This window comes from Schistocerca americana, chromosome 9, assembly GCF_021461395.2.
Source record: "Schistocerca americana isolate TAMUIC-IGC-003095 chromosome 9, iqSchAmer2.1, whole genome shotgun sequence".
NCBI lineage: Eukaryota > Metazoa > Arthropoda > Insecta > Orthoptera > Acrididae > Schistocerca > Schistocerca americana.
The window spans coordinates 173,941,918-174,222,171 of NC_060127.1; the positions used below are offsets into that span (position 1 = coordinate 173,941,918).

General features: G+C 44.1%; 1 protein-coding gene and 2 non-coding genes across 3 annotated transcripts; 2 read left to right on the top strand and 1 right to left on the bottom strand.

Moving 5' to 3' along the window:
• Positions 1-8,889: 8,889 nt before the first annotated feature.
• Trnas-uga lies at positions 8,890-8,964 on the bottom strand. Its single transcript has one exon. It is a non-coding gene; the product is annotated as a tRNA-Ser (tRNA).
• A 19,689-nt stretch (positions 8,965-28,653) lies between these two features.
• On the top strand, positions 28,654-221,162 carry LOC124550787 (ammonium transporter Rh type A-like). Its single transcript, XM_047125510.1, has 7 exons — positions 28,654-28,798; positions 79,186-79,378; positions 102,008-102,158; positions 158,845-158,980; positions 178,761-178,927; positions 194,292-194,429; positions 220,911-221,162. The coding sequence occupies exons 1-7, from the start codon at positions 28,654-28,656 to the stop codon at positions 221,160-221,162; spliced, it is 1,182 nt and encodes a 393-aa protein (XP_046981466.1).
• On the top strand, positions 174,892-174,966 carry Trnat-ugu. Its single transcript has one exon. It is a non-coding gene; the product is annotated as a tRNA-Thr (tRNA).
• Positions 221,163-280,254: the final 59,092 nt, after the last annotated feature.

Here is a 280,254-nt window from a genome sequence, read left to right on the forward strand (position 1 = left end):
GTCTCAGGTTGACACCAGCATCGACCGTGTGGGCTGCGGTGGCGCCCCCCCTCCCCCCCTCCCCCCCTCATCCCAGTGCGCGACCCAGACCAGACGCCAAAACAAGCGACCAGACGCGTGGGCGGTGTCGCCGTGTGCCGGGTGACCGGGTCTGCAGCCTACCTGCCACGTGTCCGCCCAGCCGCCTACATTCCCGCCGCCTCCACTCCTCCGCCCCCGCTCCCTCCACCCCCCCCCCCCCGGCTCCTCTCCGGCGCTCGTGTTCCCGGACACCCACCCCCGCAAGACCTGTTGCGCAGACGCCGAGCGGTCTGGCTGGGATCCGACCCGCTCCGCACCCGGCTGATCGATACCGCCAGGTCGACCGTCCACTGCGCACGCGCGGATGCCATCAGCCGCCTATCGCAGGCGAGAGCTCTCGAATTAATTCCCACGCTCTGGGCATACGACCTCGCTTACACAGGCCGTGTCGGTTGATTTCAGGAAGGCACTGCTGTGCAGTGCGTGAAACACGAGCTTACCGAATATCGGACCAGATTTGTGAGTGGATTCATGATTTCCTTGCAGGTAGAGCTCACACTTCGTTCTTAACGGGATAAAATGTACATCCACCGGGTGATCAAAAAGTCAGTATAAATTTGAAAACTTAATAAACCACGGAATAATGTAGATAGAGAGGTAAAAATTGACACACATGCTTGGAATGACATGGAGTTTTATTAGAACAAAAAAAAGTTCACAAAATGTCCGACAGATGGTAGTGGACAGCAAAACGTCAGGGACTGCGCATGACAATCGTGTCTAAAAGGAGCTGTAATGAGAGAGAGAATCAGATGCGTCAGCAGTCGCAGCATGTTGACGTTACCTGAAAAGGGCGCTTTTAGTGAAGCTGTATTATCAGAATGGGGAATGTGCTAGTTCTGCGTTACGATCCTATCGCCATAGTAACGGGATTCGAACGGGTAAAGGTCCGTTGACAAATGCAGCTGTGGCGAGAATGAAGTCGAAGTTCGAAGCCACGGGTTGTTTAGGCGATAGACCCCGTAGTGGCCGACCGAGCACAAGGCGTAATGCTGCTGAGACGGTTCAGGAAGAAATGGAGACTGTAGCGGGTTCGTCTATGCACGGGGAAGTCAGCGCACCGGCATTCCATACACTACTGTTTGGTTGGCACTGTGGCGTACCCTCCGATGCTATCCGTACAAAATCCATCGGCATCATGAACTCTTACCTAGCGATTTAGTGAAGCGGAGGGCATTTGCGGTGTGAGCGTTTCAAAAGATGGCGGAAGATGACGATTGGTTGAGAAACGTGTTGTGGACCGACGAAGCTCATTTCACGCTCCGAGGGTCTGTCAACGCCCACAACTGCAGAATTTGGACTACCGAAAATACTAGAACTGTCGTGGAAACTCCATTGCACGACGAGAAAGTCACAGTATGGGTTGGATTTACCACATCTACCGTTATCGGGCCTTTTTTCTTCGAGGAAATGCGTGATTCTAGTTTTGTAACTACTATCGTGACGACACCGAGCGAGGTGGCGCAGTGGTTAGCACACTGGACTCGCATTCGGGAGGACGACGGTTCAATCCCGTCTCCAGCCATCCTGATTTAGGTTTTCCGTGATTTCCCTAAATCGTTTCAGGCAAATGCCGGGATGGTTCCTTTGAAAGAGCACGGCCGATTTCCTTCCCAATCCTTCCCTAACCCGAGCTTGCGCTCCGTCTCTAATGACCTCGTTGTCGACGGGACGTTAAACACTAACCACCACCACCACTATCGTGACGGGTGAGAGGTACGCCGATATGTTACAGAATCGCATCATCCCCAGCCTGGCTGATAAACACCTGCTGGAACGTACGATGTTTATGCAGGATGGCGCTCCACCGCAAATTGCCAGACGCGTGAAAGATCTCTTGTTCGCTTCGTTTGGTGATGATCGTGTGCTCAGCCGCCACTGGTCTCCCAGGTCCCCAGACCTAATAAGTCCGTGCGATTATTGGCTTTGGGGTTACCTGAAGTCGCAAGTGTATCGTGATCGGCCGACATCTCTAGGGATGCCAAAAGACGACATCTGACGCCAATGCCTCACCACAACTCCGGACATGCTTCACAGTGCTGTTCACAACATTATTCCTCGACTACAGCAATTGTTGAGGAATGATGGTGGACATATTGAGCATTTCCTGTAAAGAACATCATCTTTGGTTTGTCTTACTTTGTTATGCTAATTATTGTTATTCTGATCAGATGAAGCTCCATCTGTCGACATTGTTTGAAATTTTGTATTTGTTTGGTTCTAATAAAACCCCATGTAATTCCTAGCATGTGTGTCAATTTGTACCTCTCTATCTACATTATTCCGTGATTTATTCAGTTTTCAAATTTATACTGACTTCACGATTAATTGCCTGAAAGGGTTCACCCGAACCACCTTCCCGTTTCACTCTTGAACAGAGCGCGGTAAAAACGAACATATAAATCATTCTGCGTGGGCTCTCAGTCCTCTTATTTTATTACGATGATCATCTCTCTCTATGTACTTCGGCGCCAGCAAAGTAGTTTCACACACTGAGGTCAAAATTGGTTCAAATAGCTCTGAGCACTATGCGACTTAACTTCTGAGGTCATCAGTCAGCTAGAACTTAGAACTAATTAACACACGTCACACACATCCATGCCCGAGGCAGGATTCGAACCTGCGACCGTAGCACTCGCTCGGCTCCAGACTGTAGCGCCTAGAACCGCATGGTCACTTTGGCCGGCAGGTCAAAATTGGTGACAGAAATTTTATGAGAAGATTCTGCCGCAGTGAAAGTTGCATTTGCTTTAATGATTGCCACTCCAATTCGCGTATCATATCCGTGGCACTATCTTCCCTATTTAGCGATAGTACAAAACTTTTTCTGTGTGCTCCGTCGATCCTGTCTGATGTGGGTCCCACACAACACAACAACACCCCAGAAGAGAGCGGGTCAAGAGTAGTGTATGCCGTCTCTGTAGCGGAATTGTTGCATTTTCTGTTCTGCAAATAACTCGAAGTCTTTGGTTTGATTTCCCCACAACATTAATTACGTGATGCTTCCAATTTAAGTTATTAATTATTTTAATCCGTAAGTATTTACTTGAACTTACAGCCTTTAGATTTCTGTAATTCATGGCGTCACACAAATTTTGCTGATTCCTGTTAGTACTCATGTGGATGACCTCACACTTGCCACTTTTCGCACCATACAGACATCTTGTCAAAACCGTTTTGCAATTTGTTTTTATCATATGATGACTTTATAACACGATAAATGACAGCACCATTTATAAACAATCTAAGAGGGATGCTCAGATTGTCTCCTTAACCGTTTATGTAGATCAGAAACAGTAGAGGGCCTATACCACTTTCTTGGGGAACGCCAGGTATTACTTCCGTTTTAATCGATGACTTTACATCACTTGCGTCTACAGATGTAACGATAATTTCAGAGTCTGACGGGGGCGTTACTGTTAACAAATCCTACGTCTACATCTACAGGGCGCTTCACAATTCATGTTGACCGAGCGAGGTGACGCAGCGGCTGGTGCATCGGGAGGACGGCGGTTCAAACCCACGTTCGGTCATCTTGATTTGGGACCTGAGTTTCTCTTGGCGTATAGAATTTTCAAACAACTTTCGGTAATTCTGCCTGGTAATATTTACAGCGACCGCTGATATTTCGGCGGGAGTACACCCCGTCATTTACAAGGCACAAACTGCAACGGACAGGCGATGTACAAGCAAGTTTAAAACCTCGGTTCTTGGGGTAATTCAGGAAAGATAACACACACACACACACACACACACACACACACACACACACACACACACAATGATCACTACTTCCACCAAGGTGACTAAAGTCAAAGGTATCGATCGTGAAAGACTACGAACTAGCAAGTAAGGTAACATTGACTCTGTCCTCTGTTTTTTGGCACGGAAGAGAGCCGGATTCCAAGCAAAGTTTAAACAAAAACCTCATACCCTGTTTACAAGGTTGCTCGCTAATTTAATATCGATAGCTTCCTTAATAACACGATCCCAATAGCTGGACGTGCATGACAATATCTCGGTACTGTTATATAACGTAGGGTGACCAGTATCCAGTGTTCGGCAACAGCGTATTTACTTGGCTGCTGCAACCGAGTGTGCCGTTTATGCTCAGTACATCGGTCCTCCACAGTCCTGATAGTCTGACCAATGTATGCCATGCCACAGTTACAAGGAATGCGATGTACATCCGCCTTACGATAACCAAAATCATCGTTAAGGAAACCGAAAAGCACTCTAATTTTAGATTACGTACAAAAGATGCAATGTTTATTATCTCACTCAGCGTATGGTAGGATCGATGCTGACCCCTCCGAAAGGTGTTGAGAGAAAGACCAACAGCCACCTCAAGAAAAGTGGTTTGTCGCAGGACAGTATCAAGAGTCTTAACACCTATAGTGCTGTTCTCCCTAGGTTAAATGGACTTCCGAAGATACACAAGGAAGCGGTTCCTTTTCGTCCTACAGTGAGCAATATCGGCGCTTCGACATATCGTGTAGCCAAGCATTCTGCTCCTCTGTTAAGCCCACAAGTTGGTCGGTGTGAACTTCATATCAGAAACTCAGCTGATTTCTTACGTTGTTGGAGAGAATGTGGTTGAATGACGGTGATATTTTAGTACGTTTTTATGTGGTTTCTGTCTTCACTCGTGTTCCTCTGTCTGATTCGTTGCGCCGGCCGCGGTGACATAGCGGTTTTTTGGCGCTTCATTCCGAAACCACGTGACTGCTACGGTCGCAGGTTCGAATCCTGCCTCGGGCATAGGTGTGTATGATGTCATTAGGTTAGTTAGGTTTAAGTAGTTCTACATCTATCTACATCTACATACATACTCCGCAATCCACCATAGGGTGCGTGGCGGAGGGTACCTCGTACCACAACTAGCATCTTCTCTCCTTGTTTCACTCCCAAACAGAACGAGGGAAAAATGACTGCATATATGCCTCTGTACGAGCCCTAATCTCTCTAATCTTATCTTTGTGGTCTTTCCGCGAAATATAAGTTGGTGGCAGTAAAATTGTACTGCAGTCAGCCTCAAATGCTGGTTCTCTGAATTTCCTCAGTAGCGATTCACGAAAAGAACGCCTCATTTCCTCCAGAGACTTCCACCCGAGTTCCTGAAGCATTTCCGTAACACTCGCGTGATGATCGAACCTACCAGTAACAAATCTAGCACCCCGGCTCTGAATTGCTTCTATGTCCTCCCTCAATCCGACCTGATAGGGATCCCAAACGCTCGAGCAGTACTCAAGAATGGGTGGTATTAGTGTTTTATAAGCGGTCTCCTTTATAGGATGAACCACATCTTCCCAAAATTCTACCAATGAACCGAAGACGACTGGCTATCCGCCTTTTCCCTAACAGCCATTACATGCTTGTCCCACTTCATATCGCTCTGCAATGTTACGCCCAAATATTTAATCGTCGTGTCTGTGTCAAGCGCTACACTACTAATGGAGTATTCAAACATTACTGGATTCTTTTTCCTATTCATCTGCATTAATTTGCATTTATCTGTATTTAGAGTTAGCTGCCATTCTTTACACCAACCACAAATCCTGTCCAAGTCATCTTGTGCCCTCCTACAGTCACTCAACGACTGCACCCTCCCGTACACCACAGAATTATCAGCAAAGTGCTAAGTTCTAGGGGACTAATGACCTCAGATGTTAAGTCCGGTAGTGCTCAGAGCCATCTGATTCGTTGCGGTTAATTGAAGTTAGGTTTGGCGTTGAATTAACTAATCTCTTTTGACGCGTGTTGACATCCACTTACTTTTTATTCAATGACCAGTATTACGAACAGACAGATGGAGATGCGTTGTCTCCTGTGACTGCTAATTTGTTTATGGACGACTTGGAGGAACGAGCGTTGGAGTCGGCGGCCTTGAAAGCCGCCTGTTTCTTCAGATATGTTGATGACACTTTCATGTTTAGCCTCATTGTAGGGAGAATTTGAATGCCTTTATAGAACACATGAACTCGATTCACCCGAACATTCGTTCTATGATCGAGATGGAAGAGGATGGTTGCCTTCCCTTTCTTGACGTTTTGGGTAGGAGGAAGGTTGATGGATCATTGGGATGTGCAGTTTACCGGAAACCGACTTTTGTTTACAGACTGATAGTTTCACCATCCGTCTTAGGGTGAAGGAGTACTTCGTACCTTGGTACATAGGGAACATGTCATTTCCGATACTGAGATTTTGCCAGCTAAGGTGGTCCATCTTGAAGTTACATTTCGTCACAATGGTTATAGTGAAAGACAGATTGAACGTGCGTTGCGCTATCGACCAACTGTGCATCGGGTGACTTATGGTAATACTGAGTCGACATCTACGTCTGCTGGCTTTTTGCTTTAGCCGCGAGAAATAACCGCACCGTCTTGGGGGCCTCGCCACGGTTCGCGCGACTCCCCCCGTCGGAGGTTCGAGTCCTCCCTCGGGCATGAGTGTGTGTGTGTGTTGTCCTTAGCGTAAGTTAGATTAAGTAGTGTGTAAGCCTAGGGACCGATGACCTCAGCAGTTTCGTCCCATAGGAGCGTACCACGTATTTCAAAAAATTAATTCCTTTTTGCCTTACGCAGGAAGCACTTCCAACAAGATCGGTCGTATTTTACAGAAATAGGATTTGAAATGTTTTCTGACCACCATCTAAAATTAGAGTGCTTTTCGGTTCTGTTAAGGATGATCTTGGCTTCTGCAGGGCGGGTGCATATCGCATTCCTCGTAGCTGTGGCATGGCATTCATTTGTCAGACTGACAGGACCGTGGAGGACCCATGTACTGAGCAGAAACGGCACACACGATTACTGCAGCCAAGTAGATCTGCTGTTGCCGAGCATTGTTTGGATACTGGTCACCCTATGGTATATAAAAACACCGAGATATGGGCATGCACGTCCAGCTATGGGACAGTGTTATTAAGGAAGCTGTTGAGGTTTAATTAGCGAGCAACCTTGTAAACAGGGGTGGAGGTTTTTGTTTAAACTCTGCTTGGAATCCTGCTCTCTATCTTGTCAAAAAACAGAGGGATAGAGTCAATGTTACCTCAGCTGCTAGTTCGTAGTCTTTCACTAACGATACCTCTGACTTTGGTCATCTTTGGTGGCACTAGTGTTCATTGTGTGTGTGTGTTTGCGTTATCTTTCCTGAATTACTCCAAGAACCGAGGTTTTACGTTTGCTTGTACATTGCCTGTCCTTTGCAGTTTGTGCCTTGCAAATGGCGGGGTGTACTCCCGCCCAAATATCGGCGGTCGCTATAGATATTAACTGGCTGAGTTCCCGAGAGTTGTTTGAAAACATGCTGATTTGGGTTTTCCATGATTTCGCTAAATCGCTTCAGGCAAATGCCAAGATGGTTCCTTTGAAAGGGCACGGTCGACTTCCTACACATCCTTCCCTAATCCGATGAGCTCACTGTTTGGTCCCGTTCCCCAATTAAACCAACCAACCAACAATTCATGTTATACAACTTCTAGTGGTTGTGGAGGGGACTTACAAGTTAGTAGAACAATTTTTACATTTACATATAAAGGGTGATTCAGTGATGTCACAAAATTTCTGTGATATGGAGAAGGATGAATGTATGAATTGAAGTAAGGGTTCCTGTACCGGAAACTAAAGAGTCGAAAATTATAAGCGAAAACCGTTCTGATACCTTTGAGAATGGAATGTGTGTACTGGTAGTGCTGTTGCTGAGATTGTAAGGTAGTCGTCTTTCAGAGATGGTAATATGGACGAAAACATTAAAAAGGTGTCTAGTAAACTTGCGCTTTAAAATGCATACCTTAAGAGAAATGAGCACTTTTCCAAGTAATGAAATGGGTTTCACAGTACTGATGATACTCAGGAATTTAATTTAGGGTCCGTGTTTACAGGGCTTTAGCCGGCCGGGTGTTTTGTACTATCGCGAAATAGGGAAGATAGTGCCACGGATATGATACGCGAATTGGAGTGGCAATCATTAAAGCAAAGGCAACTTTCACTGCGGCAGAATCTTCTCATAAAATTTCTGTCACCAATTTTGACCTGCCAGCCGGAGTGGCCATGCGGTTCTAGGCGCTACAGTCTGGAACCGCACGACCGCTACGGTCGCAGGTTCGAATCCTGCCTCGGGCATGGATGTGTGTGATGTCCTTATGTTAGTTAGGTTTAAGTAGTTCTAGGGGACTGATGACCTCAGAAGTTAAGTCCCATAGTGCTCAGAGCCATTTTTTTTAACTGGGCTTTTTTTGTATTGGTCCATACTACCATCACCGAAAATTACTCACCTTAAATTCTTAGCAACAACATGCGGTGGCGCCCATATGAGTCTCTATGTCGTCGTACTGTTCAAATTTAATGTCCACCTACCTCTGTACGGCATTGTTCAATGTCCTTTCACTCGGCAACGTAGATACTTACAAGATGATGTGAAAGCAGCGTTCATGAAAAACATCAGCTAATATCTACAAAAACTGAGGCCGCCCAACTTTAGTTATGAAAGAAAGATCTGTAGAAAAACTGTCATTTCATTTTATCGGGCAGTAAGAAATTCGATTGGCTTCTGGAAAATAATGTCCGAAATTTGCACACAAAAATGTTTACTTTGTCCTTAAAACCAAAGAAACGGTAGTATTCAGTCCACATTTAAACTATTGGCTATTTTCTTCCAGTCACAACTCATATGCACAGTTCACACGCACGGGACCCAGAAATTTATCCAAAGCCGACCCAAATTAAACAACATTTTCACAATCCAGAATGAGATTTTCACTCTGCAGCGGAGTGTGCGCTAATATGAAACTTCCTGGCAGATTAAAACAGTGTGCCCGACCGAGACTCGAACTCGGGACCTTTGCCTTTCACGGGCAAGTGCTCTACCAACTGAGCTACCGAAGCACGACTCACGAAAGGCAAAGGTCCCGAGTTCGAGTCTCGGCCGGGCACACTGTTTTAATCTGCCAGGAAGTTTCATATCAGCGCACACTCCGCTGCAGAGTGAAAATCTCATTCTGGAAACATCCCCCAGGCTGTGGCTAAGTCATGTCTCCGCAATATCCTTTCTTTCAGGAGTGTTAGTTCTGCAAGGTTCGCAGGAGAGCTTCTGTAAAGTTTGGAAGGTAGGAGACGAGGTACTGGCAGAAGTAAAGCTGTGAGTACCGGGCGTGAGTCGTGCTTCGGTAGCTCAGTTGGTAGAGCACTTGCCCGCGAAAGGCAAAGGTCCCGAGTTCGAGTCTCGGTCGGGCACACAGTTTTAATCTGCCAGGAAGTTTTTGACATTTTCACAGTCATTAATTTCACCACTAATTTCAGTTAATTCATTCTGCCCTTCTTATGGATTTCTAAAAAAGAAACTTCTCTCCGTAAATGCTCAGTGGTTGAATACTGAAACATGCCACACGGATACTATGAATTTTCACACCCGAATATATGTCCAACAGATGTAGTCAAAACCTCTGAAATTTTGCCAAGCAGTCCTCAACAACAACTGCTATCGACTTAGCTCACCTGTATCTCAAACACTAAGTAATTCTTCATCTTACACGTAGTTTTGACTGGCACTAGCAACATGACCGCCCGCGTTCAAAGCTAGCGAGCGACTTCCTTCTTCCAGCCTCACTCCCAGTAAAACTATGAGGTACCGAGCTGGAACCGCCTCAATTCTCAGTGGCTGACCATACTCGCTGCCATTCAGAATGCTCGCTCGTGATCATACTCGCACCAGGACTGGTCTGCACCAATCCTTATACACAGACGCATTTCAGTCAATCTGAAATGCAAATATTGTAGTAATGTTTAATAAGCGAAAACGAAAAGACACTAATTCTGGAAACATTCTTAGATACAGATTTTACTCCAGCTGACTTTCTGGTCGATCTGTTAGAATAGCAATCACGTCTAGACATACGCCATCGGCAGAGTGGGTAAATCCCCTAGGATTATTTTCCCATACAGGCTAGTGTAACTCTTGCAGGCTACTCAAGGTGTTATATAATGCAACATTCAAATTAAACGAATGTCCCACATACACAGTCTCATTTACTCACATTTACTCCCACAACCATATTAGACACAAATAATAACTTCGTCTGATTTTTATATTACGAAAACGAAAAATAATTAAAGTTATAATATGAAAATCTCAATTAATTATTTCTGCACACTGAGAGCTCGCTTTATGTTTTGCAATTATACCCAAAGATAAATTATCCTTAATCATTTCCTAACTTAATTTAGTTCCCCATGTGTCGGTTTTTTACTTTTTAGTAATTTTTTTACCTCCAAAACTATGATAGTAACAATGTTGAAATTTTTATACAATGTTTTCCTGAATAACAAAAGGTAGTGTACCGATTTTGAAAATGATTGAATAATATTTAATATCATTTATTTAGGTTCTTATAGGTGGTGAATGTATGTGTCCAGTAAGAGACGTTGAATAGCTTTCCCACGGCTGGCAGTGACAGATGCTCGTGTGTCTCTCAGTTAGGCCGCTAGATCTCAGCCCCTGAAGTTACGTGCAGCTGGCTATCCTAAAACAAATGTCCACTTGGAACAACTTGCGACACTACAAACAGTATAGCGCGTTCAAAATGCTGTGGGGAGAGTGCCAGTGGTGGGGGTCGCTCTGAGCGCTGTAAGGGAAATGTCGAGCGCTGGAGGGGAAGTGCTACTCTAATCTGAAGCCTACGCCCATGTTTTTTGTAAATATTAATTGGCGCCCCCCCCCCCCCCATACCCACACTTGCATGGTGTCCATTCAAAAAGATTTACTGTCACCCCTGCTTTCGTTAGTATCTAAAAAGAATTCCGCCGAAAATGCAGCGATTTATTTTCGCCTGGCTTCGTGGGTGACGAATTTTGAGTGAAACCTATACATTTATCTGGTTGACATGCCAAAATTTGCTTCTCCTACCAAAATACAGCGGATTTTATACTGTATCGCCCCACTAAAATGTTGTGCACACACAATTCTGGGAGAGTTCTGAATCGGTGGCTTATTAAGTTTATTAAGTGAGGAACAGAGGAAAAGTAAAGTCAGTACCTTATGAGAAAGCACGTTCGTGGTACGAAAAACGTGTAATGTCTTTACATATGTTGTTCCAAAGCCCACAGCATTTCTCGTTTTACCAGCTATCGATGGCCCTTAAAAATTACATTCTTTCACCGGAAAAAAATCTAAAGTTACTGGAATAATGAAATTTTACATAATAAAGGTATGTTAAAATACTCTCCTCCTTGTGTGCTGTCACTTGCCAAAATCTCATTTCGATATCCGAAACAGTTTATGAAATATGAGGAATGGTGTGGATGTTTTACCCTGGCGCGGCACGATCGCAAATGAGTGTGCAACATCAGATCAATTTTCTCGTGATTGGTGACAGCTCTAACCACGTCTAAAGAAAAATTCAGTATGTTAACTAAATTTCATATACATCAACATATTGTATAATATGCAACAAACGCAAAGTCATAGCGACCTCTATTTTTCATTGCACACTTTCCAGAATTTCGATAAGTGCCTTACTTCGAAGTAAATATCACAATAACTATGACCATTAACGAAATGATGGGCACATCTTCAAGAACCTGACATACAAAGCTATAAGTAAAGCAAAACTGGAATTCTTTTACCGAATAGTTTCTATAAATTCGTTTGAGGAAGATTGCAGGGTGTGCGCTTCGAATCTGTCGTCGAAGACCGGCCGAAAGGTGGAAAACGGTTATCGGCCTCCCCTTCTGAATAAAAACGAAAAGAGTGAACTCACCCAGCGCTTTGGACGAAATCTCGTCCCTGCGCATCGACCACCGTATCATACGAGAGCTTTCTTTTTTTATACCGGTATTTGTATTCCACTGTAAGAGGTATCAGAACGTTTTTCGCTTGCAACTTCGGACTCGATCGTTTCCTCTGCAGGGACCCTTGTCTCAAATTGCTACTACATTTTTCCTCCTCCATCATCCCAGAATGTTTGCAACATCACTACGGAATTATCCCGTATATATACATACAGGTACAGGCGCCAGTGCCTATAGCTTTGAAGCTTCGGACATAGGCTCCTATGTAAAACTTGACCTACTAAGTCCCCTCTACAATCTCTAGAAGAGTGTAATATGAACTGTGAAACGCCTTGTATATCTACGAACATACTACGAAAGTCACCGCACGGTGTATGGCGGAGGGTACCTTGCATAACTGCTAATTGTTCCACTTCCCGTCCCATTCGCATGCAAATGGAGTGAGGCGCAAAAGATTGTCTATATGGTTCTTAACGATCCGTGATATCTTTTATCTGTTCTTCGCGGTCGTTACTAGAGATGTAAGCTGCTGGCAGTAGAATCTTTCTTATGTCTGTTTCAGATATCGGTTGACTAATCTTTCTAAATATGGTTTCACAGAAGGAACATTCTCTTTCTTCCAGGGGTTATGCAGTATTTCCGTAATATGCCTGTGAACTGTTTCAACGCCTTCCTTTATTCCAATCTTGTGAGAATCCCCAATTCTCAATAACAGGCCGCACAAGTTTTCTCTATGGATTCTGCTTTATAGACGAGCTGCGCTGTCCTTGAATCCTCCCAAAAAACCGAATTCGACGATTCGCCTTCACTACAACCGAACTTCCGTTTTATATCGGTTTGCGACGTTACGGCTGCATATTTAATCGACGTCACTGTGCCAAGCAGCACACCACAAACAGGCTACTACATTGAAGGGCCAAAGAAACTGGCATAGGCATGCGTATTCAAATACAGAGTTATGTAAACAGGCAGAACACGGCGCTGCGGTCAGCAACGCCTATACAGTGTGAGTCACCTAACATTACCGCTGGATATATTTCGTAAACCACATCAAATACTGACGAACCGATTCCACAGACCGAACGTGAGGAGAGGGGCTAGTGTAATTGGTTAATGCAAACCATACAAAAATGCACGGAAGTATGTTTTTTTAACACAAACCTACGTTTTTTTAAATGAAACCCCGTTAGTTTTCTTAGCACATCTGAACATATAAACAAATACGTAATCAGTGCCGTTTGTTGCATTGTAAAATGTTAATTATATCCGGAGATATTGTAACCTAAAGTTGACGCTTGAGTACCACTCCTCCGCTGTTCGATCGTGTGTATCGGAGAGCACCGAATTACGTAGGGATCGAAAGGGAACGGTGATGGACCTTAGGTACAGAAGAGACTGGAACAGCACATTTCGTCCACATGCTAACACCTTTTTATTGGTCTTTTTCACTGACGCACATGTACATTACCACGAGGGGTGAGGTACACGTACATACGTGGTTTCCGTTTTCAATTACGGAGTGGAATAGAGTGTGTCCCGACATGTCAGGCCAATAGATGTTCAATTTGGTGGCCATCATTTGCTGCACACAATTGCAATCTCTTTCGTAATGAATGTCGTACAGGCCACAGTACATCTGGTGTAATGTCGCCGCAGGCTGCCACAATACGTTGTTTCATATCCTCTGGGGTTGTAGGCACATCACGGTACACATTCTCCTTTAACGTACCGCACAGAAAGAAGTCGAGAGGTGTAAGATCAGGAGAACGGGTTGGCCAATTTATGCGTCCTCCACGTCCTATGAAACGCCCGTCGAACATCCTGTCGAGGGTCACCCTAGTGTTAATTGCGGAACGTGCAGGTGCACCATCATGCTGACACCACATAGGTCGACGCGTTTCCAGTGGGACATTTTCGAGCAACGTTGGCAGAATATTCTGTAGAAACGCGATGTATGTTGCAGTGCTCTCCGATACACAGGATCGAACAGCGGAGGAGTGGTACTCAAGCGTCAACTTTAGGTTACAATATCTCCGGATGTAATTAAAATTTTACAATGCAACAAACGGCACTGGTTACGTATTTGTTTATATGTTCAGATGTGCTAACAAAACTAACGTGGTTCCATTTAAAAAAACGTAGGTTTGTGTTAAAAACATACTTCCGTGCATTTTTGTATGGTTTGTATTAAACAATTACACTAGCCCCTCTCCTCACGTTCGGTCTGTGGAATCGGTTCATCAGTATTTGATGTGGTTTACGAAATATATCCAGCGGTAACGTTAGGTGACTCACCCTGTATAAGACAACAAGTGTCTGGCGCAGTTGTTAGTTGGCTTACTGCTGCTAGAGTCGCTGGTCATGAAGATTTAAGTGAGTTTGAAGGTGGTGTTATAGTCGGCGCATGAGCGAGGGGTCACATCATCGTCAATATCAGGAATCCGGTTAAAACAATCAAATCTCCTACGTCGCTGCGGCTGGAAAAGGATCCTGCAAGAACGGGACCAACGACGACTGAAGAGAATCGTTCAACGTGACAGAAGCGCAACCCTTCCACAAATTTCTACAGATTTCAATGCTGGGCCATCAACAAGTGTCAGCGTGCGAACCATTCAACGAAACATCATCGATATGGGCTTTTGGAGTTGAAGGCCTACTCGTGTAGCCTTGATGACTGCACGACACAAAGCTTTACGCCTCGCATGTGCCCGTCAACACCGACATTGGACTGATGATGTTGCCTGGTATTTTCAAATTGTATCGAGCAGATGGATGCGCACACGTATGGAGACAACCTCATGTATTCAGGGACCCTGCATGTTAGCAGGAGATTGTTCAAGCTGGCGGAGGCTCTTCAGTGGTTTCGGGCGTGTATAGTTGGAATGATACGGGACCCCTGGTACGTCTACATACGACTGTGACAGGTGCCGCGTACGTAAGCATCCTGTCTGATCACCTTCATCCATTCATGTCTATCGTGCGTTCGGACGGACTTGGCCAATACGAGCAGGACAATGCATGCCCAGAATTGTAGCAATTCTGGCTTCAAAAACACTCTTCTGAGTTTAAAAACTGCCCAGACATGAACGTCATTCAGGATATTTGGGATGCCTTGCAACGTGCTGTTCAGAAAAGATCTCCACCCCCTCGTACTCCTAAGGATTTATGGATAGCCCTCCAGGATTCATGGTGTCAATTCCCTCTAGCACTAGCCGAGTCCATGCCACGTCGTGTTGCGGCACTCCTGCGTGCTCACGGGAGCCCTACACGATGTTAGGCAGATGTACCAGTTTTTTTGGCTCTTCAGTGTATATTGGATGTATTATAATTAATGGGATAAACGAATACAGTTGTAAGTGCACGATGCTACACTCCTGGAAATTGAAATAAGAACACCCTGAATTCATTGTCCCAGGAAGGGGAAACTTTATTGACACATTCCTGGGGTCAGATACATCACATGATCACACTGACAGAACCACAGGCACATAGACACAGGCAACAGAGCATGCACAATGTCGGCACTAGTACAGTGTATATCCACCTTTCGCAGCAATGCAGGCTGCTATTCTCCCATGGAGACGATCGTAGAGATGCTGGATGTAGTCCTGTGGAACGGCTTGCCATGCCATTTCCACCTGGCGCCTCAGTTGGACCAGCGTTCGTGCTGGACGTGCAGACCGCATGAGACGACGCTTCATCCAGTCCCAAACATGCTCAATGGGGGACAGATCCGGAGATCTTGCTGGCCAGGTGCGGTGTAACGACGTATTAGTTTTTCGTTTGATATATGTATGACCATGTGCAGACTTCGTCACCTACGTCAATTACAACCCACTTCAAAAAATGATTCATATTCTTTTTAAATGGTCATAGAATGGTTCTTGAACGAAACTGTAAAACATCAGTTGAGTCGTGTGCAGAGAATTACATCACTTGGGCCAATTGGTTTTCGTAACTTTTTCGAATTTAAATTTCGTTTGTTTCTCCTCAGAAAATTATATCGACACACGTTATCTTGATCTAATCGATATCAGAATCACACATTAAATAAACTTTTTGGATTCAAAGTTTCGGCCAACGCTGTCTGAATCAATAATCTTGTCAGATATATTATTAATCCGTTCACATAACTCTTCATAAATAAATCTTCAAGACACGTGTTTCAGCTTTAGTAGCATACACTATTTTATTAGCTTCCTACACATACAGATGTGAACTTGAGCGTTGACAGACAGTGACTAACATTTCAATAAGATTAAGATCTACATGATGTCATTGTTGTACAAAAAGAGTATAAAACTTCATTTTTAATTTTTAGAAGCACGACGCAACAACTCGGTTCCAGGATCTTCTGTTGCTCCTTGGCTGTCGACCCGCGACGTATAGCGGCCAGCAATTTCCTCTCTGGTCGCGGCAACGAAGATGCTGTCCCCGTTCGTTGCGCCGACCTCTCCGTACATGAAACACATAAAAAAATACAAACTTTTAGATAATTCACATTTATTACAAATAATAAGAAAACACATAAACAAAAACTAAATTAAACTTATAGTCACCTGCAAACTGGGCTGACTTTGGTGGATGGGTGACGCTTAATTTCGTCCCACTACATACCCCACCCACAAGCTCAGTTTGTCGGGTTTTAACCGGAATTAAAACTGTTCAATATACAATATTTAACTGTTAATACATTTTCCTCACATTTTACGTAACCTAGAGTCCTTGCTATTAGATAGATTTAATCCTTTTAATACGATATCGTTGTGACTATTTGTCATTTACTCTTAATTGTGCTATTATGGTAGTTCGTAACCGAATATAGGGAAATTGCTCCTCTTCAGTTAATAGTTGCTAATAAATACTAATTTAGTACGTTCTTTAACGTTGTACATTAGGACAGAGCGTTCAAATTGTGATAGATTAGTTTCAGTTTCATTTATTTACTAGAGTTATTCTTTTCAAGAATGTATATTACTAATAAGTTTCTCACAATAACTATAAGTACTATTTACTTTACGTCATCCTCTTCCCTAATGCCTTATTTATGCCTGAGGTCAAGAAGAAATCAAGCAAAACTTTCTTTGGAATCTCGGCACGGCTTTCTTTACCTTCGGACACCTTGTTGGGTAATGGCCATTTATTTAGGAGAAACAAGCGAGAGAGCCCCATTTGGTGTGTTCTATATTAACACTATTACAAACCTCTATTAAAGGCACTCTGCTATGTTCTCGTGAGCCATATAGCTCTGGACGCCCATGGTCCCTAAAACTATTAACCATCCCCTTTGGTTCCTACTATCCGAGTAAATTTAAAATACGCAAAATTCCTTTAGACCTAAGAGCAAAGTTTCCTCCATATAAATCCCCCTTTTGGTTATCTTTCTCTTTTTGAAGTACCAGTAGATTATTGTAGAACACATGTTTAAGCTTTCTGTCATTTATTTAAAATAACACGTAACTATCACGAAAAACTTCACATGAATAAACTATGAACGCTCTTCCGTATGTAACATATACTAAATATTAACTTATTTAGGAATGAAGGGTTTCATTTGATCAACACTATATAATCCTTTAATTACACCTGATGAAGGTTCCATAAGAAGTAATGCTTTGGGATGTACAATCTTATGTACAACATATGGACCTTCAAAGATAAAGAAGAATTTTCTACATTCCTTACCGATCTTAGAACTTTTAGGATGAGATCGTACTAACACAAGATCTCCTACCTGAAATGAGGGTTCTATAGCCTGTTGATTATAACTTTTAATTCTCCGTTCGGCATTTTTTACAATCTGTTCGCAAACTTTTTCGTCTGGGATACATTGTTGGATCTCATTTACTGGTGGCCAAGGTAAAGCATCTAGTAAAGGCTCACCTATAATTCGTTTGCCTAAAATTTCTATAGGTGATAATCCCGTCGTTAGGTGAGGCAATTCATTTAATATCTTTTCGAATTCAGGCATTAGTTTGGCCCACCGAGTATGTTTATGTGCACAATAAGTTCTACATAATCGTCCTAATTCTTTCATGACTCTTTCTACTAAATTACTTTGAGGGTGATATTTCGAAATTAAGATATGTTTGATTCCATATTGTCTTATCATATCTTGAAATCTTTGACTAATAAAGGCACTACCGTTGTCAGACATAAGTCGTTTAGGAATGCCCCAGTTAACAAAGTAATTTCGGGTGAGGCAGCGTATAACGCTTGCTGTATTCGCTCGTTTCAAAGTATACAGTTTCACATGTTTGGACCAACATTCCATTACAACAAACACATATGTTAATCCTCCTGAACTCCGAGGCAGAGGGCCGAAAAAATCTAATGATAGTAGATCCCACAAACCTCGAGGAATTACAGCATATAATTTATAACGCTTGGATTTGTTATTAACTTTAACCTTTTGACAGGTTTCACAAGCCCTAATAATACTTCTCACAATACGTGACATATTTTTGAAATAATAATACTTCATTAGATGTTTAATACATTTATGAATTCCAAAATGCCCGTAACCTTCATGAATATAAGTAATTAACTCGTCCACAACAGTTTTCGGAATGCAGATTTTCCATCTCTGGTGTTCCCTCTGTGCTTTCCAATACAACAAGTCGTTAAAATATAACCACACACCCCGGGTGTTAACTGTTTCGTCCCCATTATTAAGGTTTTGTATAATTCGTAGAATAACATTTTTCTTTCCTTTATGTAATACGGTAACCTACTACTTAGGACTCGTATTAGATGACTTTCAATAATTGGTTCTTCAATTAATTGAGCACGATTTAAATGCCATTCAAAATAATTCCTATAACCTCCCCACCGTTTAGAATATGGAGGAGGGTCTAACAACTCTAAAGTTAAGTGTTGTTGTTTTCCTCTTGACCAATAATTTTGTTTAAACTGCTTAACAAAATCATCCCAATCCCTGAATTCATTTCTATGCAGTACTGCCCATTCCGCAGCTTCTGCTTCTAAATGTCCTATTACAAATTGAATGCGTTTTTCACTACTCCATTTAGAAGATAATGATGTTTCAAAAGCTTTTATAAAGATTATAGGATGAAGTTCGCCTCCTGGTTTAAATACAGGAAATCGACTTGCTACATTTGAATTTGTCGTTATGTCATCCAGACATTCTGCGAGAGAAATAGTCGGATTTTGTTTAGATTGCAGAGACGGAGTTGCATCGGATTGGCTTGCCGTGATTGCTTTATTCATATTGTTGTCTTCCGTGCTAGCAAATTCGATGCGACTGTTGTGTCTGATTATGTTATTACCTCTGCTACCTGAAATGTTCTCGTTATTATCTAATTCCGATAACCGTTTAGTAATTTCCTGTATCCGCATTTCTGTATTGGATACGCGATTAGCTAATATCGATTCTTCACTGTGTTCACGATGTGAACGCTCTGTACCTTCGTCAATATTATTATCTTTGGCAGTCTCAAGGTTACTGCATATTTCAGTAATTAAAGATTTCATGTTTTCGATTTCAGTATGGTCCTTTTCTACTTGATGAGTTAATGTCTCTAATTCTACATTATCTATTGAAGAAATCTCTACAGGTTTGGTAGAGACCTCTTTAATAGATTCCAATAATTATCTACGAACAGTTTCCGTTTGCATAGAAGGTTCATCTCGTAACATGTTATTATTTTTCTGTATTTCATTTACAACTAAGATATTGACACTATCTAGTCTCTCGGTTAAGTCAGTAATATCGTGTCGCATGCGAGCTTTTTCCTCGCGCGATTCCTGGATATATTCTTCTAACCTTTTACAATTATCAGCAATCTTATTACTAAGTCCTACTAATTTTTCCTGCATTTCAACTTTAGAAGACTCTATTTTATCACTTAATTCTCGACTGGTTTCATTAAGATATTCCTGCAACCTGTCTGTTGATTTTGTTAGCTCCCCTTTAAGTCTAGCAGTATATTCCTCGTTAGACTGTTTTAATTCCTGTTTTAGTTCCTCTTTTAATCTAGCAGTAGATTCCTCGTTAGATTGTTTTAATTCCTGTTTTAGTTCCTCTTTCAATCTAGCAATAGATTCCTCGTTAGACTGTTTTAATCTAGCCATAGATTCTTCGTTAGACTGTTTTAATCTAGCAGTAAATTCTTCGTTAGACTGTTTTAATTCCTGTTTTAGTTCCTCTTTTAATCTAGCAGTAGCTTCCTCGTTAGATTGTTTTAATTTAGCGATCGCCCTAAAAAGGGCTCTCATGCTCCTATCGGACATAGATTGCTCTTCGTCTGACATTTCACTTCCCGACATTATTGTAAGATATTAACTATTTACACACGCAGACTTGTAATCAACAATCCTGTAAAAGCACACTTCCTATGTACAACACTCCACTTCCAACTTGAAACAAACTCACCGGACACTAATATTGTAATTTGTAGTTCTCGATGATTAGTGTGCTGCTATGGGCTGCAGATGTAACAGCCGTCGATGCAGCCGCTGAGATGCTGCGACCCCGCTTCCGCAACCGGCAGGACGCTGAGTCGAACACCAGACTTCGTCACCTACGTCAATTACAACCCACTTCAAAAAATGATTCATATTCTTTTTAAATGGTCATAGAATGGTTCTTGAACGAAACTGTAAAACATCAGTTGAGTCGTGTGCAGAGAATTACATCACTTGGGCCAATTGGTTTTCGTAACTTTTTCGAATTTAAATTTCGTTTGTTTCTCCTCAGAAAATTATATCGACACACGTTATCTTGATCTAATCGATATCAGAATCACACATTAAATAAACTTTTTGGATTCAAAGTTTCGGCCAACGCTGTCTGAATCAATAATCTTGTCAAATATATTATTAATCCGTTCACATAACTCTTCATAAATAAATCTTCAAGACACGTGTTTCAGCTTTAGTAGCATACACTATTTTATTAGCTTCCTACACATACAGATGTGAACTTGAGCGTTGACAGACAGTGACTAACATTTCAATAAGATTAAGATCTACATGATGTCATTGTTGTACAAAAAGAGTATAAAACTTCATTTTTAATTTTTAGAAGCACGACGCAACAACTCGGTTCCAGGATCTTCTGTTGCTCCTTGGCTGTCGACCCGCGACGTATAGCGGCCAGCAATTTCCTCTCTGGTCGCGGCAACGAAGATGCTGTCCCCGTTCGTTGCGCCGACCTCTCCGTACATGAAACACATAAAAAAATACAAACTTTTAGGTAATTCACATTTATTACAAATAATAAGAAAACACATAAACAAAAACTAAATTAAACTTATAGTCACCTGCAAACTGGGCTGACTTTGGTGGATGGGTGACGCTTAATTTCGTCCCACTACACAGGGTAGTTGACTTACACCTTCTAGAGCACGTTGGGTGGCACGGGATACATGCGGACGTGCATTGTCCTGTTGGAACAGCAAGTTCCCTTGCCGGTCTAGGAATGGTAGAACGATGGGTTCGATGACGGTTTGGATGTACCGTGCACTATTCAGTGTCCCCTCGACGATCACCAGTGGTGTACGGCCAGTGTAGGAGATCGCTCCCCACACCATGATGCCGGGTGTTGGCCCTGTGTGCCTCGGTCGTATGCAGTCCTGATTGTGGCGCTCACCTGCACGGCGCCAAACACGCATACGACCATCATTGGCACCAAGGCACGTCTCCATTCGTCCCTCCATTCACACCTGTCGCGACACCACTGGAGGCGGGCTGCACGACGTTGGGGCGTGAGTGGAAGACGGCCTAACGGTGTGCGGGACCGTAGCTCAGCTTCATGGAGACGGTTGCGAATGGTCCTCGCCGATACCCCAGGAGCAACAGTGTACCTAATTTGCTGGGAAGTGGAGGTGCGGTCCCCTACGGCACTGCGTAGGATCCTACGGTCTTGGCGTGCATCCGTGCGTCGCTGCGGTCCGGTCCCAGGTCGACGGGCACGCGCACCTTCCGCCGACCACTGGCGACAACATCGATGTACTGTGGAGACCTCACGCCCCACGTGTTGAGCAATTCGGCGGTACGTCCACCCGGCCTCCCGCATGCCCACTATACGCCCTCGCTCAAAGTCCGTCAGCTGCACATACGGTTCACGTCCACGCTGTCGCGGCATGCTACCAGTGTTAAAGACTGCGATGGAGCTCCGTATGCCACGGCAAACTGGCTGACACTGACGGCGGCGGTGCACAAATGCTGCGCAGCTAGCGCCATTCGACGGCCAACACCGCGGTTCCTGGTGTGTCCGCTGTGCCGTGCGTGTGATCATTGCTTGTACAGCCCTCTCGCAGTGTCCGGAGCAAGTATGGTGGGTCTGACACACCGGTGTCAATGTGTTCTTTTTTCCATTTGCAGGAGTGTATAAACAAAAAAAAAAAAAAATCTCCGAGAGCATGGGCTGTACGCTGCATACCTTAGAAGCTATGGTTTCTTGCTCAGTTCAAGACATGTGTTCACAGTAGCGAAAATAAACAAGTGCTCATAGCTCGTAAGGTATTCATCCCAGAACCCATGTTTATTGGACTTTTTTTATTTTGTCCATAGTTCCTCCTCTAAAAGCATGAAAGGCAAAGGGCTTGCGGTAGAAGAGATTTGTTTCACAGTATCCAAGACGAACAAGTGGTTATTAGTCTTAAGGTGCACATTTTAGTGTCCGTGTTTACTGAGACTTTGCTTTCAACTGTATGCCTCTTATTCGGACGAGAAGAGGCAGGCCTGGGTACAATTATAGTTTCGTTGACAATGGCAAATATTTTTCCATGAAAGATAAAAAAATGGTTCAAATGGCTCTGAGCACTATGGGACTTAACTTATATGGTCATCAGTCCCCTAGAACTTAGAACTACTTAAACCTAACTAACCTAAGGACATCACACAACACCCAGTCATCACGAGGCAGAGAAAATCCCTGACCCCGCCGGTAATCGAACCCGGGAACCCGGGCGCGGGAAGCGAGAACGCTGCCGCACGACCACGAGCTGCGGACAAAGTCCATGAAAGCATTGACCCCCTTGTCTCAAAATGCAATAAATGTAGTAACAGTGACGGCGATTATTTCTGAAGTAACAAACAGTTTGCTTACTTTTTTTCCACCTGTCTCGTTTTCATTTGATTGCTCCTATATTTTTGAGCAATTTATGCCCAACTTTTAACACATTTAGTTCATGCCATGGAAAGATTGCGTTATGTGCTACAACTCTAAATGTGACGTTCGAAATGGATTGTTGATGAATTTCATTCATTCCAGGATAATCACAGGAACTTTGGAATGAAGAAAGGGCATCCCGAATTGGGAGTATTTGGAAGGGGATTTTGATTTGCAGCATTGGCTTCATAACCAAGGGAAAGAGCCGTAAAACATCGATCAGAACAGGTGAACTGCAGTTATTGTTTATTTACTTCTGGGCCACTGTTGTTCAATATCCCAGACAAATTGAAACAATCTGTAGGCTACTGTAGTGCCTGCATTGTTAAGAACGAGGCAGTGTTTCTTCAGGCATGGATGTCTGAAGGAATAGGCACTGCGGCGACTATAACCGTCATAAGGTACATGAAATATATTCGCAGTTGCGAATACGAACAACCATCAGTTGTATAAGGGAATGACGACAGTGAAAATTTGTGCCCAACTGGGACTCGAACACGGATTCTTCGATTTACGCGACTGGTTGTCTTAACCGTTTGGATATCCGTGAAATACTCAGGGCTAGACCCGAACGTGCATACCTCCTCGTGCTGGCATTACAGCCATTGCTCGTACTCACATTGTGTAATTCCTTTATAGGGGAGGACATTTTCATCGAAAGTCGCTGCCTGCTTTCGTCTAATAAATACGCTATTGCAGTGGCTGTATTGTTAAGAAGAATGATGGTTCAAAAAATGGTTCAAATGGCTCTGAGCACTATGGGACTTAACATCTTAGGTCATCAGTCCCCTAGAACTTAGAACTACTTAAACCTAACTAACCTAAGGACATCACACACGTCCATGCCTGAGGCAGGATTCGAACCTGCGACCGTAGCAGTCCCGCGGCTCCGGACTGCAGCGCCAGAACCGCACGGCCACCGCGGCCGGCGAAGAATGATGTAATGTTCCTTCGGATATGTATAAAGGAACTGAAATTTCGTACGAGTATGAGTCAAATGAAAACCTTAAATATTTTTTAAATATATTATTTATTGTGCAGAAGTGGTACAAAGCTGTATCACTTTTCAACATCATCTCCCTCGCGCGTAATGCAAGTTCTCCAGCGCTTACAAAGTGCATAAATTCCTTTAGAAAAAAAATTCTTTTGGTAGTCCGCGCAACCACTCATGCACCACGTGGCGTACCTCTTCATCAGAACGGAACTTCTTTCCTCCCATTGCGTCTTTGAGTGGTTCAAACATATGGAAATCACTTGGAGCAAGGTCTGGTGAGTATGGTGCATGAGGAAGACACTCAAAATGCAGGTCTGTGATTGTTGCAACTGTTGTACAGGCAGTGTGGGGCCTTGCATTGTCATGTTGCAAAAGCACACCTGCTGACAGCAATCCACGTCGCTTTGATTTGATTGCAGGCCGCAGATGATTTTTTAAGAGATCTGTGTATGATGCACTGGTGACAGTGGTCCCTCTAGGTGCTCCAAAATGACGGCTTTTTCGTCTCAAAAGAGAGTCAGCATAACCTTCCCTGCCGATGGTTCTGTTCGAAACTTCTTTGGTTTTGGTGATGAGGAATGGCGCCATTCCTTGCTCGCTCTCTTCGTTTCGGGTTGGTGGAAGTGAACGGTGGTTTCGTCCGTCCCCAGTAACGATTCTTGCAAGGAAAGAGCCGGAGAAGTTCTTCACAAGCATCAACACGTCGTTCTCTCATTTCAGGCACCCATCTTGCAGACACTTTGTGAAGCTGGAGCACATCATGCACAGTGTGGTGTGCTGACCCATGACTAATCTGTAAACATGCTGCAATGTCATTCAGTGTCACTCAGCTGTTTTCCTTCTCTATGGCTTCAACTGCTGCAATGTTCTGTGGAGTCACAACTCGTTGCGCCTGATCTGGAAGAGGAGCATCTTCCACTGAAGTCACACCATTTGCGAAATTCCTACTCCATTCGTAGACTTGCTGCTGTGACGAACATGCATCACCGTACTGAACGTTCATTCGTCGATGAATTTCAGTATGTTTCACACCTTCACTTCGCAAAAAACGAATAACAGAACGCTGGTCTTCCCTGGTGAAAGTCGCAAGTGGGGCGGCCATATTTATTCTGATACTGCGACGGTATGTGTGCACCTGCACTATCCTGCCACCTACAGGCCATTCTGTGGTGTCACCGCCAGACACCACACTTGCTAGGTGGTAGCCTTTAAATCGGCCGCGGTCCGTTAGTATACGTCGGACCCGCGTGTCGCCACTATCAGTGATTGCAGACCGAGCGCCGCCACACGGCAGGTCTAGAGAGACTTCCTAGCACTCGCCCCAGTTGTACAGGCGACTTTGCTAGCGATGGTTCACTGACAAATTACGCTCTCATTTGCCGAGACGATAGTTAGCATAGCCTTCAGCTACGTCAATTGCTACGACCTAGCAAGGCGCCATTATCATTTGCTATTTATCTTGTGATGCATGTACAGTCAGACCGATGTTCACCAATTATGGATTAAAGTTAAGTATTCCAGCAGCTACGTACTTTTCTTGATAGTATAATTACTTTACCTGTTCCAGACCTCACGCCAGCCTGCGTGAGCTTAAACGCGTGCCTTTCGGCTTCACCTCCTAGTGTCTTGGCTGTCTTGCCAAGTCACAACACATTCTGCATGCTGTTTGTAGCACGCTTACCAACTTACAGGATGACGGTGCGAAATTTCGATTTGTTATTACAAATTTAAGGTTTTCATTTGATTCACCCTCGTATTTATCAGCCGATACTGGGCCCTCGACTTACAAATGCCGTGTCTCTCTCTTGAGCTCTCGCTCTGAGCACTATGGGACTTAACATCTGAGGTTATCAGTCCCATAGAACTTAGAACTACTTACACCTAACTAACCTAAGGACATCACACACATCCAAGCCCGAGGCAGGATTCGAACCCACGACCGTAGCGGTCGCGCAGTTCCAGACTGTAGCGTCTAGAACCGCTCGGCCACACCGGCCGGCACCGTGTCGCTCATGCACGGGAATAGCATTAATGGGATGTACGAGTACAGGTAGGAGACATGGACGACGACATATGGAAGTCTGGATGTGGCCGTTACTCGTGCACGGATAGCCAAAGCGGTTAAGGCGACCGCCCGTGATAAGGTAGGAGACGAGGTACTGGCAGAAGTAAAGCTGTCAGGACGGGGCGTGAGTCGTGCTTGGGTAGCTCAGATGGTAGAGCACTTGCCCGCGAAAGGCAAAGGTCCCGAGTTCGAGTCTCGGTCGGGCACACAGTTTTAATCTGCCAGGAAATTTCTTAATTACTTCTTTGTTAATAACTCTGTTTGCAACATGTTTCACAGACAGTGTCAACATATAAAACTGAAAGTAACTACACAAATATATCATTGTACGGCACACACATCACACTGAGATGCGTGGAAACTGCCACATCATGCATAACGTTTTAATACATCTATTCTTTACTAATAAGACACTCCTACAGTCGAGTCAACATAAGTTGATCTTTGACATCCGGCAGCTGTCTTGGAATCTTTCTACTGTGAAGCGCAAACGGTTTTAGGCCGTCTGTAGAGCTATGGAGACACGCTGCCATAGAAACGTTTACAATATGGCGTTGTAGACAGACGAAGCAGCTGCTCCTTGCTGTCTGGACACATAACTAGAAATATTATTTATAATCAAATTCATTGTGTTAAATAAACACTACAGACATCTCGTATTTTGCATACGGTGTTTCTTAATTTGGATACTGTACTGTACATTACGCATATCTCTTTGTAGGATTGTTTCATAATTTCAGAGGCGTTTCCACGAATACAAGAAAATGAATTTTTTTTCGATTTTGCAATACAAACACAGTTAATTTTTTGTTTTCGTTTCTGAAAGAAAATTAACACAATAAACACCAGGGCAATGCCGGGTTTGTCAGCTAGTAAAGAATAAATGGGAGCGACAAGTTCCAGCATTCGCCTTAGTGAAACTGTCTGAAAACTTTGTGCCGGCCGGTGTGGCGGAGCGGTTCTAGGTGCTTCAGTCCGGAACCGCGCTGCTGCTACGGTCGCAGGTTCGAATCGTGCCTCGGGCATGGATGTGTGTGATTTCCTTAGGTTAGTGTTACGTTGGCTGAAGAGCTAACACCGTGTTACTAGAGGAGGCCGAAATGCACGCGTTTTAGCTCACGCAGGCTGGCGTGAGGAGAGAAGAACTATACTGACGTGATGTGTGGAACATGACAAGGAATTAGAATTCAGAAAGCGGACGTAATTAGTTTGATACTTAACTTTAATCCATTAATGGTGAACGTCGCTCTCGACGGTACATGATTCACAATATAATTTTTGCAGAATACATTCGTAGTAACTGAATATGGCGCCTTGCTAGGTCGTAGCAAATGACGTAACTGAAGGCTATGCTAACTATGGTCTCGGCATATGAGAGCGTATTTTGTCAGTGAACCATCGCTAACAAAGTCGGTTGTACAACTGGGGCGAGTGCTAGGAAGTCTCTCTAGACCGGCCGTGTGGCGAAGCTCGGTCTGCAATCATTGATAGTGGCGACACGCGGGTCCGACGTATACTAACGGACCGCGGCCGATTTAAAGGCTACCACCCAGCAAGTGTGGTGTCTGGCGGTGACACTAAAGTTAGGTTTAAGTAGTTCTAAGTTCTAGGCGACTGATGACCTCAGAAGTTAAATCCCATAGTGCTCAGAGCCATTTGAACCATTTTTGAAAACTTTGTGTGGAACTAGGGAAGGGGAATTAACCACTCTAAAATGAATAAAATAATTGCGTGTTTGCTTTTGAAACGGTCCTTTGTAACACATTACATTAACTTCTCGTGCCAGTTGGGCAACGTGTAGCAGAAATTTGTTCGTTTCAGTAAAATTTCCTAGTAGATTAGGAGTGTGACAAACGGGTTCCCAGACGGAAATATTTTGGACTCCATTCGCCTATTAACAAGGGCCACCTCCCAAGAGCCTTTGTCGGAGTTGCGGCCTGGGAACTAATTTCATTTATTCCTAGGACAATGATGTCAATTATTTCTGTCACAATAGGTGTGTGTAGCAGCACAGCCAGTTTGACACATCCACACACATACAACACCCCTTCAATAAACGTGTAAACTAAATTCTAATTTTTGTCTAGGATATTGTCCTAGAAATAAAACAGTCCCAATCGCCACAGACCAAAACAAAGTTTCTGGTGGTAGTGGTTCTCCTCCATTATCAGGTCAATGCCGAAATGGGAAGTTTCCCTCTCAAATATTCCTATTTGGGACGATATCTGCCCCACTGACAGCCTGCTGGGACAATTGGCCGAAAAGATCCACAGCTCTTTCAAATATTCAAATGTATGTGAAATCTTATGGGACTTAGCCGCTAAGATCATCAGTCCCTAACCTTACACACTACTTAACCTAAATTATGCTAAGGACAAACACAAACATCCATGCCCGAGGGAGAACTCGAGCCTCCGCCCCACGGCTCTTTAAGGGGACCCACACTGCTTCTTGGAGAAGAGAATGAGAAGTTTTTTTTTTGTTTAATAGCAGCTTCAGGATGGAATGTAATGAATTCACCTGTTTGTCATTGTGAGTCCGAGGCAGATGTGATCCAGCAGCTTCTCCCTTCACAGTGGCTGCCCGCGCCGAGATGAAGTGGCCGAGCAAGAAGGGCGAGATGTGCGGCATCGCGGTGATCCAGTTCATGATGGCGGCGCTGCTGATGCTGTGCGCCTGCTACCCGCTCGTGCACGACGACCACGCCTTCGAGATCCTCGTGGGCATCGCTCTTCCAAGTGAGTAAGACGGCTGCTCGAGGCGCACAGTGCTGCTGCCCTTGCAGAAGAGTCCACTGCTCACGAGCACACTGTTGAATCACGTTGCCGTGACCTGTGTTGGTATCTAGACTAGTCGACAATAGTGACAAACACATCAGGGTCACGTGCTGGAAGTGACTCACTGAGGTGTTGCAATGTTCACATTGGTGTCCTGTGCTTTGGGCAGTTCCCCAATAGTCCTTCAGCTGCATCTTCGGCAGTTCATCCAGTTCAACTCTGGTATAATCAGAAGCTCCTCAAGGCAAATTCATTGAAAACCAAGGCAATAACTGTCGGACGAACCATCCACAACTTCGAATACCTAACTTTTAACTAGTATGCTATAACTGCTTGGACAAAACCTTGAGTCTAAAATAACGTGGATCCCACCTACCAACCATCAATAGAAAGCCCACAATAGACTTACTCTACTAACTGGTCAAATACACTTCTGGCAATTAAAATTGCTACACCAATAAGAAATGCATTCCGGTATTCATTGGACAGATATATTGTACTAGAACTGACATGTGATTACATTTTCACGCTATTTGGGTGCGTAGATCCTGAGACATCAGTACTCAGAACAACCACCTCTGGGCGTAATAACGGCCTTGATGCGCCTGGGAATTGAGTCAAACAGAGCTTGGATGGCGTGTACAGCTACAGCTGCCCATGTAGCTTCAACACGATACCACAGTTCATTAAGAGTAGTAACTGGCGTATTGTGACGAGCCAGTTGCTCGGCCACCATTGACCAGACGTTTTCAATTGGTGAGAGACCTGGAGAATGTGCTGGCCAGAGCAGCAGTCGGACATTTTCTTTATCCAGAAAGTCCCATACAGGACCTGCAACATGCGGTCGTGCATTATCCTCCTGAAATGTAGGGTTTCGCAGGGATCGAATGAAGGGTAGAGCCACCGGTCGTAACACATCTGAAATGTAACGTCCACTGTTCAAAGTGCCGTCAATGCGAACAAGAGGTGACCGAGACGTGTAACCAATGGCATCCCATACCATCAAGCCGAGTGATACGCCAGTTTGGCGATGACGAAGACGCGCTTCCAATGTGCGTTCACCGCGATGTCGCCAAACACGGATGCGACCATCACGATGCTGTACACAGAACCTGGATTCATCCGAAAAAATGACGTTTCGCCATTCGTGCACCCAGGTTCGTCGTTGAGTACACCATCGAGGGTAACCGCAGCCATGGTCTCCCGAGCTGATAGTCCATGCTGTTGCAAACGTCGTCGAACTGTTCGTGCAGATGGTTGTTGTCTTGCAAACGCCCCTATCTGTTGATTCAGGGATTGAGATGTGGCTGCACGATCCGTTACAGCCATGCGGATAAGATGCCTGTCATAGTAATACGAGGCCGTTGGGATCCAGCACGGCGTTCCGTATTACCGTCCTGAACCCACCTGTTCCATATTCTGCTAACAGTCATTGTATCTCGACCAACGCGAGCAACAATGTCGCGATACAATAAACCTCAATCGCGATAGGCTACATTCCGACCTTTATCAAAGTCCGAAACGTGATGGTACGCATTTCACGTCCTTACACGAGGCATCACAAGAACGTTTTAGTGTACATTCTGCGAGAAAGAATGCCCACCATAAAGAAATTACCTGAATGTGATATACATGAGCAGGCAAACAAATGATTACAATTTTAGAAAAATTGAATGATTTCTTCAAAAGAAGAGCTACACAACCTGAGCAAACCAATAGTGCATAGACTGACAATAGTTGCTGGATGTCTTCCAAGAAGATATCATGCCAAATTATGTCTAATTGACACATTGGATCGTCAGAATTCCGAGATAGTTGGAGGGCCATGTCCATAATGCTCCAGACTTTCTCAGTTGAGGAGAGATAGGGCGACCTTGCTGTCCAAGGTAGGGTTTGGCAAGCACAAGCAGTAGAAGCTCCCGTCATGCGTGGGCAGGCATTGTCTTCCTGAAATGTAGCACAAGAAACGGAGCATAGAATACCGTCGATGTACACTGTGCTGTAAAGGTTCAGCTGATGACAACCAAAGATGCACTGCTATGAAAAGAAACGGCGCTCCAGACTATCATTCCTGGTTTCTCAGGCCATATGGCGGATGACAGTCCAGTTGCTATGCTACCACTATCTGGGGTGTCTGCAGAAAAGTATTCGGTATGGAATCTTATTTACTGGAGTATAAATGTCTTCAGTGATGAGTCCCCCTGTGAACTGAGCCCTGATGCACAGCCTTTCGAATAATTCCTTCGTGGTGCGTGGATTTTTTTTTTGTCTTACAGTGTATGTAGATTCCATGCATTCCCCATGCCCCCATGCCCCATGCCCCATGCCCTATGCCCCATCCTTTCCACCTACAGAGCCTTCATGTAGCCCATATTCTGCCAAAATAATTAATAAAGTCTCTTTACCAAAGCTCTACCACTCTCCAAATTCCTAAAGTTCACACGTTCTGATTTGCTTTCTGCATTTGTTTACCCTCCCCTACACTAATCCTTTACCAGCTCATCATTTTCTCTTCCATCCTTTCTCTCACTGAACATCTAAGATATCCTACAGATCCCGCGAAACCGACTCAAAAAACCCATTGTCTCCAGTTTAAATTTCAATCTCGGTTTGCTGCCGCACCTATAACAACACATCCCACCAGCCATACATCTACAATGTAGGACTAGACAGATTGCTACTTACCGCAAAGAAGAGACGGTAAGTTGCAGACAGGCAGAGTTACACACGACACACAGAGCTTTCAGCCACAGCCCTCATCAGCCAAAGAGAAACAGAGAAACACGCACCAGTCGTACACACAAGCAAGCACACCACACGCGCACATTCTGGCCCGAGCTGCCAAAATTGGCGGTCGTGTGTGCTTGAGATATGCTTGCTTCTATGTATCAGTTGTGTGTGTTTCTCTGTTTCCCTTTTTTTGATGAAGGCTGTAGCCGAACGCTTTGTATGTCTTCTACTTGTGCCTTTCTGCAACTTAATATGTTTTCTTTAGGGTAAGTAGCAATCTTATCTTTTTCTATATTGTTGATATTCTACGTGGAGTTTTCATTTCATCCACTCCCTATACAGTTTTAACTGACTCTTTTTCTCAGACAGTAAAATCTGTCCTGACATTTACTTTTCCTTTTGTACCAGACCTAATCCACTGTCAGTATCCCCGCCCCCCCCCCCCCCCCCCCCCATCCACATAAGAGCTCTCTCTTCCCTTCCCACCCTCTCCTGCTTCATTCTCTTCATAGCCAAGGCCAGGCCCCCATACTGTCTTAAATACCATGTATTCCCACCTCCCACCCTCGCACATTACACCCGTCCTCAAACGCCAACGCTCCACTTCTGATGGTACCCCACGCCATACTCTGCCAGAAACACTAAACCTCTTCTCTCACAAATTAATTCTTGCTGAAGCAGTCCCCGCTCACAATTTTAGTGCAAGTGCTTCATTGCTCTTATCAGTATTTTCTTTAAAAGACAATCAATACGAAACCAAAAATTTAATTATAATAAAACCCATGTAAATGTTTTCATCATTTTAAAAACAGTTTGTATTACTTAAACTGGTGGCTGACGATCTGCATGTTATACTGCAGCATCTCTGTTTGTTTGTGGGGCCAAGGAAATGAAAGCACAATGAGTGGAATACAACTTTTTCTCGAAAAGATGGTTTCACGGCAGTATACATATCTGACAACGCCTCGGGCGTTTAACCGCCTTAAGTGGTAAAAAACTGAGCTCTCAAGCGAGCCCTCCTCGGCCATTGTCAAGTCATGATCCACATAGCCAAGGAGTACTCGGTCGAACGTTCGTGGATTTTTAAACCACCTGACGCGAACGGAAAGCCGAGAGAATGTTAGCAACTTATATTTTTCGCCATCCATCATTCCTAGTTCGTATATTCTCAGGATCCTCTTAAGATGTCGAAGACTGCACTGGCAATGGCGTCCCCATTTACCACCATAGACACCATGTTAAAACCTTGAGAAACCGAAACTGTTTATGCCTCAAATACTCAACCTACATGAGCACATCGCATGAGACCACATGTCCCCATTTCAAAGCCTATCAGTTGTTGTAAAAATATACCAAACTTCAATTCCGGCTCTTATGTAGAACTTAGGTCCTATTCTATCCTAATTTCGTCTGTAAATGCAAGGCCATGCTTCCTCCTAGCAAACCTGATTAAACCGTTACCATCCACCCAATCCCCCCCCCCCCCCTCCCCAGAAGATATAATACGTTTGCAGTCACGGTTCTCCACAATATTAACCTCCCTTCAGATACTATAAGGGGCGATAAAAAAATTCCTTTTTGAGGGTGTTGAAGCGGCGTATATGCAACGTAGCGCAACGCACAAGCGGGTATACAGGGTGGTCCATTGATCGTGACCGGGCCAAATATCTCACGAAAGAAGCATCCACGAAAAAACTACAAAGAACTTAACTCGTCTAGCTTGAAGGGAGAAACCAGATGGCGCTATGGTTGGCCCGCTAGATGGCGCTGAAATAGGTCAAACGGATATCAACTGCGTTTTTTAAAATAGGAACCCCCATTTTTTATTACATATTCGTGTAGTACGTAAAGAAATATGAATGTTTTAGTTGGACCACTTTCTTCGCTTTGTGGTAGATGGTGCTGTAATAGTCACAAACGTATAAGTACGTGGTATCACGTAACATTCCGCCATGGCGGATGGCATTTGCTTCGTGATACATTGTTGTTGTTGTTGTTGTGGTCTTCAGTCCTGAGACTGGTTTGATGCAGCTCTCCATGCTAATCTATCCTGTGCAAGCTCCTTCATCTCCCAGTACCTACTGCAACCTACATCCTTCTGAATCTGATTAGTGTATTCATCTCTTGGTCTCCCTCTACGATTTTTACCCTCCACGCTGCCCTCCAATGCTAGATTTGTGATCCCTTGATGCCTCAGGACATATACATTACCCGTGTTAAAAGGGACCGTTTACCAATTGCGGAAAAAGTCGATATTGTGTTGATGTATGGCTGTTGTGATCAAAATGCCCAACGGGCGTGTGCTATGTATGCTGCTCGGTATCCTGGACGACATCATCCAAGTATCCGGGCCGTTCGCCGGATAGTTACGTTATTTAAGGAAACAGGAAGCGTTCAGCTACATGTGAAACTTCAACCACGACCTGCAACAAATGATCATGCCCAAGTAGGTGTTTTAGCTGCTGTCGCGGCTAATCCGCACTTCAGTAGCAGACAAATTGCGCCAGAATCGGGAATCTAAAAAACGTCGGTGTTGAGAATGCTACGTGAACATCGATTGCACCCGTACCATTTTTCTGTGCACCAGGAATTGCATGACGATGACTTTGAACGTCGTGTACAGTTCTGCCACTGGGCAGAAGAGAAATTACGGGACGATGAGAGATTTTTTGCATGCGTTCTATTTAGCGACGAAGCGTCGTTCACCAACAGCGGTAACGTAAACCGGCATAATATGCACTATTGGGCATCGGAAAATCCACGATGGCTGCGACAAGTGGAACATCAGCGACCTTGGCGGGTTAACGTATGGTGCGGCATTTTGGGAGGAAGGATAATTGGCCCCCATTTTATTGATGGCAATCTAAATGGTGCAGTGTATGCTGATTTTCTACGTAATGTTCTACCGTTGTTACTAAAAGATGTTTCACTGCATGACAGACTGGTGATGTACTTCCAACATGATTGATGTCCGGCACATAGCTCGCGTGCGATTGAATCGGTATTGAATAGCATATTTCATGACAGGTGGATTGGTCGTCGAAACACCATACCGTGCCCCTCACGTTCACCGGATCTGACGTCCCCGGATTTCTTTCTGTGTGTAAAGTTGAAGGATATTTGCTATCGTGATCCACCGACAACGCCTGACAACGTGCATCAGCGCATTGTCAATGCATGTGCGAACATTACGGAAGGCGAACTACTCGCTGTTGAGACGAATGTCGTTACACGTATTGCCAAATGCTTTGAGGTTGACGGACATAATTTTGAGCATTTATTGCATTTACATGTAATCATGCTGTAGCAGCATGCGTTCTCAGAAATGGTAAGTTCACAAAGGTACATGCATCACATTGGAGCAACCGAAATAAAATGTTCAAATGTACCTACGTTCTGTATTTTAATTTAAAAAACCTACCTGTTACCAACTGTTCGTCTAAAATTGTGAGCCGTATGTTTGTGACTACTACAGCGCCATGTATCACAAAGCGAAGAAAGTGGTCCAACTAAAACATTCATATTTATTTACGTACTACACGAATATGTAATAAAAATGGGGGTTCCTATTTAAAAACCGGCCGAAATGACCGAGCGGTTCTAGGCGCTACAGTCTGGAGCCGCGCGACCGCTACGGCCGCAGGTTCGAATCCTGCCTCGGGCATGAATGTATGTGATGTCCTTAGGTTAGTTAGGTTTTAGTAGTTCTAAGTTCTAGGGGACTGTGCTCAGAGCAATTTGAACCTATTTAAAAAAACGCAGCTGATATCCGTTTGACCTATGGCAGCGCCATCTAGCGGGCCAACCATAGTGCCATCTGGTTTCCCCCTGCAAGCTACACAAGTTTCGTTCTTTGTAGTTTTTTTTGTTTAACGCTTATTTCATGAGATATTTGGCCCGGTCACTATCAATGGACCACCCTGTATACAGAATGTGGATGGAGTTACTTTGGTCTACTTTTTTCGGTTTGTACATCACCTGCTGACTGTAATTCCCCGACTGTTTGTATAATGGTTAAGACAGTTTTACGAATGTTAGCAGAGCCTGTAAACAGTTGATGTGCTCCACAGTAGATCCGACTGTAGTTAACAAGTAATGGAAAACTTGTATCGTCCTTACGCTAGGCTTAAACTCCTGATTACCACTGTGCACTGTACTCTCTTGATTACGTAGTATCTCAGTACCCAAACATTCCACAACAACCACAGCAGAGTGACTAAACTTGATGCGACATGACCCTTAGTCAAATTGTTTTCCAAAGTTGAACGAAAGCACCAATGAAATCCTGTGACACGCAATGGTCAATGCAATCCACAGAAATAATTACAACAGCTCCAATAAAACAATATGCACAATTAAGCACAAATACATGAAAGACACAAAAACTGTTGGCGTTTCTGTATTGATGATTGCTTTCAGTAGATAGTTAATTACAGGACTTAGATGTGTGGGCGGATAACTCAAAATCTTTATGTAAATGTGATGCATAGAGTAAAAGAACAGAATAGTCTTGCTGTTGTGTACTGACGGGGTAGTACAACCTTAGATCGATCGTAATAACAAACGTTAAATAATGCATGTCCTAGAAGCATGCAACAGTGTGAAATGTAGCTAGAGTTAAATATTTTGTAATCATAAAGTATCTGTCAACTGAAGGTGGAGTACAACAGACTCTACCTTTAAATTCGTAAGTTCAAGTGAATTATTATCGTCTTCGACATCATTTACTAATCACAGTTTTGTGTAATCGGCTGTCGAAATTTTGTTTCTGAGCTATAAAACGGTGGATGACAACTGTTCTAAGAGTCATAGATGATCCTACCGCGAAATTCAGGGTATACTCTCTGCCGTCGACGCAGTCTGCAGGATCTCAACATGATGGCGATCCCTACATCGCTACTGAAATGAAAATCACAAAGCTGAAATCCTTTACCAGGATACAGGTTGGCTGGCAGCTTTTCGAGGAGCTCTTTGCGGTGAGGGGGAGTAGCCATGTATGTGAAAAACGGCATCCCATTTGAGTCCATTGATGTTTCAAAGTACTGCACTGAAAAGGTGTTTGAATGTTGTACAGGTGTGGTTAAATTTAACGGAGCTAAACTTCTAACTGTTGTTATTTATAGATCCCCAGACACCGATTTCACAACATTTTTGCTAAAGCTAGAGGAGGTTCTTGGTTCACTTTATAGGAAATACAAAAAGTTAGTTATATGTGGTGACTTCAATATTAATTGTGTAAGTGATTGTGCAAGGAAGAGGATGCTGGTAGACCTCTTTAATTCATACAATCTTATGCAAACCGTATTCTTTCCAACGAGAGTGCGAGAGAACAGTAGAACAACCATAGACAACATTTTTGTTCATGCCTCATTACTAGAAGGGCATTCTGTTAGCAAAAAGGTGAATGGTCTTTCAGATCATGATGCACAAATTTTAACTTTAAAAGATTTTTGTGCTGCAACACGTGTTAAATATAGTCATCAGCTGTTCAGGAAAGCTGATCCAGTTGCTGTAGAGACCTTTGTAAACCTTATAAAGGAACAAGAGTGGCAAGATGTTTATAGCGCTGATGCAGTAGACGATAAATATAATGATTTTCTCAAGACTTTTCTCATGCTCTTTGAAAGTTGCTTTCCGTTAGAACGTTTAAAACAGGGTACTAGCACAAACAGGTAGCCTGGGTGGCTGACTAGAGGGATAAGAATATCTTGTAGAACAAAGTGGCAGTTATATCAAAACGTTAGAAACAGTCAAAATCTAAATGCAGCAGCCCATTACAAACAGTATTGTAAGGTGTTTAAAAATGTTATTAGGAAGGCAAAAACTATGTGGTATGCAGATAGAATAGCTAAGTCTCAGGATAAAATTAAAACCATACGGTCAGTCTTAAAGGAAGTTGCTGGTCTGCAGAGACAGGTCGAGGATATAGAATCAGTGCGTAGTGAGAATGTCCGTGTTACTGATAAGTCGCATATATGTACAGTATTTAATAATCACTTTCTGAATATAGCAGGTGAACCAAAGAGAAACCTAGTCCCAACAGGGAATCATATAGCGTTCTTAGAAAAAAGTGTTCCGAGACTGTTACCTGAAATGCTCCTCCATGATACTGACAAGAGGGAGATTGAGTTAATAATAAAATCACTAAAGACCAAGAACTCTCATGGATATGACTGGGTATATAGCAGAATATTGAAGTATTGTTCTATGTACGTTAGCCCAGTTCGCAGCCATATCTGTAACTTTTCCTTTAGGAGTGGTCGGTTTCCTGACCGATTAAAGTACTCGGTAGTGAAGCCACTTTATAAAAAGGGAGACATTGATAATGTTGACAATTTTAGACCTATTTCTATGCCATCGGTGTTTGCTAAAGTTATCGAGAAGGTTGTATATACAAGGTTACTGGAGCATTTAAATTCACATAATTTGCTGTCGAATGTTCAGTTTGGTTTTAGAAATGGTTTAACAACTGAAAATGCTATATTCTCTTTTCTCTGTTAGGTTTTGGACGGATTAAATAAAAGGTTGCGAACGCTAGGTGTTTTCTTTGATTTAACGAAGGCTTTTGACTGTGTTGACCACAAAATATTACTGCAGAAGTTGGACCATTATGGAGTAAGGGGAGTAGCTTACAATTGGTTCGCCTCTTACTTTAAGAACAGAAAGCAGGGGGTAATTCTCCGCAATATTGAGAGTGGTAGTGATGTTCAGTCCCAATGGGGCACTGTTAAGTGAGGCGTTCCCCAAGGGTCGGTGCTGGGGCCACTGCTGTTTCTTATTTATGTAAATGATATGCCTTCTAGTATTACAGGTGATTCAAAAATATTTCTGTTTGCTGATGACACCAGCTTGATAGTGAAGGATCTTGTGTGTAATATTGAAACAGTAACAAATAATGTAGTTCATGAAATAAGTTCATGACTTGTGGAAAATAATTTGATGCTAAATCACAGTAAGACTCAGTTTTTGTAGTTTCTAACTCACAATTCAACAAGAACCGATATTTTGATCAGACAGAATAGGCATATTATAAGCGAGATGGAACAGTTCAAGTTCCTAGGCGTTCGCATAGATAGTAAGCTGTTGTGGAATGCCCACGTCCAGGATCTTGTTCAGAAGCTAAATGCTGCTTTACTTACCATTAGAACAGTATCTGAAATAAGTGACACTTCAACACGAAAAGTAGTCTACTTCGCATATTTTCATACGCTTATGTCGTATGGTATTATTTTTTGGGGTAATTCTTCTGATTCAAAAAGAGTATTTTTGGCTCAAAAACGGGCTGTTCGAGCTATATGTGGTGTTAAGTTCGAGAACCTCTTGTCGACCCCTATTCAAAAATCTGGAAATTCTGACATTGCCCTCACAGTATATATTTTCTTTAATGTCGTTTGTTGTTAGCAATATTAGCCTATTCCCAAGAGTTAGCAGCTTTCACTCAGTTAATACTAGGCAGAAACCAAATCTGCATGTAGAATGCACTTCCTTGACTCTTGTGCAGAAAGGAGTGCAGTATTCTGCTGCATCCATTTTCAATAAGCTACCACAAGAACTCAAAAATCTTAGCAGTAGCCCAAACTCATTTAAGTCTAAACTGAAGAGTTTCCTCATGGCTCACTCCTTCTATTCTGTCGAGGAGCTCCTGGAAGAGCTAAAAAATCAAGCAATTTCCATTGGTACATTGTTGATTTTCTTCATTTAAACTTACGACTTGTCACCTGAATATGTTTTTTTATATTTCATTTTATCTGTTTCTAATATCGTGTTATAATTTCATGTATTGACTCGTTCCATGACCATGGAGACTTCTCCTTAATTTGGTCCCACGGAACAATAAATAAATAAAATAAAATGTAAGGGGTGCTCTGGCTTACTGTTTCTTGGATAAACACACGGTTAATGAGCTTTCACTGATTTCAAAAGATGCGAGACGGTTGCATCAGGCCAGCATTGTGGACACAGGTTTTCAGTTTTCACAAGAACGACCGTTTGATCGTGTAGCAAATCACCCGATTATTAATGTTTTCAAATTGTTCGGAAGCTTGACCCTGCCATCAGTGGCACACAGTTTAAAACAAAGTAGTCAACAATTTAGTTAAAACCTCCACCGAATAACAACACACTCGCGACTGATCCTCCCACTTTTTAACTACTTACGGCTTGCAGGCTGCACATTCACTTCTTCCACACTTCTCCTCTTTCTAGTCGTGTCTATCAAGAGACATTTCTTTCTCCAAAAATATACTGCCTTTTCCGAAGGTAATTCGGCACGCCACACTAGACCATATTTGCGCTTCTCAGTTTCGCCATTAACTGCTACGCTAGCCAGTATTGTCTGTTAGAATGTTCGTGAAAATTTTAACATAAATGATATTTTCCTTTCGTGGGCCAAAGCTACGAGAACTATAAAGGAAATATTCATACACTACTGGCCATTAAAATTGCTACACCACGAAGATGACGTGCTACAGACGCAAAATTTAACGACAGGAAGAAGATACTGTGATATTCAAATGATTAGCTTTATAGGGCAGTCACACAAGGTTGACACCGATGGCGACACATACAACGTGCTGACATGAGGAAAGTTTCCAACCGATTTCTCATACACAAACAGCAGTTTACCGGTGTTGCCTGGTGAAACGTTGTTGTGATGCCTCGTGTAAGGAGGAGAGATGCGTACCATCACGTTTCGGACTTTGATAAAGGTCGGATTGTAGCCTATCGCGATTGCGGTTTATCGTATCGCGACATTGCTGCTCGCGTTGGTCGAGATCCAAAGACTGTTAGCAGAATATGGAATCGGTGGGTTCAGGGGGGTAATACGGAACGCCGTGCTGGATCCCAACGGCCTCGTATCACTAGCATCTTATCCACAAGGCTGTAACGGATCGTGCAGCCACGTCTCGATACCTGAGTCAACAGAAGGGGACGTTTGCAAAAAACAACCATCTGCACGAACAGTTCGACGACGTTTGCAGTAGCATGGACTATCAGCTCGGAGACTATGGCTGTCGTTACCCATGACGCTGCATCACAGACAGGAGCGCCTGCGATGGTGTACTCAACGACGAACCTGAGTGCACGAATGGCAAAACGTCAATTTTTTTGGATGAATCCAGGTTCCGTTTACAGCATCGTGATGGTCGCATCCGTGTTTGGCGACATCACGGTGAACTCACATGGAAGCGTGTATTCCTCATCGCCATACTGATGTATCACCCAGCGTGATGGTATGAGGTGCCATTGGTTACGCGTCTCGGTCATCTCTTGTTCGCATTGACCGCACTCTGAACAGTGGACGTTAAATTTCAGATGTGTTACGACCCGTGGCTCTACCCTTCATTCGATCCCAGCGAAACCCTACATTTCAGTAGGATAATGCACGACCGCATGTTGTAGGTCCTGTACGGGCCTTTCTGGATAGAGAAAATGTTCGACTGCTGCCCTGGCCAGCACATTCTCCAGATCTCTCACCAAATGAAAACGTCCTTTCAATGGTGGCCGAGCAACTGGCTCGTCACAATACGCCTGTCACTACTCTTGATGAACTGTGGTATCGTGTTGAAGCTGTATGGGACAGCTTTGATAGCTGTGTTGACTCAATGCCCAGGCGTATGAAGGCCGTTATTACGGGCAGAGGTGGTTGTTCTGGGTACTGATTTCTCAGGATCTATGCACCCAAATTGCTTGAAAATGTAACCACATGTCAGTTCTAGTATAATGTATTTGTTCAATGAATACCCATTTATCATCTGCATTTTTTCTTGGTGTAGCAATTTTAGTGGCGAGTGGTGTATATACACTGAAATAATATAACCAATCAGCTCACGCTATTAGTTCACATGATAGTTTGTTGTTACATATCGGTACATATAAATTGACAAAGTAAATGAACAGTTTAAAGGAAAAAATTTAAAGAGAGTACAGTACTACAGAGGTGATTTTAGTGTCAATTTGTAGAGAAATACCTCAAGTTTTGTCTCACGTAGTTCGCTAGTGCTGAATTGCACCGTAAGGAGAGCTAGCGGCAGTTGTGTTAAAGATGGCTGCCTTCACTGGGCCCCAGCGTTCTAGCTATGTGTTTTGATTTGAAGAATCGAAGTCGGCGATAACAGTTCAGCCTAATTTCTGTACCAAGTACGCTAAAGATCCTCTTAGTACGCCCACAATTTGTGAGTGGCGTAGATGTTTTGTAGAAGCAGGGTTCTCGGTAAAATATACAAAATCATCAGGTCGTCCAAGCACATCTGACGACGTCGTTGAGCCAGTGAGACAACATTTTGTCAACAGCCCTACGAAATCGACCTGGCGTGCATCTCGCGAACTGCAAATCCCACATACGACTGTTTGGCATGTGTTGAGAGACGGTTTGCTTTTGAAACCGTGGAGACCGACGATCATACAAGCAATAAAAGACCTAATAAAATTACTGGCAAAGACTTCTGTGCAGATGTGTTAAATCGATTACATGAGGATGGACATTTCTTGACCAAAGTCATCTTTTCTGAAGAGTCGATTTTTCACTGAAGTGGCAAGGTCCTGTTCTGAATTGAGCAAGAACAAAGTGTACGGCTCCATTTTATTCCATGACAGAACCATCAACAGGATAGTGTATCTGGATATCACATAACAATTTTTGATGCCACAGATCGACGGGGATGAGCAAGAACTAAATGTTTATTTCGTGCTAGATGGTGCACCACCACACTACCTTGCTCACGTCCCTGATTTTCTCGGTAACCGCTTTCCAGATCAGTGGATTGGATGGCCCCCACGTTCCTCAAACATGACACACTCCATTTTCTTATGGGGTTTCATCAAGGATATCGTGTTTGTACCTCCTGTATCCGCTTCTCTACTTGAACTTAGAACAAGAATTTAAGCGGGAACTGAGCAAGTTACATCTGAAATGCTACAGCGAGTTTTGGAAGAAATTGATTTCCGATGAGATGTATGCAGGAAAACCAACGGAAGCCACATACAACATCTTTAGTTTAAGGTAAAAAAAAGATGTATTTCCCTAAAAATAACGCAAAACACAGGTCTATATCCTTTTTAAATAAATTTATATGAATTTTTTAAATTTTTAAATTCCTTTTTTAAACACTCTGTTGTGTTGTTGTGGTCTTCAGTCCAGAGACTGGTTTGATGCAGCTCTCCACGCTACTCTATCCTGTGCAAGCTTCTTCATCTCCCAGTACCTACCGCAACCTACATCCTTCTGAATCTGTTTAGTGTATTCATCTCTTGGTCTCCCACCGAGCGAGGTGGCGCAGTGGTTAGCACACTGGACTCGCATTCGGGAGGACGACGGTTCAATCCCGTCTCCAGCCATCCTGATTTAGGTTTTCCGTGATTTCCCTAAATCGTTTCAGGCAAATGCCGGGATGGTTCCTTTGAAAGGGCACGGCGGATTTCCTTCCCCATCCTTCCCTCACCCGAGCTTGCGCTCCGTCTCTAATGACCTCGTTGTCGACGGGACGTTAAACAACATTAACCTAACCTAACCTTGGTCTCCCTCTACGATTTTTACCTTCCACACTGCCCTCCAATACTAAATTGGTGATCCCTTGATGCCTCAGAATATGTCCTACCAAGTGATCCCTTCTTCTAGTCAAGTTGTGCCACAAATTTCTCTTCTCCCCAATTCTATTCAATACCTTCTCATTAGTTATGTAATCTACCCATCTAATCTTCAGCATTCATCTATAGCACCACATTTCGAAAGCTTCTATTCTCTTCTTGTCTAAACTATTGATCGTCCATGTTTCACTTCCATACATACTTGCATACACCCTATATTTACAGTTTTATAATGTTTTCAACTAGATACTTGATTAGTCGGGAGGCAGTTATACAAATCCAAATGGGGACTAATACGAAAGGCGTTCAATAAGTGATGCAAAACACTTTTTCTCGGCCAGTTTCGTTTGAAAAAATTTAGAATTTGTTGTGGGAGATGGTGGAAAAGTTTTGCTTCTGCTTCTTCAGTTTTATGAAGTTCCGGTAGGTGGTGTACCTAGCCCTCAAAATAGAGTGTATAGTGTTCCAAGCAGAGACCTGTTATTGAGTTTCTTTTGGTGAAAAACCAGAGCATCGCAGATATTCGTAGGCGGTTGCAGAATGTCTAGGCAGAGGTAGCAGGGAACAAAAGCACGCTGAGTCGTTGGGCGAGGCGTCTGTCATCATCGCAATAGCGTCGAGCAAACCTCTCTGATCTCCTGGGTGCTGGCCGGCTGCACACAGCTACGACTCCTGCGGAGTTGAACAATGCGGACACTCTTATTTCGAAGTAATCGGCGGATCACAGACAAGCACACTTCGACGCTACGCTGGACGTGTCTGTTAGTAGCGCTGATACACTCGTCCACCAGTTGTGGGACTCGAAGGTGTGTGACGGCTGGATTCCTCGCTGCCTAAAGTGAGACCATGAAGAGCAACGAATGCCCACCTGTAAGGAGTTGCGTACACGTTACGTGACTGATAGTTACAACTATTGTTGAACATAGTCATGGGCGATGAAACGTAGCACTTGTAACCTACGTCCTCAATTATTTGCTGAATGTATTCCAGTCTCTGTCTTCTTCTACAGTTTTTGCCCCCTACAGCTCCATGGAGATAATTCCCTCATCTCTTAACAGATGTCCCATCATCCTGTCCCTTCTCCTTGTCAGTGTTTTCCACATATTCCTTTCCTCTCCGATTCTGCGCAGAACTCACTCATTCCTAACCATATCAGTCCACCAAATTTTTCAACATTCGTCTGTAGCACCACAACTCAAATGCTTCGATTCTCTTCTGTTCCGCTTTTCCCACAGTCCATGTTTCACTGCCATACAATGCTGTACTCCAGACGTACATTCCCAGAAATTTCTTCCTCAAATTAAGGCAGATATTTGATATTAGTAGACTTCTATTGGCCAGGAATGCCCTTTTTGCCATTTCCAGTATGTTTTTGTTGTCCTTCTTGCTCCGTCCGTCATTGGTTATTTTACTGCCTAGGTAGCAAAATTCCTTAATTTCATCTATTTCGTGACCATTAGTCCTGATGTTAAGTTTCTCACTGTTCTCATTACCTTCGTCTTTCTTCGATTTACTCTCAATCCATACTCTGTACTCATTAGTCTGTTCATTCCGTTCAGCAGATCATGTAATTCTTCTTCACTTTCACTCAGGACAGCAATGTCATCAGCGAATCGTATAATTCATATCCTTTCACCTTGAATTTTAATTCTACTCCTGAACCTTTCTTTTATTTCCATCATTGCTTCCTCGATGTACAGATTGAATAGTAGGGGCGAAAGGCTAAATCCCTGTCTTACACCCTTTTTAATAGGAGCTCTTCGTTCTTAGTCGTCCACTCTTATTATTCCCTCATGACTGTTGTACATGTTGTATATGACCCAACTCTCCCTATAGCTTACCCCCACTTTTCTCTGAATTTCGAATATCTTGTACCATTTTACATTGTCGAACGCTTTTTCTAGGTCCACAAATCCTATGAACGTATCTTGATTTTTCTATATTCTTGCTTCCGTTATCAACCGCAACATGAGAATTACCTCTCTCCTGCCTTTTCGTTCCCTAAAGCCAAACTGATTATTACCTAGCACATTCTCAATTTTCTTTTCCATTCTTCTGTATATTATTCTTGTCATCAACTTGGATGCATGAGCTGATAAACTGTCTGCGCGATAATTCTCGCACTTGTCAGCTCTTGCCGTCTTCGGAATTGTGTGGATGATATTTTTCCGAATGTCAGACGGTATATTGCCAGACTCACCCATCTACGCAGCAACGTGAGTAGTCATTTTGTTGCAACTTCGTCTAATGTTTTTAGAAATTCTGATGGAATATTATCGATCCCTTCTGTGTTATTTGATCTTAAGTCCTACTAAGCTTTATTAAATTCTGATTCTAATACTGTATTCCCTATCTCTTCCAAATCGACTCCTGTTTCTTCTTCTATCATATCAGATAAATCTGCCCCCTCATAGAGACCTTCAGTGTAGTCTTTCCACCTATCCACTCTCTCCTCTGCATTTAACAATGGAATTCCGGATGCGTCCTTAAGAACTGGCAAAAGTTAGATTAGCCAAACACCTCGTGTCGTACTTTGTATACGTTCAAGCATAGATTTCTTACGACTGTGCTCTTCGGCTTATTTTTCGTTCAGCTACTCGGGCATTATTTATTACAAATCATTATCATCTGATGATCCAGCTCTCTTTCCATCGAGATCGTATAATCTGATGTGGTGCACTTGGAAAATGGTACGAACGGTTCGATACAGTAAGCCATTTGCGTTACTAAGTTCTACTCTTTATCAGTGTGCTTACGACAGCAGGTGTTCCTAATCATCGCGCATAAAAACTGAATTTTTCAATGCTCATACCTTGGGTTCTATTGGTGACTGAAATTCCAGGGTAAAGTGTTTTGGGTAGCCTTTTGGCCATGAACAGTTTGTGTACGCAACATTTTTTTTTTTTTGTTCATCAGTCTACTGACTGGTTTGATGCGGCCCGCCACGAATTCCTTTCCTGTCCTAACCTCTTCATCTCAGAGTAGCACTTGCAACCTACGTCCTCAATTATTTGCTTGACGTATTCCAATCTCTGTCTTCCTCTACAGTTTTTGCCCTCTACAGCTCCATCTAGTACCATGGAAATCATTCCCTCATGTCTTAACAGATGTCCTATCATCCTGTCCCTTCTCCTTATCAGTGTTTTCCACATATTCCTTTCCTCTCCGATTCTGCGCAGAACTCCCTCATTCCTAACCTTATCAGTCCACCAAATTTTCAACATTCGTCTATAGCACCACATCTCAAATGCTTCGATTCTCTTCAGTTCCGGTTTTCCCACAGTCCATGTTTCACTACCATACAATGCTGTACTCCAGACATACATCCTCAGAAATTTTTTCCTCAAATTAAGGCCGGTATTTGATATTAGTAGACTTCTCTTGGCCAGAAATGCCTTTTTTGCCATAGCGAGTCTGCTTTTGATGTCCTCCTTCCTCCGTCCGTCATTGGTTATTTTACTGCCTAGGTAGCAGAATTCCGTAACTTCATTGACTTCGTGACCATCAATCCTGATGTTAAGTTTCTCGTTGTTCTCATTTCTACTAATTCTCATTACCTTCGTCTTTCTCCGATTTGTTCTCAAACCATACTGTGTACTCATTAGACTGTTCATTCCGTTCAGCAGGTCATTTAATTCTTCTTCACTTTCACTCAGGATAGCAATGTCATCAGCGAATCGTACGCAACATAAGGATCGTCTTAGTGTCACTATCCATCAGTACAGAGTGAAAGTATGAACATTACACACTTCCTCCTGCTTAGACAAACGGAGCAAATTGGATGGTTCTTTTTGCATTTGATACAGTCTACGGTGGACTTGATGGGACTTGTCGAGGCATGATTAGTGAATGGGCGGTTTCTCCGAAAACCCCAAGAAAGGGGCGTTTCAGTATATCTTCGCCGTCACCAGCGGACTGAAACCCAGCCGAGGATTCCAAGACAGCTATGGACAGCAAATGACTAAAATTTTACGATGTATTCCTAACATCCAGATCTCGAAGAACCTTGAAAATTTGCTTGGTATCCTTATCCGTTTCCGAGATACAGTCGATCAAATTTCATCTACTTCTTCTACACGTAAAATCCGGTATGGTGCAAAATATAAATAATAAATAACCGCAGAAAGCTGCCCAAATTCATAACGGCATGTTATCCAGGCATTTATGTAGAAGATTCACCTCTGTGTTTTCAAAAATTTTTATCCATTATCAAGAAAAACCCAGCCGCGGATTCCGAGACCGCTATGCACAGTAAATAGCTGTAATTTTTGCAATGTATTTGTAAGGTCCCGATCTTGAATGACCCTTAAAATTTTCTTCATATCTTTATCCGTTCGAAGTTACTCTACTGTGGAAGTAAAATACGCACGTAAAATTCGGAGTGAAGCGAAAACGTTGTTCGTAAAGTGACGTAGCACTCCCAATCTGGGAACCTCATGTTGTAGTGCTGAAGCACAAGTAAAATTTTTTTTGCAGCTAAAATCCGGTATGATGTGTAAAATTTAGTCTTGCATTATTTCAGTGTTGCGTAAGTAATCAATCAAAATTTTACAATGAAATGAACACCCTTAGCTGCTTACAGGCGTTGACATACGTCAACGGGGACAGATGAAAATATGTGCCCCAACCGAGAGTCGAACCCGGGATCTCCTGCTTGCATGGCAGACGCTCTATCTATCTGTAATTTCATTCTAACGAGCTGCATGGTCACCGATGGTATCTGTGCTTTCGGACATGTCTGAAAGAACAGGTACCATCTTAGTATATAATCAAAATTTTTCCGACCAATACATTTCTTTTTATATGAGTTACACGTCCTTCTGCAGAAAGGAAAAGAAGGAAACCAACGGAAAAAAATCTCCCATTGAAGTTAAAAAAAATGGAATACGTTGCTGTGAAATGTGGGGCACCAGCTGCCTCGTTGGGCCTTCCTCAGGACATTTAAAATTTTGACAAAAAGTGTACATGCGAACTTATTTGCCTTTTTTTATGATGAGAGAAGACATTGGCAAAGACAAAGAGACGGAAAAGTAATAAATAGTGGAAGACATTACACAGTGATTGTGTTATAGAGAAGACAGTGGCAGTATGAGAGAAAAAGAGGGTCAAAGTGGCAGTGGAACATAGTTGACGGTGACAGAGCAGTGCTACGAAAAGAGAAAAGGAGACAGTGCTAAAGGAGTAGGAATAAATAAAGGAGAAAGGGGAATTGAGTGAGAGCCAGCGGTAATGAGAGACGGAGTATATGACAATGGCAACGAGGAAGAGAGAGATAGTGGTATGAGGAGAGACAACAGCAATCGAGAGTGAGGAATGAGATTGTAGCGGTAAGAGAGGGCAAGAGGGAGACAGTGCTAGGAGACTGTAATAGTAGGACAGAACCTAGGGGACTGTGGCTTTGACGCAGGAGTCAGTGACAGAGATACACAAAAATGTAATGAGTTGAGCTGAATGAGTGAGTGAGAAAAAGGGCAACTGTGAGTGGATGTGTATTAGCGACTTACAGCGATGGACTACTGGGTGACTGATTTAGACGTAGGGGAGCTTGTGGGAGTTTCAGGAGAGTTGAATGTTAAAAAAAATTCTGGAAAATTTTCAAAGGTATTTAGGTAGAATGAGGCAGCTGGTATCTCACTATTGAGTCAGATTCTTTTAAGGGGAGCCGGAGGTGGTCAAATACAAAAAATTACGATTTTTTTTTTTGCTACCGAAAATTAATTGGAACATTCCTCTTTAATGTAAACTTTGAAATATTGTTCTACTCGCCCTAGAAGTGGAGTTATTACCATTTTCCCCCACGCCTGCAGAGGAAATGGGCGGCCGCTGAATGCATCTAACACCCTATCGTGACTTCCTGGCGAACTGCTTGGGATTTTCTCGGCCTGTTACGCATACAGCGCCTTATGTTACGCATACAGCGAGTGTGCAAGGGTTGGCTACATTGTTTTCTGTGACAAATATTACCCGTATTTCCTTACAGCTTACTCCTATTTTCCTTAGAATTTCGAACATCTTGCTCCATTTAATATTGTCGTACACTTTTGCTCTGGTTACGATGCCACGTTTAATAACCGTGTATATAAGATGAGGAAGAACGTAGGGAAAAGAAAATTAACACTAATACCAAGTTGCGATACTACAATGAATAAGAGCGCGGAACATCGTCACTTCGTCCGCCGCTCGTGGTCTCTCGGTAGCGTTCTCGCTTCCCGAGCACGGGGTCCCGGGTTCGATTCCCGGCGGGGTCAGGGATTTTCACCTGCCTCGAGATGACTGGGTATTTGTGTTGTCCTCATCATTTCATCATCATCCGGGAAAGTGGCGAAATTGGACTGAGCAAAGATTGGATAATTGTACGGGCGCTGATAACCACGCAGTTGAGCGCCCCACAAACCAAACATCATCATCATCATCATCGTCTCTTTGTTGTTTACCGTTTCTAATTAGTTCAGTGTTGCGCCTGTTGTTGGTAGTATTAGCCCTATACTTCTTGTGTAAAGCGGGTAATATGCAGTATGTACAAGAATCAGGAGGGAACAATAAAACCTATTTTTCATGACTTAGCACAGCCACAATTGTTACACAAATGTCTATATGGAAAGACGCAGAATCCTAATGAGAGCGTAAACAATTTGATTTGGAAAGTGATTCTTAAAGGGTGTTTGTAAACATAAAAACACTGCACTTTGGCATTTATGATGAAATAGCAACCTACAACCAAGGGAACAGTGTGAAGTGTGAAGTTCTAAAGGCATTAGGATTTACAGCTGGGGTGAACACTGTACGAGAACTAAGAAATATTGAGAGAGAAAGGATAAGAGGAGCAGAAAGAAGAGAGAGGCATATGAAGTATGATGGAACGACAGACCAGAAAAGAAGATAGAAGAGGAAGCTTTTGGAGGATGAAGAAGACGACCCTGATAATCCATCCTATAGTGCATGAATGTATTGAGAAACTTTGATAGCCATTTCCTGTAAATTAGAATTTTTCGAATATAAGGAACATTTTCTCAAAATTCACTCAAGCTAGAGAGATGAAATTTTTATACAGCACTCCTAGTGATCAAAGTTACATTGTAACACAGCCATTTGGCAATATGTTCAGTAGTTTCATTTCAATTTAATTATAAAGCAATTATTTGTAAAAAAATTTGTGTCATTAATAAAAAAAATAATTGGAAGGAAACTAGAAAAGATACTCCAAAATCCCTCTGTCATAACTGCAATACTAATGTAAAAAAAAATTCAAATTTTTCTATTTGGTAGTCTATTCATAAATGTTCCTCAAACTTAGTGATTTTAACATGGGCAGCATAGGCACGTCCGGCTCGCCTTAAATAAACAGGAACATATTCACGTTTTTTTATGCTCGGATAGGAACATTTTTTCACTGGTTACACTACAACACGGCTCCGTGCGAGCCATCGGTGCGTTTGTTTTCGGCGTTCCACTGGGCAGGTCCTTTACATGCGTATCGACCGGCTGGGTTTTATGGCCAACCATTTCTTTCCCTTTCCAATGGGCTGCCCACCTCCTCCCTCCTAGTCCCCTCCGAGCAAACCGGACTCCGGCGTCGTATTTTCTTCTCACGCACTCGGCCCTCCACCCTGTCTGCGGGGACGGCCAACTCACTAAACGTTTGACTATAGAAATCAATCATCCGTCGTACCTAGATGAAATAGTACTGTCACCATGAACTCTCAACTGCTCGAGTTCATCTGAGAAGTAGCAACGCCGAAAGATCGACTCCAATTTCGGAGGGTCCGGAGCCACATACACGTATTTATAACACGACTACAGTGCTACAGCACCCGCTTCCGTAGCTGTATGCTCAGCGTAGATGTCTGCAATGTGGGGAGGACTCGGGTTCAATTCCCGGTCCTGCACCGGGGGGATTTTCCTTGGTGTGAGAACTGGACCAGGATCCACTCAACTTCCTTATGCCAGTTGAGGGGCTACCTGAGTGAGAAGTCCAAGGTCTGCAAATGCGACTAAAACAGGGAGAACAGTCTAATTATACTACGCCCTTCATACTGTATTCGAACATTGTCATTGCTAAGGATGACACGGCGCTCGGCTGGTTCCGATGGTCCAGTCTGGGACACAGCAGCGAAGCTTCGCTTTTTTACACTAATACATCAAAGCATGTAGTCATGAGTAGCAATGAGATTCTAAAAATAGCACTAATAGCGGAGAATACACTACTGGCCATTAAAATTGCTACACCACGAAGATGACGTGCTACAGACGCTAAATTTAATCGACAGGAAGAAGATGCTGTGATATGCAAATGATTAGCTTTTCAGAGCATTCACACGTGGCTGGCGCCTGTGACGACACCTACAACGTGCTGATATGAGGAAAGTTTCAACAGCAGTTGACCGGCGTTGCATGGTGAAACGTTGTTGCGATGCCTCGTGTAAGGAGGAGAAATGCGCACCATCACGTTTCTGACTTTGATAAACGTCCGATTGTACCCTGCCGCGATTGCGGTATATCGTATCGCGACATTGCTGTTCGCGTTGGTCGAGATCCAATGACAGTTAGCAGAATATGGAATCGGTGGGTTCAGGAGGGTAATACGGAACGCCGTGCTGGATCCCACTAGCATGACAGGCACCTTATCCGCATGGTTGTAACGGATCGTGCAGCCACTTCTCGATCCCTGAGTCAACAGATGGGGACGTTTGCAAGACAAGAACCATCTGCACGAACAGTTCGACGACGTTTGGAGCAGCATGACTGTCAGATCGGAGACCATGGCTGCGGTTACCCTTGACGCTGCATCACAGACAGGAGCGCCTGCGATGGTGTACTCAACGACGAACCTGGGTGCACGAATGGCAAAACGTCATTTTTTCGGTTGAATCCAGGTTCTATTTACAGCATCATGATGGTCGCCTCCGTGTTTGGCGACATGGCGGTTAACGCACATTGGAAGCTTGTATTCTTCATCGCCATTTTGGCGTATCACCCGGCGTGATGGTATGGGGTGCCATTGGCTACACGTCTCGGTCATCTCTTTTCCGCATTGACGGCAATTTCAACAGTGAACGTTAAATTTCAGATGTGTGACGACCCGTGGCTCTACCCTTCATTCGATTCCTGCGAAACCCTGTATTTCAGCAGGATAATGCACGACCGCATGTTGCAGGTCCTGTACGGGCCATTCTGGATACAAAAAATGTTCGACTGCTGCCCTGGCCAGCTCATTCTCCAGATCTCTCACAATTGAAAACGTCTGGTCAATGGTGGCCGAGCAACTGTATCGTCAGAATACGCGTCACTATTCTTCATGAACTGTGGTATCATGTTGAAGCTGCATGGGCAGCTGTACCTGTACACTCCATCCAATCTCTGTTTGACTCAATGCGGAGGCGTATCAAGGCCGTTATTACGGTCGTAGGTGGTTGTTCTTGGTACCGATTTCTCAGGATCTATGCACCAAATTGCATGAAAATGTAATCACATGTCAGTTCTAGTATAATATATTTGTCCAATGAATACCCGTTTATCATCTGCATATCTTCTTGGTGTAGCAATTTTAATGGCCAGTAGTGTATATTGCAGAATGTAAACTGAATTACTGTTGCTGAAGTCCCAGGCTGTTTAAGTTTATAATCCATTCGTAATAATCTGATGCACCGCAGTTGTGATCACTAGGTACCGGATTGTCATTTGAAGGTTACCCACTTCTGGATGATCTCACTGGCGACGTCTTCTCGATGTCGGCAGCCACTGAAGGAGGCGTTACTTTTCGGCTCCCACACAAATCATAATGGAAAGACGCGTTGAGATTGGTGCTGAGACGATAAAGCAGTTTGGATATTCTCGCCAGACGCGAGAGTAATGTTTGTGGCAAATAAAGAACGGGTTCAATGTCTTGAAGTAAAGAGAATGACGGAAATAAACTCGCAGCACTAAGGAGGAGTTGTAAGGAGGAGTTGTAAGTCGGATGTGTGAGCTCTGACACGGTGTGGCAAATGTTAGAACAATGGCTGAGTATCTAACCCGAGATGCGCATAACGAAATGTCACACTTTCGCGGGTGCGGAAGACTAATTGCTAATTCGTGTATCGACTTAACGATCCTTACAAGAACAGTGCGCGGGTGGTTACTAAGATAACAGTGAACTTTATCGCTGTCGTGTTGAGTGGCAAACAACTTCGCGTTGCCTTTTGATGAAAACAGCGAGCGGATTACTTCGTCACACCAACCAACAGCTATTCTTGGGAGTTCTTTTGTCTATGTAACGTATTTAGCGGATTAACATTTCAAGATCACAGGTAAACGTAAAAGCGAGCTAAGCCATTGCAAATGTGAAATGCTTGTTCACTAATAAGCGGCGTGACCGCCAGAATGTTGAATGAAAGCATCCAAACGTGTATGCACTGTTACTGTTAGGATCGTTATGTCGATACACGAATTAGCGATTAGTCTTTTGCACCCGCGAAAGTATGACACTTCGTTATGCGCATCTCGGCTGAGATACTCAGTCATTTTGCTAACATTTTCCACACCGTGTCAGAGCTCACACATCTGACTCGCAGTTTTTTGATCATAATCTGCATCTCTCAGTTTACAAAAGTTCATTGCGTTTCTTCTGTGCGAGCACGTCTGTGAATGGAGATCGGTGTGTCCACTCTGGTTCTGATCGGCAGTAAAATTACAGAAGCTCATACCACGACACTATTTCATACCCTCGTGAGGTAGCGCGTCTGACGTCCACCTTGGTATGCCAATTCTCTGGAGATCCTTCGTTAGCGCCTGATGAGCCAGCACACCAGCCACACAGACCTGTGCTGCGGGTTGCCGTCGCGCCAGGCACCTGCAACTGAGGCTGACCCACTACACTGCGCCATTCCCAGCAAGTACGATAGCGCCTCCAACGCCAGACACAGCCGCACTATTTCGCATCAGCAAAACCACGTGACGCCGGCCACTTCCTTGTGTCCATACGCCGGACGGCCTTCATAGTACCGTCACCTGCAGCTCTCCAGCAGTCTAACGCCGAGTATCATGTCGATCCTGAACCCGAGTGAGTCCACAACGTAGCGCTGCCAGACCAATACAACGCCAGCGTACCACCGATCGTGACTGCGACCGTTTCACATATTGTAGAGTAATCTACGAATGATAAATATTCTTACTAGATGAGGAATCAGTAATCTGTTGGTTTCTTATTCACTAAAGGCCGTTAAAATTGCTATACCAAGAAGAAATGCAGATGATAAACGGGTATTCATTCGACAAATATACTAGAACTGACGTGTGACTATATTTTCACGCAATTTGGGTGCGTAGATCCTGAGAAATCAGTACCCAGAACAACCACCTCTGCCCGTAATAACGGCCTTGATACGCCTGGGCATTGAGTCAAAGAGAGCTTGCTTGGCGTGTAAAGGTAAAGCTGCCCATGCAGCTTCAACAAAATACCACAGTTCATCAAGAGTAGTTACTGGCGTATTGTGACGACCCAGTTGCTCGGCCACCATTGACCAGACGTTTTCAGTTGGTGAGAGATCTGGAGAATGTGCTGGCCAGGGCAGCAGTCGAACATTTTCTGTATCCAGAAAGGCCCGTACACGACCTGCAACATGCGGTCGTGCATTATCCTGCTGAAATGAAGGGTTTCGCAGGGATCGAATGAAGGGTAGAGCCACGGGTCGTAACGCATCTGAAATGTAACGTCCACTGTTAAAAATGCCGTCAATGCGAACGTGAGGTGACCGAGACATGTAACCAATGGCACCCATACCATCACGCCGGGTGATACGCCAGTATGGCGATGACGAATACACACTTCCAATGTGCGTTCACCGCGATGTCGCCAGACACGGATGCGGCCATCATGATGCAGTAAACAGAACCTGGATTCATCCGAAAAAATGACGTTTTGCCATTCGTGCAACCCGGGTTCGTCGTTGAGTACACCATCGCAGGCGCTCCTGTCTGTAATGCAGTGTCAAGGGTAGCCGCAGCCATGGTCTCCGAGCTGATAGTCCATGCTGCTGCAAATGTCGTCGAACTGTTCGTGCAGATGCTTGTTGTCTTGCAAACGTGCCCATCTGTTGACTCAGGGATCGAGACGGGGCTGCACGATCCGTTACAGGCATGCGGATAAGATGCCTGTCATCTCGGCTGCTAGCGATACGAGGCCGTTGGGATCCAGCACGGCGTTCCGAGTTTGTGTATGAGAAATCGATTGGAAACTTTCCTCATGTCAGCACGTTGTAGGTGTCGCCACAGGCGCCAACCTTATGTGAATGAAAAGCCAATCATTTGCTTATCACAGCAGCTTGTTCCTTTCTGTTAAATTTTGCGTCTGTGGCACGTCATATTGGAGGTGTAGCAATTTTAATGACAGTAGTGTAATACACGAGAAATTAGGGCTCTTATGGAGGTGTATAGGTAGTCATTTTTCCCTCGCTCTCTTTGCGAGTGGAACAGGATTTGGTTCAAATGGCTCTGAGCAATATGGGACTTTACCTCTGAGGTCATCAGTCCCTTAGAACTACTTAAACGTATCTAACTAACATCACACACATCCATGTCCGAGGCAGGATTCGGACCTGCGACCGTAGCGGTCGTGCGGTTCCAGACTGTAGCGCCTAGAACTGCTCGGCCACACCGGCCGGCAGAACAGGATATGAAGTGACTACTAGTAGTACACCGATCGGTTGCTTGCGAAATATGTACGTAGATGTAGATTTAAATGTAGATGGAGAAATTCATCGAAAAATGGGGTAAGTGTAGGGAGAGTAGTGGATGTCGGTTACAGGTCCGACGCTCAGTTACACCTCAGCAGCAAATATGGGTGACTCTGACTTGCTGGATAATGAGGTCATGCACTTACTAAAGTGCGCGTCATTTATGTTGACGGCCGAGTTTAGGTTCGTTCTGCGCATCTGACGTCACAAAACACTGTCAGCCAATGAACAGAGAACGACGTTGCCAGATCTCGACTGCAGTGCAGAGCATGGATGAGTGTCTTCAGTTTTAGAAACGTTCAGTCATAAATAAAGTAATAGAACAAAAGCAATGTCTTGATAGCAGACTTTCTTTTATAGAAAGTTTGGAAAAAGTATTCTTTATACCAATTGCTTCATATTCTATTAATTAATTAAACCAAACAAGCAATAAGACACCTAATTCAGGCGATAGCAAGGAAAGGTGTTTATATCAATCTCACGAACCGCTTTTTCGCAATAAAGAACAGCGGTAATTGTTTATTTCCTATTGCACTTCGACGAAGCGTGAGTAGATCATAGTCATACCAACAGTGTCAGTATTGTCCGTGATGTGTTAAGAATCATCATGGCGTTCAGTAGTCAGATGAGCTGCGTTAGCGGAACGGTTAAGGTATTGGGCTCCTACGCGAAAGGTTGTGAGTTCAAACCTTGTGCGGTGCTTAATATTTTCATTATTTAACAACAATATCGAAGTTCCTTACTTCACGAATTATAATCGTTTGAATGCAATTTTTTGAAATTTCTAGTGCTTTGTCTCTTCATTAACCCTTTCGCTGCTACAGACACGTGCTCCCCGCATTCCGCGCTGTGCGCGATTTTGTCATCACTGCACTGCTCGCCTGTGCAGACACATGGTGTTCTCACTGCTTTGACACACTTATCATTCGATTCCACAAAAACTATTTGGCCCAAAAATTTGATTTTTACACGTCTTCTTGACTGATACCTTCCCCCCCCCCCCCCCCCCCCCATAAATGACTTAATTTTTTTCCGATGTTCAGCGCAGTTATTATGTAGCATTAAATGTAGTAAACCATTGCACGAAATTTTGAAGAGTTTGCAGAGGTAGAAGTCCATAGCGTATATTTTCCGTATGATCGATTTTAGTTGCCACACTATTGAGAATGAAATGTGGACAAGGTACCTAAATTTCATATAAAATTTACTGTATAACAATATCTCATTTAATTTAAATACCACAAAGGTGTCGTATGTAATATTGAGAAATATTCCGTCTTTCGCGACTGTAATAAAAGTATTATTTACACCGGACGCGTTTGGCTTTATTTTAAAGCACTTCAATCAAGGTAAGGTATGGCACATACACAATGGTACTCATGTTCTCTTTCTTGTTTTTGTTCCACAGTCGCAATTTTACCAATGGTATTGAAATATATTCCTCTTCTGCAACTATAATAAACGACTTATTTAGACCAGACGCGTTTCTCTCTTTTGAAGCATCTTCAGTGGACAGTATTTTGTCTCCTCCATTGCCAAGTCACCTTTCGTAGTTTTGTGCTGCGGTAACACAATATTCAACGTTTGTGTTGGCTGATCAGTGTTTTAGCAAATAAATGATGTTTGTGTGTGCCACACACAAAAATTATATTTGACATAGCTCAGAGCACTTCACTGATAGACGGTATATTCAAGTCCTAATGTTTTTGTAAGTCCACAGTTTTGTTTAATGTATTTTGTCCACATTTCATTCTCAACTTTGTGGCAACTAAAATAGACCATACGGAAAGTATACTCTATGGACTTTTACCTCTGCAAACTCTTCAAAATTTTGTGCAATGGTTTACTATATTTAATGCATAATGACTGCGTTGAACATCGAAACAAAATTAAGTCACTTATGGGGGGAAGGTATCAGTCAAGAAGATGTGTAAAAATCCAATTTTTGGGCCAAATAGTTTTTGTGGAATCGAATGATAAGAGTGTCAAAGCAGTCGGAACACGATGTGTCTGCACAGGCGAGCAGTGCAGTGACAAAATCGCCCACAGCGCGGAATGCAGGGAGCACGTCTTTGTAGCAGCGAAAGGGTTAATGCGGCCGTGGTGGCTCTACTTCATGAACTGCGCGCTCCCCCCTAAACGTCAGCTTGCGAACTATGCCATACTATGGCGCTGCTTCTATTGGCGCGTGCGTCCTGTGCAACTGGCAACGCAGCAATCTCCCGCGTCTGGGCGGGCATGCGCAAGCCACCAAGATAAAAGAATTGAACTATAGATAATCATGTCGGTAATGCGGTGTGGCGTTCCAGGTCGTGCATCATGGGCCAGTGACGTTCATCCTTCCGTGAATTGCTTGTGTCACGCCTTGACTCTTGTTACGGATATGGAGTGCTCTTCATAGACACGTGCCATCCTTTAGTGAATTTCCGTTCACCGCACTTCTTCCGCTGGCAGGAAACCACTACGCCTCTTTACTGTTCCTCTGAAGCCTTCATCTCTCTGTTTTCAGCACGACTGAGTGCAGTGGGCGGTCGACGCCGGCGTGTGCTCGCTTTGTCGTCACGTGATTGTCAGCCTGTGTCCCTCTAAGGCGATTTTAGGATCCTAGCGCTCTCATAGGGACCACAGCTTACTCCGTAGGCAATGGCTTTACGATCTCTTCAGAAGTTCTCATTTTACAGCCTCCCCCTAGTTTCTTTTCGAATGCTTCTTATACTCGCGGCCACGGCAGACAGACCCTTTGCCCTTTGCGGTGTGAGAGGAAAACTACGCGACGTCATGCCCCGCAGATTACTCGGAGACGTTTTTTGAGGGATCTGGATTAGGTACACATGTAAAATCAGTATAAATAAGGGTCCTCAACCACTCGCGAGACAGCGTTAAACCTGCCAGCAGATGCGTGCGCTATGAACACAAACACGAGCTCAACATGTGTTCCTTGCATGTCCGGCTACATTTATTTAGGTCAGTTGTATAAGGCAGGTGTTTGGTCTCATTCTTAGGCTTCATAACGATTCTGTATTCAATGAAAGTATCTTATGCTTTCAGTTCCACTCTAGCCGTTGTTTCTTCTTTGTCTACAGTGTTTGCAACAGCGAACGATACTTAGTAGAGAAGCATATTGAAAAATTGTTCAAATGGCCCTGAGCACTATAGGACTCAACTGCTGAGGTCATTAGTCCCCTAGAACTTAGAACTAGTTAAACCTAACTAACCTAAGGACATCACAAACATCCATGCCCGAGGCAGGATTCGAACCTGCGACCGTAGCGGTCTTGCGGTTCCAGACTGCAGCGCCTTTAATCGCACGGCCACTTCGGCCGGCTGAAGCATGTTGTCATGAGCATTTGTAATGAATGCGAGCGAGTAATATGCCTTCCTTGTTGTTCTTGTTGTTGCAGTTGTTTTTGTTGTCGTCTTGGTCTTCAGCCCGAAGACTGGTTTAGTGCAGCTGTCTGTGCTACTCTATCCTGTGAAAGCCTCTTCATCTCCGAACAATTACTGCAACCTACATACATTGGTACCTCCTTATTCTATTCATCTCTCGGTCTCCCCACCAATTTTTACTCTCACACTTTTCTCCAGTACTAAATTGGCAATCCTATGATCTCTAAGAATGTATCCTGTCAACCGACCCTTTCTTCTAGGCCGGCCGGAGTGGCCGAGCGGTTCTAGGCGCTACAGGCTGGAAACGCGCGACCGCTAAGGTCGCAGGTTCGAATCCTGCCTCAGGCATGGATGTGTGTGGTGTCCTTAAGTTAGTTAGGTTTAAGTAGTTCTAAGTTCTAGGGGACTGATGACCTCAGATGTTAAGTCCCATAGTGCTTAGAGCCCTTCTTCTACATCTACATCTACATCTACATGGTTACTCTGCAATTCACACGTAAGTGCTTGGCAGAGGGTTTATCGAAACATTTTCATGCTACGTCTCTACCATCCCACTCTCGAATGGCGCGTGGGAAAAAGGAACACCTAAACCTTTCCGTTCGAGCTCTGATTTCTCTTATTTTATTATGATGGTCATTTCTCCCTACGTAGGTGGGTGTCAACAAAATATTTACGCATTCGGAAGAGAAAGTTGGTGATTGAAATTTCGTAAATAGATCTCGCCACAAAGAAAACCGCCTTTGTTGCAGTGACTGCCACCCCAACTCGCGTATCATATCAGCGACACTCTCACCCCTACTGCGCGATAACACGAAATGAACTGCCCTTCTTTGCACTTTTTCAATGTCCTCCGTCAGTCCTACCTGGTAAGGATCCCATACCGCGCAGCAATATTCCAGCAGAGGACGGACAAGTGTAATGTAGGCTGTCTCTTTAGTGGGTTTGTCGCATCTTCTACGTGTTCTGCCAACAAAGCGCAGCCCTTGTTTCGCCTTCCCCACGATATTATCTATGTGGTCTTTCCAATTTAAGTTGCTCGTAATTGTAATTCCTAGATATTTAGTCGAATTGAAAGCCCTTAGATTTGTGCCATTTATCGTATACCCAAAATTTCTTTTAGTACCCATGTGGATGACCTCGCACTATTCTTTGTTTAGTGCCAATTGCCGCTTTTCGCACCATACAGAAATTCTCTCTAGATCATTTTGTAATTGGAACTGAACGTCTCATGATTTTACTAGACGGTCAATTACAGCGTCATCTGCAAACAATCTAAGGAGGCTGCTCAGATTACCACCTATATCATTTATCCAGAATGAGATTTTCACTCTGCAGCGGAGTGTGCGCTGATATGAAACTTCCTGGCAGATTAAAACTGTGTGCCCGACCGAGACTCGAACTCGGGACCTTTGCCTTTCGCGGGCAAGTGCTCTACCATCTGAGCTACCGAAGCACGACTCACGCCCGGTACTCACAGCTTTACTTCTGCCAGTACCTCGTCTCCTACCTTCCAAACTTTACAGAAGCTCTCCTGCGAACCTTGCAGAACTAGCACTCCTGAAAGAAAGGATATTGCGGAGACATGGCTTAGCCACAGCCTGGGGGATGTGTCCAGTGGTAGAGCACTTGCCCGCGAAAGGCAAAGGTCCCGAGTTCGAGTCTCGGTCGGGCACACAGTTTTAATCTGCCAGGAAGTTTTATATCATTTATGTTAATCAGGAACAGCAGAGGGCCAATGACACTTCTTTGCGGAACGCCAGATATCACTTCTGTTCTAATCGATGATTTACCGCCTATCACTACGTACTGTGGCCTCTCTGAGAGGAAATCACGAATCCAGTGACACAACTGAGACGATACTCCATATGCACGCAATTTGATTAATAGTCGCTTGTGAGGAACGGTCTCAAAAGCCTTCTGGAAATCTAGGAATATGGAATCGATCTGAGATTCCATGTCGACAGCACTCATTACTTCATGGGAATAAAGAGATAGCTGTGCTGCACAAGAACGATATTCTACTCAAGTTATGCCACAAAGCCGCGCAGGATTAGCCGAGCAGTCTGAGGCGCTGCAGTCATGGATTGTGCGGCTGCTCCCGGCGGAGGTTCGAATCCTCCCTCGGGCATGGGTGGGTGTGTTTGTCCTCAGGATAATTTAGGTTATGTAGTGTGTAAGCTTAGGGACTGGTGATATTGTGGATTGGCAGGAGCCAACCCACGGAGTTTGGAGGAAGCCGAAAGGCATGCGTTTAAGCTCACGCAGGCGGGCGTGAGGTCTGGAACAGGACAAGGAATTCAGACTTCAGAAAAAAGGTGGTACTTGGTGGAATACTTAACTTTAATCCATCAATGTTGAACGTAGCTCTTGTCTCTACATTCTTTACAATATCAATAGCAACTGATAATGGCGCCTTGCTAGGTCGTAGCAAACGACGTAGCTGAAGGCTATGCTAACTATCGTCTCGGCAAATGAGAACGTATTTTGTCAGTGAACCATCGCTAGCAAAGTCGGTTGTACAACTGGGGCGAGTGCTAGGAAGTCTCTCTAGACCTGCCGTGTGGCGGCGCTCGGTCTGCAATCACTGATAGTGGCGACACGCGGGTCCGACGTATACTAACGGACCGCGGCCGATTTAAAGGCTACCACCTAGCGCAAGTGTGGTGTCTGGCGGTGACACCACAGATGACCTTAGCAGTTAAGTCCCATACGATTTCGCACACATTTGACCATTTTTTATGCCACAAATTTCCTTTGTCCCAATTCTAAAGTGAAGGAAAAAATCACAGCACCAAGAAAATAATTAATGCAGAATAATATAATTTAGGGTATACGTTTGTCTAGGTAATGTATTTAACTAATTAACATTGCAAAATCACAGATTAATGTAAGCGCGAGCTAAGCCATTGCAAATGTGGAGTGCTGGTACATTAAAAACTGGTGTAACCGCCAGAATGCTGAATGCAAGCATGCAAACGTGCCTGTGTTGTGGGATGCCTGTTTCAGTTGGTCGGGCAATACAGGAACGGTCAGTGCTACTTGTGGGTGACGCTGCAATTCTCGTCCGATCACGTCCGATACGTGCTTGATTGGAAACAGATCTGGCAATCGAGCAGGCAAAGCCAACAAGTGGACACTCTGTAGATCATGTTGGGTTACAACAACGGTACATGGGTGAACGTTATCCTGTTGGAAAACATCGCCTCGAATAGTGATCATGAATGGCAGCACAACATGTCGAATCACCAGACTGACGTACAAATTTGCAATCAGCGTGCGTCGGATAACCACAAGAGTGCTCTTGATGTCATACGAAATCGCACCCCATAGTATAACTCGAGGTTTATGTCCAGTGTGGCTAGCACGCAAACAGGTTGGATGCAGGCGGTCACCTGGTCTCCTCCTAACCAACACACGGCGATCACTGGCACCGAGGCAGAAGCAGCTTTCACCAACAAACCTCTACGCTGCTCTCCAATGAGCTCACTCTTGACATCACTGAAGTCGCAAATTGCGATAGTTTGGGGTCAATGGAATGCACGAGCGTCTGGCTCGGAGCTGTTCTTTAAGATCCAGATTTTTAGGAGTGAGTTGTTGTTCTGTGGTGTCAACTGCTTCTGCAGATGCCGCACGACGCACCAGAGCCATACTCCGAACACGATGGTCTTCCCTCTCGGTAGTGACACGTTGTCTTCCGGAAACCGGTCATCTTGCGACCGTACGTTCTGGTTATCATCGCTGCCAGCGGTCCTGTGCAGTGCCTACATTCCTGCAGTATCGCAAAAGGAACATCCAGCTTCTCGTGGCCCTATTACACGAGCCCTTTCAAACTCAATGAGGTGTTGATAATGGCGTTTTTGTCGCTTTAAAGGCATTCTTGACTGACATCAGCACACCATGTCCAATCTCAAAGGTAAATAATGCTTACGCCAGTTACAGAGTATATTTCAAGTAAAACTGATTTGCATCCTCATCGTAGCGCTATTTCCGCCACTCTTAGGTGACTGGCATCGAATCTGAATAGACGTCATCTTTTAGATGTAGAAACACGTCTACCAACCTTCGTTTATGTCACACAATTCCTTCGTGGTGTTGCGATTTTTTTCCTTCGGTGCATTCAGTACCTCCTCGTTGCTTAGATGATCTATCGCATCTGATCTTTACTATTTTGCTGTAGAATCGCCTTTAAAAAGCTTTTATTTTCTTTTGTCTGAGTTGTTTATCGCCTACATTCACTTACATGCAAAGTTACACTTCAGAGAAATACCTTTAGAAAAAGCTTCTTCACACTTAAACCTAAAAGTTTCTGTCTGACGCGGTTGCTGCAGCGTATATGCAACGTAGCGGGATTGCGATGCGGGTATACAGGGTGGTCCATTCATAGTGACCGGGCCAAATATCTCACGAAATAAGCATCAAACGAAAAAACTACAAAGACCAAAACTTGTCTAGCTTGAAGAGGGAAACCAGATGGCGCTATGGTTGGCCCGCTAGATGGAGCTGCCATAGGTCAAACGGATATCAACTGCGTTTTTTAAATAGGAGCCCCCATTTTTATTACATATTCGTGTAGTACGTAAAGAAATATTAATGTTTTAGTTCGACCACTTTTTTCGGTTTGTGATAGATGGCGCTTTAATAGTCATAAACGTATAAGTACGTGTTATCACGTAACATTCCCCCAGTGTGGACGGTATTTGCTTCGTGATACATTACCCGTGTTAAAATGGACCGTTTATCAATCACGGAAAAAGTCGATATCGTGTTGATGTATGGCTATTGTGATCAAAATGCCCAACGGGCGTGTGCTATGTATGCTGCTCGGTATCCTGGACGACATCATCCGAGTTCCGGACCGTTCGCCGGATAGTTACGTTATTTAAGGGAACAGGAAGTGTTCAGCCACACGTGAAACGTCAACCACGATCTGCAACAAATGATGATGCCCAAGTAGGTGTTTTAGCTGCTGTCGCGGCTAATCCGCACATCAATAGCAGACAAATTGCGCGAGAATCTGGAATCTCAAAAACGTCGGTGTTAAGAATGCTACATCAACATCGTTTACACCCGTACGATATTTCTATGCACCAGGAATTGCATGGCGATGACTTTGAACGTCGTGTACAGTTCTGCCACTGGGCACAAGAGAAATTACGGGACGATGACAGATTTTTTGCATGCGTTCTATTTAGCAACGAAGTATCATTCACCAACAGCGGTAACGTAAACCGGCATAATATGCACTACTGGGCAACGGTAAATCCACGATGGCTGCGACAAGTGGAACATCAGCGACCTTGGCGGGTTAATGTATGGTGCGGCATTATGGGAGGAAGGCTAATTGGCCCCCATTTTATCGATGGCAATCTAAATGGTGCAATGTATGCTGATTTCCTACGTAATGTTCTACCGATATTACTACAAGATGTTTCACTGCATGACAGAATGGCGATGTACTTCCAACATGATGGATGTCCGGCACATAGCTCGCGTGCGGTTGAAGTGGTATTGAATAGCATATTTCATGACAGGTGGATTGGTCGTCGAAGCGCCATACCGTGGCCCGCACGTTCACCGGATCTGTCGTCCCCGGATTTCTTTCTGTGGGGAAAGTTGAAGGATATTTGCTTTCGTGATTCACCGACAACGGCTGACAACATGCGTCAGCGCATTGTCAATGCATGTGCGAACATTACGGAAGGCGAACTACTCGCTGTTGAAAAGAATGTCGTTAGTCGTATTGTCAAATGCGTTGAGGCTGACGGACATAATTTTGAGCATTTATTGCATTAATGTGGTATTTACAGGTAACAACGCTGTAACAGCATGCGTTCTCAGAAATGATAAGTTTCCAAAGGTACATGTATCACATTGGAACAAGCGAAATAAAATGTTCAGACGTATCTACGTTCTGTATTTTAATTTAAAATCCTACTTGTTACCAACTGTTCGTCTAAAATTGTGAGCCATATGTTTGTGAGTATTACAGCGCCATCTATCACAAAGCGAAAAAAGTGGTCCACCTAAAACATTCTTATTTCTTTACGCAGTACACGAATATGTAATAAAAAATGGGGTTTCCTATTTAAAAAAACGCAGTTGATATCCGTTTGACCTATGGCAGCGCCATCTAGCGGGCCAACCATAGCGCCATCTGGTTTCAGCGTCATCTAATGGGCCAACCATAGCGCCATCTGGTGTCCCCCTTCAAGCTAGACGAGTTTCGTTCTTTGTAGTTTTTTCGTTTGACGCTTATTTGGTGAGGTATGTGGCCCAGTCACGATCAATGGACCACCCTGTATGAGCATCGACATGTAGGCAAGGGATCAGTGTGTACAGCATGTCTGTCGAAAATAACCATTGTAGAATGATGCGCCATGTTCATGGTAATGCACGTCCCCATATCGCAAATGTCGTAACTCGGAAGTTCCGCTAACTCAAAAGAAATGGTTCAAATGGCTCTGAGCACTATGGGACTTAACTGCTGTGGTCATAAGTCGCCTAGAACTTAGAACTACTTAAACCTATCTAACCTAAGGACATCACACACATCCATGCTCGAGTCAGGATTCGAACCTGAGACCGTAGCGGTCGCGCAGTTCCAGACAGTAGCGCCTAGAACCGCTCGGCCACTCCGGCCGGCTCCGCTAACTCAGATGGAAGAAACTCGGTCACTTGCTATATAGACCTGATCTCCTTCCATCTTATTATTACGCCTCCGGTTCCTTAAAAAGCCTTTAAGAGTAGACGATTCCTAGCGGACGAGGTTGTGCAGCAAGCAGTCACGGACTCCTTCATACAGCGGGACACGACGTTTTACCAATCGGGTATCTTCAACATGGCGAGTCGGTGTGATGATTGCCTCATTGCTCACGGCGATTTTGCCTGATTAGCATACCGATTCTGCACTATTCGGCCTTGACCGTACATTTTTTTAATCACCCTTTATACATTCGATGTAAATAAATTTCTCCAGAAACTCTTTTCTTGCCATTTCCAGTTTCCCTTTTATTCGTATATCTACTTCGATCATCATCAGTTATTTTGCTACCTATTTAGGAAAACTCATCTACTACTTTTAGTGTCTCATGTCCCAATGTAATTCACTCAGCATCTCCTGATTTAATTGGACTACATTCCATTACCCTTATCTGTCTTTTGTTAATGTTTACTTTATATCTTCCTTTCTAAACACTGTTCATGCCGTTCAATTGCTCTTCCAAGTTCTTTACTATCTCTGTTACCGGCTAATCTAATACTTTGTATTTCATCTCGTGAACTTTGAGTCCCTCTCCAATTTTTTATTTGGTTTCCTTTTATTCCTTGCTCTATGTATAGACTGAAGAATGTCAGGGACAGGCTACAACCCTGTCTCTCTCCCTTCTCAACCATCTTTCGTGCCCCTCAAGTGTTCAACTCCCTTCAGGTTTCTGCTCAAGCTGTGTATAACTTTTCGCTCACTGTATTTTTACCCTTGCTACCTTCAGCTTAGTGCTAATGATTCCCTTTGTTTCCTCCCCAACTGACTATATCCCTGTTGCTGATACCGTGTCATTGTGGCATGGGGAACTATTCCTGAGTGTGTAAACGTTTTGACTATAGTTGTTCGTAACTTCTGAATAATTTGTCATGGTCTTACACAATGCATGTTTCAGAAAAAGATTCAAGTAAAAGTATCCCTAACATTACCGAGAATTTTACCACTCCATTTACTGCATAAGAGAAAGAGTAGTGCAGGTATATTATCACATTTAAGTAACTAATCACGTTGAAATTGAACCACGTACCAAGCATCAGAATTCTGTATGCACCTTCTAATCCATCTACCAACAACTGCTTGCTAACGAGTCTATTGTGCGACGTTGTTAAAAGACAGTGATTTAATAGTTCATCATAATTGTTAAAGTAATAGGCAAGGAAAGTGACTTAGAGGATAATGCAGAGGCAATGATACCGTTCTCAGAGTAACGTTAATGTTTTATGTATCTCTTCTACCTTAATAACAAGAGAAATTTAAAAAGGACGGGTTGGAAGCTATGTTTCATGCACGATATCATACAGCTGCTTTCGAAATGTGGTGCTACAGAAGAATGCTGAAGATTAGATGGGTAGATCACATAACTAATGAGGAAGTATTGAATAGAATTGGGGAGAAGAGAAGTTTGTGGCACAACTTGACCAGGAGAAGGGATCGGTTGGTAGGACATGTTCTGAGGCATCAAGGGATCACCAATTTAGTACTGGAGGGCAGCGTGGAGGGTAAAAATCGTAGAGGCAGACCAAGAGATGAATACACTAAGCAGATTCAGAAGGATGTAGGTTGCAGTAGGTACTGGGAGATGAAAAAGCTTGCACAGGATAGAGTAGCATGGAGAGCTGCATCAAACCAGTCTCAGGACTGAAGACCACAATAACGACAACAACATCATACAGCTGTGCATGACATTCAATAAATCAAGACTAGATAAGTAACAGTTATTTTCATTCGATTTGCCCTACCAGGATAGAGTCCTATTAGTTTCACAGGAGCAGGTTACTTTCAGTTAATGTAACTTTGAAAGTCTTTTCCCATGATGTACCCAAAATCAGTCAGTCTTTTTCAGTGTCAGACCGTCCTAGGAGCAATATAGTTTTTCTTGCTGTAACGCCAACTTATTGTTTGCAGCCTATAGAACTGTAATGAGTTTCCTGGAATACCACAGTTCAAAGAAGATTATTCTACTACGTTCAGACTTTCTTATGGTCTTGTACTCACATTCCTACAGCAACGCTTTCTATACGGATCTTTGTTATTAAAGTTATGTCAACATTACGGCCTTGTCAAGGTTGGCCTCTGCCTTTCTACCAGGTAACAGGTGTCTCCTGATTTCACGGCTCCAATTAACAGAAATTTGTGGTAAGTCCCTATGGGACCAAACTGCCGAGGTCATCGGTCTCTAGGCTTACACACTACTTTATCTAACTTGAACTGACTTACGCTAAGGACAACACACACACCCATGTCCGAGGGAGGACTTGAACCTCCGACGGGGGGAGCCGCGCGAACCATGGCCAGGCGCCCGAGACCACGCAGCAACTCCGCGCCGCTACCAGAAATATGGCAGCCGATTTCTGCTGTTGGTGACTGCAGCCATGAAATCAAGAAGCGCATTCGAATAATACTTGCAATCGGACCGGTGACCATAGCAGTCTGGTCCCTTAAAAAAAATACTTGCTATCATTTTCATATATCCATTTCGTTTTAGAGTTATTCACTGTCTGAACTTCTTGTGACACAGTTTTTTCCAGTCAAACAAGAAAGGATGGTGATGGAGCTTTGTATACTCCAGACCACAGCAATAATAATCACTGAAACTTCCTGGCAGATTAAAACTGTGTGCCGGACCGAGACTCGAACTCGGGACCTTTGCCTTTCACGCGCAAGTGCTCTAACAACTGAGCTACCCAAGCACGACTCACGCCCCGTCCTCACAGCTTTACTTCCGCCAGTACCTCGTCTCCTACCTTCCAAACATTACAGAAGCCCTCCTGCGAACCTTGCAGAACTAGCACTCCTGAAAGAAAGGATATTGCGGAGAAATGGATTAGCCACAGCCTGGGGAATGCTTCCAGAATTCTGGAATAATAGTCACTGATTGGAACATGAACCATAAATGGTTCAGACGAGATGATAATAGGAGCTGGAGAAGAATGATAAAGATTGTGTTTGTAGGTAACGTAACTGATGAAGAGGTACTGAACTGAACTTGGGAGAAAAGATATCTATGGAACAAATTGACTAAGACGAGGGACTGGTTGATACGACCCATCTTGAGGCAACAAGGAATCGTAAATTTGCTAACGGAGTAAAGTTTACGGGGGTAAAATTGTAGATGGAGACAATGGCTGAGTGCAGTAAGTAGATTCAAGTGGATTTCGTTGAAGTAGTTGTGGTGAGGTGAAGGGGATTGCACGAGATTAGTATGGAGAGCTGTATCAAAACAGTTCTTCAGAGTGAAGACAACCAAAATAGTCATTGGTTGTTGACACTCTCCTTCACACATGTAGGTTCCAGTGGCTACGCAGAAATAAAGAGACTTGAATGGTGTAACACACAATCCGGTCATATTAATGTGACCACCGTCTACGTTTGAAGTCACATCCACTAATTCACTCACAGAGGACATGTGACAGCACGAGCAGTGGAAGGCACGCCGAAAGTAATGCAGTAGTTGTCGTAATGCGGAAACAAGGCGATTTATCAGATGTCCAAGAGGGCATGATCATTGGCTTACGGGCCAGAAATGGAAATATTTCCGAACTGGCTTAGTTTATAAACTGTTCGCGTGCCACCGTGGTTAAAGTATGCTGGCATGACTTGCTGTCCAAGACTGGTGCTGAGTCAACTGTATTTCACCACGGGCTAGGGTAGACAGAGACGAACGACAGCTGCTTCTGAGATGTGTGCGGGCGAACAGACGTACACCTGTTGGCCGACCGGATGAACAAAGGGGCTACCAACAGTGTCTCCTTAGCGATTGTTTAGCGAACGTTACTGCGTGCGGGCCCTCGCAGTATGCACCTGGCTCTTGCACCCGCATTGACTGTTGCTATACGACTGGAACGTAATCGTGTTTACCTGTGCAAATATGCCTCCGGTAGCTGCACTTTTTTGTCGCGCTGGATTAATCTTTATTGACAAAAGTGGGCCATTTCAAATAATATGGTCTACACGAGGTTTTCAGTTGAGACACTTAAACTGCTGTTTCATTTTGAATGATCTATGGTTTGTGACCAGATCGCGTCTCATACATCATTGTTGTTGTTGTTGTGGTCATCAGCCCTGAGACTGGTTTGATGCAGCTCTCCATGCTACTCTATCCTGTGCAAGCTTCTTTGATTCTGTTTAGTGTATTCATCTCTTGGTCTCCCTCTACGATTTTTACCCTCCACGCTGCCTTCCAATACCAAATTGGTGATCCCTTGATGCCTCAGAATATGCCCTACCAACCGATCCCTTCTTATAGTCAAGTTGTGCCACAACAATATCTCCTCATGTGATCTACCCATCTAATCTTCAGCATTCTTTTGTAGCACCACATTTCGAAAGCTTCTATTCTCTTCTTGTCCAAACTAATTATCGTCCACGTTTCACTTCCATACATGGCTACACACCATACAAATACTTTCAGAAACGACTCCCTAACACTTAAATCTATACTCGATGTTAACAAATTTCTCTTCTTCAGAAACACTTTCCTTGCCATTGCCAGTCTACATTTTATATCCTCTCTACTTCGACCATCATCAGTTATTTTGCTCCCCAAATAGCAAAACTGCTTTACTACTTTACGTGTCTCATTTCCTAATCCAATTCCCTCTGCATCACCCGACTTAATTCGACTACATTCCATTATCCTCGTTTTGCTTTTGTCGATGTTCATCTTATATCCTCCTTTCAAGACACTGTCCGTTCCGTTCAACTGCTCTTCCAAGTCCTTTGCTGTCTCTGACAGAATTACAATGTCATCGGCAAACCTCAAAGTTTTTATTTCTTCTCCATGGATTTTAATACCTACTCCAAATTTTTCATTTGCTTCCTTTACTGCTTGCTCAATATACAGATTGAATAACATCGGGGAGAGGCTACAACCCTGTCTCACTCCCTTCCCAACCACTGCTTCCCCTTCATGCCCCTCGACTCTGGTTTCTGTACAAATTGTAAATACCCTTTCGCTCCCTGTATTTTACCCCTGCTACCTTCACAATATGAAAGAGAGAATTCCAGTCAACATTGTCAAAAGCTTTCTCTAAGTCAACAAATGCTAGAAACGTAGGTTTGCCTTTCCTTAATCTATCTTCTAAGATAAGTCGTAGGGTCAGTATTGCCTCACGTGTTCCAATATTTCTACAGAATCCAAACTGATCGTCCTCGAGGTCGACTTCTACCAGTTTTTCCATACGTCTGTAAAGAATTCGCGTTAGTATTTTGGAGACGTGACTTATTAAACGCAATTAAACTGTTAGTCACGTGCCATACTCAGTTGATGCTCCATACTATGTTGTTGATTGTTCAGTGCAGTAACCTAACACTGAAGTGTCACAAAAGTTCGCCTGTGGCAAACATATAGGTAATTGGCGAAGTTACTGGATATTATTCTAAAATCACTGTCCACTAAACATAAAATTCAAGTACATCTGCAATGGATATGCACAATAATTGTAATTTGGAAGTAACACCGTTCAAAATTTGATGCTATTATCACTGTAAGCATTATTTTCGTTCGCCATAATCAGCCCTACTAATTACATATCCATTGTTGAATTAAGCATTTATGAGTTACTAAATTACCGAATGATCTTCCACATGTGAAATTTTAGATAAAACTAGGCAGATTTTACGCGTTTTAATTTAACCTAACTCATTAGTGGTACATTTCCCTTATCGGCGAACGCTGATCTTGCACATATTATAGCGAACCGCAGACCGACGAAAATGACTTCCGAGGAGCCTGTTGCATAAGGTTACAGTGATTAGAACTACATTTATCTGTTGTCGCTCAGCGGCTTCTTACAAATGGCAGTTGATGATTTACACTATACGATCAAAAGTATCCGCACACCTGACTGAAAATGACTTACAAGTTCGTGGCGCCCTCCAACGGTACTGCTGAAATTCAATGTGATGTTGCCCCACCCTTAACCTTGATGACAGCTTCAAGTTTCGCAAACGTACGTTCAGTCAAGTGCTGGAAGGTTTCTTGGGGAATGGCAGCCCATTCTTCACGGAGTTCTGCACTGAGGAGAGGTATCGATGTCGGTCGGTGAGGCCTGGCCCGAAGTCAGCGTTTACAAAACAGCCCAAATGTGTTATATAGAATTCAGTTCAGGACGCTATACAGGCCCGTCCATTACAGGGATGTTATTGTCGTGTAACTACTCCACAATTGTTGTTGTTGTTGTGGTTCAGTCCTGAGACTGGTTTGATGCAGCTCTCCATGCTACTCTATCCTGTGCAAGCTTCCTCATCTCCCAGTACTTACTGCAACCTACATCCTTCTGAATCTGCTTAGTGTATTCATCTCTTGGTCTCCCTCTACGATTTTTACCCTCCACGCTGCCCTAAAATGCTAAATTTGTGATCCCTTGATGCCTCAGAACATGTCCTACCAACCGATCTCTTCTTCTTGTCAAGTTGTGTCACAAACTCCTCTTATCCCCAGTTCCATTCAATAGCTCCTCATTAGTTATTAGGCCGTGCAATTATGAATAGGTGCTCGATCGGGTTGGAAGATGCAATCGCCATCCCCAAATTGGTTCTTCAACAGTGGGAAGCGAGAAGGTGCTTAAAACATCAATGTCGGCCTGTGCTGCAATAGTGTCACGCAAAACAACACGACCACATCATAACACCCCTGCCTCCGAATTTTACTGCTGCCGCTACACACGCTGGCAGATGACGTTCACCGGGCATTCGCCATACCCACACCCTGCAATCGGATCGCCACGTTGTGTACCGTGATTCGTCACTCCACACAACGTTTTTCCTCTGTTCAATCGTCCAATGTTTACGGTCCTTACATCAAGCGTGATGTGTGGCTTACGAGCAGCCTCTCGACCATCACATCCAAGTTTTCTCATCTTCCGCCTAATTATCATAGTACTTGCAGTGGATCCTGATGCAGTTTGTAATTCCTATGTAATGGTCTGGACAGATGTCTGCCCATTACACGTTACGACCCTCTTCAACTGTCAGCAGTCTCTGTCAGCCAACAGACGAAGTCCGCCTGTACGCTTTTGAGCTGTACGTGTCCCGTCACGTTTCCGCTTCACTATCACATCGGAAACAGTGGACCTAGGGATGTTTAGGGGTGTGGAAATCTCGCGTACAGACGTATGACACAAGTGACACCCAGTCACCTGACCACGTTCGAAATCCGTGAGATAGGCCGAGCGCCCCATTCTGCTCTCTCACGACGTCTAATAACTACTGAGGTCGTTGATATGGAGTACCTGGTAGTAGGTGGCAAAGCAATGCACCTAGTGTTAGAGAGCCTGTATACAGAGAGAGTGGCCATAGGTGAAGTTGCCCGTGATTGGTTGATTAGCTCTGGCAGAAAAATGGCGCCAAACGTCTCTCGCGCTTGCTATGTTCGCCGTGCTTTTGAGTTGAATTGAAGTTCAGAGGACTTTTTGAAACGATTAAAAGGTATTTGAATTATTGAAAGACTTGTTATGCGTTATGCATGCATATTCGATTTAGTTGTACATCGTTTTAGTACGTAATTAGCGTTTGCGATCTTAAATACGAGTTGAAATAATGAAGCGTTTTGTGATGAAGTCGGTTGATCCAACAGAGGCGAAGGTGGATTTCGCGTGTTAGCATTTGCACGCAATGAAGAAAGACGAAAGCAGTGGGCAGTCGCAGTCAACAGGGCTGACACAAATCAAACAGGAGCCCTGTGGAAACCAACCAAGTACTCTTATCTGTGCGAAGTAAGTCGTTTTTGCTTTTTACTATACAGGGTGTTATAAAAAAGTACGGCCAAACTTTCAGGAAACATTCCTCACACACAAAGAAAGAAAATATGTTATGTGGACATGTGTCCGGAAACGCTTACTTTCCATGTTAGAGCTCATTTTATTACTTCTCTTCAAATCACATTAATCACGGAATGGAAACACACAGCGACAGAACGTACCAGCGTGACTTCAAACACTTTGTTACAGGAAATGTTCAAAATGTTCTCCGTTAGCGAGGATACATGCATCCATCCTCCGTCGCATGGAATCCCTGATGCGTTGATGCAGCCCTGGAGAATGGCGTATTGTATCACAGCCGTCCACAATACGAGCACGAAGAGTCTCTACATTGGTACCGGGGTCACGTAGACAAGAGCTTTCAAATGCCCCCATAACTGAAAGTCAAGAGGGTTGAGGTCAGGAGAGCGTGAAGGCCATGGAATTGTTCCGCCTATACCAATCCATCGGTCACCGAATCTGTTGTTGAGAAGCGTACGAACACTTCGACTGAAATGTGCAGGAGCTCCATCGTGCATGAACCACATGTTGTGGCCGGCCGCGGTGGTCTCGCGGTTCTAGGCGCGCAGTCCGGAACCGCGCGACTGCTACGGTCGCAGGTTCGAATCCTGCCTCGGGCATGGATGTGTGTGATGTCCTTAGGTTAGTTAGGTTTAAGTAGTTCTAAGTTCTAGGGGACTGATGACCACAGCTGTTAAGTCCCATAGTGCTTAGAGCCATTTGAACACATGTTGTGTCGTACTTCTTAAGGCACATGTTCTAGCAGCACAGGAAGAGTATCCCGTATGAAATCATGATAACGTGCTCCATTGAGCGTAGGTGGAAGAACATGGGGCCAATCGAGTCATCACCAACAATGCCCGCCCAAACGTTCACAGAAAATCTGTGTCGATGACGTGATTGCACAATTGCGTGCGGATTCTCGTCAGCCCACACATGTTGATTGTGAAAATTTACAATTTGATCACGTTGGAATGCAGCCTCATCCCTAAAGAGAACATTTGCACTGAAATGAGGATTGACACGTTGTTGGATGAACCATTCGCAGAAGTGTACCCGTGGAGGCCAATCAGCTGCTGATAGTGCCTGCACACTCCGTACATAGTACGGAAACAACTGGTTCTCCCGTAGCACTCTCCATACAGTGACGTGGTCAACGTTACCTTGTACAGCAGCAACTTCTCTGACGCTGACATTAGGGTTTTCGTCAACTGCGCGAAGAATTGCCTCGTCCATTGCAGGTGTCCTCGTAATTGTAGGTATTCCCCAGTCGCGAATCATAGGCTGGAATGTTCCGTGCTCCCTAAGACGCCGATCAATTGCTTCGAACGTCTTCCTGTCGGGACACCTTCGTTCTGGAAATCTGTCTCGATACAAACGTACCGCGCCACGGCTATTGCCCCGTGCTAATCCATACATCAAATGGGCATCTGCCAACTCCGCATTTGTAAACATTACACTGACTGCAAAACCACGTTCGTGATGAACACTAACCTGTTGATGCTACGTACTGATGTGCTTGATGTTAGTACTGTAGAGCAATGAGTCGCATGTCAACACAAGCACCGAAGTCAACATTACCTTCCTTCAATTGGGCCAACTGGCGGTGAATCGAGGAAGTACAGTACATACTGACGAAACTACAATGAGCTCTAGCATGGAAATTAAGCGTTTCCGGACACATGTCCACATAACATCTTTTCTTTATTTGTGTGTGAGGAATGTTTCCTGAAAGTTTGGCCGTACTTTTTTGTAACACCCTGTATATAAAACAACTTGCAATATATATAGTTAAATTTGAAAACAGACCTGTAAATTGGCTGTGTGAAAATTATTATAACACATTATTCTTATAAACAAAGGCATTTAACGAATGATTTCGCCATATTGTCTTGTGCTTTTGATTCGGTGAGTGTGTACTCCACTACTCCACCACTGGCCATTCAAAAGTCCCGCCTGCAGTTTGGCAGAAAAATGGGCGCCGTATCGTCCGGTTGGTCACTCTCTCCCTATACAGGCTCTCTACCTAGTATGAAAAACGTATGTTTTTTTGGGGGTGTCCGGATACTTTCGATCACGTAGCGTATCTCTCACGCGCGACTACTCAAGGGTTAAAGAATTAAAATCGATAATTTGAAATAATAACTGAGGTGTCAGGTCAGAGGGGTGTTTTGAACACAATTTCGACGCAATGCAGCTCAATAGGCTGTGGAGTGGGAGGGGTAGGCTAGCGATAGAACAGTGCATCACCATTGATTAGACACTCATTTATTGAACACATAAGTCAGGTATTACCCAAAAGGAACAACCAGTACAAATTACAAAACAATATTCTTTTCCTTTAAGTCACTCAAACATTTAAACAGGTAAATAGCAATCATATAACTGAAACCTTTTTAAGAAAGTAAGACTAGAAAATTTGAATGATGAGTTAAAATCATGTTTAAATAGGCTCTGACCGAGTACATATTTCCTTTAAGGAACCAGCGATCAAAATTACATAATCCTCAACAACATTTTTACATCCAAGACAGTTAAGATTAAACAGTAATATATAACATCAGAGAGCTGCAGTCCCAAGTTTTAAGCAGCACGTTTCAGATGGACTGCACAGCAACAGTACAAGACAAGTCCCTCAGAAGATCTCCCCACACAGGAAGTTATCGCCGCAATCGACAAAATATCAACATCATTCCATGTTCAGATCTAAAACAATCTAAAAGCTCTCTTAAGTTTGGTACAGTTAATTCCCTTTCAACATAACGTAAGTCACAAGTCTAGCCCTAGGACGGCACCGACACCCCGCAATTTAGCACGCGAAAAACTGCAGCGATGCACTCATCACGTATGCTTACACAATCGAAGAACAGAGAACAGCGGAACATTTAACTAGACAACCCTTATGAATAGTAGCCGTAATTTTTTTTAAATCGTGAACACACCCACAATCAAAAGACAAACAACGCCAGTCATAAGGACAGTAGCACATAAGCAAGTAGCAATGGTAACTTCTGCTTAGATTGGCTACAAATCAGCGTGTGATTTAACACACCAGAGAACAGTCTTTACAACATAACCATCAATACAATAGTAAATTACTCAAACGTGTACTCCCCCACGATTTCGATTCACAAAGCCATAGACAAAACGGGGAGAACGTATCACTTAGACCAACATAATGGTGCTCCCTCAGTTACCCCAAATAACTAACTCCCTTAGTTGCACAGCAAAGAACCAGACCTAATGACCACCACAGTTTTCGCCTCTAAATTGTCACAGTGCAAGTGAGACTCAATCACAAATGTAATTTTACGTCAGTTCCCGTATAGTCAGTAAAAGCGCCTGATTTTCACCCGTTTACAATGGCAGGCAGCAACATCGTACGGAAAAGAGCGTAGACACAAAGCTCTTACCAATTCTCTTCTCCGAAAGCAGCCACCGCAACTCTCTGGAACCACTGGGACATCCAATGCAAAAATCGTTACTCCTTCACACAAATTACAGGACGCCCGTTTCGCGCTGCTTGCTACGGCTCCTTCCGTTCAGAGCCAACTTGTATATCTCCATGCGGTAGGTCCGGTCCCACCTCGCTGCGTCAACCCGACAACCGTCTCCCACGACGTCCCGGAGCACCCCCTCCCCCTCCCCCAACACGACCTCGCCTCGTTACTCTTCGCGTAGGCCCCAGAGGGCGCTGCTTACCGCCCTGACCGTGGCAGGAAAGATAAACCACCAGAGTGGCACTATCGATATGAGCCGCCACGGCTCAATAACGGTACAAGGTTAATTATTTCCTTTTATCGCCCCTTTGGCACGAAATCATTGGGGGAAGTGGCAACAAAAGGACTATTCACGTTGGTGTGTAGAATATATGAGTCTGGCGATATACAATCTGACTTTCGGAAAAGCATCATCCACACAATTCCGAAGACGGAAAGAGCTGACAAGTGCGAGAATTATCGCACAATCAGCTTAACAGCTCATGCATCGAAGCTGCTTACAAGAATAATATACAGAAGAATGGAAAAGAAAATTGAGAATGCGCTAGGTGACGATCAGTTTGGCTTTAGGAAAAATAAAGGGACGAGAGAGGGAATTCTGACGTTACGGCTAATAATGGAAGCAAGGCTAAAGAAAAATCAAGACACTTTCATAGGATTTGTCGATCTGCAAAAAGCGTTCGACAATATAAAATGGTGCAAGCTGTTCGAGATTCTGAAAAAAGTAGGGGTAAGCTATAGGGAGAGACGGGTCATATACAATATGTACAACAACCAAGAGCGAATAATAAGAGTAGACGGTCAAGAACGAAGTGCTCGTATTAAGAAGGGTGTAAGACAAGGCTGTAGCCTTTCGCCCCTACTCTTCAATCTGTACATCGAGGAAGCAATGATGGAAATAAAAGAAAGGTTCAGGAGTGGAATTAAAATACAAGGTGAAAGGATATCAATGATACGATTGGCTGATGACATTGGTATCCTGAGTGAAAGTGAAGAAGAATTAAATGACCTGCTGAAGGGAATGAACAGTCTAATGAGTACACAGTATGGTTTGAGAGTAAATCGGAGAAAGACGAAGGTAATGAGAAGTAGTAGAAATGAGAACAGCGAGAAACTTAACATCAGGATTGATGGTCACGAAGTCAATGAAGTTAAGGAATTCTGCTACCTAGGCAGTAAAATAACCAAGGACGGACGGAGCAAGGAGGACATCAAACGCAGACTCGCTATGGCAAAAAAGGCATTTCTGGCCAAGAGAAGTCTACTAATATCAAATACCGGCCTTAATTTGAGGAAGAAATTTCTGAGGATGTACGTCTGGAGTACAGCATTGTATGGTAGTGAAACATGGACTGTGGGAAAACCGGAACAGACGAGAATAGAAGCATTTGAGATGTGGTGCTATAGACGAATGTTGAAAATTAGGTGGACTGGTAAGGTAAGGAATGAGGAGGCTCTACGCAGAATCGGAGAGGAAAGAAATATGTGGAAAACACTGGTAAGGAGAAGGGACAGGATGATAGGACATCTGCTAAGACATGAGGGAATGACTTCCATGGTACTAGAGGGAGCTGTAGAGGGCAAAAACTGGAGAGGAAGACAGAGATTGGAATACGTCAAGCAAATAATTGAGGACGTAGGTTGCAAGTGCTACTCTGAGATGAAGAGGTTAGCACAGGAAAGGAATTCGTGGCGGGCCGCATCAAACCAGTCAGTAGATTGATGACCAAAAAAAAAAAAAAAAAAAAAGGCATGAAACACACTTCCCTTGCAGTTGTCAACGCTCATAGAGTCTCTTCTGCACACGCCCCCAGTTAACAATCGTTGGGCTGTGGGTGTGTGGTTGGCTGTGTTATCGTGTTTGCCCCACCGTACGCTGTTCCATGGCAGCGCCTCTGCTGGTCGGCTGTTGCAGGCTTCCAGGAGGTGCACCTGGCGCTGCTGGCCGGGTTCGCCCTGCTGGGCACGTTCGCTCGCCGCTACATGTACAGCTCGCTGGGCCTCAACATGCTGCTGGCCTCCCTGCTGCTCCAGTGGGCGCTGCTCTGCAACGGCTTCTACAACATCCTGCCCGAGGCCGGAGGCCGCTTCGTGGTCACCCTTGCAAGGTAATGGACGCTTCTTACACGTCACACTCACTGTCCGTTTTCCTGCGGGCAACTGCAGTAGAAGTTGGTCCCGTTACCACCAGTTGCTAGTGTCTAAGGCGCGAGCGGGCAACTGCTGGCCCGCAGGCTGGATCGCAGCAGAGGTCGGTCTCAATACGACGCACGGAAGTAATTCGTGTGTGTATGTGTGTGTTTTGATCTTCAAAAATGTTCAAATGTGTTTCAAAACTTATGGGACTTAACTGCTGAGGTCATCAGTCCCTAAGCTTACACACTACTTAACCTAAATTATCCTAAGGACAAACACACACACACACACACACACACACACACACACACACACACACACACACACCCATGCCCGAGGGAGGCTGGCTGGCTGTGGTCATCAGTCCCCTAGAACTTAGAACTACTTAAACCTAACTAACCTAAGGACATCACACACATCCATGCCCGAGGCAGGATTCGAACCTGCGACCGTAGCGGCCGCGCGGTTCAAGACTGTAGCGCCTTTAACCGCTTGCCCACCACGGCCGGCCCCGAGGGAGGACTTGAACCTCCGCCGGGACCAGCCGCACAGTCCATGATTGCAGCGCCTCAGACCGCTCAGCTAATCCCGTGCGGCCAACAATTTTTTTTTTTCTTTATTGAATTTCGATTCCCTCCGAAGGGGATAGGCTGGCAGCAGCTTAGTGTGCCACTCTTCACCCTACAGACTTTGTTTTAGAAAAGGAGAAGATAATATATAATAAAAAACAGGCGACAAAATCGGAGACAAATGGTAACAGGGCGAAAAAAAAAAATCGTGGAACTTAAAACACAGAACATAGGGATGATGATGATAATAAAATACATATGAAGCAGACACGGCGACAGTCTGGTTTCTGTTCGCGAAAGACATAAAATTCACACCCAACAACAACATGATTTCTGTTCGCAACACAGGAAAAGCCGAAACAACACTGAAACAGTCACTGGAACACTGCACTAAAATATGAATACCATAGCCGAGAGCAGGTGGGGGGAAACTGGTCAGGTGATGGGAAAAGAAAAAAGGGGGAAAGGTGCGGAAAAGCGAAGGGGGTGGGGAGGGGGGAAAGGAGCCAATGGAGGATGTGGACCCATAAGAGTGGGGGGGGGGGGGGGGGGTGCTGGGCAGACGCGACAAGGGCTGGGGAAGGCAGAGGAGTGGAATACAAAAGGACTCGGGGGGGGGGGGGAGAAGGGAGGAAGGGAGAGGTTTGGCGGGGAGAATACAGCATGGAAGGGGGGGAGGAAGAGGGAGCCCACGGAAAGGACAGAGGAAAGGAGGGGGGGGGGGTAAGGGTCAGAGTTGATAGGAGGGATAGATGGAGGGAGAGAGGGCATCATCTATGAGGGTGAGTTGATAGAAGCCATGTTGGGAAAGGAGATGAACAGTGTAGAGATGGAAGGTAGGGGGGACACAACAGTGAAGGCTTGGCAGGGAGTGAGGATTGGAGAGGAGAGGAGCAACTAGGGGGTGAGGGGGATCAAGGCAGCGGTCGGTGTAGAGTATGCGGATATGTTCGAGGAATAGGAGCAGATGGGGGAAAGGAATGAGGTCATAGAGGATCCACGTGGGGGACGGGAGGCGTATACAGAAGGCGACGTGGAGTGCATGACGCTCAAGCATCTGGAGGGACTTACAGAATTTGGGGGGGGGGGGGGCGACCAACAATATTGATGCTGGTTTAAATATTTTCAGTAGTTCCAATACGCATTGAGCCCGTTAGTACGAGTATTGTGACTCTAAAAATTCGCCATTCGGTTGTGCTCATTTTCCGTTTTGGTTTATGTACCGCGTGATCAAAAGGTCAGTATTATTTGAAAACGTAATAAATCACGGAATAATGCAGATAGAGAGGTAAAAATTGACACACATGCTTGGAATGACACGGGGTTTTATTAGAACAAAAAAAAAGAAAAAACAAAGTTCACAAAATTTGCGACAGATGGCGCTGGACAGCAAAACGTCAGTGACTGCTACCGTGACGGCTGAGAGGTACGCCGATATGTTACAGAATCGCATCATCCCCAGCCTGGCTGATAAACACCTGCTACAACTACGATGTTTATGTAGGATGGCGCTCCACCCCATATTGCTTTTTTTTTTTTTTTTTTTTTTTGTCGTCAGTCTACTGACTGGTTTGATGCGGCCCGCCACGAATTCCTTTCCTGTGCTAACCTCTTCATCTCAGAGTAGCACTTGCAACCTACGTCCTCAATTATTTGCTTGACGTATTCCAATCTCTGTCTTCCTCTACAGGTTTTGCCCTCTACGGCACCCTCTAGTACCATGGAAGTCATTCCCTCATGTCTTAGCAGATGTCCTATCATCCTGTCCCTTCTCCTTACCAGTGTTTTCCACATATTTCTTTCCTCTCCGATTCTGCGTAGAACCTCCTCATTCCTTACCTTACCAGTCCACCTAATTTTCAACATTCGTCTATAGCACCACATCTCAAATGCTTCTATTCTCTTCTGTTCCGGTTTTCCCACAGTCCATGTTTCACTACCATACAATGCTGTACTCCAGACATACATCCTCAGAAATTTCTTCCTCAAATTAAGGCCGGTATTTGATATTAGTAGACTTCTCCTGGCCAGAAATGCCATTTTTGCCATAGCGAGTCTGCTTTTGATGTCCTCCTTGCTCCGTCCGTTATTGGTTATTTTACTGCCTAGGTAGCAGAATTCCTTAACTTCATTGACGTCGTGACCATCAATCCTGATGTTAAGTTTCTCGCTGTTCTCATTTCTACTACTTCTCATTACCTTCGTCTTTCTCCGATTTACTCTCAAACCATACTGTGTACTCATTAGACTGTTCATTCCGTTCAGCAGATCATTTAATTCTTCTTCACTTTCACTCAGGATAGCAATGTCATCAGCGAATCGTATCATTGATATCCTTTCTCCTTCTATTTTAATTCCACTCCTGAACCCCAGGTCGTCAAGTCCTATGATCTTGTCTTGATTTTCCTTTAGCCTTGCTTCCATTATCAACTTCAATTTCAGAATTGCCTCTCTGGTGCCTTTACCTTTTCAAAAGCCGAACTGATCCTCATCTAGCACATCCTCAATTTTCTTCTCCAGTCTTCTGTATATTATTCTTGTAAGCAGCTTCGATGCATGAGCTGTTAAGCTGATTGTGCGGTAATTCTCGAACTTGTCAGCTCTTGCCGTCTTCGGAATTGTGTGGATGATGCTTTTCCGAAAGTCCGATGGTACATCGCCAGACTCATATATTCTACACACCAACGTGAATAGTCGTTTTGTTGCCACTTCCCCCAATTATTTTAGAAATTCTGATGGAATGTTATCTGTCCCTTCTGCCTTATTTGACCGTAAGTCCTCCAAAGCTCTTTTAAATTCCGATTCTAATACTGGATCCCCTATCTCTTCTAAATCGACTCCTGTTTCTTCTTCTATCGCATCAGACAAATCTTCACCCTCATAGAGGCTTTCAATGTATTCTTGGCACCTATCTGCTCTCTCCTCTGCATTTAAGTGGAGTTCCCGTCGCACTCTTAATGTTACCACCGTTGCTTTTAATGTTACCAAAGGTTGTTTTGACTTTCCTGTATGCTGAGTCTGTCCTTCCGACAATCATATCTTTTTCGATATCTTCACCTTTTTCCTGCAGCCATTTCGTCTTAGCTTCCCTGCACTTCCTATTTATTTCATTCCTCAGCGACTTGTATTTCTGTATTCCTGATTTTCCCGGAACATGTTTGTACTTCCTTCTTTCATCAATCAACTGAAGTATTTCTTCTGTTACCCATGGTTTCTTCGCAGCTACCTTCTTTGTACCTACGTTTTCCTTCCCAACCTCTGTGATGGCCCTTTTTAGAGATGTCCATTCCTCTTCAACTGTACTGCCTACTGCGCTATTCCTTATTGCTGTATCTATAGCGTTAGAGAACTTCAAACGTATCTCGTCATTCCTTAGTACTTCCGTATCCCACTTCTTTGCGTATTGATTCTTCCTGACTAATGTCTTGAACTTCAGCCTACTCTTCATTACTACTATATTGTGATCTGAGTCTATATCTGTTCCTGGGTACGCCTTACAATCCAGTATCTGATTTCGGAGTCTCTGTCTGACCATGATGTAACCTAATTGAAATCTTCCCGTATCTCCCGGCCTTTTCCAAGTATACCTCCTCCTCTTGTGATTCTTGAACAGGGTATTCGCTATTACTAGCTGAAACTTGTTACAGAACTCAATTAGTCTTTCTCCTCTTTCATTCCTTGTCCCAAGCCCATATCCTCCTGTAACCTTTTCTTCTACCCCTTCCCCTACAACTGCATTCCAGTCGCCCATGACTATTAGATTTTCGTCCCCCTTTACATACTGCATTACCCTTTCAATATCCTCATACACTTTCTCTATCTGTTCATCTTCAGCTTGCGACGTCGGCATGTATACCTGAACTATCGTTGTCGGTGTTGGTCTGCTGTCGATTCTGATTAGAACAACCCGGTCACTGAACTGTTCACAGTAACACACCCTCTGCCCTACCTTCCTATTCATAACGAATCTTATACCTGTTATACCATTTTCTGCTGCTGTTGATATTACCCGATACTCATCTGACCAGAAATCCTTGTCTTCCTTCCACTTCACTTTACTGACCCCTACTATATCTAGATTGAGCCTTTGCATTTCCCTTTTCAGATTTTCTAGTTTCTCTACCACGTTCAAGCTTCTGACATTCCACGCCCCGACTCGTAGAAAGTTATCCTTTCGTTGATTATTCAATCTTTTACTCATGGTAACCTCCCCCTTGGCAGTCCCCTCCCGGAGATCCGAATGGGGGACTATTCCGGAATCCTTTGCCAATGGAGAGATCATCATGACACTTCTTCAATTACAGGCCACATCTCCTGTGGATACACGTTACGTGTCTTTAATGCAGTGGTTTCCATTGCTTTCTGCATCCTCATGTCGTTGATAATTGCTGATTCTTCCGCCTGTAGGGGCAATTTCCCACCCCTAGGACAAGAGAGTGCCCTGAACCTCTATCCGCTCCTCCGCCCTCTTTGACAAGGCCGTTGGCAGAATGAGGCTGACTTCTTATGCCGGAAGTCTTCGGCCGCCAATGCTGATTATTTATCAAAATTTATGCAGTGGCGGGGATCGAACCCGGGACCGAAGACGTTTTGATTATGAATCAAAGACGCTACCCCTAGGCCACGGGTATAATTTGCTACACACGTGAATGATCTCTTGCGCGCGTCGTTTGGTGATGGTGGTGGTGGTTAGTGCTTAACGTCCCGTCGACAACGAGGTCATTAGAGACGGAGCGCAAGCTCGGGTTAGGGAAGGAGTGGGAAGGAAATCGGCCGTGCCCTTTCAAAGGGACCATCCCGGCATTTGCCTGAAACGATTTAGGGAAATCACGGAAAACCTAAATCAGGATGGCCGGAGACGGGATTGAACCGTCGTCCTCCCGATTGCGAGTCCAGTGTGCTAACCACTGCGCCACCTCGCTCGGTCGTTTGGTGATGATCGTGTGCTCAGCCGCCACTTTCCTCATGCTTGGCCTCCCTGGTCCCAAGACCTCAGTCCGTGCGATTATTGGCTTTGGGGTTACTTGAAGTCGCATGTGTGTCGTGATCGAGCGACATCTCTAGGGATGCTGAAAGACAACATCCGACGCCAATGCCTCACCATAACTCCGGACATGCTTTACAGTGCTGTTCACAACATTATCCCTCGACTACAGCTATTGTTGAGGAATGATGGTGGAGACATTAAGCATTTCCTGTAAAGAACATCATCTTTGCTTTGTCTTACTTTGTTATGCTAATTAACTATTGTGATCAGATGAAGCGCGATCTGTCGGACATGTTTTTGAACTTATGCATTTTTTTTTGTTCTAATAAAACCTCATGTCATTCCAAGCATGTGTGTCAATTTGTACCTCTCTGTCTACATTATTCCGTGATTTATTCAGTTTTCAAATTTATACCGAGTTTTTGATCACCAAATATAACACAGCCGACATATGTTAAGTTCAAGCAATTTAGACTTTCAAACCTGTCAGAATCAACAAAGAAATATTGTAAGTACGACTGAAAGTCTTAAGTGAGGCGTCCTCACTTTAATGATTTTTTAATACGATTCTAAAAACGCTGACACATTGTAACAGGAAGTAGACAGGTGTTACCACAAGTGCACCCATGGCCCATTCATTTTTTGTTTGTGAACTCTCTAAATCTAGACGGCGTTCGGAGCCGTTTCTACGTTTAGACGCGTCGAATGATACCTCTAGTTTCTGTATGCTGTGTTTTGCTCCAATGAAAGGCAAGAAAATCAATAGCCACAAATAAAAATAAAAAAATTAAAAAAAGAAAATCAATAGTCACAAATAAAAAAAAAAAAATTAAAACGAAACATATCATACCTTGGACCACATTCCCAGAAAAGTGAGGACGAGGACACTGTGGCCAGGCCTCGCATTTTTTTGACCCCTGCCCAATCTGCCTCCGCCAGCCCATGACCTGATCCCATAAAAAAAAGCTGGGGCAGTGTTAGACATAAGGTATAACAGTCCCTAGTTTCGATCCCGTGTTTTGGAACATGTTTTTTTGCGATTCGAACGGCTACTAACCGTACCCCGCACGCACCCAACAAGAAAAAGGGTATCGTGTTTGATTACTAATTAAAACGTCGTCGGTCCCGTGTTGTAAACCAGTCATTGCTTAAATATTGATTAATAATCGTCGGAAGACTTCCGCCATAAGAAGTCACCTTCGTTCTGCCAACGGCCTTGTCAAAGAGGGCAGAGGGACGGTGAGAGGTTCAGGGCACTCTCTTGTCCTTTGGGGTGCGAAACTGCCTTGTTGTTGTTGTTGCGGTCTTCAGTCCAGAGACTGGTTTGATGCAGCTCTCCATGCTACTCAATCCTGTGCAAGATTCTTCATCTCCCAGTACCTACTACAACCTACATCCTTCTGAATCTGTTTAGTGTATTCATCTCTTGGTCTCCCTCTACGATTTTTACCCTCCACGCTGCCCTCCAATACTAAATTGGTGATTCCTTGATGCCTCAGAACATGTCCTGCCAACCGATCCCTTATTCTAGTCAAGTTGTGCCATAAATTTCTCTTCTCTCCAATTCTATTCAATATCTCCTCATTAGTTATGTGATCTACCCATCTAATCTTCAGCATTCTTCTGTAGCACCATATTTCGAAAGCTTCTACTCTCTTCTTATCCAAACTATTTATCGTCCACGTTTCACTATGACTACAATCCATACAAATACTTTCAGAAACGACTTCCTGACACTTAAATCTATACTCGATATTAACAAATTTCTCTTCTTCAGAAACGCTTTCCTTGCCATTGCCAGTTTTCATTTTATATCCTCTCTACTTCGGCCATCATCAGAAATTTTGCTCCCCAAATAGCAAAACTCGTTTACTACTTTAAGCATCTCATTTCCTAATCTAATTCCCGCAGCATCACCCGATTTAATTCGACTACATTCCATTATCCTCGCTTTGCTTTTGTTGATGTTCATCTTATATCCTCCTTTCAAGACACTGTCCATTCCGTTCAGCTGCTCTTGCAGCTCCTCTGCTGTCTTTGACAGAATTACAATGTCATCGGCGAACCTCAAAGTTTTACATTCTTCTCCATGCATTTTAATTCCTACTCCGAATTTTTCTTTTGTTTCCTTTACTGCTTGCTCAATATACAGATTGAACAACATCGGGGAGAGGCTACAACCCTGTCTCACTCCCTTCCCAACCACTGCTTCCCTTTCATGCCCCTCGCCTCTTATAACTGCCATCTGGTTACTGTACAAGTTGTAAATAGCCTTTCGCTCCCTGTATTTTACCCCTGCCACCTTCAGAATTTGAAAGAGAGTATTCCAGTCAATGTTGTTAAAAGCTTTCTCTAAGTCTGCAAATGCTAGAAACGTAGGTTTGCCTTTCCTTAATCTTTCTTCTAAGATAAGTCATAAGGTCAGTATCGCCTCACGTGTTCCAACCTTTCTACGGAATCCAAACTGATCTTCCCCGAGGTCGACTTCTACCAGTTTTTCCATTCGTCTGCAAAAAATTCGCGTTAGTATTTTGCAGCTGTGACTTATTAAACTGATAGTTCGATAATTTTTACATCTGTCAACACCTGCTTTCTTAGGGATTGGAATTATTATATTCTACTTGAAGTCTGAGGGTATTTCGCCTGTCTCATATGTCTTGCTCACCAGATAGTAGAGTTGGGTCGTGGAATATCTGAAGCTTGAACGTCGTAGGGAAACTACATAATCTGGAAAGGGGAATGAACGGATCCTTCTAGATATGGTAAGGGATCAGTGAATTGAAGTGTAAAGAACACACGGATTTCTGGTCAGATGAGTATAGGGTAATATCAACAGCAGCGTAAAATGGTGTAACAGGAGTGGTTATGAATAAGAAGGTAGGGCAGAGAGTGACTGAACAGTTAGTTCACGTATACATGCCAACGTCGCAAGCTGAAGATGAAGAGATAGAGAAAGTATATGAGGATATTGAAAGGGTAATAGCGTATGTAAAGGTAGACGAAAATCTAATGGTAGTGAGGGACTGGAATGTGGTTATAGGAGAAAGCGTAGAAGAAAAGATTACAGGAGAATATAGGATAGGGTAAAGGAGTGAGAGTTGAGAAAAACTAATTGAGTTCTGTAATAAATTTCGGCTATTAATAGCGAATACTGTCTTCAAGAATCACAAGAGGAGGAGGTATACTTGGAAAAGACCATGTGATACGCGAAGATTTCAGTTATATTACTTCATGATCAAACAGAGATTCCGAAATCAGATATGGATTGTAATGCGAACCCAAGAGCAGATATATACCCAGATCACAATGTAGTAGTGATGAAGAGTAGGCTGAAGTCATTAAGTCATTAAGACATTAGTCAGGAAGAATCAATACCCAAAAAAGTGGGATACGAAAGTACTAAGCAATGACGAGATACGCTTGATGTTCTCTAACGTTACAGATACAGCAGTATTGTATAGCTCAGTGTGCAGTAAAATTGAAGAGGAATGGACGGACATCTCTAAAAAGGCCATCACAGGCGTGGGTAAGAAAAACATAGGTACAAAGAATGTAACTGCGAAGAAACCCTGGGTACCAGAACAAATACTGCAGTTGATTGATGAAAGGAGGAAGTACAAAAAAGAAAAAAAATTCCGGGAAACTCAAAAATACGGAAATACAAGAAGAAACCATGGGTACCAGGACAAATGCTTCAGTTGATCGATGAAAGGAGGAAGTACAAAAAAGAAAAAAAAAGCTACGGTAAACTCAGGAATACGGAAATACAAGTCACTGAGAAATGAAATAAATAGGAAGTGCAGGGAAGCTAAGACGAAATGGCTGCACAAAAAATGAGAAGGAATCGAAAAGAAATGATTGTCAAATGGTTCAAATGGCTCTGAGCACTTTCAGTCCCCTAGAACTTAGAACTACTTAAACCTAACTATCCTAAGGACATCAAACACATCCATGTCCGAGGCAAGATTCGAACCTGCGACCGTATCGGTCGCACGGTTCCAGACTGTAGCGGCTATAAGCGCTCGGCCACCCCGGCCGGCAAAAACGATTGTCGGAAGGATAGACTCAGCATACAGGAAAGTCAAAACATCCTTCGGTGATATTAAAAACAAGGGTGATAACATAAAGGGTGCAACGAGAACCCCACTGCTAAATGCAGAGGAGAGAGCAGATAGGTGGAAAGAATACAAAGAAAGCCTGTATGAAGGGGAAGATTAGTCTGATGTGACAGAAGAAAAAACAGCAGTCGATTTAGAAGACATTGTGGATCCAGTATTAGAATCAGAATTCAAAAGAGCATTTTAAGGACTGAAAACCAAATAAGGCAGAAGAGAAAGGTAACATTCCATTAGAATTTCTCAAATCATTGGGGGAAGTGGCAACAAAACGACTTTTGACGGTGGGTGTAGAATATATGAGTCTGGCGATATAAAATCTGACTTTCGGAAAAGCATCATCCACACAATTCCGAAGACGGCAAGAGCTGACAAGTGCGAGAATTATCGCACAATCAGCTTAACAGCTCATGCATCGAAGCTGCTTACAAGAGTAATATACAGAAAAATGGAAAAGAAAACTTAAGATGTGCTAGATGAGGATCAGTTCGGCTTTTGAAAAGGTAAAGGCACCAGAGAGGCAATTCTGAAATTGAAGTTGATAATGGGAGCAAGGCTAAAGGAAAATCAAGACAAGATCATAGGACTTGATGACCTGGCGTTCGGCAGTGTCAAATGGTGCAATATGTTCGAAATTCTGAGGAAAATAGGGTAAGCTATAGGGAGAGAAGGGTAACATACAATATATGTTCAAGAGTTAAGAGGTAATAATAAGATTCGACGACCAAGACCGAAGTGCTTGGATTAAAAAGTGTGTAAGGCAGGAATGTAGTCTTTCGCCCCTATTTTTCAATCTGTACATCGAAGGAGCAGTGATTTAAGAAAAGAAAGGTTTAGGACTGGAATTAAAATTCTAGGTGAAAGGACATAAATAATACGATTCGCTGATACATTGCTATACTCAATGAATGTGAAGAAGAATTACAAGATCTGCTGCTAATGAGTATAGAATATGAATTGAAACTAAATCGAAGAAAGATGTAAGTAATGAGAAGTAGCAGAATTGAGAATAGTGGGAAACTTAACTTTAGGATTGATGGTCACGAAGTAGATGAAGGTAAGCAATTCTGCTACCTAGGCAGTAAAATAACCAACGACGGGCGGAGCAAGGAGGACATCAAAAGCAGACTAGCATTGGCGAAAAGGGTATTCCTGGCCAAGAGAAGTGTACTAACATCAAATACCCACCTTAACTTGAGGAAGAAATTTCTGAGAACGTACGTATGGAACACAGCTTTACGAGGTGCATTCAAGTTCTAACGCCTCCGATTTTTTTCCTCCGGACTGGAAAGAGATAGAAACAATGCACATTGTTTTAAAATGAGGCCGCATGCATTGTCAATACGTCCCAGAGATGGCAACACCGTACGACAGTTGCAATTTTACCGCCAGCGGCGAGAATGAGAACTGTTTTAAATACTTAATATGGCGACGTTTTCCTTACTTGCACAGCATGCAATCATTCGTTTTCTGAATTTGCGTGGTGTGAAACCAATTGAAATTCATCGACAGTTGAAGGAGACATATGGTGATGGAGTTATGGAAAGTGCGTTTGTGAGTGCGACAGTTTAATGAAGGCAGAACATCGTGTGACAACAAACCGAAACAACCTCGGGCTTGCACAAGCCGGTCTGACGACACGATCGAGAAAGTGGAGAGAATTGTTTTGGGGGATCGCCGAATGACTGTTGAACAGATCGCCTCTAGATTTGGCATTTCTGTGGGTTCTGTGCACACAGTCCTGCATGACGACCTGAAAATGCGAAAAGTGTCATCCAGGTGGGTGCCACGAATGCTGACGGACGACCACATGGCTGCCCGTGTGGCACGTTGCCGAGCAATGTTGACGCGCAACGACAGCACGAATGGGACTTCCTTTTCGTCGGTTGTGACAATGGATGAGATGTGGATGCCATTTTTCAATCCAGAAACAAAGCGCCAGTCAGCTCAATGGAAGCACACAGATTCACCGCCACCAAAAAAATTTCGGGTAACCGCCAGTGCTGAAAAAATGATGGTGTCCATGTTCTGGGACAGCGAGGGCGTAATCCTTACCCATTGCATTCCAAAGGGCACTACGGTAACAGGTGCATCCTACGAAAATGTTTTGAAGAACAAATTCCTTCCTGCACTGCAACAAAAACGTCCGGGAAGGGCTGCGTGTGTGCTGTTTCACCGAGACAACGCACCCGCACATCGAGCTAACGTTACGCAACAGTTTCTTCGTGATAACAACTTTGAAGTGATTCCTCATGCTTCCTACTCACCTGACCTGGCTCCTAGTGACTTTTGGCTTTTTCCAACAATGAAAGACACTCTCCGTGGTCGCACATTCACCAGCCGTGCTGCTATTGCCTCAGCGATTTTCCAGTGGTCAAAACAGACCCCTAAAGAAGCGTTCGCCGCTGCCATGGAATCATGGCGTCAGCGTTGTGAAAAATGTGTACGTCTGCAGGGCGATTACGTTGAGAAGTAACGCCAGTTTCATCGATTTCGGGTGAGTAGTTAATTAGAAAAAAAATCGAAGGCCTTAGAACTTGAATGCACCTCGTATATGGAAGTGAAACATGGACTGTGGAAAACCGTAACAGAAGAGAATCGATGCATTTGAGCTGTAGTGCTACGGACTAATGTCGAAAATTAGGTGGACTGATAAGGTAAGGAATGAGGAAGTTCTGTGCAAAATCGGAGAGAAAACTAATATGACAAATACACAACTAGTAGACGAATGAACATAGAAACTCTAGAGGCCGTTAACATCGCATAGGTAACCTCGCTTACGTTTGATGGAGTGAAAGTGGTGACTGAAGAAATGTTGTCTATTACCTGTACTAGTATTTTGATGAGCTGTAAGCTTAAGTTGATCACATAACTAATGAGGAGATATTGAATAGGATTGGGAAGAAGAGGAGTTTGTGGCACAACTTCACAAGAAGAAGGGACCGGTTAATAGGACATGTTCTGAGGTATCAAGGGATCACAAACTTAGCATTGGAGGGCAGCGTGGAGGGTAAAAATCGTAGAGGGACACCAAGAGATGAATACGCTATGCAGATTCAGAAGGATGTAGGTTGCAGTAAGTATTAGGAGATGAAGAAGCTTGCACAGGATAGAGTAGCATGGAGAGCTGCAGCAAACCAGTCTCAGGACTGAAGACCACAACAACAACAACAAGCTTAAGTTCTATTTTGCTGTTGAGATTAGTACAAATGTACTATCTTCCGTTTCATTTGTGACGTGCATGTAGAGTCAAATAGGATGCTGAGGTCTGATTTTTTTTCTTTTACTCTTTTATCTTTTACTACTTCTCTTACAAAATTTGTTTTATTCCGCATAAAACACTACTTTAAATTAGTGTAAATAAATTTTGCCCTTGTTGTAAAATAAGTCTTGTTAAAGAGTATTAGCGAGCTACAGCACTACCGTTTACACGCCGTCTGGCGTAAGCGATGTTCCTTACGCATATTGAGAGTCACTATAAACGTTAGTCTGCTAGCTGTCTTTATGACATATCAGTTTTTCTTTGTGTGAATATAGTAACTTCACGGTCTTAAAAGTCGAAAGACTTCCTTGACACAGGATTGTACTTATACTGCATTACTTATCGCAAAACAATTTTTCTATGAATTTTGGTTTCAAACGTTTTGATTGTATAATACGTCTCTATATGCATTCACATTTATAATACACATATGGTGAGAAGAAAAAAAACAGGCGACCATCAAAGGCCGCACCACCCGCTCCTTCCACCTCCATGATTTCTACCTCACCATTTAAGGCCGTGCTATCCACCTCACTCCAAACCTCAAATACCTTGGCCTCACACTCGACTGCCACCTCACCTGCACTCCCCATCTCCTTATCATCCAACACAAACCTCACCACCACCTCCGCCTGGGGTCTGCATCCTTCCACCATCCTTCACACCTACAAATCCTTGATCCCCCCCCCCCCCCCCCATCCTCTGTTATGCCAGCGTAGCTTGGATTTCCGCCCCTCCCCTGTTCTCTAAAGCCCTACAAATCCTCGAACGCCATATGCTGCGCCTCGCCTTCCACATCCACCTTCCATCTCCCACGCACATCCTCTATGTCCTCGTCCCCTTCCCCCACCTTCTGTGTCCCACCCCTCTCTCCATCTTCACACCCTCCACCTCCTTTCCCAATGCAATTCCACCACCTACCCCTCCCGGATGATGAGCTTCGCCCTGACATCTACCCTTTCTACCAACTCTAACCGCATCTTCCTGCCTCCTCCTCAGAGCTCCCTCTCCTCCCCCTCCCTTCTCCTGAGCGGCTTTCCCCTCCTACACCCCTCCCTCTCTTGTGCGCCCTTTCAGTGTCTCTGCACTCCCTCCTGCCTCGTCTTCCCTCTTCATCTTCCGCCCCACGTGTCTCCTGCCTCTTAGTGTACACGCTGACGCCCCTACTCTCTTCATCCCGCCGCCTCGTTTGCTGCCCCTTGCTCTCCCCTCCTTATCCATCCTCTCCAGCCTCTCCCTCGGCAGGTCCCACCTGGCAGTTTTATTCTTCATCGTGTGTGCTCCAAGTGGGTTTTAAGTGGTTGTTCTGGAGTGTTTTTAATACTGTGGCCGACTTTTAACCTGTGCATGTGCATTCAGTGTCTTCTTTGTGTTTTAAGAATCGCCAACTGTGTTTTTTAACTTCCTGATGACTATTTTAATTGTCCCCCCATAAACATCTCCATGTCAGTGTATTTTTACCTCTATTATCTCCCCTCACTCTGTTTCATGTTCACCTTTTTAATCGGCTTATATATGTAACATTTTATTCTTGTCTTAGTTGTCATGTCACTCGGCTGAAGAGCGGCGGATTGTGCCGCTGACAGCCCTCCCCTGCCCATAGGGGGCAGGGGAATGAAATAACAATAAAGGAAAGAAAAAAAAGAGAAAGAAAAACAGAACACGTTGAATGTCTAGAGGTAGGACGTTCATATTTACAGGACATGTATTTTAGTATGTTCTGCAGAAATGATCAGCATTCCAGTCACCTCGATTCAGCAAGTGTCCTGTTGCCTAGTAGGCACAGGGTCCGCTATTGGCCCTGTTAACTTGTCCCGTGCCTGATGGCATCGACGCGTATGAGGCGTCAATGGCGTCCAGTGGTATAGCCATCCATGCTGCATTCACTCGGTTCGAAAGTTCGTCTGTGGTGGTTGGTATTGGGTCACAGTGCTGCATGCGTCGTTTCACCGAATCCCACACATTTTCGATTGACGATAAGTCTGGTGATCTGGCAGGCCAGGGCAAAACGCTGACATCCTTTGACACTAGGAAGTCGTGTGTTGGTGCAGCGACTTGTGGTTGTGCATTGTCTTGCTGAAAAATGGCGTCTGTGGTGTTATCCGGAAAGGGTACAGCTACGGGTCGCAGGATATCATTAACGTCACACTGATCAAAATACCGTCGACACGCATCGGCTGCGTTGGTGGTTGAACCCAATAGCACTCCACGTCATAAGACCTTGAGTTCACACTGTAATCTTGTGCGAATGTAGTCACTGTGATGTCCCTGCAACTGTCTGCAGCGAATCAAAATGCGGAAATCATTTTCTGACAAACAGAATCCGGATTCGTCCGAAAACCGTATCCGATACCATTCTTGTCCTCAATGATGTCTTTCCATACACCATTGCCGTCTGACATATTTCTGCACATTCGGCAAGGGTAGGTGGAGAAGTTGACGGGCCGACCGCTGTGGCCGAGCGGACCAGAACAGCGCTGCTGTTACGGTCGCAGGTTCGAGTCCTGCCTCGAGCGTGGATGTGTGTGATGTCCTTAGGTTAGTTAGGTTTAAGTAGACTACTGGCCATTAAAATTGCTTCACCAAGAAGAAATGCAGATGATAAACGGGTATTCATTGGATAAATATATTATACTAAAACTCTCATGTGATTACATTTTCACGCAATTTGGGTGCATAGATCCTGAGAAATCCGTATCCAGAACAACCACTTCTGGCCGTAATAAAAGGCCTTGATATGCCTGGACATTGAGTCAAACAGAGCTTGGATAGCGTATACAGGTACAGATGACCATGCAGCTTCAACACGATACCACAGTTAATCAAGAGTAGTGACTGGCGTATTGTGACGAACCAGTTGCTCGACCACCATTGACCAGACGTTTTCATTTGGTGAGAGATCTGGAGAATGTGCTGGCCAGGGCAGCAGTCGAACATTTTCTGTATCCAGAAAGGCCCATACAGGACCTGGAACATGCGGTCGTGCATTATCCTGCTGAAATGTTGGGTTTCGCAGGGATCGAACGAAGGGTAGAGCCACGGGTCGTAACACATCTGAAATGTAACGTCCCCTGTTCAAAGTGCCTTCAATTCGAACAAGAGGCGACCGAGACGTGTAACCATTGGCATCCCATACCATCATGTCGGGTGATACGCCAGTATGGCGATGACGAATACACGCTTCCAATGTGCGTTCACCGCGATGTCGCCAAACACGGATGCGACCATCATGATGCTGTAAACAGAACCTGGATTCATCCGAAAAAATGACGTTTTGCCATTCGTGCACCCAGGATCGTCGTTGAGTACACCATTGCTGGCGCTCCTGTCTGTGATGCAGCAATGGTCTCCGAGCTGATAGTCCATGCTGCTGCAAACATCGTCGAACTGTTCGTGCAGATGGTTGTTGACTTACAAACGTCCCCATGTGTTGACTCAGGGATCGAGACGTGGCTGCACGATCCGGTACAGCCATGCGGATAAGATCCTGTCATCTCGACTGCTAGTGATACGAGGCCGTTGGGATACAGCACGGCGTTCCGTTTTGCCCTCCTGAACCCACCGATTGCATATTCTGCTAACAGTCATTGGATCTCGACCGACGCGAGTAGCAATGTCGCGATACGATAAACCGCAATCGCGATAGGCTACAATCCAACCTTCATCAAAGTCGGAAACGTGATGGAACGCATTTATCCTCCTTACACGGTGCCTCACAACAACGTATCACGAGGCAACGCCGGTCAACTGCTATTTGTGTATGAGTAACGTGTCGGAAACTTTCCTCATGTCAGCACATTGTAGGTGTCGCCACCGGCGCCAACCTTGTGTGAATGCTCTGAAAAGCTAATCATTTGCACATCAGAGCATCTTCTTCCTGTCGGTTAAATCTAGCGTCTGTAGCACGTCATCTTCGTGGTGTAGCAATTTTAATGGCCAGTGTTGGTGTTCTAAGTCCAGGCGACTGATGACCTCAGATGTTAAGACCCATAGTGCTGAGAGCCATTTGAACCATTTAGAAGTGGACGACGCGCACGTAACCCATGCCGTAATAAACGACAGCGGACTGTCACACCTGATACTGTACGATGTGTTACACTGTTGCACTGTTGCACCAGAGACAAGGAGAACACAGATATGCCCTGCAATTCCATTCGGATGCGGTATCGATATTGCCCGGGGGTGGCGTGGGTGACGCGATCTGACACATCTCATCGTGTTCTACGGCCTCCCGTCAACCATTCTGCACATACCCGTTGCAGTGTCGAAACACTTTGTTCCACACGAGCAGTAACTTCCCGGATGAATGCATCACATTCTCTCATGCCAATAATGCGCCATCTTTCAAGCTCACTGATTTGACGGCACGGTTCGCGCATACGTCGGCGAGGCATCTTGCGCGGCTGCTCCAGTCTCACTGATCCATTACTTTCGGTTTATAGCGATAACGGGAACCGCAGGCACATTTTACCTCTAGGCGGCGTTGCGCCGCGATATCGATGTTGACCTTTAACCTGCGGGCCGACATGGTTCAAATGGTAATCATGTCTGCAGAATATACTCATAAACATGTCCTGTGAATAAAAACGTCGTATCTCTGGTCGTTCAGGGTCTTCTGTTTTTTCTGAAAATGAGTGTATAAAACTGTAATTGTTAAAAACAGTCTTGGTTGCAATTTTAACCTTTTTTATTTTTCAACTACGCGTTTCGCCTTATTTAGGCATCTTCAGGTTATCTTAATTTGGTATTTCTTAGAAGAATCCTTTAATCAGTGTAGCCAAAGGGCATCGTCGAATATATCAGGCCAACATAACCTTCGGTAAACTCAGTAAAAACTTTCCTAGATGCTCCTGTGAACGGGAACGCGTTATCCAGATCTTGGTGTCACTCGCGTCCATCTAGAAAAGTTTTTACTGGGTTTAACGAAGGTGATGTTGGCCTGATATATTCGACGATGCCCTTTGGCTACACTGATTAAAGGATGCTTCAAAGAAATACCAAATTAAGATAACCTGAAGATGCCTAAATAAGGCGAAACGAGTAGTTGAAAAATATAAAAGTTAAAATTGCAACCAAGTCTGTTTTTAATCATTACTGTTAAGCACTGTCTTGCTGTATGCCACATATGGATTGGAAGAATTTGTATAAAAATGTGTGATGATACGCTACGCTCGTGTTATGAAAATGTTGACGTCTGGTGACTACTTTTTTTGAAATCATACTGAAAACAGGAGCAAACAAACAAATGATGCAGCAGCTACCCATGCCTGTGCGATCAGTCATCAAAAATATTTTCGGACAAATATTTGAAAAATGCTAGCTAATATTGTTTGTGGATACTAACAAACTCGAATGATCTGCGTTGAGTGAAAAAGCGGAAAGGTACATTTATCTGGTTACCGACACATTTTGTCTTTCTATTCTTTCTCGTATTAACACTAGTAAATAATTTTTGTCCGCTGTGGACGTTTTAGAGCACTGAAAATGTAGAAACTGGAGGTTAATCTGTAATGAATTATCTGCAACCAGTTTCTTTTATTAGTAACTTATGTAACCAATATTAGAGTCTTACAACGTTATTACAGTAATAACACAAGTGATTTACTTCGTGACTGAGACACAGTCAAACCGTTTCCGTTTCTGCGCCTCAAAAAATTTCATTTTTCTTGTCATGGAGTAATTACCTCATGGATTATCCAGTTCCTCGCGTAAATGTAACTGGCCTGCACTGGCAGTAGAAATGTGTGGTAGATGTAACGCACATGTATCCTCAGCACCGACGTCAAATATGGAGATAGACTACTCGCCGCCAAATGTCTCTTAATATGAGTGGCAATCGCTCAGTAGGGAACAGATAATTTAGGAAAACAGGAGTCACAATAGCAGCATCAGTTTCTGTTATCTGGATACAATTACACTATTTACATCACTTGCGCTATCTAGATTTCTCTTTCTGTCAGCAAACATTTAATTAATAAATTCTCTCTCTCTCTCTCTCTCTCTCTCTCTCTCTCTCTCTCTCTCCCCCTCCCCTCCCTTCCTCCCTCCCTCCCTCCCTCCCTCTCACTCATACACACCCACACATAAATACCGTTTCAGTCCCACTACTACCCAGTTATGACCAACGTTTTCGAGACGTTTAACTTGATTATCAGACGAATGTTGGAAACTAAAGTCCTTTCCAAGACATTCCCAGTTGGGAACTCGTCAGCCCCATTTCCAACCTATTGGGAAATTCACTGATGGTCACCTTTTAACATAGAGGGTAAACGTTAATAAAACCATCTACGAGGACTGATTCCCAACTGGGAATGGAGAAAGAAAGGTGCTATGAACACGTGTCCGGAAATACATCATTGCCACTTTATGTGGCGATGATGAATGACAGTTGCTCTGGCCACGTATCGTGTGTTCCTTGTGTGCTGCAGGCTGTGTGATTGACCCAGATAACTGAAAGCAGCAGAATGGTCCGATATTCATGTCGGTAACAAGCCGAGATGGTGTCTTTGTATGGCCAAGCAGATGGAAACGGGAAACGGTCGAGAGGCAGGACTGCTATACCAAAACAAGTACCTTGACACAATATTTCAAGCCATTTTTCGGCGTTTCTGTCACCGTGGGTCGTCTCAGACGGACGAACGTCCAGTGAGCTGACGGAGAGTGCGAACACCAGATTTGGAGGACCGGTTTCTACAGGATACTGAGAGAACTCTAGTACAAGATTCAGGCAAACGACCCGCCAACATGGTGTAAGTAAAGTACCATTATTTGTATTTTTATCACCTGCAACAAGTGCAAAGATCATCAGCACCAAATTTTCGTCTACCGGAAGGATTTTGTCGAGGGTTTTTGCACCAGACCATCACAATTACGGGATTTCTGTCGTCATTCCTCTTTACCGACGAAGAAACCTTTACCAGAACTAGCATCATCAGTCTGCATAATCTTCATCTGCAGGCTACAGGCAATCCTCGGGGAATGGTTCAGGCCTCCTATTATCATCGGTTCAGAATCAGTGTGTGGGCAGGTGATACATACATGGACCGGTTATTATTCGACAACGCCTCGATGGAAGAACGTATCTGGACTTCTTGTGGAACACACTGTCTGGGCTGCCTGAAGATATGCCTTTGGTAGTACGACAGGTTTTGTGCCGTCTACATGACGGAGCACCAACACACTTGCACATTACAGTTCGCCGATACCTCGACAACACCCTCCCCGGACTTTGGATACGATATGGAGGCGTGCTCTCCTAGATCACCGGACTTAAACCGCCTGCATTTTTACCTCTGGGAACATCTGAAAAGCGTGTGTATGCTGAACCAGTTCCTGAAGTGCGGACCCTTCAACAGCGTGTTCACGACGCTATTTGGAGAGATGCCGGAATGTGCGAAAGAGTGCGACAGTCCGTGATTCGACGTATAAACGAGTGCATTACATCCCATTGATGACATTTCGAACATCTGTTGTAAGATGGATGCTATGCAGCTCTGTATTTGTTGTCAGTTCACGCACACCGTCCATTTCCGGACATATGTTCATAGGACCTTTCTTCCTCCATTTGCAGTCAGGAATCAGGTTCCTGCTTTTTGTCGGTTTTATTAATGTTCACCCTTTATATCTCTATTCTTTGTACATTAATGTGCAGTATTCAGAAACTGCTATATTTCATTGTTTTTGAAAACGCTATTGGAGGTATCAAATAATTATGACAGTGTAGATCGAAATTCCAATCTCAAAGAAAGCAGGTGTTGACGTGAAAATTAGCGAACTATCAGTTTAATAAGTCACAGCTGCAAAATGCTAACACGAATTCTTTACAGACGAATGGAAAAACTGGTAGAAACCGACCCCGGGGAAGATCAGTATGGATTCCGTAGAAATATTGGAACGCGTCAGGTAATACTGACCTTACGACTTACCTTAGAACAAAGATTAAGGAAAGGAAAACCTACCTTTACAGCATTTGCAGACTTAGAGAAAGTTTTTGACAATGTTGACTGGAATACTCTCTTTCAAATTCTGAAGGTGGCAGGGGTAAAATACAGGGAGGGAAAGGCTGTTTACACTTTGTACAGAAACCAGATGGCTCTTATAAAGGGTCGAGGGGCATGAAAGGGAAGAAGTGGTTGGGAAGGGAGTGAGACAGGGTTGTAGCCTCTCCCAGATGTTATTCAATCTGTATATTGAGCAAGCAGTAGAGGAAACGAAAGAAAAATTCGGAGTAGGTATTAAAATCCATGGAGAAGAAATAAAAACTTTGAGGTTTGCCGATGACACTGTAATTTTGTCAGAGACAGCAAAAGACTTAGTAAAGCAGTTGGACGAAATGGAGAGTGTCTTGAAAGTAGGATATAAGATGAAAATCAACAAAAGCAAAACGAGGATAATGGAATATAGTCGAATTAAATCGGGTGATGCTGAGGGAATTAGATTAGGAAATGAGACACTCAAAGTAGTAAAGGTGTTTTGCTATTTGGGGAGCAAAATAACTGATGATGGTCAAAGTAGATAAGAGATAAAATGTAGACTGGCAATGGCAAGGAAAGCGTTTCTGAAAAAGAGAAATTTGTTAACATCGTATATAGATTTAAGTATCAGGAAGTCGTTTCTGAAAGTGTTTGTATGGAGTGTAACCATGTATGGAAGTGAAACATGGACGATAAATAGTTTGGAGAAGATGAGAATAGAAGCTTTCGAAATGTGGTGCTACAGAAGAATGCTGAAGATTAGATGGGTAGATCACATAACTAATGAGGAGGTATTGAATAGAATTGGGGATGAGTTTGTGGCACAACTTGACTAGAAGAAGGGATCGGTTGGTAGGACATGTCCTGAGGCTTGAAGGGATCACAAGTTTAGCATTGGAGGGCAGCGTGGAGGGTAAAAATCTTAGAGGGAGACCAAGAGATGAATACACTAAGCAGATTCGAAAGGATGTAGGTTGCAGTAAGTACTGGGAGATGAAGAAGCTTTGACAGGATAGGGTAGCATGGAGAGCTGCATCAAACCAGTCTCAGGAATGAAGACAACAACAACAACAACAACAACAGATCGCAAGGCACATTTATCCCAAAGTGAGCAGTTTCGAACACTACATGATCAAAAATGGTTCAAATGGCTCTCACTATGGGACTTAACATCTGAGGTCATCAGTCCCCTAGAGTCCCCTAGAACTTAGAACTACTTAAACCTAACTAACCTAAGGACATCTCACACATCCATGCCCGAGGCAGGGTTCGAACCTGCGACCGTAGCAGTCGCGCGGTTCCGGACTGAGCGCCTAGAACCGCTAGAACACCGCGGCCGGCACTATATGATCGTCTTCGGACCTAGCCATTCTGATCGACAGTGACTATGTATGGAGCAGGAAACGCTGAATATCGGCTGTCAACTGCACGTCTGAAGGTGATCACGTAATGATCGAAACCTTTGAATAAATGTGCCTTGAGATCTAGACTGTTATAATTGTTTACGAAAGCTATATTTTATGTTTGCTACAGCAGTAACTGTTAAAGAGGCTCGCTGTTCAGTTTGGTGCTTAGGGCCATAAACAGATGATAAGTAATAACAAGCACAGCATCTGTGGCTACAGCCTACTAGTATTTAATATTCCTACTTGACAGTTCGTGGTGACAGCTTTGCTTTTGTGTGGTGTTTGGCAGTTTGGTGCGTGCAGACTTGACGGTGTGCACCGTGCTGATATCGGCGGGCCTGCTGCTGGGAACGCTCACACCCCTCCAGATGGTCGTGATGGGAATCATCGAGACGGCCGTCAGCACGGCCACCCAGCGCATCGGCACCAGAGTCATCAAGGTGAGGCCCTGTCTGCGACGTAGCGGCTAAGTATGCAGCAACACAGTCAGTTCTACCCGAGCGTCCGCATCTCGCGGTCTAGTGGTTACCGCTGCTACCTCTGGATCACGGTGTCCCGGGTTCGATTTCTGGCCAGGTTCGGAATTTTCTTTGCCAGAGTGAACTTGGCTAGGTTGGACTGTGTACAGATTGGGTTTTTGTACGGTCGCTGATTACCGTGCAGTTGAGCGCCCCACAAACCAAACATCATCATCATTTTACCCGAGTGCATGAGAAGAATATACTGGATGAATCACGTAAAACTTGCACCGCAAATATTGATGTGCGGTTTTCACAGAATGGACTGGTGGTCAGGGGCTCGTATTGTTATCCAGTAAGGTTGCAGGTTCGAATCCTGCCTCGGGTATGGCTGTGTGTGATGTCCCTAGGTTAGTTAGGTTTAAGTAGTTGTACGTTCTAGGGGATTGATGACCTCAGAAGTTAAGTCCCATAGTGCTCAGAGTAATTTTTGTTAGCCAGTAAACAGAACGTAACAACATTACAGAACATTGTTTGTGCAAACATACTTTTTTAAATGGAACAATACCTGTTGGTATTAACAAACTAGAAATAGGGCAAATAAGAATGTCAGTGGTGTTTGTGGCAGGATTCTACTGCGTGTCGTTTAAGAGATACGGCATTTTGCAAAGTTTCTACACCAACACTTGTTTCTACCACTCAATCTGCGTAGTTTCTAAGTACGTGCTCGTGTAAGGGGAATGTAGCAAGAGTGCAGTTCGTTCATGTACGGTGTATGCGGCAAGATATCCCAACAGACGTCAACCATCTCGGCAGTTATTTATCAACCTCTTCAACCAGTTACTCGAAAGTGGTAGTGTAGCACATAGACAACGTAACAGAAGGAAACAAGTGACGACATAAGAGGCGGAAATTAATATTCTTGTTGCTGTCGCAGTAGATCCGAGTATTAGATCCCGCGCAATCGCTTGAGGAAGTGGCATGAGTCAGGCAAGTGTCTTTCACATTCTCCATCGACAAAGGTTTCATTCCTATTACATCTCTCTCCATCAAGAGCTGCATGACACCAATTACGTGAATCGTGTCAACTTCTGTACATGGGCATTAAGGCAGGATCCTCCACATGTATCGTGTATCTTGTTTAGTCATGAAACCACATTTACTAATCAGGGCGAGGTAAACCGGTGAAACATGTACTGTTGGTTTGTTGACAATACCCGCTGGCTTCGTCAGGTGAATCTCCAGCGTCCACAGAGTGTACACGTGTGGTGTGGGATAGTGAACCATCAGCTCACAGGCCAGGGTTTCACTGGACGCACACAAGTATTGCGGTCTCCTAACAGACCGTCTTCCATGGACTACAAGACGTTCCTTTGCAGACTGGGGAAGAAACTGTTACCAAAATCATGGCTGTCCAGCATGTCTTCACGAATGGTTTCCAAACCGTTGGACTGAACAAAGAGGAGCTGTAACTTGGCCGGCCCATTCCCTGCATTTGACACGTCAAGACATTCTTCTGTGGGGAAAACTGAAAGACGCTGTCTACAAGGACATATCAACATCACCCGCTCACCCGAACATATGCAGCAACGCATTACTGCAGCCTGCCTGGACATCTCCGCTTAAACGCTAGCACGTGTTCAACAGTCGTTCCATACCAGACGAGAAGCGTCTACTGCCACTGCCGTTGGTCATTTTTAACACAATCCGTAAGGCTCAGTTGTCTCTTTGCTGGCCAGAATCCACTTAACTACTGTGTGCACTTGTATTGTTTTTTAGTGTGTGGTTCCCCAGGTATTGAACAAGTGTCGGTGTGGGAACTTTTCAAAATACGATATATCGTAAATGACCCGCTCTAGAATCCTGGAACAACGCCTCTGATAGTTTAATTTACCCTGCTTTTAGTTTTTTATTGTCAGTAGGTATAGTGTCATTCAAAAAAGTATGTTTTTGCAAAAAATAAACTTTCTAAATGTTATTACAGTCTGTTGATTGACTAGCAATACGAACCCCTGACTCCTAATCCACATATGAAAACCGCACCTCGTGGTCTAGTGGTTAGCTTTGCTACCTCTGGATCACAGGGTCCCGGGCTAGATTCCCTGCCGGGTTGGGAATGTTCTCTGCCTGGGAACTGGGTGTTTGTGTTGTCCACATGATTGCATCATCATCCTCATTTGTGACAGTGGCTCGATCGGACTGTGGAAAAAAACTGGACTGCGTAGAAATTGGGACTTTATACAGCGCTGATGACCGAGCAGTTAAGCGCCCCTCAAACCAATCATCATCATCATTGATATGTCTGCGTAAGCAGAAGAAACTAACGATCAAAGCCCGAAAACAATTTATTGGACTGTTCAATTAACCAAAACAAATTCTCCAAGCATAACACAAACACAAAACAGTGATCCGTCTTCGAATCACAACTACACACAAGAATAACAAAGAAAACAACTGAAATAATTTCCCACTAGCTTCCGCCAGAGACTTTTCCGATATACCAAGCCTAATCCAGAGATCAGCGAGAAGATCCAAGCTGGGCTGCCGGGGCGGCAGCTATCCACGTATGCTGGCGGTTGATGAACTGCCGATGTGCGGGTTTTTTTTTTTTTTTTTTTTTTTACTTTATTGTAATTTTGACACCTGATCAACCAGGTAAGGCTGGCAGCAGCACAATACGCCGCTCTTCAGCCGAAGATAGTACATGGAGATAAACAAAGAAGAGACATTACTTAGAAAAACGGCGGGAAAAAACAGGAGACACAAGAACATAAAAGCACAAGAAGCCGTTCACACTTGATGACAATCCACACTATGAACTGGAGACCCGACGCACAAACACTGAAGAAGACGATGGCACTGGTGAACAATGGAGCGTGACGGCGAAACTGAACACTAAACAAGACGGCACACACGATACACTGATGGCGGTGATCTCCGGCGCGCGAATGTCCACTGAGCGTGTGCGAGTCCGGGGACCTGCCAAGAGGGGCACAGGGGTGAGGAGGGGGAGGAGGGAGGAAAAGAGGATGCCACGGCTTAGGAGACGGGGACAGGAAGATAGGGATAGGGGAGGGGAGGCCCGGGGGACGAGGGACGAGAAAAGGAGGAGGGAGGGAAAAGGGAGAGAAGGGAGGGAGGGTGCCCAGAGGAGTAAGTACAGGAGGAGGGTGGGAGGATCAAAGTTGGTAGGTGTGGAGGATGGTGGAGGGGTCCAGACCCCACGTGCGGCCGGAAAGGAGCTTGAGGAGACGGAGGCGGGAACGTGCCTTGGCTTGGATTGTCTGGAGATGGGGAGTCCAGGAGAGGCGGCGGTCGAGGGTGACGCCAAGGTACTTAAGGGCGGGAGTGAGAGCGATGGGACGGCCATAGACGGTGAGATAGAAATCAAGGAGGCGGAAGGAAGGGGTGGTTTTGCCTACAATGATCGCCTGGGTTTTGGAAGGATTGACCTTGAGCAACCACTGGTTGCACCAAGCGGTGAATCGGTCAAGATGGGATTGGAGAAGGCGTTGAGAGCGTTGCAGGGTGGGGGCAAGGGCAAGGAAGGCGGTGTCATCGGCAAACTGGAGAAGGTGGATGGGGGGTGACGGCGGTGGCATGTCCGCCGTGTACAACAGGTACAGAAGGGGGGAGAGGACGGAGCCTTGGGGCACACCGGCGGAGGGGAAAAAGGTGTAGGAATCGGTGTTATGGATGGTGACATAGGAAGGACGGCGGGAGAGAAAGGAACCGATCAGACGGACGTAGTTAATGGGAAGGGCGAAGGTCATAAGCGCGTTCGAGGTCAAGAGAGAGGAAGATTGCGGAGCGACGGGAATTGAGCTGTTCGGAAAGGAGATGAGTGAGATGAAGGAGAAGATCGTCGGAAGAGAAGGACGGCCGAAAGCCACACTGGGCAACGGGAAGAAGGCGGTGCTGGCGGAGATGCTGGTGGATGCGGCGGGTGAGGATAGATTCCAGGACCTTGCTGAAGACCAAGGTAAGGCTGATGGGACGGTAGGAGGAGACGGCGGACGGCGGTTTGCCAGGTTTAAGGAACATGAGGATACGAGAGGTTTTCCACAGGTCGGGGTAGTAACCGGTGGACAGGACTACATTGTAGAGCCTGGCCAGGGTGGAGAGAAAAGAGACAGGAGCTTCACGAAGGTGACGGTAGGTGACACGATCGTGACCAGGAGCGGTGTTGCGTTTTGTGCGGAGTGTAGCAATCAGATCCTGTGTAGTGATAGGAGTATTGAGGTCCGTGTGTGCAATGTTGTCCAAGTACTGGAAACCAGGAGCGAGGGGGGGGACAGAGGTGTCAGTTCGATCGCGGATATCCGGGAAGAGGGAGTAGTCGAACTGGGGATCATCAGGGATGGAAAACACATCGGACGGGTAGGAGGCAAAGTGGTTAGCCTTACTAAGGGCGTCAGGGAAGGGGTGATCATCATGGAGAAGAGGATAGTAGGGGGAGGGCTTAGTTCCGGTAAGGCGACAGAAGGCGGACCAGAACTTGGACGAGTTTATAGGGAGGGTAGCATTTAAACGGGTGCATGTCTGTCGCCAGTCTCGGCGTTTCTTAGCCGCGAGCAAATTACGAATGTGTCGCTGGAGTTGCCGGTGGCGTCGTAGTGTGTCCGGGTCACGCGTGCGGAGGAAGGCACGGTAGAGACGACGGGATTCACGGAGGAGGAGGACGGCCTGTGGGGGTAAGGTAGGACGGTGGGGGTGGATGGCAACAGTAGGGACGTGGGCCTCCATGGCCTCAGACAAGGTCTGCTGGAGAAAGGAGGCGGCACGGGTGACATCATCGGGAAGGTGATAGGTGAGAGGGTGGCTATCGACCTGGGTGGAGAGGGTATCCCGGTAGGCATTCCAGTTGGCACGGGAATAGTCATGGACGTACTTAGGGGGAGGGTCATTACGAGGGTCAGGGCGGGGGCGACGACCGTCTGAAACGGTGAGGAGGACAGGGAGATGGTCGCTACCAATAGGCTCCAGGACATCCACCGTAATGCGACCAAGGAGGTTGGGGGAGGAGAGAAGAACATCGGGAGTGGAGTTGGATTCGGGTTGGGTGTGCTGGGGGATGGGGATGAGGTCGCCTTGAAGGGAGGAGAGGAACCGATGCCACCGCCGTAACTGGGCAGCGGAGCGACTATGGATGTTGAGGTCGGCGGCGATCACGTAGGAAGAGAAGGTACGGTCGATGTGGGAGAGGAAGTCGAAAGGAAGAGGGGCGTTGGGGCGGACATAGATGGTGGCACAGGTAATGGTAAGGCTGGGGAAGAAGAGACTAAGGCTCAGGTGTTCGGTGGGGTCGGGAAGGAGAGGTTGGAGCCGAACGGGGATCTGGCAGTGGTGACCAATGGCCACTCCGCCACGCGCAAATGGGAGGGGATTATCGGAGCGGTGGAGGAGATAGGGGGAGGTGTGGATGGAGTGGTGGGGTTGGAGGAAAGTTTCATTGAGGAGGAAGGCATCCACACGGTGGGTAGCAAGGGTGTGCAGGAAGAGGTTCTTGTTGGCGGGAAGGGAGCGGATGTTGTTGAAAAGGATACGGTGCTGTTGCGCCATGACAGGGATTTAGACGAGGTGAAATGGGCCTGGTTGTTGGAATAGGTGGCGTACATTTTAAGGTGAAAAATGGAACGGGCGGCGAGGGAGATCTGTTGGAGGGTGTGGGGGCGCTGAAAGGGATGAACATTCTGGAGGATGATGGTGAGGAACCTGATGATGTCCTCAGTGGTGGGTGGGGGACGAAGGGAATTGCCAGGAGGGGTGGGGGCGTCCAGAGGACGGACAGGTACGGTGAGTTCAGGAGTGGTTGGAGGGGGTCGGGCTTTACACTTTTGGGAGTAGGTGGGATGAGGGAGACTGCAGGTATTACAGGAGGGAGGGGATTGGAGGTTAGGGCACTGCCGGAGGAAGTGCGCTTGCCGACAATGCGGGCAGGTGGGGGCCTCGCGGCACTCAGCTGTGGGGTGCGCATTATAGTGCAGACACCTCTGGCAGCGCAGGGATTGAGGAGGGGAACGGGAGGGGTCGACCTTGTACCGCTGGTGGAAGAGGAGGGCACCCTCCTTCAGGAGACGGTCAATGGAGGGGGCGTCCTCAGAGAAAACTCGCATAAGGCGGGTGGGGCCGCCCGAGTTGAAAATGCGGCAGACCGCCCGCACCTCCAGCGTGGGATGGGCCTTGAGCTCCGCCAACACCTCCTCCTCCGTGATCGATGGACTGAGCCGCGTGATCACGGCGGTGAGGGTCAGCGGGCGACGCGGGGGTTGGGGCTGGCGGGTAGGAGATGGAGAAGGAGCAGGGGTAAGGGAGGCGTTGGGACCAAAACGGGTGATGGGGAGACGGGAGAGGATGTCAGTATGGAGGGTTGGGCTGGGGGAGGAGATGAGAACAGAATCCCGTCTGGGAGTAAGGAGAGAGATGGGGGCACCAGGGAAATGGTGGCGGAGGAGGAAGGAGAGGTTCCGGGCCTCAAGAAAGGAAGGATCGGGATGGGACAGGAGATATTTGAATAAACTGGGGGGGGAGGAGGAGGAGGAGGAGGTGGGAGCAGGGCCAGGCGGGGAGACATCCATGGCACCCTGGTGGGGGGATGGAGGTCGGGGCGGGGCCTTTTTGGGAGCGGAGGAGGTGGGGGTGCCACTAGGGCGTTTGACGGCGGCAGAAGGGTGGGTGGTGACATGAGGGACAGGAGCGATGGGGAGGTGGTGGGAAGGGACAGGTCCCGGCGTGGACGCAGCAGTCGGCGCCGGAGATGGTGAAGGCGAAGGCGAAGGCGATGGTGATGGCGACGATGATGACGGTGGTGGCAGTGATGGCGAAAGCGACGGCGAGAGCTGGGCGTGGACTTTGGCCCGACGGGCCACCACCCTAGCCGGAGCTGCAGTGACAGGCTGGGGGAGTGGGGGGACAGGGTCAGAACGAGAGGAGCGAGAGGACGAAGGGGGAGAGGGGGCGACAAACAGCGTGGGCGAAGGGAGAGTGAGGAGAGATGGGATGGAAGGAGTGGGGTGTGACTGGGCACACCAAGTTATAGTAGTGGAGGCGGCGGAAGGTGAGGTATAGACGATGGCGGTGGTGGTAGTGGTGGCGGTGGTGGTGGGGGCGGACATGACGACTGGGAGAAAAAACGCACAGCACGAAAAGGAAAGGACACAAACTGGGAACAGACGAAGACGCAGACGCAGACGCAGACGAACGAAGACCAGGATCGGACGACCAGGGTCCGACGGCGACGGCGACGGCGGGCGGCAGGAACGCCGCAGCTGCTGCTGCCGCGGACGGGGCCGGACAGCTGCTGCTGCTGCCACAGGAGGAGGACTGGCTGGCTGGCTGGCTGGCTGGCTGGCTGGCTGGCTGGCTGGCTGGCTGCCGGTGGGTTCGCTGCTGCAGGCCGGGACCGGGAACGGGTCGGCTGCTGCTGCTGCTGCTGCTGGACCGCGGCGGCTCTGCTGGGCTGGCTGGCTGGCTGGCTGGCTGGCTGGCACCTGGAACACCTAGCACTTCGATAAGCGCTGGAATTGCACTATCGAAGGGCGGCAACCTTTCGGTGTACCGCCGGAGATGCCGATGTGCGGCCGAGCGCCGACCTTTATAGTGCTTCGGCGGATGAGTACCTCGGAACTATTTTCCATCACGTGGTTTGACGTGTGAAAATAGTTCCGGGATCTGCAGCGAGCTCTTCCTTACGTTTATGTGGGCCGATAGTGGCCCCTGGTGTCTTTGCTGTGTTGTTGTTGTTGTTGTTGTTGTTGTGGCCATTCATCAATATTGCCTGTCGGTTGTGTAGTACTTCGGTGTGCCTGCGAAGCGGGCAACCCGCGGCTGCAGGCTGTCAGTTTGGTTGCTGATGCTCTAGGCGCCGTGAGGTCTGGTGGAAAAGGCCACAGCAATCATCACTTTCCATTTCCGCAATATTTGTGGTGCAAATGTCAGCTGATTCATCCTGTATATGTGTTGCAATGCCTGAGGTGTGCTTCTCATTCTGGAATATATCTACCAACGGAAGCAATAAATTTTTGTTATATTGGTTCATGTTAAGGAATCATTTAAGTCAAAGCTCACACAGGCATGCAGAATAACTTTGTTCAGGTGGCCTTCTAGGTTGTGACTGAAGTTGCTGAAGTTAAAATCTTCCGGGTTATTAGGCCACGTCATGTTTCTTCTAAAATGTTCGACGTTTCGACCCCTCTGCTGGGATCTTCCTCAGGATCTTTTGCTGTCCACTACTACTAGAACTCAGTAGTGGACACCAAAAGATCCTGAGGAAGATCCCAGCAGAGGGGTCGAAACGTCGAACACTTTAGAAGAAACATGATGCGGCCTAATCACCCAGAAGATTTAACTTAAGTGACAATGGCCACGAAAGCCTGCTGACTTACATAAACTTCTAAGTTGTGTTTGTGTAATCAGTTTAGATTGCAAAATGCCGTGTGTGACTGTACCAGGTGTACATCAATAGGATATACTGAGAGGCAGATCGCTTCTTGAAATCTGAGTGTCTAATGTAGCCAAGGAAGGGAATTAATTTTCACGTAGTTTGATAGCAAAGAGTCCCTAGGATTGAGTTCCAAATACTGAAATTTCCATAAGTATTTTACTGATTGATCACATGAGAAGGACGTACTACTTACGAAATTAAATAAATGGACCAGGTAAACCCAATAATGTTAAAGTTAATGAGCATGCACAGGTTAGAACAAAACTTTGCAACATTTAATTACGCACACTTGAAGGACATTTAAATGATACATGAAATCGATTGAAACAGAAATAACACTGTCTGGCAAGGCTATCTGATGAGGGTATATATGACCATGACAAAAACATTTCCTAATATATTCATTACACAGAAAGGAGCCGTATGAGTACATTGATTGCATGATCGAAAGAAAGAACAGAAACTACACATGCACTATGCCTGTGAATTCAGTTGGGGTGAACCTCTGTGAATTTGCGTGAGTCTAACATTGTTGCGGCCTAGTCCACCGAAACTGCTGTACGATCTTATCGTAACTCTGAGCAGACGCGATGACTGCACGCGTGTCGTTGGAGGTTACCAGAGTTCGGACTGTTACCAGTCTACCTGCAGATATCACGTCCGCTTCTCTCTGTCCCAAAGGCCGAGACTGTCGTACCATATCAAGAAGAAAATGAAATGGATTCTGCCTAGCCTGTATCAGAAAGTGAAGTGAACACCGCACTCCCAGCGTCTGCTCTGTGCGGGATTTCCGACTAAAACACCTTGTCTGCAAATGGCAAGATTCTTCGTAGCTTACACCCATATAATTTTTGTTAGTTTGCAATTTTACCCCAACCATGATTTGCATAAAGGACGGACTCCAAGCCACTATCTGTCAACCTCCTCTGTTTCTAAGAGTTCTGGGCCTTGGGTCTCCATCATGAGCGCATTTTCCTTTGTCAGCCACTGGCGGATCGCTTTACGTGGAAAAATACTGAAAAATGTCCCACTGTTTTTCAAGAGTTCTCATTAAATTTGTTTCTGTCTTTGGTGGCGGAATTCGTCCCATGCCATTGTCGTGGCGCCGGACTTTCCCCTCTACACCTGGTGATGAAGACGAAACACAGGAAGCCCATCGGAATATACTGATGGAAAAAAAATCGCAACAGCAAAAAATAATTAATGTAGGGTAATGAAATTACAGGAATACATTTGTCTAGGTAATATACACTCCTGGAAATGGAAAACAGAACACATTGACACCGGTGTGTCAGACCCACCATACTTGCTCCGGACACTGCGAGAGGGCTGTACAAGCAATGATCACACGCACGGCACAGCGGACACACCAGGAACCGCGGTGTTGGCCGTCGAATGGCGCTAGCTGCGCAGCATTTGTGCACCGCCGCCGTCAGTGTCAGCCAGTTTGCCGTGGCATACGGAGCTCCATCGCAGTCTTTAACACTGGTAGCATGCCGCGACAGCGTGGACGTGAACCGTATGTGCAGTTGACGGACTTTGAGCGAGGGCGTATAGTGGGCATGCGGGAGGCCGGGTGGACGTACCGACGAATTGCTCAACACGTGGGGCGTGAGGTCTCCACAGTACATCGATGTTGTCGCCAGTGGTCGGCGGAAGGTGCACGTGCCCGTCGACCTGGGACCGGACCGCAGCGATGCACGGATGCACGCCAAGACCGTAGGGTCCTACGCAGTGCCGTAGGGGACCGCACCGCCACTTCCCAGCAAATTATGGACACTGTTGCTCCTGGGGTATCGGCGAGGACCATTCGCAACCGTCTCCATGAAGCTGGGCTACGGTCCCGCACACCGTTAGGCCGTCTTCCGCTCACGCCCCAACATCGTGCAGCCCGCCTCCAGTGGTGTCGCGACAGGCGTGAATGGAGGGACGAATGGAGACGTGTCGTCTTCAGCGATGAGAGTCGCTTCTGCCTTGGTGCCAATGATGGTCGTATGCGTGTTTGGCGCCGTGCAGGTGAGCGCCACAATCAGGACTGCATACGACCGAGGCACACAGGGCCAACACCCGGCATCATGGTGTGGGGAGCGATCTCCTACACTGGCCGTACACCACTGGTGATCGTCGAGGGGACACTGAATAGTGCACGGTACATCCAAACCGTCATCGAACCCATCGTTCTACCATTCCTAGACCGGCAAGGGAACTTGCTGTTCCAACAGGACAATGCACGTCCGCATGTATCCCGTGCCACCCAACGTGCTCTAGAAGGTGTAAGTCAACTACCCTGGCCAGCAAGATCTCCGGATCTGTCCCCCATTGAGCATGTTTGGGACTGGATGAAGCGTCGTCTCACGCGGTCTGCACGTCCAGCACGAACGCTGGTCCAACTGAGGGGCCAGGTGGAAATGGCATGTCAAGCCGTTCCACAGGACTACAGCCAGCATCTCTACGATCGTCTCCATGTGAGAATAGCAGCCTGCATTGCTGCGAAAGGTGGATATATACTGTACTAGTGCCGACATTGTGCATGCTCTGTTGCCTGTGTCTATGTGCCTGTAGTTCTGTCAGTGTGATCATGTGATGTATCTGACCCCAGGAATGTGTCAATAAAGTTTCCCCTTCCTGGGACAATGAATTCACGGTGTTCTTATTTCAATTTGCAGGAGTGTATTTAAGGTAATAAATTTAAGGTAACACATTTAGAGCAAGGTAAACCATGGCAAATGTGAAATGCCGGTAGTGTAATAACCGGTGTAGCCGCCAGAATGTTGAATGCAAGAATGCAAACGTGTGTGCATGGCAGCATCAGTGCCGGTTGTCAGTTTGTGGGATGGAGTTCCATGCCCGTTGCACTTGGTCGGTCAGTACATGGACAGTTAATGATGTTTGTGGATGCCGCTGCAGATGTCGTCAGATAATGTTCTATATGTGATGTATCGGGAACAGATTTGGTGATCGAGCAGGCCAACGCAACATGTCGGCAGTCTACAGAGCATGATGGATTGGAAGAGCGGTATGTGTGTGTTATCCTGTTGGAAAACACCTCCTGGAATACTGTTCGCTGCGCAGTCTAGGGCGCCTTGCTGCAGTTTGCATGGCTTCGCCGGTCGGAGGTTCGAGTCCTCCCTCGGGCGTGCGTGTGAGTGTTGTGCTTAGCATAATCTAGTTTAAGTTAGATTAAGTAGTGTGTAAGATGAGGGACTGATGACCTCAGCAGTTTAGTCCCATAGGAACTTAACCACTACCACAATACTGTTCATGAATGGCAGCACAACATGTCAACCCACTAGACTGACGTACAGATTTGTAGCCAGGGTGCATGTGATAACCACGAGTGGGCACCTGCAGTTACACAAAATCGCATCCGAGACCATAACTCTAAGTTTAAGTCCGGCGTGTGTAGCATGCAGGAAGGTTGGATGCAGATCCTTAACTAGCCTCCTTCTAACCAATACACGGCCATCACTGACATCGAGTCCAGAACCAGATTTCATCAGAAAAAATAACAGACCTCTATCCAGCCTTCCAATGGTCCTTGACGCTACTGAAGTCGCGAATGGCTGTGGTTTGGGGTCAGTGGTGTCCTTGAAGTAACCGGTTTGTGACAGCTCGTTGTGTCACTGCGGTGCCAACTGCCGTTGAGATTGCTGCTGCAGATGCAGTACGATGCTGCAGAGCCATACGTCGAACATGATGGTCCACTTTCTATAGTGCCATGTGGCCACGTGGAGCCCGGTCATCTTGCGACTGTACGTTGCCCTGACCACCGCTAGCAGCCATCAAATACAGTGGCTACATTCCTGCCAAGTCTTTCTGCAGTATCGCGGAAAGTAGATCCAGATTCTCGTAGTCCTATTACACGACTCCGCTGCAACTCAGTGAAGTGTTGTCGCCTCGAAGGTGTTCTGACTAACACCAACTCACCACGTCCATTCTCGAAGGTAGCTAATGCCCACGACCGTTACAGCGTGTATTTGAAGCAAACCTGATTTGTAACCTCATAGTGGCGCCACCAGCGCCACTCTTATGCCACTGGCGGGAAACGTGAATAGATTTCATCTTTCAGATGTAGAAACACACAACTCCTTCTTGGTGATGCTATTTTTTTCGGCTGTGTATTTTACTTGTTTTCAAACCGGGAGTACAGACGTATGTAGATTTGTCCCAACCTCACACTACTCCCACAAATTGTCTGAACATGCAATGAAGCATGAAAAGCAGACCGTGATTTTTTGCAGAAGGACCTAACAATAAAGGTCGTTACTCTTCTGCTCGGATGATTCGCTTGATTCGCTGTGATGTCATTCCAATTGCAGGGGGGGGGGGGGGCGAGTCTGCTCGTATTATTTTGCTGGCGGAAGCTGGCCCAATCTGTCACAGTAACGCCACACACTGGAATCATTCACTGGCCTCTGTCTCCTTGTCGGCGCATCCTCCACCTGCGCACCTTCCCCTATCTGTGTCCGTGTGCCGTTGACGGGGAAGGGGCAAGGGGGGAGGGTTACGAGTGCTTTTCGCGTTCGACTCTCACCATTTTCTCAAGACTGCATTTCACACGCGAGATTCAGAGAGTCTCGGAAATTTTTCCCCGATTAAAAACACGAGTAAGGCAGAAAAAATGGCACGTAGTCATACGTCTTTTATCTTGAAGTGCAGGTAACATGTCCAAGTTTATGTGTGCAAATGCACAAATAATAAATTTCGACGTGTGCTCCTTTCGTTGCCTGAAGCATATTTAGGCGACCTTCCGATTACATCAATGCCTTGGTGAAGATTTCTTGAGGGATGGATGTTATGGCGACAGTAATGCGGCGATGTCGTTCACTGGTGTTTCGTAAACCTTGATATAGCGCCATCGGAAGTAATCCAGTGGTGTTCTGTCCGATTATCGCAGAGGCCACTTGATGGGACCACCACGCATAGTCCATCTTCCCGGAAATGTTGTATCCAAATAGGCACGAACATCTAGCCCCCAATGAGGTGGCACACCGCCCCCCCCCCCCCACCCCATTAAGGTGACCTACTATCTTGTTCGAGAATTAATTCCGGGATGTCCTGATTCATTGGCACGACAAATAACTGCAACATATCAAGGTACTTATCGGCTTCGATTCCTGTCACTGAAGATACAGCGTGGGGATTCTCGGACACCAGATCCTAGCACTGCGTCGATCGACGATACCATTCAGATGAAATGAGGTCTACTCTGAGAGAAGGACACGTTTCAGAGGGTTGTCATCTTCCTCTGCCTCAGCTAGCATGGCAACAGCAACGTCATAACAAGCACTGCAATTCGTTGGTTGGAGATGTGTATCCACAGAAAAGAACTTACCTGTGTAGGATGCGGTGCACTAGTGTGTTCACAATCTGCAACTCATGCGAGGCTCTGTGGCCTGAATTCTTGGGACTTCACACAAAGGCGTTCACATTGACTCAATTTTCCGCTCACTAGGTCCAGGCCTATCCGTTTTGGCAGTCCGCCCCCATAGCTGAGTGACCGCCGGCACGGTAGCTCAGCGTGTTCGGTCAGAGGGTTACGTGCCCTCTGTAATAAAAAAACTGAGTTAATCGATCATCAACGAACTTAAACGGATGTCTTCCGACGTCCACCCCGATCAGATGCAACGAACAAAAGTGAACAAAACGAGATTAAAAAAAAAAAAAAAGTGGTCAGCGTGACGGATTGCCGTCCTACGGGCCCGGGTTCGATTCCCGGCTGGTTCGGGGATTTTCTCCGCTCAGGGACTGGGTGTTGTGCTGTCTTCATCATTATTTCATCCCCATCCGGCGCGCAGGTCGCCCAATGAGGTGTCGAATGTGATAAGAGCAGCACCAAGGCGGCCGGACCTGCCCCGCAAGGGGCCTCCCGGTCAATGACGCCAAACGCTAATATCCATTTTGTTCTAGGCAGATAACGGAATATTCACGTTGGTTCGTAAAATACCACCTGACTTTTGGACAAAAATCATCCAGACAATTCCGAAGACTGCAAGAGCTGACAATCAGCTTAACATCTCACGCATCCAAGTTGCTGTCACAAATAAAACACAGAAGACTGGAAAAGAAAATTGGGGATGTGCTAGATGACGATCACTTTGGCTTTAGGAAAGAATAAGGCACCAGACAGGCAGTTCTGACTTTGCGGTTGATAATGGAAGCAAGACTACAGGAAAATCAAGACACATTCATAGGATTCGTAGACCTGGAAAAATCGTTAGAAAACGTAAAATGGTGCAAGATATTCGAAATTCCAGGAAAAGTAGGGGTAAGGTATAGGGAGTGACGAGTAGTACACAATATGTACAAGAGCCAAGGGGTGATAATAAGAGTGGTCGACTAAGAACGGAGTGCTCGGATTATAAGGATAGTAAGACAGGGATGTAATTTTTCGCCCCTACTTTCAGTGTGTGCATCGAAGGTGCCGTAATGGAAATAAAAGAAAGTGCCAGGAGTGGGGTTAAAATTCAATGTGGAAGGGTATCAATGATACGATTCGCTGACGACATTGCAATCCTAAGTGAAAGAGAAGTAGAATTACACGATCTGCTGAATGAGATGGACACTCTAGTGAGTAGAGAATATGGATTGAGAGTAAATCGAAGAATGACGAATGCAATGAGAAGTATCAGAAATGAGAACAGCAACGAAGTTAACATCAGGATTAATGGTCATGAAGTAAATGAAGTTAAGGAATTCTTCTACCTAGGCAGCAAAATAACCAATGACGTACAGAGCAAGGAGGACATAAAAAAGCGGCCTATAATAGGTAAAAAGGTCATTCATGGCAAAGAGAAGTTACTAGTATCAAACATAGGCCTTAATTTGGGGAAGAAATTTCTGAGAATGTACGTCTGGAGCAAAGCATTGTATGATAGTGAGAAATGGACTGTGGTAAAACCAGAACAGAAGAGAATCTAAGCATTTGAGATGTGGTGCTACAGACAAATGCTGAAATATAGATAGACTGATAGGTACTAGTGGTAACTGTAGAGGGCAAAAACTGTAGGCGAAGACGGGGATTAGAAAATATCCATCAAATCGTGGATTGGAAAAGATCCAGCAAATGATTGAGGACGTAGGTTGTAAGTGCTACTCTGAGATGAAGAGGTTGGCACGGGAGAGAAATTCGTGGCGGGCTGCATCAAACCAGTCAAAAGAATAATGACTCAAAGAATAAATAAATAAAATTAAAATGGCTCTTCCTGTGTCCTTAAACTCCACATACCACATCTTGCAGCTGGTGGCTGTCCATGGTACGCCCTCTGGAAGTTTCTCTCGACTCTTTTTGGTGACTGTGTCTTGTGATAACAGAGAAAAAATTGGGCTTTGTCCTTGTTAAAATACTTGCTGTTTGCAAATGGTATCCGATACCGATACTGTTGCATCACTGAACCGAGTAACAAACAAAGTTACTGCAAGTATGTAGGTACACAAAACTTGAATAGGTCGCATGCAAAAAATGGCTCTGAGCACTATGGGACTTAACTTCTGTGGTCATCAGTCCCCTAGAACTTAGAACTACTTAAAGCTAACTAACCTAAGGACATCACACACATCCATGTCCGAGGCAGGATTCGAACCTGCGACCGTAGCGGTCTCGCGGTTCCAGACTGTAGCGCCTAGAACCGCTCGGCCACCCTGGCCGGCAGGTCGCATGCAATTCGAGATAAAAAGTATTTGTATATGTATCATATTTTATGCCTCATGAATGTTTGTAATGAAATAAAGACTTCTGGGATACCCGGTACAATGTATTTGTCAGCTCACACAGTTAATCGGAGAAGAAAAAAGTGGTGTGATCTTATAATCACTGCTACTACTCTCTTATTAAGTCAGAGATGGCCGAGCGGTTCTAGGCGCTACAGTTTGGAACCGCGCGACCGCTACGGTCGCAGCTTCGAATCCTGCCTCGAGCATCGATGTGTGTGATGTCCTTAGGTTAGTTAGGCTTAAGTAGTTTTAAGTTCTAGGGGACTGATGACCTCAGCAGTTATGTCCCACAGTGCTCAGAGCCATTTGAACCATTTTTTAAGTCAGTCAATTTATAATTTTTTGTCGAATTACTAATTATTAGAAGGGGCAGGACTGGTAACGTCTGATGCTTCTAAATATAAATTACCTGAAATATCATACTATAAATACGTTTGGTCCTTTGACGGTTTATCGCCAACAGTAATTCATCCAAAGTCGTTGAAGGTGTAATAGTTACTTCTCCTTAACGTTCTGCAGCGAAGAGTATCTGGATTGAATGTATCCTTGGATCTCTGGAAGGTGACTCTGATGAAGGAAATTTCAAATCTTCTATCATAAATAAAAATAGAGAGAAACCGTATCGTAATTTGTAATTTTCTATTTTCTTATTTTCTGTTAATGACAGTGTAGACATTTGTTTTGGCTATAATCCCGCCAGATGATAGTAGAGATAAAACGATTTTGCTTCAGTGGGGACCCACTGCCTCTAAATGTTTAATAAAAGAATACAGTGTCCGTTATAGGCTGTACTGTACTTAATTGAAATCGTGCTGTTTGATACTTTCGACCGTCAGCGATTGTTAAGCACATTTGCTACGTCAGGTATTACATATTGAGCTCATAACATTCTTCTATGCCACAACAAAACACCAGAATATGATGAGCACAATATGTAACACATGAAGTAGGAAATGGGCTTGTAATGGTTCACAGCCAAAATTAGGTAATAGCACGATCTTAATAATCGCATTACAACTTACAACGAACACTGTATTCTTTTATTAGTGATAAAAAGATTCTATTTTTGAGTTCGTTTTTTTGTATTTCATATAGACTAGACTTCATTTATAAACGACTATGTTTTTGCGTTTTGCGCGCTGCTTCTCCTGCCTATGCAGTCACATGTTCAGCATTTCACACATGTACATCACATGTATTTAAGATACACTGCCGGACAAAACAGAAAGCGGAGCACCCAGATGCGGAAGAGGAAACGAAATGAAACTACACCATGTGAGAGGATATGTGATGTTATTTCGATGATTACAAAATCGAGTCAGATTTACAAAGAACTTGGCAGCGCGATCCCACTTATTAGTATTACAATGCCCTCTCTGCCCTGGAAGCATGCAATGATTCATTTTGCGAATGGTGCCCTAAAGCAGCACTTGGCTGAGACAGAAGCAGCAACAGGGAAGTAACAGACTTTGTGACTTTTGCGGGTACCTAACTAGGAGCGAATCGTATAATTTTGTCTGTGTGCTTTGACAGTTTAATTATTTGAGTTTCTGTGTGTTAAATATCTAATAGACACAGTTCTCGCGTTTTCATTTGCGTCGGAAAGCAAACCCATTTTGTGACGGATTACAACTTCCAAATCAGGAACGAATTATTTAGTCTCACCTGAGAGCTTCGGTAGTTCAGTTTTTGAATCTCCACGTATTGATCTAATTTATCAGACAAATTTCTTGTGCCTTCTTCAGGGTCTACAGAAGAGTTCCGCAGCATGTGTCGATAGTCCGTTTTCCTGAGCAGTGGAGTTTTCCAAGGTCTTTAGTATGGATAGGGACTGTGACTGTTGGGTGCGGGTGCAAGCCGAGTTGGTTACACTTTGCTCTCAGCTCCAGGCTGTGATGGCTTCGGTTACACAGCTTGAAGCTGCAGTGGATGGACATCACTGTTGTGGGCCGCCCGTGGGGATCCAACTGGCGTCCAGCACGCTAGAGTTACCTGATCGGTCCTCACCGGTGGCCAACCCAGTTACTGCTCGCACTCAGGTTGACCCCTCACCCTTGGTTGAGAGGAAGGTTGCCTCGGGGCGTGGCAGGCGGCGAAGGACATTCCAGGGGGCTGGATGTAAGGCCTCCCTCATAAGTCTGACAAGCAATTTCCAGGTGCTATCTGTGGCTAACATTGTCACTCAGCCAAATGCAGTATCCTGTTTCAGAGGAAACCTCTCAGCCTGCATGATCCGGACACTCACAGGTGGGATTATTGGTAGTTGGGTGTTCCACCTTTAGGTGCGCTATGGGGCCCCTTAGGGACATGGCTGCCAAGAAGAGGAAGAAAGCCAGTGTGCACTCCGTGTGCATACTGGGTGGAGTCATTCCAGACGTTGAACGGGTCTTTCCGGAAGCTATGAAGACCACAGGGTGCAGCCATCTGCAGTTGGTGGCTAACGTCAGTACCAATGATGTGTCACTTTGGATCGGAAGAGATTCTCACTGGTCTCGAGCGGCTAACAGAAGTGATAAAGGCCAGTCTTGCTTGCGAGATGAAATCAGAGCTCACCATTTGAGCATAGTCCACAGGACCGAAGGCCTACCTCTGATACAGAGGCGAGTGGAGAGTCTGAATCAGAGGCTCAGACGGTTCTGCAATCGTGTGGGCTGCAGATTCCTCGACTTGCGCCATGGGGTGGTTGGGTCTCGGGCTCCGCTGAGTAGGTCAGGAGCCCATTACACGCAAGGGGCGGATACATGGGTAGCAGGGGCTGTGTGGCGTGGACTGGGCAGTTTTTTGGGTTAGAGTGTATCGGGAAAACACAAAAAGATTTTCAGTCTCAAAGGGTGCAGGCCGAACACAGGAAGAACGTAGATACAGGAACCATCGGTACAAAGTCCGCAGCTCGTGGTCGTGCGGTAGCGTTCTCGCTTCCCACGCCCGGGTTCCCGGGTTCGATTCCCGGCGGGGTCAGGGCTTTTCTCTGCCTCGTGATGACTGGGTGTTGTGTGCTGTCCTTAGGTTAGTTAGGTTTAAGTAGTTCTAAGTTCTAGGGGACTGATTACCAAAGCTGTTAAGCCCCATAGTGATCAGAGCCATTTGGACCATCGGTACAACAGTTGTAAATAGTCGTAGCTGTGTTGGTAAGGTACCAGAGCTTCAACCGCTAATAGAAAGCACTGATGCTCAAATCGCTGTAGGAACTGAAAGCTGGCTAAAGCCCGAGATAAGGTCAGCCGAAATTTTCGAGGAAAATCTAATAGTGTTCCGAAAGGATAGGTTAAACACAGTTTGCGGTGGCGTGTTTGTCACTGTTAGAAGTATATACCTTGTCACGAAATTAAAGTAGATAGTTCCTGTGCGTTAGTATGGGCAAAGATCATTCTTGGCAACGAGAATAAAAGAATAATTGGATCCTTTTATCGACCACCCAATTCAGATGATACAATTACTGAAAGGTTCAAAGAAAACTTGAGTTTAATTTCAAACACGTACCCGACTCATACAGTTATAGCTGGTGACGACATTAATTTACCCTCGATATGTTGGCGAAAATACAAGTTCAAACTCGGAGATACGCATAAGACATCATCCGAAATTGTGCTAAATACATTCTCTGAAAATTATTTTGAGCAGTTAGTTCATGAGCCCACGCTAATAATAAACGGGTGTGAAAACACACTTGACCTCCTAGCAACAAATAATCCTGAGCTGATAACAAACATAAAAACAAATACAGGAATTAGTGAAAACTGGGTTTTCGTAGCGGGACTGAATATTTTAACTATCAGATCCTCCAAAATTAACGAAAAAATACTTATTCAGAAAAGCTTATAAAACTTCATTTGACGCCTTCCTGAGAGACAATCTCCACTGCTTCCAGTAGACCAGATATGACATGAATTATAAGAAATAGTATCTGTGGCAAGTAAGAGGTTTATACCAAATAAATTAACAAACGACGGAACTGATCCTTCTTGGTACACAAAACGGGTCAGAACACTGTTGCAGAAACAAATCTAAACGCACACAAAGTCTCCAACATTGGCTATCATTTACAGAAGCTCGAAATTTAGCGCGGACTTTGATGCGAGATGCTTATAACAGTTTCCACAGCGAAACTTTGTCTCGAAACCTGGCAGAAAGTCCGGAGAGACTCTGGTCGTATGTGAAGTATGCTAGCGGCAAGACACAATCAATGGCTTCTCTGCGGGATGCCTTCTCTGCCGAAGACAGTGCTGCGTAAACAGAGTTACCAGTCTTCCGAAATGCCTTCACAAAAGAATACAAAGTAAATATTCCAGAATTCAAATCAAGAACAGCTGCCAATATCAGAATTCGAATCAAAAACAGCTGCCAACACGAGTGACGTAGAAGTAAATATCCTCCGAGTATTGTACCGACTTAAATCACTTAATAAAAGCAAGTACAGACTGCATACCAGTTAGATTCCTTTCAGAGTATGCTGATACAATAACTCCATACTTAGCAATCACATACAACCGTTCGCTCGACGAAAGATCCGTACCCAAAGACTGGAAAGTTGCACAGGTCACACCAATATTCAAGAAGGGTAGTAGGAGTAATCCACTACATTACAGGGCCATATCATTAACATCGATATGCAGCAGGATTTTGAAACATATTGTGTTCGAACATTATGAATTACCTCAAAGAGAATGGTCTACTGACACACAGTCATCGCGAATTTAGAAAACATCGTTCTTGTGAAACACGACTGGCTCTTTACTCACACGAAGTGTTGAGTGCTACTGACAAGGGATTTCAAATTGACTCTGTATTTCTAGATTTCCAGAAGCCTGTCACTGTCGGTTCCAAAATTGCACATCTGAGTGCTATTTCTTCACAGTCCTGCAAAAATAAATTAGCTACTATGGGTGATAGAGGACTGCCACTGGTTATATCAAAAACGAAATTGGGAAAGAAAAAAAAAATCTGCTTCCAGCACACTCACGAATCATACACTCTAGATGCATAATATTATCATTTGTATCATTAATTTTAAGTGAAAGAGTATGATATATGTATTCAAGAATTTATCCTCTTTATTTATCATTAAAATTGCGTTGTTATTTTCAGATTTGCAACATACCTGCAATAATGTTTTTCAGCAATCGAGGAAATATTTGCTCTGTTAAAAATCTAGCCATAGGTCGCAAAAGTTGTATTTAATAGGTAATTAATTTCCATTCACTATGAATATTTTCAAATCTCTTTATCAGTTTTATGCTTTAATATACGAAGCCATCTGACTCTGTCGTACGCCTAACTTGGCACCATATTCAAGAGTTGTGACACATTCGCTATAAGGTTTCGAAGTCATTCAGGAAATACTTGTTTCGTTATAAACCCAGTCATGGATTATTAAAATTTTAGTAACCAGGCAATTAATTTCGGTGAGTTAAGACAGAGACAGAGGTCTGAAGAACGTCATAACCGACGTAAATTAATTAGCTGGTTAGTAAATCTTTTGTGATCCATGACTACATTTATAACAAAACAAACAGATAAAGTTATCTGCAGTATTTGTTTCCTTTATTCCAACCTACGACCGTAAAATGTTTTTGTCCTCGGACTATCGGTTTCTGTCAGATGGTCACATCCTCAGATCTGTTTGAAACATTACTGATGTAAAAAGTCAAAGGGGCATTTTCAAGAGATACAAACAAAACCAGCTGGGCATCACAGAATAGAAGTAAAAATGTGGTACGAACTACGTCCAAGTACCGGCGTAGTCATCATGTGGAAGGCACTACTGCTCACTGCAAGCTGTTGTGTTCGATGATACTTAGCTTCTTTGGCTTTGTCATACAGTATATTTCAAACAGATCTAAAGATGGTCATGAATGACGGAAAACGATAGTGTGACGACCACTGTTGTGATCATAGTCTGGAACTGAAAAGAAAGAAAAAGAAAACCGCAGATTCTATACTTCTGGGAACAATGTATTTATTTGCGACTGTTTCGTAGTTTGTTGAAGTTATCTGTATCCATTATCTATCTATGTCTAACTATTTACACAGGTCATTGTGCGTATGTTCTTTCCAGAACTCCTCGTAAGACGCTGAATCACAAAGATGGCAGTGGGAAGTGTGGGGGGAGGGTGGCGTAGAAGCATAGGTCAGGAACTTCGGAAGTTATTACAACCAGACTTTTTATACACATTATTTGCAATATTTGTCTAATAATTTGTGTAAAACTACTGTGCAGGTAATATACCTCAATCACCCCTAAGGATGGGTGTGGCTACGAAAAGCTGTGACATGTGTAAGTAAAATCATTAAATAACGACCGATATCGTAACGGCGCAGAAGAGCCGTAACAAATACACAGGCTCGACTAATGTCTCAGTATGCTGGAGGCAACTGACACCGTGAATCCAGCAGGGCTATCCATAAATCCGTAAGAGTGCATTGAAGGGGGGGTTCTCTTCTGAACAGCAAGTTGCATGGCATCCCAGATTTGCTCAATAATGTTCACGTCTGGGGAGTTAGGTGGCTAGCGGAAGTGTTTAAACTCAGGAGAGTGTTCCTTGTGCCACTCTGTAGCAATTCTGGACGTGTGGGGTGTCGCATTGTCCTGCTGGTGTTGCCCAAGTCCGTCGGAATGCATAATGGACATGAATGGATGCAGATGATAAGACACGATGCTTACGTATATGTCACCTGTAAGAGTCGTATCTAGAGTTGTCAGGGGTCCAATATCACTCCAACTGCACACGCTCCACACCATCAGATAGCCTTCACCAGCTTAAACAGTCCCCTGCTGACATGCAGGGTCCATGGATTCGTAAACTTGTCACCATACTCGTACACGTCCATCCGCTCGATCGGCGAGGATGTGCCCTCTATTTTAGCTCATGATGAGATGTGTGTCACTAAAGTTTTATGATGTGACTGGCCAAAGCGTGTAAGTTGGAGGTTTTAGTGTGTTGCAGAGTGGCTGGCTCATCCTTTTTTATTCTTGCAGTTAGCTAGCCGCGTCCATCTGCTTTATTATACCGCTTCCTTTCTGTTTAGTTAATGTTTTAATGTAGGCGCAAGAGTTCGTTCCGAGCTTAAAAAAATTTAAAAATTGAATAATATACATTTTTCTCATGTACCCTAAAATAATAATTTCTCTGTGTAAGTTTCGAGGGCAAAGAAATATAACAGAATGATCTGAAGAGACGACAAGATAAGCTCTTTTGATAATTTTTTAGTCGTCTTCACTTCTTCTTTTGTCTTAATTGCGTGTAGACGGACATCTTGCGAGTGCTAGCAAATGTAAGCATATTTGTACTAATTAAGCAAATAATATATTGATTTAATATTAATGTGCACTTTTGATTTGTAAAAGGTGATCCCGACTTCATGTCCGCCTTCCTTTGAATTAACCTACATTCGAGTAATATACAGTGCAACAATCGCAGCGGCCGATGCAGCCAACGACGCCATTACGTGGCGATATTATCTTATAAAATTTAGCGGAAGCGAAAAACTCGCCCGCTATTAACGTAGTATTCATTTTCCTCCACAGCCGCCCGACGTTGCACAAAATACGTAGTTTTAAGATTCTTATTTTCAGTATCACAGCCGAGAGCCAGAGCCAGGATTCCGACTACAATGCAATGGTTAATGGAGGTAAGAAAAAATACTCTCGCGCGTGTGTGGGCCGCAATTGTAATTAATAACTAAAAATTTTTTGCTTTAAACTGACTAGCGGCGGAAATTAATATGAAAAGTTTATTCCATTATTCAACTTATATCCTCATGTTTTAAGATTCATCGAGTCTAACGTTCATTAACGTAACAAATAATTTATACTGAAGATTAATATTGTTAAAAAAGAGAACTTCACAAAACCATTTAATTGTAAATCAAAATAAAATGAAATATCATTTTTATTAAGGCCTACCATGTGAGTCGGCAACAATTTACAATAATAATATTTTAAATTCGACGAATTTCCTTGTCCGGTTGTTGCCGGCCGCAGTGACCGTGCGGTTCTGGCGGTGCAGTCCGGAACCGCGAGGCTGCTACGGTAGCAGGTTCGAATCCTGCCTCAGGCATGGGTGTGTGTGATGTCCTTAGGTTACTTAGGTTTAAGTAGTTCTCAGTTCTAGGGGACTTATGACCTAAGATGTTGAGTCCCATAGTGCTCAGAGCCATTTGAATCATTTGAACCTTGTCCGATTGCTTTTACTCCCGAACTAATGGCGTGGCATGATACAGAATGTAGTGGGGAGTCTATTATGTGCTTTTAGGTGGCAGCCACAGTGTGATAGAGCTACAGCGTGCTTGGTGGACAATGCAGTAAACCTCCCTTCTGACCATTCGTAAAGCTAAATTGAGCGTCATCTAACACGTCTTTAGTTTTCTTTTCCGTTCTTCTGTATGTTATTCTTGTGAGCAGCGTGGACTCATGATCTGTTATGCTGATTGTGCGATAGTTTTCGCATTTACCTGTTTTCCCGAAAGTTTGATGGTATCTCACCAGTCTCATAGATTAACACCAAACAGAATTGTCGTTCGCTTCCCATTTCACCCAGTGATTTTACAAACTCCGATGAGATGTTATCTATCCCTTCCGCCTTATTTGAGGCTACTCTTTCAAGAAGTCTTTGGAATTCCGGCACTAATACTGCACCCCATTCCTTCTTGTATGACACCATTAGACAATTCCTCACTCTCATAGCGACCTTCAGTGTACTCTTTCCACCTATCCGCTCTCTTCTTTGCCTATAACAGTGGAATTCCCCTTGCACTCTTAATATTACCACCCTTGCTTTCAATTTAACCGAAGTTTGTTTCGACTTTTCTGTTTCCTGAGCCAGTCTTCCCGACGATTATTATTTTTTTCGATTTCTTCACATATTTTCTGTAGCTGTCTTGGCTGCCCTGCACATGCTATCTATTTCATTCCTAAGCAGTTTATGTTGCAGTCCTGTCTTTCCTAGAACATTTATGTACTTCCATATTTCGTCGATCAGTTCAAGTATTTCATCTGTTACTCAAGTTTTCTTAGAAGTTATCTTACTTATACCAATGATGTTTCTTTGGAGTTGTGTTCTTTGTATCAACATTTGTCTCTCTGTGATTGCCCATTTTAGATGTATCCGCTTCTCTTGAACTGAACTGCTCTCTTTTGTGATCCTTATCACAATCTCGACATTCTTGAAGAACTTCAAACATGACTTGTCTCTCCTTAGTACTTCAATATCCACCTCCTTCCACAGTCACTCTTTTGGACGACTCTCTCAAACTTCAGTCTACTCTTCATCCCCATTAAAGTTTGATCTGAGTGTATATCTGCACCTGGATGCACCTTAAATCCGATATCTAATTTCGAAATCTAAGTCTGACCATAATGTAATCTAGCTGGGATCTTCCCGATTCCTCAGGTCTTTCCTAAGTATACTTCCTCTTCTTGTGAACGTAATATTCGCTACTACCACAAGAAATTTATTGCAGAACTCATTCAGTCTTTCTCTTCTCTCATTCCTACCGCCAAGGCCATATTCTTCGGTAACCCCTTCTCCTATTTTTTACGATGAAACCGCTTTCCAGTCCCCCGTGACTATTAGATTTCCATCTCCCTTTACATACTGAATCACCCTTTCAACATCATATTCTTTCTCCATCTATTCACCTGCTGCTTGCGACGTTTGCAAGAGACTAGCGAACCCGAAAATTGAATAGATACTAAAATTACAATAAAAAATTTGTCATACGACAAAAAGGCGAATATGTCCTGAGCAAAGTTAGGGATGTAAAAGAAGGGATCTAGCTTTTCGGCTTATCTGGCAGTTCCAGAGACATTTAAATCAAAACACTGGACATATTCGCGCTTTTTACTTGTTAGTCTCAGTCCCGATATCAGGTAAGATAATACATTATCAAGTAAAGTAGCGTGATAAATTATGTCATCCCCCTAGGAACAAATCCACTCCCAGAAATTTTATTCCTTCAAAAGAACTTTTAGTTATTACAAGCATGCTCTTCAGCCGTATAGTGTTATATATTGTTTTCTGTGGCTGGCGAATCTTCACGATTTTGGGAACAAGATCAGGGACTTTAGCCTATAAATTGAAAGAAACAGGAGTGCCAACACCTTGCAGCTAAGAGAGTTCACTGCGCGGGGGAAGCAGAATTAGCTCGTAAAGAAGCGCGAATATGTCAGGATGTTTGGATTTAAATGTCTGTGAAGCTTCTAGATAAACTGAAAGACTAGTTCCCTTCTTTTACATCTCTAACTCCGCTCAGAACATATTCGCCTTTTTGAGGAATCATAGAAAATTTTTCATTCTGGTTCCAAACTTACACTGTAGCATAATCTTGACAGCTGACCGCCATAGCTTGGAAACCTACGTAGGTAGACTTTTGTTGACTCAAGTGATCACTGATCTGCTATAAGCTTTTATTGTCTTTCGAACCATGTTATTTATATCGGGACAAAGGATGAAATTTTCACAAAATAATCGGATGGCCTCTCTCTCAAATTCTGAAGGTGGCAGGGGTAAAATACAGGGAGCGAAAGGCTATTTACAATTTGTACAGAAACCAGATGGCAGTTACAAGAGTCGAGGGGCACGAAAGGGAAGAAGTGGTTGGGAAAGGAGTGAGACAGGGTTGTAGCCTCTCCCCGATGTTATTCAATCTGTATATTGAGCAAGCAGTAAAGGAAACAAAAGACAAATTCGGAGTAGGTATTAAAATTCATGGAGAAGAAGTAAAAACTTTGAGGTTCGCCGATGACATTGTAATTCTGTCAGAGACAGCAACGGACTAGGAAGAGCAGTTGAACGGAATGGACAGTGTCTTGAAAGGAGGATATAAGATGAACATCAACAAAAGCAAAACGAGGATAATGGAATGTAGTCAAATTAAATCGGGTGATGCTGAGGGGATTAGGTTAGGAAATAAGACACTTAAAGTAGTAAAGGAGTTTTGCTATTTAGGGAGTAAAATAACTGATGATGGTCGAAGTAGAGAGGATATAAAATGTAGACTGGCAATGGCAAGGAAATCGTTTCTGAAGAAGAGAAATTTGTCAACATCGAGTATAGATTTAAGTGTCAGGAAGTCGTTTCTGAAAGTATTTGTATGGAGTGTAGCCATGTATGGAAGTGAAACATGGACGATAACCAGTTTGGACAAGAAGAGAATAGAAGCTTTCGAAATGTGGTGCTACAGAGGAATGCTGAAGATAAGGTGGGTAGATCACGTAACTAATGAGGAGGTATTGAATAGGATTGGGGAGAAGAAAAGTTTGTGGCATAACTTGACTAGAAGAAGGAATCGGTTGGTAGGACATGTTTTGAAGCATCAAGGGATCACAAATTTAGCATTGGAGGGCAGCGTGGAGGGTAAAAATCGCAGAGGGAGACCAAGAGATCAATACACTAAGCAGATTCAGAAGGATGTAGGTTGCAGTAGGTACTGGGAGATGAAGAAGCTTGCACAGGATAGGGTAGCATGAAGAGCTGCATCAAATCAGTCTCAGGACTGAAGACCACAACAACAACATCAATCGGATGACCATTAATTACACGTGTTTGTCTTCTTACAGAGCTTAAACCGATTCACACATGTCTGAAACACATAAGTAGCGCGTAAAAAGTGCATAAAAACGCTTTATTTGCACCTAACTTCCGAACCAGGCTAGATTTTTGAAAGTAACTTCTCAGTTTTGTCGCAGAAATGCAGTTTTTACATAAGTGAGTCACTTTAAACCGATTCCGTGCACTCAGTTCACATCAGAATGTCTTTTACACGCTACATTTATCTGGACAGTAAACTATCGTATGTCGACAAGGAATAAAAATTTTCGGATGGAAAAACTCGTTTTGGCCTTGTCCATTTATCTACCTTGGTACAAAGTTTGTACCGATTCGTTCACATTTAAAGTATAGAAGTGGTGCACTTCAAAAACCTCCCAGAAATACGTGTTTTTCCACGCATTTGCACGTAAAATCCGATCGCTGCACATACAACTGGTGCCATTAGAAGAGCATTCATTTCAGCCTAATTAACATCTTTTGTAAGAGCAATCAGTTTATTCGCACGATATTCCCGGGCGCCAGTTCCGGTTTGTCGTTCAAATATTGCTTAATATACTAGAACAGAGCTGCAGTAATACAGGTGCTCAAATGGCGGTACATATGCCCGCTGATGCGGGCTAAACCAATAACTTTTGATCCCATGTTCCTAGCTCTGAAGCGCCAAAGAAACTGGTATAGGCATGCGTATTCAAATACAGGTATACGCAAAGAGGCAGAAGATGACTCTGCGGTCGGTAACGCATATATAAGACAACAAGTGTTTGGTGCAGTTCTTAGATCGATTTCTGCTGCTACAAAGGCAGGTTATCAAGATTTAAGTGAGTCTGAAGTTGGTATTATAGTCGGCGCACGAGCGATGATACACACCATCTCCGAGGTAGCGATTATGAGGGGATTTTCCCGTATGACCATTTCTCGAGTGTACCGTGAATATAAAGAATTCGGTAAAACGTCAAATATCCGACATCGCTGCGGCCGGAAAAAGATCGTTCAAGAACAGGACCAACGACGACTGAAGAGAATCATTCAACGTGACAGAAGTGCAACCCTACCGCAAATGATTGCAGATTTCAATGCTGGGACATCGACAAGTCTCAGCGTGCGAAGTATTCAACGAAACGTCATCGATGTGGACTTTCGGAGCCGAAGATCCACTCGTGTAGCCTCGATGACTGCACGACACAGAGCTTTACGCGTCGCCTGGGCCCGTCAACACCGACATTGGACTGTAAAGATGTTGCCCGGTCGGACGAGTCTCTTTGCAAATTATATCGAGCGGATGGACGTGTACGGGTACGGAGAGAACCTCATGAATCCATGAACCCTGCATGTCAGCAGGGGACTGTTTAAGCTGGTGGAGGCTCTGTCATGGTGTGGGACGCGTGTTGTTGGGGTGATATGGGGACCCCTGATACGTCTAGACCATCACTTATTTGTTACATAGTTTAATTCTTAATTTCTTTGCGTGTTTTTGGTACTTGCATTGTTTAATTCATAAATTTCGGGCGTATTATAGTTTTTGAGAGTTGTAGCATCGCGTTTTAGTACCTGAATTGTGTAAAATCGCGTAGTCTCCTTCCGCCACCGAGCAGTGTGTCAGCAGTGCGCAAGTGGCAGCATTACTGCACTTACTAGGCAATCTTGTATTTCAATAACCGTTTAAATTTTGTGTCGATTTGTTTGCGCTCTCTGTAGATTAGTCCAGACGTTCTTTGCACAACAGTTTTTAGCATGGATAGGGACTGCAACTGCTGTGTTCGGATGCAGGCTGAGTTGGCATCCCTTCGCTCCCAGTTTCAGGCAGTGTTGGCTTCGGTCACACAGCTTGAGGCTGTTGCCAATGGGCATCACTGTGGGGGTCCGGATGGGGGTTTGTCGGGGACAGCCAGCTCGTCCCACGCATCCCCGGATCGGACTACGGTTGTGGCTGCCCGGGATACTGCCCGCATTGAGGCTGATCCCTCACCTGTGGTAGGGTGGGAGGTCGTCTCAAGGTGTGGCAGGGGGCGAAAGACATTCCGGAGGGCTGAACGGAAGGCCTCTCCAGTTTGTCTGACGAACCGGTTTCAGACTCTGTCTCAGGCTGATACTGATCTTCGGCCGGACATGGCTGCTTGTCCTGTTCCAGAGGTAGCCCCTCAGTCTGCAAGATCCGACCGGTCGCAGAGGGTGGGCTTACTGGTAGTTGGGAGCTCCAACGTCAGGAGTGTAATGGGGCCCCTTAGGGATATGGCAGCAAGAGAGGGGAAGAAAACCAATGTGCACTCCGTGTGCATACCGGGGGGAGTCATTCCAGATGTGGAAAGGGTCCTTCCGGATGCCATGAAGGGTACAGGGTGCACCCATCTGCAGGTGGTCGCTCATGTCGGCACCAATGATGTGTATCGCTATGGATCGGAGGAAATCCTCTCTGGCTTCCGGCGGCTACCTGATTTGGTGAAGACTGCCAATCTCGCTAGCGGGATGAAAGCAGAGCTCACCATCTGCAGCATCGTCGACAGCACTGACTGCGAACCTTTGGTACAGAGCCGTATGGGGGGTCTGATTTGGAGGCTGAGACGGTTCTGCGACCGTGTGGGCTGCAGATTCCTCGATTAGCGCCATAGGGTTGTGGGGTTTCGGGTTCCGCCGGATAGGTCAGGAGTCCACTACAAGCAGCAAGCGGCTACACGGGTAGCAGGGGTTGTGTGGCGTGGACTGGGCGGTTTTTTTTAGGTTAGATGGGCTCGGGCAAGTACAGAAAGGGCAACAGCCTCAAAGGGTGCGGGGCAAAGTCTGGACATGCGAGAACCAAGCAGCAATCGGTATTGTAATTGTAAACTGTCGAAGTTGCGTTGGTAAAGTAAACTTCAAGCGCTGATAGAAAGCACCGAAGCTGAAATCGTTATAGGTACAGAAAGCTGGCTGAAGCCAGAGATAAATTCTGCCGAAATTTTTACAAAGGTACAGACGGTGTTTAGAAAGGATAGATTGCATGCAACCGGTGGTGGAGTGTTCGTCGCTGTTAGTAGTAGTTTATCCTGTAGTGAAGTAGAAGTGGATAGTTCCTGTGAATTATTATGGGTGGAGGTTACACTCAACAACCGAGCTAGGTTAATAATTGGCTCCTTTTACCGACCTCCCAACTCAGCAGCATTAGTGGCAGAACAACTGAGAGAAAATTTAGAGTACATTTCACATAAATTTTCTAAACATGTTGTAGTCTTAGGTGGAGATTTCAATTTACCAGATATAGACTGGGACACTCAGATGTCTAGGACGGGTGGTAGGGACAGAGCATCGAGTGACATTATACTGAGTGCACTATCCGAAAATTACCTCGAGCAATTAAACAGAGAACCGACTCGTGGAGATAACATCTTGGACCTACTGATAACAAACAGACCCAAACTTTTCGACTCTGTAAGTGCAGAACAGGGAGTCAGTGATCATAAGGCCGTTGCAGCATCCCTGAATATGGAAGTAAATAGGAATATAAAGAAAGGAAGGAAGGTTTATCTCTTTAGCAAGAGTAATGGAAGGCAGATTTCAGACTACCTAACAGATCAAAAGGAAAATTTCTGTTCCGACACTGAAAATGTTGAGTGTTTATGGAAAAAGTTCAAGGCAATCGTAAAATGCGTTTTAGACAGGTACGTGCTGAGTAAAACTGTGAGGGACGGGAAAACCCCACCGTGGTTCAACAACAAAGTTAGGAAACTACTGCGAAAGCAACGAGAGCTTCATTCCAAGTTTAAACGCAGCCAAAACCTCTCAGACAAACAGAAGCTAAACGATGTCAAAGTTAGTGTAAGAAGAGCTATGCGTGAAGCGTTCAGAGAATTCGAAAGTAAAATTCTATGTACCGACTTGACAGAAAATCCTAGGAAGCTCTGGTCTTACGTTAAATCAGTAAGTGGCTCGAAACAGCATATCCAGACACTCCGGGATGATGACGGCATTGAAACAGAGGATGACACGCGTAAAGCTGAAATACTAAACACCTTTTTCCAAAGCTGTTTCACAGAGGAAGACCGCACTGCAGTTCCTTCTCTAAATCCTCGCACAAACGAAGAAATGGCTGACATCGAAATAAGTGGCCAAGGAATAGAAAAGCAACTGGAATCACTCAACAGAGGCCCCCCCAGGGGATCCACAACTCTTTTGTGGATACGTGCGTAGCGAGCACGGGGCCCCGAGCTAATGTGGCCTTCCTTCCTTTCCGGGCTGCATACCTTCCCTTTCCGCATCCTTCCCCATCCCCTGTCTTCACCCCCCCCCCTCACCTCTTGCTCTTTCCTTCACTTTCTCCCCCTCTGGGAGTATGGTTTGCGCCTACGTCCGGAGACGGACGCTTGTAAATGTACCGCATTCTTCTTCTTCCTTGCTTGTATGTCTTCTTCCTTCCTTTGTCCATCTCCTTTCCTTACCTCTTCTCTTTACCCTTTTCTCCGCTGCGGCGTTTGAGACCCCCTCTTCTTTCCTTTCCCTTTCTCTTTCTTCCTCCCTGTGCGTGTCTGAAGGCCGACCCACGCACTTCCATGCGTAGCCGGTGACGGGGTAACGCGTAATTCCCCGCCCCGGGTAGACAGGTAGGACACGTACGTACCCCCTGGTAAAGGCCAGGCCCAGGGAGGGGTGATTACCCGAGCTGATACCTTCCGAAAGTGCCGATTGGTCCCTCCGTCCGTATGTCGGGAGGTGTGACCTGAGGTGTGAACAATCACCTAAGGCGGGTGTGCCCTCGGTGAGGGCCCCCACAAGGGAGGAGCGCGCCATCGGAGACGCCGGTAATCATGGGGGATTCTTCCGCAATGGTTTCCTCACCTTCCACTATGTCTGCTCACAAACGTAAGTTCACTGAGTCTCAGCCACAGACGGTTCTTCCATCGTTGCCACAGTTCCTTGTTGTTTCTCGGTCTGACGAAGGTCACGACTTTTCCACGGTCAACCCTTTCATTATTCAGAAAGGTGTCGACGCAATTGCGGGTCCTGTAAAGTCTTGTTCCAGATTACGGAATGGTACCCTGTTGTTAGAAACACACAGTGCCCTCCAGGCTCAAAAATTGCTGCGTACTTCTCTGCTCCACACCTTCCCTGTCCGGGTGGAACCGCACCGTACCTTAAATTCCTCGCGTGGAGTCGTTTATACACGCTCCCTCGATGGATTGTCTGACGAAGAAATTCAGCACTACCTGTCTGACCAGGGCGTCACCGCTGTTCATCGGGTTATGAAAAGGGTTGACTCGAACATCATTCCAACCCGCACTGTCTTCTTGACTTTTGACAAAGTTCAACTCCCATCAAAAATCAAAGCAGGCTATGAGATAATTTCCGTTCGCCCTTATGTCCCAAACCCTACGCGTTGCTATCGATGTCAGCGGTTTAATCACACCAGCCAGTCCTGTTCCAATCCGGCCAAATGTGTTACGTGTGGCAGGGATGCCCATGAGGGTGCTTGTCCACCTCCATCCCCTCGCTGCATCAACTGTATGGGTGACCACGCTGCTTCCTCTCGAGATTGCCCTGTTTTTAAGGACGAAAAGCTGATCCAGGAAATAAGAGTGAAGGAAAAGGTGTCGACTTTTGCTGCTCGAAAGTTACTCGCCAGTCGACAGCCCACCGTGCCTCAGAAAGGAAAATACAGCGCTGTCCTTGCTTCTTCTCGGCCAACAAAGGAGGCGGCCACGCAGACTTGCGACCTCACATTTAGTACCACGGTCGTCAGATCGGCCAGCGCAAAGATCGCCCGTTCAACCTCACCTCTTTCGCCTGCCCACTCTATGGCTCACCCTTCGTCGGGTTCTGCTAAATCTCGAGCCCAAAAGTCAGACGCCAAGTCTACAAAAAAAGAGCATTCTCGTGAAGAGTTTTTACGTACTGCAACTTCACAACCATCGGTTCCTCCTTCATCTAAACATACCTCCAAGAAGGCTACGAAGAAACACAGTTCCTCTCCTTCTCCGCCAAGGCGTGTCCCATCTACAGCACCACCTGGCGGAAATCGCCCTCGGCCATCTTCTGTGTCGCCGAGGCGCACTGTTGGTGGCCGGTCAACTGGCCGATCGTTGGTGGCAGGAGCTGCTCCTGACCAACCTATGGATCAGGATCTTCTGCCTTCGACTGAATGCCATTCCATGCTGTCGGTCGCAAGCTCTGAGCAGTCGTTGAGTTGACAGCACCCTTGGTGCCGTTCCTCCATTTTCTGTTCACCCTATGTCCATTATCCACTGGAATATCCGCGGCATTCGCGCCAATCGGGAGGAATTGTCGATCCTCTTACGATCCTACTCGCCGGTCATCTTCTGTCTTCAGGAAACAAAGCTGCGTCCCCATGACCGCTTTGTTCTCCCTCATTTTCAGTCCGTCCGATATGACCTCCCCTCAGTTGAAGGCACTCCAGCCCATGGAGGACTCATGATTCTGCTCCATGATACTCTCCATTATCACCCAATTCCCTTAAACACTTCCTTCCAAGCTGTCGCCGTCCGTCTTTCCCTTTCTGGATACACGTTCTCTCTTTGTACGGTATACATTCCATCGTCTACACCAATGGCACGAGCTGATCTCCTTCATCTTCTTGATCAGCTTCCACCCCCCTATTTGCTGGTTGGGGACTTCAATGCCCACCACCCGCTTTGGGGATCTCCACATCCTTGTCCACGTGGCTCACTATTGCTAGACGTCTTCCACCAAGCGGATCTAGTCTGCCTCAACACTGGGGTCCCTACATTTTTGTCTGCCTCCACGGCAAATTTATCCCATTTGGACCTTGCGGTCGGTACTGTTCCGCTAGCTCGGCGCTTCGAATGGTTCGCCCTTGATGATACACACTCGAGTGACCACTTTCCATGTGTTCTTCGACTGCAGCCTCAACTGCCATATATGCGCTCGCGACGCTGGAAGTTTGCCCAAGCCGATTGGACACTTTTTTCGTCTCTAGCGACATTCGATGACCGTCGCTTTCCCAGCGTCGACGATGAGGTCACACATTTTACCGACGTTATTCTCACAGCTGCGGAACGTTCAATACCACGCACCTCCGAATTGCCCCGGCGCCCTCCAGTTCCTTGGTGGAACGAGGCCTGCCGTGACGCAATACGTGAGCGGCGACGTGCTCTTCGCATTTTCCGTCACCATCCAACTTTGGCCAACTGTATCCGATATAAGCAGCTCCGTGCGCGATGCCGTCGCGTCATCCGCGATAGCAAGAAGGCAAGCTGGAAATTCTTTACTAGCTCATTTAACAACTTCACTCCCTCCTCGGAAGTTTGGAGTCGGCTTCGACGGTTCTCAGGCGCGCCTAGTTTCTCTCCGGTCTCTGGGCTCACTGTCGCGCATGATACCTTAGTGGACCCCGTCGCAATTTCTAACTCATTGGGTCAGCACTTTGCTGAGATGTCGAGCTCTTCAAATTACCCGCCAGCGTTTCTCCCGAAGAAACGTGCAGCAGAAGTGCGGCATCTTGCTTTCTCCTCTCAAAATCGCGAAAGCTACAATACTGTTTTCTCCATGCGCGAACTCCAACATGCACTCTCTACTTCTCGCTCCTCCGCCCCAGGACCGGATGGTATCCATGTCCAAATGTTGCTGCATTTATCAACCCATAGCCTGCGTCACCTCCTTCGCCTTTATAATCGAATTTGGACCGACAGTACCTTTCCCAGGCGATGGCGGGAAGCTATTGTCGTTCCCGTTCCGAAACCTGGAAAGGACAAACATCTCCCCTCTAGCTATCGCCCCATTTCTCTCACGAGTAGTGTCTGTAAGGTTTTGGAGCGTATGGTGAATTACCGTTTAGCTTGGTGGCTGGAGTCCCGCAGTCTTTTAACACCAGCCCAATGCGGATTCCGAAAGCATCGTTCTGCTGTTGACCATCTTGTTGCTCTCTCCACTTATATCATGAACAATTTTCTCCGGAAACGCCAAACGGTAGCAATATTTTTTGATCTGGAGAGAGCGTACGATACCTGTTGGAGGACAGGCATCCTCCGCACACTGTTCTCTTGGGGCTTTCGAGGCCGGCTGCCCCTTTTTCTTCGCGAATTTATGGCAGAGCGCACATTTAGGGTGCGGGTGAACACTACTCTCTCCCGTACTTTCTCCCAAGAAAGCGGGGTACCCCAGGGCTCCGTGCTGAGTGTTGTACTGTTTGCCATCGCCATTAATCCAATTATGGATTGTCTCCTTCCTGATGTCTCGGGCTCCCTCTTTGTGGACGATTTTGCGATCTACTACAGTTCTCAAAGGACCAGCCTTCTTGAAAGACGTCTTCAAGGATGTCTCGATCGCCTCTACTCGTGGAGCATCGAAACCGGCTTCCGTTTCTCCCCCAGTAAGACCGTTTGTGTTAATTTTTGGCGACGTAAGGAGTTTCTTCCGCCCTCCTTACATCTAGGTCCTGTCAACCTTCCGTTTTCCGACGTCGCTAAATTCTTGGGTCTTATGTTTGACAGAAAACTGTGCTGGTCCTCCCACGTTTCCTATCTTTCGGCTCGCAGTCTGCGTTCCCTTAACACCCTCCGTGTCCTGAATGGTACCTCTTGGGGAGCGGACCGGGTGGTCCTTCTCCGCCTCTATCGCGCCTTAGTGCGCTCGAAATTGGATTATGGAAGCATAGTCTACTCCTCTGCTCGGCCGTCTATTCTTCGGCGTCTCGACTCTATCCACCACCGTGGATTACGTTTAGTGGAGCTTTTTACACCAGCCCTGTGGAAAGCCTTTATGCTGAGACTGCTGAACCTCCGCTGTCCAATCGGCGGGCAGTCCTTCTGAGTCGTTATGCTAGCCATCTGTCTTCCATGCCTGCTAATCCAGCCCATAACCTTTTTTTCGACGCCTCCTTTGATGTCGGGTATGCAGGCCACTCCTCCTCCCTACTACCCCCGGGAGTCCGCTTCCGTCAACTGCTCCATTCTCTTTCCTTCCGCTTTCCTAAAACCTTCTTGACAACTTGGGGTACAGCACCGCCTTGGCACCGTCCCCGGATCGACTTGCTCAGAGGCCTCTGTCAATTTCCCAAAGATGGTACCCCTACACTTGTTTACCGTCGGGCATTTGCTGCTCTATGTGCACAAATGACGGAAGCCACATTTATTTACACCGATGGCTCGAAAACATCGTTAGGTGTAGGGAGTGCCTATATTGTTGGCGACACCCCAAATCACTTTCGGCTTCCCGACCAGTGTTCGGTTTATACTGCAGAGCTTTACGCTGTTCTCCAGGCTGTCCACTACATCCGCCGCCATCAGCGGATACAGTACGTAATCTGCTCAGATTCTCTCAGCTCTCTCCTAAGTCTCCAAGCTCTTTACCCTGTGCACCCTCTGGTCCACCGGATTCAGGACTGTCTGCGCTTGCTCCACCTGGGGGGCGTCTCGGTGGCGTTCCTCTGGCTCCCGGGACACGCTGGTATCTGTGGAAATGAGGCGGCCGATATAGCGGCCAAGGCTGCAGTCTCTCTTCCTCGGCCAGCTCTTCAGTCTCTTCCGTTTACCGATCTACGGAGCGGTTTATGTCGCCAAGTTACTCATTTATGGCATGCGCATTGGTCAACACTTCCCCACAATAAATTGCGGGAAGTGAAAGCCGTTCCTTGCGCTTGGACCTCTTCCTCCCGAACGCGTCGTCGGGAGGAGGTAATTTTAGCTCGACTCCGGATAGGGCACTGTCTTTTTAGTCATCGACATCTTTTAAGCGGTGATCCTCCCCCACTCTGTCCCCACTGCTCTCAGCTGTGGACGGTCAGACACCTTTTAATTGAATGCCCCTATTTTAATCCGTTACGCTCCCGTCTACAGCTATCGCCTGATCTATCGTCGATTTTAGCAGATGACACGCGCTCAGCTGACCGCGTTCTACAGTTTATTAGTGACAGTGAAATGACGTCAGTCATTTGAAGCTTTTTTTTTGTGGACAACCAACCCCTTTCTATAGTGGACTTTTAAGCATTCCTTCTGCCTTTAGTTTCTCCAATTTTCTGACTATGTTTCCATTGCTGCTGATTTTAAATTTCGTTTTTTTCCTGTTTTCTACGTCACGGGCTGGGCGCTAATGACCATAGAAGTTTTGCGCCCTAAAACCACAAACAAAAAAAAAAAAAAAAAACTCAACAGAGGAAAGTCCACTAGACCTGACGGGATACCAAATCGATTCTACACAGAGTACGCGAAAGAACTTGCCCCCCTTCTAACAGCCGTGTACCGAAAGTCTCTAGAGGAACGGAAGGTTCCAAATGATTGGAAAAGAGCACAGGTAGTCCCAGTCTTAAAGAAGGGTCGTCGAGCAGATGCGCAACACTATAGACCTGTATCTCTGACGTCGATCTGTTGTAGAATTTTAGAGCATGTTTTTTGCTCGAGTGTCATGTCGTTTTTGGAAACCCAGAATCTACTCTGTAGGAATCAACATGGGTTCCGGAAACAGCGATCGTGTGAGACCCAACTCGCTTTATTTGTTCATGGGACCCAGAAAATATTAGATACAAGCTCCCAGGTAGATGCTATTTTCCTTGACTTCCGGAAGGCGTTCGATACAGTTCCGCACTGTCGCCTGATAAACAAAGTAAGAGCCTACGGAATATCAGAGCAACTGTGTGCCTGGATTGAAGAGTTTTTAGCAAACAGAACACAGCATGTTGTTATCAATGGAGAGACATCTACAGACGTTAAAGTAACCTCTGGCGTGCCACAGGGGAGTGTTATGGGACCATTGCTTTTCACAATATATATAAATGACCTAGTAGATAGTGTCGGAAGTTCCATGCGGCTTTTCGCGGATGATGCTGTAGTATACAGAGAAGTTGCAGCATTAGATAATTGTAGCGAAATGCAGGAAGATCTGCAGAGGATAGGCACTTGGTGCAGGGAGTGGCAACTGACCCTTAACATAGACAATTGTAATGTATTGCGAATACATAGAAAGAAGGATCCTTTATTGTATGATTATATGATAGCGGAACAAACGCTGGTAGCAGTTAGTTCTGTAAAATATCTGGGAGTATGCGTGCGGAACGATTTGAAGTGGAATGATCATATAAAATTAATTGTTGGTAAGGCGGGTACCAGGTTGAGATTCATTGGGAGAGTCCTTAGAAAATGTAGTCCATCAACAAAGGAGGTGGCTTACAAAACACTCGTTCGACCTATACTTGAGTATTCCTCATCAGTGTGGGATCCGTACCAGATCGGTTTGACGGAGGAGATAGAGAAGATCCAAAGAAGAGCGGCGCGTTTCGTCACAGGGTTATTTGGTAAGCGTGATAGTGTTACGGAGATGTTTAGCAAACTCAAGTGGCAGACTCTGCAAGAGAGGCGCTCTGCATCGCGGTGTAGCTTGCTGTCCAGGTTTCGAGAGGGTGCGTTTCTGGATGAGGTATCGAATATATTGCTTCCCCCTACTTATACCTCCCGAGGAGGTCACGAATGTAAAATTAGAGAGATTCGAGCGCGCACGGAGGCTTTCAGACAGTCGTTCTTCCCGCGAACCATACGCGACTGGAACAGAAAAGGGAGGAAATGACAGTGGCACGTAAAGTGCCCTCCGCCACACACCGTTGGGTGGTTCGCGGAGTATAAATGTAGATGTAGACTGTGATTGGTGACAGGTAAGTAAGCATCCTGTCTGATCACCTGCATTCATTCATGTCCATTGTGCTATCCGACTGCCATGGGAAATTCCAGCAGGACAATGCGACACCCCACACGTCCAGAATTGCTACAGAGTGGCTACTGGAACACTCTTTAAATTCCCCAGACATTAACGTTATTGAGCGTATCTGGGATGCCTTGTAAGGTGGTGTTCAGAAAGGATCTCCACTCTCTTGTAATCTTACGGATTTATGGACAGCCCTGCAGGATTCATGGTGTCAGTTCCCTCCAGCATACTTCAGACATTAGACGAGTCCATGTCACGTCGTGTTGCGGCAGTTCTACGTGCTCGCGGTGCCCTACACGATACTAGGCAGGTGTACCGCTTTCTTTGGCCTGTGGCTAACGCATGTCTCCGCTATATTCTTTCTTCCAGGAGTGCTAGTTCTGCAAGGTTCGCAGGAGAGCTTCTGTGAAGTTTGGAAGGTAGGAGACGAGGTGCTGGCGGAATTAAAGGTGTGAGGACGGGGCATGAGTCGTGCTTGGGTAGCTCAGTCGGTGGAGCAGTTGCCCGCGAAATGCAAAGCTCCCGAGATCGAGTCTCGGTCCGGCACACAGTTTTAATCTGTCAGGGCGTTTCATATCATCGCACACTCCTCTGTAGAGTGAAAATTTCATTCTAGACATATCAGTCGTTATTGAATGATTTTACTTGTGCATGTCACAGCTTTTCGTAGCCATACCCATCCTTAGGGGTGACTGTGGTATGTTACCTGCACAGAAGTTTCACACACATAATTAGACAAATATTGTAAATAATGAGTCGTGTGTATTGAAAATGTGGTTGTAATTACTTCCCAAGGTCTTGCGTTGTGCTTCTATGTGACCGTTCCACCCCCTTTCCACTGCCGTCTTTATGATTCAGCGTTCTACGAGGAGTTCTGGATAGCACATACGTACAATGCCGTTATGAACAGTTAGACATAGATAGATAATGGATACAGATAACTTCAACAAACTACAAAACAGCCGCCAACAAATATGTTGTTCTCAGAACTGTCGAATCTGTGGTTATCTGTTCTTTCTTTCTTTCTTCTTTTTCTTCTCCTTTTTTTTTAAAAAAAGTCCTGTTTATGACCACAACAGCTGTCGTGAGACTATCGTTTTCCGTCACTGACGACCATCTTTAGATCTGTTTGAAATATACTGCATAACAAAGCAAGAGAAGCATCGTAAAAAGATATAAAAGCTAGGTATCATCGAACATAACAGCTCGCAGTGAGCAGTAGAGCCTTCCACATGATGACTGCGCCAGCACTTGAGCGTAGTTCGTATCACATTTTTACTTCTGTTCGGCGATGTCCAGCTAATTTTGTCTGTATCGCTCGACGACGCCATTTAGACTTTATTACATCAGGAATGTTTTAAACAGATCTGAAGATGTGACCACCTGACCGAAACCGATCGTCCGAGAACAAAAACTTTTTATGATCATAGATTCCAATAAAAGAAACAAATACTGCAGATAAGTTTATTTGTTTGTTTCAAATCTAGTCATGGATCGCAAAAGATTTAGTAACCAGCTAATTAATTTAGGTCAGTTATGACCATATTCAGACCTCTGTCTCTGTCATAACTGACCGAAATTAATTTCCTGGTTAGTGAAATTTTAGTGATACATGACTGGATTTATAATAAAAAAAACCACAAGTATTTCCTGAATCGCTGTGAAACCTTATAGCAAATAGGTCGCAATTCGTGAATCTGGTGCCAAGTCAGGCATACGACAGAGTCAGAAGGCTTTGTATATTAAAGCATAAAATTAATACTTGGGTTTTAAGATGGTCATATCTTACGGAAATTAATTACCTGCTAATTATAATGTTTGTGATCCATGACTGGATTTATAACAGAGCAAATATTTCCTCGATTGCTGCGAAACATTATTGCAGATATGTGGCAAATTTGAAAATAACAACCGTAATTTCAATCAAAAATAAATAGTTTAAATTCTTGAATACAAATATCATACATTTTCACTTAAAATTAATGATATAGATGATACAATCATGCATCCTAAGAGTGTTATTCGTAAGTGTGCTGGAATCTGACTTATTCTTTTTTTTCTTTCCCAATTTCCTTTTTGATCCAATAATAATTTTCATGTTGGTGATTACTAAGATAAAAGTTCTTGTGTCTCTTGAAACTTTCCCGGCTTATCGAATAAGCATTATTTAAGCATGCGCTAACCTCCATTCGGTTTACGTATAATAAACAATATTTTGAACAGATTGATGATGTTGCCATGGGCAGTCCTCTCGCACCCAAAATAGCTAATTTATTTATGGAGGATTGTGAAGAAATAGCACTCAACTCTGCAGTTTCGAAACCGACAGTGTTCTGCAGGTATGTCGATGGTACAGTCATTGTTTGGCCCCATGGCGAAAACAAATTGACCTAGTTTCTTCAACATCCAAATTCCACTCATAAAAATATCAAATTTACATTGGAACGGGGTATGAATGGCCGTTTGTGATCTGCAGACAATTGTAGGTGACGGAAACTTGTGGACAGTTAACATGAGTGCATATCGAATGTATAAAAGGCAACTGTTTAACTTCCATTCTATAGGACTAAGTGGCCGCTCTGAATATCAAAACAGCGTCAACAATCACTAGAAGCGTTTCCACCATCATAGGTAATGACAGTCATATATATATATATATATATATATATATATATATATATATATATATATATATATAGTGGCGTGTGCATACCAGTGCGGGCAACGCAGAATAGTTTAGCGACAATAAGCCTACAAGTGGAAAATTCGGTAAACCTCGAGTTCTTCCGAGGCTGCTGGCCACATATCCAGTAATATAAGCTGGGAATTATTCACTTGGAACTTGAGTTAATTCCTTTTAGTTTATGATTTAATGTTGATTTTTATTTTCAATATTCTGTTTTATTTCTACATTAATATTGGAATAAGTTAACGTAATGCTATACAGTGTAAATCACTTAAAACTTGCACCGAAAATATTGCGGAAATCGAAAACGCTAACAATGCGGTTTGCACGTAATGGGTAGGTAGTCAGGGGCTCGTGCTGTTACCCAATAAATAGATTGTAATACCACTTAAAAAGTGTATTTTTTGTTCAAAAATAAACTTTTTAACTGGTGCAGTGATTATTGACATTAACAGACTAAAAGAAGGGTAAAGTAAAATGTGAATGTAATTTGTTACAGGATTCTAGTGCGAGTCATTTACGAGATATTCTTCACGTTCACTTGTGCCTTTGTCCCGCAGTTTTCGCATGGTCGGCATTGTTACAGTCGGATTTGGCATGGTTAATTTTAAGGGGTGGCCGAATGCTCTTCCTGCTGCCACCCCCAGGATGGAATGAGTGCACCCCATCTGTCTGCTTCTAGTGTAAATCACGAAATAATGCGAACGTATTTCAAATGTCTGCGAGTCGTGTAACTGAGGCGAGACGTGGGGACCAGCCCCGTATTCACCTAGTGGGATGTGGAAAGCCGCCTAAAAACCACATCCAGGCTTCCCAGCTCACCGACCCTCGTCATTAATCCGCCGGGCGAATTCGATGCGGGGCCGGCGCGCCTACCAGAGTCCAGGAAGCAGCGCGTTAACGCTTTCGGCAAACCTGGCTGGTGAGTCATTTACGTGATATCGTAACCTGAAAAGTTCCCATTCGATTCTTGTGCAATACCTGTGGTAGCACACACTAAAGAACAACTCATGTGCATACAGTAGTTACGTGGTATCTAACCAGAAACGAGACAAATGACCATCACACATACATGATACATTTTCTGTATCCTGTGTTAATGTCCATGTACAGAAGTTAACAATATTCTCATAATGGTTTGCATGCAGCTCTTGATGGAGAGTGGTGCGATAATGATAGAACGTACGTCGATTGAGAATTCGTACAACACTATCCTGTTTTATGCCACTTCCTCGTCTGACTGCGCGGGAGCTAATGTGCGTATCAGCTGCAACAGCAGCAAGAACATTAACTCCCTCCTCTTGTGTCGTCACTTGTTTCCTTCTGTTACGTTGTCTAGGTGTTACACTACCAATTGCACGTAACTTGTTGAAGAGGCTGCCGAGATGGTTGATGTCTGTGGGGATGTCTTGCCGCATACACCGTAAAAATTCTTCCTACACTCACTATACACTGTGACCTTTTCTGCGTTGGTAAATTGCATCTTCCACACGCAACCCGCTCCGTGGACTGCACACAATAACTGACTAGCAAGTCGCAGTGCATTCAAGGAACACACGAACGAAGTGTGAGCAAACATCGTTCATAGCAACTACGCAAGCTGAATGGCACAACGAAGTGTCCCTGTGGAAACTTTTCAAAAAAAGATTTCTCGTAAACGATTCGCAGTAGAATCCTGCTACATACACCACTGACATTCTAACTTACCGTACTTTTAATTTGTTAGTTCCGATACGCATTGCTCCAATTACAAAGTAAACAACTGCACAGAAATAGACACTTTCCAAATATTACTGCAGCGTGTTGTTTGGCTAACAATACCGATGAGTTCTACGAAATATGCACATCAATATAACTTTCCGCAATATTTGCGTTGCAATTTGCAGATCATTTATCCTGTATACACAATAAAAAAAAACATTATATGTGGCAATTATTACTGAATATATACGATCTGTTTACAGTTTCCTGATGTGGCAATATACATATAAATGAATTGGAATTGAATTGTCTACTGTGTCTGTATGTATTAGTCCGACGAAATGAAGGTGGGCTAAAGGACATTTCGATTACCATAATCCCACCCGTACCGATTCATACAACTAAGAAGATTTTTTGACAAGATCAATGTGTTGTTTTTTTTTTTTTTTTTTGTAAGGATATAGGCAAGGACATCATTCATTTTGTTTCTATAATAATGAGTGTGATCACCCACAAGTTTAATTTTTTTTACAGTTGTCAACACCTTTGACCCACACTGAAACAGATTCAGATTCATTTATTTTACGATGATTCCTAGCCCTGAGAACCAAGGACATCGACGACAGGTAATACGATTTACCCATATCTCAGTTGTAGACATCTTCGATCTGAAATGTCCGATAAGCTACAACGTCACGGCTGTTAAAACTTTCTAGACCTGCATCTTTATCGTCTTTACGTCCACGTACTAGAGCAACGGTGACCCACCCATTACCGTGCTGATTGGCACCATTCTTGCTAAGTGTAAAGTTCAAAACTCCACCACAGAAAACGGATGGACCATGCAAAACTACTTGTGCGCCTACATAGTTCTCGGTATTAATAGCAATATTGTCTATTGCCTGTAGGGCGGGTACGCCTTCTCCTCCTATAGTAACGTGTGTACTTAAAACTTCTATACACAAGCACACCCGCACTGTGCAGAACTGACAGCCTACTGAATACAATGGTACACTTGGAAGAAATATTTCGTAAGAATGGATATACCGTGAGGTCACAAAAGTCATGGGATACACTACTGGCCATTAAAATTGCCACACCAAGAAGAAATGCAGATGGTAAACGGGTATTCGTTGAACAAATATATTATACTAGAACTGACGTGTGATTACATTTTCACGCAATGTGGGTGCATAGATCCTGAGAAATCAGCACCCAGAACAACCATCTCTGGCCGTAATAACGGCCTTGATACGCCTGAGCCTTGAGTCCAACAGAGCTCGCATGGCGTGCACAGGTACAGTTGCCCGTGCAGCTTCAACACGATCATCAAGAGTAGTGACTGGCGTATTGTGACGAGCCAGTTGCTCGGCCACCATTGACCAGACGTTTTCAATTGGTGAGACATGTGGAGAATGTGCCGGCCAGGGCAGCAGTCGAACATTTTCTGTATCCCGAAAGGCCCGTACGGGACCTGCAACATGCGGTCGTGCATTATCCTGCTGAAATGTAGGGTTTCACAGGGATCGAAGGAAAGGTAGAGCCACGGGTCGTAACACATCTTAAATGTAACGTCCGCTGTTCAGAGTGCCGCCAGTGCGAACAAGAGGTGACCTAGACGTGTAACCAATGGCACGTCATACCATCACGCCGGGTGATACGCCATAAATTTTTCTTTTGTTTCCTTTACTGCTTGCTCAATATACAGATTGAATAACGTCGGGGAGCCTCTATAGCTATCCATAATTGCGGAAGAGTTGCCGGTGCAGGATGTCGTGCAGCAATCGACCTCTCGATTAAGTCCCATAATCGTCGACTGGATTAATCTGGGGCGATCTGAGTACCAAATCATTTGATCGATTTATGCAGAATGCAGTCGCGAACAGTTGTGGCCTGGTGCATGGAGCACTGTCGTCCATAATAATTTCATCGTTGTTTGGGAATAAGAAGGCCATGAATGGCTGCAAATGGTCTCCAAGTAGCTCAACAAAACCATTTCCAATCGATGATCCGTGTAAACACAGCTCACACGATTATGGAACGACCACTGACTTGTAAAATGCCTTATTAATAACTTGGGTCAACGGCTTCGTGGGGTCCGTCGATATAGCCACGAGTCCAGGAGAGGCGCTGCAATCGGTGTCGTGTTGTCAGCAAATCCACCCGCGTCGGTCGTCTGCTGCCATACACCTTTACCGCCGTGCTTCGCTGCACTGTCCTAACGGATACGTTCGTCACACGTCCCACATCGATTTTTGCGGCTATTTCACACAATGTTGCTTTTCTTGGTTCAAATAGCTCTGTGCACTATGGGACTTAACATCTGAGGTCTTCAGTCCCCTAGAACTTAGAACTACTTAAACCTAACTAACCTAAGTACATCACACACATCCATGCCCGAGGCAGGATTCGAACCTGCGACCGTAGCGGTTACGCGGTTTCAGACTGAAGCGCCTAGAACCGCTCGGCTGTTGATTTTCTATTAGCACTGACAACTCTAGGCAAACGCAGCTAAACTCTGTCGTTAATAGAAGGCCGTCGGCCATTGCGTTGTCCGTGTTGAGAGGTAGTGCCTGAAATTTGGTATTCTCGGCATACTTTCGAACCGTGGATCTAAGAATGATGAATTACCTAATGATTTCCGAGGGCAACGGCCTTGCCGCTGTGGAAACACCAGTTCCTGTGAGATCACCGAAGCTAAGCGCTGTCGGGCGTGGCCTGCACTTGGATGGGTGACCGTCCGGGCCGCCATGCGCTGTTGCCATTTTTCGGGGTCCACTCAGCCCCGTGTGTGCCAATTGAGGAGCTACTCAACCGAATAGTAGCGGCTCCGGTTAAAGAAAACCATCGTAACGACTGGGAGAGCGATGTGCTGACCACACGCCTCTCCTATCCGCATCCTCAGCTGAGGATGACACGGCGGTCGGATAGTCCCGATGGGCCAATTGTGAACTGAAGACGGAGTGCTAATGATTTCCGAAATGAAGTGTTCCCCTTATCTAGCTGCAGCTACCATACCGCGTTCAAAGTCAGTTAATTGCTGTATTGCGGCTGTAATCACATCGGAATCCTTTTCACATGAATCACGTGAGTACAAATGATGGCTCCGCCAGTGCGCTGTCCTTTTATAGCTTGCGTACACAATACTGCCTCCATTTGTATATATGAATATCACAAACCCATGACTATCCTCACCTCAATGTCCAAAACATCAGATTAAGAGAGTTTTTCATACGAGAAACGCCCGTGCCACCAAAGAAGAGCAAGAGATGTACAGCCCACAGCCTTTCCACGACATCTGAGAAATATTTCTTCAAAAACTGCAAGAATAATGAAGAAGCATAAAATCGATGTGATCTTCCTACCACCAGCCAGGACATAAGCTCCTCTGAGATTTGTGAAGGCTGATACACACTGAAGCACCAAGGAAACTGGTATAGGCATGCGTAGGCCTACTCACATACAAAGATATATAACCAGGCAGAATACGGCGCTGCGGTCGGCAACGCCCATATAAGATAACAAGTGCCTGGCGCAGTTGTGAGATCGGTCACTTCTGCTACAATGACAGGTTACCAAGATTTAAGTGAGTTTGAACATAGTGTTACAGTCGGTGCACAAGCGACGGTACACAGCATCTCCGAGGTAGCCATGAAATGGAGATATTCCCTCACAACCGTTTTACGACTGTGCCGTGAATATCAGGAATCCGGTAAAATTTCAAATCTCCGACATTGATGCGGCCTCAAAAAGATCGTGCAAGAACGGGACCAACGACGGCTGAAAAGAATCGTTCAGTGTGATAAAAGTACAACCCTTCAGCAAACTGCAGCAGATTTCAATGCTGGGCCATCAACAAGTGTCAGCGTGCGAACCATTCAACGAAACATCATCGATAGGGGCTTTCGGAGCCGAAGGCCTACTCCTGTACCCTTGATAACTGCACGACACAAAGATTTACACCTCGCCTGGGCCCGTCAACACCGACATTGGATTGTTGATGACTGGAAACATGTTGCTTCGTCGGACGAGTCCCGTTTCAAACTGTATCAAGCGGATGGACGTGTACGGGTATGGAGACAACCTCATGAATTCATGGACCCTGCGCGTCAGCAGGGGACTGTTCAAGCTGGTGGAGGCTCTGTAATGGTGTGGGGCGTGTGCAGTCGAGTGATATGGGACCCTTGATAAGTCTAGATACGTCTCTGACAGGTGAAACACACGTAAGACACCTGTCTTATCACCTGCATCCATTCATGTTCATTGTGCATTCCGACGGACTTGGGCAATTCCAGCAGGACAATGCGACACGCCACACGTCCAGACTTGCTACAGAGTGGGTTCAGGAAGATTCTTCTCAGTTTCAACTCTTCCGTTGGCCACCAACCTCCCCAGACATGAACTGAGCGTATCTGGGCTGCCTCGTAACGTGCTGTTCAGAAGACCTCTCCACCCCCTCGTATTCTTACGGATTTGTGGACAGCCCTGCGGGATTGATGGTGTCAGTTCCCTCCAGCATACTTCAGACATTAGTCGAGTCCATATCACGTCGTGTTGCGGCATTTCTGTAGTCTCGCGCGGACCCTACACGATATCAGGCAGGTGCACCAGTTTCTTTGTTCATCAGTGTACGCTATTCCTAGTGAGTGTAGTAGAAGTTACATAGGACAAACAACATGTAGGCTTACTGTAAAATAACGTCTCATTGAACACCAGTGATATACAAGTCAAAAAGTCTGTAGTGGCTAGATTACGGGAATGTTAAGATACTGAGTACAGTCTCATCCTAATGGGATTCAATGGTCCAGGAAGCTTCAGAAATTGCAAAAGAGGTTCAAATGGCTCTGAGCACTAGAGCACTATGGGACTTAACTTCTGAGGTCATCAGTCCCCTAGAACTTAGAACTACTTAATCCTAACTAACCTAAGGACATCACACACATCCATGCCCGAGGTAGGATTCGAACTTGCGACCATACCAGTGGCGCGGTTCCAGACTGTAGCGCCCAGAACCGCTCGGCCACCCCTGAAAATTGGAATTAGTAGGCAACCTGCTCAAGCGAAACGAGTGTTTCCAGCTCAACAACGCATGGAAAACCCTAATTTCACGTCTCCGCTCTCGAAGGAAATATTGTTGTAACTCTTGACTTCCTAGCATTCCAACATACGTGTCCTTAATAATCAACCAAATAGTTCCTTAAGACTGTGGATTCACTGACTGCGCTTGAAATGTTTTACTCTTAAAGGAGTAAAATTTTATTTCTGACTGACGCTCTTACACGAAAATTCTGTGTGATGACGAGTATTCGTCCACGACTGTACGCTGCTTCAAATTCCGTACAGCTGAATGTCAATTGTACACATTGACGCTAAGACGGTATGTTTAACACAGGGCTTTAATGCAGAAACAGACTTCTAAGACTCAGTACGATGGCGGACGAATTTCAGCTGGCTTCTGTGCTCGGCATAGATGACGCCCTCTCACCCTTACTCTAATATACTTGCTTGTTATCAGCCATGTTACTAATAGTGTTCTCTCTGACGCACGCGCGTTTGTTCCACAATGTAAAGTGGTTTGTACATTCATGAGCCAAAACATTATGACCATCTTAACAGCTTGTTTGTTCGTCTTTGTAACGAAATACATCACTGACTCTGCGCATCAGGCATCCGACTGTTTCTTGGAAGGTTTGTGGAGGTATGTGGCATCAGATGTCTTTGCACAGGTCATGTATACACAGTACGCTCCGTCTGCAGGCCACAAGTGGCTCATCGGGACCATCCGACCGCCGTGTCATCCTCAGTGAGGATGCGGATAGGAGGGGCGTGTGGTCAGCACACCGCTCTCCCGGTCGTTATTAGCTCGTCAGTTGGCATCACGAGACTGAGAGCACCCCGAAAAATGGCAACAGTGCTTGGTGGCCTGGATGGTCACCCATCCAAGTGCCAGCCACGCCCGACAGCGCTGAACTTCGGTGATCTGACGGGAACCGGTGTATCCACGACGACAAGACCGTTGCCACAAATCATGTAATTCGCAGAAATAACGAGGTGCTGATTTTAGTAGTGGTGATGGCGCCATATAGCAACCCAGATGGCTTCAATAGGATTTACATCAGGCGAATTTGCTGGCCGAGACATCAATGTGACTTCACTGTAATGCACCTCAAACCATTTTAGCACGGTTCTCGCTCCGAGACGCCGACAGTTATAATGCTGAAAGACGACATCGCCGTCGGGGAAGCACGAAGGGATGCAGGTGGTTTACAGCTTTCAACGTCTCTTCGATGACAACCACAGGTCCCAAGCAAACGCAGCATAATATCTCCCATAGGGTAACACTGCCCCCACCAGCATGTGTCCGTGCTGCGATGCACATTTTGAGCCGCCGTTCACCTCGATGACGGTGTTCGTGGAGACGACGAACGACCTAGTCCAGGGAAAATGTGATTCACCCGAAGAACCGACACGTTTCCGTTGATCGACCGTCGGATGCCGAAGGTCTAGAGCCCTCTGCAGTTGTAATTGACGGTGTCGTTGGATCGACATGTCAAGACGTAGGGGTGGTCTGCTGCGAAGCTTCATGTTCAACAGTGTACGATGAACGGTGTTCCCCGTAACACTTGTGCGTACACCACAATTGTGCTCTTTCGGCAGAGTTACCTGTCCTACTTTACAGAGCAGACAAGCTTCCGAACACCAGGTTCTGTGAAGAGTTGGGACGTCCAACAATTTAGAGCCTAGTGGTAGTTTCACTGTCCTTCTACCTCTTTCCTTAGATGCTCACGACAGTAGCACGTGAACATTCGACCACCTCCGCCGTTTACGGGACACTCGTTTACAGGTTCCGCGTAATAATAATCTGCCCTTTGTCAGCCTTTCTTATTTCAGTGGATTTGCCCATTCGCAGCCCTTATGTCCGCTAGGGTGATCCCCCGTCCGTGTCTGGTCCGCTTACATACATTTATTACCTAGTCAGGTGGCCCCAACGTCACCTTAGGCAGTGGTCATAATACCAGGCGATCAAAAAGTCAGTATAAATTTGAAAACTTAATAAACCACGGAATAATGTATATAGAGTGGTAAAAATTGACACACATGCTTGGAATGACATGGGGTTTTATTAGAACAAAAAAGAAAACGAAGTTCACAAAATGTCCGACAGACGGCGCTGGACAGCAAAACGTCAATGACTGCGCATGACAATCGTGTATAAAAGGAGCTCTAATGAGAGAGACAATCAGATGCACCAGCAGTCGGAGCATTTTGACGTTACCTGAAAAGGCGCTTTTAGTGAAGCTGTATTCTCAGAATGAGGAATGTGCTAGTTCAGCTTTACGATCCTATCGCCATAGGAAGGGGATTCGAACGGGTAAAGGTCCGTTGACAAATGCAGCTGTGGCGAGAATGATTTCGAAGTTCGTAGCCACGGGTTGTTTAGACGATAGACTCCGTAGTGGCCGACCGAGCACAAGGCGTAATGCCGCTGAGACAGTTCAGGAAGAAATGGAGACTATAGCGGGTTCGTCTATGCACGGGGAAGTCAGCGCTCGTGCAGTCGCACGTCGCACCGGCATTCCATACACTTCTGTTTGGTTGGCACTTAGGCGTACACTCCGATGCTATCCGTACAAAATCCATCGGCATCATGAATTGTTACATGGCGATTTAGTGAAGCGGAGGGCATTTGCGGTGTGGGCGTTTCAAAAGATGGCGGAAGATGACGATTGGTTGGGTAACGTGTTGTGGACCGACGATGCCCATTTCACCCTCCGACGGTCTGTCAACGCCCACAAGTGCAGAATTTGGGCTACCGAAAATCCTAGAACTATCGTGGAAACTCCATTGCACGACGAGAAAGTCACGGTATGGATTGGATTTACCACATCTACCATTGAACGGCCTTTTTTCTTCTGGATTTGCAACTGCTACCGTGACGGGTGAGAGGTATGGCAATATGTTACAGAATCGCATCATCCCCAGCCTGGCTGATAAACACCTGCTGTAACGTACGATGTTTATGCAAGATGGCGCTCAACCACATATTGCTAGACGCGTGAAAGATCTCTTGCGCGCGTCGTCTGGTGACGATCGTGTGCTCAGCCGCCACTTTCGTCATGCTTGTCCTCCCAGGTCCCCGGACCTCAGTCCGTGCGATTATTGGCTTTGGGGTTACCTGAAGTCGCAAGTGTATCGTGATCGACCGACATCTCTAGGGATGCTGAAAGACAACATCCGACGCCAATGCCTCACCATAACTCCGGACATGCTTTACAGTGCTGTTCATAACATTATTCCTCGACTACAGCTGTTGTTGAGGAATGATGGTGGACCATCTTTGCTTTGTCTTACTTTGTTATGCTAATTATTGCTATTTTGATCAGATGAAGCGCCATCGGTCGGACATTTTTCGAACTTTTGTATTTTTTTGGTTCTAATAAAACCCCATGTCATTCCAAGCATGTGTGTCAATTTGTACTTCTATCTACATTGTTCCGTGATTTATTCAGTTTTCAAATTTATACTGACTTTTAGATCACCCGGTATTTTGGCTGATCAGTGTAAGTCCGGCAAGCGACTCACGCTGAGAATCGCTGAAAGGTTGACAGCCAACATATCGATACAAGAATTAAAAATATCGCAGATGCACCCCAAAAAAAATGTTAGAATAACGCATGTTCCAGTTTCGACACAAGATAACAAAACCATTATAGAGGACTTTTTCGTCACGTCATTAAACGATGAAATCACCATGCGGCTACTGTTGCTTCTAGTAATCGGAAGCGGAATTGTGCGGATCTAGTTTTCAAAAATTATGTCACTCTGTTCACTGCTGATAGAATTAGTTCTTACCCTAATGAATACTTTTCCGAGCCAAGAAGATTCAAAATAGCAATTTTTTTTTTTGCAATTGTTTCAACAACGGAGTATTTAATTGATGATTAATTTGCTGTTCGTGTCTTGCTAACGTTTCAAAAGAGAAAATTCGTGAAAAAAGCTCACATATTTGATAGATGTGATTGTTCGGCAATCGTGTAATCAAACAGTACGTTTTTCCATTTATTTCTGCACAAACCGCTAGATCTGTTTATGTTGAGGATCAATTGCTACTCCCTGCATCAACCGTCGATCCTCTTCAGGTTTTCAGCTTTTCGTCTCAGATTTCTAGAGTTGCAGCATCTCAGTATACAAGATCATCTCCCTCGAAAAGCCTCATGGGACTTCCGTGGTTGTTTAGTAGGTCATTTATATACTGCTCTCTTCTCCGTGCGAATAAGCAAGCCTTGGAGGGCATGTGGTCAGCACCCCGCTCTCCCGGCCGTCTGTCAGTTTATGAGACCGAAGCCGCTACTTGTTAATCAAGTAGCTCTGCTTATCTTGCCGATCTGCACACCTGAGGATGCTCGTCTGTGTCCATAACATCACAGTCGACACACAACGGGGTGTCTGCGAGTTGAATCCTGCGAAGGTGTGACTGACATACTTGCTTCCCATTGACAGTAAGGTACCATGCAGACTGGACTACCACCTGATCACTATGAGCTCTAACGTGTGGCACCTACGCACAGATACATCAGTTACTTAATAGACACGAAAAACTTCTCTTGCGATTTTCCCGAAATTGCCAGAGTAGGGGGGCCTTACTACTTGCCATTTTGCTGTGTTAATGGCCTACTAAAGGGGTCAAAAGTTTAAAGTAAATCCGTGGGGCCCACGTCGTCGCCACCCCTTGTCAGGTGAAGTCCAACGAGAAGTCCACTGCTTCTCTGCTGACAACACCATTCCCCACTTCCCATGTTACGTCTGCCACAGACGGCCCCTACCAGGCAGACTACACTCAAGACACTCCTGTGTACCATATAACATACACAAGCACTTGCAGGCGCAACCAAGAGGAAAACCATTCTTCAAAACAAGCGGAACTTGCTAGAGACTAATGCGAACCTTTTTCTGAAGTGGTCGCCTCACAGATACAGGGAAAGTTGGAGTACACCACCGACCTCCACCGGCTTTATAAGGCCAGTGCAGCAGCGGTACAGCCAGTTCCTCGCGGAGCTAGGACCAGCTCCGATGGACCTCACCGATGCTATATGTTATTTGTTTTTGTGTGGATATAATTGTTCGAGAAGTGTAGTTTAGTTTCAATAAACGCATTATATTGAGTGTTCTACAATACTGAGTATTCACATCCCACCTCCTTATATACTGGCGGGTCATAGGGGTATCCGGATACTTTTGATGAGGCAGTGTATTTACCTTACGTTACGCCTGCTCGGCTCACCGTGCGATCTAACGCCCTTCTCGAGGGGGGAGGCATGCCGGTACCCAGCACGAATCTGGCCGGCAGATTAGTGTGTGGGTCCGGTGTGCACTGACTGCTGAAACCTGAAGTAAAACAAACTTAATACCAAATGTGCCAAAACAGAACCCACACACTGTTATTCTTTTCTGGGCCACCGAAGGGTAAACACCTGAAGACATCCATTATGGTAGGGTGCTACAAGGCATGCTACTGTTTCATGATAAATCACGTCCCCATATCGCAAATGTATTAACGCAGAAGCTACGTCAACTCAAGTGAGAGACATTCGAGCATGGTTCCTTTAGCGCTGATCTCTCGCTATGCGATTGTAATGCCTTCGAACCCTTAAAAAAGGCGTGAAAGGCTGACGATTCTTGTCAACTTCATCAACACAGCAGGACATGGTGTTTCATCAAATTGGTATCTTCAACCTGGTGTGTCAGTTGGGTAATTGCCTCAATGCTCACGACGATTTTGACTGATTAGCACACCGATTCTGGACTGTGCGGCCTTCGAACGGGAATTTTTTGATCGCCCTTTTCAATGAAGAGATTACCTACTTTCCTCCAGCTGCCCTGTTTTCGTTTGACTGGACCTTATAGCTCATATGCATGCTGCTGACATCTTTATTTGTGTTGTAGGACGAAATTGTGTACGTTATGAATATTTACTACAGATACTTATAGATTTATGTGATATTCATTCCCATAACGGCCCAAAGCACAAGGTATAATTTTGTTGCTCTAGACTGCTCAATCTACGGTTGGCAAAGCAATTTATGTGTCACTTTAAAAAAAAAAAAAAAAAAAAAAAACAAGCAGATTTCATGTCTGAAGTGAAGAGGCCGTTTAATTTGAACCTCAAGCCGCAGAACACACTTAATGAAAATGATAACCAGGATAATGAAGTGTTCGTATATACAGCGTGATCGAAAAGTCAGTATAAATTTGAAAACTTAATAAACCACGGAATAATGTAGATAGAGAGGTAAAAATTGACACACATGCTTGGAATGACATGGGGTTTTATTAGAACAAAAAAAGTCACAAAATGTCCGACAGATGGCGCGTGAAAGATCTCTTGCGCTTGTCGTTTGGTGATGATCGTGTGCTCAGCTTCCACTTTCGTCATGATTGGCCTCCCACGTCCTCAGACCTCAGTCCGAGCGATTATTGGTTTTTGGATTACCTGAAGTCGCAAGCGTATCGTGATCGACCGACATCTCTAGCGATGCTGAAAGACAACATCCAACGCCAATGCCTCACCACAACTCCGGACATGCTTTACAGTGCTGTTGACAACATTATTCCTCGACTACAGCTATTGTTGAGGAATGATGGCGGACATATCAAGCATTTTCTGAAAAGAACACCATCTTTGCTTTGTCTTACTTTGTTATGCTAATTATTGCTATTCTGATCAGATGAAGCGCCATCTGTCGGACATTTTTTGAACTTTTGTATTTTTCTTGGTTCTAATAGAACCCCATGTCATTGCAAGAATGTGTGTCAATTTGTACTTCCATATCTACATTAGTCCGTGATTTATTCAGTTTTCAAATTTATACTGACTTTTTGATCACCCGGTAGTATGTGTGGAACATTTAGTAGCTATTCTTTAAGGTACGATTCAAGCTTCACATTGATCACACACATTAAAAGTGTCGAAGATGTTATTTTACCTAGCATCAACATGAAAACTTCGTGAATTTACACCAGCAAAGTGCCCGCTCGGCTAGCCGGGCGGTCTAATGCTCTGCTTCCCGAGAGGGCAGGCATACCGGGCCCCAGCACAAATCCGCGCGGTGGATTAGTGTCGACGTCCGGTATGCCAGCCAGTCTGTGGATGGTTTTTATGCAGTTTTCCATCTGCCTCTGCAAATGCGGGCTGGTTCCCCTTATTCCGCCTCAGTTACACTATATCGGCGATTGCTGCTCAAACAAGTTCTCCACGTACGCGTACACCACCATTACTCTACCACGCAAACGTAGGGGTTACACTTGTCTGGTGTGAAACATTCCATGGGGGGGTCCACCAGGGGCTGAACGGCACAGTAACCCTGGGTTCGGTGTGGGGAGGCGGAGGGGTGAAGTGGACTGCGATAGTCGTCATGGGGTTGTGGACCACTGCGGCTGCGGCAGGGATGGAGCCTCTCTGTCGTTTCTAGGTCTCCGGTTAACATACAATACAAGATGGGTTTCCATCTGCCTCGGCGAATGCGGACGGGTTCCCCTTATTCTGCCTGAGTTACACTATGTCGGAAATTGCTGCGCAAACACTGTTTACACATACGCATACAACGTAATTACTCTACCACGCAAACATTTGGGGTTATACTCATCTGGTATGAGACGTTCACAGGGGAGAGGGGGGGGGGGGGGGAGACTGGGGGCCGAACCGCGCACAGTAACCCTGGGTTCGGTGTGGGGCGGCGGTGGGGCGGGTGGACTGCTGTAGCCTGTGGTGGGGTTGTGAACCACTGAGGGCTACGGCGGGTCGAAGCCTCCCCGTCGCGTCTAGGTCCCGGTTTCAATACACAATACCTTACGTTGCTCGAAGAGAGGAGTGTAATGGAAACCTGAGTCACAGTACAGTGTGGTGCAGCACGTCGCTAGAGGCCTCTGCCTGTCTGTCCACAGGCGGCGGACGCGGGCGGTTCCCTGTACGTGCACATGTTCGGTGCCGCCTTCGGACTGGCCGCCGGAATCACTGTGCGCCACGGGGACGCCACGGCGCAGCGACGCTCCGACACAACAGACTCGTTCGCCATGCTCGGTGAGTCACCTCCACTCTGATACTTTCTATCTGCCAACTGCAAGCTTCGTGTCCGCACTACTCAGTAGAGCTACCTGGCAAGTAGCCCGTCGTTGCCACGGACAATATACACTGACGGATTAAAGAATCGCAGCACCAAGAAGTAAATAATGTAGAGGAATAAAATTTTGGGAATATACGCTACTGGCCATTAAAATTGCTACACCAAGAAGAAATGCAGATGATAAACAGGTATTCATTGCACAAATATATTATACTACAACTGACGTGATTAAATTTTCACGTAGTTTGGGTGCAGAGATCCTGAGAAATCAGTACCCATAACAACGACTTGTGGCCCTATTAACGGCCTTGATACGCCTGGGCATTGAGTCAAACAGAGCTTGGATAACGTGTACAGGTACAGCTGACCATGCAGCTTCAACACGATACCACAGTTCATCAGGAGTAGTGACTGGCGTATTGTGACCAGCCAGTTGCTCGGACACCATTGACTAGACGTTTTCAATTGGTGAGAGATCTGGAGAATGTGCTGGCCAGGGCAGCAGTCGTACATTTTCTGTATCCAGAAAGGACCTGCAACATGCGGTCGTGCATTATCCTGCTGAAATGTAGGGTTTCGCAGGGATCGAATGAAGGGTAGAGCCACGGGTCGTAACACATCTGAAATGTAACGTTCACTGTTCAAAGTGCCGTCAATGCGAACAAGAGGTGTCCGAGACGTGTAACCGATGGCACCCCATGCCATCACGTCGGGTGATACGCCAGTATGGCGATGACGAATACACGCTTCCCATGTGCGTTCATCGCGATGTCGCCAAACACGGATGCCACCATCATGATGCTCTAAACAGAACCTGGATTCATCCGAAAAAATGACGTTTGGCCATTCGTGCACCTAGGATCGTCGTTGAGTACACCATCGCAGGCGCTCCTGTCTGTGATGCAGCGTCAAGGGTAACCGCAGCCATGGTCTCCGAGCTGATAGTCCATGCTGCTGCAAACGTCGTCTAACTGTTCGTGCAGATGGTTGTTGTCTTGCAAACGTCCCCATCTGTCGTCTCAGGGATCGAGACGTGGCTGCACGATCCGTTACAGCCATGCGGATGTCTGTCATCTCGACTGCTAGTGATACGAGGCTGTTGGGATCCAGTACGGCGTTCAGTTTTACCCTCCTGAACCCACCGATTTTAGGCTACAATCCGACCTTTATCAAAGTCGGAAACGTGATGGTACGCATTTCTCCTCCTTACACGAGGCATCACAACAACGTTACACCAGGCAACGCCGGTCAACTGCTCTTTGTGTGTGAGAAATTGGTTGGAAACTTTCCTCATGTAAGCACGTTGTAGGTGTTGCCACTGATGCCAACCTTGTGTGAATTCTCTGAAAAGCTAATCTTTTGAATATCACAGCATGTTCTTCCTTTCGGTTAAATTTCGCGTCTGTAGCACGTCATCTTCGTGGTGTAGCAGTTTTAATGGCCAGTAGTGTACTTGTCTACGTAACATATTTTAGAGTTTAACATTGCATTATCACAGGTTAAAGTACGCGCGAGATAAGCCAATGCTAATGTGGAGTGTTGGTATATTAACAGCCGCCGCAATGTAGAATGCAAGCATGTAAACGTGCGTCCATTGTGTTTACAGGTTCCGAATGTCGGTTTGTGAGATGGAGTTCCATTGCCGTTGCACTTGGTCTGTCAGTACAGGGACGGTTGAAGCTGTTTCTGGATGACGCTGGAGTTGTCCGATGATGTCCCTTATGCGCTCGACTGGAGACAGGTCTGGTGATCGAGCAGGCCAAGGGAACATATCAGCTCTCTGCGTAGCATGTTGCGTTACAACAGCGGTTTGTGAGCGAGCGTTATCCTGTTGGAAGACACCCGTTGGAATCCGTTTATAAATGGCAGCACAACAGTTCGAATCGCCAGTCAGGGTGCGTGGGATGAGCGCGAGGGTGGTCCTGCTGTCATATGAAATCGCACCCCAGACCGTAACTCCAGGTGACGGTCCAGTGCTTCTAGCACTCAGACTGGTTCCAGGCCGTCAACTGGCGTCCTTCTAACCAGCACATAGCCATCACTGGCACCGAGGCAAAACCAGCTTTCATCAGAAAGCACAACAGACCTCAAACCTGCCTTACAGTGACCTCTCGCTTGACATCACTGAAGTCGCAGATGGTGGTGGTTTGGGGTCAGTGGACTGGACGCTATATGCCAGATGTCTCGGAGGTCTCCTTGGAGCAAGCGATTTGTAACCATTGTGTTACTGAAGCGCCAACTGCTGCTCAAACTCCTGCTGCAGATGCAGTACGACGTGACACAACGATATGCCTAACACGATGGTCTTCCCTCTCGGTAGAGCCACGAGGTCGTCCGACTGTACATTCTTGTGACTTCCGGAAAGCATTTGACTCGGTGCCCCACTGCAGACTCCTAACTAAGGTACGAGCATATGGGATTGGTTCACAAGTACGTGAGTGGCTCGAAGACTTCTTAAGTAAAAGAACCCAGTACGTTGTCCTCGATGATGAGTGTGCATCGGAGGTGAGGGTATCATCTGGAGTGCCCCAGGGAAGTGTGGTAGGTCTGCTGTTGTTTTCTATCTACATAAATGATATTTTGGATAGGGTGCATAGCAATGTGCGGCTGTTTGCTGATGATTCTGTGGTGTACGGGAAGGTGTCGTCGTTGAGTGACTGTAGGAGGATACAAGATGACTTGGACAGGATTTGCGATTGGTGTAAAGAATGGCAGCTAACTCTAAATATAGATAAATGTAAATTAATGCAGATGAATAGGAAAGAGAATACCGTAATGTTTGAATACTCCATTAGTAGTGTAGCGCTTAACACAGTCACGTCGATTAAATATTTGGGCGTAACATTGCAGAGCGATATGAAGTGGGACAAGCATGTAATGGCAGTTCTGGGGAAGGCGGATAGTCGTCTTCGGTTCATTGATAGAATTTTGGAAAGATATGGTTCATCTGTAAAGGAGACCGCTTATAAAACACCATTACAACTTATTGTTGAGTACTGCTCGAGCGTTTGGGATCCCTATCAGGTCGGATTGAGGGAGGGCATAGACGCAATTCAGAGGCGGGCCGCTAGATTTGTTACTGGTAGGTTTGATCATCACGCGAGTGTTACGGAAATGTTTCAGGAACTCGGGTGGGAGTCTCTAGAGGAAAGGAGGCGTTCTTTTCGTGAATCGCTACTGAGGAAATGTAGAAAACCAGCATTTGAGGCTGACTGCAGTACAATTTTACTGCCGCCAACTTACATTTCGCGGAAAGACCACAAAGATGAGATAAGGGAGATTAGGGCTCGTACAGAGGCATATAGGCAGTCATTTTTCCCTCGTTCTGTTTTGGAGTGGAACAGGGAGAGAAGATGCTAGTTGTGGCACGAGATACCCTCCGCGACGCACCGTATGGTGGATTGCGGAGTATGTATGCAGATGTAGATGTCTTTCTGCAATGTCGCAGAAGCCACATCCCTCTTCTCGTATTCCTAATACACGACCTCGTCCAACTCTGTGAGCTGTTGATAATGGCGTCTTTCTCGCCTGAAAGACATTCTTGACTGACATCAACTCACCTCGCCCAATCTCAAAGATAACTAGCGATCACGATCGTTACAGCTCGTATTTAAAGCAAACCTCATTTGCATCCTCGTAGTGGCGCTACTGGCGCCAGTCTTATGCAGCTGGCGCAAAATCTGGATAGACAACATCTTCCAGCTGTAGAAGCACGCCTGCCAACTTTCGTTTATGCTGCACAACTCCTTTTTGGTACTGCGATTATTTTTTGCGTCAGTGTACCTTCGACTGAGCGGGGAGCAGCAATCTCCTTGCGACGTACTTACTTTTGTGATTCCTCTAGCGGGTGGCATGGCAAAAGTCTGTCTGATGGTGCAGTATTCGTTACCTGACTAACTAAATTTATTGATTGGCTGGCGACTCCATAGAGTGCTGCGTGCGCAAAGATCATATGATAAATGAAATTAGAAGGAAGGTCAGCGTTGGCCGTATTTCGTACACTTGTGCCTCTAGCCAACACATCACGAATTCTTTGCAATTTGTAACAGTAGTTCTTCCTCATGAGTGCGCTAAACGATCTCTGCATCCACAATGTGCTTTTATATCATTCTGATTTTCATAGTTACGATGATTTTTTTGTAATTAAGCCTCAGAAATAGTTGTAATGTGTTAACATGTCCCAACAGGACCAATGACATGTGTGTATCATCATGTCGTTAATTACGATAAAAAATTGTTGGTTTCCACCCTAAACATTTTTTTATAAAGCATAACGTGTTTCATGACATTTTGACCTATTAAATCGTGACATATATTGTACAATTACCACTATTTATGTATTTGACTTCTTGGTTTCAACGCAATATTTTACGTAAATTAAGAACTGAGCTCCCACGCCATATGGAGGTCACTGTGCTATAACAAATTCTGTTATATTTGATGTCATGTTATTTGTATATTTTTCTTCTTTACTAGTCCTGTAATCTGACACCATATAATTCACCTGTTGATTTTTATTCTTGCATGTTTTTTTTTTTAAGTTTTGAAAATAACACGCCAGTGCAAGTTGGCAAGATGTGCATTTCCTCCTTCCATTTTGCTATGCGTTTTTAATGTACAATTTTAAATTTAAAATATTCAGTAAATTATTTGCAAGTGCACATTTGGTATTTTGTGGTAATCTCTTGCCAAACAAAGTAATGTTAAGTCTTCACGTCACACATGTCACATAGAGGGCGTTCCAAGCCCTATCACACCGAGGTCTGCTGTATAGGTGAATGTAAACAGCGGCTTCAGTTATTGTGATCGTTCCATAGCTTCTGTTACTGCTAATAACTAGACACCAATGCCTGCGAGCTTTAATTTGTACGATAGAGGTATGTTCTTACCAACAGTTTGTTTATACTCAGATGTATTTGTGGTCTTTTGTTTCTTATTCACTCATTGCTATGTGAACATTTTTTCCCCCATGCAGATCCTCTACGACCTGATTCCTTTCCCCCATCTGCTCCTATTCCTCGAACATATCCGCATACTTTACACCTCCCACCGCCTTCATCCCCTGGTTGCTCCTCTCCAACCCCCGCCCTCTGTCCCACTCCTCCTACCCTCCATCTCTACATCCTTCATCTCCTTTCCCAAGGTGGCTTCCGTCGATTCCCCCTCCCAGATGATGCCCTCTCTCCCTCCATTTATCCCTCCCTCCTATTAACTCTGATCCTCACCTCCCCCTCCTTTCCTCTGTCCTTTTAGTGGGCTCCCTCCTCCCCCTTCCATCCTGATTTTTTTTTTCACTGCGTACCCTCTCTCTGCCTCCCTTCTCTCCCCTGAGTCCTTTTGCATTTCCCTCATCTGCCTTTCCCCACTCCCTCTCGTTTCTGCCCTGCCCCCCCCCCCTTCATTTTCCCTCTCCTCCCCCCTTTTTCCCCTCATCTGTCCAGGTGCCCCCCCCCCCCCCCCAGTGTGCCCTTGGCCATGGTGTGTCATCTTTGTGCCATCTTTTTAGTGCAGTATTTCCAGTGAGTGTTAAGTGCTGTGCGTCCTTTCAAAAGTGTTGCGAACAGAAATCATACTGTCGCTGGGTGTGATTTTTATATCTCTTGCGAACAGAAACCAGTCTGTCGCGGTGTTTTTTAATTGTCTGTCTACTATTTTACCTCTCTGTTTCCTGTGTATTTTGTTAGCATCTCCAACCCTTTGTTTGATGTTTCAAGTTTCCACAATTTTCCGCCGTTTCACAATTTAAGTCACCGTTTTTTCGCCTGCTTTTTTTGTTTCTTATCTTCTTCTTATGTTTCAAAAATTCTGTAGGCTGAAGAGCTGCGTACCAAGCTGCTGGCAGACCGCCCCTTTTGGAGGGAATCGAAATTAAAAAAAAAAATGAAAATTTTTAACTTCTAGCACTGAAGATGATAATCATGTGAACGAAAATCGATTTTGCTGCTAATAAATCATCAAAATTACGGCCAATGCTGACCTTCCTTCTAATTTTAAATTTATTGAATCTGCCCTCGAGGGAGGATTTTTTTTTCTCCTCGAGTTTGCGGCTACTGTTAGGAAGAAACCATTGACAAGAGGACTACGCCTATTCGTCATCACATGGCAAAAACAGGCTCTGTTTACAGATCAGTGGTGTACACTGACGAGACAAAAGTCATAGGACACCTCCTAATATGGAGTCGGAGCTCCTTTTCCACGGTGTAGGGCAGCAGCTCGACGTGGCGTGGGCTCAACAAGTCGTTGGAAGTCCCCTGCAGAAGTACTGAGCCACGCTGCCACCACACCCGTCCTAATTGCCAAATTGTTGCGTGCAGGATTTTATGCACGTACAGACCTCGGCATTGTAAATCACGCATTGGACAAGTATGTGCCGAGAAAGTGGGTTACGGACGGAAAAGACTCACCGTGGTTTAACAGCGCAATTTGGAGAATGCTCAGGAAGCTAAGACAGTTGCACTCGCGGTACAAGAAAGATCGGGAGAATGAGGACAGGAAAAAGTTAGTAGACAATCGTGCTGCTGTAAAAGGAGTGATGCGCGAAAGATGCAACCACTACCACCGTCATACCTTAGCAAAAGATCTTGCTGGAAACCCAAGGAAATTCTGGTCTTACGTAAAATCGGTAAGCGGGTCGAAGGCTTCCATCCAGTCACTCACTGATCAGTATGTCCTGGCAACGGAAGACAGCAAAACGAAAGATGAAATTTTAAATTTAGCGTTTGAGATATCTTTCACGCAGGAGGATCGTACAATCATACCGCCGTTTGAGTCTCGTACAGATTCCCGTGTGGAGGACATAGTGATAGACATCCCTGGGGTTGTGAAGCAGCTGAATGGGTTGAAAATAAATCAATCGCCAGGTCCTGATGGGATTCAATTCGGTTTTACAGAGAGTACTCTACTGCATTGGCTCCTTAGTTAGCTTGCATTTATCGCGAATCTCTTGCCCAGCGTATTGTCCCGAGCGACTGGAAAAAAGTGCAGGTGATCCCTGTATATAAGAAGGGTAGAAGGACGGATCCTCACAATTACAGACCAGTATCCTTAACCCAATAAGTACCAGTGTCCTATTTTGAGGTCAGAGCACATATTTATTTATAAATACACAATAAATCATTAATTTGCATCTATTACTGTCCTACGTCATTTGTTGATGCTTTTTATAACAAATGTATGTTTAGAGGAAATTAAAAGCAATAAATCCTACCATTAATTGATTATTGAATACTAAGGCACACTTTTCGTTATTACAGGTATTTACTTTAACGACAATTTAGTAATATTTGAAATATGTGGCAGATATCTTTTTGTGATTATTTATAATCAACAATGTGTCTTTTAAACTACTTGCATGGTTAGCTCAATTGGAGTTATATTCATTGTTTTCCATTGTTATAAAATTTGGTGTACTCTAAACAGGAAACTGGGACTTGTTATCATTTCAGTTATTTGTATTGCTGCACGTTCCAATATGAAACTCTGCTACTGCTGATGTATTTCCTTTTTAGAAAGTGGTAATTTTACCAGATTTTGTTGCTGAGGTATGTAACTCCCCCTCTTTTATATATAAATTACAGGATATGAAGTTACTTGGAAATTTACAGTGTATTATGTAAGTATATTTATGAATATCTTACCCATTAGTAAATAATACAGTTCCAGATGGACAGTTTATCCGAAGCAAGCCTATTAGATTTGGCTATAAGTTGTGGTCTCTTTGTGGAGCAAGTGGCTACTGTTTCAAATTTGATTTATACTGTGGAAAGGATCCAGAAGATACTGCAAGGGATGACCTAGTATTGGGATCAAGAGTAGTCCTAAACATGTTGGACTGCATTGAAAAACCCGAGAATCATTGTGTGTACTTTGACAATTTCTTCACTAGTAGAGATCTTCTGATTCATCTGAGAAATTTGGGTTTTCGAGCAACTGGGACTGTCAGAGAGAAGCGAGTTGGTGACTGTCCACTACCGAGCAGCAACGAACTGAAAAAGACAGTTCGAGGAAACTATGACTACCAGTTCGACAGGAATGGTGAAGTCTTATTTGTTCGATGGCACGACAACAGTTGCGTTACAATTGATATAAATTTGACCAAGTTGAACTTTTGGGAGCAGCTACGTGGTACAGTAGACACGCAAGTAAGAAGACACAAGTGCAACAAACTGCCGTTTTGAAGTCGTATAACGCGTACATGGGAGGTGTTGACCACCATGACTGGTTAGTTGGAAAATATGCGACGATAATTAGAGGGAAAAAATGGTACTGGGTCCTGTTACGTGTTTGCTGGAAATGGCCCTCGTAAATGCCTGACTCTTCTACAGACTAGTACATGGGAAAAATGCACAGGATTTACTGGATTTCAGACGTGCTGTTACAGTTACATACCTGAAATTGGACACTGGAAGACCGAATATTGGACGTCCAGTGGAATACCGATCAAGTCAGTTGAGAGTGATACCAGATATCATGTTTGATGGAATTGGTCATATGATTGACAAAAGAAGCACGCAAAGAAGATGTGTAAGAGCTAAATGCAACGGGAAACCAAAAACATATTGTGATAAATGCCGCGTAGCGCTGTGTGTGAAGTGGATTGTACCATTTCACAAGAAATAAATAGTTGAGACTAGAATACAGTTTAGTATGGTATACGATATTGTTAGATCCCAGTGTCCTATTTCGAGGACGGCCATTACATCAGCATGTGTAAATATTCTTTGGCTATTTTTGTACTTATTGTGGTTCATGCACTATCTACATTATAATTAAGAACTAAAAAATACCATTTAAAAAAATTAATTTGGGACTTAATGGGTTAACATCGGTTTGTTGCAGGATTCTCGAACATATTCTCATTTCGAATATAGTGAATTTCCTTGAGACAGAGAAGTTGCTGTCCACGCATCAGCACGGCTTTAGAAAGCATCACTCCTACGAAACGCAACTCGCCCTTTTTTCACATGCTATCTTGCGAACCATGGATGAAGGGTGTCAGATGGATGCCATATTCCATGACTTCCGGAAAGCGTTTGACTCGGTGCCCCACTGCAGACTCCTAACTAAGGCACGAGCATATGGGATTGGTTCCCAACTATGTGAGTGGCTCGAAGACTTAAATAATAGAACCCAGTACGTTGTCCTCGATGGTGACCGTTCATCAGAGGTGAGGGTTTCATCCGGAGTGCCCCAGGGAAGTGTGGTAGGTCCGCTGTTGTTCTCTATCTACATAAATGATCTTTTGGATAGGGTGGATAGCAATATCATGCTGTTTGCCGATGATGCTGTGGTGTACGGGAAGGTGTCGTCGTTGAGTGACTGTAGGAGGATACAAGATGACTTGGACAGGATTTGTGATTGGTGTAAAGAATGGCAGCTAACTCTAAATATAGATAAATGTAAATTAATGCAGATGAATAGGAAAAAGAATCACGTAATGTTTGAATACTCCATTAGTAGTGTAGCGTCGATTAAATATTTGGGCGTAACATTGCAGAGAGATATGAAGTGGGACTAGCATGTAATGGCATTTGTGGGGAAGGCAGATAGTCGTCTTCGGTTCATTGGTAGAATTTTGGAAAGATGTGACTCATCTGTAAAGGAGATCGCTTATAAAACACCATTACGACCTATTGTTGAGTACTGCTCGAGCGTTTGGGATCCCTATCAGGTCGGATTGAGGGAGGACATAGAAGCAATTCAGAGGCGGGCTGCTAGATTTGTTACTGGTAGGTCTGATCATCACGCGAGTGATACGGAAATGCTTCAGGAACTCGGGTAGGAGTCTCTGGAGGAAAGGAGGGGTTCTTTTCGTGAATCAATACTGAGAAAATTTAGAGAACCAGCATTTGAGGCTGACTGGAGTACAATTTTACTGCCGCCAACTTACATGTGGCGGAAAGACCACAAAGATAAGATAAGAGAGATTAGGGCTCGTACAGAGGCATATAGGCAGTCATTTTTCTCTCGTTCTGTTTTGGAGTGGAACAGGGAGAGAAGATGCTAGATGTGGTACGAGGTACCCTCCGCAACGCACCGTATGGTGGATTGCGGAGTATGTATGTAGATGTAGATGTAGGTGTCCCATAAACGTTGGATGCGATTAATCTCCGTCGATCTGCGAGGCTAAATCATTCGCTCGAATTGCCCAGAATGGTCTTCAAACAAATCGCCTGACCTGGTTACAAGACACATTGTCGTCCATAAGAATTTCGTCGTTGTTTAAGAATATGAACAGCTGCATATGGTCTCCAAGTGGCCGACCCTAACCATTTCCAGTCAGTGACCCACGTAAACACGGCCCACATCATCAAGGAACCTCCACCAGACTGCACGGTGCCTTGTTGAGAATTTGGGCCCGCGGCTTTGCGGAGTCTGTGCGACTCTCGCAAGCTACCATCAGCTCTTACCAACTGAAATCTGGACTCACCCGTCCAAGCCACGGTCCTCCAGCAGTCCAGATCCAACCGATATGGTCACGAACCCAGGAGAGGCGCTGCAGGTCCGTTGTGGGGTGGCGGGTGGATATTTTTACGGTGGTATAAATGTTTGTTGAATGTAGCAACACTTCCCGGCCGATGAACCATTTGTGGGGCGGCGGGTGGAATTATTTTTTTATAAAATGTTTGAATGTTGAAACACTTCCCTGCCGATGCACCATTTGTGGGGCGGCGGTTAGCAAATTTACTTTCTGTTCTATAAATGTTTGAATGTAGAAACACTGCATTTCCTGGCCGATTAACCATATGTGCGGCGGTGGGTGGAATTATTGTTGTTAAATGTTCCTATTATTTATACTGTTGTTTGCCGTTCTCAACACTGGCTCTCTAACTACAATATTGGCAACCAGAAAGTGATTAGCAAAACGTGAAGTCTGTAATTAGAATTCCTAGTGCCCACTTCATCTGAGAAATACACTTATAACTACAGCTTATAGCTCTGAGGAATTAGGAGATTGTCTGGGATTTATAATCAAAAACGATCGTGAAAAAAAAAAACTTTCTCTATATTCTGAAAGTCACAGAAGGAAAAAAAAGAATCCACACAATCTAACTAAGAGAGCAGTTCAGAGCCTAATGCGCTGATGCCACTATAACTGTCCAAATTAAATATTTAAATGAATGCTCGTCATAATTTGATGATTAGGTTCATCAAACGCCACGCTAAATAATGGTAGAATGTTTGTCCCGCGGCGGCACGTGAAAATACGACATACGTAAACTGAAGATATATCATTAAAGTCATCACAGAATTAACACTTCACTCGAAAATGATTTCATGGTTACGCGTATCCCGAGTAACTTAATACGGCATCCGAGGCTGTTTGTAGCAATGATACCGACGCGACGCGACTCCCGACACAGATGGTGTGCTGTTCAGCGTCTGGAGAGAACTGGGGCCTTGCTTCCTCGCGCAGCGTTCTTATATATAAAGCCGCGGTGCGGACGGCTAAGGGAATGCCTGATCAAATCGGCTCTCCCGACTAGCCGCTGGGCTAGTAACGCACCACTTCAAGTTACATAATAATTTATAGCTTCTTTTGCTGATGGCCGATGAAGCTCTTAATTTAAACGTGCATTCAGCACACGGGTAAGTAATCATAATAAAAGTTTGACGTGGCTAAGTTAAATAGTTTGGGCGAGAGAATTAATTTAATTACACTACACGCAGCAGATGAGCTCTGAACCTGCCCTTTGGAGATACGCTATCGCTATAGTTCTACAGTTATTGAGTTGAAACTTCTCACATTCTTATGGTTATAGCGGATCTCCCTTCTACTTAAATTTAAACATCCTAGCCTTATTTATTAGCCTACTTAATCTATCTTGCTTCCTTAAGTTTTAAGACAAAAACCAGAAAATTATGAATTTCAACTAAAATCTTAATTTGTGAGATCCAAAGTACTGTTTCTATTAAATTATTATTGAAAAGGAATCTAAGTATAAATTTTTAAATCTCTAGCTCTTTTCTGTTGCGCCAATGATTTTTACAGAAAAACGTCCAAATTTCGAAAATGGTTAAAGTTATTGAACTGATATTCAACACATGTTGATGTAGTATTACTCCTGACATTCTAGAACCGTTTCAGGTTATTTACTTGATTTTTAAAGTATTGCGCAACATTTATGACGTCAGAGCTAGTTACAGCGGACTGGCTGGCACACAATGGAAAGACTGATGTGCATTTATTACGGCGTGAGTAGGCTGCTTCCCTACACCGTGGTGAGAAATAGTGTTTGAAATGTGGCATTCTCGGCACACTCTTGTAGCTATGGATGTTGGAACATTGAATTCTCTAACGATTTCTGAAATAGAAGGTCGCATGCGTCTAGCTGCAACTACTATTCTGCGTTTAAAGTTAATTAATTCCCGGCCATAATCATGTCGGCAATCGTTTCACAGGGATCATCTGGGTACAAATGAAACCTTTTATACCTTGTGTACCCGATACTACCGCCATCTATATATGTGCATATCGCTATCCCATTTGTCATCTCAATTTATACATGGTCATTTACTGATGATGTAAGCTTTCAGGAACGATGAAAGGTAAATGTATCAAATTGAGGTATGGGACTGCAGTAGAGAAACGACTGAGTCGCAAGTTATAAGCGAAAATCGTTTTGGTACTTCTGTCAACGGACTATATGTACCAGTACTGTTGTTGCTTAGATTGTAGGGCAACCCGTCCCAAATAGCACTTATTATTCGTCAGCAACTGTGGTTGTAACATGATTGAGTCCTACCTCACTTTGGACTGAGGGTTCGTGACCATTTGGATTAGACATTTCCTGAAACATGGACAGGCAGTGGAGATCCTGTTTTGTGGACACAACGTTCGCCTGACCTCACCTCACTTCATTTCTCCTTGTGTGGGCTTGTCGCCTGTCGAGATAGATATATGAAGATGGTATCTGTTCTTTCAGACACGCCCGAAAGAACAGATACTATCGGTGACCATGCACCTCTGTTAGAGTGAAATGATAATTACATCAAGACCCTAAGCTGTCGACAGGCGTTGATATACATCAACGAGGACAGATGAAAATGTGTGCTCCGACCGCAACTTGAACCCGGGGTCTCCTGCTTACATGGCAGATTCTCTGTCCATCTGAGACACCGACGGCACAGAAGATAGTGTGACTGCAGGCATTTATCCCTTTCACGTTCCCCGTGAGACCCACATTCCCAACTTACTGTCCGCACACTACATTCGTAGTGCCCCCGCCCATTACACTCATTACTCGCGGCAGACAATTTTACCGATTCCCGTAAGAGGCAGGGCAATGCGTGTGCATCCAGCACAGAAGAAGAAGGTCAATGGCCGGTTGACCTTAACTGTTGTTGTTGTTGTTGTGGTCTTGAGTCCTGAGACTGGTTTGATGCAGCTCTCCATGCTACTCTAGCCTGTGCAAACTTCATCTCCCAGTACCTACTGCAACCTACATCCTTCTGTATCTGTTTAGTGTATTCATCTCTTGGTCTCCCTCTACGACTTATACCCTCCACGCTTCCCTCTAATACTAAATTGGAGACGCCTTGATGTCTCAGAACATCTCCTGCCAACCGATCCCTTCTTCTAGTCAAGTTGTGCCACAAACTTCTCTTCTCCCCAATCCTATTCATTACTTACATGATCTACCCATCTAATCTTCAGCATTCTTCTGTAGCACCACATTTCGAAAGCTTCTATTCTCTTCTTGTGTAAACTAGTTATCGTCCATGTTTCACTTCCATACATGGCTACACTCCATACAAATAAGTCTCATTTTTGAGACGTTTGTATTTCTCTTTGCCTGCTTCGTTTACTGCATCTTTATATTTTCTCCTTTCATCAGTTAAATTCAATATTTCTTCTGTTAGCCAAGGATTCCTACTAGCCCACGTCTTTTTACCTACTTGAGCCTCTGTTGCCTTCACTACTTCATCCCTCAAAGCTACCCATTCTTCTTCTACTGTATTTCTTTCCCCCATTCCTGCCAATTGTTCCCTTATGCTCTCCCTGAAACTATGTACAACCTCTGGTTTAGTCAGTTTATCCAGGTCCCATCTTCTTAAATTCCCACCTTTTTGGAGTTTCTTCAGTTTTAATCTACAGTTCATAACCAATAGATTGTGGTCAGAGTTCACATCTGCCCCTGGAAATGTCTTACAATTTAAAACCTGGTTCCTAAATCTCTGTCTTACAATTATATAATCTATCTGAAACCCGTAAGTATCTCCAGGCTTATTGCATGTATACAACCTTCTTTTATTATTCTTCAACCAAGTGTTAGCTATAATTAAGTTGTGCTGTGTGCAAAATTCTACCAGGCGGCTTCCTCTTTGATATCTTAGCCCCAATCCATATTCACCTACTACGTTTCCTTCTCTCCTTTTTCCTACTGTTGAGATCCAGTCACCCAGGAGTATTAAATTTTCGTCTCCCTTCACTATCTGAATACTTTCTTTGATTTCATCATACATTTCTTCAATTTCTTCGTTGTCTGCAGAGCTAGTTGGCATATAAACTTGTACTACTGTAGTAGGCGTGGGCTTCATGTCTATCTTGGCCACAATAAGGCGTTCACTATGCTGTTTGTAGTAGCTTACCCCCACTTCTGTTTTTTTATTCGTTATTAAACCGATTCCTGCCTTACCCCTATCTGATTTTGTATTTATAACCCTGTATACGCCTGACCAAAAGTCTTATTCCTCCTGCCACCGAACTTCACTAATTCCTACTATATCTAACATTAACCTTTCCATTTCCCTTTTTAAATTTTCTAACCTACCTGCTCGATTAAGGGATCGATCCGTAGAACGCCAGTTTTCTTTCTCCTGATAACGACGTCCTATTGAGTAGTCCCCGCCCGGAGATCTGAATGGGGGACTATTTTACCTCCGGAATATTTTAACCAAGAGGACGCCATCATCATTTAACGATACAGTAAAGCTGCATGCCCTCGGGACAAATTACGGCTGTAGTTTCCCCTTGCTTTCAGCCGTTCGCAGTACCAGCACAGCAAGGCCGTTTTGGTTAGTGTTACAAGGCCAGATCAGTCAATCATCCAGACTGTTGCCCCTGCAACTACTGAAAAGTCTGCTGCCCCTCTTCAGGAACCACACGTTTGTCTGGCCTCTCCGTTGTGGTTGCACCTACGGTACGGCTATCTGTGTCGTTGAGGCACGCAAGCCTCCCCACCAACGGCAAGGTCCATGGTTCTTGGGGGCGTGGGGTGGGGGTGGGGGGGTGGGGGGGGCTTAACTATATGAAGATATGTAGTTAAGGCTAACCGCCGATTGACCTTCTTCTTCTGTGCTGGAATTATGGGACTCGGTAAGATTGTCCTCCACGAGTAGCCAGCCGGAGTAGCCGAGCGGTTCTAGGCGCTTCAGTCTGGAACCGCGCGACCGCTACGGTCTCAGGTTCGAATCCTGCCTCGGGCATGGATGTGTGTGATTTCAAAAAATGGCTCTGAGCACTATGGGACTCAACTGCTGAGGTCATTAGTCCCCTAGAACTTAGAACTACTTAAACCTAACTAACCTAAGGACATCACACACATCCATGCCCGAGGCAGGATTCGAACCTGCGACCGCAGCGGTCTCGCGGTTCCAGACAGCAGCGCCAGAACCGCGCGGCCACTTCGGCCGGCGATGTGTGTGATTTCCTTAGGTTAGTTAGGTTTAAGTAGTCCTAAGTTCTGGGGGATTGATGACCTCAGATGTTAAGTCCCATAGGGTTCAGAGCCATTGTTTTGCCGCGAGTAATGAGTGTAATGGGCAGGGGCACTACGAATGTAGTGTGTGGACATTAAGTTACGAATGTGGGTCTCACGGGGAACGTGAAAGGGATAAATTCCCCTGCAGTAGCACTATCCTCTGTGCCCTCGGTGGCTCAGATGGATAGAGCGTCAGCTATGTAAGCAGGAGATCCCGGGTTCGAGTCCCGGCCAGGGCACACATTTTCAACTGTCCCCGTTGAGGTACATCAACGACTGTCGCCAGCTTAGGGTCTTTAATTAGTTATCGTTTCATGTCGAGATAGAAGACGATGGCCTGGCAAGAAGCCTAGCTGCCTGCGGCTCTGTTCCAGAGACATCGGCGACATTAGAACGCGTACGGCATAACATTGTGCGGCGACGCCACGCCTGCATTGACGCAGGGAACGCCATTTTGAACAACATCTCCATCTACATCCACATCCATACTCCGCAAGCCACCTGACGGTGCGTGGCGGAGGGTACCTTGAGTATCTCTATCGAGTCTCCCTTCTATTCCAGTCTCGTATTTTATGTGGAAAGAAAGATTGTCGGTATGCCTCTGCATGGGCTCTAACCTCTCTGATTTTATCCTCATGGTCTCTTCGCGAGATGTACGTAGGAGGGAGCAATATATACTGCTTGACTCCTTGGTGAAGGTATGTTCTCGAAACTTCAACAAAAGCCCGTACCGAGGCAGAGCGTCTCTCCTGCAGAGTCTTCCACTGGAGTTTATCTATCATCTCCGTAATGCTTTCGCGATTACTAAATGATCCTGTAACGAAGCGCGCTGCTGTCCGTTGGATCTTCTCTATCTCTTCTATCAACCCTATCTGGTACGGATCCCACACTGCTGAGCAGTATTCCAGCAGTGGGCGAACAAGTGTACTGTAACCTACTTCCTTTGTTTTCGGATTGCATTTCCTTAGGATTCTTCCAATGAATCTCAGTCTGGCATCTGCTTTACCGACGATCAACTTTATATGATCATTCCATTTTAAATCACTCCTAATGCGTACTCCCAGATAATTTATGGAATTAACAGCTTCGAGTTGCTGACCTGCTATATTGTGGCTAAATGACAAAGGATCTTTGTTTCTGTGTATTCGCAGCACATTACACTTGTCTACATTGGGATTCAATTGCCACTCCCTGCACCATGCGGAAATTCGCTGCAGATCCTCCTCCATGTCAGTACAATTTTCCGTTGTTACAACCTCTCGATATACCACAGCATCGTCCGCAAAAAGCCTCAGTGAACTTCCGATGTTATCTACAAGGTCATTTATGTATATTGTGAATAGCAACGGTCCTACGACACTCCCCTGCGGCACACCTGAAATCACTCTTACCTCGGAAGACTTCTCTCCATTGAGAATGACATGCTGCGTTCTGTTATCTAGGAACTCTTCAATCCAATCACAAAATTGGTCTGATAGTCCATATGCTCTTACTTTGTTCATTAAACGATTGTGGGGAACTGTATAGAACGCCTTGCGGAAGTCAAGAAACAAGGCATCTACCTGGAAACCCGTATCCGTTGCCCTCTGACTCTCGTGGACGAATAGCGCGAGCTGGGTTTCACACGATCCTCTTTTGCGAAACCCATACAGAGTAGATTTCCGTACAGAGTAGATTTCTAGTCTCCAGAAAGGTCATTATATTCGAACATAATACTTGTTCCAAAACAACTGTTGTACATGTAGCAGCTTGTTAAACTTGTACAGGTAAATGGATTTCGTTATTACTGGGTCGTAAACTTAGGATTTTCTCACTCTCTTCCACGTCAAGTGCGCTGTTACTTGTCCTTCAAGAAGGCAAATTGGCTGGTGGTGTTTGAGAGTATTCAGCGGTAATTCTGTATGTCATACTGAGGATTCGGAAGTTGGGGCTCATAGTTCGAGGGTTGTCCGAGGGCGAGGCGGAGCTTGAGTAGATTTTCGGTTATACCTTTCAAGACAGTCGGCTCTGAACTATCGTCTCTTACCACAGATTCATACATTTACCACACTCCATCATCCCTGAAAATCTAACATCATCACGGAATCACCCAGCATATTGTAATTTTTCAGAATAATTTTTTTTTAAATACTTACAAAATAAAAGGAAGAAAATTGTGTTGTGTATTAACGTTGCGAATTCGTTTATGTGCTTGACTGTGTCTAGAATTTAATGTATCATAAACGCACCAGGTGCGATCTAGACATATTTGATTCCATGAGATTACGTCAAATAGATCGGCTGCTCCAATGTGACAGTGTGAAATTTCACTGAACCCCACTCCGTGGGTGATGCTCATCTCGCCGGACTTCCTGGAAGCGTGACGCCATTTTGACGTCACGCGCAATATCGACAATCGATGAGGCAGGCGCCTTACTCATTTTGGCACATTTAGCTCTTTTGTATTGTAAGTTGCATTACGCCGTTGCAAGGCGACGGCGCATTGAAAATGTATCACAAACACGCTTTCCTCATCATTGAACTTCAGTGAAGAACGCACCAATATAATCCTTCAAGAGACACTATGACAAGCGAGATATGGGGTGCAGCTCTAGTTTAATAGATAATATCGTGGTTTACAGAGTCAATGGCTGTATATGCGCATCCTTTCTCAACATGTTATGGGAATGTATTACATTGGTCGCCATTGGTTACATGTCTCGGTCACCTCTTGTTCGCATTGACGGCATATTGAACAGTGGACGTTACATTTCAGATGTGCTGCGACCCCTGGCTCTACCCTTCATTCGATCCCAGCGAAACCCTACATTTCAGCAGGATAATGCACGACCGCGTGTTGCTGGTCGTGTACGGGCCTTTCTGCATACAGAAATGTTCGACTTCTGCCCTGGCCAGCACATTCTCCAGATCTCTCACCAACTGAAAACGTCTGGACAATGGTGGCCGAGCAACTGGCTCGTCACGATACGCCAGTTACTACTCTTGATGAACTGTGGTATCTTGTTGAAGCTGCATGGGCAGCTGTACCTGAACAGACCATCCAAGCTCTGTTTGACTCAATGCCCAGGCGTATCGAGGCCGTTGTTACGGCCAGAGGTGGTTGTTCTGGGTTCTGATTTCTCACGATCTCTGCACCCAAATTTCGTGAAAATGTAATCAGATGTCAGTTCTAGTATAACATATTTGTCCAATGAATACCCGTTTATCATCTGCATTTCTTCTTGGTGTAGCAATTTTAATGGGCAGTATTTCCAAATATGTGGCTATTTCCGAGTGTGCCTATGTAGCTAGGCAGAAATCTAAGAGGACAGCTTAAAGTGTTGCGAGTGAAACGAAGAACAATCATATTCATATCATATAAATTGAATGTGGAAGGGAGGAGGAAAGAAAGAAGAGGAAGGAGGTATTAATGTAAGCGGTAAACCTCATTGGGACTTTATGTAGAATCAAGGGCGACGAATAAAAATGTGTACCAGTCCGGCATTGGCATTCAGGAGTTTCTAGTTACTAGGCCATTGCGTTGCATATCGTAATTACGCAAAGTATCTCGGTAAGCCCCTTGGCCGACCCATATTCCAACCTAGCGCTACCTATCCATAACTCCCCACTGGTATCCTCCACGCTCGCCCCTTTGAGATTCCCGCAAGAGGTCGAACGTAATTGTGAACTCACACTGAAAGTGGTGGATTTATTGCCCTTCGAGGCGAATCATTATACAAATGCGTGGTGTCCGCTCTTTCGGACATGTCCGAAAGTACAGCCACCATGTATTCAAATAACATTCGTATTTTTCCTTGTCACAAGTATTTCGCACGTAACACTATCTCATAAGAGTTCCTGCAAACCAATGGCACTTGCGGTTTGTATATTTCTGCTACTAACGATGTGTGTCAGCTGTTACCCATGCGAGAGAGGTCCGCGTCGAATGTTGCCAGCAATTCTTGCGGTTGTCGATATTGCGCGTGACGTCAGAATGAGCAGGCACTCTCACGATACGAGCGCTGCCCCTCACATACCATGCGTCCGGTTGCAGGCACCGTCTTCCTGTGGTGTCTGTGGCCTACCATGAACGCGGCCACGTCCGTGGGCATGGCCGAGGTGTCGCGCTGCATGGTCAACACCTACCTGGCCATGCTCTCCTCCACCGTCATCGCCTTCCTCTGCTCGGCCATCTTCAGCCGGCGCACCAGATTCTCCTTGGTGAGTAAAACCGACTTTCATGTAGCGTATAAACTCGCGGGACAACGCAGCAGTTACTCCAGTTACTGGCACAACTTCTGGGCTCTGCAGGTGGTCTACAACTGGCCCCAGACAGTCACGTGACCCTCCACTGCTGATTCGTAGCAGTGAAGTCCAAATACCATAGCTCATTTCTTCCCAGCTGTCGCGTCACCACCTGGAGCTTTCTTATTGCACTGATTCCATACAACAAACTGGTACCTACTCATTGCTTTACTGTCATGTCTAACATCACTAGTGGACAGTCACATGACCACCTGGTACACAATTGCACACCACCTCCAGTGCTCCAAAGTGACAAGAGCGCTCCTTTAAATGGGTGACTAATATTTATTATGGACCACCAAAAATTTTCCGTTCAAAGGCTGTGTGCATGAGGAACGGACCCAAGACAGAGCACCAGTAGACTGGATCGAAAACGGAACGTTGCTAGGCACTTCTAGTGTGAATGGACTGCAGAGGCAATACCTATACAGCGTGATCCATTGATCGTTACCGGGCCAAATATCTCACGAAATAAGCGTCAAACGAAAAAACTACAAAGAACGAAACTTGTCTAGTTTGAAGTAGGAAACCAGATGGCGCTACGGTTGACCCGCTAGATGGCGCTGCCATAGGTCAAACGGATATCAACTGCCCTTTTTTTTTTAAATAGGAGCCCCCATTTTTAATTACATATTCGTGTAGTAGGTTAAGAAATATGAATGTTTTAGTTGGACCACTCTTTTCGCTTTGTGGTAGATGGCGCTCTAATAGTCACAAACATATGGCTCACAATTTTAGACAAACAGTTGGTAACAGGTAGGTTTTTTAAATTAAAATACAGAACTTAGGTACGTTTGAACATTTTATACAGAACTTAGGTACGTTTGAACATTTTATTTCTGTTGTTCCAGTGTGATACATGTACCTTTGTCAACTTATCATTTCTGAGAACGCATGCTGTTACAGCGTGATTACCTGTAAACACCACATTAATCCAATAAATACTCAAAATGATGTCCGTCAACCTCAATGCATGTGTCAATACGTGTAACGACATTCCTCTCAACAGCGAGTAGTTCTCCTTCCGTAACGTTCGCACACGCATTGACAATGCGCTGACGCATGTTGTCAGGCGTTGTCGGTGGATCACGATGGCAAATATCCTTCAACTTTCCCCACAGAAAGAAATCCGGGGACGTCAGTTCCGGTGAACGTGCTGCCCATGGTATGGTGTCTCGACGACCAATCAACCTGTCATGAAATATGCTATTCAATACCGCTTCAACCGAACGCGAGCTATGTGCCGGACATCCATCATGTTGGAAGTACATCGCCATTCTGTCATGCAGTGAAACATCTTGTAGTAACATAGGTAGAACATTACGTAGGAAATCAGGATACATTGTACCATTTAGATTGCCATCGATAAAATGAGGGCCAATTACCCCTCCTCCCATAATGCCGCACCATACATTAACCCGCCAAGGTCGCTGATGTTCCACTTGTCACAGCCATCGTGGACTTTCCGTTAACCAATATTGCATATTTGCCGGTTTACGTTACCGCTGTTGGTGAATGAAGCTTCGTCTCTAAATAGAACGCGTGCAAAAAATCTGTCTTCGTTCCGTAATTTCTCTTGTGCCCAGTCGCAGAACTGTACACGACGTTCAAAGTCGTCGCCATTCAATTCCTGGTGCATAGACATATGGTACGGGTGCAATCGATGTTGATGTAGCATTCTCAACACCGACGTTTTGAGATTCCTGGCCGGCCGGTGTGGCCGAGCGGTTCTAGGCGCTACAGCTGGAACCGCTCGACCGCTACGGTCGCAGGTTCGAATCCTCCTTCGGGCATGGATGTGTGTGCTGTCCTTACGTTAGTTAGGTTTAAGTAGTTTTAAGTTCTAGGGGACTGATGACCTCAGAAGTTTAGTCCCATAGTGCTCAGAGCCATTTTTGAGATTCCCGATTCTGGCGCAATTTGTCTGCTACTGATGTGCGGATTAGCCGCGATAGCACCTAAAACACCTACTTGGGCATCATCATTTGTTGCAGGTCGTGGTTGACGGTTCACGTCTGGCAGAACACTTCCTGTTTCCTTAAATACCGCAACTATCCGGCGAACGATCCGGACACTTGGATGTCGTCCAGGATACCGAGCAACATACATAGCACACGGCCGTTGGGCATTTTGATCACAATAGCCATACATCAACACGATATCGACCTTTTCCGCAGTTGGAAAACGGTCCATTTTAACACGGGTAATGTATCACGAAGCAAATACCGTCCGTACTGGCGGAATGTAACGTGATACCACGTACTTATACGTTTGTGACTATTACAGCGCCATATATCACAAAGCGAAAAAAGTGGTGCAACTAAAACATTAATATTTCTTTACGTACTTCACGAATATGTAATAAAAATGGGGATTCCTATTTTAAAAAAACGCAGTTGATATCCGTTTCACCTATGGCAGCGCCATCTACCGGGCCAACCATAGCGCCATCTAGTTTCCCCCTTCAATGTAGAAGAGTTTCGTTCTTTGTAGTTTTACCGTTTGTTACTTATTTTGTGAGATATTTGGCCCGGTCACTATCAATGGACCACCCTGTATATGTTCCGGACCGTAGCGGAACGCCAGCAGGTGGACTGGTGCAGTGGACTGAGGAGGGAATACGGTCGTAGGTTCGAATCCTGCCTCGGGCATGGATGTGTGTGATGTCATTAGGTTAGTTAGGTTTAAGTAGTTCTAAGTTCTAGGGGACTGAAGACCACAGATATTAAGTCCCATAGTGCTCAGAGCCATTTTGAGGAGGGAATACCAGCGCTGGATCTGGGGCACAGAACCAAAGAAGGAACGGCTAAAAGTGTTTCCAGCAGGAACGGACCACAGAGGGAACTCCTCGAACCGCAGTGGGCCGAAAACGGAACACCAGCCTGTTGGCAGCTGCACTAGACCAAAGACGGAACATCAGCACCCGGCCTGATGCGCTGGACTGAAGCTGCTAGCGGTATCGGTCTGCAGTCGGAACGACTGGAACTGATGATGGCGGGGTTTGTCATCAACCTTCTGACTGGCCACGAATTGCTCTGCTGTGCTAACCTTTTCATCTCAGAGCAGCACTTGAAACCAACGTCCTCAGTTACTTGATGTATGTAGTCTCAGTCTTCCTCTGCATCTTAACAGATGTTCTACCATCGTGGTCCTTCTCCTCGTCAGTGATTCCATACATTCCTTTCCTCGCCGATTCTCCAGAGAACTTCCTCGATCCTTGGCTTATCTGTCTCAGGTAGCACCTGATGAAGATAACGAGCCACGTTGTCGAAACATCCTGCACGAACTACTTTAATGTGTGGCAGAATTCCCGACACTTCAAGATGCCAACAGATCACCGGGAAAGTCTGAAGAATTACTTGCGTAAAGATTGTTGTAACCGAAGATACAGGGTGACATATTTTAATATTTTTGTGGGATCTAAAGTTTAAAAACCTCTCTCACACCGGCCTGATTTAGCTTCACTGATCAGGATAGTAAAAAACATGCGTATATTAGGGGAATTTTCATTCACAAAGCAGGCTTCTCACATTCACACAGTTCAATACTGTTCTGTCCCGATTAAATTGAGCTTAACTTAAATTCCATAAGGCAGTGAAGCAATTTCGAAGTCTCGGTGCGACGAAAATTGTCAGTCGATCTCCTGAAAACATTTGTAATAATTATTCAACTTTCGGTGATCACATGGGGAAGACCGGAGATCTGCTGGTAAGATCGTGTTAGCCTATTTATTGAAAGTAATAAACTGGATATCTTGAGCGTACAAAACGGCAGGTTCGTCCAGTGTAAATCAGACGTTCCCCACTGATCCCGTGCAACACAGCGTAGTAAGCAGACACTGTCAACAATAGTCAGTTAAATAATACGCGAACACACTTACTTTAGTTTAGTTCATGTATTAAATTCCTTCTCATACAGAATCTCATCAAGATGGCGACTAGCTCAACAATACATACATATACATCTCCGTTCTTTCACTGCTAATCCGCAAGATCTCCTTCATTATTTTCATAAGAGAAAACATAGATAGCAGAGAAGCTATTCCATGGAGTAAATGGACGCTCCAAGGAATAATAGGGCTTGAAGCTACCTTGCATTGATAATCATCGTATATTAAAGTTTACGAATCGGTAAGATAAGAAGAGATATTTCGAGATATGTACTGAGTTATATAGGGTGATTCAAAAAGAATACCACAACTTTAGGAATTTAAAACTCTGCAACGACAAAAGGCAGAGCTAAGCACTATCTGTCGGCGAATTAAGGGAGCTATAAAGTTTCATTTAGTTGTACATTTGTTCACTTGAGGCGCTGTTGACTAGGCGTCAGCGTCAGTTGATGCTAAGATGGCGACCGCTCAACAGAAAGCTTTTTGTGTTATTGAGTACGGGAGAAGTGAATCGACGACAGTTGTTCAGCGTGCATTTCGAACGAAGTATGGTGTTAAACCTCCTGATAGGTGGTGTATTAAACGTTGGTATAAACAGTTTACAGAGAATGGATGTTTGTGCAAAGGGAAAAGTTCTGGACGGCACAACAATTCATATTTCAGCAGGATGGAGTGCCACCACATTGGCACTTATCTGCCCGTAACTACCTGAACGTCAACTACCTGAGGCGATGGATCGGCCGCCAGGCAGCCCGTGACAGAGCACTTCATCACTGGCCTCCAAGAAGCCCTGAACTTACCCCCTGCAATTTTTTCTTATGGGGGTATGTTAAGGATATGGTGTTTCGGCCACCTCTCCCAGCCACCATTGATGATTTGAAACGAGAAATAACAGCAGCTATCCAAACTGTTACGCCTGATATGCTACAGAGAGTGTGGAACGAGTTGGAGTATCGGGTTGATATTGCTCGTGTGTCTGGAGGGGGCCATATTGAACATCTCTGAACTTGTTTTTGAGTGAAAAAAAACCTTTTTAAATACTCTTTGTAATGATGTATAACAGAAGGTTATATTATGTTTCTTTCATTAAATACACATTTTTAAAGTTGTGGTATTCTTTTCGAATCACCCTGTATAATTTATAAAATTTCTGAAAATATCGGGGAGAGACCGCTGCAAGAGACATTACATCATATTGAACAAAATGAAAGAAAGTAAAATAGTTACAAACTAAGGCGTGCACACACTTTGCTCAACATGTGAACGTCTCTAAAGATATTCGGACGTAGGTTATGATATGTTCGATATGCCTGCCATCATTGGAGATGATGTGGCGCAGACGAATAGCGAAATTGTCGATGACCCGCTGGAGTGTCGGGACATCGATGCTGTCGATGACCTCCTGGGCGAGTTTGGCTACCGCGTGGAAGTTCGCCGTCCGGCCAACAGTGGCCACATTGGACATTTATAACACTTATCACTTTTCTAATTATTAAAAACTAATTAATTACAAATTATTTATGTTATTAACTTAATATCAAACAACTTTGCAGCTTCCTCTTTTCATTTGTATAAAGCGTGTTCATTTTGAATATGTACTTGAATAGATACGAAATTTTGAAAATGGGTCCACTATTTAGGATAAACTTGTATATAGAACAAAAAGTAGTAAAAAAGTAGTTATATGTGTTACTGAAATTTTTATTTTCTTGGTTACAGACATTTTTCTTATTAGACGTTTGCTTCATTTCTGTTATTTCTCCAATTACCTTTTTGGTTCTACAGATATTTTCAAACGTTGTCTTCTGATGGTTAAATGAAATGCTCAAAGTGCCTACCATTAACTCTAACACACACTTCTAAACGCCGCATCGTGTTCTGTCTTCCTCGCTCTCACATTCCAGGTGTATGCAGTATGCGCTGAAATCTTTGGACATGTTGGCGAAGAATGTCAACATTCGCAATATGTCTTGAGCGCACTATGTCCTTTACATGCCCCGAAAAACAAAAATGCAATGAACTGAGATCGGAAGATCGAACAGGCCAAGATGGTGCAGCCCCACGAACTGTCCATTTGTTTGGGAAACACTGATTTAGAATTGTTTTTCCTTGCAGAACCATCGTGTATGAACCACATGTTCTGACGTAAGTGCAGTGAATCGTTTTCCACCAAAACATTTAAAAGTACCATTAAAAATCGCTGTATATTGTTCCAATCAATGTTTCTTGCAAAATGCAGTGTCAAATTAATCGTCTCCAATTATGTTAGCACACAAATTAATGCTATATTTTTGTTGACGTCTTGTTTTCAAAATGGCAGAAGGATTCTCACACCACCACCTCATAAGCTTTGTGATAATTCTGTACTCCATTCCTGGGTAACTTTTCTTCTTCAGTGAAAAGTATGGAAGACGGAAATTGTTGGTCCTGAGCACACATCCCAGTAACCAAGTACAACGAACTTTCCTCAACAGAAAATTTGCTCCAGTAAGACCTTGCACTGTCTGAAGCTGATACAGGCGAAATACGTGCCGCAAGCAGTTACGGACTTTTTCACACAGCAGGTCACAGTTTTTTACCAAACGGGTATGTTCAGTCTGCTGCGTCGGTGAGGTGATTACTTCGATGCTCACTGCGATTTTGTCCGCCCCCGGTAGCTGAGTGCTCAGCGTGCCAGAATGTCAATCCTAAGGGCCCGGGTTCGATTCCCGGCTGGGTCGGAGATTTTTCTCCGCTCAAGGGCTGGGTGTTGTGTTGTCCTAATCATCATCATTTCATCCCCATCGACGCGTAAGTCGCCGAAGTGGCGTCAAATCGAAAGATTTGCACCAGGCGAACGGTCTACCCGACGGGAGGCCCTAGTCACACGACATTATTATACCGCGATTTTGCCTGATTGCCATACCGATTCGAGACTGCACGGTCTTGGAACTGAATCTTTTTCATCCTTCATTAATTAGTAGCCTGAAAACAATATGCCTAACTGCTACAATATAACAAAATGGGAATATATACACATCAAAAAAGGTTTGTATCACCTCGGTTCGGAGAGTAACAGAACCTGTACAGAAAATTGGAACCGAGATCAACATAAACACCATTTTCCGTCCTTTTTATTGCTCATGAAAACCACACATTGCATGTTGTACCACCATACAGCGAGACCTCCAAAGGTGGTTGTCCGGATTGCTGTACACACCGGTACCTGTAACACTCAATAGCACGTCCTCTTGCACAGATGCATACCTGTATTCGTCGTGGCATATCATCCACAAGTTCATCAAGACACTCTTGGTCCAGATTGTCCCACTCCTCAACGGCGATTCGGCGTAGATCCCTCAGAGTAGTTATTGGGTCACGTCGTCCATAAACAGCCCTTTTCAATCTATCCAGGCATGTTCGATAGGGTTCACGTCTGGAGAACATGCTGGCCACTCTAGTCGAGCGATGTGGTTGTCCTGAAGGAAATCATTCACAAGATGTGCACGATGGGGGAGCGAATTGTCGTCCATGAACACGAATGCCTCGCCAATATGCTGCCGTTATGGTTGCACTATCGGTCGGAGGATGGCTTTCACGTATCGTACACACGTTACGGCGCCTTCCATGACCACCAGCGGCGTACGTCGGCCTCGAATGATACCACCCCAAAACATTAGGGAACCTCCACCTTGCTGCACTCACTGAACAGTGTGTCTAAGGCGTTGAGCCCGACCGGGTTGTCTCCAAACACATTTCCGACGATTGTCTGGTTGAAGGCATAGTCGACACTCATCGGTGAAGATAACGTGATGCCAATCATGAGCGGTCCATGTTATTCGGCCCATCTGTACCGTACTGCATGGTGTCGTGGTTGCAAAAGATGGACCTTGCCATGGACGTCGGGAGTGAAGTTACACATCATGCAGCCTACTGCACACAGTTTGAGTCGTAACACGACGTCCTGTGGCTGCACGAAAAGCATTATTCAACATGGTGGCGTTGCTGTCAGGGTTCCTCCGAGCCACAATCCGTAGGTAGCGGTCATCCACTGCAGTAGTAGCCCTTGGGGGGCCTGAGCGAGGCATGTCATCGACAGTTCCTGTCCCTCTACATCTCCTTCATGATCGGACAACATCGCTCTGGTTCACTCTAAGACGCCTGGACACTTCCCTTGTTGAGAACCCTTCCTGGCACAAAGTAACAATGAGGACGCGATCGAACCGCAGACGACAAGAGCCGTGTACCTCCTTCCTGGTGGAATGACTGTGCTGATCGGCTGTCGGACCCCCTCCGTCTAATAGGCGCTGCTCATGCATGGTTGTTCACATCTTTGGCGGGTTTAGTGACACCTCTGAACAGTCAAAGAGACTGTGTCTGTGCTAAAATATCCAAAGTTAACGTGTATCTTCAGGAGTTCTGGGAACTAGGGGACGCAAAACTTTTTTTGATATGTGCACGTAGACGTTTCCACCGAAGGAAAACCATAAACAGAAATCAAAACAGAAAAGCGCATTCATATCCAGATACACCAACAAAACGATTTGACATCGACATTGTGGTGTCACCGCCAGACACCACACTTGCTAGGTGGTAGCCTTTAAATCGACCGCGGTCCGTTAGTATACGTCGGACCCGCGTGTCTCCACTATCAGTGATTGCAGACCGAGCGCCACCACACGGCAGGTCTAGAGGGACTTCCTAGCACTCGCCCCAGTTGTACAGCCGACTTTGCTAGCGATTGTTCACTGACAAATTACGCTCTCATTTGCCGAGACGATAGTTAGCATAGCCTTCAGCTACGTCATTTGCTACGACCTAGCAAGACGCCATTATCATTTGCTATTTATCTTGTGATGCCTGTACCGTCAGACCGATGTTCACCAATTATGGATTAAAGTTAAGTATTCCAGTAGTTACGTACGTTCTTTGCTACTATAAATTCCTTGTCCTGTTCCAGACCTCACGCCAGCCTGCGTGAGCTTAAACGCGTGCCTTCGGCTTCCTCTCATAGTGGCTTGGCTGTCTTGCGAAGTCACAACAGACATAATGATAAGTACACGATATTCATAACAATGAGACATCTGTGTCCTGCGGAACACTGTCAGTGTGAGCATTCTGGGACTAATGCGGAACGTGTAAAATTTGCTAATGGCGGTAGGCAATATGAACGGAAGACGTGCCTTCGTGAACAATTCAAAATGTCATGAGTTCCAAGAGTAGCGTCCGTCAAACACATATAGCGATATAATTGCTACCATATGTGAAACATCATAAAAGTGCAATAATCGTTTAAAATTACCAGCGCACTGGCTGCAAATCACTGATTAATATCCATTTCTAAGACATCTTGAGGATTATGCTTGAAGAAACAGCTTCTAATTAACGCGATAGCTCTTAAGTAATAGTTACCATTTTATTACTTAGTAGCTGAAAAAGATCTGATTAATATCCATTTCTAAGACATCTTGAGGATTATACTTGAAGAAACAGCTTCTAATTAATGCGACAGCTCTTAAGTAATATTAGAACAAATTAAGTCCTCGGTCAGAAATATTAAGTCAAAATTGACCAGGTTTCGACGCTACTATGAGCATCGTATTCAGAATTAAACTAACTGTTCTAAAATATATTAAGTATATAATACATTAATAAAATTAAAGTTTGTACTGACTGGAAAGAGATGCAGTACTTTCAAGTCACATTTAAAAGAAAGATCTAAGCCGGAAAGGCGACGTCATGAATAGTTGTAAATAAGATGGCGAGCCGCTATGGGCTGCTCGTACTTGTGTCTAATTTTGACTTAATATTTGTGACCGAGGGCTTATTTGTTCTAATATAATTCTCACACGGTCACTGAACCTGAGCAGCTATGTTCAAAGTTTTCTTAAGTAATAGTTAGCATTTCATTACTTAGTAGCTGAAAAAGATCTGCATCCCTTTTATGTACTTTCTGATCTGGAATAGAAATGTGCAATTAATATTCTTTATATGACATCAAACTTATTCAAAACATATTCCTATAATCTACACATATGAGCCAGAACATCGTTACCGAACTACAGTCGATATAACCCCGTGCAGGCGACAGCAGCGTCACGTAGCGTGGAATGACTACTAGTCAGACACACGCACAGTGGATGTAGTATGAGTGAGCGTGTTTTCCGTGTGTAGAGTGGGGAAGCCGCCCGACCTATCTGAGTCTGAACGAGCGCAGATTGCAATGGCCCAGAGGCTCGACACAAGCATTTCGGAAACTGCTCTACTTGTGCGGTGTTCGAGGAGTGCTGTGGTGATTGGCGAAACAGAGGTGAAACCACGTCCAGGCGTTGTGGGGTTGTGCGGTCACCGATTATTACAGATGCACTAGATAAATAGGACAGGCGGTGAACTGTGGCGGAACCGACATCACACTTTAATGCTGGCCAGCTTACAAATGTGTCTGAGCACACAGTGCACCGAACAATCCTACCGATGGGCCTCCGCAGCCGACGACCCATGCATCTACCAGTGTTAACACCACGACATCGGCATCCACGACTGAAATGGGCACGTGGGCACCGGCACGGGACGTTGGCGCAGGGGCAGACTGTTTCATGGTCTGACGAGTCACGGTACCTTCTCCATCTTGCCGATGAGAGGGCGCGAAGCCGGCCGCTGTGGCCGAGCGGTTCTAGGCGCTTCAGTCCGGAACCGCGCTGGTGCTACGGTCGCAGGTTCGAATCCTGCCTCGGGCACGGGTGTGTGTGATGTCTTTAGGTTACTTACGTTTACGTAGTTCTAAGTCTAGGGGACTGATGACCTCAGATGTTAAGTCCTATAGTGCTCAGAGCCATTTGAACGATTATTTACGAGGTGCATTCAAGTTCTAAGGCCTCCGATTTTTTTTTCTACTTAACTACTCACCCGAAATCGATGGAACTGGCGTTACTTCTCGACGTAATCGCCCTGCAGACGTACATATTTTTCACAACGCTGACGCCATGATTCCATGGCAGCGGCGAAGGCTTCTTTAGGAGTCTGTTTTGACCACTGGAAAATCGCTGAGGCAATAGCAGCACGGCTGGTGAATGTGCGGCCGCGGAGAGTGTCTTTCATTGTTGGAAAAAGCCAAAAGTCACTAGGAGCCAGGTCAGGTGAGTAGGGAGCATGAGGAATCACTTCAAAGTTGTTATCACGAAGAAACTGTTGCGTAAGGTTAGATCGATGTGCGGGTGCGTTGTCTTGGTGAAGCAGCACACGCGCAGCCCTTCCCGGACGTTTTTGTTGCAGTGCAGGAAGGAATTTGTTCTTCAAAACATTTCCGTAGGATGCACCTGTTACCGTAGTGCCCTTTGGAACGCAATGGGTAAGGATTACGCCCACGCTGTCCCAGAACATGGACACCATCATTTTTTCAGCACTGGCGGTTACCCGAATTTTTTTTGGTGACAGTGAATCTGTGTGCTTCCATTGAGCTGACTGGCGCTTTGTTTCTGGATTGAAAAATGGCATCCACGTCTCATCCATTGTCACAACCAACGAAAAGAAAGCGCCATTCATGCTGTCATTGCACGTCAACATTGCTCGGCAACATGCCACACGGGCAGCCGTGTGGTCGTCCATCAGCATTCGTGGCACCCACCTGGATGACACTTTTAGCATTTTCAGCTCGTCATGCAGTATTGTGTGCACAGAACCCACAGAAATGCCAACTCTGGAGGCGATCCGTTCAACAATCATTCGGCGATCCCCCAAAACAATTCTCTCCACTTTCTCGATCGTGTCGTCAGACCGGCTTCTGCGAGCCCGAGGTTGTTTCGGTTTGTTGCCACACGATGTTCTGCCTTCATTATACTGTCGCACCTACCAACGCACTTTAGACACATCTGTAACTCCATCACCACATGTCTCCTTCAACTGTCGATGAATTTCAATTGGTTTCACACCACGCAAGTTCAGAAAACGAATGATTGCACGCTGTTCAAGTAAGGAAAACGTCGCCATTTTAAGTATTTAAAACAGTTCTCATTCTCGCCACTGGCGGTAAAATTCCATCTGCCGTACGGTGCTGCCATCTCTGGGACGTATTGACAATGAACGCGGCCTCATTTTAAAACAATGCGCATGTTTCTATCTCTTTCCAGTCCGGAGAAAAATAATCGGAGGCCTTAGAACTTGAATGCACCTCGTAGAGGGCGCGAATCCGTCATCCTCCACAGGAACAGTCCTTGACACCTGTACTGTGGGACGAGACACGCCGACAGCGGATCCATTACGCTCTGGGGAACATTCACGTGGGCAGCTACGAGCTCGTGCAAGGCACCATGATGGCCATGGAGTGTTGTACTGGCCGCACACCAGGCACACACCTTCATGATGATCATGCTTCCCGACGGGAGTGGCATTTTTCAGCAAGATAATGCGCCAAGTGACAAGGCCAGGAGTGTGTTAAGTGGTTCGAAGAACACAGTGGCGAGTTCCAGTTGATCTGCAGGCGCCCCCAACTAGCCAGACCTGTACCCGATCGAACACATCGCGGATGTGACTGAAAATGGCGTCAGGGTTCATCGCCCCCTTCGCCGCAGTTTACGGGAAATGGGTGACGTGTGTGCAGATGTGGTGCGAACTCCCTCCAGGGATCTACCAAGGCCCCTTTTTATTCCATGCCACGGCGCGTCGCCGATGTTATCCGTGCCAAAGATGGACATGCTGGCTATTAGGTGGGTGGCCATAATGTTCTGGCTCATCAGTGTAAATTTAATGTTTTGATTTCGCGTGCAAAGACGAACTAGTTTCATGACTGTCCAACACATTACAGATGGTTGTCCATAAGCGAAACACGATTATTTCACATTCACTCCGTAACAATGGAATGGTTGTCCTGGTAATTAATTGATAGTCATACGGGACGATAATCTTACCAGAAATTAGTGCGTTTTAAAGCCGAATGATTACTTGTAGCACAAGGGTCCATGACGAAAATTTTTGACTTATAGGAACACGGCAAATATCCACATAAAATCTATACCTTCCATTACTCTAAACCAAAAAATACAAATTTCAGAAATTTTTCGAGTCACGTCTTATCATTTTCAAAGACGTCAACAAATTTTATTTATCTGTATCATGGAAATACGTCTGATATTTGGAATGAAGTTTAATAGTAGTTTACCAAAAAAACGTTTTTCAAATTACTATAGCGTAGCGCAAAGTGGACGACATTTGAAAAAATAAAAAATGAATTAAAAAAATCACAACTATCCGTATGAAAATCTGTTTTCCTAGTGGATTTCCGTCAATTAATGTGTAAATATAATTTCTCTGAAGAAAATTTCAATCTTGAGAACGTTATGAAAATCTGAAAAAAATTTACTTGTCGGTAACGAAACATTACGTCGTAAATCTGTTAGTTGCCCAAATGCAGAAAAAAATTGGTATAAGATACATTAAGTGCAGAATATTACTACTCAGACAAGTCTTCGACACTCAGAAATCATTACAAGGTTGTACTGAGATGCGTGAATGTCTGTGTTGCAAGGTAATGAATATGATAAGCTGCAACTCTCAAATTCTGATAACATTAATAAGAACATTACTCGAAGCCATCGCACTGAAGGATTCTTTAAATACATTGCACGAAAGAAATGTAGGATAAAGTTCGAAAAACACAGTTTATTCGAAAAGGAGTTGGAAGGTAATGAATATGATAAGCTGCAACTCTCAAGCTCTGATAAGATTAGTAAAAGCCTTACTCGAAGCCATCGCACTGAACGATTTTTTAAATAGATTGGACGAAAGAAATGTCGGATAATGTTCGAAAAACACACATCATTCCAAAAGGAGTGAACGTTTTTAATGACAGTCGGGCCCGACGACAATGTCGTCATCAACAAAACCACTACTCAGGTCACAACCAATTTCTTCAATGTCTTCTGGAAAACAAATATAATTGGTCAAAACAACTCATTTCTTTGTAAAGATCTTACATTGAATTCATGTCAGCTATAGCTTTTGTGAATGTTGATACTTCATCTTAAATAACGTCGCAGATTTCTGTTCAAATGGTTTCTAATGGCTCTGAGGACTATTGGACTTAACATCTGGGACTTAAAACTACTTAAACCTAACTAACCTAAGGACATCACACAAACCCATGCCCGAGGAAGGATTCGAACGTGCGGCCGTAGCGCTCGCACGGTTCCAGACTGAAGCGCCTAGAACCGCTCGGCCACACCGGCCGGCGATGATTTCTGTTGGTTGCCAGCCTGAGAATCACGAAAAATAGTAACGACACTCGTTGTCCTATCATCCGAAATCTGTGGGGTTTACGTGTGAAACACTTAAATATGTTACTTAGGCAAATTATTTCCAAAATTTCATTGCTGTTGTTGTTGTGGTCTTCTATTCTCTTCTTGTCCAAACTATTTATCGTCCATGTTTCACCTCCATACATGGCTACACTCCATACAAATACTTTCAGAAACGACTTCCTGACACTTAAATCTATACTCGATGTTAACAAATTTCTCTTCTTCAGAAACGCTTTCCTTGCCATTGTATTTTATATCCTCTCTACTTCGACCATCATCAGTTATTTTGCTCCCCAAATAGCAAAACTCCTTTACTAGTGTAAGTGTCTCATTTCCTAATCTAATTGCTTCAGCATCACCCGACTTAATTCGACTACATTCTATTATCCTCGTTTTGCTTTTGTTGATGTTCATCTTATATCCTCCTTTCAAGACACTGTCCATTCCGTTCAGCTACTCTTCCAAGTCCTTTGCTGTCTCTGACAGAATTACAATGTCATCGGCGAATCTTAATGTTTTTATTTCTTCTCCATGGATTTTAATTGCTAGTCCAAATATTTGTTTTGTTTCCTTTACTGCTTGCTCAATACACAGATTGAATAACATCGGGGAGAGGCTACAACCCTGTCTCACTCCCTTCCCAACCACTGCTTCCCTTTCATGTTCCTCGACTCTTATAACTGCCATCTGCTTTCTGTACAAATTGTAAATAGCCTTTCGCTCCCTGTATATTACCCCTGCTACCTACAGAATTTGAAAGAGAGTATTCCAGTCAACATTGTCAAAAGCTTTCTCTAAGTCTACAAATGCTAGAAACGTACGTTTGTCTTTCCTTAATCTTTCTTCTAAGGTAAGTCGTAAGGTCGGTATTACCTCACGTTTTCCAGTATTTCTACTGAATCCAAATTGATCTTCATTAGTCTATATTAATTATTTTTGGTACTGTGATTTCTTTCCGTCAGTGTGTTTATCACATTAACTCGTTTGTAAAGAAATCAAATGTTTGAAGCTATTTTATACACGAGAGTTTCACTCTTTAACGTATCGGCGGTGTACTGGTGAGTTATGAAACCGTCAGATCGATGTATCTACATATTCCGTGTCTGCCTGCGGTGTCCAGGTCCAGGTCCAGAACGCGTCGCTGGCTGGAGGCGTGGCGGTCGGCGCCAGCTGCGACATGGTTCTCCACCCTGCCGGCGCCATCGGCGTGGGCCTGGTGTCCGGTTTCGTCTCTTCCATGAGCTACACCTACCTCCAGGTAACGCCCACACGACTGTCGTCTCGTAGAGCCGGACACCGTTCGTGCCATTTTCAGAAATGCGTAATAAATGTTTAGTCTTTAGGGTACATATGAGCCTTTTTCACATAAAAACTGGCCAAGTGCGAGTAGGACTCAAGTAGTGAAGGTTCTGTTGAAACTAAATGTGTGACCCGTGGTCCAGTTACGTTTCAGCCGCGCTAGCGAGTGGCCTCTGTTGGTTGTTGCGCTGCACTTCAGTGTTTACATCGCTGTACTTGTGCTTCGCCGAGTGCCGTCCGTCCGTCAATCTCCGTGTTCGCTCCTGTTCCTTGTGATCTGATCGCTCTTTCTGGTCTTGCTGCTGCTAATTGGAATTTCAGTTATTTATTTATTTATTTTGCGTATGGCAATACAGCGACAATATTTTATATAAGTACAACAATATGTAAACGAAATGTACAAAACAAAACAATGTGTAAATAGTACATATGTAAAAAACAAGCAATAGCACAAAAGGGTAAAGTACAAACACTCAAGACAACATAATTACACGTTAAAAGCTTGGCAAGCCTGACTAGAAAGTCATTCATATATTTAAAGCTCAATATCTAGATTGCATAGCCAATCCAAAGCAGAGGGTTTCCCATATACAGGGTGTTACAACAAGGTACGGCCAAACTTTCAGGAAACATTCCCCACACACAAAGAAAGAAAGTATGTTATGTGGACATGTGTCCGGAAACGCTTACTTTCCATGTAAGAGCTCATTTTATTACTTCTCCTCAAATCAAATTAATCATGGAATGGAAACACACAGCAACGGAACGTACCAGCGTGACTTCAAACACTTTGTTACAGGAAATGTTCAAAATGTCTTCCGTTAGCGAGGATACATGCATCCACCCTCCGTCGCATGGAATCCCTGATGCGCTGATGCATCCCTGGAGAATGGCGTATTGTATCATAGCCGTCTACAATACGAGCACGAAGAGTCTATACATTTGGTACCGGGGGTTGCGTAGACAAGAGCTTTCAAATGCCCCCATAAATGAAAGTGAAGAGGGTTGAGGTCAGGAGAGTGTGGAGGCCACGGAATTGGTCCTCCTCTACCAATCCATCGGTCACCGAATCTGTTGTTGAGAAGCGTACGAACACTTCGACTGAAATTTTCAGGAGCTCCATCGTGCATGAACCACATGTTGTGTCGCACTTGTAAAGGCACATGTTCTAGCAGCACAGGTAGAGCATCCCATATGAAATCACGATAACGTGCTCCATTGAGCGTAGGTGGATGAACATGGGGCCCAACCAAGAAATCACCAACAACGCCTGCCCAAACGTTCACAGAAAATCTGTGTTAACGTGATTGCACAATCGCGTACGGATTCTCGTCAATTGGGCCAACTGACGGTGAATCGAGGAAGCACAGTACATACTGACGAAACTAAAATGAGCTCTAACATGGAAATTAAGCGTTTCCGGACACATGTCCACATAACATATTTTATTTCTTTGTGTGTGAGGAATGTTTCCTGAAAGTTTGGCCGTACCTTTTTGTGGCACACTGTATAACATCAGAGACAGGTCCGGCGTATCTTCTTAAGGGGCATTCCTCAGTAATATGGCGGACGTTCTGTTCTGGTGCTCCACAGTCACAGGCTGGTGAGCCGCATAGACCCCACTTGTACTTGTATGCATTGCATCTTGCATGGTCCGTTCTGATACGGTTTAATTTAGTCCAGGTACATCTCTTCAGGCCAAAGCCCTGTAATTCCAGAGTTGTTGTTGTTGTGGTCTTCAGTCCTGAGACTGGTTTGATGCAGCTCTCCATGCTACTCTATCCTGTGCAAGCTTCTTCATCTTCCAGTACCTACTGCAACCTACATCCTTCTGAATCTGCTTAGTGTATTCATCTCTTGGTCTCCCTCTACGATTTTTACCCTCCACGGTGCCCTCCAATGCTAAATTTGTGATCCCTTGATGCCTCAAAACATGTCCTACCATCCGATCCCTTCTTCTGGCCAAGTTGTGCCACAAACCTCTCTTCTCCCCAATCCTATTCAATACCTCCTCATCAGTTACGTGATCTACCCATCTAATCTTCAGCATTCTTCTGTAGCACCACATTTCGAAAGCTTCTATTCTCTTCTTGTCCAAACTAGTTATCGTCCATGTTTCACTTCCATACATGGCTACACTCCATACAAATACTTTCAGAAATGACTTCCTGACACTTAAATCTATACTCGATGTTAACAAATTTCTCTTCTTCAGAAACGCATTCCTTGCCATTGCCAGTCTACATTTTATATCCTCTCTACTTCGACCATCATCAGTTATTTTACTCCCTAAATAGAAAAACTCCTTTACTACTTTAAGTCTCTCATTTCCTAATCTAATTCTCTCAGCATCACCCGACTTAATTTGACTACATTTCATTATCCTCGTTTTGCTTTTGTTGATGTTCATCTTATATCCTCCTTTCACGACACTGTCCATTCCGTTCAACTGCTCTTCCAAGTCCTTTGCTGTCTCTGACAGAATTACAATGTCATCGGCGAACCTCAAAGTTTTTATTTCTTCTCCATGGATTTTAATACCTACTCCGAACTTTTCCTTTGTTTCCTTTATTGCTTGCTCAATATACAGATTGAATAACATCGCGGATAGGCTACAACCCTGTCTCACTCCCTTCCCAACTACTGCTTCCCTTTCATACCTCTCGACTCTTATAATTGCAATCTGCTTTCTGTATAAATTGTAAATAGCCTTTCGCTCCCTGTATTTTACCCCTGCCACCTTCAGAATTTGAAAGAGAGTATTCCAATCAACATTGTCAAAAGCTTTCTCTAAGTCTACAAATGCTGGAAAAGTAGGTTTGCCTTTCCTTAATCTTTCCTCTAATATAAGTCGTAGGGTCAGTATTGCCTCACGTGTTCCAACATTTATACGGAATCCAAACTGATCTTCCCCGAGGTCGGTTTCTATCAGTTTTTCCATTTGTCTGTAAAGAATTCGCGTTAGTATTTTGCAGCTGTGACTTCTTAAACTGATGGTTCGGTAATTTTCACATCTGTCAACACCTGCCTTCTTTGGGATTGGCATTATTGTATTCTTCTTGAAGTCTGAGGGTATTTCACATGTGTCATACATCTTGCTCACCAGATGGTAGAGTTTTGTCAGGACTGGCTCTCCCAAGGCCTTCAGTAGTTCTAATGGAATGTTGTCTTCTCCCGGGGCCTTGTTTCGACTCAGGTCTTTCAGTGCTCTGTCAGACTCTTCACGCAATATCATATCTCCCATTTCGTCTTCATCTACATCCTCTTCCATTTGCATAATATTGTTCTCAAGTACGTCGCTCTTTTATAGACCCTCTATATACTCCTTCCACCTTTCTGCTTCTCCTTCTTTGCTTAGAACTGGGTTCCCATCAAAGCTCTTGATATTCATGCAAGTGGTTCTCCTTTCTCCAAAGGTCTCTTTAGTTTTCCTGTAAGCAGTATCTATCTTATCCCTAGTGAGATAAGCCTCTACATCCTTACATTTGTCCTCTAGCCATCCCTGCTTAGACAATTTGCACTTCCTGTCGATCTCATTTTTTAGACGTTTGTATTCCTTTTTGCCTGCTTCATTTACTGCATTTTTATATTTTCTCTTTTCATCAATTAACTTCAATATTTCTTCTGTTATCCAAGGAGTAATGGACTGTGGGGCTGGTCCCGGCGGAGGTTCGAGTCCTCCCTCGGGCATGGGTGTGTGTGTTTGTCCTTAGGATATTTTAGGTTAAGTAGTGTGTAAGCTTAGGGACTGATGACCTTAGCAGTTAAGTCCCATAAGATTTCACACACATTTGTTATCCAAGAGTTTCTACTAGCCCTCGTCTTTTTGCCTATTTGATCCTCTGCTGCCTTCACTATTTCATCCCTCAAAGCTACCCATTCTTCTTCTACTGTATTTCTTTCCCCCATTACTGTCAATTGTTCCCTTATGCTCTCCCTGAAACTCCGTACAACCTCTGGTTTAGTCAGTTTATCCAGGTCCAATCTCCTTAAATTCCCACCTTTTTGCAGTTTCTTCAGTTTTAATCTACAGTTCATAACCAATAGATTGTGGTCAGAGTCCACATCTGCCCCTGGAAATGTCTTACAATTTAAAATCTGGTTACTAAATCTTTGTCTTAGCATTATATAATCTATCTGATACCTTTTAGTATCTCCAGGGTTCTTCCATGTATACAACCTTCTTTCATGATTCTTGAACCAAGTGTTAGCTATGATTAAGTTATGCTGTGTGCAAAATTCTACCAGGCGGCTTCCTCTTTCATTTCTTAGCCCCAATCCATATTCACCTACTATGTTTCCTTCTCTCCCTTTTCCTAATGACGAATTCCAGTCACCCATGACTATTAAATTTTCGTCTCCCTTCACTACCTGAATAATTTCTTTTATCTCATCATACATTTCATCAATTTCTTCGTCATCTGCAGAGCTAGTTGGCATATAAACTTGTACTACTGGAGTAGGCGTGGGCTTCGTATCTATCTTGGTCACAATAATGCGTTCACTATGCTTTTTGTAGTAGCTTACCCGTTCTCCTATTTTTTTTATTCATTATTAAACCTACCCCTTTTTTACCCTTATTTGATTTTGTATTTATAACCCTGTATTCACCTGACCAAAAGTCTTGTTCCTCCTGCCACCGAACTTCACTAATTCCCACTACATCTAACTTTAACCTATCCATTTCCGTTTTTAAATTTTCTAACCTAACTGCCCGATTAAGGGATCTGACATTCCACGCTCCGATCCGTAGAACGCCAGTTTTATTTCTCCTGATAATAACGTCCTCTTGAGTAGTCCCCGCCCGGAGATCCAAATGGGGGACTATTTTACCTCCGGAATATTTTACCCAAGAGGACGCCATCATCATTTAATCATACAGTAAAGCTGCATGCCCTCGGGAAAAATTACGGCCGTAGTTTCCCCTTGTTTTCAGCCGTTCGCAGTACCAGAACAGCAAGGCCATTTTGGTTAGTGTTCCAAGGCCAGATCAGTCAATCATCCAGACTGTTGCCCTTGCAACTACTGAAAAGGCTGCTGCCCCTCTTCAGGAAAAACACGTTTGTCTGGCCTCTCAACAGATACGACTCCGTTGTGGTTGCACCTACGGTACGGCTATCTGTATCGTTGAGGCACGCAAGCCTACCCACCAACGGCAAGGTCCATGGTTCATGGGGTATGCAAGAATGGGTATGCAGTAAAAATGGTGGGGGTTCCCGTGTGAAAATACAAAGTTGTTCCGAGATGTCCCCTTTACTAATATTAGCCTACTTTGTTACCTAGAACGTTTTTTTTCGTACGATGCGTATTTTTCGAAGTATTTAATTGTCTCATTTATTTTACAGCGTTTCCCTAGTTATGATGGACAGGCACGTTAGTTAAGGGCTATAACTGTCAGGAATTTATCACGTTTTCGGTAGATAATGTTATCGTTTGCGTATTTTTGTGCTTCACACGATCCGTGCCTGACCGTCGGAATGACACACAGGGCACCGCCTTGTCGCTCAGTGATGGGACGCACAGGAGGTGCCAGGGTACAAAGGGAAGACGACCGGTCACGAGAGAGGCATATCGACCAGCTACGTGTGACCTCTGCACGTCCTTTGTGTGGTTAGGGGCTGGAGTCCGCCGTATCAGCTAGGGACGGCACCAGAAAAACCATTCCTCGCACGCCAAGCGCTTCCCCCCAAGTTCCCGAACAGAGGGTGTTGCGGAAATAGCATTTGAATTAAGTCACTTTCGCGAAATGGTGACACAAATAAACTCACCGGACAAAGTCTTGTTGTTGTTGTTGTTGTGGTCTTCAGTCCTGAGACTGGTTTGATGCAGCTCTCCATGCTACTCTATCCTGTGCAAGCTTTTTCATCTCCCAGTACCTACTGCAACCTACATCCTTCTGAATCTGCTTAGTGTATTCATCTCTTGGTCTCCCTCTACGATTTTTACCCTCCACGCTGCCCTCCAATACTAAATTGGTGATCCCTTGATGCCTCAGAACATGTCCTACCAACCGATCCCTTCTTCTGGTCAAGTTGTGCCACAAACTTCTCTTCTCCCCAATCCTATTCAATACTTCCTCATTAGTTATGTGATCTACCCATCTAATCTTCAGCATTCTTCTGTAGCACCACATTTCGAAACCTTCTATTCTCTTCTTGTCCAAATTATTTATCGTCCATGTTTCACTTCCATACATGGCTACACTCCATACGAATACTTTGAGAAATGACTTCCTGACACTTAAATCTATACTGGATGTTAACAAATTTCTCTTCTTCAGAAACGCTTTCCTTGCCATTGCCAGCCTACATTTTATATCCTCTCTACTTCGACCATCATCAGTTATTTTGCTCCCCAAATAGCAAAACTCCTTTACTACTTTAAGTGCCTCATTTCCTAATCTAATTCCCTCAGCATCACCCGACTTAATTAGACTACATTCCATTATCCTTGTTTTGCTTTTGTTGATGTTCATCTTATATCCTCCTTTCAAGACACTGTCCATTCCATTCAACTGCTCTTCCAAGTCCTTTGCTGTCTCCGACAGAATTACAATGTCATCGGCGAACCTCAAAGTTTTTATTTCTTCTCCATGAATTTTAATATCTACTCCGAATTTTTCTTTTGTTTCCTTTACTGCTTGCTCAATATACAGATTGAACAACATCGGGGAGAGGCTACAACCCTGTCTTACTCCCTTCCCAACCACTGCTTCCCTTTCATGTCCCTCGACTCTTATAACTGCCATCTGGTTTCTGTACAAATTGTAAATAGCCTTTCGCTCCCTGTATTTTACCCCTGCCACCTTTAGAATTTGAAAGAGAGTATTCCAGTCAACATTGTCAAAAGCTTTCTCTAAGTCTACAAATGCTAGAAACGTAGGTTTGCCTTTCCTTAATCTTTCTTCTAAGATAAGTCGTAAGGTCAGTATTGCCTCACGTGTTCCAGTGTTTCTACGGAATCCAAACTGATCTTCCCCGAGGTTGGCTTCTACTAGTTTTTCCATTCGTCTGTAAAGAATTCGTGTTAGTATTTTGCAGCTGTGACTTATTAAGCTGATAGTTCGGTAATTTTCACATCTGTCAACACCTGCTTTCTTTGGGATTGGAATTATTATATTCTTCTTGAAATCTGAGGGTATTTCGCCTGTTTCATACATCTTGCTCACCAGATGATAGAGTTTTGTCAGGACTGGCTCTCCCACGGCCGTCAGTAGTTCTAATGGAATATTGTCTACTCCGGGGGCCTTGTTTCGACTCAGGTCTTTCAGTGCTCTGTCAAACTCTTCACGCAGTATCATATCTCCCATTTCATCTTCATCTACATCCTCTTCCATTTCCATAATATTGTCCTTAAGTACATCGCCCTTGTATAGACCCTCCATATACTCCTTCCACCTTTCTGCTTTCCCTTCTTTGCTTAGAACTGGGTTTCCATCTGAGCTCTTGATATTCGTACAAGTCGTTCTCTTATCTCCAAAGGTCTCTTTAATTTTCCTGTAGGCGGTATCTATCTTACCCCTAGTGAGATAGGCCTCTACATCCTTACATTTGTCCTCTAGCCATCCCTGCTTAGCCATTTTGCACTTCCTGTCGATCTCATTTTTGAGACGTTTGTATTCCTTTTTGCCTGTTTCACTTACTGCATTTTTATATTTTCTCCTTTCATCAATTAAATTCAATATTTCTTCTGTTACCCAAGGATTTCTACTAGCCCTCGTCTTTTTACCTACTTGATCCTCTGCTGCCTTCACTACTTCATCCCTCAAAGCTACCCATTCTTCTTCTACTGTATTTATTTCCCCCATTCCTGTCAATTGCTCCCTTATGCTCTCCCTGAATCTCTGTACAACCTCTGGTTCTTTTAGTTTATCCAGGTCCCATCTCCTTAAATTCCCACCTTTTTGCAGTTTCTTCAGTTTTAATCTACAGGTCATAACCAATAGATTGTGGTCAGAGTCCACATCTGCCCCTGGAAATGTCTTACAATTTAAAACCTGGTTCCTAAATCTCTGTCTTACCATTATATAATCTATCTGATACCTTTTAGTATCTCCAGGGTTCTTCCATGTATACAACCTTCTTTCATGATTCTTAAACCAAGTGTTAGTTATGATTATGTTGTGCTCTGTGCAAAATTCGACCAGGCGGCTTCCTCTTTCATTTCTGTCCCCCAATCCATATTCACCTACTATGTTTCCTTCTTTCCCTTTTCCTACACTCGAATTCCAGTCACCCATGACTATTAAATTTTCGTCTCCCTTCACAATCTGAATAATTTCTTTTATTTCATCATACATTTCTTCAATTTCTTCGTCATTTGCAGAGCTAGTTGGCATATAAACTTGTACTACTGTAGTAGGCGTGGGCTTCGTATCTATCTTGGCCACAATAATGCGTTCCCTATGCTGTTTGTAGTAGCTTACCCGCATTCCTATTTTCCTATTCATTATTAAACCTACTCCTGCATTACCCCTATTTGATTTTGTGTTTATAACTCTGTAGTCACCTGACCAGAAGTCTTGTTCCTCCTGCCACCGAACTTCACTAATTCCCACTATATCTAACTTCAACCTATCCATTTCCCTTTTTAAATTTTCTAACCTACCTGCCCGATTAAGGGATCTGACATTCCACGCTCCGATCCGTAGAACGCCAGTTTTCTTTCTCCTGATAACGACATCATCTTGAGTAGTCCCCGCCCGGAGATCCGAATGGGGGACTATTTTACCTCCGGAATATTTTACCCAAGAGGACGCCATCATCATGTAATCATACAGTAAAGCAAAAGGTTATGGGGGTTCATGGGGGGGGGGACAAAGTCTTAAGCACCCTTTAAAAAAGTATAAGAGGAAAACGACAACAGGATACAGAGAGAGACGTGTGACATACAATAATAGCGAACTTGGCGATACTGCGAAAATTGTGTGGCAATTGGGTGTAAGTTCTCATCTCCATCTGCCTCCCTCTCTTTCTTCATCTCCTCCTCCTCCCCCACTCTTTCTGTTCATCACCTTCTCCTCCTCTCTCTCTGTCCATCTCTCCACCTTTTCCTCGCCAGTCTCTATCTTCTCCTTTTCCCCTCACTCCCACCCTCTCTGTGTATCTAATCTCCCTCTCTCTCTCTCTGTGATCTTGAGCTTTGTTTACTGTTATTGCCTACGAAACCTTGATAGGGAATTAAGAGTCGCTTAAGGGGGGTAGGAAGTGAAACGGGCCGACTTGGAGCAGGAGAGGCACCACAGGGCGTTTTAATTTACACTGTCTATATTTTTACAAATAAATTCATAAAACTTTGTTAGCACGATCAGGAAGGATTCAGGATTCACATTGATAGCAGAGGAAGTTCAAAAACATAACAAAACAATTTTTTTGCTTGTGAAATTTCATCACTTTTTCACTTGGTATTAGCTGCATTTGTCGCTGTAGGTACACTTTTCTTCATACGTAAGAGAGATTCTTTGATGAATTTTGCACAGCATACAAACCATACTTACAGGAGTATGAAACTCTAGAATTTTCCAGTGTATTAAAAACTGTGGTAAAAATTGAGATAATTAACTATAAAATTCGAGTTTTCTCTAAACTCGATGTTTAAAACGTAACAGCCCATTCATTTTTCCATAGATTAAATAGATTCTACAGTTTCATACACCTGTAAGTATGGTTTGTAAGCTGTGCAAAATTCATCGAAGAATCTCTCTTACTTATTAAGAAAAGTGTACAAATACAGCCAATAGCAAGTGAAAAAAATCACGAAATTTCACATTAAAAAAATATCTTTTTTCGTGTTTTTGAACTTCCACTGCTACGAGTGTGAATCCTGAATCCTTCCTGGTCATGCTGACAAAGTTTTATGAATTTATTTGTAAAAGTATAGACAGTGCAAATTAAAATGTCCTGTGGTGCCTCTCCTCGAAGTCGGCCCGTTTGACGTCCTACCCCCCTTAAAGTAAATGGATAAATCGCTTGAATTCATTGGTATGTGCTCTATGTGAGACTTGTCGTGCTGCAGGATCTTGAAGGATATTACGTTCGCCGACCGCTGTGGCCGAGAAGTTCTAGGTGCTTCAGTCCGGAACCAGGTTGCTGCTACGGTCGCAGGTTCGAATCCTGCCTCGGGCATGGATGTGTGTGATGTCCTTAGATTAGTTTGGTTTAAGTAGTTCTGAGTCTAGGGGACTGATGACCTCAGATATTAAGTCCCATAGTGCTTAGAGCCATTTGAAACATTTGATATTACGCTCAATGACTGTGCGGCTGGTCCCGACGGAGGTTGGAGTCCTCCCTCGGGCATGGTTGTGTGTGTTTGTCCTTAGGATAATTTAGGTTAAAGTAGTGTGTAAGCTTAGGGACTGATGACCTTAGCACTTGAGTCCCATAAGATTTCACACACATTTGAACACTTTTTGACAGTATTTTTATTGTGCAAATCGGCACGATTACTAAGTGTCGTACGACCCAGATTCTATAGTAGTAATTTAACCATAGACCGATAAGCCATAAATAAACTTCCCAGTTTCCTGTTAAAATCGAATATGAGGAAGAAACAAAACAGCGCACGGTTTTGTATACAATTTTGATTTAACTTCATGTACGAGGGAAGACCAGAAAGTAACACACAGTAATTTTACTATCAGAAAGTTAAATAGGTAAAAAAAGAAAAAAAATCACAAATGATCTTACATTTTTATCTACTTTTCTACATAGCCACCAACATTCTTAACATATTTCTTCCATCGTGGTACCCTTTTCAGTATGCTCTCTTCGATGAAGTCTAGAATGAAATTTTCACTCTACAGCGGAGTGTGCGCTGATATGAAACTTCCTGGCAGATTAAAATTGTGTGCCGGACCGAGACTCGATCTCGGGGCCTTTGCCTTTCGCGGGCAAGTGCTCTACCAACTGAGCTACCCAAGCATGACTCACGCCCCGTCCTCACAGCTTCACTTCCGCCAGTACCTCGGATCCTACCTTCCCAACTTCACAGAAGCTCTCCAGCGAGGAGAGCTTCTGTGAAGTTTGGAAGGTAGGAGACGAGGTACTGGCGGAATTAAAGCTGTGAGGACGGGGCGTGACTTCGATGAAGTCTGTTTGGATGGAGTAGAGCCATCTGCTGTCTGCTGACTTCGTTTCGCATCTGTCACAAAGCGTTGGCCGGCCAGGAATTTCTTCATTGGACAAAACAGACGAAAGTCCGACGGTGCAAGGTCCGGACTTTATCGCTGGAACCTGGCGATTCTCACACAAACAGGAGTAACGAAATGGGTGCGAGCATTGTCACTATTCACAGTGGTCCCGTGTTCAGGAAGTCCACCAATGACACACCATGCATATCCCAGAACGCTGTCGCAAGCACTTTCTTAGCAGACTGGGCACTTTGAATTTTTTTCGCACTGGGGAACCAGCATGTTTACACTGAAACGTCCCCTTAGAAAAATTAGTGAATTACTCTGCTGGTAAACGTCTTAAGTTATTTCATTTTCAAACAGCTGAGCAAAACTGAACGTACTCAGACATTTCTCTCTTTCCTTATTGTGATCATCACTAAACTGACACACAATATTTTTAGCGCAACGCAATCTGACTTTCAATATTCCCTACAAAAGAATGGCCCTGACTAACAATAACCTATACCTTTCATTAATCACATTCCTCACAAAAATCTTCGTTACTCGAACTGCAATACAGCGAGCGCCAATACTGTCAGCTAAATAAAAGATTCTAACTACTGATAGGCATAGTTAGCAAATGAAAGATTTTGATAGAGAACAAACAATGTATTTACCTTAATAGTGTTCAAAAGTCATATCAGTTCATGATATCCAGTATTACAAATTTACTCTCTCTGATGGACACACGTCCAGATCATCCGTTCTCAAAACTCCGCCATCTCTCTCCCCACATCCACCACTGCTGGCGGCTCACCTCCAACTGCGCAACGCTACGCGCTGTTAGAAGCCAACTGCCCAACACTACAATAGCAAATTCCAGCAATGCAAACCAACCAGAGACTGCACACAGCACAGCCAGTGATTTTCATACAGAGCACTACGTGACGTTACCAACATAAAAACCTAAACAGCCTACTTACAACACTACATGCCTGCTTGGTTTCTGGCCTATAGTGGTACGCCGAAGACTCATTAACAGCCACGATTCCTTTCGGAAATCCATGCCCTTTGTAGCGTAACGTGTTAAGAATGATTCAAGTTTGTCACCATTTGCTGGCCTGTGTAGTTTTCTGTCAGGTTCTTAGGCACCAGGCGAAAACTAACTTCACGAAATTTGAGCGTGTTATGAACAATATCATACACCGCACCATAGGAAACGTTGAACTACTGCGATAAGGTTCGTAGTGCACACGCCGGTCGTTCAAAACTGTTGCCTCGTGGCACCGACATCCTGCGAGGTGGCGGCTGTTACCAGCCGTGCAGAGCGGGGCGAAGCTTCAAGGTTCGCACGGCCCTCTCCTATGAATGCACACAACCTGGTGACATTGCTACGGTCCATATAGTTGTCCCCATACAAGCCGTGCATGTCGCAGTGAATTTCATTCAGTTTATGCCCTTTGGCCCACAAATATGGAACTACACTTCGCTGCTCTTCACAGCCTGACGACAGTAACATGAGACCCATGTTTGTTTCGCAGTTCAGGCGTTTCTCAAAAGAGCTGCACGTGAAAACAAAATACCCTTCGTAGCGCAAACTCCAGACTGTATCGTCGAACCTTGCACCCAGCAGATTCCAGACGCCATATTTGTTTAGAAATATGACAGAATATATCTGATGTGTTACGACAGCGAGAGGAACCTGTGACCACTGGGAGATGAAGAAGCTTGCACAGGATAGAGTAGCATGGAGAGCCGCATCAAACCAGTCTCAGGACTGAAGACCACAACAACAAACAACAACATGTTTACCGTTAGATAACAGATTAATTTTTTGTCAGAAGAAACCCAACACCATGTTCTGAAATAGTGTCTTGTTTCTCCTCTAGACAGTGCCACACGTTCCTCCAAAAATCGTAACACAACACACACACACACACACAAATGTCATACTAACTAATTAATGTAAATACACCTGATGATGGAGGTTTAAACCTTTGAAACCGCGTCGTGGAAATAAATAAAACGGTGACTGGTAACAGTAAACTTGTTTCATTTAATATCAATAACAGTCACGGTAAAGCCTAACGTAAAATGTTCGCATTTAAAGTTAACTTAAACTAAATTACGCTAAGGACAAGACACACAACCGTGCTCGAGGGAGGACTCCGACAGAAGGGACCGCTCAATTCATGACGTGGAGCCTCTAACCGCGCGGCCATTCCGCGTGGCATCCCGTGAATATCAGGTATATGGTAAAACATCTAATCTCAGACATCACTGCGGCCGGAAAAAGACTCTGAGAGAACGAGACCAACGACGACTGAAGAATATCAATCAAAGTGATAGAAGTGTAACCCTTCCGCATATTGCTGCAGATTTAATTGGAGAGACATCAACAAGTGTCAGCGTGCGAACCATTCAACGAAACATTATAGACATGGGCTTTCGGAGCCGAAGACTCACTCGAGTACCCTTGATGACTGCACGATCAAGGGCTTACGCCTCGTCTGGGCCAGTCAACACCGACTTTGCACAGTTGATAACTGGAAACATGTCGCCTGGTCCGACGAGTCTTCTCTCAAAGCCGGCCGGAGTGGCCGTGCGGTTCTAGGCGCTACAGCCAGGAACCGCGTGGCCCCTACCGTCGCAGGTTCGAGTTCTGCCTCGGGCATGGACGTGTGTGATGTCCTTAGGTTAGTTAGGTTTAAGTAGTTCTAAGTTCTAGGGGACTGATGACCTCAACTGTTAAGTCCCATAGTGCTCAGAGCCATTGCTCTCAACTCCCTCGTAATTTTACGGATTTATGGACAGCCCTGCAAGATTCATGGTGTCAATTCCCTCCGGCACTACTTCAGATATTAGTCGAGTCGACGCCACGTCGTGTTTTGGCGCTTCTGCGTGCTCTCAGCGGCCCTAAACGATAACAGTATATGTACAGATAGGAGACACAGTAAAACTATTAGCGAGGAAAAAACAGTGGAACCGCACATTTTCATAGCATAGCATTTTCTTTCTCGCAGTCTGTGTGAAAATCTGAAGTAAGTCGACCAAGAACTCGAGATAGTCTGAAAATGTAAGGAAGTTGCAGAGTAGGTTGTGCTGAGAAGTAATTGTACAGAGATTTATACGGCACGATGTACCGTCTTCGAGTTAACTAGGATTGAAGATAGCAAATTAGAATTCTGCGTGCCTAGATTCGAGCAACCCGCCAAATATATTTAGTGTCAGTTCTTCTCTTAGCATAGATGACAGCACACGAGACTGCTCAGCCTTTGGTTCAGGCTCGATCCTTACTACCGTCTGATGCCCAGTTCTTACATCGCTCTATTGTTCGGTTTTAGGAAACCAAACGGAAAACACGTTTACCGACACCATCTCTGGTGCGTCGCTTGTAGCTGCGCGCGCAACGGCCTGATTGGCTAATTTCAATGAAAACTGACTGGGAAGCTGCACAGTATATCGAATTTTCTTCTAAACGATTATTCCTCAGCACAACGTACCTTACACCACCCTTGGAAGGTTTTCAAACTGTTTCTGACCACTGTACACAGCGTGAATTTTTCCACCGCGTACAAACTCCAGGGATTGATCGGTGAGGAGATACAGAATATAAAAGGTCTAATGAACTTATGTCCCGAAATGCATCGTTTCCACGCTAAAAACCAGTTATTGAATCATACATTGGTATAGAGGCTGTGGTCTGATACGCACTTTCCCAAGCAACTGCAGTTACAGTATGTGTTGTAAATAGTTTCCATGTGCCTAAACGCATGAGTATAGGCGCTGTAGCATGTTCTGTCGGACACGTTCACGTCGGCCAGGCTGCATAGGAATAGTGTCAAAGGCAGCATGGATACGCTCCTCCAGTGTCTCCACGTTTGGAATGGGCTCTGCATACACTACTTCTAAGATGGCCCCATAACCAGAAATAAACCGACCGAGGTGGCGCAGTGGTTAGACAATGGACTCGCATTCGGGAGGACGACGGTTCAATCCCGCGTCCGGCCATCCTGATTTAGGTTTTCCGTGATTTCCCTAAATCGCTCCAGGCAAATGCCGGGATGGTTCCTTTCAAAGGGCACGGCCGACTTCCTTCCCCGTGCTTCCCTAATCCGATGAGACCGATGACCTCGCTGTCTGGTCTCCTTCCCCGAAACAACCAACCAACCAACCAACCAACCAACCTAACCAGAAACCGCGCGGGTTGAGATCCGGTGAACGAGCAGGCCGTGCAACTGGACCCCCGTCGTCCAATCCATCGACCAGGGAAGACACGATTGAAATGCGTCCGGACGTTAACGGCGAAATGAGCGGGAGCACCATAATGTACCAGCCAAATATCCCTTTGAATCATCAAAGTCTCCCGCAAGAAAAGCCGATATTTCCTGTCTGGGACATAGAAGGAAGACTGGTCCCAAAATACAGTTGCCAGTTATCCCTGCCCACACTTGCCGGCTACACCGATGCTGATGATTCGCTGTCACTATACCGTGAGGGTTCTGCATATTATCCTACAGGCGACTGTTGGAGATACCATTCTGCGTGAGTACAAAAATGCAGTAAGTGAAGCAGGCAAAAAGGAATACAAACGTCACAAAAATGCGTTTCTTTTTTTGATGTTAGTATTTGTGATTTTTTTCTTTAAATATTTGAATATCGACAGGAAGTGCAAATTCGCTAAGTAGGGATGGCTAGAGGACAAATGTAAGGATGTAGAGGCTTATCTCACTAGGGGTAAGATAGATACTGCCTACAGGAAAATTAAAGACACATTTGGAGAAAAAAGAGCCACTTGCATGAATATCAAGAGCTCACATGGAAACCCAGTTCTAAGCAAAGAAGGGAAAGCAGAAAGGTGGAAGGAGTATATAGAGGGTCTATACAAGAGCGATGTACTTGAGGACAATATTATGAAAATCGAAGAGGATGTAGATGAGTATGAAATGGGAGCTATGATGCTGCGTGAAGAGTTTGACAGAGCACTGAAAGACCTGTGTCGAAACAAGGCCCCGGGAGTAGACAACATTCCATTAGAACTGCTGACGGCCTTGGGTGAGCCAGTCATGACAAAACTCTACCATCTGGTGAGCAAGATGTATGACACAGGCGAAATACCCACAGACTTCAAGAAGAATATAATAATTCCAATCCCAAAGAAAGCAGGTGTTGACAGATGTGAAAATTACAGAACTATCAGTTTAATAAGTCACAGCTGCAAAATACGAACGCGAATACTTTACAGACGAATGGAAAAACTGGTAGAAGCCCACCTCGGGGAAGATCAGTTTGGATTCCGTATAAATGTCGGAACACGTGAGGCAATACTGTCCCTACTACTCATCATAGAAGAAAGATTAAGGAAAGGCAAACCTACGTTTCTAGCATTTGTAGCCTTAGAGAAAGCTTTTGACAATGTTGACTGGAATACTCTCTTTCATATTCTGAAGGTGACAGGGGTAAAATACAGGGAGCGAAAGGCTATTTACAATTTGTACAGAAACCAGATGGCAGTTATAAGAGTCGAGGGACATGAAAGGGAAGCAGTGGTTGGGAAGGGAGTGAGACAGGGTTGTAGCCTCTCCCTTATGCTATTCAATCCGTATATTCAGCAAGCAGTAAATGAAACAAAAGAAAAGTTCGGAGTACGTATTAAAATCCATGGAGAAGAAATAAAAACTTTGAGGTTCGCCGATGACATTGTAATTCTGTCAGAGTCAGCAAAGGACAGTCTCTTGAAAGGAGGGTATAAGATGAACATCAACAAAAGCAAATCAGGGATAATGGAATGTAGTCGAATTAAATCGGGTGATGCTGAGGGAATTAGATTAGGAAATGAGACACTTAAAGTAGTAAAGGAGTTTTCCTATTTGGGGAGCAAAATAACTGATGATGGTCGTATTTGCGAGGATATAAAATGTAGACTGGCAATGGCAAGGAAAGCATTTCTGAAGAAGAGAAATTTGTTAACATCGAGTATAGATTTAAGTGTCAGGAAGTCGTTTCTGAAAGTATTTGTATGGAGTGTAGCCATGTATGGGAGTGAAACGTGGACGATAAATAGTTTGGACAATAAGAGAATAGAAGTTTTCGAAATGTGGTGCTACATAAGAATGCTGAAGATTAGATGGGTAGATCACATAACTAATGAGGAGGTATTGAATAGAATTGGGGGGAAGAGGAGTTTGTGGCACAACTTGACAAGTAGAAGGGACCGGTTGGTAGGACATGTTCTGAGGCATCAGGGGATCAAAAATTTAGCATTGGAGGGCAGCGTGGAGGGTAAAAATCGTAGAGGGAGACTAAGAGATGAACACACTAAGCAGATTCAGAAGGATGTAGGTTGCAGTAGGTACTTGGAGATGAAGAAGCTAGCACAGGATAGAGTAGCATGGAGAGCTGCATCAAACCAGACTCTGGACTGAAGACCTCAACAGCAACATCTGTGAATCGGATGGATGACAAAAATCCCGGAACCGTAGTTGCGTGGTTGAAAAATACGTGTACTATGTGCGCAGTTCGTGGACTCACGCTAGCGTTCTCGCTTCCCAAGCACGGGGTCCCAGGTTCGATTCCCGGCTGGGTCACGGATTTTCACCTGCCTCGAGATTACTGGGTGTTGTTGTGTCGTCTTCATCATCATCATTCATCCCCATTACGGTCGGAGGAAGGCAACGGCAAACCACCTCCGCTAGGACCTTGCCTAGTACGGCGATGCGGGTCCCCCGCATCGTGCCCTACAGTCAAAGATTATGGGACCTCATTACATGTAATAGCTTATAATGTTTAAGAGCCATATGTGTCGTAATGTACATGAACAGTTACCACGAAGAATGAGTTAGTGGAACAACTACACTACAAAGGTCTTGTAGTAAACGACTGGTCCAAAATGATGCTTTCAACTGCAGGAAGAACATATGTCTGTGTTTATGTTTGTGCACTCCTAAGGGACCAAACTGCTGAGGTCATCGGTCCTAGACTTGCACACTATTCTATACTAACTTATGCTAAGAGCAACACACACAGACACCCATGTCCAAGGGAGGACTCGATACTCCGGCGGGAGAGGCAGCGCAATCCGTGACATGGCGCGTATGTAACATATGTGGTTTGATTATTGGACCTTCAGGCTCTGGGGAGACTAATTTTTTTAACTCTGGTAACACACTTTGGGAGTCCGCTTAAACCCTGGTTCATCGAAAATATCAACTATTGCAGGAGCTTTTGCACGGGATTGAGGGAGTAACATTTCAGACAGTCAGAAAACGTAGCGATAGTCCACTGTACGATGAAATAAAGCCAACGAGCGTACCCATGGTGGATGGGAATGGTAAGACGCTAAATTGCACATATCGAGAAAGGAGAAACATTTTTTATAACATTTATACGTCTCAGCGGCATTCAAGCAGTACTGATAATAGTGAACAGCTGAACTATTGGGAAAGACAATATTTCGATGAACACATTCTTCGCCGTTCTGAAAAACAGGCGCTTTAAGAGGCACCAGAAAGTTATTACTGAGTCACACTTCAAGTTATTCTTGCAAAAATCAAAGAAAATTATAAATTACGGACATATGAATTTTAAATCTCATAAACAGTGTGAGTTTATAAGTTTCGTTATTCAATAGACGATTTAATAATATGCCCAGTTCATACATGAACATTATTAAATCCCTGTTATAAGAACTGAAAACAAATACACTGTAAAACAAAAAACTTATGCAAGCATTTTATGACTTGTGATCGATTAACAGAGTTGTTGGCTGTCCTCTTGTGGCAGATCGTGCCAAATTCCGTCCAGTTGGCGTATTAGATCGTCAAAACCACGAGATCGTTAGAGGGCCCTGCCCTCAGTGCTCTAAACGTTCTCAGTTGAGGAAAGATCCGGCGCCCTTTGCTTGCCAAGGTAGTGTTTGGCAAGCACGACGAAAAGCAGTAGAAAATCTCGCCGTGTGCGGGCGGGCACTATCTTGGTGAAATGTAAGCCCAGGATGGCTTGCCATGTAGAGAAACAAAGCGGGACTTACAATATCGTCGACGTACAGCTGCCCTGTAGGCAATGACAACCACAGGGGTCCTGCTATGAAATTAACACCCCGTACCATCAGTCCTGGTTGTCGGGCGACAGTCAGGTTATCCCACCGCTGTCTGGGACGTCTTCGCCGGTCATTCTCGCTCAGTTCGAAGAGAATTTTATGAATAAAGACAATTCTACTCCGTCCAATGAGATATGAGGCCGAATGTGCCCGATACCACTGAGAATGCTTCAAATGGTTCTGAGCACTATGGGACTTAACTTCTGAGGTCATCAGTCCCGCCGGCCGGTGTGGCCGAGCGGTTCTAGGCGCTTCAGTCTGGAACCGCGCGATCGCTACGGTCGCAGGTTCGAATCCTGCCTCGGGCATGGATGTGTGTGATGTCCTTAGCTTAGTTAGGTTTAAGTAGTTCTAAGTTCTAGGGACTGATGACCACAGATGTTAAGTCGCATAGTGCTCAGAGCCATTTGAACCATTTTTTTTCATTAGTCCCCTAGAACTTAGAACTACTTAAACCTAACTAACCTAAGGACATCACACTTCCATGCCCGAGGCAGGAGTCGAAACTGCGACCGTCAGAATGGGCTCGTTGGCGTACAGAGGGCTCTCGTAGTCGGTGCAAGGGGCGGGCTGAGCTGGGCTCCTTTCTGTGGCCGCCTGTTAACGGTCTTCGTGGTCAGCGAAGTGCCAGTTGCACGCCGGAACGATGATAATGATGAATTCGGGGCTCTGAGTGCACCTCCGACGATTTCTCGGTCTTCACGTTCTGTCGTGTGTCTAGGTCGACTGTTTCCTTCTTGACACTGTGTTCGACCATGGTTCACCCATTCCTGTCAGCATCGTCGAACAGTTGCATCGCTCCTGTCCGAATGTCGACCGATTCGCCGGTAATTTAAATCCTCTTCTTTGAGCCCAACTACACGTTCCCCCTCAGATGCTGACATCTCCGTACTTGGTTCACGCACCTGTCTGCGAGGCGTGATTACTGTTCGGGTGAGTATACGGAATGAAAGACTCTGTGCCTTAGTATCGACCTGTCCCCGGTTTACTGTACTTGCCAAATGTGCGGTGAAGCAGGGCTGCAACATCACACATTTAACCATCGGCTCCCAAAGCTTACATGTAGTCATTTTCAGTCGACACCTTTTGAGCCATGCAAGGCTCGCCATCCCATCATTTGGTATTTTCCACCATGTTTTAACGTATTTCCATCTCGCCACGTTGATTTAAATTACTGGCGTTACTGAGTTGCTTTTTTGCCTGACCGTCATCGGCGCTAGTAGCGCGTATCGATATACCGGGAGATCAAAAAGTCAGTATAAATCTGAAAACTGAATAAATCACGGAATAATGTAGATAGATAGGTACAAATTGACACAAATGCTTGGAATGACATGGAGTTTTATTAGAACCAAAAAAATAGAAACGTTCAAAGAAAAGTCCGAGAGATTGCGCTTCATCTGATCAGAATAGCAATAATTAGCATAACAAAGTAAGATAAAGCAAAGATGGTGTTCTTCACAGGAAATGCTCAATATGTCCACCATCATTCCTCAACAATAGCTGTAGTCGAGGAATAATGTTGCGAACAGCACTGTAAAGGATGTCCGGCGTTGTGGTGAGGCATTGGCGTCGGATGTTGTCTTTCAGCATCCCTAGAGATGTCGGTCGATCACGATACACTTGCGACTTCAGGTAACCCCAAAGCCAATAATCGCACGGACTGAGGTCTTGGGACCTGGGAGGCCAAGCATGACGAAAGTGGCGGCTGAGCACACGACCATCACCAAACGACGCGCGCAAGAGATCTTTCACGCGTCTAGCAATACTTTTTTTTTTTTTGTTCTAATAAAATGCCATGTCATTCCAAGCTAGTGTGTCAATTTTTACCTCTCTATCTACATTATGCCGTGGTTTATTAAGTTTTCAAATTTATACTGACTTTTTGATCACCCGGTTTCCCCTGTGATAGGATCTTTGCTCGACTGCTATGACTTCCCAGTTGTCATCTGTGGTGGAGTCAGTCGGAACGTGCGAGGAGGAGAGTTCGCGGCGGCAGTTCGGGTCGTGAGTTGGTCCCTGCCAGGGAGTTGCAACACGTCTGGAGCGCAGCAGTAGTGACAACTGCGTAGACATCGCCCGTCCGACTGTTGCCGCCACGCATAACTTAAGCCGGGCCTGAATTTTGGTGGATTGTTGGTCGGTCGGTTGGTCCGAGGACATTTCCGTACGGCGTAGTTGACTGGGCCCGTTGGCGGTCTCTGCGCGGTGTCGGAGTCTGGAATTGTCCGATCGGTACGAGCATCGTCGCTCGCCCACCTGCAACGTGGAGGTTGAGTGGTTTTGGGCATTACGCTGTTGGTTCCGGCGTTGCCGTTGTGGAGGTTTTCCTGTGAGCAACAACGAGTGAAGTGTTTGAGATAGCCGCCGTCAGGTGGAATTGGTTAAATAAATTTATCCATAGTTAAGGGCACCAGCGGAATTTTTTGCCTTGTGACTGTTAAGTGTTCCGGTTACCTGCCATGGCCGCTACCGTAATTTTTAGGCAGTGTCTTTTCCTCACCGGTTGTTGCTGCCCAACATGGTGTGTGGTTTTGGGCAGCTCAGTTCAGATGCGCGTTTGTTTGGGAATACTGATACTTGTAACTTTTTTGGGGCTTGAATCTTCGTGTACTCCGTCGTGGCAAGCAAGCGGTTGGTCGGTCGGTCCGTGACTGTCCCTTGGTTGGGTTCGGACGAATCGACTGTCGTTGGGCTTATCCCCTGTCTCGGCTAAGTGAAGTCGTACATAACTGTGAAAGTGTTGCCGTTGCAGTGTTTTGTGCTGACCTCTCGATTAAGACCCCATAACAATTCGATCGGATTCATATCGGGTGATTTCTGTGGCCAAATCATGCGCTCGCATTGTCCATAATTTTCTTCAGACCGGTCGGAAAAAAGTGGAGCCCGGTGACATGGTCCATTGTCATCCGCGAAAATTTCATCTTTGTTTCGGAGCATGAAGCCCATGAATAGCTGCAAATGGTCTCCAAGTAGTCGAACACAGGCAGGACCCAGTCCCTTTCAAGTAAACACAGCCTACACCATTATGGAGTTACCATCAGTTTGCTAAGTGCCTTGCAATCAGCTTCGGTCCGTGGCCCTGAGCCACACTCGGACCTTACTGTCAGCTCGTACCAACTGAGACTGGGTCTCATTTGACCAGGCCACGGTTGTATTGTCGCCTAGCGTCCTACCGATACGGTCATGAGCCCAGGAGAGGCGCTGCAGGTGATTTCGGGCTTTTAGCAAAGGCACTCGCGTCGGTCTTCTACTGCCAAAGCTCAAATGGTTCAAATGGCTCTAACAAGGGAACCCCCCCATCGCACCCCCCTCAGATTTAGTTATAAGTTGGCACAGTTGATAGGCCTTGAAAAACTGAACACAGATCAATCGAGAAAACAGGAAGAAGTTGTGTGGAACTACGAAAAAAATAAGTAAAATATACAAACTGAGTAGTCCATGTGCAAGATAGGCAACATCAAGGATAACGAGAGCTTAGCAGCGCCGTAGTCCCGTGGTTAGCGTGAGCAACTGCGTAGTGAGAGGTCCTTGGTTCAAATCTACCCTCGTGTGAAAATTTTTCTTCCTTTATTTTCGCAAAGTTATGATCTGTCCGTTAGTTCATTGACGTCTCTGTTCACTGTAATAAGTTTAGTGTCTATGTTTTGCGACCGCACCGCAAACTTAAAGTTCGGAAAATATTCATTGACCTTGTTATTGAAGTAGTGAGCTATATTTGTTGGATTCAAATTGCCCACTGAATACATCTCACGTACTTAATGCACTCCCGTCCAAAGTAGCGAACAGTCAACTGCCAGCCAGGGAGCCTCGTTAGCAGGAATACTCCTCTTCCGTGCGCTGTAGACGACTGACGTCGTGTGTTTCGATGTTTGTTTAGGTGTACCATCCTCATGCTACGGCGCAGTTACCTCGCATCTGACGGACGGACGGACAGATAATAATTGTCTGAAAATAAACTCTTCGCTCGAGGGTAGACTTGAACCAAGACCCTCTTGAACCGCAGCTGCTCACGCTAACCACGGGACCACGACGCTCCTAAGCTCACTTCATCCTTGATGTTGCCTATCTTGCACATCGACTACTCAGTTTGTATATTTTGTTATTTTTTTCATAGTTCCACACAACTTCTTCCTGTTTTCTCGATTGTTCTGCGTTCAGTTTTTCAAGGCCTACCCACTGTGCCAACTTATAACTAATTCTGCGGGGGGTGCGATGGGGAGGTTCCCATGTAAGCACCGTGGGAGTTAACATCTGAGGTCATCAGTCCCCTAGACTTAGAACTGTTTAAACCTAACTTACCCTAGGACCTGAAGCGCCTAGAACCGCTCGGCCGGCGCCAAAGCCCATCAACGCCAAATTTCGCCACACTGTCTTAACCTATGCGTTCATCTTGCATCCCACATTGATTTCTGCGATTATAACACGCAGTGTTGCTTGTCTGTCAGCACTGACGACTGCACGCATACGACGCTGCTCTCGATCGTTAAGTGAAGCCCGTCGGCCACTTCGTTGTCTGTGGTGATAGTAATGCCTGAAATTTGGCAATCTCAGCACAATGTGGATAGCGAAATACTGAATTCTCTTACGATTTCTAAAATAAGATGTCCCATGCGTCTAGTTCCAACAACTATTCTGCGAACAAAGACTGTTAACTCCCGTCCTGCAGCTACAATCTTGTCGGAAACGCGGAATCCTTTTCACACAAAACACCTGGGTACAATCGACAGTTCCAGCAATGCAGCGATGTGGAATAAATGCACTGGAATATCAAGATTGTATATATCAGTTACTAATAAAGGAGAATATATTTGTATACTTGACGCTACGGCCATCAGTATGTGTGCATATTGCAGGATTTTTTTTCACCTCAATGTAGAATAAACGCTATAAAAATTCAACAGCCTAAATTGAATAACATATTTCTTCATTTACGACGACCGGTTTCGCAGATTTCAGGTCTTAAAAAATCTTTTTGTTGTGAAAAGTTCTCATTTTACGTAGGACTTCACTCCAAGTTGGCATACGGATAAAAATCAGCACATTATAAAGGGTCTAACGTACAATGAACACGTTTCACACAGCCAGAAGCTTGTTAACATCTGAAGATTACGGCAAAGTCTGCCGAAACCGTTTGCCTTAAGTAAACACATATTTTGTGTGATCTACGCTGTTGAATGTGTTGCAGCAAGTATAACAGATCCCTCCTTCAATATTCTGTTGACGAGAAAATTCGCTGTTGTGGAATAAATGCTTTGGAACATCAATATTGTACACAGGGTGGTCCATTGATCGTGACCGGGCTAAATATCTCACGAAATAAGCGTCAAACAAAAAAACTACAAAGAACGAAACTTGTCTAGCTTGAAGAGGCAAACCAGATGGCGCTATGACTGGCCCGCTAGATGGTTCTGCCATAGTTCAAACGGATATCAACTGCGTTTTTAAATAGGAACCCCCATTTTTTATTACATATTCGTGTAGTACGTTAAGAAATGTTAATCTTTTAGTTGGGCCATTTTTTTCGCTTTTTGATAGATGGTGCTGTAATAGTCACAAACATATGGTTTACAATTTTAGAGGAACAGTTGGTAACAAGTAGGTATTTTAAATTAAAAACTGAACATTTTATTTCGGTTGTTCCAATGTGATACATGTACCTCTGTGAACTTATCATTTCTGAGAACGCCTGCTGTTACAGCGTGATGACGTGGAAATACCACATTAATGCAATAAATGCTCAGAATGATGTCCGTCAACCTCAATGCATTTGGCAATGCGTGTAACGACATTCCTCTCAACAGCGAGTAGTTCGCCTTCCCTAATGTTACGCACATGCATTGACAATGCGCTGACTCATGTTGTCACGCGTCGTCGGTGGATCACGGTAGCAAATATCCTTCAACTTTCCCCACAGAAAGAAATCCGGGGACGTCAGATCCGGTGAACGTGCTTCGACGACCAATCCAGCTGTCATCAAATATGCTATTCAATACCGCTTCAACCGCACGCGAGGTATGTGCCACACATCCATCATCTTGGAAGTACATCGCAATTCTGTCATGCAGTGAAACATCTTGTAGTAACATCGATAGAAGTAGGAAATCAGCATACGTTGCACCATTTAGATTGCCATCGATAAAATGGGGGACAATTGTCCTTCCTCCCATAATGCCGCACCATACATTAACCCGCCAAGGTCGCTGATGTTCCACTTGTTGCAGCCATCGTGGATTTTCCGTTGCCCAGTAGTGCATGTTATGCCGGTTTACGTTACCGCTGTTGGTGAATGACGTTTCGTCGCTAAATAGAACGCGTGCAAAAAGTCTGTCATCGTCCCGTAATTTCTCTTGAGCCCATTGGCAGAACTGTACACGACGTTCAAAGTCGTCGCCATGCAATTCCTGGTGCATAGGAATACGGTACGGGTGCAATCGATGTTGATGTAGCATTCTCAACACCGACGTTTTTGAGATTCCCGATTCTCGCGCAATTTGTCTGATACTGCTGTACGGATTAGCCGCGACAGCAACTAAAACACGTAGTTGGGCATTATCATTTGTGGCAGGTCGTGGTTGACGTTTCACATGTGGCTGAACACTTCCTGTTTCCTTAAATAACGTAACTACCCAGCGAACGGCCCGGACACTTGGATGATGTCGTCCAGGATACCGAGCAGCATACATAGCACAGGGCCATTGTGCATTTTGATCGCAACAGCCCTACATCAACACGATATCGACCTTTTCCGCAATTGGTAAATGGTCCTTTTTGTACAAAGGTAATGTATCACGTAGCAAATACCGTCCGCACTAGCGGAATGTAACGTGATACCACGTACTTATACGTCTGTGACTATTACTTCGCCATCTATCACAAAACGAAAAAAGTGGTCCAACTTAAACATTCATATTTCTTTACGTACTACACGAATAGGTAATAAAAAATGGAGGTTCCTATTTAAAAAAAAAAAAAAAAAAAAACCTCAGTTGATATCCGATTGACCTATGGCAGCGCCATCTAGCGGGCCAACCATAGCGCCATCTGGTTTCCCCCTTCAAGGTAGACGAGTTTCGTTCTTTGTAGTTTTTTCGTTTGATGCTTATTTCGTGAGAAATTTGGCCCGGTGACTATCAAATGACCATCCTGTATATCAGTTACTAATAAATGAGAATATGTTTGTGTGGACGGATTAGTTGACGTTTTTGCTGCCATGTTCCACACACACACAGCCGTGGCTGAACCAGCGCCTGAAGCTGAGGGACGCCCGCGGCGTGATCAGCGCCCACGGCCTGCCCGGCCTGCTGGGGGGCCTCATCTCGCTGGTGCCCACCTGGACGGCCACCGAGGCCCAGTACGGCGGCTCCCTCTACCGCATCTTCGAGGGCCGCCTGCAGCAGGTGAGTGGGCCTCGCGACACGCATCAGCACGCGAGTGCGTCGCCTTTGGCAGCCCCTCATCCGACGTATCGGGGTGGTGCATAAGTTCGTAGCGTTTTTCTGTAATCTTGTAGACGCAAAAAGAAAACCACGTAAAACTGACTTTGGCCACCAATAATATACACCGAAGAGTCAAACAAACTGGTAGACCTGTCTAATATCGTGCAGGGCCCCCGCAAGCACGGACAAGTGGCATGAACTCGACGTAGCCGTATAGGCAGTCATTTTTCCCCTCGTTCTGTTTGGGAGTGGAACAGGCAGAGAAGATACTAGTTGTGGTACGAGGTGCCCCACTGCAGACTCGTAACTAAGGTACGAGCACATGGGATTGGTTCCCAAGAATGTGAGTGGCTCGAAGACTTCTTAAGTAATAGAACCCAGTGTGTTGTCCTCGATGGTGAGTGTTCATCAGAGGTGAGGGTATCATCTGGAGTGCCCCAGGGAAGTGTGGTAGGTCCGCTGTTGTTTTTTATCTACATAAATGATCGTTTGGACGGGGTGGATGGCAATGCGCGGCTGTTTGCTGATGATGCTGTGGTGTACGGGAAGGTGTCGTCGTTGAGTGACTGTAGGAGGATACAAGATGACTTGGACAGGATTTGTGATTGGTGTAAAGAATGGCAGCCAACTCTAAACATAGATAAATGTAAATTAACGCAGATGAATAGGAAAAAGAATCCCGAAAATTTTGAATACTCCGATGCGGGAGGGGGGAGGAGGGGGAGTTCTCTTCCGAACAACACGTAGCGCTTGACACAGTCACGTCGATTAAATATTTTGGTGTAACATTTCAGAGTGATATGAAGTGGGACAAGCATGTAATGGCAGTTGTGGGGAAGGCGGATAGTCGTCTTCGGTTCATTGGTAGAATTTTGGGAAGATGTGGTTCATCTGTAAAGGAGACCGCTTTTAAACACTAATACGACCTATTCTTGAGTACTGCTCGAGCGTTTGGGATCCCTATGAGGTCGGATTGAGGGAGGACATAGAAGCAATTCAGAGGCGGGCTGCTGGATTTGTTACTGGTAGATTTGATCATCACGCGAGTGTTACGGAAATGCTTCAGGAACTCGGGTGGGAGTCTCTGGAGGAAAGGAGGCGTTCTTTTCGTGAATCGCTACTGAGGAAATTTAGAGAACCAGCATTTGCGGCTGACTGCAGTACAATTTTACTGCCACCAACTTATATTTCGCGGAAGACCACAAAGATAAGAGAGATTAGGGCTCGTACAGAGGCATATAGGCAGTCATTTTTCCCTCGTTCTGTTTGGGAGAGAAGTGTGGTACGAGGTACCCTCCACCACGCACCGTATGGTGGATTGCGGAGTATGTATGTAGATGAAGAAATCGTGCTGGGGGGAATTGACACCAAGAATCCAGCGGGGCCGTCCATAAATCCGTAAGAGTGCGACAATGGTGAGGGGGAGGGGGGTGGAGGGCGATGCGGGAGGGGGGAGGAGGGGGAGTTCTCTTCCGAACAACACGTAGCAACGTATGCCAGATATGCTCAACAATTGCGGAGTTTGGTGGCCAGCGGAACTCAGAAAAGTGTTCCTGGAGCCACTCTGTGTCAATTCTGGACGTGTGTGGTATCGCATTGTCCTGCTGGAATTGCCCAAGTCAGTCTGAATGCACAATGGACACGAATGGATGCAGACGGTCAGACATGATGCCTACGTTCCTGTCACATATCAGAGTTGTATCTACACGTATCAGGCGTCCCATATCACTCCAACCGCACACGCCCCACACCATTACAGAGCTACCACAAGTTTAAACAGCCCCCTGCTGACATGTAGGGTCCACGGAGTCATAAGGATGTCTCCGTAGCCGTACACGTCCATCCGCTCGATACAATTTCTACATCTACATCCATACTCTGCAAGCCACCTGACAGTGTGTGGCGGAGGGTACCTTGAGTACCTCTATCGGTTCTCCCTTCTATTCCGCGCGACCGCTACGGTCGCAGGTTCGAATCCTGCCTCGGGCATGATGTGCGTCATGTCCTTAGGGGTGTTAGGTTTAAGTAGTTCTAAGTTCTAGGGGACTGATGACCTCCGATGTTAAGTCTCATAGTGCTCAGAACCATTTGTACCATTTCAACCTTCTATTCCAGTCTCGTATTGTTCGTGGAAAGAAGGATTGTTGGTATGCCTCTGTCTGGGTCCTAACCTCTTCGATTTTATGCTCATGGTCTCTTCGCGAGATATATGTAGGCGGGAGCAATATACTGCTTGACTCCTCGGTGAAGGTATGTTCTGGAAACTTCAACAAAAGCCCGTACCGAGCTACTGAGCGTCTCTCCTGCAGAATTTGCAACGAGACTCGTCCGACCAGGCAACATGTTTCCAGTTAGTCTGTATTGATGGACCCAGGTGAAGCGTAAAGCTTTGTGGCGTGCAGTCATCAAGTGTGCACGAATGGGCCTTCGGCTCCGAAAGCCCATATCCATGACGCTTCGTTGAACGGTTCGCAAACTGACTGCAATTTGCGGAAGAGTTGCGCTTCTGTCACGTTGAACGATTCTCTTCAGTCGTCGTTGGTCCCGTTCTTGCAGGATCTTTTTCCGGCCGCGGCGATGTCGGAGATTTGATGTTTTACCGGATTCCTCATATTCTGGGTACACTCGTGAAATGGTCGTACGGGAAAACCCCACTACACCGCTACCTCCGAGATACTGTGTCCCATCGCTCGTGCTCCGTCTGTAACTCACTTAAGTCTTGATAAACTACCATTGTACCGGCATTAACCGATTTAACAACTGGGCCAGACACTTGTCTTATACAGGTGTTGCCGAGCGCAGCGTCGTATTCTGCCTGTTTACATATCTGTGTATTTGAATACACATGCTGATATGTTTTTTTTTTTTATCTACAGTGCATGAATGACATGTAATACCTCAACGGATATTGTGATCAGAATAAAAAATTCGAAGTCGTTAGTTTTCAGCACTCCCTCATGCAGTATTTAGAACTAAGGATTAATCTATTTGGAACATGCAACTGATTGCTGTCTAATGCCGAAGTTCGTGACATCATATCCGGATAAGGAGATAGGTCACGTCGGATAAGTGGCAACAGGTTTCCAGCGCTGAGATACCGGTATGAGAGGGATATAGGGAAAACATTAGGATTCATTCAGTCTGTGTAGTTCACGTGCGTCAACTGTTGGTTAGATTGAAACAATAAAAAATTTTCAAATACCAAGGGAAACTATACGTTGCGATCGGGAACAGTCTCAAAAGCTTGTAAGCCTGCTGCACTATACGCTGCCGTGAGAAATACCTGTTAAGAAAAAAATCGATACGTTGCACTCTTTCCTAGATAATTAATATTAAAGTTAGTCAGACCACAGCGCGCGTAAGTTCAAGCGGCCGGCGAGAGACGTCATTGCCAAAGGTGATTTTCGTTTCCTTTAATAAAGCCGAACAAGAGAGCGATACAAAAATTGAACATGGGACACTGGTAAGGATAGGACCCGAGCCAGTGGCTTAACAGTCTCGTGCGCTATCAGCTATCCTGCGAGAACAGCTGACACTAGTAGTATCTAGCAGGCTGTTCGAATTTGCGCCCTCAACTTCAGTGCTATGCCTAGGAAAGCGCTCACCCAGCTCTCTCCTGGTCGCTGGTTAGAAAGCGAAGGCGTTACTATACTAAAGCGCCAAAGAAACTGATATAGGAATACGTATCCAAATACAGAGATATTTAAACAGCCAGAATATGGCCCTGTGGTTGGCAATGCCTATATAAGACAACAAGTGTCTGTCGCAGTCGTTGATCGGTTACTGCTACTATATTGGCAGGCTATCAAGATTTTAGTGCGTTTCAACGGTGTGTTAGAGCCGGCGCACGAGCGATGGAACACAGCATCTCTGAGGCAGCGATGTAGTGGGGTTTTCCCGTACGACCTTTTCACGAGTGTATCCAGAATATCAGGAATCCGGCAAAACATCAAATCTCCGTTGCTGCGGCCGGAAAAAGATCCTGCAAGAACGGGACCAACGACGAGTGAGCCGAACCGTTCAACGTGACAAAAGCGGAGCCCTTCTGCAAATTGCTGGAGATTTCACTGCTGGGCCTTCAACAAGTGTCAGTGTGCGAACCGTTCAACGAAAGACCAGCGATATGGGCTATCGGAGCCAAAGGCGCACTCTACCCATGACGACGGCACGACACAAAGCTTTACGCCTCGCTTTACCCCGTCAACACCGACAGTGGACTGTTGATGACTGCAAACATGGAGTATCGTTTCAAATTTTATCGAGCGGATTGACGTGTACGGGTATGCAGACAACCTCATGAATCGATGCACCCTGCATGTCAGCAGGGGGCTGTTCAAACTGGTGGAGGACGTATGCAGTTGGAGTGATATGGGACCCCTGATACGTCTAGATACGACTCTGACAGGTGACACGTACGTAAGCATCCTGTCTGATCACCTGCATCCATTGTGCATTCCGATGGAGTTGGGCAATTGCAGAAGGACAATGCGACACCCCAGACGCCCATAACTGCTATAGAGTGGCTCCAGGAACACTCTTCCGCTGGCCACCAAACTCACCAGACACGAACATTATTGAGCATATCTGGAATACCTTGCAACGTGCTGTTCGAAAGAGATGTCCACCACCTCGTACTCTTACGGGTTTATGGACAGCGCTGCAGGATTTATGGTGTCAGTTCCCTCCAGCACTTCTTCAGAGATTAGTCGAGTCCATGCTACGTCGTGTTACGGCACTTTTGCGTACTCGCGGGGGCGCTACACGATATTAGGCAGGTGTACCATTTTCTTTGGCTCTTCAGTGTGGTTGGCATGCTCTTTTGCCTGATTTCACGCCACTGGACGTTTTTCTCAGGGGTACATTCAAACATGAAGTTCACACGCAAATCGCGACGACCCAAAAGGATTTTAAGCATCGCACTGTGTGCTATGAGATCGAAGGATTATCTTCAGTCTCTCCGGACGCCTTTTCACCACAAATTGCAGACGTTGATGGCAATAGACGACGGGAATTTCAGGCACTTGACTACACAAGTGAAATTTTAAAGAAGTGTTTATGATATATTGATAATTTTTACTTATGGACCGTCTGACAGCAACTGAATAAAACACAATTTTAGTGCCATACGCGTTTCGCCTTTATTTTCTGCAAGGCATCATCAGTGGCCTGGAATATGTACATATGTTTGCTATTTAATTTAAATTTTTGCCACTGTACCTATAGGTTATAAACAGTTCTGGTGGTTGGTATTTCCTATTAAGTAGTAATGTTTTGAACTGTATTTACAGGTTGCGGGGACAATGTCTTACATATTACGCTCCTGTTGCATTTTTGGGGTTGTTCTTCTTCTTATGAATGCCAATTTGTGGTTTTTCCCCCACATTACTACTTAATAGGAAATACCAACCACCAGAACTGTATATAACCTATAGGTACAGTGACAAAAATAAAAATAAAATAGCAAACATATGTACATATTCCAGGACACTGATGATGCCTTGCAGAAAATAAAGGCGAAACGCGTATGGCACTAAAATTGTGTTTTATTCAGTTGCTGTCAGACGGTCCATAAGTGAAAATTATCAATATACCGTAATATTACACGCAACTGAGGAAGACAGGACTACAAAAGTTGTTTATAACATCATTTTTTCTGTGCTTTTCGTTTTGTTGCTTTTACTGGTGTAATTTTGTTGTGTAAGAGTGTATCATGCCATTACACTGATGGCGCGAGGTAATTATTTAACTTTACACCCGATTCGCTGTTTCAAAAATTCATTCAATGTTTGGCATACACCTTTCTTTCAAGGTTCTGTCGGAAACAAAACGAGAATTGCTGTTACCGTAGTTGACTGTTGAATCATCCTTAGATGCCACGTCATTTGCCTTCCAGATTATGTCTGCCCAGCCCTGTGCACCCAAGTGTGATTACTGTTAGTTTTAAATGGAAGCTCTCTCCTCTGCTCCGTTTCTGTAAGCAGACTCTGAGCTGCGCGACGAGCAACGTGACACCCCGCCTCCGTATAACAACAATAAAAAAAATGGCTCTGAGCACTATGGGAGTCAACTGCTGTCGTCATCAGTCCCCTAGAACTTAGAACTAGTTAAACCTAACTAACCTAAGGACATCACAAACATCCATGCCCAAGGCAGGATTCGAACCAGCGACTGTAGCAGTCGCGCGGTTCCGGACTGGAGCGCCTAGAACCGCACGGCCACCGCGGCCGGCTAACAACAATAAGTGCCACGTTACACAGCAATCAGTTTCAAATACAAAACGGATCTATAGATGATAATTTCCCCGAACCTGTCAATTGGTACTAGAAGGGAGAAACGCCATTGAAATCTTATCTTTTCAAAAGCGCAATACTAGCACCAGAAATTACTGCAGTTGCATTTTAAAACCGATACTTCTGCAATTAATGTAGCTACAAACAGGCACTATACGCCATTCACTGAACTATCACACAATTCATCTGCGTGGAAACAGAATGGCATATCTTAAACTACTCCGGAAATACACTGTAAGACAAAAAAAAAGAGGCATCACTAATGTATTATACGAAGCGGGGCGGAAATCAGTAAATACGATGCACACGCACAGACAAACAAATGATTGCAATTTCGGAAAAATTCTGTAATTTATTCAAGAGATTTGAAAAATATGTAAAATGTGCCAACTGGTTGCATAGGTTTTCTATATACCTTGACCAGGTTTCGTCACCTCTAAGGGTGACTTCATCAGAAGGTAAGGACATGAATATGTCAGATTAAATACTTGATCTAATAAAAGTTTACATTAATGTAAACGAGTGTAAAACAAATAGTACTCACATGAAGAACATATCGTCAAAGATGTACAGTGATTTAAGAGCTGAGTTGCTCAAGTCATACATTAAAATATAATGTTCTTCAAAAAGTCAAACATTAAAACATAAGTAACACCGGTGTGGTGTGAGTAAACTGACTGTGTGGCAACTAGTCACACTGCCAAGTAAACGTAATGTAGGGCGCGCCACAAGCGGGCCACTAGTAACGCAAGCAAAACAATTTTGTATATTACACATTTTCTGAAGTAAATCATACGTATAGCTAATATAGCTTTTAACAAAATTAATTTTACAAATTATTGAGTAACATTTATAAATGAGCTTCAAACGGGATAAAATAGTACAAAGTTCGCTACGTTTTCCGTAGCACAGGTAGAACCAGAGTTAAATACGACTGGAATTACATACGTAACAAACAACATCAGTTCATTATATGGAAGCTATCTTTACAAATTTTGTGTCATATAATGAACTGATGTTCTTCATTACATATGTAATTCCAAGTGTATTTAACTCTGGTTCTACCTGTGCTACGTAAAACGTAGCAAACTTTGTACTATTTTATCCAGTTTGAAGCTCATTTATAAATGTTACTCAGCAATTTGTAAAATTAATTTTGTTAAATGCTATATTGGCTATACGTATGATTTACTTCAGAAAATGTGTAATATACAAAATTGTTTTGCTCACGTTACTAGTGACCCGCTTGTGGCGCGCCCTACATTACGTTTACTTGGCAGCGTGACTAGTTGCCACACAGTCACTCTCGTCACACCACACCGGTGTTACTTATGTTTTAATGTTTGACTTTTTGAAGAACATTATGTCTTGTATTTTAATGTATGACTTGAGCAACTCAGCACTTAAATCACTGTACTTCTTTGACGATATGTTCTTCATGTACAGTGTAATCATATGTTTTCAAGTTTGAGCGTGTCGTATTTGCAGTGCTTTCGACAAAGAAATGTCAATAGCGAGGATAATGGACTCTTTTTTTTTTTTTTGCACCTAATGGCTTCCTTTTGTCAGACGACTACCTCTCAGCTGGGTGCCCAAAACGCATTGCATCAAGGTCACTTACCTTTCTTACTGAAATATTTATGACAGCAGTTTCTGCTATGGTGGCAGTCTCATATAAAAAATTTCACAGGTCGAGAATTTGCGTTGCAAATGTGTAGAAACAAAATCTTATGAATATAACAGTGTCCAAAAAATTTTCGCCGGCATTGTGATACATTCACGCATTTACACACATTTCATAAGTCTTAAAGTACGATTCTTGGTTTCCAACATCCTTTTTCACAAGTCAGAGTCCCTAACCACTATTCATTACTCCTTACCTTATTACACATGTACATATTCGTCGACACATCAATCTTGCGACGACACTTCAATATTTCATCATAATAAATACATAGCATAATCAAATTCCTCATATAGCATCAGCTTATTGATCATAAACATACCTCAACAGCATAATACACATTGTCATCGTAATTATAACAATTCAGTCAAATCTCAAAATCGTCGTAGCTTTCTGCAATAATTTCAAAACCTAAAAAAAATTCTCTGCTCATTTCAATAGTGTCATCTACCTCAAACGTACTTTAAAAATCATGATCTCATACCAAATACATCATTCAAAACTCTCATAGTATCACAATGGTTCTGAAAAAATATGAACAGTTCACAAAGTAGAGACAAAATACAGTTTCATAAGTGTGAAGTTATCCAACTGTGTAATTGCGAAAACATGTGTCACTAATGTATTAAAAAAATTGTTTATCTCTCAATTAAATGATCAGATCAGATCAGATAGATAGAGAAATATGGTACCGATGTGTAAAGTTGTATAAGCAAATACCATATTAGCTAGGGCTCCTTGTGCTTGCCAAACACATGGTACACAAAGTAGGCATGTACCCCCTGAGGATTAATGTAATTATACCCTCAGGTGTTACAGATTGCAGCAATGGAATGAAATGTATGACGGAAACCTTTGTATCATTGTACTTCAAATATCTTTAAAAATAAATGTTTTAAGTACAAAATTAATCACTCAAATACGTGTACTGCAGCGCTAAACTGTGCGTCTTGTTGTAAGATAATCTCTGTGGAAGTGTCGTAGTTATCGTCCTCGGAAAGCTAAGTTCTGCAGAAGCCAACGTACTTACCTCATAATAAACAAAAGTGAAATGCTTTGCGTATAGATATCTTAGTTATTACGCTTATTGCCGTGATGAAGAAAGTACTGTACTGTAACGCATTGTTGTCCTACGGAAAAGGCTGTCTCCTTGTAGCTATACCACAAAAGTTTCTACTAAAACATGTTTTACTTTACAGAAGAATTCAGAAAAACTGTGCAGATATAAAACAGATACACCGCAAAAGCAACATTGTAAATTGTCACTCATTAGTAGCGTTGTGATAAAATCGTGTAGCTGCCATATAAACTGACCACTGTGTCATCTGGTATCTCACTGAAAGTACTTTAAATCCAGAATGTATTTTCAAGTAAACCAAAATGTTGCATTAAAATCTCATTAGCAGTACTGGTAAATGTTCTAAGTATGTGAGCCTTATAGTCGTTACGTAATCGTGCAACTAACAAGCAAGAATGTACACACACAATAACACTGTGTCGTCTGTTCACAATAACAATGCATTCGTAATTTCTGTTTAAATAAGTTCTCTTGGTTCTTGACTGAATATTTAACTTCAAACATTGTTGCATGTTAACAGATTCTAAGTCTGACAAAGCATACTAGTAATGTAAAGTGAAAATTTATATGGCAAAGACAAAGTTAAAAAACGGTTTTACATGTGAAATGTGGTGTAAACCTTTACTCTTCCTAGTACGCAGAGTTTCAACTTCAACGCAATTATCATGTGGTATACATCGGTAAAGAATACTGGAATTTTTATCAAGGTTAGTGTCTATATTATTTTTCCCTCAGCCAGCTGGCGCACGTGGCTGCCTGCGGTGCGAGTCATTGTCTGTCTCTTTGTTGACGTGCGTCGTTATTGGGATTAGGAGACCGAACTTCTACAAATTCACCGTGACGAGAGGGCCCTGCTCTGTTTGAATCCCGCCAGTTCTGATGAAGTTCAGACCTGTCGTTATGATCATGTCGTCTGTCATCATGTCGGTAGTTCCTGTAGTTTCTTTCTTGCCGGTTAAGTGGTGGAGAATTTCTCCCTGAATTATCACTGCATGGTAGACCGTTGTGCCTGTAGTTATTCTGTCTCCCGTGATAATAATAGTTCTGGTTGCCAAATTGTCTGTTTCTATGATTGTCTCTGTCATATTCATTACTACGGAAATGCGATCTTTCTCTATAACTATTACTCTGCCAGTGGTTGTCATACGGGTCGTGTCTGTTTTGGTCACGATTTGCGTTGTAAGAATAGCCTTGTCGTGTCCAGTTATTATTTCTTTCATCGCGGAGTCGTGACGGATGTGACCTGTAATTGTTATGTTCCTGTTTTCGCGTCCCGCGATTGTCAGTGTCGATTTCCAATTCTTGTAAGAGTCCCTGAAAAGCTTCAATGTCGTCTTTGCAACGTCCTGCCAAAATAATATGTCGTAAATGCTCAGGTAATTTGATTAAGCAAATGCGGATGAGTTCTGAGGGGCTGTATGGGTTTGACAGGTACTGATTCTTGTGCAACATGTCTTCAAAATATTTCACAGGACTGGAAAATCCAGATTGTTCGAAATGTTTCATCATTATGATGCTATGTTTTACTCGGTCTTGTGTAGCTTGAGACCAATATGCTGAGAGGAAGGCATGATAAAATTCTCCTTCACTGTGATAATCGTGAATGACCGATCGCGTTCTTTCAGCTGATTCATTCTCTAAGTAGCCACACATAAATTCTAATCTGTGCTCTAATAACCAGTTGGGAGGAAAACAATGAGAGAATTGATGGAGCCACGCTTGTGGATGAATGTCGTTGCCAGAATTCTTAAATGTTTTGAATTTACGTGTAGTAATGAACAGTTTATAGTCAAAATCATCATGTCGGCGAGTCGCATATCGGTCATTGTTACGTCGTGTCGGCGGTTCCATTTCAAAATTCGGTGCACCTTGCATATTTCTTTCATAATTTCCGAAATGCGCTGTGTTATTATTTTGTGGCTGTTCCGTATTTCTATGTCCCCGTATTGGGGCGCGAGTGTCCTCTGAAATACGTAATTCTTGTATTACCTGTGTCAACTGATCTTGTACTTCCCGGATTTCTCTTTTGTACTGTGTATTGATTTGATTCTGATTTTGTTTGAATTTCTTAATTTCTTCATACTCTTCTGTGTCAGTGATGGCTACAGGTCTTGTGTCATTCAGATCATCATCTACCTTTGCAGATAAGTTAGTGAACTGATCCGAAAGTTCGGCTACTTTCTCCGATAGTGTACTTATTCCCTCAGTGTGTTTTTCTGAACCAAGTTTCAGAGTGTCCATTTGTGTTGAAATCGTATCTACTGTGTTCTTTAAGTTTTCCTGAGTTTTTGCAAGTAGCGTAACCGAATCGGTAGATGCAACTGAATCAATTTTAGCCCACAAGGTCTCATGATTTTCATGAACAATGGTTTGCAGTTCTTTTATGGTTGCTTCGTGATTCTGTAATGCATTTTCATGCCGCGAAAAAATAGGTTGTAAATGCTCACAAATTTGTGTTTTTACGCCATTACAGACTTTTTGACATTTCGATTCAATGTTATGTAACTCAGTAGTTAAATCTTCACGTGTTTGTTCAAGCGTGGTGTCTAACTTCCGAAGATTTTGTTCCATTGTGTCTAACTGTTGCTGTGTTTGTCTCTGGTGTTGTTCTATTGTGTCTAACGTTTGAAGATTTTGTTCCATTGTGTCTAACTTTTGAAGATTTTGTTCCATTGTGTCTAACTTTTGAAGCTTTTGTCCCATTTGTTGCATTAATTGTAATAACAATGCACTGGTGTCTGAAACATGTTCCTCAGTGCTATTCGGCAATGCATTTGAACCGGCAATATTCGATTTTTGAAAAGCAGAAAATGTGTCTTGACTTATTTGAGAAAACGGCGAGGACGCAAAACCTGAATCTACAGTATTTGCAAGATTGTGTCCTGTCATTTCGGATTCCTGAGGCAAGCTGTTGCCGACCGATCGATCGATAATGCTTCCCTGTTCACTAATTGTTTCACTGCCTACACCATTATTTGCAGCCCGTTCCATTTCCCTATGTACAATTACCAAACTACTACTCTGAACATTAGTTAATTCATTACACGGTGGCGCTAACACACTGTTTTCGTCTTCACTGTCATTTCTCAGTTTACTTTGGAGCCCAGTATTACGTTTTTCACACGCCATTATTGTCACAATATTTCACACGACAACACAGAAAAGCACAATTTGAAGAGCAAAATAAGAAAACACATTAACATAGCATTGAAAATAACATCTCGTTAATTGCAAGCGCATCTGCAAAATACTTGGTGCAAATCTACATGCATGCCACAACTGTTTTACTGTACAAGAATGAAAAACTACAACTACAAAGGAAATTCTCTCTACAATTACGCGCTAGCAATAAACAAAGGCTGCACTAACTGCACAAACTACAAGAAAAAAATCAGAAGATTCCAGTGAGGTATCCTAGGCTAAGGGTCGACATATAAAACGTCCCCTTAGAAAAAATTGTACATGACTGTGCTTAAACTGACACACAATATTTTTAGCGCAACGCAATCTGACTTTCAAAAATCCCTACAAAAGAATGGCCCTGACTAACATTAACCTATACCTTTCACAAATCACTTACCTCACAAAAATCTTCGTCACTCGAACTACTGCAATACAGCGAGCGCCACTACTGCCAGCTAAATAAAAGATTCAAACTACGGAAGGCACTAACTACTGATAGGCATAGTTAGCAAATGAAAGATTTTTATGGAGAACAAACAATGTATTTACCGTAATAGTCATCAAATGTCATAATATATGTAGCAGTTAATGACATCCAGTTACAAATTTCAAAATTCCGCCATTTCTCTCCCCACATCCACCACTGCTCACCTCCATCTGCGCAACGCTACGCGCTGTTAACAGCCAACTGCCCAACGCTACAATGGCAGACGACAATGCAAACCAGCCACAGACTGCACACAGCACAGCCAGTGATTTTCATACAGAGCGCTACGTGGCGTTACTAATATAAAAGCCTAAACAGCCTACTTACAATACTATTTGTTTTACACTCGTTTACATTAATGTACTTTTATTAGATCAGATATTTAATCTGACATATTCATTTTAGATAATCACCTTACCTTCTGATGAAGTCACCCTTAGAGGTGACGAAACCTGATCAAGGTATATAGAAAACCTATGCAACCGGTTGGCAGATTTTTACATATTTTTCAAATTTGTGCATACGGTTGCTGCAAACGTCAGCCATATTCAAAGCTGTTAATCAAGAGAAATAACTTCACAAACTGAGCAAGTCAATAACGTGCTGGCACACCTCTGGCCCTTACGTAAGCAGTTATTCCGCTTGGTATTGACTGATCGAGTTATCGGATGTCCTCCTAAGGGATATCGTGTCAAATTCTGTCCAATTCGCACCTTAGATCGTCATAGTACCGAGCTGGCTGGAGGCGCTGTCCGTAATGCACTAATAGTTCTCAATCGGGAAGAGATCCGACTACCTTCCTGGCCAAGGCAGGGTTCGAAAAGCACGAACACAAGCAGTAGAAACACTTTCCGTTTGCGGGCGGGCATTATCTTGTTGAAATGTAAAACCAGGATTGCTTGTCACGACCGGCAACAAGACGAGACGTAGAATATCGTCAGCGTACCGCTGTGCTGGAAGTGTGCCGCGGATGACAACAAAGGAGTCCTGCTGTGAAAGGAAATGACACCCCAGACCAGCAATCCTGACAGTCGAGGGCGACAGTCCACGCCTTAGCTGATCATCGGGGCTCAGTTCGAGGAGGGGCTCGTCACTGACGACAGTTCTACTCCAGTCAATCAGATTCTTCGCTGAAGGCATGTCTAGAGACGCCCTGGACAGTGACTGTTCTCCGCCATACGAAGAGAATTTCTACTGCTTGTCTTCGTGGTTGGCAAACATCACTTTGGCCAGCAAGACCACCGGACCTCTCCCCAATTGAGAAAGATTGGAGCATTGTGGGCAGGACCCTCGACGTAGCCATTTGCATAGAACCTGGCACGATATCCTTAGGAGCACATCCAAGAGCTCTATCAATCAGTGCCAAGCCGAATAGTTGCTAGCGTGAGGGCTAGAGGTGGACCAACGCATTATTCATTTGCTCAATATGTGAAACTTTTTCTCTCAAATAAATCATACATTTTTTCTGAAGCTGTAATCATTTGCTTGTCTGTACATGTCGATCACATCCAGCGATTTCCGTCCCATTCGGTGGGTGCGTGGTGTCTTTTAGACTGTATTTCCAGTGAACGGCTTGGCTGAATCACCTTGTTGTTGTGGTCTTCAGTGCAGAGACTGCTTTGAGCAGCTCTCCATGCTAATCTATCCTGTGCAAGCTTCTTCATCTCCCAGTACTTACTGCAACCTACATCCTTCTGAATCTGTTTAGTGTATTCATTTCTTGGTTTCCCTCTACTACTTTTACCCTCCACGCTGCCCTCCAATACTAAATCGGTGCTCCCTTGATTGCCTCAGAATATGTCCTACCAGCCGATCCCTTCTTCTAGTCAAGTTATGCCACAAACTCCTCTTCTCCCCAATTCTATTCAATACCTCCTCATTACTTATGTGGTCTACCCATCCAATCTTGAGCATTCTTCTGCGGCACTACATTTCGAAAGCTTCTATTCTCTTCTTGTCTTAACTATATATCGTCCCTGTTTCACTTGGCTACACTCCATACAAATACTTTCAGAAACGACTTCCTGACACTAAATCTATACTCCATGTTAACAAATTTCTCTTCTTCAGAAACGCTTTCCTTGCCATTGCCAGTCTGCATTTTATATCCTCTCTACTTCGACCATCATCAGTTATTTTGCTCCCCAAATAGCAAAACTACTTTACTAGTTTAAGTGTCTCATTTCCTAATCTAATTCCCTCAGCATCACCCGACTTAATTCGACTATATTCCATTATCCTCGTTTTGATTTTGTTCATATTCATCTTATATCCTCCTTTCAAGACACTGTCCACTCCGTTCAACTGCTCTTGCAGGTCCTTTGCTGTCTCTGACAGAATTACGTCATCGGTGAACCTAAAAGTTTTTATTTCTTCTCCATGGACTTTAATTCCTACTTCGAATTTTTCTTTTGTTTCCTTACTGCTTGCTCAATATACAGATCGAATAACATCGGCGATAGGAGCTGTATTACCTTATCTATGTAAATATAGTCTATACAATCCGAAGTTCACGTACACCATGTTTTTATGTTAATGGGTGGTGTGAGGAAGAATATGCTTATGACTAGGGATTCGAGACAACTCAATTCCTGTAGAGTTAAAGTATTTTGTAATTTGTGCTCGTCTTTCCAGAATGTGTGATATAAGGTTTTCCACTTTCAGAGGCACCCCGATGACCAGGAGCTGACAGGATTTGGCTTCAACCGCAGCGCCACTCAGCAGGCGGGCTGCCAACTACTCGGAGTGGTCGTCACACTCGTCCTTGCGCTCGTTGGTGGTGCCATGACAGGTAAGGCTGGCAGTGTGTCGTCTGCACCATGCTGGGTGCAGTTTGTAGATGCGGCAACAGCCTGTAACACCACCACCTAGTGCCATTGATCGAACGAATTTTACATGCTTCATTTAGCTCGACTTTAAAATATTGTGTCTCTACAGTGGATAAAGATTACTGGATAAGAAATTTAGTTTTGATTTTATCTACGAGGGTTATCCCAAAAGTAAGGTCTCCTATTTTTTTTGAGTACGTAGATCTCTTTATTTCTACAGTGGTTTACATCAGTTTACAGATTGAACATTCAGCTATTTTTCAACATAATCACCATTTCTGTCGATGAATTTTTGTAGACGCTGTGGCAGTTTTTGTATGCCCATGTCATACCAGCTCGCCGCCATGCTGTTCAAAAGTTATGAACCTCTTTTTTCACCTCGTAGTCTGAGCTGAATCGCTTTCCGGCCAAATGTTCTTTTAACCTAGATAACAGGTGAAAGTCACTGGGCGCCAACTCAGGACTATAGGGTGGGTGGGTGGTTATGTTCCACTGGAACTGCTGCAGCAGAGCAACGATTTGCCGAGCGATGTGTGGGCGAGAGTTGTCATGGTGTAATGTTGTTGGTTTAATTTTCTATCTAAGCAGTGGTGATAGTCAATAAAAGTGGTTTGAAAGCTGTGAGCCGTCTGGGGAAGTTAACCTTGCATTACTGAGCAACTGTTTCACCAGGCATCCAGTCTAGCTTACCGAATTACCAACCAGACTAACATTAATTATAATCTTTTAATAGTCATACGACAATCGGTGATATATATATATATATATATATATATATATATATATATATATATATATATATAAAGAGAATTTAAATAAAAAGAAATAAATCAGTTGCTATTTGGAAATTTATTTTACCATTGATCATTGAAATTTCAGCATATTAAACGTGAGTCATATCTAAGCTGGTGCCTTATTTGCGACTGTGAAAATGTGAGTTTGTAATCTTACGGAACACATCAAATAGGGAGCCAAGATTGGGAGACTACATACAACACTGTATTCATAAAATAACACACAAAGAACGTTGAAACATATGCAAGAGGAAATTAACCACAACCAACCGATACAATTTTCACCCAAAGAAGTTACGTTCGTAGCACAATCCTGTCCGTCATGCAATTACCACACACTGGTATACTACATTCATACTAACTCTGTGTGAAATCTTCCTGAAAAGAATAGCTGAGGGCTACTTTGATGAATACACCACATGCTTCACGTGGTCAACTTGGTTTACACAAGGAGTGTAACTCCACAATCATCATCATCATCTTGGACAGTTTCCAGCCACTGGCTGGGTCTGTCGGGAACACAAGCCTCTCCATCGTGTTCTGTCTTTCCACCATTCCCCCTCTTCCACCTTCGTCCAGTTCTCTCCTCTTGTCGTCACACATTCCTTCACTCCCTTCACCCATCTATCTCTTGGTCTTCCTCTGGGCCTCTTCCCCTCCAGTTGCAGATCAAACATCCTCTTTGGAATTCTTCCCTCATCCATTCTCTTCATGTGTCCATACCACTGCAGTCTTGATTTTTCTATCCTGTCCTGTACTGGTTCCTCCTTTAGTCTTTCCCTCACATACACATTTCGCAATCTGTCTCGTCTTGTTACACTCAACCTGCTCCTCTGGAACTTCATTTCACTAGCCTGTATTCTACGTTTGTCGCTTTTGTGCATTACCCATGTCTCACTTCCGTACGTCAATATGGGGACAAAGTAGGTTCGGTATATAATTCCCATGGATTTCTGTGGCACCTCCTTGCTCCAAATAAGACCCCTAATGCATTTGTAGAACTGCCCTGCTTTTCTGCACCTTTCATTTATTTCCATTGCGTTTCCCTCCTTACTTTCAATCATGCTTCCCAGGTACTTGAAGTTCTCTACCACTTGTAGTTTTTCCCCTCCACAAGTTATATCCACATTTGGCCTATTCTTCTTCCTTGTTGTGACAATTATTTCACTTTCCTTTGCAGAGAAATGCATTCCATATTGTGCTGCCGTTGCCTCCCATACATCTAACTGCTCTTGCACCTAATTCTCGCAATTTCCCCATAACATCAGGTCATCGGCAAAAAGCACTGCTTTCATTTTATGATCTCCAATTGCATCTGATACTTGCTGTAGGATTTCATCCATAACAATAATAAACAATAAAGGCGAAAGTGCACTTCCCTGTCGCAGCCCATTTTCCAGCTTGAACCATGCAGTACGTTCCCTCCCCACTTTCACACAACTCTCACTTCCCTCATACATTTTTCTGACTTTTCGTGTTATCTCTTCATCTATCCCTTTTGCGTTCAGCACATCCCAGAGCTTGTCCCTACAGATACTGTCATACGCCTTCTCAATATCTAAAAAGGCCATGATTAAGTCCTTCCCGTACTCATAGTGCCTTTCCTGCAGTTGCCTTACCGCAAATATGAGGTCCGTTGTTGACCTTCCCGGTCTGAAACCATACTGCTCCTCTTGCAGTCTACTTTCAATACTGCTTCTTATTCTCTTCTCCAGGATCTTTTCATAGATTTTTCCACAGTGGCATAGCAGGGTGATTCCTCTGTAGTTCTCACATTTCCTTTTATCCCCTTTATTGAAGATCGGGACTATAATTCCTTTCTTTCAATCCCCAGGAATTCTGTTCTCCTTCCACACCACCCTCAGCTCTCTGTATAGCCACTGGGTTCCTACTTCTCCTGTTGCTCGTATCATATCCACTGTTACTTCGTCCCAACCTGGTGCCTTGCCCCCTTTCATCCTCTTTATGGCTTCTTCCACTTCATTCCAAGTTAGATCATCAATTTCCCCACTATTATAATCGTCTGCTGCCTTAGGCTCTCCATCGCTGTTAGTTACCCGCTTGGCGGCATTCAACAGATCTTCAAAGTACTCCTTCCAAATCTTTTTCGGCTCATACATTTCCTCCACAACTCTTCCATTATTATCCATGATCCTCAGGCACTCGCTTCTGTCGTTCCTCTTATTTCTTACCATGGTGTAAAGTACTTTTTTGTTCCCTTCACTGTCCTCTTCTAACATTCTTGTCCATTTTTCCATCCACTTCTTCGTCTCCGCCCTTACTATGGTCTGTGCCGCTTTCTTGCTTTCCTTATATTTTACCCTAGCTTCCTCTGTTCAGGTCTGGAACCATTCTCTGAAGGCTTTGTTCTTTCGAAGTACTGCCTCTTTACATATGTTGTTCCACCATGGGGTTTCCTTACTTCTCCTCTTTGTGCTAGTTCTTCCGCACACAGTCTCAGCTGCCTCAACTAGAGCCCTCTTAAAATCTCCCCATTCTTCTTCCACTGTTCTCTGATCTTCCTTTGGCAGCTTCTTCCTGATCAGTGTCTGGTACTGGGTCCTCCGTTCATCCTCTTTCAGCATCCATGTCTTCAACCTTTTCTCCTGTATGTCTGTTGCCCTCCTATCTTTTTTCTCTCTCAGGGTGGCTACCAACAGCCGATGGTCACTGTCTAAGGCCTCAGATGGAATGACCTTAACATCTGTGAGGCTGCTCATCATCTGCCTATCCACTAGTACATAGTCTACTACTGAAGTTTGGGACCAGTCTCCACTGTACCAAGTTATTTTGTGGTTACTTCTCTTCTTGTACCAGGAATTTGCGATCGCCAGACCATTCCTCTTGCAGAATTCCAGCAACAATTTTCCTTCTCTATTTCGGTTCCCCCAGGCCTCTGGTCCCATTATCTCCTCGAATCCCTTCCTGTCTGTGCCAACATGTGCATTGAGGTCCCCTATTATAATCTAATTACCTCCATTGAGCTGCTTTTGCATGTCATCTTCAAATTCCTCCTTCTCCTTTTTTGTACACCCCACCTGTGGGGCATATGCTTGGATGATTTCATTGCTTTTTCCTTTCACTCGTACTCTGGCTTTTATCATTCGATCATTGATACCTTCCACTTCCTCCTGCAGACCCTCTCTGTGTAACTCCACAATAATTTTGATAATTAAAATAAATTAGATCGAAAAGCAATTTACAAAAGAAAAACCTCGAACTGGTTACTATCGTCTTACTATTAACCTGATGGGTCAAACAATTGTATAAGCACGTGGTACTGGTCTCACAAAGTACGCTCCACGTGGGTTGAACATAAAGAAAAGTTGCTATATTGAAAAATATTGTCAAGACGAGACGTTATAATCACACGAGCATTCGCATTTAAGATTGATGATCTTAGTTAGAGTTACTGATCAACACGTGGTTCCACTTTACTCACAAAGTAGTGACAAAGCAACTACCGGAAGATATTCTGAACTACTTCACACGCGAATTACACTGCGTTGCAATTTAAGATAACATTAGATATTTTAGAGCTAAACCTGAAATAAAGGTGATTAAATTTTCAGTTAGGCTGAACTTAAGAAATGCATTGTCCTACGGACTTAGCAGACACGCGCTTAGCCGGAGATTTTACCACTTCAGACGCTCGCCGCGGGCAGACTGCCCTGGTCCCTTTCTGAGGGTGGCTCACAAATACAAACGGAAGTGGCCAGAGGGGCAGCTTCCTATACCAACATGACAAGAGACGGACAGGACCGTACTAAGGATAGAAACTTCTCTGCTTTTAGAAAGCGTAGCTACCTGCTCCGACGTTGGTCCTACTGTTCTCTAGCAGACAGGCTTGTCTGCTACCCTCAAGCATGCAACTAGAAATACATTTGCTCATTCATCCTTTCGCACAGGAGGGAAGGGGGATGCCAGTATCTTATCATATACAGTATACAAAAGAAAGCGGATGTAGGTTCCGTATGAGACTGTGTGACATGAATTACGTATAAACTGTGTTTTAAAGTGTAGTAGTGTGACAGATCGTTCTTGCTTATGTGTAAAAGTAACACGTTCCACTACTCAGTCTCCTCCCAGATAGTCAGAAACGCCACAGTAAATTTAGAAGAGGAATTTATGCCGTAAATGACAACAGATTTAAGAAATCAAACATGAAAGGAATCCAACAGAGACCTTTCAATGGAGAATGTGTACGCCCTTGCTCAACATTCCGCTTCTCCGGTTCTGAATTGCCCGTTTTAGTTTTTTCAGACTCTCACAGTCCTGTCAGCGTTAATTGTGGTCCCAGCGATTCAGCTTCGACGACGAGGTGAAAGAAGAGGTTCATCACTTTCTGAACAGCACGGTGGCGAGCTGGTATGACATGGGCATACAAAAACTGCCACAGCGTCTACAAAAAATGCATCGACAGAAATGGTGATTATGTCTAAAATAGCTAAACGTTCAAGCTGTAAACTGATGTAAACCATTTTAGAAATAACAGGTCTGTAAACCTATAAAAAATTGGAGACCTTACTTTCGGGATTACCCTCGTATTTATCTAACTTCGTGTACAGTTTCAAGTTTTAAAGTATAGAAGTAACACACTTTAACAACCTCCCGGAAAAACGTGTTTTTTCCACTCGAAATCCTAATGAAGCAAGATTTTTTTTTCAAATAGTTAAAACTTATCTTAGGCCAAGGTCTGATACGCCATGGACCAAATCTGAACCATGAGTTACGGTCCAGTCCGGAGTTATTTAAGGGTGCACTTAAAATCCGAACGGTGCACATTCAAATCGTGCCTTTAGCTGAACATTTAAGCTCAATTAACTCTTTTGCAACAGGAATTAATCGATTCGCAAGCAGGCTGGTGTGGCCGAGCGGTTCTAGGCACTTGAGTCTGGAACCGCACTGCTGCTACGGTTGCAGGTTCGAATCCTGCCTCGGGCACGGATGTGTGTGATGTCCTTAGGTTAGTTATATATTTAAGCAGTTCTAATTTCTAGTTGACTGATGACCTCAGATGTTAAGTCCCATAGTGCTCAGAGCCATTTTTTTTTCGATTCGCAAAATTTTCCTATATGCCAGCTCTGGTTCGTAGTTCAAAGTTAGCCTAATATACCGTAACATAGCTACAATAAGACGGATGTTCGAATGGCTACACAAATGACCGCTGGTCCGACCTAAACTAAATACTTTTCACATCACGTTCCCAGCTGTAATTGGAACCTAGCACCAAGACCTCCCTCCCTCCCCTCCCTTGATTGTAATTATGTTCACCCAAAGAGATTCAGGCCATACATAAAGCACACCAGTGGCAAGACGCAATCAATACCTTCACTGCGCGATAACAACGGTGAAGTCACTTATGAGAGTGCCACTGAAGCAGCGTTATTAAACACGGTTTTCAGAAACTCCTTCACCAAAGAAGACGAAGTAAATATTCCTGAATTCCAGTCAAGAACAACTGCCAAGATGAGAAACATAGAAGTAGATATCCTCGGTGTAACAAAGCAGGTTAAATCACTTAATAAAGGCAAGGCCTCCGGTCCAGATTGTATACCAGTCAGGTTCCTCTCAGAGTATGCTGATAATATAGCTCCATATTTAGCAATTATATACAACCACTCGCTCACAGAAAGATCCGTACCTAAAGACTTGAAAATTGCTCAAGTTACACCAATACCCAAATAGGGAAGTAGTAGTAATCCGCTGAATTACAAGCCTATATCACTAACGTCGATTTGCAGTAGGGTTTTGGAACATATATTGTATACGAACATACACATGAAGTAATGAGTGCTATCGGCAGGGGATGTCAAATTGATTCCATATTTTTAGATTTCCAGAAGGCGTTCGACACCGTTTCTCACAAGCGTCTTCTAACCAAACTGCGTGCTACGGACTATCGCCTCAGTTGTGCGACTGGATTCGTGATTTCCTGTCAGAAAGGTCACAGTTCGTAGTAATAGACGGAAAGTCATCGAGTTAAACAGAAGTAATATCCAGCGTTCACCAAGGAAGTGTTATAGGCCCTCTGTTGTTCCTGATCTATATTAACGACATAGGAGATAATCTCTAAGTAGCCGTCTTAGATTGTTTGCAGATGATGCTGTCGTTTACCGTCTTGTGAAGTCATCAGATGATCAAAACGACTTGGAAAATGATTCAGATAAGATATTTGTATGGTGCAAAGAGTGGCAATTGACCCTGAAGTTATTCACGTGAGTACTAAAAGAAATCAGCTAAATTTCGATTACGTGATAAGTCACAAATCTGAAGGCGGTAAATTCAACTAAATACTTAGGGATCGCAATTACAAATAACCTAAATTGGAACGATCACATAGATAATATTGTGGGTACAGCAAACCAAAGACTGCGATTCACCGGCAGAACACTTGGAAGGTGCAACAGGTCTACGAAAGGGACAGCTTACACCACGTTTGTCCGCCCTATTCTGGAGTATTGCTGTGCGGTGTGGGATCTGCATCAGGTGGGACTGACGGATGACATCGAAAAAGTACAGAGAGGGGCAGCTCGTTTTGTATTATCGCGAAATAGGGGAGATAGTATCACAGACATGATACGTGAATTGGAGTGCCAACCATTAAAACAAAGGCGTTTTTCGTTGCGACGGGATCTTCTCATGAAATTTCAATCACCAGTTTTCTCCTCCGATTGCGAAAACATTCTGTTGGCACTCGCCTACATAGGGAGAAGTGATCATCACGATAAAATAAGAGAAATCAGGGCTCGCACAGAAAAATTTAATTGCTCGAATTTCCCGCGTGCCGTTCGAGAGTGGAACGGTAGAGACAGCTTGAAGGTGGTTCATTGAACCCTCTGACAGGCACTTTACTGTGAATAGCAGAGTAATCACGTAGATGTAGATGTATTAATGGCAGAAGCACTTCGTCTTCTATAGGTACACAAACAAAAGGTACAGAGCGTTACTAGCTATCAGATTGAACTTTCTTGCTTGTACGAAAAACATGCACACACACACACACACACACACACACACACACACACCTGTGTCCCTACATTATGCTCAGTCATCAGGCAGCTCTTCCCTGGCTCACAGTGAGTATACTGGGGAGAGGTGGGAGTGCAGTGTGGGATGGGGTGAGGGATGAAGAGAGGTGGGAGGCAGGGAAGCGGTTGGGGGGAAGTGTCTAGCAGCTCGTGGGAGAGTAGGGAGCCGTCTGTTGGCTAGCTGGGGGTACAGGTACAGGGGGCAGTTGGCAGACAGGTGGGCACGTGATTTCACAGATTAAGGTGTGGGACAGCAGCACTCAACTAGCTGACACGAACTGGGTGGGGTACGGGAACAGGGAATGGTGTACACACACACATACACACACACACACACTACTGAATGGGGTGGGGGGACAGTGAGTAACTTTAGGCTTAGGTCAGGGAGGTTGCGGGAGCAAAGGATACATCCAATCTGCACAGCTCAGAAAAGCTGGTGGTGATGGGGAAGATCCAGATGGTATGGGTTGTGAAGCAGCCATTGAAATCTCACATGTTGTGCTCAGCTGCATGTTGTCCACCTTGTTTTTTGGCAACAGTTTGGCGGTGGCCATTCATTCGAGTTGACGCTTGTTGGTTGTCATACCAATGTAGAACCCTGTGCAGTGATTGCAGCGGAGCTGGTATATAACACGGCCACTTTCGCAGGTGGTCCAGCATCTAATCTGGGACAGGAATGGAGTAGGTGGTGTGGGTGGGTGAACTGGGCAGGTCTTGCATCTGGGTCTTTCACAAGGGTACGATCTCTGTGGCAGGAGACTAGGGGTGGGATGACATAGGGATGTACTAGGATGTTGTGGAGGTTGGGTGGGTAGTGAACACCATTTTGAGAGGGAATGGAAGTGTCTTGGGTAAGCTGTAGTGACTTGGCAAGACAGCCAAGCCACTCGGAGGTAGCCGAAAGGCACGCGTTTAAGCTCACGCAGACTGGCGTGAGGTCTGGAACAGGCAATGTCTTGAGAATTGCAAATAAAGTACGAAGATCTTGGAATACTTAACTTTAATCCATCATTGGTGTACATCGCTCTTGTTGATACGTTAATAACAATCTCAATATAAACTGGTAATGGCGCCTTGCTAGGTCGTAGCAAATGAAGGCTATGCTAACTATCGTCTCGGCAAATGAGAGCGTATTTGTCAGTGTAGCATCGCTAGCAAAGTCGGCTGTACAACTGGGGCGAGGGCTAGGACGTCTCTCTAGACCTGCCGTGTGGTGGCGCTCGGTCTGCAATCACTGACAGTGGCGACACGCGGGTCCAACGTATACTAGCGGACTGCGGCCGATTTAAAGGCCATCACCTAGCAAGTGTGGTGTCTGGCGGTGATACCACATAAGATGTCATTCATTTTAGGGCATGATGATAGATAATCAAAGCCCTGACAAAGGACATGATTCAATTGTTCCAGCGCTCGTTTTTCCTGCGTGCCGTTCGAGAGTGGAACGGTAGAGAGACAGCTTGAAGGTGGTTCATTGAACTCTCTGCCAGGCACTTTATTGTGAATAGCAGAGTAATCACGTAGATGTAGATGTAGACGATTCTGCACGCGAAATTTTGAGAAATATTTGTTTCAGCGCGACAGAAACTTCTCTTCTAGTTTTGACATCCCCCACTGCACGGTTGCCGTTCGCAATGCAGCCCCCATCACTACCGTTGTCCCCAAATGCACGTTCTGTGTAGTTCCATGCCAACTTACTTCATTCGCACTCTGCTGGCGAGGGTGAAGCAGTAAGTCGTGCCCGGAGTTTTCAGCCGGCAGATCATTTGCTTTCGGAAGACAAAGCTTCCGTTCTCGAGCCCTGGTCATGCACACAATTTTAATCATCCAATCAATTTCCTTCCAGACGTGCACCTCTGGCAGCAACCAAACCTATTCTTTCTTCTGAAAAAGCAGAGCGGGACTTTGGTGTTAATCCTGATCTGACTGGTGTTGGCAGGTCTGGTGCTGAGAGTGCCTAAATTCAGCCCAATGTACCGCGAGCAGTGGTACAACGACGCCTGGTACTGGGACCTGCCCGAGGACGACGAAGAGCAGCCAGTGGACGCACCGGGCCCCAAGGAGCAGCCACTCACCGAGCCCACAGCAGTGAGCGGCGGCGGCATCGTGGGAGACACCCTGGCGCTGGTGCCCTCACCCGAGGCCGCCGCCGACCTGGGGGTCTGCGACACTGTCTAGGTACCGGGTCCAGTCTCGAGCTGGTGGCCTCCCGCATATCACCAGTGGCAGCCTCAAGGGACTCTCGTTCCTGGTTCTAACACCCTCACCAAAAGTCGCTGCCCAGCAGGGGGTCTATGATGATGTCTAGACATCAGGTCCAATCGTCAGCTGTTGACCGCCAGCGCGTCACCAGTACTGTATGGTATATTCTCAGCTTTACAATAGTGTCTTATTAAATCCTCACAACCATTTCTCAACAGAAAATGACCTACATAAAGTGTTATCCCAATCCATTTCCTTCCAAATGCATTGATAGTGCTCTTCAATACTTCTTGACCTCTGGCAAGATGACCAGGTACCAGATTGTCTAATGTCGTTAAGTCTTCATTTACAAAGACCATGTATACTCCTGCACATCATCAGTGGCAGACTCAAGGAACTCTCCTTCTGGTTGTAACACCCTCAACCAAAAGCCGCTGCCCAGCAGGGGGTCTACGATGATGTCTAGACATCAGGTCCAATCGTCAGCTGTTGACCGCCAGCGCGTCACCAGTACTGTATGGTATATTCTCAGCTTTACAACAGTGTCTTATGAAATTCTTACAACCATTTCTCAACAGAAAATGACCTACATAAAGTGTTATCCCAATCCATTTCCTTCTAAATGTATTGATAGTGCTCTTCAATACTTCTTGACCTCTGCGAAGATGTCCAGGTATCAGATTCAGCCTAATGTCGTTAAAAGTCTTCATTTACAAAGGTTGGTACCTTCACCAATCATAAACGCGTTCGCCTGTACCTCTTGTTTTCTTTGCCTCTGTTTTGTGCAACCTTCCTCACCAAAGTATGCTGGAAGGTCAATGCCATTAACACATGGCAACAGTATGGTATCGCCACCAGATTTCATGTATACTGTGCTAGGGAAGCTCTGAACATCTTGAATTTTTTAAAATATATACCGCAGTATAAGGTCACACAAATGATATCACGAATAGTTTCGACTTATTACTAAACGATCATCAGATCATCTGAATTTTATATTTTCATTATCAGTTACTTTCACATTGTGGATCTTTTCAGTCTTATATTTCCGGTTACTCCTCCCATGTAGATAACTGCAACCTTCAGTTCCAACAATCATACTAGGCGTTCATAGCCGGAATTTACGTCAGTTAAAACTTCTGAGCTGAGAGGTGCAGTGGGACAGGTGTGTAGATGCCGTGAGTTGCCTTCACTGGTCACTTCAGGTTGGTCCCTTCACCAATCAGGAACTCGTTCTCCTGTACCTCTTATTTTCTTTGCCTCTGTCTTGTACAACGCTACTCACCAAAGTAAGCTGGAAGGTCATTGGCATTAACACAAGGCAACAGTATTGTATCGCCACCAGATTTCATCTGGAAGATTATTAGTTTGTGTAAGATGAATAAGCTATTGTAATTATAACTCAAAACATTTAAATAACTAGTCAGGTGAACTGCATGCCATCAAACCAGGGATCGATGGAGCGAAACGAAACAGCACAAAAATATTATTCAACTAATCTATAACAGTCCTCCTCCTTAGCTTAGTAGTCTGCAGAGATGGCTGCCATGTTGAGTCCCCAGGTTCGATTCTGCAAAGATTTTTCATTGTTGGCAGGACTCGTACAGATTACACTCACACACATGATCCCAGCTGGGGACACACGTGATAGGGAAGTAGCGGCCCCAAGGTATGGTAAGTAGGTGTGCTGACCACATCTCCCTCTATAGTGTATCTGCATATTGCCTCATGGCAGAGGATGACACGGCGGTCGGTCGACGCCCCTTGGACCTTCAGGATTCGCCCAAGAAGCTCGTTTATAGACATTACACAAGACCTATGAACCAATTCTGCATTGCATGTTGCCTACTTACTACTTTTCTATTCCTGCCTCATCCGCCTTATACTACCTCGTACAACAAGTGGTCCAGTGAAACTTGTGTAGCTCTCATCAGTGCTTCTGTACAAGTGCTTCCCAGCTCGCTCCTCCTTCTCAGGTGACCGAGCTACGCCTCGCCTATATGCTTGTCTGCCTGTACTAAAAGAATAGGATATTACAGCCAATGAGCAGCCTAGCTTTAAGGTGTTGCTCGAATTTGTTTTGAGAATAGTTAATGCTGATTAGCGTACGCTTTGGCGCGAAAGTTGTACTGATGTGGGCGCCAAAGGGAGTCAGGATCCAGCTTCTTGGGATCGACAGCGGCCGTTAAAAAGGGCCTGGCACTCCATTGTTTCAGAGAGTGATGTGGAGGAGTCTGGCGCCAGCCTCATTGTTGCAAAGTGTGACCCTCGACCCCCAACCCCCGACCCCCATATTGTCAGAGCCTTCTCTCTGCGTGATTTCGTGACGTCGAATATTTTTGCGTACAACATTACTCCACTGTATCTTCCCACCATCTCATCACCTGTCCCTTTACGCATCGCTCGATGCTAATTAAATAAAATATATATCACCTCTCACTATCAATATCAATCAAATCAGCTATGTGTTTCCTCTCAGAGGGAGTTCCACCCTCTATCACCTGAATCGTTGATGTCTTGTTATATACTGTACTTCTGATGTCAAATGCTACACCATTTGACAGCATTTGTCAGTATACCGTATCTCATACTACTACATAACTATTCCAGTCGACAACGTTAATTTTACGACAAATACTTTACACTGATTTCCACTACTGTAGTCCCTGACGTTTCGTCTCCACCTCCGGGAGACGTCTTCGGAGGTAAGCAGTTGCTGTTTTACCTTCGAAGATGTCTCCCACAGTCGGAGACGAAACGTCAATGAAGAGTTTTATACATTGACCATGGAGTCTCAGCCCGTAAGTTTTCACTGAAATCAGACTGCAGAGATGTTTACACTATGAGCGCCTCCCCATAACCGCATCAGGTGGAGAGCTACGACGTTCCGCATTCAAATACATATTGGTGTAGAGACGGTAGTAAGTAATGAAATGATCGTATGACATTTTTGGTCACCGGATCCCATGTGGACTTTCTCGGTCGCCCCGTTCAAGTCTTTTTATCTGATTCCACTGCGGTAGCTTGCATGTAATGACGATGACATGATGAGGACAACACAATACTGTTTACCCGAGGGGATAAAATCTCCGACCCAGCGGGGAATCGAACCAGACTCTCCCGCATAGCAGTCAGCTGCAGTGCTACTCATTTACGAAGGCGAACATTTTGTTTCCGCGGATTATTCTTTCTTTTTAAATATATCTTCCTACCATAATGACTTCGTGAGATTTCGAATCAGGTAACTGATACCATTTGTGTGACGTGAGGTCGAAATACGTAATTTTTAAAAAGTCCACGCTTACACAAAACTGTCTCTTTATTTCAAGTGATTAAAAAATCATTGTGAAGTAGCTGTTGTAGTTTTAATCACGACTGGTTTCGTGAAATTACAGTCACATGTTCAGGTGAAAAAACTGTAGACCTCAAGTATATACAATCATCTGAGCTTTCTTAAACAAGGGTATAAGGGCGAATAATAAAATTTCCCTGTCTTCCTGCACAAAATTGACGTCATAAAGCACGCAACCGTCATCAGTGAAATAACCAGAGTGCCAACGTGGAAAGGAACCAAAAATATCTCCGGTAAGATCGTTTAGGTTGGGAATTCTTTTCAGTGTTTGTGACGCCGGTCCTTAATCAACGATTTTTGTTTCTAGGGTTGTGTCCCGCTCTTGTTCCTCCGGTTATTTTATTGATGTCGCTTGCGTGTTTTATGACGCCAGTTTTGTGCAAAAAGATAGAGGACTTCCATGATATACGATTTGTAGATTTTAAGGATATTGTTTCTTGAAAGGTCTGTATTCCTAACTTCATAATCTACATTGTATTAGTACGGTACATCCTGGTTTGTTTTTATTTTAATTACAATTTTCACACTTTATTTAGGTCAACAGTATATCACCCCAGAATGTTACTATACTGTCATGAAACCATTTTGACGTACCTGCTACGGTTTTTGCCAGTTGAAGTATATCATCACTGCTGTGATTGCTTGTAGTATCAAGTGATTTGAAGCTCTCTTTAGATCTTTGCTGACTCCTCTTCCATGACTTCCAGATTCCTTGACTACAAATCTGCCCAGTTCTAAATGCCTTATGACGTGCCGGTTTATCCCGAAAATTTTTTCTGAAAAATGCTAACATGCCATGGCTGATCATAGCTTTTCGCTCAGTATTTCATCAGTCGTTCTACACATTGCTATAAATCTGCTCTTCATATTCCTATCATTTTACGTAAACAGTGAGATTATTGCGAAATACTGTCTGGAGATGCGGGTTTGGGGTTCTTCAACCAGGGGCTGCGTGATTGATAGTTTGCCATTTCTGCAGCACGAGTTCCCGGCATTCGCATTTGCCTGTGGTGGACTGTTACGCACCGAGAGGTTGCAGTTGATCTACGAGATTCACCGCCTTCTCCTTGAAAGGAACCTGACAATCGTACACGACTCTACTCCTTCAGGTGTTACTTACGTTCGCGGCAAGGAGACTCAGATGAGGTGACAACGAACACTGAGACGTCCATAGAGGAGTTGTCTCAAGTGATGAAACCTTATTACTCACCGTAGGTTGTCAACATTACTCCTTTAATGCTCCATACTTCTAAATTACATCATTGCCCAGTTTTAGCCTTGGGGCACTTTCAAATGAATGATATTGGCGATGTGTGTGCAGCATTTAAAAAACTCGTTTCATGTTCTGTTGGGACAGGCACGTGTTTCCACACACACACAACCAGTTTTATTTCGTGCACCCAGTAGATGTTGGTACCTTCTCTGAACAAGTGGGTAGGCCTAATTCAATTTCTTCCCACAGACATAGCTTAAGCTGTGGCGAACATCATGCAATGTTGAACCAAACCCCGTTTCTCTGTCGCTCTCAGCCTTCAATATCTTTTATGCTTCGTGATCCTCTCATTAACATGCATCCCATCATTCCAATACACGTCGTGTCGAAAGTGTGTAGTATCTGTAAACCCACGGTTACTCGAGTTGGTCCGAGTTGTGTTCGGCCGATCTCAGGCATTACCCATTCCACCAGTTTTCTTGGTCGCTCTCTAAACTGTCTTCGTACTGTGTTTTTGGAGTATACGGTTGATCCACCACTTTATGAATATCGAGAAAGAGGCCATGTGACTTGTGAATTGGAACGTAAGACTATCAAAGAGACATTGGCTGAAGAACGTGAAACAAATGCTTCATGGAAGACCTAAAATTTTCTTCACTTTCTGATTTTTGCTGTCCTTCATTCCCGTTGTGCTCAAGTTGTACTTATATTTCACTTTTTGCCAATAGTTAATACCTCCTAATTTATTGTTTTGTTTATGAAGGAAGATTTCGCTTCGCACACTATTCCGCTTACTGAGTTTTTGGGCAGATCTTGTAGTTTTGCTTCCAAGACACAGTTTACCTCTCTGCATTGTCTCCCCCTCAATTTCTACTCCAGCTATATCTCACTGTTCTTAACGGTCTTTTCTCCTTTAGCCTAAGTGCTGGCTTGTGTTTCATGTCAGTTCTAACACAAACGCGTAGTCACCCTAAAGGAAACATTATGCCCCGCACATTTTACAGTCGGTGGCGTTCTGTGTTTCATTACTCCCTCGTCCTTGAACTTTTTCCTTCAAATGCTTTGTTGTAGTCTCCTCCTAAATGTTACTTTGTCGTAAATTACTTGGCGAGACCTAGGTACTGTACGAATACAGGTTAGTCTTACCAAAAAAAAAATTTAAAAAAATTGGAGCTGAACCAGCTACATTCACGCAGCTGGTTGACATTTTATTAAGAGTAATCTCTTTTTCAGGTAGTTACTACCGTAATTTCTAACTCTTCACGACACACAGGACCAAAAGTTTACTCTTTCTATGAAGAATGAAAATATAGTCTTGTATATCTCGTCAGTTCAAAAAAAAAAAAAAAAAAAACACTAGGTCAGTTTACGACAAATACCTTAAAGGATCTTATGTCGATTCAGCACCCAAAGAACGTAATAACCTACTTCTTGAGGTCATGTACACTGAACCTTTCATCATCTAATATGAATTTAGTTCGTTCAAATGTGCGTTAAATGCTTATATTAATCTGCTCCATTATTTATTTGCTTTTATGTAAGCACACAACAGTTGCTCAGTGCTTTATTTCTTCGAAATACGTAGAAAACATGTTCTTCTGGTTGTCATTGAGTATCCAAATACTAGAAAACGCTTTCACAGCCCATTACATCAGACTTCAAGTCTGGTGCTGTTTATTACTCCATCCGCTATGTGGTGCGTTCTTTATTTTTCCTAATATTATCCTAAATACAATCTCACCAAAAATGTTCCATGTCCAATGTCTGATGTCAATAGTTATTTTGGAAAAACAGCGCTTTAAGCAAATAACCTGCCTGATATTTAACTGCTGTCTGTAGTAAAATAGGTGACGTTAGATAATGAAAATGATGAGACAATGACTTGTAATAGTTTATGTACACTGGAACTCACAATATATTTTCAGACTTGTATACTGTCGGAATACCTATCTCTTTCTGTTATCCATGTGGGATACTACATTCACGTAATTCCGCAAAATTTACATTTGTTTTGATATAGGGATCATTTCTTAGAATTACGATCTTTTCCACCTATTAATACTGATGTAGCAAGTATCTGTCACATAATTTCGTGTATAGCTTCATAGGAATGAGATTTACGATAATTTGACTGAAGAAAACTGGTAAATCAGTGTGAAAATGTAACTAGAGTGCTTTCAACTCAATTCATATTTTGTGTCAGTAACATGTTATGTGTATACATTCTATGTTAACATAAAAATGAGAATATACAGTATGAATACCCTGTTGATGTCGTTAAGGAAGATGGATCTTAGATAATATGTTGATGTTTCTTGTGGATAATGTAAATGGTATTTAATGTTACAGCTTTAAATGTTTATAGCATTTGATGTTGTGTATATGTTGATGCATAAAACATTGTTGGGTACTATCAGAGACAAAGTAATTAGTATATCATGTAAGAATGAAGAAAATAGGAGCTGGTTTATAATATCATGTTAATTGCAACTAATAATTTATGTGTCTGTACTTCTTCAGATGATTGTAAGAGAGGGAAGGAAGGAAGAAGGACAGATATTAGTATTCAATGTCTTTGTGTGTAATCATATCAAATACTATTGTTGTTCAATGTAACTTAGACCAGAACTTATACAAGTTTTCTGGTGTAGATGTTTATGTCTATGAAATGTTTTGCAAATCACATTACAATACAAGCAAATTCCTCTGGGGAACAAGAATAAATTAGTATGTATTTGGTTCTTACATATTTTATACAACAAAGATCGTTGATAAGTGTTAGATGCAAAAGGAACCATTTCGTGAAATTGTGCTCAGAATTAATGAAATTTGTTTCAAAATATTATTTACTTGCTTGATTAAAACTGTTTTAGTTTCCTGGTAATAATATTCATATCATTTTTGTTGGAAGAGAGACTGGTAGCGTAAATTAACAAATGATGCTATTTTGTATTCCTCTTTCTGCATCCTATAAAGACTGACAATCGTCATATGATTAATACTGTTATATCTTCTGGGTAAACTGTGATCTAAGTTTTTCCTGCTACTTACTGTTATTTGTGTATGTTAAGTTTAATCAGTTGTGCCTAAGAATAATATGATACAAATATTTCCTATAGAGGCTCTCGTTACAGCCAGAGTGCCTCTATGAAGAAATTTATTTGATTACCCAGAGGTCATCTTCATAAATAATTGCTCATTGTTGATGTTCACTATTGTTATAGATAGATGAAAGCTGTCAAATGTTATAGTCATCTACAACTATAACTGATACTCAATTTTTGATTCAGTATTATTTGAAAAATAGACAGTAATTACAATATTTTGAGAAGTACTTCCCTTCAAAGATTGATATAAAACATTTTATTTATTCGGAACTGGTTTTTATCATAGGGAATGAGTATAAATGTTTATGAAAATTGTTATTTTTTCATTGAAAAATGTGACTGAAAGACAGTACACTAAAATTCACTTCTATCTGCTGAAATGAGAAATGTGGATAACTGAGTGAACATTAACACTTAATCAAAATTTGTATGTGTCTATTATATTGGTATACATGTATCCTAAATGTTGTATATGTTTTTATAATAAAATTTATTTAAAAAGGTGTGTGATGCATGCATGATTTAGTGTAAAATTTTAAACTGCAGCATTCAGTTTGTTGGAATGCGAGGCATGTTCTCAACGCCTTGCCACATAGGGTCAACCGCTTAATAATCTAAAAATCTCGTGAAGTCCATTTCTATATTCCCAGCTGGGCTCCAGTGGGATGCAGTCTGATGAAAACAGGTCTCTGGTGGAACTTTAAAATGCTTTGTATGGCAAAAGTTCACTTGATCTGAAAATCTTTGGCATCCTCATAATAGTGGTATCTAATGAATTTACTTTGGCTGGTAAATGGTGGCTCTCCAATTTGCCCAAAAGTTTTCAATGGATGAGAGATATCAAGAATGTGCTGACCATGGAAGTAGTCGGAAACTCTCTGTATCGAAATAGGGCAGGAGGGTATGGACAACTTGCAAGCTTTGTATTATCTTATTGAAAGATAACATCATCATGGAGATCTCGAAGATAGGACAGAACCACCAGCTTTAACACACCAGAAACACAAATAAGGTCAGGTGAATCAGGACAAAAATTTGAAAATTCAAAATACAGGTATTATTACTAGCAGAAATGGTAAAGTTGCCAGTTTACTCTTTACCATAATATTCCATGAACAAATTACAGGATATATTGCTGTTGTAATCATACATATAAAGAATGTATTAAAGATAACAATGCAGTACCATGTATGCCTATTTACCCTTGCCAGTGATGATGAATTGGGACAGTTACTTAGATCAGCAGGGACAGTGTTACAATAACACTTCCTCTTCTTTTATGTGTTATATCTGTATACATTTATTAAGAGGTATACTGAATGTCTCAGAACAACTTTCATAATTCGAATCTAATTTTTTAAATAACACCTACTACAAACTAACTTCTTTCCATCAGCCCATACACGCTGTACATCATACAACTCCTTTCCCCTTCCTTGGAAATCAATCCAGCCTTACAGTTTCGATGATAAGTGTTCTTCATTTTTTCTCCTTTCTAAAGCAACATTTTTAGGAACTGTTAAGAGTAAGCCTTGTTACTTCCTACTCGATTGATTGTGGTCCATCTGTTTCTCGGAGATGCAAGAGGATCATAGAATGACACTGAAGACGACATGGAGTTTCTCTGGTTTTCAGTGCCTGTTTCTGTAGTTGTACAAACAAGACTATAATGGGACACAACAACATGTTCAGCAGCTTCCTCAGCTATCATGCAATTAGGAAGGAATTCATGTTCAGAGAGAACATTTGCAATGAATGCATCTCAGTCCCCACTCAGCCGTCGCCACTTGAAACAGACTGCTTTGAATTTCTATCCAAAAGAGAACTTCTTAGTTTTTTTCCTTCCCGCCCCCCCCCCCCCCCCATGCCCTTCGTTGTTTTTCACAAAGTTTTAACACTCGTTGTCACAATACGACTTCATGTAATGGATGAAGTCGATGAGTTGTATGACTAGATGAACAAATCATGTGTACATATTTTTCTTCGCAACCCCCCCCCCCCAATACCTGCAAACATTTATGGGAATTATGTCCACCCAGAAGTAAGAGACATCTTACAAAAACACTATTAGCTTGAAAATAATGCTACCATTTCAAAAAAATCTGCATTTGTCCAACCTGCGTCGCTCTTTATTACCGATAAACGAATGAAACTTTTTGCCTTTAAGTATTGGCATTGGTGGAATCATATTTACTATAGCATTCGTACGAGCAAGAGTGGTAACAAGTTCAGCCCTCTTTACAGAAGTCTGGGAATAGACATCTTTGCAAACTTCCGCTGCAAATATTTTCTTGTTTGGCTTATTATCCATTTGACCACATGATTCAACACAGTTATAAACAACTGTGGCTTATCAATAAAAGAAAGTTCTTCCACAATTTTACCCAATTAAGTAAAATATTGCTCAACATCATGCTTGTTAAGCCACTTGCAACGCTATGAAGAGAGACCTTCAGACATCATGAATGTTATTTCAGGCTTACAGTTACGAAAAGCAATAGGCCTGTCAGTTCCTGCCATTTGATGATGTTTCGAAAAGTTATGTTCCATTCCATTTTGAAATGCGAAGAAAAAAGTCCGAACCCAGAATCTGCCTAAGCATCCGTTGTTCTAATTTGTTTTCTTGTTGGATGGGAAATGTAGCTTGTCCACCCTTCTTTTTCAGCTGATTATCATCACCACTTTGTAGACGACGGTGAAGAAATGAACGTGGCATCCCAAATAGCTCTGCAGCATGAAGTATGCTCCTCCCTTGGTGGAATGCAGTAACAGCTTTGTGCTTATCGTCTTCAGTCCAACCATCTATATCATTCCCCACCTGCTAGAGATTAGTAAAACGTAAAGCAGCAAAACTTGTTATCCCTATGCAGCCTTAATTTAGTGTCCCTATTCAACTGAGGACAATATTATGGAAATGGAAGAGGATATAGATGAAGATGAAATGGGAGATATGATACTGCGTGAAGAATTTGACAGAACACTGAAAGACCTGAGTCGAAACAAGGCCCCCGGAGTAGACAATATTCCATTGGAACTACTGACGGCCGTGGGGGCCGTGGGGGAGCCAGTCCTGACAAAACTCTACCATCTGGTGAGCAAGATGTATGAAACAGGCGAAATACCCTCAGACTTCAAGAAGAATATAATAATTCCAATCCCAAAGAAAGCAGGTGTTGACAGATGTGAAAATTACCGAACTATCAGCTTAATAAGTCACAGCTGCAAAATACTAACACGAATTCTTTACAGACGAATGGAAAAACTAGTAGAAGCCAACCTCGGGGAAGATCAGTTTGGATTCCGTAGAAACACTGGAACACGTGAGGCAATACTGACCTTACGACTTATCTTAGAAGAAAGATTAAGGAAAGGCAAACCTACGTTTCTAGCATTTGTAGACTTAGAGAAAGCTTTTGACAATGTTGACTGGAATACTCTCTTTCAAATTCTAAAGATGGCAGGGGTAAAATACAGGGAGCGAAAGGCTATTTACAATCTGTACAGAAACCAGATGGCAGTTATAAGAGTCGAGGGACATGAAAGGGAAGCAGTGGTTGGGAAGGGAGTAAGACAGGGTTGTAGCCTCTCCCCGATGTTGTTCAATCTGTATATTGAGCAAGCAGTAAAGGAAACAAAAGAAAAATTCGGAGTAGGTATTAAAATTCATGGAGAAGAAATAAAAACTTTTAGGTTCGCCGATGACTTGTAATTCTGTCAGAGACAGCAAAGGACTTGGAAGAGCAGTTGAATGGAATGGACAGTGTCTTGAAAGGAGGATATAGGATGAACATCAACAAAAGCAAAACAAGGATAATGGAATGTAGTCTAATTAAGTCGGGTGATGCTGAGGGAATTAGATTAGGAAATGAGGCACTTAAAGTAGTAAAGGAGTTTTGCTATTTGGGGAGCAAAATAACTGATGATGGTCGAAGTAGAGAGGATATAAAATGTAGGCTGGCAATGGCAAGGAAAGCGTTTCTGAAGAAGAGAAATTTGTTAACATGCAATATTGATTTAAGTGTCAGGAAGTCATTTCTGAAAGTATTCGTATGGAGTGTAGCCATGTATGGAAGTGAAACATGTACGATAAATAGTTTGGACAAGAAGAGAATAGAAGCTTTCGAAATGTGATGCTACAGAAGAATGCTGAAGATTAGATGGGTAGATTACATAACTAATGAGGAAGTATTGAATAGGATTGGGGAGAAGAGAAGTGTGTGGCACAACTTGACCAGAAGAAGGGATCGGTTGGTAGGACATGTTCTGAGGCATCAAGGGATCACCAATTTGGTATTGGAGGGCACCGTGGAGGGTAAAAATCGTAGAGGGGGACCAAGAGATGAATACACTAGGCAGATTCAGAAGGATGTAGGTTGCAGCAGGTACTGGGAGATGAAAAAGCTTGCACAGGATAGAGTAGCATGGAGAGCTGCATCAAACCAGTCTCAGGACTGAAGACCACAACAACAACAACAACATTCAACTGAGAAGTAGTGTTTTTAGTGTACAGAGGTTGATAACACTGAAACCACCTTGCATGAACAGGAGAAGTACCGTAACCTCATTTCAAATTTCAGATTTAAAATGTACCACGTACGAATACATAATCATAGTGAAGATTAAACAGTCATACTAAATTAGAAATCAAAAGTTTCTCTTGGTCTTGTCTTCAACAACTGGAATTTGTTGTTAGAAATTCAGAAAACGACACTGCACTTGGAACTCTGTTTGGAGGTCTTCTGATACATAAAGAATGGACGACAATCTGGAGATGGCAACATCTTCTTATATGGATGGCTAAGAAACATAATAATGTAAGGGAACCCAGAACCTAAAAATGATGAAATTTTGGGTTTTCAGTTTATTGTGAAATAAAATACTACAGATCTTCCTCTTTAAAATGACATATTAATCTTACCTGTAGCTCAATTCCAAGTATTGAAAATATTATTTTCAATAATGTGCTGTAGAGGGCATGTCGCGACACTAAATTTCCACAGATACATGTTCATTGAAAACATCGTTTTTCAAAACTCCCAGTCTTACCAAAGACTTTATATTACTTTGGCAACACGATTTGATAGGCAATTGTTTTGTCTGCGTATTGTAGTCTTTGGATACTGTTTTTTACATTGAGCATTTGGTGGTTATTGCACGATTTGTGTTGTATTTCTGTTGCGTAACTGGAACTTATCAAATATGCCTCGATTTAGTAACGGAGTTTACAAGAGGAAGAAGCCTCCTCCGAGGTACACTAGTGGAACTGTGACAATTTCTCCGACCTTGGGAAATGATTCTGAAAATAGTGAGGTTATTCACGAAGTGAAATCTACTCCTGTCTCTAGCACAAGCAAGAAGTTGCGTGGATCAACTGAAAAATACTGTAGTTTATTGGAGAAATGTAGTGACGATAATGTGAACGAAATAATTAACATTTCATTGCTCTCAAAGGTGATTGAGAGTTCAGTACTGTGTAAGGAATGTTGCAAATTGAGTATGTCAGTAAATGTCGAGCGACATGTAGGACTTGCAGCAGCAGAAATCTGTCTCCACTGTACTAGTTGTCAATACAGTGTTTCATTTTGGAAGTCAGAATATGTCGAAATAGGCCAAGGTGGAACTGATAGTAAGAAAAGCAAGTACTATGGTGTAGATATTAGATATGTTTATGCTCAAAGGTCAATCGGTTAGGGATACTCTGCTGGTCAAATGTTTTGTGGTGTAATGAATCTCTCACCACCACCAACGAAATTCTCAAAATATAACTCGGTTGTTGGATTCTGTGTTGAAGACATTGCCCAAGAATCCATGAAAGAAGCACTGGAGGAGGTTGTGGCGGTGAATGAAGAAATTCCAGATGTTCAGAATCCTCGGGACCTGACTGTCGCACTAGATGGGACGTGGAAGAAGCGCGAGGACACTTCACATAATGGAGTAATAACGGCAACAAGTGCTGATACTACAAAAGTTATAGATGTTGTAATTAAATCCAAGCACTGTAGGTGTCCTAAAAGAGTGAAGGATGAGCATGCAGAAGACTGTCGAAGGAATTACAGTGGGAGTAGGGGGGCCATGGAAGTTTCCGGTGTGGGAGACATTTTCAGTCGCTCTCTTCTGTGGTGCAAGGTCAGATACCTACAGTTCCTGGGTGATGGTGATTCGAAGTCTTTTGCTGCTGTATCTGAGCTGAAACCTTATGGAAATGATGTTACCATTACTAAACAGGAGTGCATAGGTCACGTTCAGAAACGTATGGGAACAAGGCTGCGTCGACTGAAGACAACAATGGAAGGCCAAGTACACGGTGATGGAAAACCTTTGGGTGGAGCTAAAAGATTGACAGACGAGGTAATCAACAGATTGCAGAGAGACTACGGGCTGGCAATAAGACAAAATACTCCCAGTGTTGATGCAATGCAAAAGGCTGAAATGGCACTTTACTAACGCACCTTATCGACTGTCGAGGAACCACTACATGGACTATGCCCACAGGGACACAATTCCTGGTGCAAGTACAACAAATATCAGGGATCTGAACGTGTATACAAGCACCATCACAGTCTACCAGAAACTGTCATGAAGGCTATAAAACCAATTTTCAGAGATCTTTCTGCAACTGAACTTTTGAAGAAATGTCTCCATGGACGCAGACAAAATCAAAATGAGAGTGTGAATAATGTAATTTGGACCAGAATCCAAAAAAATCTGTTTGTGGAAATTCATACTCTTCATTTTGGAGTATATGATGCCATTGCTACGTACAACAAAGGTAACATTATAAAGTGCAGTGTGCTGCAGAAGTTGGATGTGATGCCCAGAAAGTACATAGTGAGTGCAATGATGTCGATAGACAATGAGAGGAAATGGGATGCTGAAAGGAAAGAACAGGAGTGTGAGAGGCAAGCCAGACAAAGAATGAAAGGTGTGAAAAGAAGGCTAAATGGGGAGATGTCTAGTGGCAGTGAGAACCCCTCTTATGGTGCTGGACTCCACTAAAATGTTAGTGAAAGTTTGAAACTCGTTTTCCACAAGTTCACTTTTTTGCCATATAAGGAACATTTTCTGCTAAACTATTAGAGATAAAGACTTAAAATTTTCAAGGAATGTAAAATTTTATTTCAAAGATACTATGCCAAAAAATGTGTCAATTATTTTCAGTAACAAAATAAGTAACATCTTCTCAAAAAACATCAATAAATTAAAATCCATATGGTACACGGTATTAAATATATGTAATATAAGAAAATGTCCCTCACATTTAACATTGGAGGTATAGGACCTTCTGGGTCCCCGTAAGTCAATGTTTTGTAATTTTGATATATCCAGCTGTCCAGTATCCAATATAACCAGTCTGTTACAGTGCGCAGTAGTATAAATCAAACTTAGACTTTTAGACGCTAGGTAGCAGCACTACCTTGGATTGCTCAGCGATACGTCAATTGCATTTCGATTTATAGTGATGTGAGTCTGACTTACAGTACTGTGTTCCTAAACTTCTACCACAATTCAGACACGTTACACAGTAACACCATGGATGTGATGAAATGCGTGATATACTCTGCAATAGTTATGAACTTACAGTTACACTTGCCTGGAAAAAGATTCACGTAAAAACTGCGATAGGTAGAAGTAAATAATTGATGTGGATCAAAACCCAGAAAGATGGCCGGAATTAGAAAGGGGAGAAAATGCATGTGCTACTTTGAAAACTGGTAGCACACTGGTAAAAGAAAATGTAGATGTATGCACCATAACGCTTCAATTACAGAAAGCCCTCCCGTTTCCAAAACTAACACTGAAGCAAATAAAATTTTTATTTGTGGAAACGTTTAACGGTGAGGCAGGCTATCGTGGATACATGTATTCTTGCAACCTGGTGGCGCATGATATGTGGAAAAATTTGGGTAGATATATCTATGGGATCAAACCATAGCAAGCAGGGGATCACAATAAAGTTCCACTTGTGTTACCAGACACATAAAACACAGTCCCTGTATACACATAATAATTTTCAGTGACCTTTGCGGTAGACAAAACCGTAACATTAATGTAGCTTTACTCAAATTGATACAAGAAACGTGTATAGACTTGATCTACAGTTCATGGTTTCAGGGCACGCCTATCTGCCTAATGATGTTGAATGTGGTCACATAGACAAGCAGCACCCTGGCTGATTGGTACAGAATAGAACCACCTGCAAGGGAAACAAGTTCCTGTTAGTAAGATGAGGAGTTTCTGAATGTTGGAAACTTGACAAAGTCAGTAACAAGACGAAAAAAAAAATGTAAATGAAGACAAAGAGAACTTGTTGAAAATACAGCGGTTTCGCTTATATAAGGAAAAGGAGTATTCAATCCTGTGCAAGAATACACTGAATGAAGACATGGTGTTTGAAGAGCTTGATGTAAAACCTGCCAAACAGAGTCGAACTCATAGCCTTGCCCTGATTCAACAAGAGAAACTTCACAACGATCCACTAGCTACCTCCGTTCTCGAGAAAAGCGACATGTTGCATTAGCTAAAGTACGTCCCCTAGTCAACCACACTTTTTTTTTAGAAACATAAGAAGAAATCAAAACGAACAAGACATCGGCCTATCTGCTGGCGCGATCTCTGAGGACAACGAAGATCAAATTTGAACGTAAGAAGTATTTTAGTCTTACAACAATATTGTACAAACGTGTTATTAAACGTAAATCTCTGTTTGAAAATATATATTTAAATATCCAAACTCTGTGTGGTGTAGTTCATTTTTTTTTTCATACCCAGTGGTGTATCTCTGTAATTCCCTAAAATAAAATACATACAAATTGTACAGATTACAATAAAATGTTCTTGTTTAATTTAAAAGATAAATTCAGTGTGTAGACTTTCAGTACTCTCCATGATTCACTGATTGCAAAACCTTCGTTATTAAATAAGTACCTAGTTTGACTTACACCACCGTGTTTCTCAGTGATCTGTGTGCAGTTCATTTCTACTGGGGAATCAATATCTTAAAATTGTCCCTTTTCTACCACTGTCCCAATTCACTCGAACTTATCCTACTGTCTGCTGTCCAAATTATCGGCTATGATAGCCGGACAGAGGTGACCCCGTGTACCCAGTCATACCCCAAAATATCACGTCAGCTGCAGGGACCGTTTGATAATGACGAGTTCAGTGCCTTCTCTCAACTCCGTACACATTTACGTCCATCGTGATACAGTATGCAGAGCCCAGTGATGAGAAAAACCGTATGGAAACAATCGATCAGTCGGCTGTTGGAAAACAATCGACTCATTAAGTTGTTGTTTTACGTATCGGCTGAATTACGAAGTCTGTTCAAAAAATCCGGAATTTTGTCGACAATGTTACCTTTCACTTATTGTGCATGGTCGCCTTCGCAGCACTCTCCTCCACAAATGATACACCGCTCCCAACACCGTTTCCACTTCCGGAAGCAGTATTGGCACACCTGCTAATGGATCGCGCGAAACGCCGTCTGCGAATTTTCCTTTATCTCGCCTATCGTTGCAAATCTTCGCCCTTTCAACGGGGTTTTCGACACTGGAAATAAAAAAAAAAGAAAACGTCCGCAGGGGTGAGATCTAGAGAGTACAGAGGATGAAGCAGCACAGTGATTTCGTTTCTTGTGAAGTAGTCACGCACCAAGAGGGATGAATGCGCGGGTGCGTTATCGTTAAGCGAGAGCCATGAATCGTCTCGCCACATTTCAGGCCGTTTCCTTCTCACATTTTCTCACACACGTCGCAACAAGTCTCGATAGTACCACCGATTAATAGTTTGTCCCTGTGGCACGAATTCATGGTGAACTGATCCTTCAAAGTGAAAGAAAACTATCAGCGTGGCTTTGATGTTTGACCTGACCTGACGAACTTTTCCTGGTCATGGAGAACCTTTCTCGACCCATTGTTAAGATTGAACTTTGGTGTTGATATCATAACCACAGATCCAGGTCTCGTCACCAGTTATGATGCTCATAAGGAACATCTCGTTCTCATTTGCGCCATCCGAAAGCTCTTCACAGATTACAAGATGAAGGTCTTTCTGGTCTTGACTCGTGATCCGCGGGACGAACTTGGCGGCAACACGATGCATTCCAAGACGTGTCAGGATTTTATGGCATGATCGAACTGAAACACTACGTTCTTCTGCACTCTCTCGGGCAGATGGTCTTCGATTGACACGTACAGTTTCGTTCACGCTCCTGACGTCAGCGTCGCATGTAGACGTCGAAGTGCGTTCTGAACAAGCGTCATCTTTAACTTCCGTCCGGCCATTTTTAAACCATACGAACCATTCGGAACACCGAGTACGGCTTAAGCATTTCTCATTCTACGCTCCTTGCATCATTTGATGTGTCTCTGTAAAGGATTTCTTGAGTTTCACGCAAAATTTGATGCACACGCGTTGCTTCTCTAATTCCACCATGTCGAAATTCGCAAACTGCGCAAAACAACGTTCTACTCAATAGAGTACTGAACAGTAACTAACAGTCACACGACACATGCAACACGGGGTTGTGCACAGATGCTCTTCGCATTTCGCTCCAACACACCATCGCTCGAAATAACGAATATTCCTGAATTTTTTGAACGAACCTCGTATCCATAAATTATTTTGAATGAAACCAGTCTGTGGAAGCAACCGAATGGAAACAGTCGAATCTGTCGGCTGTAGTTTTACGAATCGGTTGGATTGTTATTCATTCATTAGCGAACCGAACAATGATGCACAACAGCTAAGTATTTATGGGAACTGCATGTACATCCTAAATTCCTTACCTGCCCATTTTCTCATACACCTCTCTCCATACATATCCTCCTCCCCGTCTCCCTGTGCATAACCTCCTTTCCACTCTCTCTGTCCGCCGCGCGAGATTAGCCGAGCGGTCTGAGGCGCTGCAGTCATAGACTCTGAGGCTGGTCCCGGCGGAGGTTCGAGTCCTCCCTCGGGCATGGGTGTGTGTGTGTGTTTGTCCTTAGGACAATTTAGGTTAAGTAGTGTGTAAGCTTAGGGACTGATGACCTCAGCAGTTAAGTCCCATAAGATTTCACACACACTCTCTCTGTCCATTTCCTTCTCGGTAAGAATGCTTTCCCTTTATATACGACATATATGTTTGTATATTATGTGTATCACTGTCAAACTGATTTATGTTCGTTATGAAAACAAGTGACAGCAGAACTGTCAAACTGAACCCATATTGTTTTATTTTCTTTTTCATACCAAAAATACTGTTACCATCCACAGTTACGAACACAAAAAAATAAAAAAAGATCATCCAAATTGGTGCAGCCGTTCTCAGGGGCCGGTCGGGGTGGCCGAACGGTTCTAGGCGTTACAGTCTGGAACCGCGTGACCGCTACGGTCGCAGGTTCGAATCCTGCCTCGGGCATGGATGTGTGTGATGTTCTTAGTTTAGTTAGGTTTAAGTAGTTCTAAGTTCTAGGGGGCTGATGACCTTAGAAGTTAAGTCCCATAGTACTCAGAGCCAATTTTTTTTTTTTTTTTTTTTGTTTCGTTCTCACGGATTATCTTTCGCAACTGATTTTAATTTCAGTTTTTTCTGGCGTACTTTCCAAAAATTTTCTTTCATACAAACCTTCTCATGAATTACGACGACAACAAAGACAAAAAGAAATCAACCATACCTGTTGGGCTGTTCTCAAATGATGACATTTCACATGCGACAACTGAAGTTAATTTCTGGCTTTTCAGTTGGATTTTCCAAAAATCTCCTTTCATACAAAACCTTGTCCTAACAATAACGAACACAGCAACAACAATAAGAAAACAATCAGACTGGTCAAGCTGCTCTCAGGTGATGATCTTTCACACACGCGGCCATTGATTTTTATTTATATAGACTTCTTTCGCGTGAAATCAGTCGCTGGGAACAACTGGATGAAAAACTGACACAATCCGGTGATGTTCTTTTTGCATACTGACTTGAGTTATTAATTTTTTTCTTTTGAAGTGAAACCAGTCCCTAGTTTTTCTGTCGATTGAAGCAAGTACTCATTCGTTCATTATACAATCAACACAAAACACACACAGATACCCCCCCCCCCCCCAGAGGGCAGCCCCACCCACAGGCGCACGTGAACACATTTCAGTGGGTACGCCAAAGTTAAAATGAGGAGTATGCCATTTAAAACTGACGAACAGATTGTTCCAGGTGCAATTAACGCGTAACTAATGAAAAAGGCTTGATAGGGAGTACAAAGGTGAGCACTGATAGAAGTAATTTAGGGATACGTATGAACAAAGGAACAATTGCCAGCCAAATTTTCGCATCCAAATAAAAATGTGACTGCGCGCGCGCCTGCGTTTCGTTCAGCACGCACGCAGGCGCCACGTCAGCGTCATACTGCCGCTGGAGCCAGGGAAGCAGCCGGCGTCAGGAGGTGGCGCGATAGCCAATAGCCTCTAGCGCTGGTCCTGACAGTACTGCGCATGCGCCGACCATTGCGGCACCTCCTAGTGCCGGCTGATGCCCTGACCCCACCAGCAGCTGGAGGAACAACGACCGTCGCTCTCTGTGAGAAAAAAAGTAGCAAGAGTGAGTGATGAGGGGATCGATCACTCAAACCTCTCCAGACAGAGTGCAAAAGTAGGGAAAGGAAAGCCCGATCGGTTAAAATGATACCGCTATTTTTAGTTTAGAATTTTTAGTAACAGGTTTTTTCTTTTCTTTTTTTACTAATAACCAAGTAAAAAAAGAAATACCAGTTAGCCAATAATATTTTTTAAAAAAAAAAGAAGTAATTTTTATTCATAAAACTTTTTGTTCATAAAATTTGAATTGGTGTAAAATATTGCGTTATAACAAATGGAAAAAGCGATCAGTGCTATTTTAATAACAATGCAGACAGAAACGAGCAGTAAACATGTGGCGTAAGAATTGGTACAGCATGCTGGGACAATACGGGCAATCTTCCTGGTGCCTTTGTAAATCTGGCTTAGAGTACGCATGTACGTGTAGTGTGCAAGTCTCACTGCCACCTGGTCTACACTGTAGTTTTCTCACTGTCGTCGCCAGACATCCGTTGCATTGAATAATGGCACCAACCCCAGGAAGTATTTTTACGAAGTGACGTCGCAATGAATTACAGTGCTTCACTTGTTCTAAAAGGTTAATGATTTGTCTGCCATTTATATGAAATAATAAAAGAGGAAGAAAATCATGGTAGAAGTAATAAATTAAAAACTAAGCAATTCAATCATAGCACACAATAAAAATAGAAAGTAGCTGAACTACTGCCTGCGTCTATGTAATATTTCTTTATCTACTTGTAGCCCCTGAAAATGGGCAGATTGAAACGAAAAACGAGTTCTTAAACCTCATTTTCCACTCTTTAGTACTGACTATTCGTAATGCTCAAACAATGGTATGATCCCTGATTACAACCTGATTTTTCAGCAGAGTGTTTGTAATTTTTTCTGTATACAACCACTTACAACTTTTCGAGAAAACAGCGAATGGTGGACAGGCTAAATTTTCCTTTATTTACATGTTTAATTTAAAAGTTTGATTCTAAGTATCTTGAAACTGAGGGAGTCAACATTTTAAATCTTTGTTCGATATGTATGTCTATTACAGTAAATAATAGGAATAAAAAACCGAATATTGGTTCTCTCAGAAACTGGTTAGTTTGAGCGTCTTTAACAATCAGTTTAAACTGGCGTGGAAAAAACAACAACTAAAAACCAATTGTTTCAGCAACAACCGTCATCCCTAACTTGGAGAGAGATATGGCCGCAGCAGACTAGTTTCATTCGGTTGTTTTCATTCGATTGGAAAAACCGACAGAACAAAATAACAATCAAAATGGTTCAAAAATCGCTCTGAGCACTATGGGACTCAACTTCTGAGGTCATCAGTCCGCTAGAACTTAGAGCTACTTAAACGTAACTAACCTAAGGTCATGACACGCATCCATGCCCGGGGCAGGATTCGAACCTGTGACCGTAGCAGCAGTGCCTAGAACCGCTCAACCACAACGGCCGGCAATAACAATCGACGGGCCAATCGGTTGTTTAAAACTGTCGGTTGTCACATCACTAGTAAAACCAGAATATTTTCCAAAGATGACGTGGTGATACTCCTGTGTCCAATGTTGTCACTGGATGCACCACTTTTGGCGCACCTCTTCCTGTTGCCGAATCAAGGAAATCCACAACAATGGTTGCCATGGAGAATATCTGTGGTGTTCTGCACGTCATTTCCCTGTCCGTATGGATACTTGTCTTGCTACAAACATGCGGGCCTTTTCTTAAAATAAGTAACGTGGCTGTGAGATCTCACACAGCCGAATGAGCAATGTATAATTCCTCTCAGGTGCTAGTCGCGTGGCGCCGTTGATATCCTACATGGTGGCCAGGGACGTAGCTATGAGGCTGTGAGAGATACGGTCTGCACCCGGTCATTGTAAGTGACAAAACTTGCTAGGTTCTGTGCTACAATTTGTAAAAATACTAAGGCTAATCGAAAGGTAAGGTCCGATTGGTCGCGAAATGGAAACCACAGATAAAATTAACGACGTTTTATTTGCAACACTTTGCTACACCTTGCAGCTACTTCTCTATGTAGTCGCCGCTCCGACTTAGATATTTTTCGTAGAAGGCAAGCCGCCCGTGCTTTCCGACACTTCTCTACTCCGGTCTGCAGTTCTTTGTCTGAACCCAAATGTTGTCTACTTAGCTAGCTGTTCATGTGAGCAGAGATGAACATCAGAGGGAGCAGAGGCCGGAATGTATGGTGGATGATCAAACATGTCCCATCGAACATGCTGCCGGGGCGTCATCATTGCCCCTACAGTTTGCGATCGAGAATTATCATGAAGAAGGTACGTTACATGGGGTTACATGAAATCAGGCGAGACCTCGCAGCGGGAACTCATACTTGGCGGGAGACATTATTGTTTCAGGCATCTTTAAGTGCTCATTATGAGGTCGGAACTGAAAAAAGCGACGTGATGCGGTCGAAAGGCATATAGAGACACTGCCCAACACATCTATGTAAACCATCAGATTTTCACTGTTGTTTCCACTTCGCTAGCCTTCGTATTTCTTTCATTAATTTAGTTATATTACTTATTCGTTGAGATCCGTGCCTGATGTGATGGCTACTGGAAAACCTGGAAAAATTAAACTAAACCTTTGTGAGACGTGTGAATGTGTGATTTAAGGAAAGTGCAAAACAGAGTGTATTTCTGTCAAATAAAAAAGAAAGAACCGTAGATAATACGAGAGATAACCGTAAAATGTATAACTCGTTGTATCATATTTTTGTGTTAAAAATGTTAATAAAATACATATTTTAGTAGCAGAGAGTAACTATACAATGTAAAGAAGTTATTTGTAACCATGAACAGCTTATCTCGTTAAAGTTAAAAAAGACTTGATTCAAAGATGGAATATTACTTTCGTCTCTTCTGTTGAAGATTTAATTCGTTTAGCTGTTCTGATGCACTAAGTATTTGATGTACGCACTTTCTGTTAAAATATATGACAGAAAGTGAATTTATCCTGTTCTTATTCAAAACTTCACCCTCCCCGTGGAAATACTTAAGTTAAAGTAATTATAATTATTATTTAGATTGAGTTGTGTGGAAGATTGCCCATCTGTTTTTCTTTTGTCGTAATGGCGCACAGGCGGCCGTTACGTGGAATTTAATTAACATATTAGATATTGGACTTCACTCTCAAGTTAACGTAAGGAATTCTTTGAATATTGATAACAATTTTCAAGCATTAATATTTTCAAAATTCATTTTATCAAAATTGTTAAGAAATTGCATGGATAGATTTAAGTGCAGTAGGCAAAAAGGCTTAAGTTTGATTCACGATATCTTTGAGTTTGCAATTACATTTGTTTCTGACCAGGAAATGTTTAGCCCAAAACGAAGCCAGTGTGATATCAATGAAATTATTTATAGTCAGTACAAATTCTTACACTACGTAGGGTGTTATATCGCCTCTCTCTTCGCAGCAATTAATTTAACGGGCAATAACAGTAATATTTTCATGCTATTTATGATTATCTTTGAGCTAGCCGCGAATTTGGATAACGTAATTAAATCAATACAAGCAAAACTGTACCCATTTTTACTAATATTTGTACCTGCGTAGCAGCCTTGATTATCGTCGGCTTAAGCCGCATTTACGAGCGTGCAGAATATATGTGACGCCAACAGTGTATTAAACACACTTTACCTTTTTCCCAACAATCCCGACCACATCTTACATTAAAATCAAAACACTTTAATACCAAAGAAGACAAAGAGCCAGTAATTTCCTTACTTTAAGAAGTGCAGCAACCTATCATTTATTAATGTATTTTTATTTATATCGATACGCGTTTCATAACTTTTTTTTCCGTCTTCATTCCTGACACATACGGGAGCGGGCGGGCAAGTAGAGAGCTTACGGACTGTGTCTCACACTTTCACATGCATACGCGCATTTTGCTGCTAAAACCAGCGTATAAACAAAAAATGATTTTTACACAATACCTGAGACAGTGACCTCAATGACCGTAAGGATGCTGAGCTAGCATGGAGAACGGAGAAGGTCGATGTCGGAGTGGATCAACAAGTTTCTTCAGGAATTGGATAGACGTTGCAAATCCATGGAACGTATGTCTGATGATTTTTTCTTTTTTTGTTTTTTTTTTTTTTTTTTTTTTTTTTTTTTGCTTTAGAGCTGAGAAATCTGATAAAAACCTCAGAAACGGAACTTACTGCGATTGTAAAAAGTTTTGTTGGGCACTTGTGACGAGTTTTCTGAAGATGGTACCTTTGCAGATATTCTATGCTTAAGAAGATTTTTACAAGTCGCCAAAGTTCCAAAAGAAGAGTCACTTCATTGGAAATCTTTAAGATTTCAAAATCTTAAACATGGCTGCGAAACAACAACTGTGTAAATCTGAAGAGGTTGAAAAATCAGCCAACCAGTTGAAATTAAAGGATTATTAGCCCTTGACCTAGGTTTCGATATTTTTTAGCAGTATCTTCTTCAGAAGTAGTGGGCCTTGTTACGTTCTAGTTGACCTTTGCCTCTGCCATGGTGTACACGTAACTTATGCAAATATTTTATCCGTTGACTCCAATTACTATTTTGACTAGATCGTCTACCAGTGGGCATTTACTACCGAGTATTCATTCTGAAGTACGATATATGTGATCTGACTGCTATCTAAAGCCGTGGGTTGGGATAAATCTTGTTTTGTCAATTTTGTATATGAAAAGATTTGCTCGGTTTTATTTAATCTAATGTACTGTCATGTGAGGTAACAAGGCCCACTGCTTCTGAAGCAGATATTTTTACAAATATGGAAAACTAGGTAAAGGGCTAATAAACCTTTATTTGCAACTGGTTGGCTGATTTTTCAACCGCTTCAACATTTTTACTTTTAGCGCTTCAGTATGCATTTTCCGAAACCGTTCACAACAACATTTTAGCATTAAGATTTTTACCATCCTTCTATATTACTATTTCGTCATGTGAGAGAAGTTTTTCAAAACTCAAGCTAATTAACAGTTACCTTAAGTCCACCAGTGAGACGAGTACGGTTCTCTAGTTTATCGCCGGCCGCTGTGGCCGAGCGGTTCTAGGCCCTTCAGTCCGGAACCACGGGGCTGCTACGATCGCAGGTTCGAATTCTGCCTCGGGCATGGATGTGTGTGATGTCCTTAGTTAGGTTTATGTAGTTCTAAGTCTAGGGGACTGATGACCTCAGGTGTTAAGTCCCATAGTGCTTAGAGCCATTTGAACCATTTTTTAACCTAGTTTATTAATTTTTTTAATCGAAAATAGTGTAACTAACGATATCTATTTTGATAACGTAATTTTAAAATTTATAGCAGAAAAAGTTAGAAGAAGGGATTCTAAGCTACGTGTAGTAGTCAGGTTTGGTTATTTGTACTTCTTCATTAATAGTCAGTTTACTGCGTTTTTTTATTTGCGAATTGACCACTTAGGATCAGTTTACAGTTTCATTTCTTCTTTGAAGTTTCCTCTTTCCCCAATACGTCTTCATATGGACTCCGTGCTGTTGCTTCTGTTCATCCGTCCAGACTCTTCACTCTTCTTAGTTCTTTCGGTTTGAAATCTTTCCAAATTTTGGATCATGGTCCGAAATGTATCCCTATTTTACATTTGAACTTCCTGAATGTTGAACGTTCCCAGATCACTAAGAGCTTCCTTAATCCATGTCGTTGTTATCTTCATTTTACACAGGCCGTCGATCATCCTTTTGTCCATTCTGTACAATGGTATCCGAGATTTTCTCCAGCTTTTTGTAGATTCCGTTGTTGCCCCGAGGTTTCCAGCCGGTTTCAACCTGGGTTGGACCCATGATTTTCCGTTAACTGTTTTATTTATAAAATGCGTTTTATTTATTTGTTTCTATTCATGAAAGCTGTTTACAAAAAATCTACTTCCCCCCACTCCAAGAAATTATTCAAGACGCTGAGACCCATAAGGGCCTACTACACACTGTCAATTTTGAGATTGTTTAAAGGGGCGATCAAATGGGAAAAAAAGCAATAAGTAAACCGTTTATTATTTTCAAAATATTTGGCATAACTATTAATACATTATCGCTCTTTGAGATACGACGGACAATGCGTTTATGGAAAAATGTTTGCACTTGCCTACAGATCCATGTTTGTATCCAGGTGAGCACCTCATTGTACGAACCAAATGAACGTCCACCACTGTCTTTTTTCAGAGTTCCAAAAATATGGAAATCGCATGGGGAGAGATCAGAGCTTCCTGGAGAGACTTCTGCAGTGTCGTCGAAACATTTTCGGCTAATCCGCTCTGGCTACGATCATGGTTGCACAGTCAACTGCAAACATTTTCCCACGAAGGCACTGACCGTCTTATCTCACTGTTATAGGCGATTACTTTCGAAATATAAGGAGCGGTCAGAAAGTTCCCGTTTGAGGGCGTTGGTGCAACGTACATGCAACGTAGCGTGACTTCTATGCTGGTATACAAGCACCGACATGTAGGCAAGGATTCCCTCATCTTCTACCCCTCTGTGGGTGTGTCCCAGGGCTCTGTCCTCTCCCCTCTCATCTACCTCCTGTACACAGCAGATATGTCCCAATCCTCCCCCCCCCCCCCCCTCTGGTACATCTTCTGCAGTATGCCAATGCCATCACTTTCCTTGCCCTTCAAAGATCCCGATGCCTTCTCCAGAATCACCTTGACCTTTTTGCCACATGGTGTAACCAGTGACTCCTTAAAATCAATCCTTCCAAGACCCAGACAATCATCATAGGTCGTACCACTCACTCCTTCTGGCTCCTTGATTTTCCCCTTACCATCTTTGCCCGTCCTGTCCACCTCATCCCCACCCTCCCCCACCTTGGACTCCCCATTGACCGTCACCTCACCCAGATCCCTCATCTCGACTCTACCCAATCCAAAGCCCACAATCGCCTCCGACTCCTTAAACTCCTCTCTGGCCGGGCATGGGGATTGAACCCCTTTACAATCCTCCACACCTACAAATCCTTAATCTGTCCCATCCTCTGTTTTGCCAGTCCCACCTGGATGTCCGTCCTCCCCTCAAATTCTTTAAGTCCCTCCAGATCCTCGAGTGACATGCACTCTGACTCTTCTTCCATATATGCCTCCTGTGCCCCATATGGATCCTCTATGACTGTATGACCTGATTCCTTTCCCCCATCTACTCATTTTCCTCGAACATATCCGCAACCTCTACACCTCCGACTGATTTGATCCCCCTCGTCCTCTGGTTGTTCCTCTCCTCTCCAACCCCCGCACTCTGCTGCACCTTCACTGTCGTGTGCCCCCTACCCTCCACCTCTACACCCTTAATGTCCTTTCCCCTTCATCCCTCCTGGTCGATGCCCTCTCTCCTTCCATTTATCTCTGCTATCAACTCTGATCCACACCTCCCCCTCCCTCCCTCCCTCTGTCCTTTTCCGAGGATCGCTCTCCCCCCTTCCATCGAGTTCTTTTCCCTGCCTACCATCTCTCTGACTCCCTTCTCTCCCCTGAGTCCTTTTGCTTTCCCCTCCACTGCCTTCCCTACTTCTTCTTGCATCCGCCCTGCTCCCCCCTTTTTCTATGTCCTCTCCCTCCATCAGGTCCCCCTTCCCCCCCCCCCCCCCCATCGGTCCGGGTCCTCCCCCCACTCCATCTGTCGCCGTGTCACCTCTATAGTGCTGTTTTAAGTGAATGTTCAGTGTTGTGCATCCCCTGTCAGTGTTGCAACCAGCCACCATTTTAACTGTTGCGAACAGACACCAGAGTGTCGTCATGTTTTTTTAATTGTGCCTGTCTAGTTACTATGTGTATTAATCAGCATCACCGACCTTTTGTTTTTATATTTTCTTTGCAACTTCTTCCCTTGTTTCAGTCTTTGACAGTCACCGTTCTATCGCCTACTTTTATGTTATATCTCCCAATTCTGTTTTTTAACTTTTCCGTAGGCTGCAGAGCGGTGTATTCTGCTGCTGCCAGCCTGACCCCCTTCTGGTGGGGAATCGAATTCCAATAAAGGAAAAATAACAAAAAAAAAAATAACAAAAAATAACAAAAAATAACAAAAAATAACAAAAACAAAAAAATAACAAAAATCAAGGGATTAGTGTGGCATTTGCGTCTTTCCGACGTGCGTGCACTAACTGTCGCAACCTGAAGTAAGGCAAACTTAATACCAAATGTATCAAAACAGAACGCACGTGCTGTTATTCTTTTCTGGACTGTCCAATGGTAAACGCCTGTAGAAATCCATTGTGGTACGGTGTGACAAGGGATGCTACTGTTTCATGATAAATCACGTCCCCATATCGCAAATGTATTAATGCACAAGTTATGCCAACTCAAGTAGGAGACACTCGAGCATCCCTCCTATAGCGTTGATCTCTCGGTATGCGATTATAATGCCTTCGATCCCTTAAAAGGGCCATGAAAGGTTGGCGATTCCTGTCAAATGAGGCTATGCAGCAGGCAGTTAAGAACTTCATCAACACAGCAGGACATGGTGTTTCATCAAATGGGTATCTTCAACCTGGTGTGTCAGTTGGGTAATTGCCTCAATGCTCACGACGATTTTGACCGATTAGCACACAGATTCTGGACTGTACAGCCTTCAAACGGAAAATTTTTGATCGCCCTTTTCAATAAAGAGATTACCTGCTTTCCTCCATATACCCTGTTTTCATTCGACTGGACCTTATAGGTGATATGCATGCTGCTGACGTCTGTTGAACTTATGGTGAAACAGCTTTATTAGTGTTGTACGAGGGAATAGTATATATTATGAATATTCACTACAGTTAGTCATAGATTTTTCTGATATTCACTTCCATAAGGGTCCATACTTACACTACCATGCACACATTTGGAGCTATAATTGTCTGGTGTGAGGCTGCACTGGGGGCCGAACCGCACGGTAATCCTGGGTTTGGTGGGGGCGGCGGTGAGGTGGGTGGACTGCTGTGGCCTCTTGTTGGGTTGTGAAGCACTGAGGGCTGCGGTGGGACGAAGCATCTCCGTCGTTTCTAGGTCCCCGGCTTAATACATACATACCCGTTATATGTATTACTTCAAAATGTATCAGTGCTGGCAAAGTGTACAATTGGTGGCATTTCTGTGGGTGATATAATGTTTTGAGAGTCATTTGCCATTTCAGGAGCCAGAAATACACGATACATCAACAATAATGATCCTAAATATTACTTAAGATTTTATAATACAATGTGGGTACATTATTTTTTCATATGAAACGTAGGATGTTGAGACAAGGTTGAAAAAAAAATGTCGAACGTGTGAGACTGGTGGTTTGCCAAAAAATTTGATATATATATACAGGGTGAATCACCTAACATTACCGCTGGATATATTTCGTAAACCACATCAAATACTGACGAATCGATTCCACAGACCGAACGTGAGGAGAGGGGCTAGTGTAATTGGTTAATACAAACCACAAAAAAAATGCACTGAAGTATGTTTTTTAACACAAACCTACGTTTTTTAAATGGAACCCCGTTAGTTTTGTTAGCACATCTGAACATATAAACAAATACGTAATCAGTGCCATTTGTTGCATTGCAAAATGTTAATTACATCCGGAGATTTTGTAACCTAAAGTTGACGCTTGAGTACCACTCCCCCGCTGTCGATCGTGTGTATCGGAGAGCACCGAATTACGTAGGGATCCAAAGGGAACGGTGATGGACCTTAGGTACAGAAGAGACTGGAACAGCACATTACGTCCACATGCTAACACCTTTATATTGGTCTTTTTCACTGACGCAAATGTACATTACCATGAGGGGTGAGGTACACGTACATACGTGGTTTCCGTTTTCAATTATGGAGTGGAATAGAGTGTGTCCCGACATGTCAGGCCAATAGATGTTCAATGTGGTGGCCATCATTTGCTGCTCACAAATGCAATCTCTGGCGTAATGAATGTCGTACACGCCGCAGTACATCTGGTGAAATGTCGCCGCAGGCTGCCACAATACGTTGTTTCATATCCTCTGGGGTTGAAGGCACATCACGGTACACATTCTCCTTTAACGTACCCCACAGAAAGAAGTCCAGAGGTGTAAGATCAGGAGAAAGGGCTGGCCAATTTATGCGTCCTCCACGTCCTATGAAACCCCGTCGAACATCCTGTCAAGGGTCAGCCTAGTGTTAATTGCGGAATGTGCAGGTCCACCATCATGCTGATACCACATACGTCGACGCGTTTCCAGTGGGACATTTTCGAGCAACGTTGGTAGATCATTCTGTAGAAACGCGATGTATGTTGCAGCTGTTTGCTACAACACGCAACTGAACGTCGGAGGTTTCAAGCGTCAACTTTAGGTTACAATATCTCCGGATGTAATTAACATTTTACAATGCAACAAACGGCACTGACTACGTATTTGTTTATATGTTCAGATGTGCTAACAAAACTAACGTGGTTCCATTTTAAAAAACGTAGGTTTGTGTTAAAAAACATTGTTTGTATTAAACAATTACACTAGCCCCTCTCCTCACGTTCGGTCTGTGGAATCAGTTGGTCAGTATTTGATGTGGTTTACGAAATATATCCTGCGGTGACGTTAGGTGACTCACCCTATATATATATATATATATATATATATATATATATATATATTGTGGAGCTTCTGTCCCAGCTGCCAACCCTGCCGTCAATACCTTCATATATATACATATATATATATATATATATGAAGGTATTGACGGCAGGGTTGGCAGCTGGGGCAGAAGCTCCACAATGGGTGCCAAACTACCTAGGTACACCCCTGTAGCATGGCCCTCCTGAAACCAATGCCTATATACTTCTAGGACAATTGGGAGGAGTGATGGGAGGACACTGAAACTCCGTGGAAACATTTATAAGGACATGCAGAAGAGAAATAGCGAATTAACCATTGAAAGAACACTGATTTTAATTTCCACGTGATAGGGTGATATTTGTTTATTATGTATCACGTTTACGTTCCAGGTTACAAACGTCGCTCAGTGTGACGACCATTTACATCCATGACTGCCAGGAACTGCACTAGAGATTACTCTTCTGCTGTCCGAAATTACTCAGATGGTATGTTAGCTACCTGCCACGCTATGCTCACCTTTAGCCACCAACGTGCATTGGCGTCCCGTTGACGAAAGCTGTCCTTCAGATAACCGGACAGGCAGTAATCACACCGGTTCAAATCTGCTGATCTTAGTGGTTACGCAGTCTGGAAAGACTGGCCAATAATTCGATTATTTCTGAGTGTGTTACGGAGTAAACAACTGATCTCACGAGCAATAGCTTGATGCTCACGAACAACAATAGCAATATTGCTGTCCTTTTCATGAAACAGCTATACAAGTAAAGCCCTGCAACCATAGTTCACGTTGGTGCTTGTGTTTCAACCCTACCTCTCTGTCCCAATACCGGCATCCAAAGGCAGCCAAGACACTGGAACGAAAATTCTGCAGTGCAGTGTGAACATCATTCCTATGAAGTTGGGTACTCATACGATAAATAACTTGCAGTCTACAGAGGCCCAAGTAGCGAAAGTTGAATTATAAGCACAGTGTTTCGTAGCGCAATAAACCACAGTTCGAGGGAGCTTTTGTCGAATTCCGACACAATAACACTATCTTCCCACAACACAATTAAAATTCAAATGCGATTATTGACTGAGAAAAAGCCGAATAACCTTTCCTGTATACAGAATGTAGCTGGTGTCACATTTTATAATCTCCCAGAAACGCACTTTACTTTTGCCTTACTTGTAGAAAATAATTTTCCTTCGCATGGTCAGTTCAACAAATAAAAATGAAATAAAATAATAAAATAATAATATATAATAATAATTTTGTAATAAGAATAATTAATGTTTGTTTGGTTGGATAAGTAATTGAGTGATTAAAATTTACGCCGTGAATTTATCGAGCTTCGCACGTCCGAAGATGTACGGAACGTAGCCAGGGCTCATATTTTTTGTAGACAAAGGCTAATATCTGACCTCAGCTTCAATCATGAAAATGGAGTGACTAAAACTACTAAAAACAAAGAAAACCATACGATTAAATAAAACATATATTCATTTTAACATATACATTACGATATAAATGACACTTACGTAAAATTCTCTATAAATAATTGCAGATAATTCACAAACGAGAGCGACTCATTAATTCTGCGCCTCTTTTCTGCAAATAAATATCAATATGGCTAACTGTGGAGCCACACAAAATGTTACGTCCTTCTAGGACAACGAATGACATAGGAGTGTATGTGCCTACTAGCTGCGACAAGAGAGCGGTGTTAATTCCCTTATTTTGCTTTCTCTTGTCTTAAAAAATCGATACATATAATCTAAGTTAAGAAAATTAAACATCGTCTGTGCTCGAGTGCAAATGGTTCCTTAAATCAGGATACCTCATTGTCAGTCCTCACTACCACTTAGAACCTACACGGTCCAGTCACAATAACGTGACTACCTGCCCAAGGCCTGAACAATCACAGTTTGCATCACAGACCGTTGCGAGGCGTGCGGAAAGAGAGTCAGTGGGGTTCTGCAAAGTATCGACAGGGATGTGGATGGGACTCCACGCCTTGGCGAAGTATGCCGGGTTTCTAGGTTGAGGGTCCATGGCACAAACAGCCTGATTCTCGATTGGGTTTAAATCCGAGGAGTCTGGTGACCAGGATAGTACAACAAACTCATCCTGGTACTCTTCAACCCATGCACATACACTGTGATCAATGTCACATGATCCATTGCCCTGCTAGTATTTGCCATTGTGCCGAGGAAAAACAGACTGAATTTAGTGGTGGACATAGTCCCCAAAGATAGATGGATACGTGTGTTGATCCATTGTGCCCTCCAGAACGACGAGATCATCCATGGAATGCCACGAAAACGTTCCCCAGACCATAACGCTCCTCTGGGCTGCACTGTTCCGGCGACTGTTGCAGGGTCGTAAAGGCCAACGGCCATCTGTCCTGTGGAGCATAAAACGTGCTTCGTCTGAAAAGGTCACCTCTCGCCAATCAGTGAACATCCAGCTGCGACACTGGCGCACAAATTCCAGCCTACGTCACCGACGAAAAGCAAACTGCGTGAATGAATGAAACAGGCATCTGCCTTGGATGCCCGTATGTAGCAATGTTCGCTGAACGGTCGTTGAGGAGACACTGTTGGTGGCCCCTTGGTTCATGTGGGGGTCAGTGGCTCAGCACCTGCATGTCCATTCGCACGTACACACATCTGCAGCGCACGCGAGGCTCAAACAGCTCTACCCAATGCTCAACAGGGAAAGCACACTGAATAGGAGGGTGTCGAGGTCCATATACATGACACTAATTAGACCTCTG

What these genes read in the sequence shown, in the direction of transcription:
- LOC124550787 (XM_047125510.1), top strand. Translation starts at nt 28,654, where the DNA reads ATGAAGTGGCCGAGCAAGAAGGGCGAGATGTGCGGCATCGCGGTGATC. An exon ending in TTCGTGGTCACCCTTGCAAG is followed by an intron (nt 79,379 to 102,007) that starts GTAATGGACGCT and finishes GGTGTTTGGCAG; the next exon opens with TTTGGTGCGTGCAGACTTGA. An exon ending in TGAGCTACACCTACCTCCAG is followed by an intron (nt 194,430 to 220,910) that starts GTAACGCCCACA and finishes ACACACACACAG; the next exon opens with CCGTGGCTGAACCAGCGCCT.